Source organism: Stigmatopora argus, chromosome 1, assembly GCF_051989625.1.
Source record: "Stigmatopora argus isolate UIUO_Sarg chromosome 1, RoL_Sarg_1.0, whole genome shotgun sequence".
Taxonomy (NCBI): Eukaryota; Metazoa; Chordata; class Actinopteri; order Syngnathiformes; family Syngnathidae; genus Stigmatopora; species Stigmatopora argus.
In genome coordinates this window covers 15,664,547-15,915,851 of record NC_135387.1, presented here as the reverse complement: position 1 = coordinate 15,915,851, position 251,305 = coordinate 15,664,547, and the positions used below count along the sequence as shown (strand labels likewise).

Genomic DNA, 251,305 nt, shown 5'->3' with positions numbered 1-251,305 from the left:
AAATCAGTGGGAAAATACACGAATATTTTCAACAGAGGGGAGCGAGATCATTATTTATTTAAAAGCTGCTAAAGACGACGCGGTGCAGTCGAACGCTAAAAATAGACGAAAAGGATATAATAGAGGAGCATCTTTAGCATTGAAAACGAACTTGTTGAGATTTCAGAACGCAATATAAGATGGAAGAATTGGGAAGAAAGGCCGCGATCGAGTGCCTTGGAGCCCGCATCGCTGCTTGCACTTGCTGCGACTCGGGCAGCTCGACCAGCCCATAACACAAGAGAGAGCCGAGCAGGTTCCCTCTCCGCACGCATCCCACCTTGCGCTAACCTTCACGGGTTAAAGAAGAAGCCAGCAGACTAGAAAGAACCAGCTCACTCATAACAGCCATTCCACACAGCAAACGTTGCGGCATACAAATCCCGGCTTAGTTACCTTTAGCCGCATCCAGCGCGCACACCACCAGCGCCAGGACCAGTCCGACGGAGGATGCAAAGAGTTTATTCCTTTCGAACCGCATCGCGACTTTGAGTTCAGCCGCGACTAAGTTCAGCAATTTGACTCTTCTTCCTTTTATCGGTGCACTTCTATTGTCAGTGGGGCGTGAGGCTCAGCTAAGGAGAAAAAAGGAAAATGCGGTGGATGAATGTGCGGTGTCCACGGCAGCTCTAAAATGGCCGTCTCGTCTGCAATCCCTTCAATCGCCGCTTCTAGCACAGGTTTGCATTTTGAGGCGTTCAAAGACAATTGGAAACTATGCCATAACATCCTTTGAGTATTCTTCAGAGAAAATACGCGTTGAAATATGACATTATTTGATTCTTGCATATGTATACAGCGTGTACAAATTCATTATTTGTATGAGAAAAGGTGTAGATGTGGTGAGGAAACAAAGGAGATTCTAATTTATACTATATTAGATGTGACTGTGGTTTTCCTGAAGAGGAAAAACATCTATGTAAGTAATGCAAACACATCAGTACATCATTACAATACTACGCTGCACAAGGGACTAAAGATGAAAGTTAGTCTCCGGCTCTTATTTTACATATTTACATGTTCATTAATATGTATTGTACCTTTACTAAATCAATCAAACTCAGTCATTGGAACAATATGTGTAGATTATAATATCGACAGTGTTTGAAGGCAACAGTTAATTATCACATACCCAATATGCTATCAGTCCTCTGACTATATTTATGGAATTAAAAACATAATACCATATAAACTGTCACTTTTGAGCTAACCGCACAAAAATGTGCATTTAAATAAATAAGTAGTATCTAAGTTGTGTAGGTGTCCCATGATAATGTATAACGAGTTCAGGAATCGGAAGTAAAACAGAGTACCTGAAGGCAACAGCCCTCCTAAGATGTCCAGTGACGTCATTGTAACTGTTATTGTGGGAGCGCATGCGGCTTTTAGCCGAGACGCTAAACTAAGACCACCGATGGCGAGGACCAACAAAGGCCTTCTGGTGTCACACAGAGGCCGCAGTTGTGTATGGACATGCTACCGGTGATAAGAAGAGCTACATCTTGCATAAATACCAAAATAAATCAATTAAGATGGCTGCACGGCTATTTAGATATAGGAAAATATGAATGTGTATTTATTATGGTATAATGGGGGAGTGGTGGTCTCGGGTATATATAAACTGAACCTGATGATCCCTCATTGCAGATTTGAATGTGATTGTGATTGGTTGTTTTTCCAGATTATGACTGGCAACGTGTCCCAGGGTGCAATAAATAGCATGAAACGCAAGAAAAGCAATTTACAAGGCTTCTTTCTTGTAAATGAGTTATTGGGTGTCAATGGGATTCTACCGGAATAAATAAACATGGGGAAAAATGAATTTCTAATTTATACTTTATCAGATATGACAGCATTTTCCCTGAAGAGAAGAACATTGAAAAAAAATCTGACTGTTTTCACTAAGTATTATTCATGCTCCTGTACTATATTATATCCTGTAACTGTATGAAACTGATGTAACGCTAAAGCTGCCCCACTTACAAATCAAAGAGGCTCACAAAAAATTGTTAACTTCTCATTGTGTACATTAAGATCCGCTGCACAAATTGTTAATGAAGTCAGTTTGAATGGCTACCATAGCAGAGAAATGAGTAAGAATGGACACATTTGTGTACTGCTACAATTAAGTGAGGAGTGCATTACAACAGTCTGTGGCCGTCAGGGAAGTGCTGAGAACACAATTGTGTGTTTGTTTCCACTTTGGCACAACATGAAGTAGTGGGGGACAAAGTGAAAGGAACCCCCCTTGCCTCTACCCTCTCTTCTCCGATGTAGGGGAGGGGAGAAAATGGACAGAGTGGCCATTATCATTCCCATGGGTGTACAATGGGCCGAGGCAACAGGAGGGCTTGGAGGCGAGGTGTGAGTCATCAGAGATGGATCATAAAGGTGTGACTTCCTCCAAAGAGCTCCCACACCCACTGTGAGTGTTTAGGACTTTGCTCTTTGATTATCAAAGCAGCTCCTATTGTCTTGTATTTGTTGTCAGTCTGGGTCCTGGTCTTCTATGCAATCCTAAAATCAAATAAAACATTGGAAGAAATGAAAACAACAACCGTTGAAGCTCTGCTATGTCAGAAAAGAAGACGTTGGGATTGGTCAGTCACATCTCTGAAAAGAGATATGTCTTGCCTGTATATTCCAGGTCAGATTACCTGTTAATGTTGCAATATTTATATCTGAAAGCAGCATTTAGATAGAGGTAACAAATTGCTAAAGTAGATGTAGGGTTTGTGTGGCAGGAGTTGAAGTGAACAAAGCAGCGTATACAAACAAACGACTTGGCAATCATGCATATCGAACTGCCTGTGACCGTTAGTTGTTTCCTGCCTTATGTCTAGACTGCAAATACATGTACCATTAACAACTAACTGCCCATCACAGGAAATAGGCATTTAATTACTATTTGTTACGCTTATTCTGTTTCCATTTGTGGCGTTCCTCTTGTTGTCCACAAGGCAATTAAATGAGACACACTGACTGAATGATTTGCAGGTTCACGTGGAAAAAGGCCCTCTTATAGTCATCCTGTAATAAAACTACCATATACTCGTGTCCCAGCATTTGTATATAGCATTGCAAGAATAACAGCATTTAACAATAATTACCTTTTAAAAGTGTTGCACAAGTGTATAATTGTTTTCCTATTCAAGGTGCTGCTTTACAAAAGTTTGTCTAATGTCCAATTTTTACATTTCTTATATAACATTTAACAAAATTCTATCCACAAGTGAGAGGTGTCAAGGGTGTCAGCTGTCATGTAGACCCTATTGTTAGTGACACAGGACCCAGCCACGAGTTGGAATCTGACAGATGGAGTTTTTGTCAGCTCGCTTAAGACATGGCCTTCCACCATGCTCAAGAAGGCCGCACACAGAGGTTCGAGGCTGCACCTTCAGCAAAACTGCATCCATATTCATGACGTCGGAGCTTTCTTGCCAGCTGTTTGCATTCATTGCAGAGAGTCAACAGACTGACGCAAACGTTACAATATGGCACCTGTGTGTGGCACGTACCTCCAGATGGGCATCAAGTTGCTCTGAGTAGCTCGGGTGCCATGAATTCCCCTTCTTCTTTAAAAACCCTGACCTCTGCTCTGACATCCCACAACAAGGGTTCACTGCGAGGGTCAAGCCGGTGTCAAACTCTCACCTCTTTGGCATTATTGCCTCAAAGAGCTTTGGAAAATAAGGAGGGGGTCGCTGACATGGCTGTCACAGTGACTCCAATAATTCATCCTGGTGAGGCAAAGCACTTTTTGGCTCCCTGGAGACTCTTGTGAAAATTCAAATTTAAGGCTCCAAGTAAGCTAGCCGAAGCTTGTTCCCCCTCATTTTCTGTCAATAAGATTTGCGCTTCCGTCCACCCGCCCACCGGATAAAGATAATCACTCAATCAAAGGGAGACCTAAAGTTTTTTGCAGCTTGCATGGTGAGCTGTGATTACGATCTCTGGCCATGTGTTTGTGTGAGAAAATCTGTTGTCCAGACAGAGGAAGTGAGCCGTCTTCCCCCATTTTACCCTTGAAGGTGGTTCATATGGTGAGTGGGTGATTCCATAGTGGAGGAGGTGAAATGTGACAGCAACAATGTCCACATGGATATATTTTCAGTTGTGGCAATGAGCAGTTTCTGAACACACCTATGTACTTTTGGATTGTATTTTAAAAGGCAATGGGCAAAAATTGGACTAGAACGTACTGGCCCACTAGTTCAAACTAGTGCTAGTTATTTAATACGAACACACTTAACCACAGCAATATCATTTAGGAAAAAGATCAGACAGACCGAATACACCACAGTAACGCCCTACCTACCACCAACGTATTTGAGCGAGCACGTAGAGGCATGTGGAGACCATACGAATCGTAGCCATTTATTGTTTGCCCCAAGCCTGCTGTCGAGTTTATAAATCATTGATGTTGAGACAGGCATGGGGAAAAAAGGGTGAATGGGCCCGCAATTATAATGAAGCTCAAGGACCATTACAATGGCGCTGTTCTGCTCCTTGCCTGGATATAATTATAGTTCTATCCTGCTATTAAGAGGTTGAGGCAGGTCATTGCCACAGACATGGTCCCTTACAGGCAAAAAAGCTTAGAAATGACTGTGACAATGTCTATATGCATAGAAGTACAATATAAGCAACACCAACATAAAACTCAAGGGGTGTATTCTGTTTAGCGGCCTTTTAAAATATGTTACGATAAAAAAATTAACTGATTGTCATTGTCAATATCATCACCTTGTTTAGTTATTATTTTCATAGTCTTGGAAATGGGCAAGAAGTAACCCACAGTTGTCGGAGTGTAATGTCTAGTGAGCCAAAGTGTACCACGTGAGGGGCAGAGAAACTGAACACATTTTAAATGCAAATAAATAGCTTAGCATATACCTATATGATCTCCAGCCATTAGACCATAGATTTTACTTCCTGCAAACAAGTGTGACGTAAGAAAACCTATAACAGATAGTAAATCAATGACACGAGCTAAGCAATTTTACAGGCTTTATATAGCTTACTTGGAATCATAGCAAAGTATTTCCACACCACTGTCCCATAAAACAATATCCTCAAAAATATACAATAAAATCTTCACTCAAGTGAAATGCATTTTAGTTGGAGAATGCAATATGATAGCAAATTGAGAAATTCACTTCAACCCCATTCAATGTGACCTTGCAGAAGGAAAAAGCAAAAGGTGAGCAAATGCATATTATTAAAGGATTATATAAAGCATTATGAAAATCTGTTCCCCATCCTTCCTCTCGGTCACATTATAATGATAGATTTTGCAGGGCTCTGTTTCCTTTTGCATTCATTCGTCTCCCTTTAGTCTAGTCTCGGTCACTGCATTTTTCCAATTCACGTCTTTTTTCATTTTGTTTCATTTCACTACCCAGTATGTGTTGTACCCCAACATACACTCGTACCTTGTCTCCATTGAAATATGCTGTTGCTGTCTGCAGTAGGTGGGGGTAATGGATACTGGGGCTGTCGCCATGGCCTGAGGTGACTAAGCACAAGTACAGGAAACACTTGAAAATGAACTTGCAGCTGCCTGTAGGATAACATAACTGGCAATGACCATGTATGTTTTGGAGACGTGAGAGAGAGAGAGAGAGAGCAAGCATAACAGGAGAAAAGCAAGCACGGGCAGAATATAATTTACGGCATAAATTTATATAGTATACTGTACACACTAACGCTGACCACTGAAGAGCAGTGCAAGGAGAATGTGACAGTTCAAAATAAGAATTGATGTCCAGCCACCCCAAAAATGGCTCCGTGGCTGTGTGTCACTCTCAGGTTAATTCTGTCACCGGTATTCCAAGTATCTGTCTCAGGAAAATATAATCCAGAGACAGCTGTACACTCTAATTTTACGCAGACTATGGAACAACATGACCCATGAGGGGAGAGATGTGAAATGAAATCAATTCAAATTCGGTACGACGTGCCAGCGGTGGTCAGAAACTGCATGGATGGCACACTCATTCATGCTTAGTTCATCACCATTCAGTCATAGGATTGCATCCCAATGTTGCTATGGTGACCACACCCACAGTTAGTTAATTTTGTGTGGATGATTATTTGTCTTCTTGTGCCCTGCGATTGATTGGCTGGCCACCAATTCTGGGTGTCCACCGCCTGTCGCTCATAATATGCTGGAATAGGCTCCAGCACCCCCTGCAACCCTTGTGAGGATAAGCGGTATGGAAAATGAATGAATCACTTGTAGATCCGAATGGTGGTTTTGGTCATACAGAAGCTGCCTGGTTTCTTGCAGGTGGATCACCAGACTAAATTTTCACATTTTAATCAACAGTTCTAGATTACAAATATATTCTTCTGAAAAGACGTTTTAAAGGTGTGTTAAAGATGAGTATGGTGTACTATTAGTTGCGTATGCCATTATCATGTTACACTGTGAAGCAGAAACGGCACTGATGGCACTTTTCAAATTGACAGCATGACTAAATGTTTCATTAGCTGTGAACTTAAAAGAGTCAGGCGTTAATGGGCCCCCTGTTGCAAAGTTTAATCTATGCCAAGTGAATGACATCTCCATGCGTGTGAGTGGATACATAGGAGTGGGAAAACTGGAAAAGATTCTGTAGTAAATGTATTCACTTGATGTCCTCTCAAATTGTTTTGAAGTTAGAACCACTTGGCTCTCCCACATGTCCAAAATTGTATATTCAAGTGAATCAAAATCTATTGAAAAGGCATATTTCGACAAACATTTGGCAGGTTGCGATGGTGAGAAAGCAAAAGCCTATTTGATCTATTAGTCATGAGCTCAATGATGGGCCGCAGCGTGTCTTTGTTTTGGCCCTCAACACTGCATTCATGCCGCGTGCCTCTCCCACCTCCACATTGGATTCCTTTTGGTTTTGCCTCCTCCAGTCTCCACTCTCAGATGACACAATTACAATAATGCCGTCTTAGAAAATGTGTTGTGAAATGTGAAAATCTCTCTAACTGCTCCCCTACGTCATCTCAACTTGATAACTACTGTCTTCAATGTTTAATAGCTTACCTGATGCCTTGGAATTGCAGACATAAATGGCAAACATTAAAAAAAATGTATGAATGAACTGTATGACTAGAAATAATGTAAAATAAGTGCCTTTCAAACCTATAGTAATGTTGAAAATTACCTGTCCTTGCATCTTACCGTATTTACTTGCATATAAGCTACCCCCGCGTATAAGCCACACCCTTAAAATTGCCTTAAAATCATTGAATTTTACAATTTCTCACGTATAGGCCGCCCCCTTATTCACAATTTTCAACTCCATATTCATAGTTTTAGGGAGTACAAATGTGTTACTTTGAAGGGAAAATCTTAAGAAAAATCATCACACTGGGTATTTCTGAGATACTGTATGAATCAAAAGCACAATATTGGGGTCAATAGCATAAGGAATTAATTCATCCAGTATTGGTTGTTTTCTTACAACAAAACAGAAAATAACCAACAATAGTACATTAATTCATCCAGTATTGGTTGTTTTCTTACTACAAAACAGAAAATAACCAACAAACAGTAAATTTTACTGGTGAAAAAGAGTATAGCAAGCCTTGTGTGCATATAAGCCGTACCCTTAAGTCAGTCATCATTTTTTTGAGTTACAACTAAGGCTTATATGCGAGAAAATAAGGTATTTCAAATCCTTTTGTTCAAACAAACAAAATCAAGACAGTATAATTGGCCCACATTAAATAGTGGCAAAGGTTTCATAACTAGGGCATATTTGGGAAAATTGCCTACTATGAAGCATACTCACCCAAAATTTCCTGTAGTCAAATGGCCGACTTCCAGTTAGTCTCGGGCATGGATCTCTTTGAAAAAAATGCAGAAGAGAAGAGTTACCGTTTCAAATGCCTTTAATAGTTCAGTTGGTATAGGTTTGGAAGCTTTAGATGAAGACATTGTCAGCAGTCAAAACAAAAATAAACAACTATTTAATCCTGACTGAGGTTAAAACAATATATAAAGTCCCCCTTCTTAAAACAATAAAGTAATCACAGTAAAAATCCAACAGCAGCATACTCTCTTTCACACACGTACATACACACTCATCAACATAATGTTTGCAAAACAACCCTGATAAGCAAAATGTACAGAAAGACAGCTTTAGAGGATGGAGAAAAAAAGATGCATAGACAAAAAAAAGCCCCAACAAATGTAAACAAAGATATTTCTTTGTAGTTTATCTGTCGGTTGTTAACATTGATTGGTGAGGACTTAAAAAAGGAATAAAAGAGCGCATCGGTCAAGGTTAGGTAAAAATCCTCAGCAGACATGCTTGAATTTGAAAAATTACAATGACATCATTTAGTTATACAAAGTGTACTTACTCAAACACATTAAATACTGAACTTGTGACTAGAAAAGCACCCTGCTTCCTGTAAAGATCAAATGGTTGAGTCAATAAATTTTCCAAATCTGTGTATCAAAATGTTATTTTTGCCAATATTCCATTTAATGGTAGTGCAAGAAGGACAGTATGATCACAAACATCACACGCGCGCACACACTTCTGCTCTTCTGGATCCTTGTGGTTCAAAATGACCAAATAGTTTTGATCATTAGAACGATGCGTTTGAAAAACAGGAATCTGTTCAGTTAACAATAAATTAAAACATGACACCCTCCCAAATGCCTTAATGTACTAAATTTAAATAAAAAAATGAAAAAAAAAATGACAGTTTACCCAATAATTTGTACAATAAAGTATTTTTTTTATGTCACAATAATCTAAAAACAGAAACAAAAAATGTTTTAGGGCACGTGTGCACCTGTGTCTTCAAATGTTATTTATTTTTTCTTGTTTGTACTTGTTCCAGGACAGAAAAAAAAGAAAAAGCAGCACAAGTACAAAGTGGGGCATAGTTTAGAATTAAAAATAAAATAAAAACACACAAAAAAAAGGTTCCACGCATAAATCATCACACTGATCTGTGCCTCACCGATGATTTGCCATTCGTAATGAATGGAAGGCTGGCTATTAACAAACACACAACACACACACAAGACCATTAAGACATACACAATAAACTTAAAGAATAAGAATAGAGGCCATGTGTACATGTACGAATCCAGTTAAAACTACTTTGTTTTTTTCTTGAAACTGTCAACGTTTTTTTGGTCAAGTGAAATGTGTGACATGACCACATGGTTTCAGCTCTTATTTCTGTTAACAAATTAATTTCAACACGCATACAGTAGCCTATTAAAAATATACTGTATATTCATACGTTATGTGAAATGACGTAGAAAGCGAGCTTTTGATTTTCTATAAGCCCATTTGAGTGGGATGTTTTTTTTCCCATTGTGTGTGGAAATAGATGATTATGACCAAGAAGTTAAGTAGTAATTAACGCGGTTTTAGACAAAACCTGAATTACCTCGATAGTGTTCATTCTGGGGTAAAACCAACAGAAATCTATACCTGGGTGGACAAAAACAATAACGAATGGTCAATGTTTGTTGCCGTTCGATTAGATGATCGGTAACCAAGTGATGCCCCTGTGACTTTGTGCTACGACTTTCTTGAAGGAGCAGCTGGTCTTTTTAAAGAAAAAAAAAAGAGGCCCCAAAAATCAATCGCGACCGTCACAGCATGCGACTGCTTTCACTCCACCTAACACCTGACCGACATGGCAAACAAAACAGAAACTATATTTGATGAACTTCCATACAATTCGAGTTTCTGTCATCATCCACCTTGATGTAAGATGACTAAGGAGTCGACCCGTGGCGATCCGCTTTGAGTGTCTTCTGCAAACTGGAAGACAAGACAGAAAAGGTCTGTCTGCCTCTTCCAGGTCGCTCCTTCATCATCATTGTGTAGTAACATATAGGTTATTATGGGGGGATAGGACAGGGCGGGGGTTGAGTCGTAGTCACTGTCTTCGATCCTCCGTCTCTGACCGTGAGAATGCCATCACCACATCCTCTGCACCTGTCGGTCAAAGAGACAGACAGAAAATGTTTTGAGGACAACATTGAATATTGAAGGCATTGTCATTAGGGAAGTCAATGGTTGGTAATGAGACAAGGCTCAAACAGATTCTGTCACTGAAAAGACTTCTCATTTTTGAGTCTTTTTCTTGGTTGGTTGTGTTGATGAACTAAATGTCGAAGTGATTTCCGTCAGCACCTTTTCGGACAGCCGGAAAGGAAACAATGGCCAGTGAGGGGCTTACAAAAAAGCTGTTATCTCCACAACCCCAAAGTGCCAATTGGATTTAATAACAGTGCAGATATTAAAGTAGGCCACAGTTCTTCCTCGTATATTTGGCACAAGTAGCAGATCCTGTTATCATGTTTCTGTCCGGCATTCAAGTGGAGCTTGGTTAGATGTTTTTTGGGAGGGGGTTGGGAGATTTTAATGTGAACTTTGAAGAACGTCTCACGCGGGTTTGTTGGCTCACCAAATCAGGTTATGGTAATGAAGGCGCAAAGTAGGCAAGAGGGGAAACAGGACATAGCAGGATGTTGAATATCTGGTGTGAAGAAGGCAGGTGCACTTTTGGGAAATGAACAATTGCATTATGGCTGAAAGGTGTGGAGACCTTCACTAAAATGTTGAGCGCAATGTTCAAAGGGAACGTGGGAACTGTTTCACTTTTTGGAGTCTTCTCGCTCGGCCACAAACAAACATACACACCCTCCAGAGATAGTAGCGTAACACAAAGAGTCAGTGGCTTACGCACTGGACAGGCAGGGCCCCCGAAACCTGTTGCCAGGAGACCGATAATGGCCAGAATGCTCCGGGCAAAACTCTTCTAGCTTGTTTCAATACAACTCCGTGTCCAGTTGTAGACAAGATCCTCCCTTGCATGACACTTGCAGCATGATTCAGCCCCAACAAGCAAGAGAACAAACAAATCATGATTTGCACTGACTCTGAAATTAAGAACGGCTGCATTTGTTTTCATGTAAAACCAATCACCAAATCAAGAAACATCAAGTGCAAGGCTCTAATACTTTACTCAGCCATACCAAATGAGAATATACAACGTGGAAGCTGTACTCACTAAATGTTCACTTATTACTGGACAAAGTGTGTTCTAGGTCACAATCTGTGCTTTGACTCCCACACCACTGGAAGTGTGGTCAAGTTGACAATAAGCGGATAAGCTGCACATTTTTATAACGAGTCACAGCTCACTTGATTGATCAATGTAATGTTCAAGGATGACTTGTGTCCAAAAAAAGAATGAAAAAATAAAACAAGTAGAGATGAATCATTATCGAAGGGTGAACTTCAACCTTTATCTTTGCATTGGAAATTGAGCCTTACGCAAGACGTTTCCATTTTATGACATTGCAAGGCAAAAATGAGAGGTTCATGGTTACCCTTTCAAACCAAACTCCATATTTGTGTGTATGAGGCGATGGGTCAGGCAAAAATAAAAAATAGATATCAGACACAAGCTGTGGTAATTAGCATGCCGTCTCTCCTGTTATTTCAATCTACCGCTGCAGCATGTCGCAACAACACCAAAACCCACAGGGGACCTCCGACTTCCCGGGACATGCAAGGTTGCTATGGCAACTATTTTACGTAGATCTCCACCTTTGTTGAGGCGACCTACTGCTTGTGGGAGAAAGAACTTTCCTTTGTTAAATAAGGCAGTATCACGAGCCGATTGCTCTGCCTTACTCTCGGGCAACGACTAAAATGTATAATCTGCATATAACGTTCTTCAATTTAAGCAACCTTAAGAAACCTATACAAAGAAATAATTGTCCTAATACATAAATGTTTAAATAAAAAGAAATAAATATAGGAATTAAAAGTTGAAATCAGAGCACTGTAATGACACAATTAACTATTTTTTTAAATTGTATATTTAATTTTTGCAGTCCAGGTCCCACATATATATTTAGGGTAGCGAGTCTATAGAATAACTTTAAAAATGCCATATCAGAAAGTTAGTCCTAACGCAACCTACCTAAAAAGACTAAACATTGGGTAATTTGTAGGATCGATAGCTGTATAATGTACATTTGTTATTTCTTGCAAATTTGTATGTATTTTTCCCCTCTATGTTTAGTCAAAGTCAAAATGTGGTTGGTCGACTATATTTTGTTGTTAATGTAGCCAGGCTAAAAAGCATGGCGCCATGTTGCTGTGCCCTTATCTGGCATGCCGCCAACTAATCGATGAATCCATCACACATGACACTATTACACCATGACGAGAACCCCAGCAGGATGCTGCCATCAGAAGAGGCAAATGACCTCTGCGGTTGTCTAAAGGCGTCAACACATTTACAAATTCTAAAGCATCAGCATATTGCGGTGTAATTTGAGATGGGTGGGTGACTTGCTGTTTCAAAGAATAAGCCAATGAAGGGTGCTTGAAATCCACGGAATGGGAATAAATTTAAAAAGATGCTTAACTTTTTAATACAGCTACTTTTTCCCCCAGATTCCTATGACATGCATAATACATGTGGACATGGGCTAAAACTTAGGGCTATAACACAAAAAAAAAATCCTAAGTTCCCAAATTATTGGGGGAAAAAAATACTACATATGTTTTCCGATATGCAACAAAGCTGAGAAATACCCGGAGGACGCAAGCAAGAGAAAAATACCGCATGATGAGAGAGCGAGAATGTCTGCAGGTGTGTCACTGTTTACATTTTAAACTTTATTTTTCACTTAAAAGGGTTTCCTTTGACATCCACGACTATGCATGCTGATTAGAAACCCATATGCAGCTCGTATCGGGTTGGGATTTTGTATTGGCAGATCCACGAAATGAGGTGCAAAAATATGTAATCAGGACATCTCTAGTTGGGAAAGAATAGGCTAATGCCTGGGGAGAAAAGTGGAGAGAGAAAATATTTGACATGTTGCTGCAGCAGGTTTGTCAGATTGTGAAAATCTCAATCTTCGTTATTTTGAAGGGAGATAAATGCACAAGGGGTATCTAAACGGATTCTCTTGCCGTACTTAAGCAGACTTGAATAGACAGTAGAATTTCTGTGTATATAAGTGTATGTAATCATACACAAATCATTCAACCTGGTTTTCTAGATTCCTACATGATGTTGTAGAATTCAAAAGAAATTACTCTGATGCCCCTCAATGCATGAGCACCAGACTGAACATTTATAAGTGATTAACAGTACTCCAGTTTGTTCCGTGAGGCCTAATCTTGCTCCTTTGGATAAGACGAACGACACTAATGATTTATTAATGCCCAATCGCAGGTGGTCAGCAGACTGCCGAACAACACTAAATGTGACTGTTGGTGATGTATAATACATACTCGGCACAACGTGTGCCGATTGAGGTAGCTCAATACCACTAAGGCTTTCCCTACTAAAACTAATATATCTCCATGGCGAGTTTTCCGAATTAAGCAAAGAACACAGCCAGGACAAGCAAACCAACTGTCAAGTAAAATACAATAATGAAACAGTCCGAATGTAATTTAAGCGCCTTTCCTGACATCCCTTTTGAGTGTGAATAATACTTGGTAACACATGAAAAACATGTAACATAGGGTATCAATAAAAGAATGTCTGTCTAGCTTTGCAACGCTGTGACAGTCACTCAGGGAAAAAGTTGGTGCAAAAATGTGGTCATAGGCGCTACCTGTTGGCAAATCTCATCCCAGCAACCACGCAGGCATTATCGTACTGACAGAGGTCAGACGTGTGCTATTCAGAGCTCTTCCTGGGACAAGTGTAAAAACCAGATGTTAAAAAATGCTCTCAGAGCACAGAGAATGACTCATTTTCTTACAGAGTCTGCTACCATTTCTCAAGTAATTCTACACTGTTGTGGGACACTGTGTGGGTTTGTGTCAGACAATCCTGTGAACTTTGCTGGGGTCAACATACAAGGGAAAATGTGTGGAGGAGATAATCTCCAGTTGTGTGACTTTCCCCAAGGTGCCTTTGCAATGTGTGTGTCAGCCTTACCCTGATCAATGCTGTGCTGTGGCAGCTGGCTCATCTGACTGTGGACCACACCTGCATAATTCCGGAGAAAAGCCTCTTCGCTTGGCGTAAGCTGTAAATATATGTACATATATGTAAAAATAATTGGGGGGGATCTCATCAGTTTTAATCATGGCGGTTCAACCCAAAGGTCGCAGTGTGTGCAGGTTTTCATCCTAACCGATGAAGTTCATAGATTTTTACCAATACAGTGGTACCTCGACATACGATCGTAATCCGTTCCGAGACTGAGATCGTATGACGAGATTCTCGTAACTCGAGCGGACGTTTCCCATTGAAATGAATGGAAAACAAATTAATTTGTTCCAACCCTCTGAAAAAACACCAAAAACAGGATATTGGATTGGAAAAAATGTTTTATTTCTTCTAATTCGCCATATATTGACAAAGTAATAAATAACGAGTGGTTTAATAGTAATAAAATGTGTTTAATAGAAGTAAAATTAGACGCATTTCGCTGAGGGGAAGGCAACGACACACACGGAAGCGGGGGGAGGTGTTGGGGGGAACTTTATCCATGGCAACGACGCACTCGTGTAAAACATGTTTTATTTCTTCTAATTCGCCATATATTGACAAAGTAATAAATAACGAGTGGTTTAATAGTAATAAAATGTGTTTAATAGAAGTAAAATTAGACGCATTTCGTGGAGGGGAAGGCAACGACACACACGGAGGCGGGGGGAGGTGTTGAGGGGGACTTTATCCACGGCACTCGTAAACGAACAAACAAATTTAAATTAACTTGGATTAATATATACAGACACTCAACATTTAATGTAACTTCACACAAAACTGAATTTTGTTTTAATCTTGTTTACATTTGTAACGGGTTGACCCCACCCCGACGTTCCGCCGGAGCCTTCAAAATGAACGCATCAAGAGTTGTTTGGAACTTGACGCTTCCCTGTGTCTGATTACCGAGTGTATATTCCAGATCTTTTCTTTGCAAAACTCTGCCGATCCATTGTTGTTTACCTGGTATGTAAATGTAGACCAAAGTGTGTGTGTGTGTGTGTGTGGGGGGGAGAACGGGTGTGGAAATGCAAAGTCCGCCCAGTGCTCGTAGATATATTTTATACACGAAAGAGATGCAAAAAAGACAGTGCCATGGCCACCTGGCTTGGTCGCATCACGAAATTTTGACCGCATCACGGGCGAATTATTCGATCGAAATTTCCGTCGTAAGACGAGAATATTGTATGACGAGCGGTCGTATGACGAGGTACCACTGTACTATATAAAAGTGTAATCAGTTAATTGCATTCAGTTGCTGCTTGTTACAGAAGAAACCACGTTGGCTAAACTGTGCGTGTGTCAGCTGTTGGAGTTTTGCTGTGCAAACAAACCTGCCCAGCCACGGTATTTGAAATTTTTACATCATGTTGATTAAATTTTGAAGAATAGCCCCACTGATGAGCTGAAATGAACCCCCATGGTACATCGCAAGCAATTGGAGATATCAGCTGATGCAGACATAGAATGGGCTGAACTAAAACATCATTGTGGCGCGTTCTACGTACATTTGAGCCCATTTTCTTAAGCATGAGGAGGACTCGCACTTTCTGCTGGATGTACATGTCTTCAGGAGACTTTCCCGGGGCCTCCTCGCGGTTCATCCCCCCTGCTCCTGTGGCTCTACACAAACACACAATCAAATAATGAAACACAGTTAGGTTAGACTAACACACAGTTAAAGACTGAGCTGTACAAAGAATAAATAATGGGCCACAACCTATTACATGTATATTTGATGAGCTACGTAAGCCGTAGACTCACCATATAACTGAACAATGAATTTAACCTGAATATTGGCTACATCTAAACATTGCATTTGATACTCATGTAACGCAAAGCCACAGTGATAATCGATCCCACGCCGTATCACGACATCATATATATATATATATAGTCACTTATTTATAGTGATTTCAGACAAACCACATAGCAGCTGCCTTTATATGATTATTTTGCGTGCACATTTCTAAAAATATTTTTGAGAATAATGTGTGTTTTCCCATCTTGGCATACACAGTAAAAAAAAAATCTTGATAAAAGGATTTCATTATGTTATTCAGAGTAGCTAAGCCGAAAATAACCACAGTGGGAAAGCCCGGTTTTTCAGGTGAGTTAAAAAAAATCCTTATTTTTTCCAAAAACGTAGATTTTGTTGTTTCACCCATATACACATATATACACACACACAAGAAATGTTTGGAAAAAAAATGAAACAAATGCAGGTTCAGCATTATATAGTCTTGTAAAATAATAACATTAGACCGCCCCCCAAAACCTCAGCATGGACTCATTAATATTTGATGCATGTTATCTCACAGATCTCAGCCCCTGCCTGCTCTTTCCATCTCTTCTTTGCGGAGTAACTAATGACCTATTTTCATACTCAGTCTGCAGCTATGCAAAATATAGGCAAAGGGTAGGACATGTGAAGGATTGTTACAAGCCGATAAAAGAATCCGATAATACACACCCACAACAAGGTCAGCTGCTATTGCATTTGATCTCACCTATCACATACAGAAAGCATGGGGCAGATAATGCTAATTAAAAAAGCTTGAGCACAGCTTCAGACAAAAGTTTCATATATTGAAATGAAATGTAAAGGATAAAACCTCTGACAGGAGAACATTTGTATGCAAGAAAGGATCTGTTCCAGCCTTCAGAATTCATCTATAATAGTCACAGTGATTCTGACAGTTCTGGCAATTTATTTTGGCCTCTTATCTACATAAAAGGACTGCTAATACATGTTGACAGGCTGTTTGATGGATGGGTACAGTTAATTGAGGCTCTTGCTTGCTCAAATACAGATGCCGATATACGGATGGAGCTGCTATACTGTCTGGCACTGTGAAGGGTGTAGATTCACCATGATGTGATCGGAGTTTGTTCTTTATTTTTAGTGATCTTAAAGATCAATTAAATTGATTGGATGCTAATGTAATATTGCATCTAATAAAGACTGTTAAATGATGGGATTTACTACTTTGCCGTTATATTTGCGAACATCATCTGAAGGGATTCAAACAAAATAAAACAAGTGTTGACTTTTGGGATGGATGTCTATTGCCGCTAATGGCATTGAAACACGGCCATTCAATGCTAACCATCTCTGTTGCGAACATCATCTGAAGGGATTCAAACAAAATAAAACAAGTGTTGACTTTTGGGATGGATGTCTATTGCCGCTAATGCCATTGAAACACGGCCATTCAATGCTAACCATCTCTGTTAAAATCGATTTGATGTTACTCCCGCGATATTCTGACATTAATCTCATAATGTAAGGATTTTTTTCTCATAGACCTCTTTCTTTCTTTTTTTGCGTTTTGTTCACTCTGATGTTGAGGTAGGGTTCAGGCTCCAGGAGCTGGTTGGTTGCCAGCTGAAGTCTAGAACCGTAGAGCTGTCATGCATTTGTTTATAAAATACCCGTACTACCGACTGAAACATTGTGGAGGACTTGGCAGAAAAATTTAATCCGTACTCTTCTTTGCTTCAGAAATTAGAACATTGAAATAATTCAAACTACTGCGATGCCTTGGATTAAGTGGTTGATCAATGAGTTGCAGCCTGAAGGGCCTGCCTTGAGTCTCTTTTCCCCCCAAGAATGGAGTGATTGTACAACAAAGGCTCATTAATATTCATGTCTATTTAGAGACATGATCACATTTTTACATCTGCTTCTGCCAGGACAAAAGGCTGTACGGTTTCACATTCATTTTCTGTATAAAATAGAGGACTATTGCTTTCATGAAAGGAGTAATTATTTGGAACCTCTTGATGTTGGCGCTTGATGTTAGAAACTGAGGACATATTTACTTTCTACACAAAGCTTAGGCTGCTAACTATATTAAAAGAACTAAATTTGATCATTTACCAAGCTAAAAACACCATTCTCCTATCTACACAGCCAGCATTACTGTACATGTGTGGAACAAAAGAGTTCAAAACATTTACACAAAGTCTTTAGACAGTAAAATACATCTTTAGATGGAGTTAACTAAGGATCTTAATGAGGTCAGACGCAAATAAAGACAATGTTTCAGAACTTCTCTTTGAACTGAATGAAACATACCAAGTATTTTATTTTTGAATTGCTCATAGCAGAATCAGGATTGTTCTCCGAAGAATTAACCCCTTATCCCCGATGATTCCTGGGACACTCACTGTATTGTATTGTTTAGATTTACAACTGGACAAGGAGGACAGACAAACTAGATCTTAGTACTTGTCACGGACATCATCGCAGTGGTGCAACATTTCTAATAGACGTTAGAAAGTTAATAACACTTTAAATGACACAGTGGTCCAATCACTAATGAAGTACTATTTAGCATCAAAATACGACATTATAAGACATTATGAACAATTAACAGTGACTGAGCTGAGTTGGCTCCCAGGCTTTCGTGTAATGTGATAGGCTCTCACATTTGTTGAGTCATGAAGGGAAGAGTGAGCTAGTGAGGCATGGCCCAGTCTACTTGTGCCTTTCACGATTTGGCTGAATCAGCGGCTCACATGATTCGACAATATTGTACTGTTTTTATCAATCAAACTCCTCCAGGAAACAGTTAAACAGGAATTGAGACATAGGAGTGTCCTCCCCCAGGAGATCATTGCTCACAACGTGCTTACATTGCTAGAATAATAACTTTTGAGTGGGCAAATTGTAGAAAGCAAAACTGAAACAGTACACAAGTGAACTAAACTGAACATTGATGTGAACTGTTTAACCCTCTAATAATTACATAATAAAAAAAATAGTAGAAGTATTATTTAAAAACACGATAGCAGAAGACGAAAAAAAATACTGGATGTCAACAGGCCGCTCTGGTACAAAGACACCTCTTCACATGGACCGTGAATACAACAATGACTATACTATTGGCAAACAATGGCAATGAACTGGATTGTGCAAACGTGATTGATAAGTAGGTCATGTCTTGTTGTCACCACTTGAGGCATGAACTCAAATAATCCAACATAACTAACCAGATTGGCAGCAAAACTGGCTTTCGAAGGTGTGACTGATTGTCCTCAATTATGCAACATTAACAATACAATATTAAAATTGCAGTATATTCTTCAATTCAGAAATAATAAGAGAATAATAATTTGTATCTCTAAGATCTTTGAGATGTTCATGGGTGTACATGTTAGTGGATTTTAAGCTTGTCGTTGGCACATCATGAAAATTATGTTCAGTAACGAAATATTTTTGCTACTATCATCGTTAATGAAAACACCAGTACATTTCAGAATTCAACTTAATCCATCTATTAAATAATATTTAAAGACATATTTATACTATATGTATTATATAAGTTGATTATGATCTAAAAACCTGAACGATCTCAAGATAAAGTATGTTCTACTATAGTATCAGTCATAATTAAATCTTTTTGAGGCTCTCTCAGTCCTTGCAGAGGGATGCTCAAAGGAACTTCAACAGAAGCTGCAGCCTTGAAGTTGCTCCCTGGGGTCTCAGGCTGGAAGATTTCAAATCTGTGCACGTCAGTGCAAAGCATCAATCACTATTTTTCAGACTATAAAAGGTAGACTTAAAATCATTTATTCTTTCCAAGAATTGATGAAGCGCCGTATTGGACTTAATGTATGATTTTCGGTCATAATTAGTGACCTCGGACCAAATTTATTTGTTACATAACTATATTTTTACTGCTTCACTAAGGTGATCAAAACACATAAGCTATGTCACAAAATCTGTGCAGGAGGAAATGAAACAGTACAACTTTAACACCACATATTCAGAGAACAGAAAAATAGTTTGTCCCATTTTTTTTCTAAATCCATATGAGATATCAAGTGTTTAAGATTTTTTTCTCAAGGTGTAGAAATGGATTAGGGTGGCAAAATAAAAAATAAAATAGGCCAAAAATGAATGTTTCCCATCGGAAAGGAAGCAACTATCAGCTAAAAGTTAGTGTCCGGAAAACATTTTGTCAGCCACAGCCACCAGTTTGCTAGAATATGTTGTGGTGAGCAATAAAATGCATATTTCAAGCCAAAGTAAGAGACCACAGCAGGCTACTACAGTGGTACCTCTACATACGAGCAGCTCAAGATACGAGGAAAATTTCGAGCAAATAATTATCTCTAGATACGAGAAAAATGTCGAGATGCTAGAAAGCCAGGTGGCCAAGACATGAGAGGCTGTTTATCATTGTACCGCACTGTCTTTTTTGCCGCATCTCTTTCGTGTATAACAGATATCTACGAGCACTGGGCAGAGCGTTGCATTTATTTCAGTTTTTTTTTCCGTCACTCAGCGCGAATGCCGGAGTGATTGCTAAAACGAGGAGTATTATATTACTTCTCGTTCGCTGCTCATAAGAACATCTGGGGCACTGGCCCGCAACTCCATCTTTGTAATATCTCTGGTCGCAACTCTCTCTTTGTAATGCCATCATCATAGGTGCCGTTCAAAGCGGTTGTGACCAGAGATATTACGAAGAGGGAGTTGCGAGCCAGTGCCCCTGATGTTCTTTTGAGCAGCGTAGCGATCGCTAATACAAGACTACTTCTTGTTGGCAAGTGGTCGTGCGTTATCCTATTGTGAGGACATTTGTGTGCACCATTTTCGGAATATTTTGAAGGGAATACAACAGCAAACAGCCCATCGATAGCGAACGTGAGGGTGGAGGCGTGGCAAACAGCTAACCCGGCCAGAAGGTATAAAAATGTAAAACAAAATTAGAATTCAGTTTTGTGTAAAGTTACATTAAACGTATGTTTGAGTGTGTCTGTATATATTAATCCAAGTTAATTTAAATGTGTTTGTTGTTACGAGTGCGTCGCCATGTAAAGTCCCTCCCCCGCCTCCGTGTATGTCGCTGTCTCTACCCTCCGCGAAATCTGTCTAATTTTAGTTCTATTAAACACATTTTATTACTATTAAGTAGACAAGTTATGTGTTACTTTGTTAATAGATGGCGATTAGAAGAAATAAAACATTTTTTTCCAATCATATATCCCGTTTTTGGTGTTTTTTCAGAGGGTTGGAACAAATTAATTTGTTTTTAGTTCATTTCAATGGGAAATGTTCGTTCAAGTTATGAGAATATCGACATACGAGCTCAGTCCCGGAACGAATTAAGCTCGTATGTAGAGGTACCACTGTATATGGCTTGGACATGCTGACAGTGTGTCAAAATCCTGTGCCAAGCCAAGCAGGGGGTTGTGATACGATCTGCATCTCACGGGCAACCGACTAACAAATGTGGGATAAGTGTGGTTTAAAAATCACCTGCCAAAAACGCAAGCGACTCTGGCCTCCAGGAGCCATTTACGAAGATGATTTGAAAACCAGGATGAAGTTGGCATATTACAGCATATTTGAAAAGCTCCTCGCTTCCAGAAGGGTTTGCAGCAAATTGACCTCATCGGGGCGCAGCGCTCCCCAACGCTCCTGAAAGGGTGCCAGCTACAATACATAAATGGCTTTCAGCTTCCTCACATTCGGAAAGCGAACACTGTGAGGCAGGGTGGCACAATGCATGCATGATCCAAAAATAGAAAAGCCTTAGAGTTGAGCCATTAGCACACAGGAAAACCAAGCGGGGTGCATTTGTAGTTGGGAAAACATGATTACAAATTAAAAGATGCACTGGTGCACTCCTCTCTTTTTAATCGAGATGCCTTTTGTGATAGCTGAAACGGGGCTTACAAGACATTGTGCATACTAGTGGTTGCCAAACACTGAGGATGCACTTTTTTTTTTATTCGTTATAAAAAAATGCATTATTTGATTGTTTATTATCTATCTTGAGACCACCTATCATGACAAGTAGGTAGTAAGGTAAGTAAAGGTTCTTCCAATAGCAAACAAAGGGTACAATTAACCTGTCTGTTTATCCGTAGAATAAAGTAAACAATACATTACATATTCGTTCTTACATTTTTTTTAAATGATTTAAAAGTTGTGCCTTGCCACAATAACACTGCGGACGCGTGTAGGACTGTAAGAAGATGGATACAAATGAATGAACTTTGTATAATACATTGTAATAGACTAACAGCAATGACACGCGTTGATCTTACCCAACTACTAAAAAATTGAAATGAAACTCAAAATGGAATGGGGGAAAAAATAAAATCCTAAAAAGATATAAGCGATGGGTTTCAGTATTCAGACTGCAGGACATTCAAACTGGAGCAGCGATGCCGCTAACAAGCAGCGAGCATTTTGCTCACCATTTTTTTAACATTGTAATTTCGGAATGGAACACGGGAGTATTACGCGACTCGCGTTTAACAATATCGAAACACTTTTTATACAACATATTTAGAAGCCGCTGAAGCCGCATTGCCCGGAACCAAGTAGCCGATGCTAACAGCCAAGCTAACTCGCTAGCATGCCCGAGACAAAAGCCTTGAATGAAGAAGTTCCTTTGGGTGCGAACGGCAACCAGGTGCCGCTGCTTTGCTCGATGGCTGAGAAGCTAGGCAGGAGGATTCTCGAAATCAGTGCGAACCCGCCCACGGTGATGTTAGGAAGAAACAAAAGATGAGCTTACCCCTCCTGGTCCAGCTTTTCTTTCTTGTACGCTGTATTTGAATGGAGTGTTGGTGGAAGGAGGGCGTCCTGTTCCGGGGTCACATCCCTCCTGTCGGCTCACAGCGCTCAACGCAGCGGTCCTGCTGCTTTTGTGCAATGCTGTTCTGAGCCACACGGGGCGCTGTTCATGCAGCACCCTACGGGCTGGGTCTGTCACTATAAATATCCACTGAAAACACCCCTCTACTAAAAAAACACTGGAATCCACGGTACATAATTTGACCAACAGAAAGTGTATTATAATGATTGAACTTGAATAAATTAAAACATAATCCCCAATTGTCACCTAGTTATCTAGTGCCACACAGGGCAACTAGTTCTAACTTCTGCATGATGTAACAAACATGTAAAATATATACAGACATCACACCAGTGGATGCAGTAGTAATTTGGTTTAAAATATACATATTATAAAACAGGAGGCCCAGCGCTGAGTGGTTAGCACGTTGGCCTCACAGTGGGTGTCGTGGGCTCAAATCCAGGTCGGTCCACCTGTTTGGAGTTTGCATGTTCTCCCTAGGCCTGCGTGGGTTTTCTCCGGGTGCTCCGGTTTCCTCCCACATTCCAAAGACATGCATGGTAGGCTGATTGGACACTCTAAATTGCCCCTAGGTATGGGTGTGAGCGTGAATGGTTGTTTGTCTCTGTTAGGAGTAACTTTCTAGTGTTTTTCCCGACTCTCGTTTGTCTCTCCTGCCTTGCCTTTGTGTTTGCGCAGCTGCGCGAAATTCGAAATTAGTCCCTGATGTGTCTATTTAAACCCCACTGAGTTTAATGTCATTGTCACATCATCTGCCTAAATTCCCTTACCATGCATCCACGCTACCTTGCTCCTCGATTCCACGTATTTTCCCTAATCCGGTTTGGTTTCATGTTTCGTTTCATAAATCTTTGTTATTTTGTAAGGTCCCTCCTAAATTATTAAAGTTTTGGTTATGAGCACAATTTGCCTCGTCCTCACCAGCTTCCCCGCGATTGGGTCCTAATCCCTCCTACCTCGCCACGACGTCTGCGGTGGACGTAACAGTCTCTTTGTGCCCTGCGATTGGCTTGCCACTGATTCAGGGTGTCCCCCGCCTTGTGCCCGGAGGCAGCTGGGATAGGCTCCAGTGACCTTTAAAAGCATTAGCAATATAAAAAATAAATGAATGAATACATTTTCTATAAAATATCTTCTTTAGGGTAAATTAAATATATAATTCAGTTTTGGGCAAGTTGCCAGCAAATGACATTTAATCAATAATTTATGATTAAAACATTAACACCATTGGGCAATTATCGTCTTCAATTGACCTAACATGCATATTTTCGTTGGCAAAAGCTGCAAAATGCAGAGGAAACCAATACAACCATGGGAAGAACATGCAAACTCAAAAAAAGAAGGTCTGAGAGGAGTGGGTGTGAAACAATGAAAGAAAAACCTAATCCAATAAATGTAATGAACAGAAGAAGTGCAATTTTGTGGAGGTTACCAACAGGAAAAATGTTTGCACACTGACATTCTGTATAATAGTACCTGGAATGTCTTTTGCAAAAACAAATAAAAGAAAAAAAACAGTCAAAATGGGACTCCATTATAAAAAAAAAACTAAAAATGCACATTCAGATAGAAAACCACAGCATATTAAAAAAAGTCTTCTTTGTTATAAATGTTCCTTATTTGATGAAATGACAAGTGAAGTGATCACCTTGGAATAAACAAAAGTTAAATTATCATGATGATAAACCAGTTTGAATTTCTACACAGTGACACAATCAGAATTACATTAATTAAAGGCTTTAGTCCTGGCAATAAAAATAGTCAATAAAATAGCATTTTAAAATCTCAACAACTGGCACAGCAAATGCAACAAACACACTGCATCCAAACTGACAAAGCCTCAAAACACCTTTAAAAATATTTCAGTACAAATATTTAATATTAAATAAAACACAAAGAAATTTTATCTGACCCTTTGCTGTAGTCCATGGCTGATGGCATATGCTGTATAGTGCAATATTCTGGTAAATTTATATTTCACTCACACTCATCCATCATTCTTTTTTCTTTGGCTTCAATCACATTCGAACAATCATCTTATGCCATTTGTAAAATAAGATGTCTGATTGTTTTCACATGGCCATTTTCCCATTATATTGTCATACTTTATGGTCTGTTATCCTTGGCCAGAGAGTGCATCATCCAATTGATCTTGGTCTTCCAGCTCTCTCGGAGAGCCTCATTGAACTTCACTTTAAAATTCTTTAATGCCTCTTCCTCTGTTTTTCCCAAAGCTAAAGAGTCCTGCGAGGAAACAACAAAACATGTACGAATTAAAAAATATTCCTTCCCAACTTGTAATCAGTATCACTCCTGTATACCTTTAGGTACTGAATATCCTTAAAGGAAGAGAGTTCGGGCAGTCCAGCTGCCTTCATCATTGCAAAAAGGTTGACAAACAACGTTCCGTTTCGACACAGGATCTTATATGCCCGCTCACAGTAGTCCCTGAATCTGAGTACAATAATGTAACACAGTTCAGTCACAACACTCACTTACCCAGGAGAATACAAAGACTAATTTAAAAAATACAATTAACTATTATACCTCTCAAACTTTTCACTGTTGTTCGTTCGCCCTTGTTGAATCACATGAACAAAATCGTATGTCAAAATAAAAGGCACACGCTCCCTGTTGATGCCCAGTTTGCGCTTGAAGTTGCCCAGGAAATGTCCGAAGTCAATGTGAAACAGCTAAAGAACAGCAAAACAGTCACATAGAGATGTGCTACAATCTAAACAGTGAAATTTTAATGACTATTCTGAGAATAGATTTGATTAAAGTTTGTGTGTGCGGGATTATGCCAAAAACTAATGAAAATTTAAATCTCTAGACTTTCATTGATGTCTGTGGGGCCTGGCCCACAACCCCACAACCTTAAAAAAATCATCCATTCAAGACTAGTGTGACTCCAAATTACACTGGTGAGCTCCAAATTACACTGGTGAGTACCATTCCGACTGGAGGTTAAAATTTCCCTCTTGTAGCAGATTTTTAGCAGTAGCCAAGACAGAATATACATAAAAACAAATCTAACCTGTCCTGTTTCTCTGATCATAATATTGTCATTGTGACGGTCTCCGATGCCCAAAACATAAGTAGCTACACAGTAGCCAGCACAGGACAGCGTAAACTCCTCAATTGCTTGCTCCAGTTTGTCTCTGGTGAGAAAAACAGGAACAATAAGGTGATGGGTTTCATAAAGAATTATATTTGAATAGATTGTCCACCTCATTTGGAGATATTTTAATGTCATTATCATTGGTTGGCATAGATGAACATAGTGGACATTATTTTCAAGCTGCTACATGACTGCCATCTTTGCAGAATATTTTAAAGAACAAGGTATAACGCACATTTCCCCCCAAAAAATTTTGGGGGTGGGCTCAGAAAATGAATGATTACCACTCATTAAATTGCTGAAGAGAAACAAAAAAATAATAGTATGCATTAAAGATATTTTTAGAATTGGAATTGTAACATTTAATTTCTGTACGGTCAACAGCAGGGCTCCATCAAAAGATGTAATGTTTATAATTAAAATAATGTTGATTATAACCAATACAGTTTGTCTGAATTAGATTAGAACTTTATTTCATCCCGTATTCTGGAAATTTCCTTGGTTGCAGTAGCAAGACAGACATACAAGACATTGTAGACCTAGGCGAAAAAACTGGAGCCACACTCAGAAAGTCCACAAGGTGGGGACCTTCTGATACTGAGGTTAAATATGCAGAATCACTCTTTCAAGCTGATCCGCACAGTCCCTCAGTAGTCTGGAGGTTTTAAAAGTTTTTACTCAAAACTTGTAATGATTTTGTATTAAGCCTCAATTGAACTTTCTTAAAATGTAGATATTTATTTGGGATAGTCACCCTGGATTCTTGGATTTGAGCCAGTTGAGCAGGGCATCTTTATTAAAGGCAGCAGTGGCGGCACTATTGCTGTTGTTTCGCTGGATATTGGCGATGGTGTCCGAGTTCTTCACCACTTCAATGAAACCCATCTTGTTCCCAGTGGACAAGCACCCATAGGGGATCATTCTGGTCCAAACAAAAATCGTATGCTGAATGCAGTTATGGAAGTTATTAACAAGTGTTCATACTAGATGGCAGTTTTTGTGGATTTTTTTTAAATCTCTCAGTCCTTTTGATCTTTGTTATGTTTCTGATATTGTTAAAAACTACAAACTTCAATAAAATCAATGTTTACATTAATAATCATGCATGCTGGCCCTTACCTGAGATCCAGTCCTTCTTTCTTCCACAAATTCTCCATGAGTTGGATCATCTGGAGGGTCAACATGTCTTGTCGAAGATCTGCACATTGAAGGAGTTACAAACTGTAGTTTACTTCTTAATTGCAACTTATTACGACGTTTTGGTTTGTAACTCACCGTCCCCATTCTTGAAAATGATGCCCACCATGTCTCCTTGAGTCCAAGGACTCTTATACATCAACCAGAGTGGTTTCATCTTTGAGTCCATGAATCTGCACTTGTCTGTACTAGAGCAAAAAATATATACTTTGAACAGAGAACTTTATAAATCATGACACATTGTTAATTGGGAATACAGTGAAAGGTGGAAGAACAAACAAATTAGAATCTTCATTACACATTTCAGGAGAACAAATGGCAAACTTCACAAAGCAAAAAATAACTAACTCATTATTAAATTATGTCTGCGAGAATGTGTGTCTAACCAGATTTCAGCAAGGATAATGCTGGGGTTGAGTGGTGACAGCAAGTTGGACAAAGTATCAGACTCCTGTCTGATGAACAGCTTGAGATCTTCAACATTCATTTTCTGTGGGCCTGATTTGACTGAGTCGCTGAGTACCTTCATTTTGCCTTGAGCCTCGTTCTGTACAGGAGACGGAGGCGGCATGAACATGAGATAGTTCTATACTCGTATCTGCTTGAGGATGCTAGCCCGTGTGTTGGTAGTTTTTTTTCTTTAATGTAAAATGCGTTAAGTTTGGCATTTTACTGTCGAGTACCTGTTTAGTTAAGAGTTTGATGTGGTGGATGCTACCCCTGCAATAGGCCTCAAGAATCAGACCAAAGCGTACGCTGACAGACGGAACGTGTATCTCTGACCTAAATTCAAGACACACTGATCAGTTGTCAAAATGTGCTTGTCTTTTAATTGCGAGGTGCCTCACCTGAGATGCCAAAAGAGAAAGTGCCCTATCTTTCTGTTGAATAAGGCTCTCTCGAGCAGGAACGTTGTGAGGTCACAGTCGAGGTAGGACTCGTATTTAAGGACCTGGACCAGCTGGATCAAATACTGCAGCAGCTCGTCATCACTGTATGCGGGGAAGGTGTTTCAAAAAGGATCTTGATAGAGTAAACACAGCGGGCATTTGTCTACCTGAGCTTCCTGAGGCATCCGATAGTGAAAGAACGAACCGAAGGGTCTGGAAAACTGTAATCTAAGAGCTCCAAGGCAGGGATAGCAGGGAGCTCGGGCCAGTTCCTCAGAAGAGTCACCATCTAAAAATTCATATTATTTGCTACTAACCAATAGACCCAATTAATTTTAATTGTTTGAAAAATATTCCTCTCAACAGTTTTCATAATACAGCCAGTTTTATTATATATAATTCATCAAGCTATGTACTGGTTAATGTTATTGCTCTCAAAACTCATCAGATCTGCTTTTTAGTGCTGACAAATAATTAAAACAATCCCTCATACCTGAACAACATCTTCTCTCTTATTCCATTTGGTGATGAGGAGGAGCTTGGAGAGACTTTCAGGATAATGGTCTCGGACTTTGGCGCGGAGCTTCCACAACAGCTCCTTCTCATCCTCGAAGAACTCTGTATAGTTTTTGTTGTCCATTATCTCTTTCAGTTTCAAGTTCTTAAAAGAGCAAAACATGTTTTTGAAAAGATAAGAAATCCCCAACGCATGCAAAGTATTTTCACATAATGCAGAGATGTTAACCTCTTCTTTTGTAGCAACGGTTGCATCACCATTTGTCTCCATTTCAAATATCTGTAAGGGGAGTTGATTTAACTGACTGAGCAAGTTAGACTTGAAGTGAAAAGTCATGTTTTTGCTAATAAATACAGTACCTTTTCAATAGGAGGATAATAGAGAGGATGAGGCCTGATGTTTGGGAAGCGGATGAGAAGACCAGCTGCACTGTCAACATTGGGATTCTTCTCAACCGTTCCCATCGGGTTTAAAGGGTCACTTTTGTCATCTGTGAGACAAATGTCAAGGGTGAGTGACTGTGTCACGAATATGTACACTTATAATTCAATTTCTAGCAACTCTAATAAATAGATTAGTATGTGAGACGCATGAACCCTTAAGAGCTAAACAGTCCATTCGACTGTAAGGCAGACATGCTAACCACCACTTCAATGTGGTGCCATTTACCTGTATTTCCTAGTGTAAAAATTGTTTTGAAATCAGAAAGACTTGGAAGTCAACCTGTGTCACTCGGCAGATTGTACGTATTCGACCTACCCGTTGTATAAACCAATTTAATAGAACAATGGTAGGAATTAATGTGCAATGTGTTGTGTAGTTGTGTATTTGCAACTTTGATGACATTTCTATAAGTACCAGGAACAGATGGCCATGTAGACAAAAGAACTTCGCCGGTCTTCAACTGGTCCTTGTAGTCAAACACCATGGTATTCCCCCAGGCTATTGGACAATCCTAGAAAAATACAGATGACAAAACAAAGTCTGAGTTTTAACAAAAATCGAAAATTCATGACCAAAAATAGCCCTTCTTCTGTTGCTCTTTCTGGTACTAGGGACTTCTGTTCCAGGCAACAGAATGGAGAAGTGTCGAAAAAAGCAGAAGTGAAGATACCAAGGTTTATCACTGTACCAAATTTGCAATGGCCATACTAAATGCAGTTACTACAAAAAGAAAGCTTCTATTTCCTGCAAATGCATACTGTACCAAACATGGTGACCACTGGTGGCCTTACACTGTCAATGAAACAAGGAAGTCTTGTAGTACTGTAAATTGTTATTAGGCTCATAAAATCATATGTTGAGACTTTGTATATAGTTACATGATTTTATAGTAATCAAGTTGTGTTACTGCTACAGTTCACAAATATTTGCAGTTTCCTCTTGTTTTATACACTTAAAGTCAGTCTCCTTAACCTGTTGAGTAACTTGAGTTACACATGAGTTTTGTTATTGCTTGACTCAGGTCCATAAAGTAACAGCCCTCAGCACCTAGTCATGGGGGCAGGAAGTAATATTTTCATGAATGGTTAATTAGTTTTACTGAACAGCTTTGCTGGACAAAGGGTGTCTTGACAATTCAGCTTGAAAACATCTTCACTGTATGGTTATTGCAACAGGAAGTTAAAACAACTGCAAGTGGTACATTGGGTGGGAGCGCAACTGAAGATAAGTAGTGTGAAGATGAATATAGTATTCCTTGAAAACCTTTGACAACTTTGGAGTGGTACACAGATAAAAAAAAACTGAAGCGGATGGAGACTGAACCACAACCTAGCCACTGAACAACACTTGTGCAACTTGACATATACACACCCACAGGATAAACAATGACTATGCACTCCGCAGGAACACACATACACACACGCGAAACTCATTTTCACACACAAATGCACTTACTCAACTCACCACTTTCTTATTCTTCTTTTTGGTACCTCGGGGCTTCTTTGCCTTGTCGAAAACGGCATAGAGGGCAAAACATAGCCTACTCATCCGAGGCAGGTCCGCCACATTTATATCAAACTCTACTTTTTGGTCCCACAAAGGCTCAGAGCTCACCGCCACCTCGGGGCTTGTTACCACCTTACAGAGAGGCTCATGGCCATGAAAGAGTCCAGCCTGAACCACAAGCTGGAGGGGTCAAAAATACAGGGACAGACAAAAGTAAAATTTAGTATGCAAAATGTACATAAAGTCATAGCTCTAGAATTGCTATTTGAATTACGATGTAACCATTTATTTTCAGCCACCTGGTGATGTAGTCGTTCAATCGCCTGACTTTGGTGCAGGCAAGCATGGGATTGAATCCCGCTCGGTGGCGCTATGAATGTGAGTGTGAATGGTTGTCTGTCTCCCTGTGTGCCCTACGGCTATTCTAACTAGAGCAAGGGTGTCAGACTCGGGTTGGTTCGCGGGCCGTGTTAACGTCAACTCAATTTCATGTGGGCCGGACCATTTTAGATATAATATTTAGATTTTTTTTATAAATGGATTAAAATCCCCGAATATTCTGTTTTTTATAGATCTAAAACAATGTTTATTTTAGCTTTTTTAAATATATTTTTAGATTTTATCAAATGATTTTTGAACTAAAAACACAGAAAAAAATTATTAAAAAATTATAATTATTGATTTAAAAGGGGGAAAATCAGGACATTTAATATACATCTATACTCTTCATTTTAATTTGATCCTAAAACAGAAAGTCGCCACTCATGATTTACTTTCCCGGGCCACACAAAATGATGCGGCGGGCCAGATTTGGCCCCCGGGCCGCCACTTTGACACATGTGAACTAAAGCATTTCCTCTTTTTATGTCATTTGTAGTTGATCCATACAGCAGCAATGATTAATATAGGGATCTGAAACAGTAGCATACAGTGCCTGCCGAGATAAAGCTACTCTATTGCTGTGAATTTTTGTTGTTGCTCTTTATGGGATAGAAAGTAAATAGACAAATTACAGTATTTAAATATGAGGAGAATAGGGGCATTCTATTCTTTAAGCAATTGAGATGTAATGCAGGTTAGTTTATCTCATTTCATTTGGAATGCATTGTGTTATTGTTGTCCTGTAAAAGACGATCTTTGTTAAAGTTAGAATTCCAAAATTGTTTAAGTTCAGATAATGCAGGAGTATCATATATTACATTTAAAGGTGGCATTTAAATAAAAAAACAACAACTTGAAAACCGCAATAAGCTCTATAAAAACAGCAACATCTTAATGTAAAAAATCATTTCAAAGGCAGTAATATGTGGCATTTAAGATTTTCAAAGTAATTTACCCACCACTAGTAAGTATTGAGGGCATGACATGAAGCATGGTTGTTTGTGTGACAGTTCTATATGCTTGACATGATGATTAAGAGTTTCCTGTGTCACTCAGGCTGCAAGTCAAAGGGTTTGTCTCATGTTTCAATACACAGCCACATAATGCAAAATCCTATCCTTTGCCAAATCAAGATAGTCCACGTCTGTACTGGCTAAACATATGAGCATTATACATATTCTCCCCTGGGGCGTATTTTCAAGCATCTGCCTGCCAACTACCGAGAAGATGGGTCATTATGTGAGAGGACACATTTGCCATGAGTCATAAGGTAGATGTTGGAAGTGCACTTACGCAATGAAAAGCAACCTAGACGTAAAATAGGTAGGTCTACAGGACAACAATTAATCGCCAGCTAATAAAAAGACTGGAAGGGGAGCGCTGTGGCTGGAGATACAAAGAATAGTTATTTGGTGTTCCTGGAGAATTAAAGGTGTTAAAAAGGATTTTTTTCAACAAAGAAGATGCAGGCTCTAAATGTGTCAAAAAGAGAAATGAAAGACACAAAAGCTTTTCTCAGAATCTACAACCCAGAATGAGGTGACTAAAAAACAGATATAGGCCCGCCCCACTTCCTGTTTTGAAACTTTAACCTGCCTCTGTGATGAAGTATCGGAAGCTGGTGTTAAGTAGTGCAGCCCCCAAGCCCTAACCCCATAGTTTAAATATGTCAAACTACTACATTTTAGTACAAGTCAGACGGCGACGTGAAAAAGACCAAGTGGGAGTCCAACCCACTCACACACCAACCTTCATTCCTTCGTCTGCATTGACGCGGCTGCCTTGCAGCAGGTGGATGTAGAAAGGTTCATATATGGACCACAGCGAGGTGGTGTTCTGCTGGAAAACCAAGTTAGATGAGAGTACATTCATTCCCTCATGTTCGAGGTGAAATAATGTTGCAGCAAAAGCATGCACTCTGGTGTCTCCGCAGTTGTTTACAAAGTTGCAAATGAAGTGAAATTCATTTATTCAAACAAATTTGCCTTAGAATTATTACTGTGTAATTGTGCATAGATTTGTTTTATTGTTAGACTTTCGACTTGCTCATCTACTAAGAATGATGATGTTGACTTTGCATTTTCATTTTTCTTATGGAGGTTTCATGTATGTAGCTGGTTATAGATGCTATTTTAAAATTACAATTATTCAATAAGATGACATTACATCCACGCAAAAAATGTAGCATTAAAGGACTTGCCGTAATTTACAGTGAATGCTCAGATGAAAGAACAGTGTCCACATTTTCCCTACACCTTGCTCTTCCCTGTCTACGATTGCAGTCAAAGCAAGACATCAAATGTCAATAATTTACATTGTGACACACAGCACGTTCAAGCGTGTCAAAGTCCGTAATGCCCCGGTGGAACAACTGTGATGACGAGCGGAAGAGTCAGGAGTGTTTGCGAAAGACGCCAAATATACACTGACCTCTTACCTTCTTGAGTGGCAGAGGAGGAGGTCTGGACAAGGAGCGACTCTTGCACACCTGACTACACATTCGCCCGTGCTCCTCCTGATACTTGCTGATAGTGGAGTGGTGCACCAATGTGAGATGAGGTGTTTGCCCAGTTCTCAAACAGGAGAAAATGTACTGGGATAAAAGAAAAGACAAGGACATCCGTGACTTGGCATGAAGAGACAGGGAGTCAAGATGGGGTACAAAAAGCACGTGTGTTTTACTGTCTTAACAGATTTCAATTGTAAAGCATCTTAACTTATTTAGGTGAAAGACAATTTTAACTTTCCATGGAAATGAGGTGAAATGCTTTAAAAGAAATTAGCATGCATGTTTTTCTCCAATTACCGTACTAATCGGGAGAAAAATTAACCATGAAAATCGAAAAAATTGGATGCATTTATTTCGCTTGTCTTTCGGTTAGAGTAGACAAACCTCACAAAATTAGGAAATAAATCACCTTTGTTAGACAATAATCAGAAAATTATTCTAAAGCCAACACAAGAATTTACACTTTATTTTACTGTAGAGGTTCACCATCACTGATCTTTAGAGTGCAGGTTAACTTGTGATTGGGGCACTGTATGTTTGCAGTTTAGGCTAATGCAGTCCAAATCTTGTTAGGACTTGAATGGATGTTGTTGCTTCCTGCAGTGCTGTTAGCTGGACTAATATGAGTCAGGCCTGCAGGTAGCATCACTGAATGGCCAAACCTTGAATGGCTCACAATCTCTCACAGTTTCCATGCTAAGAAATCAAACAAATGTCGGTTTCTGTGCCTGGAACACCAGTATCAAAACACAGATATATGGATACGAGTTCATATAGTTTGGCATTTACACTTTAAAGCTGCTCTCCATGGAAGTCGGTAGTAGGTAAATTTTATTTCGAGTCATTTATAAAAAAACAAAAACAATCTATCAATAACTAAACTTTGTGTGTAAGCACTGTATGAATCGTCAATATGCTTGTTGCTAAGTTATCACACGGCAAGATGAAAACTCATTCAACTTAACGTGAAAATATTGTGAATGCAGATGCTCAATTTCAAAACCTCTTTCACCATGTTGCCATATGGCTTTAAATGCAGGATTCTCTAATTAGGTTAAATAAAAGCTATTAGAAGTTTATTTGTTTTTGTCTAGGGAAATCAACTGAAAGGAAAATAATGTAATTGACTGTAGTGTTTTATTCTGGTGAGATAGGGTGAATGTAGGTAGTGCATTTGCATTAATAAATACTGTTACTTGCAGTTATGTCAAAAAGCCTGTCACAAATTTTTTTCAATTATTGCGTTCATATAATTTTGATATCGTATCAATCAATAAAGTAAGAGGTCGCCAAAAAATCAGAGACACACATCTCTATACTTTTTAAGACTGCATTATTACACACTTTTGTTTTAACTCAATTGATTTTGCAAGGGTTTAAAAACATAGCCGGGTATATGATGAACTCACTTTAAATTGACACAGGGGATGTGTCCCGTAGATGAATTCCCACCTGCCGTTAACCTGTAAAGCATAGTCCTTGGGCTCTTGCTGCAGAGAGCGGAAGACAGTGGCCTTCTTCTTAAGGGCGCTCCTCATGAGAGCCACGGGCAGATCCTTTGGTTCCTGCTGCACCATGAAGCTTTCCTGCCACACATTTACAATTGTTTCTGAATCATTGGTTAGATTTTGAAGAGGTGCAAATTGGTGTTTTTGGCAGGCAGATTAGCAAACATGCCAGAAACCAGAATCAGACAGAAACATTCACTCAAAAACATCTTTTTCCTCTGAACACTGAAAGACATGAATAGTTTCTGCCTTATTGTGACTGCTATAGACTACATTCAATTATGTGAACTCACGTCACAAGCCTCAAACTTGATGTTAATGAAGATCTTGGCGTTTTGTGACTTCCCACACGTCGGCAGGTAACAGCAAGGCTCCAGGTTACACGGGAACATGTATGCCATCCACTGTTGCCATGATGATACCTGCCGTACCTGAGCCTTCTCCTCGCAGAACGCTCGTATCTTGGTCCTAAACTCGCTCACTTCGTCGTTTTTCTGAGCCTCAAACTCATGCAGGCCTGCAAAGAAAGGCAAACGTGAGCAAATCATTTAATAAGAGCTTTAAGATTAGTCTGAGAATCTGAAAAGTCAGTAGATCAGAGAGCTTACCAAACAAAATAAATCATTGTTACCCACCTTCCATAATGCATGATTTTTTTCACTTCACAAACATACCTGTGTTTTTCTGATATTTTATAAATTGAAAATGAACTGTCCGATCCACAAAAACTATTATTACTTTAGGAAAATCTTGAAAATGACCAGTGGCATTCAAACAATTTATACCACTGTAACTGCATGTTTTAGAGTTCCCACAAGAAACGCATATACTGTAAATTGCATTGGCAGGCAACAATTAATCCTAACTACGGTAAAGTGAGCGTTGCTGACCTTTGCCTATCAAAAAGCTGATCTGGCTGTTGGTCAGTTTCTCGACGCGGTCACCCTCTCTAGCCACCAGTCTCAAAACGCCCATGAAGGGCTGCACATCACTTATACGCCTTGATTCCTCCTCCAGCTCTTCACTCTCACCCGTCAGCTTTATGCAAGTGAAGACATATGCATCTGGATGACCAAGCGCTGAGAAAAGTGCCTCTTTTCTGGCATTTTCCCAAACCAGCTGGAAAAAAGACAAAATAAATCACTCATCAACTCAGACAGAAATTCAAATAACATCCCAGCATAGATTGGTTAAACCTAGAAAGTAGCAAAATATTGCCCTGGGCAGCATTTAAATGCATGAAAGCACATATGTATTATATGTACAGTAAAAAAACATAGCCAGATAAATGATATATGTATGATGTACCATATATCTGGCTATGTTTTTAAAGCCTCCCTTTGATTGTTTAATCAATTAAATGGTACCTTTGCAAACTTGCGCATGTACTTAGAAAAGAACCATGAACAGTTTTGACCACTTTAGGACAACTAGGAACTGAAACCCAATTAATCTATTGCAGTACATTTTCTACACTGTAGATGAGCTGTTTTTGAAATTTTCAATAAACTATAATTTACTGGTGACCGCATAAGTTTACCCCGACCAACCAGGATGTGCTTGATTTCATCTTTGGTATACGGTCGCAAATAAAAACAAGTGTAAGAAAAGAGGGGGGAAATAAATCATTTTTCTTGCAAAACACTGAGAAGGACTTTTTCACTTTTCGACCCTGAAAGTTTCAGAGCACTTAAAAAAAAAAGAACCAGAGGGCATTTTATTTTCTTAATCATTTTAAAAGCCTGCAAGAGTATCATTACGAAACACAGCTAAATGAAACTGTCTTAGGTGACAGAATGGTTGGCATGGAAACAGCACATTCATATTCATAAGGAAAATGGCAGCAGAGCGACCAAGGAGAAACGCAGTTTATATAAATTCCAAACTTGACATTTACTTGGAGATGATTCAGCTGAATCGATTTTTCGTAGATATTTTTGTACAAATGTATATCTTCCTAACACTACATTGTTATTCATGCTCATACCATCTTGATGCTCTTGATCGTGTCCTTATGAGACACTGGGAATGTGAGGTAGATGCCAGTAGGCAGCAGGAAGTCCATCCTGATGCCTTGCTCGCACTCTGGCTCCCACTCCTCCTGCATCCCATACTTCCCTGGGGGCATGGTGATGATGACACCCTCTCATTTACCGCCAGCTCCTCTGCCGCTGCTCACCGCAACATAAATGTACAGTACATGCTTGAAGCAGTGCAGCGACCATTATATTTACATATATATATATATATATATATATATATATATGACAGTGAAACTCTATATGTATAGATAAAATATATAAATATATATAAATAAATAAAATAAAATAAAAAAATTATATATGTATATATAATTTTTATTTTATTTTATTTATTTATATATATTTATATATTTTATCTATACATATAGAGTTTCACTGTCATGTTGTAACAATCAGGTATTGTCAATTTTTAAGAGAATGGTCATGCAACAGTGTGCTAATGATTTCAAGAATATGTTTGGTATCACAATACACAGATTCGTACTGTTTTGGGGAAAACCATCATTGATACCCTTGATATGTGTCTTATTTTAAGTTGTTACGTTTTTTTTCTCATTTAAATTGTTGAAATTCAGAACACATTATAGAGTCGTCATGAAGTTTGGCACTAAACAAAATAATATAAATTGAAACACAATAGATATTATGTAGCATAATTGATAGTTTTACGATGATATACATACAATATTATACTGTAAGATCGCTTGATTGTTGGAGAGTGAACATGACAACAATCTTAATATTTGAAGGACGTTTCCTAACTAATAGATGATATTAGTGTGATCTTTTTTTTAAAATAGTACCAATCATATGACGATCATGCGAAAAACTATGGAAAAAAAACATCAATGACCTATCATACCTATTTAACAGATTAAGGTAAAAGTAATAAACAATGATATTAGACATAAAGGCAACATAAAATGCTGAAGAAATCAATTAGTCCAGTTAGTATATAAAGGTAACATTTTTGTTTTCTTTACATAATTGGCATATTGTGGCTTCTGATAAATAATATAAACACATTTTTTATGTATCACAGAAACTACAATATTCTATAAATAAATTTAAAAAAAATAATAAATTAACTATAATATTCTTTTATAATTTTCTTTCAATTACACTCCAATTGATAATACCATATAGGTACCTATAATGCTTTACCAATTAAAATTAAATTCTGCTGAAACGTTGGTCACACAAAGACACTGACCATCGATCAACTGTTATCATTAAGGCATGAAAAAAGGAAAGAAACCAGCGATGTCTTTATGCAATACCCCGAATAATGATAAAGTGTGTTTGGAAATATGATGGGGTGCCCTCAACAAATCAATTACAATGTCAATGCAGACATAAAGTAATTCTACACTATTGATTTTCGTTAGGGGACACCTTGCACTAATGTGAGCCACATAAAGCCACATAAATGGATTCGTATGCTAAAAGGAGCAGCAAGTGGCCCAGAATATAACGCAATGTTACGAAAAAAGTACCTTACGGTGCGAATTTAATGTGGTATTGTGAGAGAAAGTGATGTCGAACGAGTGGAAAACACTTGCCTGGGAGCCCTTACACGCCGGTCATTTCGTCGTGGGACTGTCACGGAGAAGATGGAGGAGATTTAAGGGCCATCGAGGACATTAATCCCACACTACGGGTGTTACATCTGATGTGCGGAGCTCATCCCGGCTGTGCGTGGGTGTCCGCGTGGAAAGCGTCCGCGCCTGGATGTGACACACGCGGACTAAGCGGCTGCACTTTGCAACGTTGGTGTCACCGGCCAAGGGAGCGTCTGCAAATTGTCTTGAGCGAAAAGACGCGTGAACAATTCTATTCAACATTCAAACTAAAGAAATCATCTGTAAAAATAAATAAAAAAGGTAAAAGTTTGTTTTCATGGGGAGAGGGGAGGTCAAAATAAATTATTACCTAAACTTGGCCGTAAGTCCTGAAAAAAAAAACTATTTTTGCCCAACCCAAAACACTGTTTTAAGGTATCAATTTCTCATTTCTCAGGTGGAAACAAAACAGCATGTCTAGCTGGCAATGATGCATATGATAAATCAAAATTTGAGTAATATCCAGCACTTTTGTGACATTGAAGATGCAAACACAAAGGGCTTTCAAATGTTAAAAAGAACAGAAATAACAACTGAACAATAATAATAAAAAATATTTCGTAAATGCAGGCTATAGAAATATACACAGCATCATATGACGTAGACCAAAAATTATTACATTTCGAAAATATTATAGAAAATACCTCATTGGCTGTTACTGATGGAAACAGGCGTTCAGGCTATTTTGACTAGGAGGGTCCTCCAATTGTCATCAATAACATTGAAAGACTCATTTACTGCCAGTCTTTGTCTTTAATAAAAATGTGACATCAATTGCCATCCAGGCCAGCCAAAGTTTAAAATGAATAAATAAAATAAAAACAATACCATTTAAATAGTTAGGTGTGATTTAAATAAAATGGTGTGGGTATGTGAGTAGCAGTTCTTCTGTCTATTATTGAGTAGCCATGTTTTTTGCACTCTTGTTGCAAACCACTTTCCTTTCACACGCTCTTTGAAATGCAACGTGAAAGATCCAAATAGTGTTTTTGAGGGTTTTTCTAGACCATGTGGCTAATAAAAAAAACAAAAAAAAACAGGAAGTGACTGTGCAAAAGAGAAACTCTAGGTCAGACCTGCAGCACATATATAAACAATGTTTCTCAAGTCCATAAACTAAGCAAAACAAACAACGGGGAAAACGAAATGCATTTAGCATGACGAAAAGTGACACTCTTGTATTAAGACTGAAAACCAATTTGCAAAAAGTTATGCATTTTCTTCTTCTTCTCCAAGTTACTGTTCAGAACCAGGGTCCTGCCTTTCCGTGTTTTGTTTTTCTAATTTTGAATTTCTGGTCCAGACCCGAAGGACTTTCATAGTATGTAGATGTTGATTGTGTTCTTTTTTTCATCTGGGGATTTATCAACACATTTACTGGCCTGTGTGAGAAATTAATGCAGATTTAAGCATATTGTTGAGCTGATGGGAGATGGCTTGAGGCCTTTTTCTTATTCGGGTAAAAAAAAGATTGACAAAAGATTGCTGTTTGAGTTGTATGGTGGAAATTGATGGAGTTAACTTTATTACCTTTTCCAATATTATGTCTAATGTTGTGTCAAAAGGTGAATGATAGTTTCCTCTAGTGAACACGCCATGCAACATACTGTACATTAAGTACAGGAATGAAAATAACACAGTAATAAAACCTTCTTTTAAAATCTTTACAAATATAAATAACATTAAAAAGGATTCCAGTCAGTAACAATTTCTAATCTTGAGCAGAAAATCCATGTATAGTGACTTCCAAACTATGTTCACAGAAGGCATATTGATGGATTGTTTACGATTGATGTGCTCTCAAGTGCTTATGGTTGCACATGCAACTCACGTCTGTTTAGCAGAACAACTCTCTGTAGCACCCCCATCTGATAAATGGTTACAAATGCAAAAAAAAAAAAAAACCCAGAATGCATATATTTTCCTTTTGAAATACTGATTGTGCATGTGCTGTAAATAAGTCACTTGTGTGGTATTTTCATCAATGTTTGGGCCCGAGGCAGATTCCTTATTGCCTATCCGTGTGTATGGAAAGTAACAAAAATCAACAAGAAGAAACTGATTCAGAGCTGTTGACTGTTAACCAATGACATATGGTAGCTCAAAGCCAGAAAGCCTGTGCCCAGCAAATCTCCCAGGGCCGTAAGGTACGGGATTGAGAAGGTGTCAGGGTCGAGCGAACGGCGCCACATTATACGAACGATGAGATCGGCTGCGTAGATTAAGATGGCCACCTGAAACCAAGATAACACTCAGCTAAGTATACATAAAAGCAAAGAAATATGAATTGAAAACTCAACCTCACAGCATTGATACAGAAATGGGTTGAAATAAGTAGTCAAAATTTGTGATCTTTGGATTTAGTATTAAGACCTTTAACAAAGTTAAAGTGAAATTGAAAAAAGGAGCCAATGACGGCAGAAGGGTTTTTTATAAACCATTATTTGCCTAATTATGACTTTCTATTATATTCTAAACGGACTACCAAAGTAAAAACAAATGTAAACAAGAATCACTATAAATGTACTACCAACTCAGTCCTTTTATCCCTGTAATCACTGTACTTTGTATGAAAGGTGTGGAGATGAAAAGAAAATATGAAATCACCAACAACCATTCAAATGTCATTTTAAATTTTGAGATCTCAATCTAACACACATTTCATTACAAAAGGAAAATGCTAAATTATGAAACCTGTAGAATGCAAGAAATGAAGATCTCACACGACTGAACACTCCTAGTATAGTTCCAGAGTGAATACAATAGTACAAAGTTTATGTACCTGCAGTAGAGCAGCACAGAGGTAGCAAGCAGCAAATGATAAGGTGATGGCCACCTCATCTCCCTGCAATAGAAAGATGGCGTAGAGGAACACCAGATGACCCGGCATAACCAGCATCAGCAGTACACGTGCTGACTTGGAATTCATACCTGTAGGATTTGCAAGTGGAGACTCATGTGAACCATTTATTCTTATTTTACTGTACTATTTCATATTTTTCGAATAGATGTTAACTAAGGTTCAATCAAGAAATAACTCATTTTATTCATCTCGTCCTGCTCAAGCTCATTCTATTGTTTTCTTTTACCCCTGAACAAAACTCCTGATTGTAGATAAAAGTGGTACTCATTAGAATGGAGTCATTTAAACACAAATGCTGTGTCTAGCAAAATATAACAGTAACTGTGCTGTATTGGCACGACAATTCCATTCAAAGCTTCAGGCATGATTGTCGCTGGAAATAATAGCCAACTGCTTCCAAATGACTATGCTTTAATATCTTGATGATATTACCTGAGGAAAAGAATGTCATGCAGGGATTGGGCCAATGCTGCCGCATTTGGAAGGGCAACACTCCCGGGATGCTCCAAAGGTGCAGATAGGTTGACAGTCTGCTGGCCTGAATGGCTACTAAATTGCCTCCAACGCCTAGACCAGGGCAAATTGACAATCAGTAAACCAGTCATTATATACAACTGTATTTTACACCACTGAAAGCAAACGGGCACTGAGGTGAAGATTTTGGCAAGTTTGAGTGCATGTGGTGTACATCCTGAAAAAATGTTCATCAGGGATCTTAAACTTCAAGCCTGAGGAGGAGGGATATTTCACACACCCTAACTGACATCAAATTCTAGGGGTATTGCGACCTCAGGGATTTTTGCAGAGAAGTTGCACTTTGTGTTTTTTTAAGCTAAGTTTGTTAAAGAGTTGAACATAGCACTAAAAATGCTAAATAACTCCTACATGTATTCTTACTCTCATTCCTCTTACCATTAATAACTGGTGTAAAAACAGCCATCCCCACAAAGTTTGGATTACTAACGGTCTTGTCCAATATTACACCTCCAAGGCTGCAAAACACACATAAATTCAAGAAATGTGTGACCACATTAAAAAAAAGAAATTAAATAACAGACATGGGGAAAAAATCCCAAAACATTCACAATAGTGTAAGTTTTGCTTCTACATACCTGCTTATACACATGGCAATTAAAACCGGCTGCCAGCCCGAGTAGAGAATTTCCCTACTCTGAGGGTTCTGCCGGGCCACAAGAACCCACAGGGGGATGAGAGCCAGGAAGACCAGACATACAAGCGGGGAAAGGTACCATGTATCTGTAGACCAAACAGGTTTAATGGGTTGTCAATTCAAAGTGACAATGTCATAAACATTTGTTCAGCACAGTGGCCTACAATCATATATAAAGCAACCATTTTCACATAGACATATTTGAACAGTCAATAATATTTTGTGAAAAAAACAAAACTCCTCAAATGATTAAAAATGAATCAATAACAAAAACAGCAAGAAAGCTAAAAAGGTATATTGGTATTGAAAGTTGTTGACCAATCGTTCAGACCCTTGTGTTAGAAGACTTGCATAGAGTAAGCAGCCTCAGCACACTAAAGTTGGTAAGCCATATGCCAGCTGTATTTACTCACCTATGTATTCATACAGGATACTGCTGACACCTGCCAGCAGGGAAAGGGTGATCAAATCACCCAAACTGGCAGCTATAGGGGTGGCCACATTATCTGGATTGATTCCTACCTTCCTGGACCCGATGATCACTCCAATCATCAGCAAGCCTGTTAGAGAGAAAATAGAGACAGAAAAGTAGTGTCTGTAATAGGTCAAGCCATTCTATATTCAATGACATCATGACTATTCTCTTGATTCAGAATCCTTGTGGGTGACAAATATGAATCTGTTTATCAGATTGAGCAGTCAGTCTTCATAACTACTACCTATATCAGTGACAATTTCTGACAATTTGATTCATGAAAAACATTTTTTTAAGTGTTCGAGGCCTTTTTTAAAAATTGCAAATATTTATTGGTAAATGATGAACTAGAATCTCTAATGAACCATGTTTCATGACATGACTACCTTGTCCATCTGAAACAATTTAAAACACCGGATTGGGTAATGTATGTGTGTGTATGTGCTGGAAATTGGGAGATAATGTTATGATGTAGGATAAAAGAGATTTCCCAAGGTCACTCACCTAAAGAAAGAGCAGCCACAAATGCGGTTACGATGCTACTAGCACACAGAACAGCTGCCTGATTAAATTCAATGCCCCCTCTAGAAATTGCTCCTAAACACACAGCTGAAACAGCTGCAAGGAAGCCTACAACAGTCGCTTGAACCTGGGGAGAGTGAATAATAAAAGCAAAATAAACATTTACAAAACTAAACTAAAGAACCCCAAATTATAACAGTGAATGTGCTGGGTACTATAAGTACCATAGACACATTCGTATTCACTATTCGAATGCACGCGAAGTCAACGACACGCTTCTGAGCTTTTTGATAGCATCAAAGCAATTTCTCATTTCGGCAGTGATATTTCTGTGAAAAACAATAACAGATTTTTGCCAAAGATGTCTGGCCACCAGATTTTCGGTGCATCTCTCATGGAATTGGCAGAAATATTATGTGTGTCAAAGGTGTACAGTAATTTCGACAAATGACGGCCATTGTCGAATATCACCTGTTGACATAACAATGCTCACTAACCTTGACCAATAAAAGCAGACCTTACCTGTATTAGTGCAAGATTGCAGCACACCATCGTCCACTGTTTATTCGGGTCATCAAGTTGTCCTGTGTTGGCCTAAAGATGTGTCAAGAACAGAATTTAGCCAACACAAATTCACAACTACATATGAAATAATAATATGAAGGGTAAATTGGATCAAAAGGGTTATAATTGTTAAAACATGTATTTGGTATGCTTTATGTAGTACAAAATGCAAGCCATATTTATGTAACGTGATTATAAATTTGTAAAACGATGGGGCAGGCAGATGAGCCGTTCATGCCATTAATAATCCCGAGTTTCCAGATGAGTTTCCGTCTTTTTAAAGATCATTTTAATTCCAAAAGCGAGGAGTATTGATGTGTCCCACTACACACATGGTCATCCAATTTCAATTGACCTGTCATTTTAAGCTTTGTTGGATTTGCTGGCCATGTTAAAATCATAAGGATTTGAACAGTGGAAAATTTTTCATGCCAAGAGCCTAGCCCGAGTCTGCTCAATGGAATTGCATGCATCAGAGACTATATGAACTTGTTCTAACTTTAAAAATGAAGCTGAAATTTGCTAGGGATAAGCAAAAATGTTAGGGAATGAAATGTTTGCTTTGAGTTCAAAATAATATGCATATCTTCTTATCTTACAGCAGTGGAGAGACGAGCGGCAAGGGTCATCTCCAGGTTTCCTTTGAGTCCAACCAGAGCAGGAACCAGGATAAACACCTCTGTGATTACTTTGAACACATCCCAATGCTAAAACACACAAATGGAATTGTACAAGTTGAGATGATTGAAAAATGAAATTAACAATAAATGTCCCAAAGTCAGCTGGGCTCCAGCACCCCCCGCAAATCTTGTGAGGATAGGCGATTCAGAAAATGAATGAATACAGTAATTCAACCTTAAATGATGAAGATTATGAAAATGTAATCTTGTTTAAGTGTTAGGTAAGAATCACATGCTGTATTATAGACTAACCTACTAGCCTACTTTAACTAATTCCACATCTCTGGTCGCCAAGTGGCTGCATAGTTTCACAGGGTGCACAAGATATACAGTTTGGAGCCCAACACACTTTTCAGACTTCAAGTCGACACAGCAGGTTCATGGGGTTTAGGTCTTTAAATAGATGCACAGAACAGCACAGCTGCCAAGAAAGAAGTGATACTGAAGAGAGGCAAGCAGAGAAGTGAGGAAAGATGTGATGTTACCTATCCAAAAAATCCTGATTTACTGAAAATGGTTCCGCTATATTCTTGGAAGCAGGGCCAAATGACCCAAGACAATGCAATCACACTTGTCAGTTAATTTTTCAATTTAATATTGGAACATTCTCTATGTTGAATGATGAATCTTTCATGCCCTCTGGATTTCACAATCTTTTTTTGAAATGTGAAAAGTAACCACTTACACTGCAAAGTGGTATTTATTTCAGGTTATTGTTTATTATTTGTATATCTAAGACAGGTTTTAAAACAATGTTGCTCCTTACTATATAACTATAACTAGTGCTGCACTAACCGTTTTTTTTTGGCTGCTAGTACCAATTCCCATGTGTAGTATTGGGCGATGCTGATACTGTTGATTACTGAAAAAATATTTATGAACACTGATGTCCCACTCTATCCTGAAGACCAGGGGTCAACAAATGGCGGACCATACTCTGAATCTGGACTTTTTGAGGGTATACTACTTTAATTGCTGTCTGTTGCACTTTTCAAGTACGAGCTGATTCAGCTTTCTGAGACGAGGTGAATTATTTGTATCTGTTGTATCAAGTGTGCAATTATTTCTTTAGGAAATGCCAAGATTTGCACAAATGAATACTTAAGTAATGTTCAGCAAAATTATTTGAAATACTAAGTTATTAGTATCATTTCCAATTTATATTTGCAATTAAAAAGACATTTGAAAAAATACACATACATATACGTATACTGTATATATGTATATATTAGGCCACTGCTTATCAAGTTGATGGACATCTTGCCAATTTAATTGGTGAGCTCTGCTGTAGAAAGTAAACGCTTTGTTTTGTCACATAAATGTTAATCCAACAATTTTTTTTCCAGAGATTTGCATACTTGTATCAGGTCCATGACGACACCAGCAAAGACCATTCCGAGGCCTGACACCAGGAAGGGCACCACAACTTGAAGTGCAATGAGCCATGAGCTCTCAGGTAGAAAACCATGTTCCGAGTGTGTCAGCTTCCACGTCACACCTCGTAACTTGTTCCCCTGGTAACAAAGCTCCAGCTCAAGATGAGTCACAGCCATGTTATGTGAAGGCGCTAAGTTAATGTAGTCGTGCCAACCCAGCAAATGTAAAGACAGTGAGCAAAGTGAGCAGTTGAATCCAGAAAGAAATGAGGAAAAAAAGCGTGTATGTATTCAGCTCCAAAGAAAAGTTGATCAGAATCGAAAGCTCTTGTGGCCTTCCCAAAAATAAGAGAAAATGTCAAAAAAAATCCACAAAGAACATCAGCCTTCACCTTGACTCCAAGAGAAACATATGAAATGAAGCAATAATAACAACACAAAAAAAAGGCCAATTCAAGGTCTCCTGATGAATGGGTGGGCCACTTGATTCACAAGTGCAAGTGACAACATACACAATGAACCTAAATAAAAAATAAATAAAAATGGTTGCTAATACATTTGCAGTCAATTTAATTTACAATGACTATCATCTATCCAAATGTAAATTTTTAATTCGATATTTAAAGAGAATAATAGACACGATTTAAATAATACAACCTACAGTAAAATATGCTGGCAAGTTTAAGGTAAAAACAACAGAAAATGAAGTTACACCAAGTTAAGGGTAATACTTAAAAGTCAAGTTTTTGGGACGAGTGAAACAGTTTAACAATAAAATTCGGTTAAAATGTGATGAAAAAGTTAGTACATTTGCAGTACTCAAAAAAAAGTTACATTTAAGGGACTCAAGTCAAGAGTGCATTTGGTCAATTCACTTTCATGTCAATAACAGATTTAGCATAACTTACTCGGATGGATCTAGGTTAGTTCCTAAAATGCTGACCACTAGACATAAGGAATGAGAAAAATACTATTTTAAGTCTATTTTCATTCCATTTTTTCAGGATGTCAATTTAAGTTACTTTTTCCACAAGCCTTGCAATGATGCACGACATCATGACCCATTGGTGAGTCAGCAGTGATGAAGTGATCCATTTCTCAGCACAACTTGAGAACACCGCATTCACACAATGACTTCAATCACCCAGACGTTCAGGAGCAAAAGTTATTCAAAGGACAAAAGAATATTGATTTCAGAGCAGTCTTCATCAGATTTAGTTGCCACTTTAATCCTATCAGGATTACCCTTGACCTGAGCAGAACCATAGCCACATAAAAAAAGAAGACAATGTGGCAATATAACGATTTGAGTCCAATCGTCTGAGAGTCTGGAATGAGCAGCCTTTTTACTGCCGTCCGTCCAATGCTTTTCTTAAAACTAGGAGCAGAAAAAAACAGATCCACGCTGTTAATATGCGTCCTGAAATATCCTAAAATGCAGGAGCTGATGTCCGAAAGCTCCAGTTTCTCTCCTCTTTAGAACAGCATCAAGGAAGTGCTGTCCCACTCCCCTCCTCTCTGCTGTGACGTAGCAGATAAGAAGCAGGGCTGTCTCCACTACACGTCATGCTTATCCAGGAAAACAAATGTCCACATTATAGCACGCACACTTTCAAAAATCTTGACTCTCAACCTGGGACCATACATAACGGGATCCTTATTCTTTGTGATCAAACTTCCATATAATACCTGCCATTTTATAAACATGCATTTAGTTCTCCTAGCAGGGGTTGGTCACCGAGAGCCTAGTTCTAACATGCAAGATTTGTAGGACTCAGTTTGGGATGTCAGATAGCTTACTGACACATTCTTTCCACCAGGGTTGACCAGAAAGTCCAGAATGTCCTTTTAATGGGTTATTGTATCAGTAATAACTATTTGCTGAAGGAAGATGACTGTAAATACAACATGTGATTGTTTCATTCCTGCTGTGTGACAGGTTAAAAAAAATATCTGACATAACACAACATTTGAAATCGCAAAAATATGCCACAATATCCTATATTTTCAAATAATTAAAGATAAAGCAACAGATTTTTCCCTGTTGCTTAGTAATTTTAAATGAACAATAGCGAATTAGTTTATTTGTTTATTCTTAAAAAAGGAAAAAGACAGAATAAGTGCATATTTAATATTAAAAATATTTAAAAATATGAATAAACAAAAAATCAGCACCTATAGATGTGTTACTGACTGGAGTGAGGTTAACTAAACACAAACTATTCAATTAGTGCTGATAAATGATTGTCCCGTTTTCTCGTTACCCAAATTAGGGAAAGGGGAGGCTGCCAAAATGAAAGGAAAATAATGTTTAAAAAATAAACAACTAACACTCAAAGAGCACAAACCTCTGCTATTTTTTTTCTTATGCTTTCATTATTTATTTTCCTGAACATGGCTAGTCAAAACAGTGTTTCCATTGCAGAACAGAAACCTTGTCACATACAAACAAATGGAATAAACTACCTACCTTTACATTATCAAGCACCATTCCTGCCATCACCATCCCCATCCCAGCTAACAGGTATGGAAAAAGAACCTGTAGACATATTGCTCGGGATGACTCCTCTTCAATTTTGGCGACTGCTACTTTGGTTCGTGCTTCCGATGGCTTTTTAGGAAGAGGCTGAATGATGGATGGCAAATGGAGATCATCCTGTACTTTCAAGGGACCAGTCAGAACTGCATTAGGAACTGTGCTAGGGCTCTTTCCCTTTGAACGGGACTTTTTATTCTTTTTTCTCTGGCGGGGTTGTTGTGAGGTCTTGTCTTCACCAGGCATGATGTCAGTGCTGGGCCTACTGTCAGTGATTTAATCTATGAACACACAAAAACAATTATATTAAAGAAGATAGTAAATAGACTATTGTTTTATGTAAAATACAAATATTTTTGCACAGCGACAAATTAAGAATCTGCAATGAATTACAAAATGTGTTTATATTTGTTATTTTTTACACTTCAATTGTTGTTAATCTACTGATTCTTTAGTAAACTATTCACAGTGGGGCCATTGTGGTTAGCATGTGTTTCAGTTTAACTTGAGGATTGATTTAAATTGCATTGCTCAATAAATTGTCAGCATATAACACATATGCTGAAGAAAAAAATATTTGAGGCAGTTTGAAGATTTTATTCATTATTTTTTTCAGATGCCATGACGTTGAGAATCTGCACTATAGAACATGAAGCTGTTACAATGTTTACTTCATGAAACCAATTTATCTAATTTTAGGATTACATTTTCCACATAACCTTCTGGAATATTCGCAAGTGGTAATTGCTGAGCACGTTTAGAAATGTTAAAATTAAGGCAATTTAAAGTATTATAGTACATTGACAAAGAAGCATGTTTTGAGGAAGCCTGACTAATATAGAAGGGAGAATCCACTACCAAGCATGTTTTACTACACAATTCACAATGCACAATCGGAATTAAAATATATATGTATACACACACATTAAACTGCCGAAGTGTCCCGGAAATCAGCTAGAAAGCAATCATTTATGTGTATCCATAAGACTGGCATGAGAAAAACAATGAATTTGGACAGATATTCGGTCGACTGCACACCGGAAGTTACCATGCGGACACCCCATAATTTCGCTCCTATGGAAACCTCTGCAAAAGTATACGAGCTCTGTGATTGGCTGGTAAAATAGGGAATGTTGTGAACAGCTGTTAGCCTGCCCCCGTGCGGATTTCTACAGTAGTATATTCCATCATTTCTTAATAATAAAAAAGCACATCTTTGCACCGTATGTTTAAACTCAAATGGTCGATAAATCATCGATAAAAAGAATTACGTTATTTCCTTAGAAGTGATGGAGATAAATAATAATTTGAATCCGGCATACTGACTGGAGTTGTGACGTTTTTCATTTTTCTTTTTACAGGACAGTAAAATTATAAACATATGATGGCCACTTCTCTTAAGAGGAGAGGAATGGTATACGTACTGAATAAGAAATAGATTTAAAAAACAACCCAACAAAAACAAACAAAAAACAACAGCAACAAAAAGCAAAAACGTGTCAGCTCTTGTCCAAAAAACGCAACACACAGTACTATATAGCAGGCTATAAAATGCACATAGGGTACAACTGATTTAATGTGAGGTTAAAATTGAATTTATTGTCCTTACCTTTGTCTTCGGCGTTGGTGGTTTTGTGCATGTGGCCGAGCTCACCGCAAACTTCCAAGAATAACCAAGCTATGTTCTGAGACAGACTGAGTGTGCATGTGTGCCTGTCACCATTTTTAGCCTAAATATATAATCTATATTGAGTCTAAGAATGTTTTTCTTGAGCGTACTCTAATGTCTTGAGTACTACGTGCAATGTTATGGAGCAGTGCGCAAGCATCATGGGGGCCCGTCTTGGATTTCATAGTTGGCAGATTAGAAAAAGTCCCCTGAACCCCCCTCCTCCTGTCATATTCCATCTCTACTAGAGTTGATGACAGCAGCCAATATAATTTACACTTTGTCAGCCATGGAACTAAAATACCTAACACTGGAAACACCATCTCCTATTTTTATTTTATTTTATTATTTTGTTAAAATTTTGATTTCATTTTATTTTTAATAATTATATATATATATATATATATATATATATATATATATATATATATATATATATATATATATATATATCAGTGGCGGGCGGTGCATTTTCTGGTAGCGCCTTCAACGTATCAATCCAACCCTCAAAAACTATTTTATGGCTATAAAACCTCTACTGCAGCTACAGCTGCGACACATAAAAAATAATCAATAAATTAATGCACAAAAATGGGGTAAAATCCACTTCCTAGCAGCAGTTCATGATTAAATACAAATACTGGAGCTTTTCAGACATTAAAACCAGGCCAGGGGGTGATTTTCCCGGGAAAAGACAGCGATGAACGTCAATGGCGTACGGGCAAACATTGCGCGAAAATGGGGTAAAATCCAGCCAAAAACAGCATTTATTGATTAAATACAAATACTGGAGCTTTTTAGACATCAGAACCGGGCCCGGAGTATCATTTCCCCGGTAAAAAGACAGCGATGAACGTCGATACGTCCATATGTGAAATGACAAAAAATGCACTAAAATTAGGTAAAATCCACTTCCTAGCATCATTTATTGATTGAATACAAATACTGGAGCTTTTGAGACATTACAACCAGGCCAGGGGGGTGATTTTTCCCGGGAAAAGACAGCAATGGACGTCAATGGTGAAACGCCAAAAATTAAACTGGGGTAAAATCCACTTCCTAGCAGCATTTTGTGATTAAATACAAACATTGGAGCTTAAATACAAACACTGGAGCTTTTCAGATATCAGAACTTGGCCCACAATTGAAATATTATTTAGGAATACATAGCCATATTTTACTCACCAAAAATCCTTTTTACACAATATCCATCCTCCTTTCTTCCTTCCTTCTTTCCTATCGCCATCGAAGCTAATGATGAAAGTCGAGCCTGTCCTGTCATATTTCCGGCATAGTCCGTTTTGAAAATAACATTAAATCAACACAACAATATACTATTTGCTTGTGGAGCTAAGTTAGCGCGCTGAAAGTGCCCCACACACCATTTTCCCGGCTGTAACAGGCTTGCTAGCTTCGGAGTTGACCGCCCTTTCTTAATGATGTCCATTTTTTTCTGAAAAAGTCAGTCTGGAAAATAGCTTTGTGAGCAAACAGAATCCATTAGTTTTTTCTTCTGTCGGCCATAGTGGGTGGAGTTTGCGATCTCGGCTGCCTCGGGTACTGCTTTGGCCCGCCTACTAGCCAATCATAGTTTGTGAAAGCAATGACATGTCCCAGCCAGCAAAATGCTAACGCCTATGAAAAATCATTGTGGGGTTGCCAACTCGAAATATGATTGGTTAAAAGCAACAGTCTAGTTTAATGCAGCAGAGCCCGCAAGAACTGATTGTGAAGGCTTTGAGGCAGATCTGATCTGGCAACAAATAATGGCTGAAATGTGATTGGTTAAATGCTTCAATATGAAAACACACATCTGGAAGCAGTGCAACCAGGGGGAAAAGCAATGAAAGGAAGCTAACAGACCATTTGGAATAATAAGTACGTATTGATGGACAAAATATACTTTGCAGTTTAGTTACTAGAGTCTCGTCACTAGACGACAATTTATCTGTTTGATCCTTGGAGTTTCTTTTATCTGTCCACTGGGAACAGTGTAAAATCACTTTATACTACAGTTCAGCGAACAGAGGCTCTTCATTGAGCTGCTTTATATATGGAAGTTATACTATTTTAAGAGATAAAGATCCTTTTTGTTTGAGAAATTAAATTGGACCAATAGTAGTTCTCCATTTCACCAGTAGATAGTAGCATAGTTTAATGAAAGCTTTACACCTAGGCCTGCCTGCCTGCCATCCATTCATCTTCCCATCCTCCCATTCTCCCATTCTCCCTCACTCCCTCTGACCCTCCCTCCTTCCATCCATTCTTCCATCCTTCCATCCATTCATCAATCCATCCATCCATCCATCCATCCATCTATCCATCCACCCATCCATCCATCCGTCCATCCAACCCACCTACCCACCCACCCAGAATCATTAAAATGTGTGCTTTTAGTTGAGCTGTCAGTTGAACCAGTTTCACTCGAGAAGTCTGAAGTTTCATCACTTTCTCATCCTTTGAGAATCTATGCAGGCCAAACCCTTCTTTCAACATCTTGCTACACTCAGGAACTATGAATTTTATAGATTTATTTTCTTTTGTTACAAATAAGTTTGGGGGGAAAACAGAACAATCATTCAACTGGGATAAGCGCTAACACACTACTATTGAAGAAAAAGGGCACATAGAAAGAGATGATGTTAAAATCATACAGTAATAGCATATTGTAATTAAGCAGATGGTTTGTGATTAAAAGGTTTGTACATAATAATTTTGTTACAATGGAAATGCCAACATCATTTTTTGAAGTAGAATTTGCATAAAAATATAGATTATTTGTTGAAAAGAATTTGGACTTTCCTCCAAATTCCTAGATAGTTACAACTGTTTATGTAGAACATGGATATTCAAAACAATATTCCTTGACTGGTTGTTTATTTATGTACTGTGCACGATGTAGTTTCACACTGGCTAAATTAGACCATCCATTCCCTGCACCCCATTTACACCTCAATGGGATATGAGTTATATATACTATGTCATTACATACATACACACAAACATACATGTGCATCTGTCCATATGTATGACATGTCACAGAATTATGTGTAGTACTGTTTCTCTGTCCCTTTTAAAGCCTACCACCGACAGGATCCTTGTTGATAAGCATAGTGCCAGATTGATAGGTAGTCATGTGTTTCCAGGGTCTCTGGCAAGCATGGTGGAAAGTATCATGGTTATGTGTAATGTGACTATAAATAAATCTTCTGGTCTTGTGCTGCCAGCTATGCTATCAGGGAGATTGGCTGTAAGCTTGTTTAAAAGCATTAGCGTTAGAAATTGAGACAACTCTCTATTTATGAATTATGTAGCATTGTAATTTCTAAATGCATGACATAGAATTAAGTATTACCTCTTTTTAGTTATTAGAATCCCTGCTGTCTACATTGCAAATTTAGATATTTTACATATTTATATTGCGAAGTTCTTTGATTCAGAAGTTGCAAATTACAGATATAATTCCATACTGCAACATAGAGATTTTCTTAAAAGAGTAAAATAAAGCAACTCCTATATACTTTAGGGCCGGGTAGTTGTGTGTGACTTTGACTTCGCTGACTTTATCACTGTTCAGAATCACACACTTACAAACATACACACAGTACACACTAAGCTACACTATCACACTAACACATCATTTCACCTACTTTTACAACATTTCTTTTTCTATAAAAAACTTTCTTTTGTCACCACCCTAAATGGGTAAAAGTTGAACCTGTTTCCTAACTTGGCTGGTTATGCAAAGGGCTTCTGGAAAAAAATGATCTTCATCCCAATTTCCTCATGTGGTTTTACCAGTTTTACTTTTTCAGTTTAAAGAAGAATCAAAATCATGACCCTGAATTTATAGCTATTGCACCTGCCTTCAAAAAAGGAGAGTCCTTCATTGAAAATACAAATTTGAAACTAATAACAATCCCTGCCTTGGAGTGAAAAATGTGCATAAAGAAAACAAAAATGGATAGCATGGGTAGAACATTCAAACTGCACACAGGGAGGGCGGAGCCCATGATTAAATCTTTGTGGCGTCCTTTTTATATTAGCGACGCAACATTCAAATTAAAATCAATGTAGAAAAACAAGTTTGCACTAGTTTTGGAAGATGAGCAATAACAAGCCCTGCATGCAGGTAAAAGCTCACCTTGGCATGAATATTAAGTGTGTTGCAGTTTTATTTGTTGTGATTAAGTCACATTTATGAGTGAACAGTGGAAGTGTACGCCAAGGGCTGCTCATATGCAAGTGTTCCATCTGGGGAAAAGGCCAATACTTCAGCAGAGAAGAAATATTTCCAGGGTAACTAGGTCATTGTGGACCATGTACTTTTAACACTTCTCGAGAACGCATTGCTAACATTTCCTAGGGAGTCACATTCCTCAAGTGTAATTTTAAAATTGCAGACTGAGAAAAAGAAGTGTTTTGCTATTCTATGGACCAGTTTATAGTCATTGTCATTGTCATGGTGTGTACATACAGTATGGTATATGAAAAGATTGCCAAAGACATCACATATATGGATCTTTATATATGAACCTACTTGATGAGCTTGCACTGCATGTGCATATGAAGTGAGTGTGGATGAGTCTGAGCTGTCATTATGTGTTGACTTAATACAGTGTGCGTATTGTGTCTATGCCGAGATTGCATAATCCGGTTGAGGTTTGGCAGCGTGATGGATAATTGGTTCTAGTTATACAGTTATAAATGCCAGCACCTTTACTCAATGATGTTGTGTCATTACACTACCATGGCTGTATGCTCACACAAGCTCAGAGTTCATCATGCATCCTAAATGTGATAATTTTATGGAAAAACATCATGGAGATGGTTTCATTTCATTAGCGGCCAATCCACACAGTAAAGGCACACAAAAACATGCACGTTTATTGGCCACATATGATTAACTTGTGTTTTCACTCTAACTTTTGACTTGTCACTGAACCTTTGTAGTTGTCTCTATGTATTTCCAATTCATGCTATGTTACAACTTAAAAAATGTTTATTCTGTTCTTTTGTGAACTAGGTCTATTGTTTTCTTTTTTCTTTTCACTATTTACAAAAAAAGTTGATAATTATAGAGGTGAAAACCTGTACACACCATTTTTCTAGGTTTGTCTGCCCTATGTATTGGCACTGGTGCTATCCAGTTAGATTTTTGTTTCCATAATAGCAAAGGTGGGAAAAGCCTGTTACACCAACCTGTTATCAGGCGTCCCAGATTCTTAAGTAAGAGCCAGGACCGTTTTTGCTTGTAACCAATTGTGATGCCCTTTTTTAAATCAAAGACCCATTTCAAGCATGGTTGGGTGTCGCAAAGTTTGCAGTGGCTATTAAAAAAGTTGGTTGAGACTCTGTGTTACAAAATGGGCCCGTTAGAAAGTGAAAGGTTTATGTCTGTGTGAACCGTGAGTGAGTGGCTCAATGTAATGTGCATGTTGCCCGCAACTTTCTATAACACTGAATAGCATATGTGGTATAGAAAATGGATGACTGTCTTAATTGCACGTTACTGACTGTGGTTTGTGTGTGTGTGTGTTGTAGCATTTGACTGCTATATATCTCAGTGGCCCAGGCAATTATTGTGTTTGTCAGAGGTGTGAGGATATAAGCTCATGCTGATCACATTTCGGCCGGCCCACCAAAAGTACGCCTATAAAAATAAAAATTCAAGAAACAGTCCATTCTGCATTAAAATGAAAATAACACATTTAGATGCAAATGTAAAAAACAAAAGAAAACAACGCTCTCCATCGTCTGCCATTATGTGTGTAGCAGCTAGTACAGTTATAACAGCAACACTGTAGTGCTACACGACTTGAAAAACTACATTCACTCACTCTTTTAGATTTATACTATTTAGTAGTTGTTCGATTCTATGATTACGCAGCCTGACCCATAGGTGGCAGCCTCTAGGCAAAAAATGAAGCAATATTGTTGACAACAGGCAATGGTGCTGTTATATAATCGAGTGAGCAAAAAATGTCTTTGAGTCCCCTTACAAAGCCAGTGGCCTGCTGTGAGCAAAGGGAAGCAGCCAGAAGGCAGCAACGTTGTAGAACATACCAGAAAGAAAGTGAGGGAAAGAGAGCTAGTGTGAAATAGAAGTTAACGGCGGACACTTCTCTTCTTTTAGCATGTTGAAATGCCACTGCCAAATACTGTACTGTTTGTTGAAATGTGTGTGTGTCTTTCAGTCAAAACACTCTCCCATAACCACCGGTGTCTCACAATCAGTCTGGTGTGTGAATCTAAAAAAAACAATTTTCTGATAATTGATGCATTGTACAGATAAGCAAACATCATAAAAACATGGAAAAACTGATTTCAAAGCTTCAGAATATAAAGTCATCAAATCTTTTCAAATTTATATTCTGTAATAGTATTCCATCTAACGCTATAGTACAGGGGTCCCCAAACTTTTTCCTGTGAGGGCCACATAACTTTTCCCTTCTCTGATGGGGGGCCGGTGTCAGTTTGTAACAGAAAAAGTGTGACGATCGTAGGGGAGCTTAAAATTTTTATTGTTTTCCAGAAAGCCACACATAACCAAATAACCCTTTCCAGGTTCTTTACAGAAAAAAAGTCAGGAAACAAATAATAACACTATTAATGAAATAAATAATAACTAAATAACCCTCTCTGAGTTCTTCACAGAAAAAACAGGAAATAAATAACACTATTTATGAAATAAATAACACTATTTATGAAATAAATAATAACTAAGTAACTCTCTCTGGGTTCTTCATAGAAAAAAAAGCCATGGAACATTAACTTTCTGTTGTGACATGCACAATCTTCTCCCTTTGCTCTGAAGTTTATGCACGACACCACAGCCGTCATTACAGAATCCCACATCAACATTTTGCAGCACAGTGCTTGCTGGTGAATTCGGCAGTGGACTCGTAGCGGGGCGGTGAGACCCCTTTTTTCCAACTCCCGGTTCATGCGTCCCATTATTAGACCGCGAGTTTCGGCCACCATGCTAGGAGCCCCATCAGTCGTGATGCTAGCTAGCTTTGACCAGTCCAGGTCCAACTTCTCCATGCTTTGGCACACTTTGTCAAAAATATCCTCTCCTGTCCCTTTGAGACTTTGGAGGGCTGCCAGATCCTCGCAAATCTCAAAGTTTGCGCTAACTCCACAAATAAAAATGAGCAGTTGCGCTGTGTCTTGCACGTCCGTGCTTTCATCCAGTGCTAATGAAAAAAAGTCAAATTCTTTCGTCTTCTGCTGCAGCTGGGCATATACATTACTCCCGATTTCTTCAACGCGTCTGGTCATTGTACTCACCGACAGACTTATGGCATTAAATGCATCTTTCTTCTCGGGACACACCTCCTCCGCGACAGTATCCATACATTTCTTAACAAACTCTCCGTCAGTGAAAGGCTTACCGCTGCTTGCTATCAATTTAGCAACCCGAAAGCTGGCCCGAACGGATGCCTGGTTCTGCTGAGATAGTAGTCCACTTTTTTGCTTTGAGAGTTTGTCTGCTCGTATTTGGCCTTGCAAGCTATCGTACTTGTCTTTGTGACAGGATTCATAGTGTCGGCAAAGATTGTATTCTTTGAATACCGCCACCGTCTCTTGACAAATGAGACAAACAGCCTTTTCTTTGCATTGAACAAAAAAATAATTGTTTGTCCACTCCAGGTTAAATACCCTGCATTCTGAATCAATTTTTCTTTCTCTTACCTAACTTTTTCACCATTATTCCGTTCTCAAACAGGTTGCACAGTTTTTATATGCTTGAATAGTCCGCGATGGTCCCAGGGCTCCGCCCTCACCTGCGATCGTCCAGATGTCTCGGTAACACTGCTCGTGCATGCAACGGTGGACGTGCCCGCATGCATCAAAGGGAAACACTCTCCCCGTGCGTGTCACCAAAGAAGCAATGCGAAGCCACACTTCACTGGGATGATTTGTGGGCTCAGCAGGGGTGCAATGAACCAAACACAAGATTAAAACGTCCCAGTCTTCAAGGCCAAATAGGAAAAAAATCCGATAGCGTCTCTGGTATTGTTCAGAGGGCCGGTCCAAATGTGCCGGCGGGCCGTATCCGGCCCGCAGGCCGTAGTTTGGTGACCCCTGCTATAGTACATGTCTCTTCTTGCAAGCCGCTGAGCACCAAGGCATGGTTTTATTCATCAAATGTCAGTGTCTATAACGAATTGAATTTGTGAGTGTTACAAAAGAGCTTTTGTTATTATTTTTTTCCCAGCTGGAAAGTCATCAAAGTGAGTGAAATAAAATGAAAGAAAGAAAACAGAAGGTTTTCATTGCTTGTATGAGGGTATCATATTTCTGCTCCGTTTCAAGAATCATTGACAGCCAAAGCAAAATCCTTGGCTTCAAACAACCCTGCCAAATTAAAACAGATACACTATCAAAGTTCAGATTCTGTGTAGCCCATACTAAATACAACGTGGTCCATAATAAATGAATGCATGAATGGATGGGGAAATAGGGATTGAACAAGAGCGAAGCTTCTTGGAAGAATTCTCTATTGCAAAATAAAAATTTTACTAATATATATATATATATATATATATATATATTATATATATAATATATATATATATATATATATATATATATATATATATATATATATATTATATAATATATATATATATATATCCTGTCATCATACCCTGCTGCGTATGACGAAATATATATATATATATTTCAAATTTCCTACTGAAAAGTTTTATTTTGCCAATCGCAGGTCACATACTGTACAGATAAACAAACAATTATACTCAATTTAGAGTGTCCAATCAGCCTATCATGCATGTTTTGGCGACGGGGGAGTAAGCCGAGACCTGGAGAAAACCCACGCAAGAACAGAGAGAACATGTGAACTCCATACAGGAAGGCCATGGATTGAAATATTGTTTTTAGAACCATAATAATAATAATCGGACATAGGCTTTGTCATCATCATTGACTCGACAAAAGCCTAATTGTCTTCATACCCTGCTGCGTATGACGAAATTGGTAGTGCTTCTCCACAAGGTGCGCTTTCCCAAATAAGTGATAATTTCAGACTCGTTGGCATTCTGCCGTGATGGATACATTGCATCACCCCCCGAGCGCAACCAAATCCCGGCGACTGCAGAAAAGGTTTGCCTCGCAGATGCCAACAAAGAAAAAAAAAACGGATCACTTACCTCTCACTGTCTCCTCACTTACCTTCAGTCAGCCAGTAGGAGACAGATCACCGCCCAATGTCATGAGGTAGACGTTCTCACCACTTAAACACCATGCCAAAATTGTTCCTGTTGAGTTCCATATAAAAGACTTTTAAGACTATCCTTTAGCCTGGAAAATGATAAAGAATGGAAGTTTAGAGATTCAATGGGATACTTTCCAAATATGGAGTTTAATCCATTTATACAGCCTCTGTCAGGTGACTTTGGCCAAAAGAAAAATGACACCCCAAACCGTTAGACACAAAGCACATAAGGTCAAACAACCATTGCCAATCACATTCATTAATGTCTCCCAAACACGGTTGTAGTTATTTCCTCGCCACTTTGTGGTTCTGAAGCGAAACCTTTAGACAAAAGCTATTTTTTTCTTTTTTTAAAGAAAATGGCAGTAGTAGCCCTTCTACTGAAATAAGAAAATATCTTAAAACGTTTGACTGTACACACTTGCACAGAAAAATAATAATACATAAGTGCAGAAAGTTGTTTGTTCACTGAGAAAAACTGCAGTACTATGCTGACAAGAAAGGTGTTTTTTTTACCATGTTGGCATTTTTTAGATATCACATTGACTCAATGGCCACGTATCCTCTTATATAACTTTTTAATGTATTTAATATGTCTTAAATTTTTTGTATGTGTGTTCTTTTTATTGACATTGGCCTGGAAAAATGATTTTCTGGCAAGTAATCAGTCTTATAAGTCTTAGTTGTCAAGAGTGAACAATAAACAATAGCCCAGTCTCTTGCATTCAACACATAACAAAACACTAATGAAAAGATGCAAGCATTCTGTATATTCTGCCATGCATAAACACAACCACATGAGGATAATTTGAAAATCACACACATAAACACAAATACAGTGTGCCTTTCATTCAGTGCTGGATTTGAAGCATGTGGTAACATTTAAAGTTTTGTCTTAGAGACAAAGCTCAAGCTGTGTATATTAAGTGTGAGAGAGATTCTACCTCTCCTCTCTTGGAAGGATAAAACTGGGGTCTTCACAAGTTCCCAAATGTGTGAACATTTCTGTACTTTGTCAGATTTTGGCAGGCATCCAAAAGAAGTTCTGTTTTATTTTGTATTAAGAATCCCACTCACTACCGTAACATTTAAATGCTGCTAATAATTCCAATTTCTCATTTCATTCAATAAAAGATAGATAGTAGAGAGGTCACAGAGTTTGTACATTTGAACAACATGCAGCTAATGCAGGCATTTATGATCTAAATTTGAGACAATTATTCCTGAATGCTGCTTCTTTAAATGAGTAAGGCTTGATGAATCATGAATCCCAATACTATATTCTTTCAGAATGAATGCAAAGTAGGGATTTTCTTGATATCCTTCTTCCTTTTGGTGTGACATCATGACTATTTTGATTAATGTTAATCAATTGTATTCCAGTCTCTCTAAATGTTCACTTTTTTCACTGCTAATTTGTTGGAAAATAACAGTTGTTTCACATAAGACAAACAACAAGTGTGTATGAAATATTCGGGAAAGTGAACTTGCACATACTTGGAAATCTATTAAAGGAAATCACGGCTTGTCGCGGATCTTAATGGGAATGCCTGTTTTTCCCACAAAGCCAAGTGAAAATGTCTGCTCGCTGCCAAAACATAATTTGTAACAAGTGTTAATCACAGGGCTGTCCTAGATGATTTTTTCCCTCCTGACTAAGCTATTGAATGATATTAAGATAATCGATTACTTAGTGACTAATCGAGAGATTATTTTTTAATTCCTAAGAACTCATAATTCGTTAAGGAAAAAAAAAAAGAATAAATAATCATATCTCCTTTTGGTAAGTATAATGATGTCAGAAAATGAGATGAGCTGAGTATTTGTTTTTTGAAGTATTGGACTCAAACCTGAATTAATTAAGTGCATATTTAAGTGACATAAGCAAATAGAAAAAATATTTAGTTGTCATTTAGTTAGCACAACCATGTGACTTTATGTATCTAAATTAGATAAGCTACATTGAGATGTTGACAGATATTATAATTAGATATGACAATGGACTTAAAAGGTTATAAAACACCTCAAACTTAATGACTGATCAATTGTGCTCAGTTCTTGACAGTGATTGTAAAAATTACCCAATAGCTTTAGAAAACAATGATGATCTTTTTTTGCAGCAAGACGCTTTTGGAAGTGAGTAACTTTCCAAGCTTCGCTCAGTGCTTTTGCTACAAAGAATGCAGAGGTTGTTTTAACATTACAATGGCTTGGCAGGACTCTGCTGTGGTCACACACACCCACAAACCTTCACCGCAGGATGCATCCACCAGCAAGCCTTACAATGCAGAGATTACTAGGAGTAAAGAAGATAAACAGATTTCATATATTAAAAAAAAGAAATGATTAAAATGCCTTATCAGCACTTTCAATCAATTGGGTATTTTGATGAAATGATGTCAGAGAGTATTGAGAGACACCCTGGAGGTGTTTTGTATCTTTGTCTTTCAATTGCATCCTGAGATTGTCTTCACATGCTGTTGCAAAAAGGGCAATATCCTCAATGAAAAGCAAATTATGGACCGAGAATATAAAAGTTCTAATGGGAAAAACAACAGATTCCATGTGGATACTGAAAAGTAGGCAATAAATAAGATGCGCATAATTGAAGCAGTGATAGGGATCAGTAGAAAGAAAATTGTAATGCTTACTTGGCTGAGAAATATATTGACTATTCTTTGTTGTAGGCTCTGGAAAAGTTTGCAAATGTCATCATTTCCCATCATTGTATTTTCAACCAACCCACCACACAAACAAACACACATAAAAGATGAAAAATAAATGGTCTCAACATAAACAGCACAAAATCAATGGCACTGTTATGTATAAGACAGTCATCATTTTATAGGTTCTCTCAGCAATGGCCAAACAAAAGGACCCACCTTCATGGCTGCAGCCTCCACAATATCATTTTGAACAGGCAGTTAATAAGTCAATCCACCTAAGTATGTCGTTATATCATTGTCTGTTACTTTACTTTGACCGCAAGGTTCATTATAATTCTTTATTAAGAATATTATTGTTTGCTGACTTACTTCCAGTTTTATCCCAGTTTTATGAATAACAAATATTCCAAAGGTCCTTTAGGAGAACTTCTGTAATCAGGCCAATTTAGAGCATTGTGGTTTGCAAAAGTAAGTTGTCCGGTTACCACTGTACTCCATTTCTTGCAAATTGTTGTGATAACAGTTTTACAAGACTGTGTTTTTTTACAGATGATATATGCCTTGTGGTCACAAGAATGTGGAGTCTAATTTGGGGTTGGGAGAAAATTTAAGTGGTAAAACTGTGCTGGAGAAAAGGAACTGCTAAGTTTGGTGACAGTAAACTGGGAGGCATACATTGGGACAATGGTTAAAACCACAGGACATTTTGTTGAAGTTGGAAGAATTTTTGTAATTATCCAATTTGATATTTCTTAGCAGTCAATGGGAATACAGTTTGATGGAGTTTGTATGTTGTCTACTTTTAGCTATGTTAAAATTGGACAAGGCAGACTGTTGAGTTTTTGAGAACAATGAAAAAGCCAGTCTGGGGACAAAGCCTTTGGATTTGTTTGTTTGAATGGAATGGACATGGAATGACTGGGAAGTGAAGGTTAATGTTGAACTGCACATTTCTAGTTCAAGTTTAAAATACCTTCATTTTAATTCAATTTGAATCTGAAATGTAATGCAATGTTTCTTATTATGTGTGATTACTAATAAGCACATTGGTTTTCAAATTAAAATCATAGAGGGTTCCACAGAAACAGAAAATATGTACGGCTCTATGTATTAGTAATATTATATATTATTAATAAATCTTCCCTACCCTTATCCCTGTCTTTAATTATGTATTTTTTGTTTGTTTATCCTTTTCTGTCTGTTTCCTTTCTCCCTAAAACCCCTTTCATGTCTGCTGCTTTCTCCGATTAAAAAAACAATATGAACAACTACAATGGAAGTACGTAGACACAATTCCTATAAGGCACACAAAAACTGTTGCATCAAAAAAGACACTCAGATTCCCATTATCCATGTACAGATGCTCCCCTACTTACGAACACTCGAGTTACGAACAACGGTACATACGAACATGTCTGCAAATTGTGTTTATGTCGAAAAATGTTCGTAAGTTCGATTTTGTATTGCGCGCCTTTTTCCGAGTAGTGCTTCTTTCCGCCGCTAATACCGACGCCTGGCGCTGAGAGCTCAGCTCACCCAGCATCCACCTTCCTCTGCCCAGTTCGTTGCAGTGCATAAGTTGCGTAAGTGCGTGACGTATCTCCAGTGCGCAAAGAACCTTTTTCATTTTTATCATTAAATATCTCGTGCATCCATTATTCAATATGGTTGGTGAGAAGCGAAAGGCTTTTAGTGAGGGAGGTGCAAGGAAGATGCAAGCCATTTCATTTGAAACGAGTGGCAATAATTAAGAAGCCTGATGCGCGTGAGAAAGTGTTGCACGGGAATACAACTTGAATCGTTCGACCGTCAGTACCATTTATAAACATAAAGATCGAGCAGCAGGATGCAAATATTGAACGTTGCACAAAGTTTGCAAATCAATTGAATGATGCCATACAGTGCTACCGCAACATTTATGATGAAAAAAAAGAAGAAAACTGTGCAATCGTTATTAGATAGCTTCTTTCGGCCAGTTTCTAGTAAATATCTCTCTCTCTAATGTATGTATACAGTACTGTATGTATTCTCTCCATTTTATTAAATGTTTTTTTCAGTACAAACCAATGCTGGTTACTTATACAAGCCTTAAACATACAAATGCACTCATATAAACCTTCAATATACTTATATAGGCCTTAAACATAAATTATAATACAAAATATAGCACTGAATCAACTTACAAACAAATTCAACTTATGAACAATCGCTCGGAATGCAACTCGTTCGTAAGTAGGGGAGCGTCTGTTTAGGCAGCAGAACATGACAAGTAAAAAAAGTAACGTAGATGGTTCACCATGCTGATGTAAAAACATTGACTTTAATGAATGAATTATAATAAACACAAATCCATAGTATTTTTCAAAGCCTGCCAATCTATTTTGCTGAGCAATCCGCAGATATTTAGTTTGATGAAATGTTTAGATGTAATAGAAATAAATATCCATAAGAATCCAAATTCAGATGGTCTCGATAAGAGAGAAACTCCTGCGTAGTCGGATTTCTTGGCACTTATTCCATGGCATGGTTATAATGCAATAAATGTAATGAGGTAAAATAAACTGAGTAAACCGATCCGATATTGGCAGGCTTTTTCTCATGAATGTAGTTGTATTTTTTTACATTTAATTATTGTTTTATTGGCTGTACCTCCCCAGAACTGGCCCGAGTCCTACTTTGCTACTGGCGTGGTGACAATGTTCTTGGCAGGGTGAAATCACTGCAGTGTAACACTACTCACACACAAGTACGCATGCACACACAATTGTTTGCGTGCACATGCGTGTGCGTGTCTGTGCCTATGTGGATTTTGAAGTCTACACTGTGGCCAACACAATGACATGTCATCATCACCTACATGACATTACCTAGACAAAAAAAAAGATTACTGTCTTATAGAGACAAAAAAAGTTATATTTTGTGGTTTTGTCCTCCACTGTACATTTTTGCATAGGTGACCCAATGAACCGGTTTTTGGACTAATTCAAGATTTACAGATTTATTGCAAGTTCTACAAATATGTTTTGGCTAGATATTTTGCTTCTTCTTTTTCCTAAACAATTAGCATTTTTGAAAAATCAGTTTTTTTGTCATAAAGCGGAAGAGCAGGCGTGAAAACGGGATGGACCCAAATGCAGATAAACAGGGAGGCCAGGCAGGGTGGTGGTATCTCGCAAATGTTTAATCAAAGAGACCAAAAAAGTGCAAATAAAGGGAGGGAATCCAAAAATACAAAGGTAAACCAAAAGTTAGCGAATAAAAAATAAAAAATAAAAAAAGGACAGGGCTTTTTTTTTTACCTATGACTGATGAGCATGCAACAAGAAATGTACAAGTAACTGCATAGTACAGGAGGGTGATCTAAATAGCAGAGTAAAGTTGACCAGATGAGAATTATAAGTGAAAACACACTCTCCTATGTCCTCACATATATATGTGTAGTATGTACACCCAAGTCTGTATTAATCCACCACACACAAGCACAGCAACCAACACAGGAAAAATAAACTTCCTAAAGTATTCTATGAAAGAAGCTTGTGTTTGCAGAGTATTTTCTTACCACACAGGGTCTTAGTGAGCTCTGAACCATCTCTCTTGGAAACAAGCCCATCAGGTAATTGAAACACAAAACATACCCCTGAGGTGATACCTGCCCTCAAATCACCACTGTCTTTGAACCCCCTCTCCCAAAATAATGGGAAAAAAAGATACACACAACGAAATTATAAAATAGATGTGTAAGCAAACCCCAATAAATACAATAAATATCTTACGCAGTACAACAAAGTCCAAAGTGTAAAGGCATTTTGAAAAACGTACCTTTTATCTTACCATCAACAAAAATGTGGCAAAGGATTTTAGAATAGCTGTTCAAAAAATGGGCTGAATTAGTACACCCTGATTAGGTTTGCCAGCCAATCGCTGGGCACAAGGAAATCAACAACCCTTCGTGGACACATGCATACCTACAAACAATTTGGAGAGGTCAATCAGCCTACTACGTGAGTTTTTGCGATGTAGAAAGAACCTGGAGCACCTGGAGAGAACCCACACAGGCATGGTGAGAACATATAGACTCCATACAGGATGATCGGAACCCATCGGCAATTGAATCACAGAACTGTGTGGTGAATAATATGAATCGTATAATTTTAGGGTTACAAGGTGCACCTCACTATAAGTTGCTTTCATCAATTTTTAACAAGGTTTATCTAAAGCTTGTCTGCTGACTTAATGAAGAATACAAAGGGTGTGTTGCTCTGAAAGAGGCTGCAGACAAATAAAGCCTCAAGGTTCATTGAGAAAAACCTGCTCCTGACCAGGTTAGGTACAGAAACACAATAGCAAGAGTAACCGGTTATTTTGATTATTTGTCTTCTAAATTCATGAAATCTTTTTAAAGACCAGTGCTGAAAACAATCGCGTTCTGAGTTGTAGGTGGACACGGTTTTGCCAGGATTTTTATGCGAGTAAAAAATGAAATCGAGTGTCTGCACAGGCCTGGGTGCCACGTCCTGCTTTCCAAGTATGTATGCAGTATATCTGTGTGGCCCCCATGAATCCATATGTAGGCATGTGTGTTTGCGTGTATGAGAGAGAGAGAGTCATAAGTGCACACACACCTACGCAATGCACACACACACTCATCTGGATTCTGTACAACTGCTGGCAAACAGATCGCTCCCACTCTCCTTGCTGTGGATTCTTTACATTCACAGGACCCGAGGGCATTTTAGAACATTCTTCTCTTTGCAGTGTGTTATGTTCCCTCTGCCCTCCTTTTTCTTGTTTTACAGCACCTTTTGTAAGTAACACATGTGCCTATAATTCACAGCTTCTTTTTTCCCAATCAGAATGAGTTGAAATGGCTAGTGTGGCTTCAGAGTTCGTATGCGGCTGTAAATAACAAGTGTCGAAACGGCGCCGAGGCAGGGTGATGAATGCATTACCATTTATATTGCTCCCACGGACAGAAAAATTCACATACATTGGTTTACCAAGTGCAGAGGATTGTGCAAATATGATAACATAAGAGTGTCTATTCACTGTGTCACGTTTCCATGATGCCTTTTTTTCTTCTGCATATACTGCATGTATACAACATCCTGCTTTGTTTGTCAAATTCCTCAATAAGGGGCTAACATCACAGCGGTGGCTTTTACATACCCGTCAACTTATACGTTTTTCCCAAATTTTCTATGTTTTTTTATCATTTCAAATTGTGTACGCCGTATAACAACTTTTGTACGGGATTTTTTTTAAGTACGTTTTTTTGTAAAACCGATCTGGGTTTACCCATTTTGCCTCTAATTCAGATCATCTCAGTCACTGTTAGCAGATGAAAATGTCCTCGCCGACTGCTAATTGTGTGATAAGCACACTCGCATGGTTGGAAGTGACTATCAAGTTTTGGTTTCTAGGTAACAGAGCTGAAAGGCTCTGTTAAAAGCAAGGATTCTTCAGGGTCGATTCTCAATTTCTTTTAACTGTCTTCAACCAAATTAACTATCTGACATTCACACCTGATGGTTTCCTAAGTGGCCACATACATATAAATAATCCTACACAGTATGGTACAAAAGTATATCCACTATTTTACAAAATGGTGAATATTTTGACCCTCCATTACATTGTCTAAATCTAGATAAGCATGAGTCTGCCCCAATCATAGGGTCGTTCTGATTTCTGCCCATGGAGAATTAACGAATCGATGGATTAACTCTACAAATTGCGCCGCAGCCACGCAAGATATTAAACAAATGCCAGAGCCTTTTTTTCACAGCGCATCTGCCATTCACAATGAATAGGAGGATTAGCATAAAGCTTGAGGGCATATTGTAGGAAAAAAAAATGTTGACACGATTGATTGAGTTTACACTGTGATAATTCCCTGAAAATGGAGGTAAATTATGGCTGTGGATTCATGTTTGTAACAAAATGCCACAATCCAGTAATAAATATGTAGTTAAAAGAGAGCACAAAAGAAGTACATGTGGAAATATTTTCCACCTAGAAATACTATTTTAAATATATGTTAAAGTTAGAATAAGTTTACTGTTTAACCTTGGAAGAATTTGAACATTCAACTAAGTGCAATTTATTTGACTGGCCTCAAATGTCAGCACAGTAAAGCGTTTCTTCTTCTTTCCTTGCTCTGACCACCAAGCTGTCTTGTATTAGCTGCTGGTTGCAGTACACATATGCTTCACACACTTGCAATAGGACACTACTGTGTTCTGATGCTCAGGACTGAAGACAAGTAGCCATAAATCAGACCAAAGGAAAGACTGAGTAGTATGTAGGGATGACTTGAGTTCCACAAGCAGGATATTTGTCTACCTCAGTGACGCCATCATCCTCAGGAAGGCACTTTGTTTCCACCTTTTTCCAAAAAGTCCACTGGGAGTTACATAACAAACACAGACACCTTCCTGGAAAGTGGACTCCCATGCCTAGATTAAATGAGCTCTGGCTTGGCAAGTTATCTTTCCATTTATTGACACAACTGTGTGTTTGTTTGTGTGATGATAAAGGATGCTAGTAGATTATAGTTGCAGTATAGCAACTCTTTTTTTATGTCGTTGTTTTACATAAGGTGTAAAAAGAAAAACAAACAGAATAAAAAAAAAAAACTGCATTCATCCCACGTAAACATTGAAATGGTTAGCAGCATTTATTTCAGAATGCCATCTCTTTAAACTCCACCATAAACATGCATCAGGGGCAATGAGGATCACACCAGTCATTAACTCCCTTTCATACTGCAAATAAATGGCCATCTTGGGCAAATTGGCAAGTTGATCATGTAAACCTTTTGAATTGCCAGAAGCAAAACATTTGAAACTTATAATATAGTTAGTAAAGAAGCTTCTGAATGACTGACTTATAGCTAGTCAAAAGGATTCCTTTCATTCTGCATATCCTTACATCAAGGTCAGTTCGACTCTTTCCTGACTATGAGGCACGTCGCTGTGCTCTTGTGCTTAACAAAAATTGTTCTGTCCTCCAATTTTCCTGAAATTGCCAGGACTCATCACCCACCTTTCTCTTCACGGCTGCTTTGGAGAAAGACCTGAATGGATCAGTGTGGAAGGATATCTAGTATTTTGTTCCACCAAGTATCACTTCGGAATTACATCTCAAGGAAGTGATTAATGTTGCTAATTAAATGTAGCCATCTTGTTGGCATACAAAGACAAAAATTGTCATGAACCTGAGCTAAGGTGGTAATTACAAGATGCCCAGCACAGCGACAGTGCAAAAAAATGTGAGGGCTTTAGAATTGCCAGCAAATAAGGGACACCTTATTGACAGAGCCAGCCAGCCCAACAACCGTCACACTTTAGTTACTTTTTTTGTATGTGAAAAGTGTTTTATTTTGTTTGTTTTTTTCGATTCCTGCTGGTGGCGGTATGATTGTGAGTGTGAATGGTTGTCTTTCTCAAGCATCACACACATCACCTCTTTTGTACCCAAGTAAATAAGCCACTAAGAAGAGGAATTATCTCTACATTCCTAAATTCACAGGCTAGAGGGGAAAAGAAATCTCTGAACGATTGTCACTGTACTTCATTGCCCAAGCATTTGTCAATGAGTATTTATGAAGAATACTGGAGGAGGCCTAGGTTGCAATCTGTTGCATGTTACACGAAACGTGTGAAATTGGCAACTAGTACAATTTTGATATGACCTAGGTTTGGGTGAAACACTATATACTATAGCACTGCAAATACACGTCACGCATTGACTGTTCTCTAAGTGGGGAACATCTTTTTTTAATTCTGCACAACGTGAGCCAATGAATTGTACAAAAAAACAGAGCGTGCTCACAAGTTGAAGGACAGAGCCAAGTTAGCCTGTTTCAAATGATAACTGCCCTTGTGCTGATTCGACATCTGAGATCAGATGATGACTGTTATGTAATGGCACTCTTCCTCAACACAACTCAGTCTAATCCCTTATTTGTGGCTTTGGGGAGAGAACTGAATGCAGTATGTCAACGAAAGAGAATGTGAAATACTGTATACTGTAAAAAACAAATGTGTTCCAATGGACAATTCAGGAAAGTTATAAGGAATAGGCTTGTTTGAGATTATTTTAGAATATTTTGAATCTCTTCATATTGTTTCTGAGTTGAGTAACACTGATTAAGTTACTCAAAACTAAATAAAACACTTTGAAAACAGTTCAACTTAAAGAGTTAGAATTTTACCAATCATTGTCATCAATGAAAGACTCATTGCATATTGGTGACTGAGGGAAATTAAGTAAAGTCAGACTTAATGAAAGAATACTTTTTAAAATTTGTGTTAACCGTCCAACCCATCTTATCTCATTTTCTGAACTGCTTTATCCTCATTAGGGTCATGGGGGGTGCTGGAGCCTATCCCAGCTGACTCTGGGCCAGAGGCGGGGGACACCCTAAATCGGTGGCCAGCCGATCGCAGGGCACAATGAGACGGACAACCATGCACACTCATACCCATACCTAAGGGCAATTTAGGGTGAACCGGAGGACATGGAGGAAACCCACGCAGGCCCGGGGAGAACATGCAAACTCCATACAGATGGAGAGGACCTGGATTTGAACCAAGGACCCCAGAGCTGTGAGGCCGACACGCTAACCACTCGCTCCACCTGGCCGCCGCTCCCATCCAATCCATTAGCTTCCTGTATCATTTTGATATTATGACATTATAATATAATAAACTGAGATTGTGTGCATTCAGAGACAATGAATTGCATTGTCCTCAAAATTTGGTGGCAAGATGCATCATTGGACTGAGCAAGGAGTTCATGCTTTTTAAGTAAATAGTCAATAAATGCTTAAAAATTGCTCAAAATGCTGTATGTTATAAATCAGATACACATATAATAGTTTCTTCCACCTCGTCCAATGGGGACAGGTGGACAATACAATGACCTTATCTATTGTATACAAACAGCCACAACTTTTATGTTTTTGTTGTCTCACCTAATCATTCGTTTGGGAGTAGCTCAGCTTCAGATGTGTTGCAATAAATCCTCCTGTTGTATACTTTAGTGCGCTCTCTCATAAAGCAAGTTCATCCTTATGAAGGACAGGTTTCGGGAGGGCACATACAGCTTTCTTTTCTCTTTCAGCTCCACAGCAACCATGCACCAATGCCAAAACAAACCAAAAAAACATTATAATATTATACAACAATTGTGCTGAGGTACTTTTTGGTTGTGGCGTGCAGAATAAGGGTGAAGGATGATCAGAAAATAACAAGGCGTATAATTTCCTTGCAAATTTGCCATGTGGTACAACTCACGCATTGACATTCCTCACATTTTTTCCAGTTTTATGTTCCTTACGCAACTTATGGGAAGCAGTTGGTATTCCTCTTCTACAGCATAACATGGCAGATGGAGACAGACAACCACGCACACTCACAATCATACCTGGGGGCAATCTGGAGTGTCCAATCAGCCTACCATGCATGTTTTTGTAATGTGGGAAACCCACACAGGCCCAGGGATAACATGCAAAATCCACACAGGTGGATGTGACCTGGATTTGAACCCAAGATCCCAGAGCTGTGAGGCCAACGCGCTAACCACTTGCTCCACTGGGCCGCCGCATCCAGATGTGTGTTTTCATATTTAAACATTTAATCAATCACATTTAAGCCATTATTTGTTGCAAGGGTCAGAAATCTACCTAGTGCACACATTTAAATTTTGAATGATAGCACAGTAAGTGGTTTGGTGTCGATTTTTAATAACAAAACACCCGTGTGGTTTACTCACACCCACACAAGTGCCATCAGTGGGGGTGTAAGGACTAAACGGCACACTTAACATACTGTTACCCTGGGCTTGGACCTTTTTATTTTTAGTTTTAATTGTGGTTTTGACAAAGCCTAAGTGAAACATTCATTCAACAATAGCCCAGGGCTCATTATTGACTCAAGTTTAAACATATGGTGAAATAACCGTTTTTCCTCAGTGTAAGAAGGGAAAAATGGAAGCGATGATGACTTTTTTTGATATTTATTTAAAAAAAATGATTGACTGAAAAACATACAGGATGAAATAACATGGGAAATCAATGTGGGTCATTTGTGCATCAAAATGGTTAAATAACGAATTACATAATCGCTCTGTGGTGTTTTGTAGAGGTTTAAAGCCACAGAGACGGTGGAAGAGGTGACAAAGCAGGTGAAAGCTGTCAAAATCGACAAAGACCAAAAAGTCAAGGCAGAAGTTATGGATGAGGTAGGACCCAAGTGTTTCAGGTTATTTTGTTATTTTCATGTAATGTGTACTAAACCTAATCATTTTGTATCTGGCTTCTTTTCAAGGTCCACCCAGGTTTACCAAATCAATGCTAAAAAAAAAAGGTGAAATGGTGAGCTGCTGGTATATGGGGACATTGGAGGACGACGGCACAGTCTTTGACAACAACATCCCCTCAGGTACTCGTTAGAGAGCAGGGGTCTCCAAATCTGCTCCTCTAGGGCTCCTATCCAGTATGTTTTTCCATATCTCCCACCACATTTGAATCAAATGATCAACTCCAAGCTGTCCAGGAGCTTGATCACGATCATTTGATTTTGGTGTGTTGGAAGACATGGAAAATAGACTGGATAGGGGCAGTCGAGGGCTGAAGTTGGAGATTCCTGTTATCATACCTGTCAACCTCTGCCGATAACTGCCCTTATAAATGATTATGATTCCCCTTACAAACCCCCAAAAAACCTTACAAACACCGTACAAGTTGTACGGTGTTTGTAAGGTTTTTTGGGGGTGTGTAAGGGGAATCATAATCATTTATAAGGGCAGTTATCGGCAGAGGTTGACAGGTATGTGTTATAGACTCTTATTTTTGAGTCTCTCTACCTCTGCAGCAGTCAAAAAGAAAAAGCCAACTAAGCCACTGAGCTTCAAATTCATCAGAGGAGAATGTCTAATATTTCTATTTTTCCCCTCCTGTGGCTTGCCACTTGCAGAGGGATGAAGGCCTGCTGACTGAGCAAAGGAGAGATGGCACTTGAGTAGTGTTAGATAGAAAACGCCAAACTTAGTAATTTTTTTTGACTTATTTAGTCCCAAGTCTTTTTTTTAAATGTTGGACTTGGTGTATACGTGGCCCTGATGCGTGCAAAAAAAAGCAAAAGTTATCATATATAGAGACAGGCTTAGGTGTTTTTGGGGGTATAAGTTTTACCTTGATCTGGCCCTGTAACCTCCAGGGTGTGAGTGTCCTGGGCACACAGGAATAGCTGCATCTTGATGCTAAACAGGGAAAACTTGCACAAAAAAGCAAAAGTTATCATATATAGAGAATGGAGATCCAACAGGTGTTTTTTTAAAACTAGTTTTACCTTGATCTGGCCCAGTCTCCTCTCCTGTAACCTCAAGGGTGTGAGTTTTCTGAGCATGCAGGAAGACCTGCATCTTGACGCTAAAAAAGGAAAACCTCGATTTAACCAAGCTATTTGGACGTTGCCAAACAATTATTACAGGAAAGAGAAATCTTACAAGAAATGTAATAAACGATCAAGATAAAGAATGAAAATAAGTTGGGGTGCTCCGTGCTATTTTCCCTTTTCCAGACAAGGCGATTAAACATACAGTGACGTTAAGAGCTAGGAGAAAGGTCGCGTAACATTTTATTTACAAATTAGAAACGGTGTTTAGCAATCACAGTGAAAACTATCATTAACTACAACACACTAGGAAGTAAGTCGAGCCTCTGGAGTTCATTTACAGCAAACTGTGAGTTGATGTCTCGGCTTTGCTTGATAAATTAAAAAGACACACGACTACCCGACTCAATAATGTAGAGAAAACGGGCAACATAATTTTTAAATCAAATGGGAAGTGTCGTGGTGACGCTAATGCTAAGATAACTAGTCACATGCGGCACACAGCCGGTGGGGAAAAGGAGTCCAAACTTAAATAGTCGACGGTTTGTTCAACCTGGCATTAAACTAACAGATTTGTTGGCATTTTGGCTCAATTGATTCCTAAAAAAATCTACCAGTAGCGTGATAAAAATGCACTTAGGCGAGTAAATTGCTCTACAGCTTACCTCGTCGTGCTAGTCGTCCATCCACATAGAAATTGCTGTTCGAAAGGAGGAGATACTGCGCATGTGCTTGATTTACGCAGTTGCGTTGCCAATAGGCGTAACCACGCCCATATTTTCTTGCCATATTGAATGTGGAAAAGATCTTGGCTTGCTTACTGCGCTCCACGAAGTGGTTTGTCCTCCCAACTCAACGTCCATGTTTTGAAGATGACGTAGAATAGTCGTGATTTTTGTGGTCTTGATGCTATAAAACAGTATGTTTATACTACAATTAAACTCTAATGCACCTTTAAACTCAAAGAGGGATGCTATAGTTCATTCATTCATTTTCTGAACCGCTTTATCCTCACTAAGGTTGCAGGGGTTGCTGGATTCTATCCCCGAAAAGGAAAAATAAACAAAAAAAATTTTTTTCATTGTTTGCTTATTGCCTCCAATATTTTGGGGTAGTGCATCCTTGGAGGTCTTGTGCATGAGCGTGATATATTGATGGGAATAACATTTTTGATTCCCTGTTGGGTAAGTTATTTTGTTAGATGAATTGGTCAATTGAATTTTCTCTAAAATTATATTTTTAATAAAATAATCAAAGGCGACTTTTTGCAATATTGATTGGCAAGGGTGTCTTGACTCGATTGAATTGATTATCCTTCACTCTTTTCTCCTGTTTTATAGATACACAGTTTTTTTGTGTGTTTTTAAAATCCTATTCGTGAATAAGGCATGAGACAATACTGTATACCCATTGTCAAGATTGGGATAGAATTGTCCTCACATATGCAGGCAAGCTGCAATTTACCTTCCCACAGTTACAGGAAAATAACATGTGTGCATTACACCACTGCCCTGCCGAGTTTACGGTTTGAATATTTTTGGCACGTATACAGTATTCCCAAGAAAAAGAAAACTGTATAGGGGGTAGGGGTTATTCTATGTAAAAAAATCTTTAGGATTTACTGAATATATATCATAGACTCTATGTTGCTATAGATTAAATTACTGTGACTTACTGTATGTTCAATACTAAATGTAATCTAACAATATTCCCTGGCTGATTGAATATGTAGGAAAGCCAGAATGCTTATCTGGTAAAAATATTGCTTGAATCTGCCTTTGGATTGACTTCTTGCAGTGATGTAAAAATTCCACAAGAGTCAGAAGAATTGCTTCCTGGTGCTTGAAGAAGTGAACAAGTCATAAATTAGTTTGCCAAACCATCCTTGCTTTCTTTGAAACAACTACAAACTCTGTTTCTAGGAATGAGCTCAACTCAGAACAACATAGCCTAGAAGAAAATAATTTATTTTTCTGGACATTTTCCATTGCTCCTCTCTCCTCTGATAGTTGCAAATGGACTGCCTATGTTTTTGACAAATTCCAAAAGTGAATGAGAATTTAGAAGCAAATCACAAGGTATTTCAGTGCCCAATTTACCTTAACACTCAGACTTTACTTCATTCATTCATTCATTTTCAAAAGGACTGAATGAATGTATGTATTGTTTATATATGTAGATAGCATCCACATGCAATAGATTTAAGACTTAGTATGGTTTAAATAGCTTGATAGCAGGTAGGTTTTGCTCAGTATTTAAATAATTATTATTGTGCTAGCCGGTGGCACAGTCACTATAAATAACATTTCATTTCAGTCACTCTAAGAAAAACTTATAGTTGAATCAGTCCCTATTGCCTACGTTAAATGGACCCTTGAGGCCAATAAGAGTGGTGACAGACAACAAACAGTAGCAGAAGAAGCTTGTGTCATCTGATCTGCAAAAAAACACAGTGGAACAATTTTTGCAAGTTGGGTTTAGGTATTGTCAGACAATTTGATTACTAAAAATCCAATGTAAAACACTGACGTTTAAATTGCATTGAGAATACAGTCTAGGAAACTTTACAAAAACCAAGGGACTTATCATGATTAAATACTGATTAAACACAACCAACCTCCCCCTCCCAATTGAATTCCCGTGTTCCCACTATTTGGGCTCTATAAAAAGTGTCCTATAGGGATTTTAAAATATTGTACTTGGCTTGCACATGAAATACAGCTGAAAGTATTTCCTTTCTCAGCGTATATATTTTTACAGTGGTACATTAGGCCTTCTTGGAAGTCATTTAGTGTATTGTTCTTACCAAAATACTGTATATGCAAGATGAATGCCAGCAATAGTGTTTTGATAAGGACCCAGGAGGGTCTTTTCCTGTTAGAAGATTAGTGTAATTCCTTATAAAATAGCAGCAAAAATTACACAGATTGTGTTGCCTTATTTTTGTTTTAATGTCGCTTTTATTGTAAATACAATTTAGGCCAAGGAATGAATGCAAAAATAGTATATATATTTTTTTTAGCATCAAAAGATCTATAAATATCTTTACTGTAGATCAAAACATGAAACCTTTACAAAGCTTTTTTAATAAAGCCATTTGTCACAAGGCGCATGTTCATATGTACTGTATTAGAATCGATTGTATACTTTCTTTACAGAAAATATTTCATGATCACAGAACATTTTCATTTGCTCCTATGAAATGTATATACAACATACATTCATGAGTTTACACAATAAAAACAATTGAGAAACATTGCTTTCACTCATTAAATTTTTCCGTGTGCACCCAAGCATTGAAAGTTACTCAGTTTAGATTTCAGCAATCTTATAGATTAGTCTCAAACGTTTGACCCACACTTCCTGACTTTATAAAATACAGAGAGTGAGACGAAAAAAAGAGCTGTTCCCTTACAATCCAATGAGAAAGATATTTATTTTCAAGTTACTCAGCTGTATATCAATGCTGGGATAGGATTTGAGGCTGGGCATCCAAAAGACCCATCATAAGTGCTCATTATTTAACAAAAAGCAAACAGAAAATTAGATTGAGTTTAGTGAAGACTTGTGCATTGAATGCAATCAGAAAACAGTAATGAGTACTAAACACATATAGAAAGCAGTTTAAACATTTTTGCAATGACCCTTCCTTTAGTGAGCTATGATGATTGATGGACCAGTCAGGACACATCAAGGTCTTCCATTTTATTATCATTTTTTTCAAAGTAATGATTGGTGTCTTTTAAAATCAAGGTATTATAAATGCACTTTGAGTTGACTTTAAAACCAAACGAGCATGGTTGCAGTGTAAAAAATATCCTATCGCACACTGAGGATTTCTTCTTTTAACCTGCCAAAGTATACAAAATATTGTGTTTACAATTTGAAGGAACATGAGGATGAATCAAGATCTTAGTTGTGAATGGCCTTTTTTCATGATGTGGACTCGTTATATTTACTTAAATTGACATATGAAATATTTATCTGTTATGAAATTAAAATGAGCATAAAGAATAGATATATATGATTGAACCAGAGAAGACTCACCATCTTGCTGAACTCAAGGATTGTTTTTTACGACTTCTTTCATATATGTAACAGGATGCGTTAAAGGGACATGAATGTTTATTAGATGGCTGTCTTCTAACAAACAGAATTACAAAGCATTGTATGAATCATCAAAATATAAGCAGCACCTGGTTTTGATTTGATTTGCCTTAAATAGGAATATAAAAAAAAACAAAAAACAAAAAAAGATGATAGACATTTAGACCAGATGAGCCAGACAAGGCATTTTGGAGATCTGAGTCATGCTTGTCCACAATACTCGATTCTCCAACCATTCCGTGAGGGCAGACAACCAGAAATGTCTTGGATGCTGGTGTAAATTACAGTGTCATAATATGGGGCAGTAAACAATATTATATACTACTTCTGCAATGTTCTTTTCTTCAATATCATTTTTCCTGCCATTCCACAAAGACACTTATTCAAATTTCAAAGGAATGTTGATGCATCATTTACCCTTCTATGTAGGGTAGAAGAAGTAGAAAATAAGCAGTGCTTCACCCCTGCAAAGCATTCACTCATTAGCATAGAGCAGAATTGCAGCAACTTGGCCTTGATTTTTCCAAACTAAAAAGGGTATAGTTGTTGAATGAGAAAATAGTTGATTTAAAGATTTACAGTTGAGACTTAGGAGTTCTTGCCCTGATATTGACCAGTAAATAGTTGAGTAGAACTGGTTAAAAGCTGTGACCAATTCTTTGCTAAAGAAAATCATTTCATACTTTCAGGCTGTAAAATAGACCACAGATTCCAGTTTAAGGATAGCAGTGTGAGAATGACTGGTTGAGAGCTGTGACTGGTAGAATGTAAAAAAAAAAAAGCATGTCGAGCAGAATTTTTTAAATTCCAAGTGCAATGAATGCACAGGATGAGAACTACGATGTATATAATACTCAGTAGTGTTTTTGTTTTCCTGATTAGTTGGATTTTGCTATGGATTTGTCACCCGTCCCCAATAAAATAGCTATAAATACACTGCTTTCCAGCCACTGAGAACATTGAGTGGCTCGTACAACGGACAAGCCCACATCGTTGTACACTGCAGCCTTTTTTCATGGTACTAAAACTTTTTATCTGCGGTATGCACATTCATTTTCACTTTACAGGCACCGGCAATTCCAGTTTGAAGATTCTAGTTTCAATTGATTTCAAGTTTTGACTGATATTAATAGTGGGCGGAAAAAGAAATGTCACACCGTTCTTGAAAAGTATCTGGAAAATAGAACTCAAAATAGATGGCTAAAATCTTGGTTAGAATCACCTTTGCAGTAATCTTAACTTGGCATGAAGCTAATTAAACCAAGGCCATAATTATTCACAAAGCACATTAATAAAATGTCCAGCATATCAAGTTAGCTCTACAACAAATGAGTTATTCGATCCTTTGTGGCAACATTTGGCTCCAGAAACGCAGAAAAAAAAACACCTGGATTGTTTGAGTACCAGAATCTTCAGTGACGCAACCTTTTTTAAGGCTATTTGGACATAAAGACGTCAGCAAGTGAAAAAATACTCGATCTTACTTGATCTTCCATTTTGATTAGTCCCAAGAGTGAGCGAGACAAAATAAAATTGTCCTGTACAAGAAGCTTATTCTATTTGTGAGGGGTGTGTGTCAAGTAACATGGTTTTTACCTAATACAGTCATTTCATTGCCACCCATTAAATGATCACAGTACATACGTCACACACGCATTTGAACCCAAGTCCAGCAAAAACTCCTTTAACCCCTTTCCATGTCATCCTCTGTCCATCCTTCATCACAGGCGCCCGCCCCTCGCTTAGCGTCAGTTTTTCAGAGCGGGGTTCAAAGGGGTCAGTTTGCAGAGCGCCCTGTCCTGCTGCTTCGCGGAAAGCGGTGGACTTTGAGGTGTTTAGACAGGTGATCGCTACGAGCAAACTTTTTCTCACAGACGATGCACTGGTATGGTTTTACTCCGGAGTGGGAACGCCGGTGTCGGGACAGCTCATCCGATCTAGAGAACCTGCCGCCAAAAGATTTAGGATATATTAGAGCTTTGCTTGATGAGAGTAACAGGACAATATTATTATATGTCATTATGTCAATAAAAATCCAAATTTGAATATTTCAAACAACACACCGTGTAACCTTTCAAGACGGATTCATGTGGTTAGGGATCATTGAAATACACTCCAAGTGCCAAATCACATAAAAGTAAAGTTGAGCTATTTTATTCGACGGAAAGCTGAGGAGCGTGATGCTATATTGCTATGCGTATTGGCTAGCAACCTTTCTGAGAAGATGAGGAGAGGCCCCATATTTAGCTCCAACACATGAGCTCCGCAAATTCTAGTCTATTCTTGGGCTGCCTGCCCTCAGGTCTCCATGGGCTCGCCACACTGTGGATATCATGACAGGGGAGGTTTAAGTGGATGATAGAGTAGTGTTCGCACAATTCAGCACATGAATTATATGCAAGTCCCTGTAGTATGTATTAGTAAAGCTGTTAAAATCCGATTATCTTTAACATGAGGTTGAAACCCCGGGGACTTCCCTATTTTTTCTTGCAGGGTGATAATTTGAAGTGATTTCAAATGGTCATTTTTAGTTATTTCAAGTCTCTTCTACCTTAAACATGCTTTTCATAACTAGTCAATTCATCATTTAAATGGACATGCAGTGTAGAGTGGGTAGCTGGCAGGTTGTCACTAATGAAATCAGAAATACAAGATTAGAAAGTTAAAGAATTTATGGCGGTAATGATGAATGTTTATTGGTAATATGTTACTTATGAATAAAAACTGAGTTTATAGTTGGCACTGTTATGTTTTTTTTTTACTTATGCAAGCATAAAGAGACGAATTCTGGTTACGTAGCTTCTGTTTCCAAGGTTTGTTAACAGAACACGAGAAGAGAAAACATATACAGTATTACCTTGACATACGAGTGCCCCGACACACGAGGAATTTGAGATACGAGTAAAATTCCGAGCAAATATTTGCCTTGAGATACGAGACAAATGTTGAGATACGAGCATGCATACGAGACAGCCAGGTAGTCGAGACGCGAGAGGCTGCCTATAATGTCAGCCCCACTGTCTTTCTCGCCGCAACTGCCTCGTGTAAAGATCTCTACGAGCACTGGACGGAGCGTTGCATTTTTTGCGTGTTTTCCCCCCCTGTGAGTTAGTGAAGAATAAAGGGAACAACAATGGGCCCAAAGCAAGCAGGTGGAATGAAGAGTTGTGCAAAGAAAAGGCATTTGATGACAAGTTGGCATGTGGTCGTGCGTTATTCTATTGTGAGGACGTTTGTGTGCGTCATTTTCGGAATATTTTGAAGGTAAGACAAAAGCAAACAACCCTTTTAAAAACTCCGGCTGAAAGTCACGGTGAAGGCGGGGCAAAAAGAACCAACCTTGGAGAAGAAAGGTAAAAAAAAACTTAGAATTACGTTTAGTGTAAGGTTAGATTAAACTTATTTTGGTCTGTATTGTAATCCAAGTTCATTTAAATTTGTTTATGTTATGTTGTGAGCGCGTTGCCGTGCAAAAAGAAAGTCTCTGTAAGAAAGCCTACAGAATCATTGCGCATTGCAATTCAATGAACGCAATATTGTTCTTCTCATCGTATTACATTTGTAAAATCATTATATATGTATTTTAGAGGATGAGCTGATCCACTATAAATGGTTGTGAATGGATCCAAAAGTATTAACAACCACAGCAATGCAAACCACACTCTCCAGCGGGCGCAACAATAAAATGAACAACAACCGACCTTAAATAGTTCTGCACAGTTCTGGACGCTGCACTGAGGCAGACTTGGGCCAAGCACAAAAATGAACCCCAAACTGTGTGCATGTTTAAAAAAAAATACCTTTTGCAATGTATAACATCATATTTCTTGTGCAAACTCCAAATAATTAGTAGTTTGCATAATTGTTTGATTGCTAGTTGATTAATCAATCCTGCAATGAGTAAGAATTATGATTTGGAAGGCAATTTTAATGTTATAGTCATGCATCAAAGTGTTTCACTTCGGATTCATTCATTCATTTTCCATAACGCTTATCCTCACAAGGGTTGCGGGGGGTATGAGAACCAGGCAGGGAATGCCCTGAATTGATGGCCAGCCAATCACAGGGTCACTTTGGATTTTGCAATAAATTGTTTAAATCTATTCTCAAACTAATCAATAAATAATTGAACAAAAACCTGCATTGATATAATCTTGGGAGATAAAATAAGCTACTGTTGTCATTTTAAAGGACTGACTGAGGGCATTTGTTTGACTGGGTCGTAAATGCTTTTATTGTCATGTTGTTAAGTTTTTATATGACGTGACTTGTTATAGTGCCAGCATCGATGTATTTTGATGTCCTAATAACATCAGACATAAGAACAAGCATTTTCATAAACATTGATCAGTGATTAATGAACAATGTCTTTTTTTAAACATATACATTCCGTATATATACATAAATTAAGGTATACATTATGAACCAATTCAGGGTGTTCCCTGCCTGCTGCCCATAGTTGGCTGGGATAGGCTCCAGCACCCCCCTAAACCCTTGTGAGAATAAGCTTGTTACGTGTTGACTTTCCTGGCGTGTGAGAGCTTCTACATATGATCGTTTTATTATTGGACTTTTCTTGTCAAGCGAACATATATTCTACATCAGGTTTGGTTGGCCTCGAGAGCCCCTATCCAGTCGGTTTTCCATGTCTCCCTCCACCAACAGCCCTGAATCAAATAATCGGGATCGGTATCAAGCTTCTGGACAGCTTGCTGATGAGTTGATCATTTGATTCAGGTGTGGTAGAGGAGGGAGATATGGAAAACAGCCTGGATAGGGGCTCTCGAGGACCAGACTTGGACACCCCTTGTCTACATAAACAGGCTGTGCATTTGGTAAAATATACTTGTTTAATTTTATATTTTATATATAGATATTTTGACTCCGTGGTGGCCAAACCAGGATTTTTAAAAGGAGCTAGGATAGCCCCTGAATAGGCAACGCAGTGTTGTGTAGATATTTTTAGCTTATTTGTGAAAGATTGTATGCATGTATCTCGCCGTCACTTCTTAACAACCCACAACAACTCGTGTGAAATTTTGCTACCGAAATACTGTGTGTTCCAGGTGCAAGGCTGGTTTGAACCAGAGGGTAAGTGGAGGGCACTTGAGTCCATGTGCCCTTGGGGGGAAGCTCTTGTGACTGACGCTTTGTACAGAGTACATGCATAAAGTGAGTGGGAACTTAAAGATATGCAAGAAAAGAAGTGGATCTTAATCACAACTCTTGTGTCCCTGGACTCCTATGGAGTCACAGTCACTTACAATTGCTGAATAAATGGCTGAACATTTTTCTAATTTCGAATTGATGTGCGGTCCTGCTAATGATGCAGGCACTTGGAAGTACATGTCATTTTTCTTGTTTTGGCATCAAAGTGCTATAGTTCTTGGCATACAAACCACACCCGCAAATTCAGACGAGAAAACCAATTTTACCAAAAAGCTGCAGGTGTCTACATTGTTTCACACATTATTCACAACAAAATATATTTCCATGTAAAAATCCATAAATAAGACATGACTATAAGCTGCTTTGTGTAGAATTGTCTTAGGGTCTGAAAATGATGGGTTGGATCTGACCTTTTAGCTCCCTCGTCAAGTTGCAGTCAAGTAATAAAAATCTTTATTATTCTATTATTTCAATTCATATTTTGAAACCTTGTTATTACACATGGATAAAAACTATTCCATCACTGACAGGATTTTATAAGATAAAAACTAACTTATCTACCGATAACACAAAGCATATAACACCTGAAGTGTTTGTCTTTAACAAGGTTTCAGGTCAGAATAAGACTCACACGGCTCACTGTCATGTCTTCAAAGTACCAGTTTGCATTGATCTAAAGGTGTCAAAATCTAAAGATAACTCTGATGGTGTGACCGCCTGGCAACAGTGCTGTTCTTTGCTGTAACAAAGAATGCATCAGCTGACAAGCCGCTGATCGGGTGAAAGTCTTGTCAAGTGCACGCACACATGCATGTTGTGACAGTAAACTGTTTAGGTTTGAGCAAGGCCATTGAACACTGACCTCAAATAAGAGTCTTTATGCAGGTCAGAGCTGAACACACATGGAGTTATGTATGTAAACCCTGCGTGTATTCATTGTTTACTTGGGCCTGGTGGTCCTCCCACTATATGTTTGCACGATTATAACTTGTATGTAAAACATCAAGGAAGCGGAGGGATAAAACGAGTAGAGCTATTTGACAGGTACAAAATATGACTCTGTAAGTTATATGTAGGAGCCTGGTCAATGAAATACGACTCTTGCCTACTCCTCACACATGGATCTATTCTGAAGTTACTCTTACGAGGACGTCCCAGTTCACCTCTAGCTCCTGGCAGGGGGTGAGAAGAGAGAAGGGAGAACTATATTTTATGTTCTAATGCTGATGTCATATTGAGGCACTTAAAGTGCAGTTGTTGGCAGGACAAGTACATTTAGAGAATAATTAAAAAATGGATTGTTGGAATATTGAGCTACTTAAAGCATGAATTAAACTAATTCTAAGCTTATGACTCTGATGAATGTCTTTTTGTTTGTTTTGTTTGCATGGTGCAGCATTTTTCAACTGCAAACTTGAGTATGAGTTCTGCTAATTTCATGATGTTCATTTAATGATTTGTAATGAAAGAACTTTTAATTTAAATACATTGAACCAGCTGTCCAAAACTGACAGTAATTGTTTCCGACATTAACATTTCCAGTGTATAATTCAGGATGATTCAAATTGTCGAATAACCCCCTGTTTGCGTGTCAATGTCACAGAATGGGCAAATAAATATGACCAGGGACACTAACTTATTTGACAGTTCTGTAAATGTTCCAAATGGAAAAGTTCACAGCGCATGTTCATTCACGTGTGTTCCAGCTTCATGACTCTTCGCAAGCCCTCTTGTATCTTCTGTATATTATATAACGTTGTTTTACAACAAAACATAGTTGTATAGAGAGGGAAAAAAGCTATTTACTGCGCACATGCACGACTCCCTCCCCATCTACGTTGAGCAAGAAGCGTAAACTCTTTAGGTCTAAAGTTGGCATCATGGCTAACTGGAACATGTGTGCGCACGCCATGAGGTAAAAACTTTGAACTTGATTCCGTAATACCGATGCGCCTCTCTATGAGTGTGTATGAACTGTGTAGCGTTCACAGACAGTTAGCAAACAAGTGCAATAACTAACAGGGGCAAAGTCTGCATTCAGTCCACTTCAAAAGGAACTAATCTAATCAGATTTTTTTTCTTTTTTTTACCATGGTACAAAAACACAGAGATAGTGGTGACACTAAGCCAGCAGTTGCCCTGCTTATATCAACACGAGTCCAAACCTTTTTAAAATGTGTTTGACGATGGACTTTAACTCCCATCCCCGATCAACCTGAATTGAAAGATGCTCTACTCAAAAAGTGCAATGTTCCGATGTAAAGTTTTAACATGACTCTATATCTTCTGCTTTATAATGTGTCTTTGGGTCCTTTGAATGTTGTTATGGTCTATAAATCAGATTTATGATCAGTAGTATTTTTTATTTGTGAAACAGCAGCAATTCTACGATCAGAGTACTGTTTCTATAACCATCCTACTGGCTTTGGCACTTCCAGTCGGGTAGGGGTGGTAAAAGGGTCACGACACGGACACGAGTGATCGTAGTGGAATGGATCTACAAGGGCTAATTTCACAGCCCTAATGTCCCTAACCAACTTCCAATTCTAATCTGCTCATTTGATCTTCTTGTATTTCAAGATACCAAACCTTTAATTGGTGTAAGGAGTTGTCAAAATTCACATTTCTAAGCAGCACATTCCAATCTCTACCCAAAGTACATGCCTCCACCTGACAATGAAGTTACCTAAACTTGTTATAGACTAACACAGGTCTGGATTTACAGGGTGTATGAAATGATGTCCCTAATGCTAATGGGCATCCACTTAGTTAGTTTGTCCGCATAGCCAAAGCCAAAGGCTTTAATAAAAACACACGCACATGCCACAACTGCCAGCTTCTCTCATTCCACTATAGCGCCAGTTGCTTCTCCCCTTATTATATAAGATACTTACAACATGTATCATACCTGTCAACCTCTGCTGATAACTGCCCTTATAAATGATTATTGATTCCCCTTACGAACCCCCCAAAAACCTTACAAACACCGTACGACTCGTACAGTGTTTGTAAGGTTTTTGGGGGGTTTGTAAGGGGAATCAATAATCATTTATAAGGGCAGTTATCGGCAAAGGTTGACAGGTATGATGTATACAATAAAAAATGATCTTCATTCACATCAGTAGTTATCTTGTAGAATTGCATATTACTTTACTATTATAAGGCCCATTTCTACCACTACTGCATTGAGTCAGATATGAGAAGCTGCATGTGCCTACAGCCTAAAATACTTTCCTGAGTGCCACAATTCAAATAAAAGCTCAATGTTGCTTTCAAGGAGACCCATAAATATGTTAGTTTGCGATCTGGCTGGTGACAAGCACTGCTGGGTTAGCTTTGAAAGGCAATTGAAAACCTGGTTTAATAATAATAATGATAGAATGTTCTTATTATTATTATTACTATTATATAATTTAAGAATGTTGCATCGAACTACTAAACACTTAAAAGATTTACCTGTACCTTTATAGAAATTTTGTTTGGCAACACAGTTGTACCCTGGACTGAATCTATATCCTCAAGGACATGTATACTATCCTCAACATTAAAGTCATCTTATTTCAGGATGAATCTTCATTCTAGATTAGTATTCGCAAGTATTCAGTTTCACAGCAAAGGACAATAGAAAGACTATAAAGGTCTAACTATAGTAGTTAAATGGAAGTGGTTGTCATTGAGTGAACACAATGTGTCGCTACTTGGGACTCTATATACAGTCTATAATGATGTGTTTTTTTCTCACCTCCATCCACAACCAGGCCACGTGCACGCGAAAGGCTTTTCCCCAGTGTGCCTCCTCAAATGAGCTTTAAGATGGCTGCTTTTGGTGTACATCTTATTGCAGCCCGGGAAAGAGCACTTGTGCATTTTGATAAGGTCTGCCACTGCATTCTTCTGGTACCTCTGGCCCCCAGCTAGGACCCCAGTGGTTGTTCCGCTACCTAACTCCCCAAGCCCAGTGGGTTTGGCAGCAATGGGCACTGGTGCGATCCTGACAAATTTGGATGAATTTTTGTTGGCAAATGCAATGTTCGCCGGAGAAAGCAGTTGAGGCACCAAGGCGAAAGTTTGGCCTTGGATATTGACCAGGAGCTGGGCGATCTTGATATCCTGCGCTAATTGAGGCTTCTGGAGGTGAGCCTCTTGCGTTTGAGCTTCTGAAACAATGCAGGGATGGTTTTCTTGCTTGATCTGTACGGGGTGGATTTGTAAGATGACCGGCAAACTTGTAGCAGCACCAGAGTTTTCTCCTGATGATGAAGGAGATTCAGAGTTTTCCTGTTTAATTCCATCAACTTCACTGTCAGTGGAGCTCAAACTTATACAGCTCACATCGACTGTTGAGGAACTGTCCATGTTAGATGCGTTCATTGTCTGTTTGGTCTCTCTGAGGGAAGACAGTGGAGAAAGGGCCACAGGTACAGTCTGATCCGCATGCCTCAGGACCTCTCTGGCTATTGTCTTTGCTCTCTCAGGCTCGGAATCCTCTGGCGTCGGCGACATCGCCTCATCGCTTCCATCGTCTTCCTTCTCTAACGCCACCATCATGTTCTCCTCCAAAAACTCCTCAATCTCTTCCAGAGTCGGCTGAAAGAGGAGGGACGCAGGATCCTGCAGCTCATCCAGAAAGATGGGGAATTCGCAATAGTCCTCTTTAGCCTGGTGCTGGAGGAGACCCAGCTTCTGGTCTCTCTTGGATTCCCAAGTGAGGCCCATCGGTAAAAGCGGGGCAGTGGAAGATGATGAAGGCGTTGAGGAGAGGAAGCTGCTGCTGCCAATGTTGGAGCTTATTGAGGTGGTCATTCCCTGGGAGAGGAGGAGGTCAAGCAGGCTGTCTTGACTCTCACCTTCAGAGGAACTCCTGCTCTCATTGCTGGAGCTCACGTGGGCGTGGGAATTGGGCGATGAGGTCTCTGGGCTTGAGCAGACCGAGGATCGAGGGCTCGAGGAGATACTAAGTTCGTCCTCGGAGAGCATGGGTGAAGAAGACACCCCTGGGTAGGGGTGGTAGAGGTACGAGTCGGTCACCATGATTCCCCGGGACAGTCCCTCGCCGGCATCGCTACAGATGCTACTGTGGTCGCACGCCGATGAGCTGGTATAGTACAGAAAGGTCTCCTCGCCAAGCGGTAAGTGATCCACCATTCCTGTGAGGATGAATGATAGCTGGACTCTGCTCTGCTCACAAGATCAAGTTTGCAGACTTGGCTAAATATTAATGAGAAAGTCATTCATCCTCCTGCAGGAGACAAAACGATAAAAATAATTACTACTTAGAGCAAGGAGCTCATGTCTTGCTGAGGAAATACTTGTTGGCACCTATTGTAAGGTTGAGTCAAAGAAGCTTTAAATTAGTGTTGATCCAGGGGACCTGCGGCAGATCCATTATAGCATCACCCTCCATGGCACCTCAACTTTGAGGTTAATGTTCTACAAGGCTTCTTAATGCAAGCGTCACCGAAATGTGAAAGCCAACGGACTGAGTTACTGGAAATAACGATTGTTTGGCCACTGCCCGCTCTTCATTTATGGAAAAGGTTCAATGTGTGTTTGTATATAGCAGCTGGCGTGGTGTACACTGACCTTGTAGAATCAGGAGTTCCCATTTCCCCAGCTGCTATAAGCGAATGAACCGCATGGCTTGAGGGAAAACAACAAGGGATCCCAGTGTGATGGTATTGGAAAGCTTTCTGGTACTTTTAACAACAGTAATTACAAGATAACTGCAAATAAGCCCGACTTTCAAGTTTAAACGTGTCCTAAAATTCAAGAGCCCTTACAATGGAACAATGACTTTTTTTAACTGTCTAATTACAAGCCATAAAAAAACTTGCAAATCCAGGCCAACTTCAAATAGGCTTCGATGAGCGCCATCTAGTGTCCAGTTGTCAAATCTCGTTTCCAAAGTAAACTGAAGCACTGTCTGAATTGCTTTTGTGTGAGTTTTTTTTATAAGCTGATAACTTTTTCTCCGAATTTTGAACATTTTTGCATGATCTAACGGGGTTTCTCTATCCAAGGAGCCAATACTTAGTTTGCAAAAAAGGGTAAAGTTTGACTCATGAATTTGCGAACGAATAATCAAAAGTGGGAGTGTTTTATCAAGTGTGTGCAAGTAAAAATATCAAAATAACTCAAGACAGCTTCATAGTTGATGAATACACGGGCTTTGCGGGCTGCGGAGTAATTTGCCCTATAGTAACCTCTGCCCGGCTGCACCATTCACAGTGTACTGTACTCAAGCAACAGCAGTTATTGCACAAAGACGCAAAAACACCCAGGTAATGACATTGTAACAAGCGCGTTACTCAATTGAAACTTGCGGTTTGCGAGCGCGTATTCTAGTCGCGTGGGTTCCCTCTGCGGCAAATCAAAACATCACGTTAACGATGCGCTGATCCGTGCGTGCGTGCGTGCGTGTGTGCGTCTGTGTGCGTGCGTGTGTGCGTCTGTGTGCGTGCGCGTGTTCTCTCACCTCTGCGTGGGAAGAAGGAGGTTTTTACTATTGACTGCAACGCGCTCCTCTTTTCGAGTGTTCCTCTGTGTGTAATGGTGAGATCACTCTGCGGGTGGCAGCATGGCGAATTTCTCTGTCTGTCTCTCTCTCTATCACTCTCTCTCTCTCACACACACACACTCTCACTCTCTCTCTCTCCCCCCTCTCTCGCTCTCTCAAATGTACACGCATACACACACACATGCTCACCCCTTCTCTCGCTTTCTGATTGGGCTGCGCACTTGAGTCACATGAGCTCTTCTGGTGGTGATGTGGGCTCGGTTTGTGAGGGCTCGCCCGCTCCGTGCGTCGCCATTGGTTGTTTGCTCGTAAAAGGAGGCCGGCGTGGGGAATGGCGTCAATGGAGATGAGGGAGACGCTGGATCATGTGCAAGACACAAACAGGAACATGAGACATGTTGTTGTTGTTGTTGGTGTAAAGCCTATATATTCTATTGAGAATTATAATCCACAAATGCCCTTACATATACCTTATACTGCATTTATTTGACCTCACCCAGGAATTACAATCTGCAAAAAAAGTACTTTAAGGGTACTAACTTGTAAATACTGTTTCTTAGTGAAATAACCCAAAATAGGACTTCAAACATTCATTCATTATCTGAACCACTATACGTACATACCTAGGGGCAGCCCGGCGGTGCGAGTGGTTAGCGCGTCGGCTGCACATTGGGAGACCAGGATTCAAATCCAGGTTGGACCACCTGTGTGGAGTTTGCATGTTCTCCCCAGGCCTGCGTGGGTTTCTCCGGGTACTCTGGTTTCCTCCCATATTCCAAAGACATGCATGTTAGGCTGATTGGACACTCTAAATTGCCCCTAGGTATGAGTGTGAGTTTGTCTCCTTGTGCCCTGCGATTGGCTGGCCATCAATTCAGGGTGTCCCCGGCCTCTGGCCCGAAGTCAGCTGAGATAGGCTCCAGAGCCCCCGTGACCCTAGTGAGGATAAAGCAGTTCAGAAAATGAGATGAGATGAGACTTTACATACCTGTCAACCTCGGCCAATTGCTACCCTTCTTAATGATTGCAATTCCCTTATTAAGTGATAATAAACCATACAAACACAACGCGGCACATATTTACTCACATAGGGTGCACTTAAGGCCTAAAATTTTGCACAAAATGGATGGGGTGCCCCATCAGTCAGTGTGCCTTTTGTATACACTAAAGTCAAGATTCTGTAGATGTCGCTGTATGTTGCTGACAGCTTGATTGTTTGGGTACATTGCTTGCTGATGGGCTATATATTTATATAGTGAAAAGGCGGAAGTGACTGACGTGCATACGCATATCATTCTCAAAGCATGACAACGTTAGTAATAGACGATGACGTTTTCGTATGCTACCCGTGACCGAGACGATCCGGATTAGAGCCGAAATGGGAAGAACGAGATCGGTTTTACAAAAAACATACTTTTTGTAAAACATTTTTTTCCCATAGAAAAGTTGTTATACAACGTATGCAATTTGAAATGATCAAAAAACGGATAAAATACAGGAAAAACATAAGTTGACAGATATGACTATCCTCACAAAGGTTGCGGCAGGTGCTGGAGCCTATCCCAGCTGACTTTCGGGCATGAGTCGGAGGACACCCTGAATCGGTGGCCAGCCGATCATGGGACTTCAAAACAAAAAAGTGAAAAAAATAAAAATAAACTAGACCTTTAGTTGGTAAAAGGGTAGCAAACATTTATTTTCAACCTTGCTAATTTTTGTGAGGGTTTTGGGGCCTATCACAGCTGACCCCAGCCCAGAGGTGGACTACACCCTGAACTGGTTGCCAGTCAGTTGACAGAGACCACATTCTCACCCACAGTCACCCTGCCACTGAGTGGGATTTGATCCAATGCCGCATGCGCCAAAATCATCTGAAAGCAACAACTACACCATAATTGACTCTTAACTGTAAGCAGTGTGCTCAAAAAACAACCCAAGTGCTCAGAATGGAAGCAGGAGATTATATTGTAGACCAAACTCATAGGTCATCCCTAGGTGAGCAAGATGCATATGAGCAAGTGACCTATTCCCCAGATGAGAGAGTTTATTTACATGTTTGCTAATGACATCAGTAATAGAACATTAGGTCCAACTGGAAGTGAGCAGACCTTTCACCAAAACATTTCTGAGGTAACTTCCCTGGCTCCCACTAAATTTGATTTGCTGCCACAACTTGTATGAAAACTCTTTTTCCAGGGGCTTGGATAAAAGATTCTCTTTCATTCTGCTTGTAAACATCAGGAGTAATTTAATGTGTTTCTGTATGCACCAAGGGGAGTCACGGTGGCATATGTATGCTTACACCTTCACACTGAGAAGCTCAGTTTGAAGAGTAGATGTTGGTTTTGATCACGGCAAGTACTAACTGTAACTGCATCCCATTAAAATGTCATTATAATTAAAGTTTTTATACAATTCATAGTCTTGGGTTACAAGCCGAATATGAGATGCAGATCACTAAAACAGCTTTTCAATTCTTCCAAAAGCAACTCAAACACAAACTTTTTATTCCTGTGCACATCGTTGGCAAAATTAGTAAGTAGAATTTTAAGCAACCATAGCATTGCACCAATGTTGAAGATACTTATAATATATTTACAAATGCAGAAAATTATCATAAATCATATTCAGTAGATGGTCATTTTTCTTAAATTTACAATCATTTCAGTGTTAATAGAACACACATTCAGTAGTTGAATATTTTCCATCAGGAAATAAAAAATAAAGAAATTATATTTCCAACTGAACATAGGGTGGCTTGATTTTCTTTTTGGTCTCTTAGATATGTACAATGGCTCATTTTATCTGTAGTGACTGCACTACAGTTGATGTCATCGGTAATACTTGTTCTCTTGAACAAAATTAGCCAAAATGGGGGCAACATTGCCAATGACAACATATGGTAAAATGGTATAATCTCCAGCAGACACTGGAGCTTACACAGAAAAGTTAAGTGACAGGCCAGACTTAAGACAAAAGTTGAATTAAATCATTCATTCATCTTCCATTGTGCTTATTCACAATTTTCTAATAATCATAATTTAAACTTTGGCAGGGGATGTAGTCAGTTAAATTCAATTGAATATTACAGACATAGAATTTTTGATCCTTCTTTTATGCATTTGATCCTATTGGAATGGAGTGTACTTTACATGGGAGTGATCTTAATGAGGTGTCCAGTGAGAACATATTACTAACTCAGTAATGTGGTGCCTAGAGGTAAACAGAAGTTCCTGTTACTCCTCAACAAATGAATTGGTACCAGACGGTGAATGCACACTCACAAATACCAACAAGTAGGCACATTATGTAACCGCCACATGGACGTAATGAATCAAAGGGATCCATCCGTTGGCAGCTTTTGCAACCTGCCAAATTTTAAATGGGAAAAATGTGCGTATCTTTGGTGCATTTCTCAGTGCATGTTTACGTTAATTTGTCAAGGCTAAATTGATGGTGACAGAAAGGAATTCAAAGAGGTTTTGTGATTCATTCTAAAAAAAATAGATCCTGTACAAACAGTGAACGCAAAAATCAAACCGTAATTAATAATTAGGTAGTGATTTTATGAAATGTATGTTATTATTGTAACTATTTTTAATATATTAAATGATTTTTGCTTTTTTGAGCCTCCCGTTTGTGCGCCATTTAATATACCCCCCCATTTAATATATTACATGATTTTTGCTTTTTTGAGCCTCCCTTTTGTGCGCCATTTAATATACCCACATTTAATATACCCTCCATTTAATATATTTTAGCTTTTTTGAGCCTCCCGTTTGAGCGCCATTTAATATACCCCCCATTTAATATACCCCCCATTTAATATACCCCCCATTTAATATACTAAATGATTTTTGCTTTTTTGAGCCTCCCGTTTGTGCGCCATTTAATATACCCCCATTTAATATACCCCCATTTAATATATTAAATGATTTTTTGAGCCTCCTATTTGTGCGACATTTAATATACCCCCATTTAATATATTAAATGATTTTTGCTTTTTTGAGCCTCCCGTTTGTGCACCATTTAATATACCCCCATTTAATATGCCCCCATTTAATATATTAAATGATTTTTGCTTTTTCGAGCCTCCCGTTTGTGCGCCATTTAAAATACCCCCCATTTAATATATTAAATGATTTATGCTTTTTTGAGCCTCCCATTTGTGCGCCATTTAATATACCCCCATTTAATATACCCCCCATTTAATATACCCCCATTTAATATATTAAATGATTTTTGCTTATTTGAGCCTCCCGTTTGTGCACCATTTAATATACCCCTATTGAATATACCCCCCATTTAATATACCCCCATTTAATATATCCCCCATTTTATATACCCCCATTTAATATATCCCCCATTTTATATACCCCCATTTAATATATTAAATGATTTTTGCTTTTTTGAGCCTCCCATTTGTGCGCCCTTTCATATACCCTCCCATTTAATATACTTCCCCATTTAATATATCCCCCATTTAATATATTAAATGATTTATGCTTTTTAGAGCCTCCCGTTTGTGCGCCATTTAATATACCCCCCATTTAATATATTAAATGATTTTTGCTTTTTTGAGCCTCCCTTTTGTGCGCCATTTAATATACCCCCATTTAATATACCTCCATTTAATATATTAAATGAGTTTTGCTTTTTTGAGCGTCCCGTCCGTGCGCCATTTAATATACCCCCCACCCCCATTTAATATAACAATAATAATATTTAATTGCACGGTTTGGACAAACGTAGCGAGAGAATCTTAACACACACACACACTCACACACATACATACACACACACACACACACACACACACACACACATAAATCACGCTTTATAAGGATTATAGACTAGCTGAGAATAAAGGTAAAATAAATCCCAAAATATGCAAAACAAAAGGACATTTTAACGATATTTTCCCTTTCTTTTCTTTTTCACAAGAGTCTAATGCGAAGACTTTGCAGGTACAGCATATGTCAACCACACTTTGCACGTGAATCTTGGGTGCGAATGATTCAATTTGTTTCTACAAACAAGCTAACTCTATTTGCAAGTGTTGTTTTGACCCAGAGTTGACAGGGAAATACAACATACGAATGGGTCATACACAGTCCATAAAGTAACCTGGCAAGGAAGATGAGATTTAAAGTGCACCATGACACACTAAACCGCCATGTGTGAGCACTTAGACGTCACATAGACCTGTATTCACCTGGATAGAGCACAATTTTTTTAAAATGTGTTAAAGGTGCAACTTAATCATTATTTGAGGAACATACCGAACAGTAATGTATTAACATCAGGCAGTGGTGGGAGCCGTGTTGCCATTCCCACCCAACTGGGTTATTTTCAAAGACTCGTGAACAGCTAGACTTGTATACCCACACCTTGAGGTTCAGCAATGTTGCTTCCTCATGGCAGCATAGTATTTGCTTTAATGATAAAGTATTGAGATTATTGAATTGGCATTGAGCACCTCACTGCGCGTGAGCCGTGAAGTGCATGTAATTCCTGATCTTTAGGTACTTACTACCCGTCAAATTCAACAAAGGATAATTCAAAAAATGACATACTAACATTAAAATGCATTAGATGCACTGCCCACTTTTGGTTTTGTTTCATATTCTGTTTTGTCGAATTGTTTCCTCGTGGCTGGTGGATTTGCTTCTGTTTTGACGGTCAACTATAATATTTATTTATATCCAAGTAAAAAATACATTTAAAAAATCCTTTTAATTTTCCTTAATGATAATATTCGGGCAAATACAGGAGGTGGGTATCATTGAAGGTGTCCAGAGATTATTATGGATGAATAAAATTTTGATATTATGAATTGGAGGAGGACATTTGACTTTTTCAACAAGGCCCTACCCATATATTGCTTACCTTTAAAGCTCAGCCACAATCACAAACACCCTCGTCCTCCCTCTGTCTTTAAGATCTCAGACAGCTTAGATGGCTTCCAGTTACACTTGCACGTCTCCTCCTCTTTGATGGATTAAAACTGATTGCCTTTGGCCTACATACGCAAGCAACTCACTCAAGAGTACATAAATTCTCATATTGCATCTATGGGGAAACCTTTGTGCTCAAGGACAACATTTGATTATTCAAAGAGATGGATGGGCCTCGTCATTTTGTGATAAGCCTGAAATAAAAGAACATTACTTTTTTTGAAGGATTAAAATGTTTTATATCATTTAAAATAACAATTTATTGTGGTTTGTAATCTCATGCATGTTTTGGGATTTGGGATGAAACCGGAGAACCTGGGGAAAACCCACCAAGGCATGGGGGAAACATGAACATTCTCGTTGACAGGACTGCGAGGCGGACGTGCTAACCACTCTTTCACCGGGCTGCCCTACATATGTTGGTCGATATTTAAAATTAAATATGGAGGATTAAAAGCACCTTTGTGGATGCTGTCAATGCATTAACAAAAAAGAGATTTCTTTGCCAGTGTCCATATGTTAAGAACATTTATTAAGAACGTACCTATCCATCACAAACCTGGAGCTTTTAATAATAATAATAATAATAATAATCGGACATAGGCCCTGTCGTCATCATCAACAACAAAAAGCCTCTTGTCATCACACCCAGAAACTGCGTATGACGAAATTGGTGGTGCTTCTCCATAAGCTGCGTTTACTCGACAAAATACCTAAATAAGTGATATTTATGGACTTGTAATTTGGCATTCTGCTGTTATTGATACAGGTCACTTACCTCTCACTGTCTTTCACTTACCTTCAGTCAGTTAGTAGGAGGCATATCACCACCCAAACATCTTTTCATATTACCTCAGAAGGGAAATGTGTGTTGTGTTACCGCAAATTTAGAGTTCTGATGGATGTGGGGAAAAAACTGTCCTTAAGCCTATTTCTCCGTACTTTGTGGGACCTATAGCGTCTGCCAGAGGGCAGCAGCTGGAACAGATTGTGACCAGGGTGGTAAGGGTCCCCTATGATGTTCCTGGCTCTGCTGAGGTAACGAGGGCTGGCAATGTCTTCCAGTGAGGGCAGAGAGCAGCCGACAATCCTCTGGGCAGTGTTAATCACTTTCTGCATGGCCTTTTTGTCTGCTGCCGTGCTTCCAGCATACCACACTGTGATGCAGTACGCCAGTATTGCTCTCTACAGTGGTTCTATAGAAGGTTAAGAGAGCATAGAGCCGCTGCGTCAGTGCGCGCCGCCATCATTTATCTCAACTCATGCCTTTCTATCTTGCTAAAAAAAGGATTATTTATTTGTGTAGTACGAAAGGAAACCCTTACGATGCAAGATCCTACCATGTACTCATTTAATGTTTGTCATAGACATAGGTTGACGAATACACGTTCACATGATCATTCGGTTGGTATCTTATGTTTTTTCATGATTGACATGCAACCATGATATGATAACACAGTTTAAAGCAATCTACACGTCTATTATAGACTGCTTTGATAAGACATAACAGAAGATCTAAAGCATTATTGTGACCATGTGACTAAAGACCTACCAAATGTTGTATGTTTGTTTTAAACAACATATTGTTTCCAAGCTTGGTACTTGTGCATTTATGTTATACTGAGGGTCACAGCAACAATGTATTTCTTGGTGAAAAAATCAGCGTTAGAGGCAAAGCAACACAGTTTTAGTAGAGAATAATTAAATACATTTTGTTTGTTTCAAGGTTAAAGAGTAAGCGTATGACAGGTTAATGACCTCTGACTTCATGACAAGATGACGCACATTTCAGATGTAACAAAGTTCACTTTTCAACACTGTTTGATTTCTTTGGCTGGATTTTTCACGTTACTGTTTTCATTTCAAATACTCGGGCTGTATTCGTCAACATAAAATACGACTGACTAACCAACTCATTAATTGCTTGTAAATCTTCCATACTACATCTACTATATGGATTTCTTTCCACTGTCATTGTGCCATTTATTAAATCTGGAAAACCATGACAAGGTCAGGGTTTGACAAGCACCGTTCAAAGTTGGTCAAACAATTATGTCGTCAACAAATGCAAATATTTGCTTTGTCCCCTTCGCTACACACATTTAATCAATCATTGGTAAATTAAATGTTTTATTCAATCACGTAAAACATATTTACACTCTGTATTAGTTCATCTGTCTAGCCAACAAGCCATACTTTCATAGTTTATTTTCTGCATACTTTTATGGATGGTAAATTGACATTTGGAATACTTACAATGTTGGTATGCTCTTGCTAACATTGTTCAGCGCGGACTTCAATTGACTGTGACAAAGAGAGTGTTTTTACGTATCTTGGATGTTCTTGCATGTTCAGCGCTGCAATATTTTGGTTCTGGTTGAAGTATCTTAATGCAGGAAAGAAAAGTTTCGTAACTCTGAGCTGTACGTTCTGACCACTTGTCCATCATACTACTAATTTTGACCAAAATATTGTGCAAGGATCAGGAATGAAAAGATTTATGTAGTTCAGGTTCTTTACTGATACAATCAATATGGCATTGGGATGAATCAGGACTTAAGGACGATAATGTCTCGCCTTTCACAAGAGACACACTCAGAATTTAGTAGTAAAGTAGGAGACGTATTGCCAAAGCACTTTTGTATTGGCCTGTAGTCTCCCTTTGAGATTATCATTTCTTTTTGAGTGGATTTAAGGGCATTCATGTATCTGAGGAACGTAAGCAACAATCTCATTTAAGTACGCTGTTAAAATAATTGTTTTGACACTGGGGGCCCAGAATGGAAGCAATCTGGAGGATGAGAGTACTAGAATAAAAATTGTGGCAATGGATATTGTACTGTTTAACTCCTTCCCTCCCTGTAATGGGAATAGGCGTTCACTAGAATTTGACTTTGAGGCCTGACAGTGAATGTTCACTACCTGCTTGGACTATGCTAACTAATGTTTGTTTCATGACACATTTAAATGTGGACTTATTTAGATTCAGTGACTTATTGTTCATGCGTAATGTTAAAAATGTATCCCAAAATTTATTGTTCAGGGATGCAAATCAAAAGCTAGAGCTGAATCTGTTCAATTAGGTCACATAGCAAAATGTGCTATCCAGGTCCATCCAATTGTTTAGTAAAATATCAAGAGGGATTCTCCCGGGAATGTCTTTTCCTCAGCGTATGTTTGCAATGACCTTGGCCCAATAACTCTATCCACAGCGCCTCTCACCTTTGACAGCATAACAACAACAAAAACATGTTTTATGAAGCAACTCGTGAGGTCGGTGGAAAAACAGAGGCCTCATTGTTGTTATTGCTAATGCTACTAGTGCTTTTTATTGCATGGTTTTGAACACGACACCCCCTCCATTATTTACTCTGTACTAATGTGCAGCATTGTCAAGCTGTCTCCTGAAACCAAACAAATTCAGTAACATTATTCTTATAAATCCTTGGATTCAATGTTACACAGCCTGTCCATGTGCAGTTAAGTTCTAGTTTGTTTGCTGCATATCTAAAGTCAGCCTATTTTTTTTCTTCCTCTCCCAGGCTTGCGAACTTCATTTCTATTTACCCACACTTTCCTTGAGTGAAGCCTCTCTGACCCATTACCCAAAGTCCCACAAAACCTGTTTTGTTCAAAGTCCCTTAAAAAAACGTGTTTGCCAGATGTTGCTCCTCACTGCTTTCCAAGCCGCTATTAATGCTGAGAATTATGTTCAGAAAAAGTGAGTTGTCATGAAATCAGGATCTGCTTGTTGTTGTGCTGAGCGGTTACTGAGGGTGGGAGCGATTGAGGTGGTAAATACAAAAATGAAGTCACTTTTGGTAAGTACTTAAGAGTCTATCATTAGGCTGAGTGCGCTACACTGCGCTCCCTCTATTTCTGACTACTCCTGTCTTTCTCTCTCTGCCGCCCCATTCTCACTTAAGTAGCGCTTGCGTCACAAGGCCTCTTTGGAACATTCTTTATCTGTGTTTACAATCACCACTCACAAGTTGTCGCTTTTCACATAGCTACTAGAGTCAATACACTATTAATATAATTTATATGATAAACAGATAATTTACCGATTATCAGTCGCTTCCTGTGTAGCCCCCAAAGCTGTAAACCCTTTATACACTGCACTTCATATTGGCATCTTTTATGCATTGAGGTCCTTTAATTTGCCAGCCTGAACGTGTCCATTCATAATAAAGGAGGTCGTGTAATATATTCGCAACCGCAAGGCAAAAGATGCAACCATATGTAAAGTATTACCTGCAGGTAAATCAGCCTATAGTACTCAGTCTGTCTTTATCTCTACTATTTAAAAATGGAAAGCCTCACTGTAACAACCTGATATTTTCTGAGGGAAGAGGCTACACCATAAAAATCATTCATTCATTCATCTTCCATACCGTGCATCCTTGAAATGGGTGCAGGAGTTCCTGGGGCCTAAACCAGCTGACTTCAGGCGAAAGGCAGACTACACCCTAGACTGGTCACCAGTCAGCCGTAGAGCACACAGAGAGACGAACGCCCCTATAAAAGTCATTTCATACATATATTTTACGTGGAAAAATGACAAAGGAAAAGAGAGTTTCCTCGCTTTCCGCAAATGAAATTGAACTGTGTCTAGTTATTGTTTTTTGGTGCAGTGTTACTCTCTTTGAGATTAAATGTATATATTTCACTGCTATTACGACATCTTTGAGGGAACTCGCAACTATAACATGACCACTGGTGTTAAAAATAAATTTGCCGGGGTTGTATGAAAACAATGAAAATCACAATTCCGTGCACAGCTGCTTTCACATTTGACCTTCAATTTTGACCAAAAACGGACATTCAAGTTTGTGTTTGACCAGTTTAGAAGTTCAAACATTTATTTCACCAAAATACAATATAGACTTAGCAATAAGATAAAATATAAAAGTTTGCGGCATCGCTACTAAGCGCCAAGTGTAATACCAAATGTATTTTATTTTAAGCATCATGAATTGGAATATTTTAAGCTGTACAGGAAATCTGAGGTTTGTGTATGGACCATTCTATTCATGCATAAGCCAACGATGAGAGACGGACAAATAAATCTATTGTTTAAGACAGACCAAAGGTGCTAACAGCTATCATTAGTCAGTGTCTCGCTAAGCTTTTAATATATGACAATATACGGTATGTTGTGTCTCATCTGAATGGCAGGTTTTCTTTGTTTCTTCAAGACAATTCACATAACAACCACAAACATAAATAAAATTGAATGCTATTATCTGTTGTGGCTGCTTAATGCATTTTCACTAGACTCTGGAGCTCTAGTGATAATATATTTCGAACACTTGGACATCCCCAACATGCATGGGACTCAAGGACAACGTCATATTATAATATAACCATACCACAAGGTGATCAAATTGATGCACATACAAAATACTTGCACAAATGTTAAATAATAATTAAATAATAAAAATATATAGTATATATAAAAATACACCCTATGGATGAATTTCACTATTAATAATTCATTTGGTAACTAGTGTTTATACCTATTTGTATGATCATTCTAGTATAGTGGTTTTCATGCAAAATAGCAATATTTGTCTATACAAAGGACGGTCACAAGAGGGCGACCTTTGTTCACAGCTCAATTTCTGACACCCAGTCAGGTCATGGCGGGGTGGCTAAACAGTAGAGGAGGCCTGCCATGCATAGGAAGCGGATTACACTCAGGGTTAAGTCTATTGCTTTCAAAGAATGTGCATGTGCCCATCAGGTAGGGAGGGAGGTGTGCACTTTTTGTGTCGTTCTTTCGTTACACCATGACCCTCCATCTTCTTTTTTTCACTTCACTTCCTCGCTCACTTGCACCTGTCACGCTTTTCAGTTCTCCCCTGCCCCCTCCTCTTCTTCCTCCTCTCTGCAGGACAGCTGGGGAGGGAGACTGGCATTTCTCTAACAGCAGGAGGGCAAATCTGCGCCCAGCATCACTTCACGCTGTGTAAAGATGAGTGGGCGTGGCAAAAAATAAACTGCATGTGAGCGTCAAGTGTTCGTTTGTTAGATGCAGCTGGATCTTAGCCCATGCCTACCTATTGCAGGTTGATATTTCCATTGAATTCATCAGAATCAACACTGTAAATTGACAAGCTGCTGTCCAACAAAGAAATGAATCAGTGCCGAGGCCTTACTGCCCCATCATTGCTTTTGCGGGATTATGAAGCCATAAGAAACACCCATGTTGATTTCAAACTGGTGCTTCTTTTCACCTTTGAGAGCCGAAGCGTTTGCAGTGCTGGCAGGAAACACAAGGTGGATATGATGAGATAGTTTTGGTTTGAGAGGTGTTGAGATAAGCGGGGTCTTTTCATTTATGGAAGGGGTGAGGAACAGATAGTCGGTCTCGGTTCAATTCCCCGACTCTTCATGAAGGACAAAAGCTGCTCCGGGATCTCGGCGAGGACATCCTTAGCCAGACGTGCCATACTGAGCACTTGGTTTCCAGACCTGTCCACGTAGTCCCGGAATGGAACAAACTGGAGTGGCAGAGAATAACACAAGTTTGAACTATATTTTTACCACTTGTTTAGTAAAATGACTACATGAATAGCCATTCGATAGTCTTTCCAAAATTTGGTGGGTCACAGGGAAGCTCTTTGAAAGGAAAAGGGTGCAGAGCAGCACTTGGGACTAGACTGTAAGACAGCAGAATTTCTTGAATTCTGAAACAAAATTCATTCATTCATCCGATCCGCTTATCCTCACAAGTGCCGTGGACTCATTGTATCACTCCAAAGGAATATCTAAGTACTTATTGCCAAACAATATTGTTGTTTCAGTTAACAAAATACTTCCTTTCCACTGGTGAATCGTAGGAGAATACAGGCACATAGTGATGTTTATTTTAACAGGAACCATGTGACTTACACTGGGTGGGAAAGCCAGTCTTGTTGCCATGCTAAACAACATTTTGAATAAGTGGCAAGGAGACTGTATTGAAACTGCAGTCATGCATCATTTTTTGTTGACTTTTCCCTTTCTCCCCATGGCATGGTTGAACCTCCTTATAAAATTACCATCATTAGAAGTTCAAAGGTAACGGGACTTTTACAATGTGTATGCAAATTATATTGTTGTTGTAAAACAGACAGCGGGAAGTCATGAGGAAGGGCACTGATGCTGAAACATGATGGCAATGTAAATACAGCTTTGGCATTGGATATATGTGCAAAGTCTTACAATGCGAGGCAAAAATGAGTAGAGAAATGCTACACAATAATAAGCGTATCCCAGAAAAGGTTCGTATGAATTGCTGTAGTTCGGTTAAAAACGCAGAAGATAACCACTTCAGACGACAACCACTTCAGACGACAATAAAGCATCCTTCCATTATGCACTTGTGGTTACAGTTGTAATTCCCCAATTTAATGGAATGAAGGTGTTGGCTACCTGTACGATGTCTCTCTCGGCAAGGCGCCCTCTGGAGGATACTCTCACTTCATCTCCATCCAACTCTTCCATTGCTAAAAGCAGCAGAATGAGAGAGCAAGAGAATGACTCAATAAAAGACCTACTGAGGAGGAAAATGAAAATATTATCATAATATTTCATATCTGAAACGGAACGACTTTGGGGAAGGTAGAGAATGAATAATGAGTTATGAAACAGACATGTCCTGGTTAAAGCAAACATCGTAGGAATACAAATCACAGGTAAGCGAACTTAGAACCCCGGGTAATAGTGTCAATGTGAAACTACAGGAGGGATTCAGATGGTTTCAGAAGGCATTCATGTGAAAAGAAATATAGCCAGACACTTAGCCCCCCCCTCAAAAAAAACCTGGTACAGCGTCATATTTATCATTGTGTCACACTACACTTTGTTTTAACAACATTTAATAATTTTGAGGTGAACTGAGGATGCTTTATATTTTAAATTCTTACAAGCCACACTGTTGCTGGCTTTTGCTTTGCATGGTATAATTTTACCTTGCCGAACTGCATTTACTGACATTGGTTTTCTAAAGTGTTGCTGAACCTATGTGGTGATATCCTTGGCACAATGATGTCGATTTATGATGCAGTGCCATCTGAGGGATAGAAGGTCACAGGAATTCTACATTAGTTTTCAGCATTGCCGCTGCTGGACATGCAGTGATTTCTCCAGATTTTCTGATCCTTTTGATGATGTAATGACACATTAATTCTTTGCAATTGTGCATAACAGTTCAAGTTTTTTGAAGTAATAATTCAAGCATGGATTTTTCACATTAGGTGAAGGACCTTTAATCACTAATATATGCATTGGTATTAACCCAAAAAGATGACCTATATTTAAACTATGGACAGAAATTTCACGAGAGAGCAAACTCTGCGAAAAATAAAGACCACTTTCCACACTTTTCTCTCTGACAGAAATTGTCAATTACATCTTGGCAACCGTAACTAATCACCAAAGGTCACTCTAGCTTTGGAGTCTTTGCTCCTGCTGGGGAATTGTGAGTGGATTTACAGCATGAAATGTTACCTTTTATAGTATTTCATCCATCAATTTTTCTGTTAAGATTATTCTGGTTATTTGGTTTTAGGAACCTGATACCTATCTCAGTTGAGTTTGGTCAAAAGACAGAGTGCACCCTGGAATGATTGCCCGTCACGGTGCACTTAAAGAAACATAAAGCCATTTACAGTTACACACTTTCACTTAGTGGGAACTAAACTTATTTTGCTTTCATGCAGATCACACTAGCCTACACTTCATATTTAGCGTCTCAGCATTATTTGTGCAACTTTCACTGTGTCGACATTACCCCAGTAATAGAACACTTAAATTACAGCGTGCACCAATTTATCCTGTCCTGCATTTACATTTTCTAAAAGTGTCTTGTTGTGCTGTGATCTATCCTAAAAAACAACTGTGTTTGGACAACAAGGCAAATTTTAATTCTGATCATAAGTGCAAGTGGAATATATTTACTTTTTTACTCCATTTTCGAAGAAGGATTGACTGATACAACCGGACATTTATGGGTAATTCTGCTGTAACTAGTAAATGTAAATTAAAATATAATCTTTAAAATGCAAAGGGACAATAATTCTAAATAAATGATGGTGGGCAAAAATAATCTTGTATCATGTCACTTATAAAAACAATCAATTTGAATTGGTGTAATCACATTACTGCTTACCTCTGACTGCACATTGCAGCAAGGATTGTTACGATATTAACCATTATTAACTTTAAGTAAGTGCAAGTGGAATAAATTTACTTTTTTACTCCATTCTCGAAGAAGGATTGACTGATACAACCGGACATTTATGGGTAATTGTGCTGTGACTAGTAATTGTAAATTAAAATATAATCGTTACAATGCAAAGGGACAATAATTCTAAATAAATGATGGTGGGCAAAAATAATCTTGTATCATGTCACTTATTAAAACAATCAGTTTTAATTGGTGTAATCACATTACTGCTCACCTCTGACTGCAAGCAGCAAGGATTGTTATGATATTAACCATTATTAACTTAAATGATATGCAATTTGAAGGCATTACTTCCCTCCCCTCCCCCATCTGTAGGGGGACAAAAACAAAAAGCATTACTTACCATCAAACTCAGCAGGCCCTACACCTACGATGATTATAGACAGCGGGAGAGATGCAGCCTGCACATGAGACAGCACAGAGGAGAGAAGACATGACAGAATTCGTGATAGCAGTGATAGTGCATGGACACTAACTACTATACATTGTGGCATCCCGCCTGCACACCTGAATGCAAACGCAAAATGCATTTTATTTCACTATCAATAATGACAATGGGGCATTGGACTTCATGCTGCTTAGAATTACTGTACTACAATTATAGAAAAAAAGACTACATTATATGGATATACAATGCACAATATACACATTCTCAGACTGCTTTCAGCACATTTTTGGTCAAGCAATTATTTAATTATGATATAAAGTGTTTCATACCAAACCATAAGTCTCTTATAGAGTAGAACAACAAGTACTATTAGTATACCTTTGGAAATCATTGGCTACATGAAGCAAAATAGTGTGAAGTGAAATATAGTATTGGGTATGGGATTGTCATGCATCAAATTCGTGCACGATTAATCTGTTGGAATTTAGTGCAAGCCGAAGAAATGTGTTGGAAAAATGCCAGTGCAAACGTGTGTTTACTCACATTGACCACAGCCTCTTTGGTTTGGACCATGTCAGATATTACTCCGTCTGTGATCATCAATAGGACAAAATACTGAGAGCCATCTGTTATCTCTGATGCGCAGCTGCCACATACAATGCACAAACATAAAGACGTACACAGACAACAACAAAAAAAGATATGCTAAAATACACCATACAGTAGGACCATTGCAGACAGGATAACAATAATTACACTGATCTCAGACAGTATTGCATTAAACTGACGAGAAGTTTACGTGAGAACCAGGCAGGAGTCATCTCTGCTTTTAAATTCCTATTTTGCCATTCGGTTACTTGACATTTCCACCTAGCTTATAATGATGAAGATCGACAAATCCAATTGCATTTGTAACAAGTATGCTACATGCTTGCGGTTCCCTTCTTCCCCCTAAAGCCTCAGCAAGTACTCACTTTGCCACTTTGTTAATAACGGGTGCAAAATTGGTAGGGCCATACAGCTGCACAGTCCTTAGGCACTGGAAATATGCTTCCATGACCCCGTCGATGCCTACACAGTTTGGATTATCACTGTTCCCACCCTGCATGATGAAAAAAGACACCATAATGGGAAACACATCTTTCGTGAATGTTTTTTTTTTTTGCCTCAAGTTCACTCTTTAAGCCCTTACTGATAACCACATATTGTACCATACACATAAAAAGTGTCGCTCTGCAAAAAGTAGTCATATTTTTTAATTACACTAGCAGAAGTAAATAAACAGCAACAATTACGTCTGGCAGTAACATGAACAAGCAGAACAAAATTTAATTTATTAATTGTGCTATCACTTTGATATTACGAACACTGCACACAATTAAAGTGGCGTTACAAGTCAGTAAACCATTTTAGATCTCACATTCTATTCTTACTCCATTTTCATCCCTTTGGCAAATCAACACTGTTGCCAGAGTTTTCAACATAAACTGAACAAAAATTGCCTCTAGTTTCTCACTTTGAAACTGATTTATATTTAAAAAAAATCAAATACAGAAGCAATTCTGGATATGTAATATCGAAATGATGGGATTATTATTTCATGTGTTCTACACAGTTATAATGGGCCTCTGAGGAAAGCCATAACTAAAATGTGACCCGAGGCAAACATCAATCTAAACTCTTGAGGCTGGATTAGATTGTATTTGTGCAGAGTTCTGCCTTTCTGATTATTCTCTTTTTTTGTCCTATTTTGTAAGATATTGTTTTTTCCCTCTTCAACTCCAGGGGTTACCCAGGAATATATGCCGTCCATCCGCCATCCCCACATCCTTCAACAACACCGTTTGTCAATGTCAAAGTCACAGGTTGCCAGAATTTATCCCAGCTGACCTTGGACAAAAGGTGGATTAAACCCTAAACAGGTCGACAATGAGTCACAGAGCATGCACAAAGATAGACAACCATTTGCACCTACAATAATAACCCCACTGAGTTTGAATTGATCCAACGCTGCCTGTGCTGATGTCAGACGGATGTACTATCATTACTACAAACTGTAAAGGTTAATGATATAAACTGTAGGTAAAGTGCATTTGAGGACAAATTCCGCATTATTTGCAGAGCCAACCAGAAACAGGAACCAAGGTACAGATTGGAATGCTGTGAGATTGCTGCTGGTATGCACAACTTTTCGGCCAGCTGTTGTCACAGCAACAACTCTTCTAAACCACATCCTGTGTCTGTGCGTGTACACCAATGTGTTTGTCCTCCAGAGGGTAATGAAAGGTTTGTGTGTATGCGTGTGTCTTACCAGTGGGAATGCGTGAGAGATTTTGCCATCAGGGGGCATTTTAGCTCCAAAGCCATAGGCAGGAAAGAGTTTGTCACTGTCATAGTCCTGGATAATCTCACCCACTGCTTTCAGGGCCATGGCATAAGCATTCATCTGGTAGGGGCTCATATAGTGGAGCGAGGTGGGTTGAGATGGATTTCCTTACAAGTAGGAACACAGAAGAAATTAAAGAAGAAATATTTGTCTTCTGTTTATTCCCCTCCTAATATGTACTTTTATGCTGAATTGATGGTTTCAATGATATGCTGTATTATTTAGACATGAGTGGAGCATCAACAAACAATACTCAGCTACTACAAGGTCATTCATTTTTTCCCCTCCCCCAAGCAATTTTCTATACCGCTTATCATCTTTAGGAATGGTGTGCTCTTTGGGTATGAGGTGGGGAACAACAAATTACATTATATACAATTTGGAGAAGCAGCAAATACAAAGTCTATGAAGTGGTTATAAAGTGGTTATAAAGCTATAAAGTTGTTATAATGCCTATGCCATGTGCAATACAAAATGGTATAAGGGGACTACTGTACACTCATTTGGAGGATTTGCGTCAAAATATATGAAATAAAAATATGGGCACAAGCTGAAAACAATTGAGTCCTGAATCTCTGACTTATAGGCACAAAACATTTTTTGGCTGGATTTTTGCCAGGACTTTGTAGGCGTAAATTTGCTCAGGTGTCGTAACCACTACGTAAGCCGTTTTGTGGCTGGTCAGTCGGTTTTCCATTTTAGCAAAGATTAATACCACAATGCACTAAACAACATTGTGAAGTTTTTTAAAACTACCAAAATTGAGGAAATAAAAGACTTCATTAAGAGCCACACAAATGGAGATTTTTAGTTGTCCTCTCCTGATATTTTTCTCTCTCTTTTAATTCATTCAAATTTGTCAGTATTGTTTACATCAGTCTTTAACCTTGCCCAATCCAACAATTGATATATTTTTACTTTCATTTTACAGTCCTAAGTATTTTACCATTTGATGCTGTAAAGTCTATGGCAACAGTGAAGTTCAGCTGCGTCCTAGTCCACCGAAAAGAGGGTAAAGAACAAAAAGTAAGTCAATATTAACGGAAGGGGGTGAATATTGTAACGCATTACAAATAAGAAGTAAAAATATTTATGATGGAGCGTTAAAAATATAGTTGTGAACACACAAACACACGTACTCGTACACACTCACACACTCAAACAATTGAAACACTCAATAGAGTGGCATTACACAGTGTGAGCAAGCTAATTATTATTCCACTCACCCTCCTCGGATGAAATCCACAAAGGTGTACTCAGACTCCACTTTGAAGGACAGCAGAGTTACCTTGTGTTCACACACACACATTTTAACAAGTAAAAAAAACGGAAGGTGGAAAAGGACATAATTGTACCAATGTTAAGGGACAAACAGGCAAGTTAGACATTGGCAGAGAATGAAATGTAAGAGATATTTGATATACAGAAATTAGCATGGGAAACAATGGGGGACCAATAATTAAATTAAATTTACTATATTGTTCAAAATCTCTCAAAAAGGAATTTAACTAATATTCTACTGTTCATTTTGCCAGCAGAGGGGATTCAGAGAGAGGGAAATAAAAGATTTGCAAAAAAAAAAAAAGATTTGGGGAATTAGCCTTGCTCAAAGGCACCTTGAGAGTAGCCGGCAAGCAGAACAGCTCTACCCTAACAACTATTAGTTTTACATTTTATCTTCAGCAGGACTTATATATGACATGACAGGTGAGCAACTGTTGCGCCACAAACAGGCAATTTCAGGATAGGCGGAAAGACTTACAGTTCCCGAATTGATGTACTTTTTCTTTTTGCCCTTCTTCTTTGGATTTAAAACCTGTCATGATGGAAAAAAAGAGTGAATTAATTGGGTCCCTGGGTACTAGCACACATCGGGACAAGCGTTAAAATTAAAATGATAGCAGCAATCATCATAGTGGCTGTCTGGAAAAAAAAACTGGTATATAAGTTGTTGGCTTGCATTAATTATGTCATCATTACCATCATTATTATCCATGATTGATTGGTGAAAATTAATGTTATGGATTGTTTTTTAAAATCCTGTTATTAAATTGTATAAGAGCATACATAAAAGTATTAAGATATTTTTGTTTTGGGTGTTGAGAACACGATTATATTTCAGCCATTTTAAATTATGGTGGAGCACATGATTAAATACTATGCATGACTACAAAATGATAGCAACAAACAAACCGCCTCAACTTAGTCAACACGTTTCACAGATAGAAGTCCCAAAGTTCTCTACATGTGTTCACAATCACACACAATCATACACCATTGCCATTCAAGGAGATGGCAACCCACTGGGAACAAATTAGGATACAATGTCTTTCCCAAAAAGACTTTGACAGTGGGCAGTCAACGTCAGCAATCAAACTGCTAATCTTTCTGGTCAGGACAACTCGAGCTACCAACTGTGCCATAAGCACCTTGCAGTGGACTTAATGATTAAGTTGTTCCAATAACATTTGTCAATAATATTTTAATTTTCACCTCATAGACGTTGAACTGGTTCTGTCCCCGGGAGAGTTCTCTGTAGCTTGTGGTGAACTCTCCAATAAAGTCATGGCTGCAAACATAAAACACACATGGGAAAGAATGAAGCCAAATATTAACATCGCAGACAAAGGGTAATTATCCTATGTGGTTTGCACTGGCAAAAAAGCTGCGTAAAAGGATTTTTTTTTTACAGTGGCCAAGATGAGTTCTTGAAAAACCACAGGCGTAAGTGACACTTTTGTGGTTGAAAATGGTCTCTACTTATCCTTTATCTTTATTACAGTTTCAAAATCATCCCACTGGTCGCAAAACAGATGGGGGTGGGGATGGTAGGAGTGTTACACGTGGAAATAAGCCATCGGAGTGGGACTCACTCTGATGATGTGTGATCGCCTCTTGCCTTTACATAATCATTCCATAAGGTCTACTTGCACTTACTACTTGTATGTGCACACTGACTTTACACTGCATCAAATTCTGGTGTACCGCAACAAGATTTAGTTAAGTTCAAATCTTTACTGGACACAAAATTACAGCCCAACATGTCAAGCTTATTCTGTTTGGTCTCCGAATGGTTGTCCGTCTCCTTGTGCCCTGTGATTGGCTGGCCACCGATTTGGGGAGTGCCCCGCCTGGTGGCCGTAGTTGGCTGGGATAGGCCCCAGCACCCCCCCGTGACCCTTGTGATAATAACTTGTATGGAAAAGGAATGAATGATTGAAATGGAGAAATACAACAAGAATTACCACGATGCAAAAAAAACAATAAAAGAAAAAAAATCTTCCACCGTTAATGATCACTGTATGCCTAGTGTTAAAAGGCATCATTTTGTCAGCTTGCCTATAGCATCTTAAACCACGCGCAAGCACCAACCCAATGGAATTTAACACAAAATGCTTGAAGTTGTACGAATAAAAAAAAATACAGCATCGATGATATGAATACATTTTTCAATGACAGTAAGATTCACAATAGAGGCGAGATGATTTTACCTTCCATCTCGATCCCAGTCGTAGACGTCTATTTTTACTGTCCTGAAAATCAGAACATATTATCCAATGAGTATGACAGCAAAATTCAATTGTTCAACCAGGTGTTTCTCTGCCAAAGAAACAAAGAGTTGAATTTGGAAAAAAAAATGCAGCAACTGCTAGCATTATGAAGCAAACTGAGTGTGTCATTTCAACCTACAACAGAAACACAAGCTGTCCTAAAAGAATGAGTGGAACCCAATATTTCTCTAGAGGTTTATGTATTTTTTGACTGTTCATATTTCTCTGATATTGAGTCACCCTTTGAATAACTTACACACACACAAAACAAACAGAGAAACCGAGTGGGATTGAGCAGCTAGCCGCAGATGGCCTTAAAAAGGCTGTCACACACTGCAAAATGAAAGCTCATTAAGAATAAGGGTGATGAAAGACATGCAACTAATTGAACTTCAGAGGAGTTGAAAATACAAAGAGGCTAATCATACAGCACGTTGTTTGTGTTTTAAATAGAAGGTGAATTGACTAAGCATTCTCCATTTTAATTACAATTTATCTGTTCATATGATTGATAATCATAATTCTCTCTGTTTTGACAGTATTTGTTGTGATTTATGCCAAAATTCTCCCGATGGACAGCCAAATGGTAAAGTTTCAATTCAACAAGATGTCGTCATCTTTTTGAAACATCTTTTGGCCAATATTTACCCCGTGGTGATATTTTTGCTGTTCTTGTCTTCCTTGTTGATGTATTGTTTTCATTTGAAGCTAATAATGTTTCTATGCCCTCAGTGCAGGATATACTTGAAAAATGCCGCTGTAGTTCTGAACGTGATGGACAAAGTTTTTTCAAAACACACTATTTAGCATTCTTTTGCACACCGTGATGGTGAAACTTATCTTCCTTACGAGTATCGCTTCAATTGCAAAATCCATGGAATTCATGATCATAATATTGTTTGCATACATGTTGCTTTGTCTGCATCTTCTTTACGTTGAACAGCAAAAAGTTGTCGCAAATTGCCAAGCAAGGAGTCACTGATGGAATAAAAAATAAAAAATAAAAAAAAATAAAAAATTCTGACAATTTCTTTCCTGTACTTTCTAGTTTAACAATTCTATTACAGCTCCGTTAAGTTTTATAATAAATCATATCGGTTATTTGTTGTTCACATCATTTAGTTGTACATATTTTACTGTTAGACGACGATATGGCTTACGTACTCAGCTCTTAACAGAGAGCTTTTCATTCCCTCATGAAAAAGAATCTCAGGAGACACTAAATGCAAAACATGCCCCTAAGAGCCCCTAGAAATTCTCTTCTCTCCGTATTGCGTTGAACTGGCTAGTGAATATGAAACGTTGAACAATTCGCCTCATCTGAGGATTTCTGGAGAACGATTTCTAACACAATGCAGATTCGTGCAAAGTTCACACGCTTAGGGGTGTAATACTATAATCTTTTCCCACAAGGATGAGGGCAGATAAAAAGGAGCAGTTGGATGAAGACTTTAAGTATAAGCAGAGCCCACCTGTCTGCAGTGGCTATCACATCTGCTCGGCACAGTCTGAATGTCAATATAATGCACAGGGTGATGGGGAGAACCGGGGCGATTTTAATAACACCAGCGCTGGTCCCCAGGACACCATGACCGACTGCTGGCATTATTCTTACCGCCCCGGCAATAGATGATGTCATCCTAAAGTCCACCACCGATGTATCGACAGTACCTACATCAGTGCTTAGAGGCATGATATGTGCATAAAATACATGCATGATCAAAACAGCCACTGTTTTACTATGCAGTTTTCATCATGAATTTATGCATTATCCTGGCAGCAGTTTTCTGACCTGTCATAGTCCCCGTTGCAGAGAGCTCTTACAGGGATGGTGAAGGACTGCCATACAGGGTTTAGTGTGTTCTTGATCACTTCTGTTTTATGGCAGATGGTGAATCTGCTCCAAAAATGGCAAACAGTGACAAAACAGTTCATTTGCTTTGTTAAGGATAATCACACCTTTGTTATTACGTCATTGTGTTTGGGAGACATGAGCAGATGGAGTTTTGCGTAGATAAAAATATTTGATATTAGTTTCGGTGGCTTATTTGAATGAGAATGATAAACAAGCAATACAGATGAGGGGGAAAAATAATCCACATTTCTCGAATCGAATTTCCCCAGGCTTGGAACATTTTATATTATGACTTCATTTGGACGATGGCAGTGTTTTGTTAGCCTGAAAATGCAAACTTCTAAAACACTTTGAACCAGAGTTTAGGCTTCTATGAATAGAAACAGAAATCAAAGTGTGTAATGCTTTTGAATTGGGTGATTCTACAAATTTAACTGAGGTAAAAATACATAGACTAGTCGGAGGGCAACAAATAAGGAGTAGCTAGCAATGTTTGCACTAGGAATTAGAAATGGAATTCTTTGCCTATACTAAAATCTGGGGACATATATAATAGGAGTCTTAAATCGCACATCCAATATCTTAAATGAATAACATTGATTGATGTAGAGCCAAAGCATCAGTTTTCAGTTGCATCGCTAATAGTAGACCATGAGGCTTCTTAGACTCACGTTCCATCTTCGTTGCTGCGGTAGAAAACCAGGAAGGGGTCTGACTTGCCAAAAAAGTCTTTCTTATCCAGCTTGTTGGCACACAACTGCATGGTAGCAATATCCTGAGAGAAGACAAGTAAAGTTTGATGAGAAAATATCTCTCAACTTTAGAATGGAATTTCATTTCACAGACAAAAAAGAGCGGTGAACATGATTTTTTGAGACTAGAGCTTTTTGAACTCAACACCCAGAATGAATGCAGCGCAATTGTCACAGCTCAAGTTGTATAATGGTGATGCAAATTCCCAAGCAGGCAACCAGTCAAGCCTCATATTCATAATGACTGCATATATTAAACTGTGAATTCAATCCAGTGTTTCATTTAAATGATACATTTTACGAAAGGAAGAAACTAATGTTATCATGGACCGTTTGCAATAGAGTCACGAAGGAATGGCATAAAGCCTCATACATATTTATAGGCGGTTGCACCCATTAATGAGACATTGTCGTATTAAAGATGCTGTTTTCAGATCCATGCTTTGGCTCAGTAGAGGGAAAGATGGATAGAGTGTCCTTGATCAGACCTCTTATTCATCGCATCCTGTATGAAAGCATCATTCAAAACCCGCTGGTTTTCAGTGCGCAGTCTACATGAAACACATCGTTTTCTATTGGGCATATGATACTCATGTTTATTTGTCATTATATTACATGCCAGTCCATGTTGCACAAGACATTTAAGATGATTTATATCTCATTTATCACGTTAATTTATTTTTTTATCCACGCACAATCGAGGTCTCATTTGAATATGTAAATATCCAATTTGATGTTCTTTTTTACGATTCCACTACCATTGTACATAAATGCACTACAAGTCATTGTTATTACATGTTCAAAGTTGTGTAAATCAATTCCTTGATTTTCTTAGAATAGTTGGAAATGGGTAGGAATAGAAAAATTACAAGCTATTAAATTGCACTAGAACCTTATATTTCTTATAAATGTTCAATTTTGATACGGTACAATTTGCCTTTTAAGTGATTTGCATGTGGAACTCCAGCTCATTTGTCACAATTCATGGTCTCTTATCCAATATAAAGTGGGGCCCATCATTAATACATTTTTTGCAGTTATGTGGGTATCCTGTTATTGGAGCACTGCTTCAGTGTGTGTATATTAGTGTGTCAGTGTGTGCATGTGTGCTTGGATACTGACCCTGCAGTTGCTGAGCTCCTCAGCTGTGAAGATAATGACACCACATTTCTTTCCTGGAATCCCTCTGCAAAAATAATGATTGATGCATGGAATTACTCATATGGTTTTACATAAATGTGTTCAAAACTTCACATTTTTCCTGGACAAAAACCATAGGCGTGTATTGGCACGTGTATATCCATGTCTCATTTATATATTATGCACAACAAGGACAAAGACCTTTCGCACTTGGTTAACGAAATGTTTTCATCTGCACCAATGCCAAAATATTTGTCTCCATAAAAATATAAAGCTATCTTAGCCAAGCAGCCAAATTAAACTCATTTTTGGTAAAGCCACAGCTCAAAATTAGCAAATCAAAGGAACAACAAATCAATGTCAATTGTCTATCACAGTGCTTGGATTGGTAATAATTGCCACACATTTTAATGTTCCCTACCCTCAGCTTTTCATTAAAAATCTCTAATACCTCATCTCTCATCTCATTTTCTGAACCGCTTTATCCTCATTAGGGTCGCCGGGGGTGCTGGAGCCTCTCCCAGCTGATTCCAGGCCAGAGGCAGTGGACACCCTGGATCGGTGGCCAGCCAATCGCAGGGCACAAGGAGACGGACAACCATGCACACTCACACTCACACTCACACACATCTCTAATACCACCGAGTAAAAAGTAGGAACACTTAACATTTTAAATAGTGTTAATCTTGTTTCAGTTGACTCACAAATTGACTTCCTGGGCAAAATTGGTTGAGCACAATCGTAAATAATCACTTTAAACCTTTTTTCATCTCATGGAAAAGCATTTGATCATTATGCCTGTCACAATTTGTCACTGATGTATTCCTAGTTTCCCTCTCAGTAGTCAAGAAATGACTGCCTTGGATGGGGATGTTTTGCATTTCAGGTCAGACCTTTAATTATTTTAATCCCCATATTGAAACAGTTAGAGGTCAAGCGTGCAAAAGATGTATTGAACCCTCGCAAATGAGGCAGAAGAAAAAATGAATGAACCAAAGTGAAAATGACCGAGTGCATGAAATAAGCACTTAAATGGTGAAGCTTATTTGCGTTTTGAAATTAGAAAGGCGAATACTTTTTGGTACTTATTCAAATGGTATTCTGATTCGACATTTATCAGATTTATATTTCCGACAATTAGTAAAAGTACTTGGTTATGAGAAGGGAAATGATGTTCCAATAGTTATATCTTAAATTTTCCTCACCAATATCAACAAGACAACAACTTAACAAACATGTACATTACCTTTTAAGAGTCAATGAGAGTATATAGTTAATATATATAGTATGTAGTATATGTAGTTATAGTATATAGTTACAACAGAGCTCAGAGTCTAAGCATTTTGACTTAGTAACTGCAGGTTATACCCCAGCAGTGGTCTGTTGGGGATGCAGGAGCACGGAGGGGGACAGGAACAGGCTGAATAAGCTGGTCAGGAGGGCCAGCTCTGTTCTGGGCTGTCCTTTGGACTCTATGGAGGAAGTGGGAGAGCGGAGGATGCTGACCAGGATGATGTCCATCATGGACAGCACCTCACACCCCCTGCATGAGTCTGTGGAGTCCCTCCGAAGCTCTTTTAGCAATAGACTGCGGCACCCTCATTGCAGGAAGGAGCGCTTCCGCAGATCCTTCCTCCCATCAGCTGTCAGGCTCTTTAACAAAAAAATGGCTGAGTGTTAAGACCTACCATATGCATGCATGTACATCTATGTGTATGTATATGTATAGGTGTATGTACACATGTATATATATATATATATATATATATATATATATATATATATATATATATATATATATATATATATAGCACCACGCTTATTTATTTATATATTTATTCATGTATTTATTTATTAACTTACTTATTACCTATCTATTTATGTCTAAAATGCCTTTCCTATTTCTGCATCCTCACCCTCTTGCTACTGTGACAACGAAATTTCCCGAATACGGGATGAATAAAGTTATCCAATCCAATCCAATGTGATGTTTGAGGAAAGGAAGCCAGACACCAGGATAAAATCAGAAGGTCATTCTGTCAGCCTAAATCAATCCCAGGATGAAAAAGTCCAGAACTGAAATCATGCTTTCCAAGACTAAGATACAGAATGTTAAATGAGCATTATGTAAGATTTGTCATTAAATGTTCCTGATATTTCAGTAGACATTAAAGAAACATATTCTAGAAATACTCAATGGTTAAGTCAACATCTTCCCCTTTTAAAGACTATTTGCGCCACGCAACGTTGTTGTTGTTGTTTTGATTGTGTTTACAACGGATGTCCTGGCATCCATCAGTGGCCAATTATGAGATCTGTTCTGTCTTCGTCTGGGTTGCCAGGTCTGTACTCTATGTAAATGAAGGTTGCTGCCAGGTTCACAGTCAGAATTAATGATGTTGTGTACCAATATAGCGAAGAAACCACCTTCCGAATGTCAAATGAGTCATGACAAAGTCGTAAAACAAACAAGGATATCTATTAGACATGACTCCAAACTATGGAGACAACTGATGAGAAAAAAAATAACGACAGACACCAAAGTTATAGTACAACTTTTCCTGGATAGTAAATTGACAATGGACATATGAAAAAAGTTGGAGGAAGAAGTACTATTTCTCATCTATTCTTGAATTTATATGGATTCTGTTATTTTGTTGTATTATTGAATGACTTCATCTTATAGTCAAGTGATTTCTTGATAATCAGGCTTGTGTGTAGTCATAAAAATGGAACCTTTTCACACAGTGCTAGACATCTTTGACTATTTGCTTTCCCCTTGACTCATTAAGTGTGATGACATTAAAAGTTGAGTGGAATCCAAATGTCAAATGCCGCACAAAGTAAATTTGTCATCAAGGTGACGGGATCTACATTTTTGGTGTTGTGGATAGTGTATGGGAGAGTTTTATAGTTTTATACTAGGGTAATTTTAAAACAAACACAGTTGTGAAAAACTAATTTTCAAATGTATAGTGCAGTTTTAAATATAATACATATATTTTAGATTTTTTTAAACAGCTCTCAATATTCCAAGCCACACTAAAAACAGATTTGCCTAGCTTTTCAAAACCTTTATTCTTAGGGACACATTCAAACTGGAACAACCTTGGTGAAATGAAGGACAGTGTGAATTTCTTTAGATTTTCTCTAGCTTTAGTACTTGAATCAATGTATGAGTTACAGCTCTTAAGTCTCTTAAAATTATTAAAGGCAAGTAACTACTGAGCACACTTTGTATTAATTTTGTTCCATCATTATTTAGGTATCTGCAGCCAAGTGTCACAGACTGAACCCAAATCTGAGTTTGATAAAATTGGTGCCCCAGGTTGAGCCAGCAGACAAAGCCACTGAGTATAATTTTTTTATTGGAACTCAGCTGGTCAATTTAATGATAAAGCCGCTTGCATAATGATAGTGCTTTCAGAGGTTCCAGCTGTGTGTTTTTTATTTTTTATCTTTATTTATTTGATAAGCAATCGGAATAAGAGATGTGAGAGAAAATGAAAAAGGGTTCCGGGACACTAGGGGTAGTGCCTGAGGATAAAGAAACAATATAAAGTGGGAATTTGAGCATTATGAGAGAAGTAGTCCATCTTGATCTTCACTTAAATCTACCAGCTTTGGACTTTAATGATGATATAGTATAGTGTTACAATATGCAGGACCCCACAGCATGCACTCTGGCATTTTAAACTGATGCAATTGCTTAACTGTCAAGTAGCCTGCCCACGTTCCCCCTAGAAATGGTCTCGTTAGTGACTGCTAAATAATAATAACATGCTCATCCAAATCAGCTTTTGTTGTATGCTTGGCATGAGGTGTTTTTATTATAAGATTTAAAATTAACCAAAAATTAATGTCTGTCAACCTGCAGCAACAAATAGAGATGACCCAATCATCAAGCAAGTCAGCCATTCTTCTGCACTAATGCTTTTGTATATCTGAAATATATTTGCATACATTTTGTCGCGTATCTTTATGGTAGTTTGAAGTCATTTCACAAAAATAATTCAAAATATAATTACATTGGTTTGTTAAATTACTTGCAAGAGGTGAATTCTATTGAGCTGACTATTATAACTCAAGGAATGTTTCCACAATTTCATTTTTGGGTTCATTTTCAAAGAAAAACAAATGGATTATGTCCAGCATAAAACACTTAATATAGAAGTGACTGTGGTTTAAACGATTCAAACTTGTGGTAAATGTGACCTTGGAAATGTCTGGGTGCGTTATTACTTTTCTCATTTCAAATGCTTATCAGTTCAGAAAGAGTGATCTTTTTCATGCAAGTAGATGAAAGGTGAGATAATTGGCAAAAAAGAAGTGCCGTTGCAAAGATATAATGACATTGCCTCGAAGCAAAAGCTGCACGTCCAATAAGATGATCCCTGCACTAATCCTTGCATGGAAATATTTGCTTTGTATCCAGGATTCTACAATACGAGTCCAGGTGCTACAAAAGGTAGTGATGCATTACACAGAACATTGTGACCTTGACTATTGAGTGCTCCCGAGTTACTGTTTTTTCGGGGGATACGCAATGTTATTAAAATTGATTTTTTGCCTTTACATGCAAAATATCACCTGTGAGTTTCAGACTCTCATCAATCAAGCTTCACTGCAGTGAATTTTTTTTTTAGCAAAAAGTAAACGTCTCTAACAAAGGAGTCAACAAATATTGCCTGGCTTGGTGGCACGGTGAATGAGTGGTTAACACATTCTCCTTACAGTTCTGAGATCAAGGTTTTAATCCAGGGCTTTGTCCTTTTTCTGTTTAGTTTTGATATTCTCCTCGTGAGAACATACTATACGTGCATGCAATGAGTAATTGCACAATTGTTAGGTTGGTGGTCTCCTGGTGCCCTGTAATTGGCTGGAAAACCATTCAGGTGGAACGGGAGATGAATGAATCAAAGGATAATGGATGACTTTACAAGTAATTTGCTTCCTAAAATCACGGCTTTGTTGCTTGTTTTAGCCTTCATGATGGAGACCATGAGACTTGAACTCACTGACTTCTAAGATCTGCTTCATAGTGGAGGCTGAAAGGAGGTTCCTTTATTGACTGAGTTATTATATTGATCTAACATTGGTACACAATTTGCTCAATTGGAGGCCCACGAAAAGCATAGTCATACTTTTGAAGAAATGTAATGAAAAAAGTATTATTTCATTTTTATTTTTTACATGATACCTCATCTTTAATGATTCAAAATCCTAGTATTGTACAAAGATGATGTATGCACTTGTGGGCCAAACTATCTCCACTGAGATGTGAAAGACTGCCAGAAAATGTTGTTGCTCCTTTGAATTTTCTGGGGTAATTACATTTTAGCCGATTGCTTTCAATAGTGTTTTTCAATCGTTTCAAAGCCAACTAAAACTTTTCCACCTGAGCAATTCTACAAGCGCTCAGAAGAAACCTTGTTAGTTTTTGTTTTAGTTATTCTTGTTTTAAATGGAATTTTATTTACATTTTATTTCTGAAAGTTAGCCAATGTTTAATTGAGACTAAACTTCAATGTAAAAGGCTGCAAGTTTTCAAAGGAATGAATCCCAAGTCCCTAATTGGGACTTTTTCAATCTACATACAAATTACAACAAGTAATGACATAGGCACTAAGAGTCTTTGGAAAGTAATTTCGCTTGCCATCACCCACCCAACTAATGAAGCTATGAAAGATACATCAGGAATCAGATTACCTTGGGAAAACTATGTTCAAATCACTGTGCAAGGACCATTTGTTTGTATTCTCGGGTCACTAAACAAATAGCAGTAAGATTCAATTAAGGTTATGTCTTTTCACTGTTGAAGACCTAAGCTGCCTGTTTGCGCTTTCTCCATCCAAACTCTTCTCTCTCCACATTTTATTAAATGTTAAGCTTATCAAGTCTAGTCTTAAGGTTTAAAGTTTACATGATTTTACGGACAATATATAAGCAATGTCATTAAAGTGCCTCGACACAAAAGTGCCTGACAAGCTGTGTATTGCACATTTAAAAATAGATTTGCTGTACCCATCATGAATATTGTGGATGTATTTGCTTAAATACCCAAATATTTGAAGAACATTTATGCATTACTGTGTGCAGCATGATTTAGTATTTACAAGAAAAACATTTGACAGTATCTTATGGAATTTAAAATAATCAAATAACAATTATATCATTTATCTTTGTAGTTTTTTTTTTATTGTCATTAATGTGCCTTGAGTTCCTATAAGTGGTGATTGGTTGGTTTATTGGATGGACGTTGAAGTAACACAGACTATACTTTCAAGCTTTTGATTGGTTGAGAAAGCCTTGTTATGTGTTATAGCACTACTTGATAAATGGCATGATATTGAAAAAAGAAGGAAAAAAGTTGAATCATTTTGAAAGAGCATCTTTAGTGGCTCCTTTGTTTAGAATGTGCTTCATTCCAAATCCTTTGTTGGTACAACAAGTGGTGTGGCTGACAGATTAAGAGTGTCACAGAACAACACTGTCACATTGTATGCCAAGACTCTCGCTGGCAAGCAGGAATCACTAATTTCCACATTAAATGATGCCAACTGCTGACAGATATGTGCTTAGCAAGTTAACAACTTACCATTGCCAGTTGGAAAATGAACAAATACATATTTACTCTGATTCTTTAGTTATGCCATCAAAGTAACATTGGCGTCGTGAAAACGTGGCGTTAAAACCAGCTTTAATTATTGTTTTCAATTTACTGAGGACTTATAGTACACACAGAATGTGGTAACAGTTTGATATGAACACACACATTTTATAGCTCTGTAACAGGCATAACATTAAGTGTCACCATCTGAAGTTTGAATTATATTGGTTTAATAAGTTCCCCAGAATCAGAAAATGTAGTGTTCTGTCTTGTCAAGTAGATAAGACAACTGCAACAAAAGCAAAATGAGGTTTCCTGAGGTTACTGGCCACAGGAATGCAAATTGTCATGTGTTGCATGCGTGTGTGTGTGTGTGTGTGTGTGTGTGTGTGTGTGTGTGTATTTACACATTTGGATAGGTGACTAACAGGACAGTATGAGTTTGATTGCTTTTCAGAAAAATAAGTGGTGAAATACCTGTATACCAGTCTTTTCTTTATTGTCCAGCAATAGCAAATGGCTAAGTTTGAAACCACTAAATCATTTGAGTTATAAGTAATATTAGCTGTTAGTAATACTAGATTGATTAGACAACATTATTCACTTTATCAATTGGGTGTAATTGTACACAAGCATACATGTATGTGAACTAGCACTACAAGTACACATTTGATGAAGCTAATAAATTAACATTGCCATTGTGATTCTTATATGCATGGTTACAATGACAATCTAAAATTTATTTTGTATGAATAAATCGCCGGTACTCCCTGCTTGTTTAGAATCAAAAGACAATTGTTGCGCTATTAAAAAAATGTATTTTGAAAAATGGTTGTTTAACAAATAAAAGATTGAGTTTACACATTTAGAGAGGGTGAATAAATTCAATCACTCATCTATTAGGATCCAACAGCCGTTTCTGTCCACCATAAAAAAATTTAAACTCTCTACGTTGTACGGTTTGGACAAACGCAGCGAGAGAATCTTAACACACACACACACACACACACACACACACACACACGCAAAAATCACGCTTTATAATGATTATAGACAAGTGCTGGCCATTTTCCAATCCAGCAACAATTATAATATTCAAATGTGTGTGTGTGTATGAGAAGAGAGCGGTGGGGGTAATTTGCCAATGATATTTGAATGCCTTTTTATTTTGTCTTTTAATTTTTTTGGGATAAAGGACACCACAGATAACATAACTTTAACTTTAAGGTTATAAAATATGGAACATTTCTGTATTTTTAGAATTGGCCAATGCAATTGACATTTGTGTGTTGGGTCACAGAGCTGAAGTCATTCCACCAGCTGCCCACAATTACACACCCTGCCATCCACCAACACATTTCACCAACAGACTAACCAGGCGCTCATGTACAGAATCCTGACTCTTATTGTCGCACAACACATTTTACAATTCTCCATCACTAACTCACCAGAAAAAGTTTTTTTTGTTTTTAGAAACCAAATTCACCCAGAATGCACTCCAACATACACAAGTTGAACATTTAGATGAGAAAAAAAGCAAAATCCAATCTATTAAAAAAAAGGTTGGCGTAACTGTTGGCATAATTTTGTTATAAAAAAAAATCTCTTCCCATTAAACATAGTGTTACAATGTTTCTGTACAAGGGATTACTTGGATTCCCAATAGTTTTTTTTCAGAGGGTCAAAAAATGTCTTTTGTTATGCTTTCCAGAGAGTACAGCCAAGATTTTGTGCTCCTACATCTATCTTGATTTGGAATAGAAATATATAAACGATAAAACCTGTGCCTTGCTGAGACAAACACAATTTCTTAGGTTGAATTGGGATCAGGCTGAGATGGGAGAGATTCAATTTTTCAAGGGAACGCCACAAGAAAGCAGAGAAGACAAAACCGTTTTCAACGTCACCCCACAATATTCCTGAAGGGCATCTAACAATCTATATCATCATCCTATTCCTCCATGTATTATGATGTCCACTATTTCTCTTTAACTGACAGAATCATTGGTCTTTGATTCATTCTTTTTCTCTAGATTTCTACCTCAGGCCGGTACAGATGAATGTGCCATACTTCAGTAACCTCCAAAGAAGGTTATTTATTTCTAACAAGATGAAGACATGGCTAGGGTGAGTGCCGCAACTGACTTCTGGGCAAGAAAAGAAAAAAAACCATCCCTGTCTAATCCCAAACCACACAAGGCTGTCTTGGCAGACCGTGCTATTATTAATAGATCGGCCTCATTTTTCCACCCTTGCCGATATGCAATTTTTGTTTCTTTTTCGTCTTCTTTTTCACCTTTTCATAATGTCAGCGTTTCATATCAAACTGTGCACTGCTAAATCGTCATGTTGAAACTGTGCGTACCTGTTTGTGAACATTATCTCAACCACTTTCAGTTTAAAAATAACCCTGCTATCTGATTCTCCCACTGCATACTATGTGTATTCACAGTGTATATCCCACAAACCTCCACTCCAAAGGGAGTGTGTTTTGAATCATTATTATACATTTGCCGCCTCAGCTGATAGCCCATATTTAGGTTGCCATAGCAACACTCAGGTAAGTGGAAAGAAGTGCTTACTTTGCCACGCAGCATGGAGTCTGTTTCTAAAAGTGGTGACCCTTTAAAAGCAAACACCCACTGACATGAGGAGGCAACTAGCACCGTACATAATTTGGAAATGTACCTGTAGCTCTGAGAAAGAAAAACCTAACATTTTTATGTTTTTATTTTGTGTAGGCAATTAAAAAACAAACAAAAAACTAGCAGGGAGGAATTTGCTCAAATCTGCCTTTTTCTGTTCCACCCTCCATTGCCTCTCATCCTCCTCTTCTATCAAATGCTTGTATCTCAGCATTGATATACTCCCCTTCTCTCTGCTCTACTGGTTTGTCAACTTTCACACACCTTCCTTTACGTGCTTCTCTTCATGCCCACCGTGTTTCTTCCCCTGGGCACAGCTGTGTCTGGTCTACAAGACTCCTGGCAGCTGTCTATCCCCAGCAGATCGGCATCAGAGGCACAGGCCGTATGGAAGGAATCATAATTGTGCTCGTTTGGCCTCCAAAAAGCGAGGCAAAACACATATAGTCTGTTGCTTCAGGCTACTCTGTATTCAACCTTTCTTTTGATTTCCCAATGGCCAGTTTGGAAATTTAATATCAAAAGCTATCAAAATAAAGTATATCTTTGGTTTCAGTGTTTGTGTTTTAGCTTCATTACACTCAAAGATAAAAAAAGGTTCTTGGATAACAGCTACCCCAGATTTCGAAAGGACAGTGAAAGATTTGTTGGCCTGATTGTTGGAATATTTCCAGAGGTTAATGTCATCATGAGTATGTTTTTATTGTAAGTCCATTTAGATACATGATTGAAGACTTTATTGCAAACATGAGCATTTCTGCTTTGAAGAGAAAAATGGTGGGGTAAATGTCATGATATTTCCAGAGGATATAGTAATTATGTTAATATATTTTCACTTCCACACAACACAATATGATCAAAAAGAGAGATTATGATTGTTTAGTTGTGATATTTTTTATCCACAAATTTAGCACTGTGGTTGAGAAATTGCAGTATGGACCGCAGGAAGTAAACAGACTTTGTTGCCCTTTATCTTTTGGGGGGTAGTAAATTGTTTATAGATCAGTTACAACTCTCGACTACACATCTAACACAAAAAGTAGTAAACAGATTTCAGCTAAGGGGAGAAGAAGACAGGCATAAGGATATACAATGAGCTTGAGAAGGCTTAATCATTACCAGGGTGACCAAACCTACTTGAATGGGAAAAAAAAGGAATATAGAGTGACTTCAAAAAGTTTGGGGAACCTAGATATGGATAGGTATACTGGGGAGACAGTGCCTTCTCTGTACGACGGTAGTATAAGTAAGTGGTTCTTGAGGTTTGTTAAAGAAGTAAATGCTACCTGTGTTACCTAACTGACATTTGTGGTAAAGTGTTATTTGAAAGTAAGGGAGAGTGCAAGCTGAGATGAAATCAGGTACACAGGACAGGTTTTCACATTTTAAAAGGAAACATCAGTTCATACATTTTTCAGTACCAAACCTTTCAGCATATTTGTATGACCCAAAGGATACGAGCGCGGATAAACTAAAACTGACTGTACACACCGATATTTTTTTTTTGTCTTTCAAGTCCACACACTGAATTCCAATTGTCTATTGATTGAACAGGGCATTCAGTCTTTGTTTTTCTTTTTGTATTGTCTACAGATCAGAAAACCCCAATTTGATATACTACTACAAGATTTCTGCATATGTGACATTCAAGTATTTTCAGCCATGGAAACCTTATTTTTTTCAGATTGCATTATGTACTTTGGTGTGCAAACATGTTGAGATTGAGAACAAGTTGTTGAGATTGGGATTCCTGTAAAGATTTCGTCAGGGGCCGGCCATTAATATTCATAAGCATACAATTTAGTGGCATTCACAAGGCTAGGGCATAACAAAAACAAAGAATAAATTTGTCATGAGTTATTATATTAGTATAAACAAAGTTGCGTTGCATGACTTACGAGAGAGGTCTCTCCAGCCGCCCGCCTGTGGTGCCAATGATTTCTCCAAGGGTGCAAAACGTCTGGCCCAAAAAATCCTAAGGAAAGAGATCAAAGTGAATGAGTTGCATGACTTGCAAACTAATGACAAAATAGCCTTGCTCCTGTCAAACACAATCGATCCTGGGACACGAGTTGGACGGATTTTTAAATAACTTATTAAAATGTATGTTTCCAAGGTTGAACTGTCATCATAATAGTGTGTATTAACTCGGAAAGGAAAAATGCGAGACACATTCATCCATCTTCGACACTGCTTAATCTAGCTGTAAGGGTGTTGGTGTCAAGCAACCTTCATCAAATAACTCAAAAGCGACGGTACAGGGTTGAATCAGGCCTATCTGTGTGGAGTTTGCAAGGTTCTCCCCATGCCTGTGTGGACTTTTTCAGTGTAGACCGATTTCCTCCCGCATCCCAAAGGTAGCCTGATTGGAGACTCCAAAATGTCCATGTTCCCTGTGATTGGCTGGCAAGTGATTCAGCGTGATACCTGCCAGCTGCCTACAGTTAGGTGGGATTGGCTCGGACACACCCATAAACCCTGTAAGAATAAGCGGCTTGGAAGATGAATGGATGAATTAATAAATTATCAACTTAACCCCTTAATACACACCTGTTTGTGCACTTACAATCAAGACTATGATTCTGAAAACAAAATTCTAAGAAAGTATTTTTCTTTTCTTGTAGGGATATTATGTCATTTGGCTTTTTGAACGACATTACTAATCAAAAACATGCTCCATTCTCATAGAAATATACATGTACATTGAAGCCCGATGGACATGCAGTATTGGAAAGATGGAAATTGTGAAGGGGAGACACACAAACAAGCCGGCAGGAATTTAGGGGTGTCGAGAAGGTTTGATCAAGGGAGCAAATCAGCTCACATCGTGTACGAAGGCACATACTGTATAAGTTAGGTAAGGGTAAATGTTCTGATTATTTCAGTATGGGATGTTTGTATTGTGTCTTTTTCCATTTCTTAAATATGGTAGTGCATTAGACTAAGATTAAAAATAAAACTTTTGTCAAGCTATCAAAGCTACTTGCTTTGCCAGTCATTCCCTTTTCAGCCACGACAGCTGCATGACAACAGGCATGAAAACCACAGGACTATTATTCCATCAGGGCCATAACCTGCAGTGCCACTTTCTGTGTGTCAGTTTAATAATTGAAGCTGAATTGTCAGTGATTCATCCACAGATCTCCTGGGCTGAGATTTCTCTCAATAGAAATTCAACTCCACTGTGATCATGTATACTTTCTATTTTTTGAAGGGCCTTTTTCTAGCACTTCCTAATTCATTAGTTTCATCACTGCAAGAAAAATTTTCTATTCTTCCACATGCCTACCAGACTACCCGAAAAATACAGATCTAAAAAAGCAACAATGACAGGATGAAACATTAGTCATCTTTTATTTTGTGTTGTTTATTTGGAGGCCTTAAACAACAACAGTTGCTTGTAAATCTGAAGACAATATGGAAAGAACATTATGAAATTCGGAAACTCTCTTGGCTTGGTGGTGTTTGGTCTTCATGACATGAGATGGAAGAGAAAAAAAATGAAGCAGACTATTTTAGAACATAAATCACGAAATGAGTGAAGGAGGATGAGCACTGCAATGTAAAGGCTCTTTAATCATAAAACACTCACCTTCTGCTCAGATTGGAGATTGATAGTTTTTGAAATACAAAAAGGGACATTTGTCAAGAGAAAAGCTCACGCTATGAATTCTGACTAGCAATGCACAGTGAGTCACAACATGGCTGTTGTTTTCTCTGTAAATGAGTTTACACTGAACTATCACTTCTGAGTCGAAACTGTCAGTTGACATTGACATAGCGCACTTACGTGTTTGGAAATGTTACAGCTTCTGGAGTCCACATTATACCTGTCAGAAACAAAGAGTGGATATGATTACGGAAAGGCCTGTTGGGATTTACAGTACAATTACAAGGTTCAATGTTAGCTCATCAGCGGAGATATGCTAACTAATAATATGGGCACTGTCATTTCTTCATTTTGACTCAAGAATGTTTCTGTAACAAAAATTGTCAATGTGAATATGAATATATCGTGGTAAAATCAACACAATTTTGTTATAGTCCTCTTTATCACCGTCATCATTATCGTTATCACAATTACTAGCTAACTTTTGTTAACTCTGAGTTTATTTTTTGCAAGACCATTTTTTGCAATTTAGGTAACTTTTGGAGAGGGTACTTAAAAGAACCATAGTTAAATGTAACATAAGTCAAGTTAAGCATTTTTAAAATTGAACTTTTTAAATTAGTATGGATTAATGCAAACGCTGAAATTTCATATGCGTAAATGGTGTCATCGTACCTAAATCTGCTTTACCAGATTTGTGTTTTTTAAGAATTCGATATTAAATGAATAAATGAATGAATGGACCTTAAAGGTGAGACACTTTTAGACTGTGCTGAAGAACAAAACAGTGTACACTGCTGGTAAGCCCCAATTCAAAGTATTTTTATCCACAATTGTGTTTACTTTAACAGGATTGAAACAATTATTACACATTTCATGCCTTGTTGATGAAACTAAAGTGGAATCTTTTGTGGCCTTCGACTGCTCTTGATTAAGAATAAAATGGTTAGTGAAGTTAAGTGAATATTTAGACAAATCTAATTTGATCAGTGAGGCCACTAAATGGCTTGCTTTTTAAATGATTCATTAAATTGAATTTTGCTGTCACTTCATTGCTACCCTACTGAATAAAGATGTGTTTTCCCCAAACGGAGTTGAGATGCAACAAAGTCAACTAGGATTTAGCTCATTTATGGGACTAAAACATCAAGTTACTTACACATCAAACCTTAGATTTTGCTTTTCTTCAAAGAAGAAATCCAACACAAACTTCCGGACAAAATCAGGATTCCGGGTGTTATCAATCACCTCTGTCCGGCCAGACTACAACAAAGGAAAAGTCAATACATGTAATTAAAGGTAGTCAAAACCCAAAGAAAAACACAGATGATTAGGGACCCATATTAATAACATTTGTCACCATTTTGAATACACGCAAATATAATTTTGAAATTGTCTCAAGAAATTATTGGGATTTGTTCTGCCTCGTGAGAGCTACTTAGAGTAAGAATCAAAGTCTTTTATCCGCACAAGGCTAGGCTGTTCCCACCTCTTTTCTGGGCCAAGCTATCTTTTCGTCTCACTGACAATCGCACCAGCTCTAATTCCCCCAGTGGACTACCAGCCTCGCCTCCGTGGTTTGGCCCGAAAGCACCATGTAATGAGCTATTGATTTCGACATTGCCTCGCCGTAGCTGTAATACCTCGATTCATGTCTTTAGTGCCCTGGACACATAGGCGATGCTATCAACTATGTCCTCACCCTATTCATTACCAAGGTCTTGCATGGAAGTGCCCTGCACCGTCAAACCTATCTACCTGCCACATCGACCCTAACGTAAATCTCAATTGGTTTCAAATTTCAATCAGCTCAGATTCTTTTTGTAGGCAAAACAATTAACAGGATTTTTTTCACAACTAAAATTAGGCTCCCACAACATTGCAATATAAATATCAAATGTAACCTACCATTACTTTTTGGGGGAGTACTTGATCACAATTGTGTAATGTTTTTTTGATCGCATGTAAGAGAGAATTATTATTGATTTTCAAATTGCTTAGCTGGGAGAAAACACTGTACCAGAGTATCAGACAGAAATTGAAATTTGTTTCCCCACGTTCCCAAGAGTTGCCAAGACAAACTTAAATTACAATAAAACATCAAACCTCAATCAAGCATTGTGCAAATAGTAGGCAAAGGTATCTTTGTAATGCCTCTGAAAAATCAGAGCACGTTTTCTAAGCTCACCGGCTCTTCTTTTAATCAAAGTCTGACACAGTGACCTTTCAGACAATACATTTTATACTTGTCAAGTTTGAAAGGGCCTTCTCTTCGCCTGATGTCAGCTGTCATCGTGGCACGGAGAAAAATCACCTCAACTACAGATATCCTGTCCCCACATATCAACTCTACAGATTGAGCTTTCCGTTCATAGGGTTATGTAGCCATCACCACTAGTTTCCAGGCTCAGGAGAAGAATATCACCCATATTGTAGATATTTTCTCACTGCCAATTTGTCTTTCACCTGAAAATGTTATTTTAAAAGCAAACAGCAATGGCCTGCTTTCCATCTATCCATCGTTATAGGCTACCCAACCCAAATGTGTGCACACTATATGAGGACCATCTTTTTACTCCACAGATTGCAAAACATTCCAGTCACTCTATTACTCGAAATCCTTTCAGATTTCTGATGCTAGCAAATAAAACATCAAAGCTCACATAACACTGATCTTTGAAAAATATTTTTTTGACCATGTTAAGTCTGACCGGTGAAACATTCTGATTAAGAGTTATGTTAACTTCATTTGAAGCAACAGAAGTGGGGAAAAATACTTCCCAAGTTTGCAACAAGTGGTAGAGGGTATACTGGCCCCAACTTGTTGGTGTGGTTATATTTTTTGATCAAAGAAAGGACATATACTATACTGTAATCATCGTAGATCATTGTAGATTGTATAATTTAAAACAGTCAACGAAGATTTATGGGCAGTTACAAGTTGACATTTTTGGCTTCTTCTTGGAGGGTCTCATTAATTTTGATTGGTTTAATGTGTAATAGAAGATGAATAATGAGCTCTGAATTCGACACAAACATGTTGACCTTGTTCAGACGGAAGGCAAATTAGATTTTTCATCAAATAAGATGATGAATCTATATTGTATGCTCTCACATGTTCATTGACGTACATTATATAAAGTATAGAATGTAGTACAGTATTATACATTGCATACATATATCACCTTTTGGGGCTAACATATCTGCATGTGTTTCTATGGTAACAAGGTAGGTTGGCAAACCTTGGAGTTTTATCCAATATTTGAGTTATAGGTTCAATTTGCCCTTGCTCCTAAATAAATAAAATAAACACAAACAAACACACACACACGTAATTGTTTTATTCTCACTAGGAATTAGATTTTGTTTAACAACTGCATGCCTTGTGTGTGCTATACGCAATAAGAAAATTAAGCTGTTGTTGTCTCAATTAGACCAAAGATAGCATATACCAGAATTTTTAATGTGTTGTCTGATTTTCCTTTGGTCTGTGGTGTAACATTAATATTGACAAAAAAATCAGTTATTCAACTGTGACCTGGAGATGCATGTCACAGAGTGAATGGCCCAGAGTGATCTTTTTTTCCCCCCCCAGAGTATTTCAAAAAAATAAGTGTTAGCCTCAGTGTTGCTTACTTCAGAGGAGTATGTAAGGTTTGTATTAATTGAATTATCAATTATAGAAAACTTGCTTTGTCTTCCAGTAGGTAAGCGAAAAAAATATTTTGTTGATCTTTCTCCTTCAAATATCAGAGGTTATTTCTGAGAGGATATTTTAATTGGGAATACTCTTCACTGAACATAAAAAGCGTTCTCATTATTAGCTTCTGTCACATTACACATTACTTTGAATTACACACCAATATGGCTTCTCATATTCTTCCTTGAAATATCAGTAACAATCTAATTGTGGCAAAGCATGTTAAGAGTGAGTAAAAGATGCCATTAATCGTATTGGCAATGAGCAATATCGCAAGATACAAGGTAGTTTAATCAAGTACATTTTTAATGAGACAAATGATTGATTTCCATTCTGTTTCCTCTTGTCAGCACTCACAACTAAATGTTCTCATATAATGATCATATTTTTACATATTTTTCTGCAACTCCAACTTCAGTTTTTTAGAATTTGAGCAGTAACAGTAGCCTGTTTTAACACTTGACGGCTCACTCGGGAGGTTGGCATTTTTCAATTTCTGTCTCGGCACATTCCAAAGTCACAGAAGGGGGAAACAACATTGGATGCTCATATGTAATTTATTCGTTCATTCATCTGTTGTACCCCTTATCCTCACAAGAGTTGTGGGGGTGCTGGAGCCTATCCCAGCCAACTATGGGCACCATGGGGGGACACGCTGAATTGATGGCCAGCCAATCACAGGGCACAAGGAGATGGACAACCTGGTATGGAATTTAGAGAAATAGTATTCTTACCTCCCTCCACTCTTTCGTTCCTATAGCTTGCAAATACAGAACCACCACTGAAAAGAAAAGAGTGGGACAAGAATTAACTTTGACACAATCCTAGTGGTCATTGATTGAAAAAAGAACAAGGACTATAAGCAGTATGTGTGATCCTGTTGTGGGTTTAACCTCTCTCAAATGCAAAACCAATGAGTGAACATTGAGAAATGCTGACTAAATTGCAGGAAGATGTTTGTATTTCACGGCAACGTATTAAAATCATGTTTTTTTTCTAGGTGGTCAGATGATTATTTTCCCAAATAAAATGAAAAAAACATTAAACAAATTATTGTTTATTTTAATTTCACATAACTTGTTTTAATTCTCTCTACTGGCTATCATAAAAATATGTTACTGTTCATTTATATCTCAATAAGTGAAAAAAGAGCTGTATCCACAGTGTTAGAGTTAGAAAATGTTTTCTGAACATTACCAAGCTTTAGTCCCAGAGCTACATTGAGCATAACTGCATAAATAAGCAATAATGCAACAGCAGCAGACAAATTAGAAACCCACAAATTCATCACTTTGTCATAATGAGATAAAACAAACACATGCACACACAAAAAATATGCTTGCCTAAGCATCTAAACAACACTTGCTTTAGGCACTAATTGCATGTTTTAATAATTGGTGTTGCTTTTTGTGTTTGGATGGGAACAATCAGCCATTGCGTCTTTCACCAAAATTCATTAGCTTGAATGTACTTCAAACTGTTTTGGACCAGCACACGATTAAAACCACATTTTCTCTCCTAATGAGCTCTTAAGTGAAAGATGATAACAGAGAAATAGCAGAAGGGAGGGAGCCTTTAGAGTAATGTATCTTTGGCATGGCAGAAAATCCTTCTATTGTTAGTTTGTTAGCCATATTTCTTTTCAATGGGTTTTACTAATGTAACGATCATAATGGAACGACCGTGGGCAAAAAAAACAAACGGCATTACAAGCCACAAACATTCTCAGGAGATTCTAGTCGAAAGTGTTCTCCTTATTCTGTCTCCTCGCCAACATGTGAAGTAATGATGTCCAAGCAAGCAAAAGCGTTTTGTCTGCAATCAAAGTCAAGGGACCTTGGTATCTCCCCAAGGTTGCAGAGTAATAGCACCAAAGCACCACGGCGACATCAGACTAATCCAATGGAGTCTCGACCAAAGAACCTGACTGATTACCTCTTTTATGGAAAGTGACTAAAAGAGGAAAGCGCCCATCTGGTCTGCCTCAGAGGAGCCAAATCAGAAGGCTATTCATTGCCAGCATTCAAGTGCCTACTTCTAAATACAACTCTTGACAATGGAGTACAGGACAGGACAGGATCCCGGCAACTCAGTAATAGGCTGATGTTGGGCGCAAGCACAAATCACATTAAGGTCTCATGTATTAAGTGGTACAAGAGGCGGGCAGTGGAACAGCAGGGGATGTCAGGAGAAATCACCTTTCCTAATACTATGCCTACATTGCTACTTTGGCAGGGAATTTCTTCTTTCAGCTATTATATGCACAGTCTGCTCCATAGCAACTCCTTGCAAAGTAGTGAATGGAAAAGAGGGATGCGTATAACAAGGTTTTTGCATCCAAACATATTACTTTCCCTGAATTTAGTTTTCATACTGCAGTTGGCAGCAGTGAGTTCATATATTGAATATAAATATTGGATTTTGTTAATTACTCAGTGAAGTCTCCAGTATTAGCTGTAATTGTATGTGCAAATCAGAATTGTAAAAAAAGCTTGAAATAAGGTGTACTTCTAAAATAAAATGTCACATACACATTATACTTAAGATTAATATGACAATTGTATACAGAAATTTTATTGAAAGAACAACGTTGTTTATGGTTAGAAATTAACTAGTTAGCACTGAATGTGTTACTTTTGGTTTGCTTGATGTATAATGTGACATATATCGAAACGTAAAGTGAAAATTCAGGTCTGATCTTCATCAAATTTCTCACATTTATTTTAAGGTTCACTGATTTAGTGGTAAAAGGCTTACTTTCAAAGGATGTTCATCAGTGTTGCGCACTACCTATTTAACCGAAATGACAATCTTCGTCAGGTTTGAAAAATATATCTTCCATTGCATTGTCGCGGGAAAAAAAGAATGCTTTACTTCACTTTTAACTACAATCCATCTACTGTGGTTCAAACAGAGAAGACTTCACAAGCTTGGGGAAACGAAAAATAGCCTTGTGCGACTCCTCAAGGGCAGCGACAAAGTACTTGAGGTCATGCATGCCTGGAATATGTTAAAACCTCCATGAGATGGGACTGAATATGACAGTGTTACAGATCCACGCTGGTGACTTTCTACTAGCAAGGATTCTCATTAAAAATCTTTAAAACACAGACTGACAGCATAAATCACAAGACGCCTTCATGAATAGAAAATAGCTTCAAATATCCAAAGAACATTACTGGTTTTATTTAAATACCAATACTACTCACTGCAGCTTTTCTTATTCATAATGTTTTTCAGATTTATTATTTATTTTACATATAAAAGCAAGGCCAAAAGATAATAATGTACTACAAAGAGTCAGCTGTCTCTTGAGGAATTCAAATGGAGATAAATAAATCAGCAGCAAGATGACATTCTCTTTTTTCCATAAGATAACTATCATTTTTTAAATCTAAAGACAGAAACTGACACTTTTTTCATTATGCATGCAATTAGCATTTTTTTTTCTACTTCATTACAATAAACGCCTCGAGTCAAAAGCTTCTAATGTTAAATAAAATCCTGAAGCTGCTCATGCTAATACGATAAATACAAAAGGAAATGTGAGAGTGAAACTGTGATTTGATACAAACTAAATAATTATTAACAATTTATATATTATGCATTTGGATATTTGATAGTGACACCCAACATCATGGGTTAGTTAATTCGTCCAACTAATATAGGTCCTTCTTCAAGATAAATATACTTGGCAAAGAGCAAGGTAGCCTTGAGTCCGACCTAGTGGCATTAATCTTACATGTATGCCTGCATAATTGACCTAAATAGATGTATAGTAGTGCTTTAATGAATGCATAATGTGAATAGTCCTTGATATTCTCAGCAAGAGCATTCAATGTGGCAAAGGACCCTTGCATACAAAAGCACAAAAAATATTAATTTAGTATAATTCATACATTTAAATTTAGAAATTTAGGCCACTTGCAATAGAATAAACCTGTTTACATGATGATAGTTGATCAACAAAACAATAGCATCTATTTTGAATGAACCCAAATTATATTAGAAGTACTGTATAGTGTACTGTTACATACACAAAAAAGTTCAATATGATTGAAATGCCGCTATCACCTGTGTTTTCCACACGTGATAAGCCGTTTTAAACGTGTCATATCAAGCATAAATTGGCATTAGCTTTTGAACGCAAACTACAGGTTACTATGTCCGTTTCGATGAAGCCACAGATGGAACAGAAATAGCAAGGAAAAATATCTTGTGTATGTCGTACAACCAGACAGGTAAATTTATCTAACAGAGCAGCTCTAAAATTAAATTGGTGATTGCTTCCTCTAGCTTTCTGTGCTTCCATTTATTGATGTGTCGTAAGTTCTAAACCATCCTAGGGGAAGAAAAATCACTCTTCATTGGCAACTCTGGTATGTTTCCTGATCCTGACTGCAGATGGAAGAACGCAAATTGATCACACAGTTACTCCTCAAGTAATTTGGTGGCGGACAAACACAAACGGTAATTTAATTTACACCATGACAATGCTACGCTGTACAACATCTCCAAGGACAAACACTTAAGTCATCTGTAAATTAGTAGATGAAAACATAAGCACTTCAGAGTCTTTCTTTAGGCAGTGTGCTAAAAAAGAGACCATTACACCACTACTACCAGCCAAAACCATTTATCACGGCAGGGCGGATGCATGCGTCCATTTTGTGTTGACACAAAATCTTGGCCCTCCAATCCAAATGCTACAGAACCAATATTTCCAATACTCTTTTGTCCAGTTTTTGGCGAGCCGATGCTAATTGTAACCTCAGTTTTCTTTCCTTAGCTGACAGGCAAGGTCACCCACCTATTGCAATCTGCTGCTGCAGCCATTATGCCTCAAGATACAATGTATTGTACATTCAGAGATGCTCTTCTGTTCACCTTGATTGTCTACTGCTACACTTTCGGCATGTCCAGCGAGGGGTCACCACAGCGAATCAACATTTTCCATTTCACCTTAGGTTCATCACATCTTCAGTCACTTTCATGTTTTCCCTCACTACTTTCATAGTAGTATCTATCTTCTTATTACCTCTAGCCCTGTTCCTTGGCAGTTCCACACCCAACATCCCTCTACCGATAAAGTCCCTACGTCTCCTCTGAACATTCCCAAACCATTGAAGTCTGATCTTTCCAAGCTTGTTTCCACAATGCCAAACCTTCACGGTCCCTCTTATTCTCTCCTTACTAATCCTATCCAACCTGGCAGTTATCCAGGATGATCAATGTTTACGGACGTAATACGGTGTCCCGGTTTTGTGCAAAAGCCTGGGGGACAACATCTATCAACAGTCAGCTAAATGTACCAGTTTCACAATCAATGCATTCAGTAGACAAGTGGCGAAGAGGAGTCTATCGGATTGCAAGCTTGACAAGCAGCAAGTGTGCTGTGTTGAAAACAGCTGGTTAAGGAGCTATGGAACAAGCCATGAGTCATGTTTTGCAATTCTGAGAAAACTGCTGCTCACTGTCACTTTCATGACATCTAAACCATCTGGCCTACACTATTTTCTTCCTATCACAATAGTATCCGGCTTGGCAAGATGGCTTTGTGAAATTGCAGCATGTATTCTCGCGAGTCCATCTGCCTCACAATGCTAGCCTCTGAATGCTTTGGGAGAGACAAAATAGTGATTCAATCCTGCATCAAAATGGGACTGAATTTCTGTGGTTGGATTGCTAGGTATCATAAAGCATCATTTCATATGGAGTGCCATCAAAGTGTCAAAACCTTTGAATGCTGGCTCTGATGTTCTCTTTGGTGTGTGTCCATGTGTGTGTGCATGTGTTTCACCTCCACTCCTTTTGCGGTATAGTGAAGTACAGTTGAGTGTGTTATTATCGCTTCCCTTTTCAGATGGTGTCACGTCATTCGCTGTGATTTGTAAATATACTGGAATATCAAAGTTTACTTTAGAAAATACTTTGCACACCTTTTGTGTAGCATTTGGCAATTTAGACTGTTGTGATGACAAGTAGGCTTTTGTGTTGTGATAATGACGACAGGGCCTATGTCCGATTATTATTATTATTATTATTATTATTGTGGAGACAGATGATCAATTATGCAAGCAGAAGGTTTGATAATTGAGTTGAGGTTTGGATCATTGAGCTCTTGGAATTGGAATACTAGACCTTTTCAAAGTACTTCAGATTTTTGACAGAGGAGAAATGTGCCTCGAGACTCGTATCATGCTATCAACTAACATTCTCGGAAGAGATCTTTTAATGACTTGCAAGGAAGTTGTCATGATTTAAAACAAGAAAGTAAAATACTGGAGGTGGTCTTTGTTGATTGAGACAACAATTGAAAATCTTTTTTTTGTTATTCCCTTGATTGCTTCTTAAATAATTCCCAATAAACAATTTAAAAAAAACTTGTAGAGTATAATTCCACCGTGCTCTGCAAATTAAAAGTATGTCAATTAACTGCCATTGCCTTATACTATATATTGTGCATTGGGTGCAAGTTCAGTATTCAAAATGTACTTTGGTCATTACAGAGCTCCATTTTATCAGGATTTATAACTGGTGAAGTCCTAGTTTTAAACTTCGTATCTCACTGACCCATTTTCTAATTGATGCTGATTAGTTCTGAATGATATAAATGAGCAGAAAAATCAAACCCTATATTTAGCATTACACACAATCAGTGATCCATGGGGATTACTTGTAGCCCTGATTATAAGTGTGTGATTTAATTAAACCATTATATCACATCAATCTTCCATCTCCTGTATGGCGCCCGCTCTGTTAATTACGTCTATCCTGTCACCTAAATTGCGGTCATGTTAGTGCCAGGCCATTTACTCTTATTCATAATTCTTGTTAAATCAACAGCAGATGAGGCCAATGCAGAGGGTGGGTTTCAATGCAAATATAGTGGCTGACTATGAAAAAAGAGGAACAATAAAATTGTGTGGACGTTGTCATCATATCATGATATTTTGATGTAACATCTCACAATCAGGTTATTGCTTTCTCCCATTAGCACAAGTTGTCAGTCCAGTGATTTTTTTTCCAGACTATGTTACATCTTACGTTGCCTGTACTGACACTACTGCCAGTATAAATAAAAAGCACGGGATAGTGTAGTAAGTGAGTTTGGAGTTGATATTACTGTGCTTCAGTTTATTAGTGTTCGCCAGTATACGACAAAACTCCCACCCCTATTGAGGCCCACTATTATTGCATTTTCTCATACAGGCCAGCTTTGATTGCAATGGCTCACCTGCTGGATATGACTTTTTCTTTTTTAAAGCGCAATTATGCTGTCGGTAAGATGAGGAAAATGAAATAGGTTTCATGCTGACTTCTTTTTCTGCTATATTCAGCCATATTTTTGTACTTTAATATGAGGATTTTTACAGTAGATTTAAATGGGAGGAAATCTTCGAGCATGTGGCGTTATGTAAAATTCAGTATCGGCAATCCCTTGTCGGCTTCCTATCCCACCCTGGAAAAATATAAACTGATTTTAACAGAAGCTGTTGTGGAATTGAAGACAACTTTTTGCATTACCTCTTCAAAATTTTAAAAAGTCTGTTTGGTTTCTAACTTGCTCTTCAAAACATGGAATTACATCAGCTTTCTTCATTGTATTCTTCCATGGAGCAGAAAGGTTTGGTGAAAACAACTTAAAACTAAGGCTCTATGCATATTGGTTAATCCACTGAATATGTACTACCCACATTCCATATACTGTTACTATATATTTGACTGTAGCAAAGCAACGATAAATACTTTGTTCACTGGTTTATGAGGCCATTCAGTCTGCCATTACCAAGTGGCTAATCGGTGATGTTATTGCTTGAGCATCAAACGATGAGGGAATAGAGTCAGACAGCAAAGCTCCCTTTGAAATTTGTGCACTTTATTTAGAACCGAATACTTGTCTAGACAGGGGCTATAATAAAGCTGTTTAATGCGGGATTACTTATGTTTTACCTGCAAAGGAAAAACTTGATCTCTTCATTTATTTTCCATTCCCTTATACCGTGTTACGGGGTTCCTAGCCCAGCCAAATATGTCCAGTAGGCGGGGTACACCTTGAATTGGTTGCCAGCCAATCGCAGAGCTGATTTCTTAATCATTTAAATTGGAAAAAAAGGCTACACAGTTACAGTACTGGGCTGGAAGGGCCTGAAAGGCCTTCTCCGCTGGCCTAAAAAATATCTGAATTATAGACTGACGCTATGTTCATGTTCAGCTTTGCGGGCCCCATCACATTGACTTAGTGTCGGTCACACAGCTGCTTTAACCAATCAGAATTAGAGTTGGCGACACCAGGGCCTTCTAGAAGGCGCATGGAATCGTCAGCGTTTTTACACCCTATGATTAAATTGTGCATGCATGCAATGCACGGCCCACCACTTTCTGACTAAAAGACTATTCTGGGCGTTCAAAGGTGTTTTCGCTTTGATGTTTGAAGATCATTTACTTAGTTAGATTGGAGACTGATCTGATTAAACAGAACTGTGCTTTGATACCGTATTGAATTGAATGCTTTTATTGTCATTATACAAGTATAATGAGATTTAAAGTCACTCTAACTTCAAATAATCTCTCATTTCATTTTAAATAATAGTTGCGCTGATTTGTTTTTAACTTTAAAATATTATGTCCGGTGTGGTTATTAAAGTTCAAATTAAACATGCAAGTACATTTTGTTAACTTTGCTCTCCAAGTCTTTATACTATATAAAATAGCTCTCCTTCCAAAACATAACTATCTTTTTTTGGTTATGTTTAAACCAGGCAAATGGGGATGGGTGGGTAAAAGTGAAGGCAACAATTCCTTCAGGTCTTCATAAGTTTGAGAGCACTGTAGATTGCTAAACCTGAGAAACTGCTTTTGTTTTGGCTGGTGTGAACACACTGCAATTTTGAAATTAAAAATCCCTCGGCACCCATGAAATATTTGCAGTGGCTTGGTAAAAGATAAACAAACCCCAGAGCACACATGATACTACTGTTGCACTGCATACAGCGTCATTTCGATGACATTTAACAATCTCATAACCGTATACTGATAACACCAAATCTCCATACCGATGATGTACAACAAGCAAAATTGGAATATGAGTAATCTTTCAGAAAACTGAAATATACTGGCTGCAAAAGAGGCAACTTCAGCTCAAAACCTGAAATCTTTAGTCCACTAGCTAGAGATATGAAATATGAAAGATTTTCATTTGACTTTTGAGCTTGACAGCGAGTCGGAGCAAGACCATGAAAATTGCTAGAGATGATGCCATCAAAATCTGACACATGGAGCACTTTTGCAAGAAAAAGTTGACAAATAATCAATAATTATTCATGACACTGGTGGGTTGACTTCAAAAGATTTGGGAGTCATAATTCAAGTGTTTAATTGATAATCAACAAACTGTAATATAGATTTGTAAACCTAAGCCCACCATGTTATGCCTTTTACAGTGTTTCTGTACAGGTATCAGTTCAATATCCAGCTAAAAATGATTTTGTTGCTCTTTTTAGACAAATAAGCAACATAATAGCATCCCCATGCACACACTATAAATGTACTGTATGCAACTTTCGATGGCATACATTCTTGTAATACGGAGAATAGTAAATTGCATCATTACTATGGCAACCAGAGGTAACCTACTTTAGTGATCTATCATATCTGTGGACCAGCCAGGAGATCCTCTAACGTTGCTGTAATAGTAGGATTGTAACCACTTTGTTGGATTAAATGCAATATGTGTACCACTTTTTTAAACATTACAGTTTGAGAAATATTAAATCATGTAAATATATCTGCTGAGCCTTGCTTTATTGCTTTTGCAAATTGTTTCCTGGGCTAATGAGGTCACCCAAAATAACTACCCAAAAGGCTTAAAACAAGACTCACCAAGATGACCTTTTGTGCACTGAATATTAATACTTTTGCTTGCAATTACTTAATCAATTCAGTGAATTTGATATTAACAGGGTTTCAGAGAAGACATGAGATTGGAATGCTAAATTAATGCACATCACGTCTGAATTTTTTTTCTAATTAATGCCATTTTCTATTTAGATATTCAATGCTATATTTGGGCTTGGATGTTCCTTTTTCACAAAGAAGAACCTGATTGAGTGATGCGACAATAATACTAAGTATCTTACAATTCTTGTCCTTTGCATGCTTTTGTGTATACATGTCCACACACAAAGGACTTCTTTGGAGTAATACTGCATGTCACTTTGCCATTAATATTGAGCCTTGATAATTTTTGTACACTATTCAAAGTTCAGTACTATATGAAAATTAAGATGTGTACACACTTCTGAAATAAAATTGGCAAATGGTGCATTAAAAGATTCGTAACATATTAAGAGGAGCTTACTACTTAATGTTCATACTGTGGTCTAAATTGTGAAAGTTGTTCATGGTATCTTAATTACCAAAAGTAGGGCCAGGTTATTTTTTTCTCTTTTCAGAGTATCCAGGGAACATGCACTTTCACACCAAGGTTTTTTACCCTTAACAATATTATCCAAGTATGACATTCATATGCCCTTTTTCTATTTTTTTAACTTGTCACTTCGGTTGGCTTCCACTTATTCCAGTTTGCTGACCCTCCCTCCCAATAATTACCCTGTATTTCTTCTTTAAGGTTTAATTGTCCCCAGCAACCAACATTTGTGTTAGTTTTCTTATTGTGTAATTTCAAAACACAACAACAACAAAAAACAACTACTTGTATCATTTTCCAACATTCCTTTCTTATTTTTGTGAGGTGTGAAAAAGACCATACATACCAGGATCAGATTTAGAGAATGTATCCACATCCAGAAGACTCCTACAAAAACAGCAAACAACACGGTTAAAAAAAAATCCCTGACAATATTACATTCCTTTTAATGCCTTTATCAAATGTACATTTGAACAAATAATTTAAATTTAAGATAAATTAAAGATAAATATGCGGGTTCTGGAAATATTTGTGGTGTTGAAGTAATTCAATTTTTTTTTGTTCAGTTAGAAAATTTTAGCTCGCTTTGTTTAGTGGAATTAATTTTCGTAATCAGTAGATGTTACAATATATATCCAAATTTTGTTCAGGCAATATTCAAGGTATGACTGCAAGTTCAAAGCTTGTGTCCACTGAGATGTGTCATTATCTCAAGTGGGGCTGATCAGAGGAGGGACTACACAAGAGCACCATCCATTCATTATTCATTTTTCAGGAATTGAGTGTAAAGACATTTAGCACATGGCAAGCTGACGGCCTCAACGAGCCTGACCAGGTTTTACAGCTCTATTTGGTCAACCAGTAAGCCGCAAATTCACGACCCAAGATGACATCAAAAACCAATCTCGGAGAAAATCCATCATACATATTTGAAATTCTCATGAATAAGATGTTTTCTTGCAGCGTGCTACGTTTTGTGCCAAATTGCACCTTGAAAAACAAAACTGGAAGAATTCATTAGGGTGTCCACAATGACTGTGAATATTAATGCTGGACCTTATGCAGGATAAATGTGGACCATAGAATCTCCTTAATAGCTCCTATACAGGCACCTGCTGCTCAGATCAACAATTTCCCAGTGAGCAGGGAAATCAAAAGGTCACAGATTCTGAGGGTGCGAGAATAAAAATAAATATACTCATTCAGGGGTTAGATTAGATTAGTTTAGATGGGTAGATGGATAGATGCCTAAATGGATAGCTATATCGAAACATAAACTTCAGTAGATAGTGAAAAATGTTGCATTTATGTCTTCTGTTACGGTTAACAACATATAAGCACCTATTTGCAAAAGAGTTTCATCTTACCGGCACGAGACGGTAACTTCTATTTTAGTTGCGGGGACTCTGGTGTTGAGTGGATCGAATTCCCCGATGGTTGCCATGATCTGGACAATGGAGGAGAGGCGACGTTAGGCATCCGACAAGAAAGACATCAATCTCACCATCTCAACATGCTGCTGTTAAGTCCATTGTGGAGAATCTTCTTCCTCCCCGCCTGAGATCCTATGGAACGCCAGAGAGAGGTGCATGCGCGGGGGTGAGAGAGAGAGGGAGAGGGAGGAGAGAGAGAGGAGAGAGAGGAAAGAGAGAGGAGAGAGAGGCGAGAGAGGAGAGAAAAGGAGAGCAAGCATAGAGAGAAAACTCGAGATAGTGGGATAGGAGGATGAGAGATGCCCGACATCAACTTTATAGTACAATATTCATTCGTGGTGCGCCCCTGAAGTGCATCTCTTCCCAATCCAATTAAATCATTCAATCCCGTGTGCGCGTGTTTAAAGCAAGAAAAACAAAGATAGATCTAATTTGGACACGGAAATTTAAATGACCCGTTAGTTTTCAATACGTTCTCAAGAAAACAGAATTCAATCTACACTTTTGATGAAATGTGTATGTCTTATATGTTTTTTGTTGTAGGACAATACTTTTAGTGATAAACCTTAAACGTGTTCTCAATCAAAGCGCTTAAAAATAAATTTGAAAATACTTTTTACAATTTTACTTTAATGACAATCAAAAGTTTATTAATTTATTCTTTTCCATTCCGCTTATCCTCATAAGGATCGTGGGGGTAAGCCTCAAGTGTGAGGATAAGCAATTCAGAAAATGAATGAGTGAATCAACATTGTGGTTCCACCTATCACCCTATTTTTTGAATCACCCTAAAATATTTCCAGTCAGTTGGGCAATAAATAATTAATGAGTTCTGCGCCCCCCTCCCTTTTTTTCATAAGAAACATATTCTACCGGAAAACACAACTACTGCAATGACTGAACCCTATGGGAAAACACACACACAAAACATGATACATAATTAGGTCTTTGGAAAAGACAAAACCTTGTACTTTTATTAAAGGTGTTTACATTTAATGTACAGTCCACAAAAATTAACTGAGATATTTTAAAATGTTCAAGCTATCTCCCTCCAAATTTAATGAGCTCTTCTGTTGCCATGTACCATCACTCTAACTTATACACCTTTTGTGTATAATCACACTGAAAGACGTGCCCGCATGAAGCATTCACTGTACCTCAAACAAAACCAGCATTAACGCAAATCAATATTTAATCGGCTTGGAATCAAATGGGTTCACAGCAAAAGAAAAGCCTTTATTTTATTTTATTTTATTTTATCAAACTGTTGATACCTTGGCCCCAGTTCTGGGATCGAGGGTATGATATCAGGTGGATTCTCACTGTGTAGATTTTCCATGTTCTTCCCGGGCTTGTGTGGGGTTTCTCCGGGTCCTCCGGTTTCCTCCCACATCCCCAGAAGCATGCTTAGTCAGCTGGTTGAACATTTTAAATTGCCCCTAAGTGTGAGTGTGAGCGGGTGGCTGGCCCCCGATTCAAGGGGTCCTCTGCTTGGTGCCCTTAGTTGGGTGGGGTGGGCTCCAGCACCCCCCACAACTCTTGGGAAGATAAGCAGATCAAAAAATTTATATAATTTGATATCGTTAAATTCAAATCAATTTGAACGTGGTAACCAATATCACTACCTTAATCGTTATTATAATGAATCAGTATGACGATGGGCAAATGTTTTTGTACGAGAAAGAAATGTACAAAATCTATAAAATCGCCGCCGCTACACTAATTAAGATAAAAAAAAGTTCATACGGTGTTTATTTTAGTAAGAGAATAGAATTTTGAGTCACAATAAGGAATCAGCCCACGCTCCTCACAATTTTAAATGTTGAAGACAAATACCATTTCTTTTTTGATAATTACTAAGTGCACTGAAAACCTTTCATTTTCCCTTACAACTGACTTGCTGCTTTATAATCAAGTGTGCCTCGTGTGAATTCTAGTTATGCTTAACCCCCTTCAACCTATTTTGTTGGAGAATAATAATAATTTTAATTAGACACCTTCGGTCAATTACTCAAGGCACATAATATTCACCATTCTTCAAACCCAAAACTAAAACAATATGACAAATAAACTTTCTCATTAATGGTGCGCTTATAATCTGGTACACATTATAGCCGAAAAATATCGTAAACACAAACCAAATAATAAAGTTGAATATAATCATGATAAATTGAAAACATGATTACTTGCACTTTTGTAGCATATACAGAACTTTCACGTGCATCATTAATTTACTTGTCCACGAGTTATTGCAAGACAGAACGTGTCAGTGTTCAGAGAAGCACTTAAACTGCTTGATTGAGATGATCATTGGGATAATAAAGGAACTGACATCTTGTCTTATTTGTCACCTCAATTGTCATTGAACCTATTTGAAATTCTGGGTATTGAAGCAAAAATAACAAATGACGAATGAATAGTGTTGTTAATAGAACTCATACACATTTTCAAATCATTAGGAGTCTGAATAAACTTCTCAATGACGTTGTTCACTGTATACAAGGAGTCCAAGTCGGCCATTTATAATTGCGAAAAATTAAGATAGATAGGCGAGAGAGCGGATAGCAAAGGTCCACGTGGGAGACCAGCCAATTATCCAAAGAGTAGACATCCTGTTTAGTGCCCATTCATCTGTGCAGAGAAGATATAATATACTGACATCAAGTTGTTTTTGAAACTACTTTCTCACATTAAACTTAGTATACGGAACACAATTTGACACATGGCTGGCTGCATGTGTCCACAAAATTACCAATATTCATTCACTCATCTTCCATACCCCGCATCCTCATAAGGGTTGCGGGGGCGCTGGAGCCTATCCCAGCTGACTTCGGGCGAAAGGCAGACTACACCCTAAAGTGGTCACCAGCCAGCCGTGGGGAAGTGGAATGTACTCAGCTGTTTGGGGATGAATTTAACTGAATGGATTAAAGGGTCACTCTGGGTATTGTTTACGAGAGAGGGGGTGGAATGGGAAAACAACTGGTGGATCGGCGCAATATGCAGTGATGCCAACTCTGTGTCGGTCCACCGTGGTAAAGGAGGAGGCAACCCAAAAGGCAAAGCTCTTCACTGTTTTTCTATGTTTCGACCCTAACATATGGTCATGAGCTGTGGTTTGTGACCCAAACAACAAATATTTCAGATCCATCTCTTAGTAATAGAGGTGATGAGTTTGATCTTCTAGGAGAGAAATGGCATAGCGCCACTGCTCGTGCACAGGGATAGGAGCTAGATGAGGTGGTTTGGGCAACTGGACATCCCGTGGACACTTCCCTGGTGAAAGACGCTGTGCTGCAATTCAGACACTGCACACCCAGAGTGTTGCATTTGAAGACAAGTTACATCACAAGATTGTGTGAAGGTCTCTCCCAGTCCTTTAATCCTAGAGGATGCTTCAGACTCGTATGCACTCAAAATGGTTACTCCTCATCAGCCGATTTTGGAGGACTCAACGCAACAACCAGAAATGATTGCGTGCTGCTGCCACGGCTGAAAGGAAAGATCTTCAATCCATTGACATGACTTATGAAAGAAAGTATTCAAATTTGGCATATGATTTACTGTATGCTTTTAATTTATTTGAACATCCATTGCTATGTTCGTTCATTCATTTATTCATTCATTTTTGACACTAGAAAAATGTTTGCATCACAGTTGTTGGCTCAAGATATTATCATTTTCTACATATTTCAATTGAGAATAACCATGGTTTCATTTTTACATTACGCAATCAGATAATACACCAAAGGCCACATTCCATTTTAGTTATTTAACTAATTACATTGCATGTTGAAAATATACTTCTATCAAGTTACTATGTCTCTTTTCTTTCTTGAACAAATCCCTTGAAATTAATAGTATTCATTTGATCTCATATACTTATTACTGTAGGCTGACGTGTATGATTTTTGGATAGACCGTCAAATCTGACCCTGACAATCATTTAAACAGCTGTACACATGCTTACGTAAGTAGAGATGTATATTACTTTGAATTAGCATATTTTTTTCCCACAATATTTAATACTAGCCCCTAAACCTTTTACAAATGTTTGTATGATATATGTATGCAAATGTAAGTATATGTATGCAAGAAACAAGAGAGGAAAAAAGAAAATTATTACTATGGCTTTCTCCCACATCCCTAAAAGCAGGCATGTTAGGCTGGTTGAACACATTAAATTGTCCCTAGGTATGAGTGTATGGTTGTTCATCTTCTTGTGCGCTGCGATTGCCTGGCAAACATGTTACTCTTCTTACATGCCTGACCTTCTATAATGTAGAAGCACATTTGCAATTGCACAGCTGGTACAACCACATAAATATTGCAAATAAGCAGTCCTGAGTCAAAACCATAGTGAACACTTGGACTGCAAGTCACTGAGGCAGGCCATCCAATAAAAGTGTACCGCCCCAAATGTTATAAAAGTCACCTTCCTCATAATGAGTGAATTGATTAAAATTAAATATTCTACTTGTATGAGCACAATGATGCGCCATGGAAATCAGCATCGCTTCATTAAGTAGTACTATAGCATCTTTTAGAGTTTTTATTAAATGCTGCGCTCTAGTGGTTAGTGTAAGTTCTACAGGAGTATTCTGCATATTTTTTGTTTGAGCTCAGTCCAAATGTCACAGTAGTACATGTCTGTGTTTAACTACTACTACAGTGTATATGCAAATAAAATATAATTATCTCGTGGTTCTAATACATTTCAGTGATGGTCAAAGTGCATGTTGTACCTGTGTTTATTCATTCATTCATATTCTGAAGCGCTTACCATCACGAGGGTTGCAGGGGTGCAGGATCTTATCCTAGTTTACAAGGGACAGGAGGCAGGGTACACCGTGAACTGACTGCCACCCAATCACAGAGCACACAGACAAACATCCATTCATGCAGACACTCACACATGGAAAATTTGAATCAATCTTGGAAACAGAAGTACCTGTTGAAATTGTACTCTTTGAAACCAAGACTGAGTCCGCCTTCTTATGTCAGTAGAGGAGCCTTCGATAAGGATTAGATAGATCTCAGTGGTGGTCCGTGAATTTTCTAACGACGCCTTCAGCTGTCTGAATCAATCCGACCCTCAAAAACTATTTTATGCCTATAAAACCTCTACTGCAGCTACAGCTGCGACACATAAAAAAGCATCAATAATAACCTCATACAATTGAAATATTATTTAGGAATATAGCCATATTTTACTCACCAAAATCCATCCTCCTTCCTTTCCTCCTTTTCTATCGCCATCGAAGCTAATGCTGAAAGTCGAGCCTGTCTAGTGCTGAAAATGTTCCTTCCCGGTTGTGACAGGCTTGCTTGCTTCGGAGTTGTCCAACCTTTCTTAATGATGTCCAGCTTTTCTTGAAAAGTCTGTCTTGAAAATGGTTTTGACAGTAAATCTGCAAACAAATCCATTTCTTCTCCTCCTTCAGCCATTGCGGGTTGACAAAACCGCTATTAAATCAACACAACAATATATATTTGCTTGTGCAGCTCGCTCCAGATACAGTTTGATAGCTCTGGCTAGTCCACGCCATCACTAGCCAATTTTGGTAGCTCTGGCTAGTTCTCGCCATCACTAGCCAATCATAGTTGGTGAAAGCGATGAGGTATCCCTACGCCTGCGAGAAGGCATTGTGGTGTCGCCAACTCGAAATCTGATTGGTTAAAGCAACAGTTTTATCGACGCTTGTTTTATGCAGCAGAGCCTGCAGAACTGATTGTGAAGGCCTTAGGCAGATTTCTGACCCTGGCAACAAATAATAGCTGAAATGTGATTGGTTAGATGCTTAAATATGAAAACACACATCTGGAAGCAGCGCAACCAGGGGAAAAGCAATGAAAGGAAGCTGACAGACAATTTGGAATTATTTAATAAGTATTCATAGACAAAACATAATCAACATCAGTCTGTGATTCAGATATTTTTTAGGCTAGCAGAGAAGGCCTTGCAGGCCCTGACGGTCCACCACTGATAGATGTAGACTAGATTAGATTTAAAAATAAAACAACATGCAAGATGTACTACTCAAATACAAAATCAGGTAAAACAGCAAAGTTTTGGTCACCACGTTATGAAAACTAGGCGGCATTGTGTTTAGGTGATTAGCTCACAGTTTTGAGATCAAGGGTTCCAACCTGGGCTCCTGCCTTCCTGTGTAAAGTTTGCAAGTTCTCTCTGTGGCCAACAGAACACTTAGTGTCGGTCCCGTTTGCTAGAACGGTTGTTTTTTTCCCCTCGTTCGGAGTGATTGAAAGACCCTCGTAAAGATAAGCGGTACAGAAAGTGAATGAATGCATTGTAAATGTTTTTAGAGTCGAGGTTTTTTTGTGTGTTTTTTTTTTAAGAGTTCAACTCATAAAATGTTTGATGCTACAAACCGATTTTTTTTCTTTGCTGTTCATTTCTGAAATTGTAATTACTTATTTTAATTACTTATTTTTATTTACTGTGTATGTTGCACAGTTAGGTTTAAGATGCAGTATAGCACAAAATGTAAGCCAGTAAGGAGCACAACATTTATAATACAAAATATATAATGACCAAGGTTCAAACAGATTGAGGCAAACAGTTCGGAGTCTATATTTATGAGGTTGGCATTATACTGTCCTCTGATCTGTCGCCACATCCTTTCACCCCGCACCCCCAACACACACAGTCAACTCATAACCCCTTCTCTTCACTCTGAAAACACCTGAGTCCTCAAGAGGCATCCCCAGCATGAACAGTCTATTTTCTCTCCTATGACATGTCCTCACTTCAGCAAATACATTGCACCTTTCGCTCTGCTAGTTTTTGCGCACCCATTAACACGCTACACTTGTGCACAAAAAACGCGCACACAGTAAACCACTTACAGCCGTACCAAAGTACAAACTACACGCATACGTGCACACACACACGCACGCACACACGCACGCACACACGCACACACGCACACACGCACGCACACACACAGCTGATCAAAACCCCCACCCCAGTCGACATGACAGGAGTCCTTAGGATGACAAAAATAGAGCCTGAGCATTGTGGGAGTGGAGGTCAGACATGGATGTTTATTTAGACACAATCCAGATGTGCTGTTTGCAACACAACCCGAAGATACATCATGATGCATGAAGAAATACGTGGTGAAAATCTTTTGGAACGTTTATGGGTAAGACTAGCACTGTTCTTTATGTTGTCTCAAAATGTTTTTAAAACAAAAGAAAAGGCTTCATCCACTTTGTTGTCCTGGCCTTGTTTTGCATGAATTTGCTGTTTACAAGAAGACACACGTATCAATCTCAAGAGCATTACAGGGCTTTTAATAGAAAGAGGAAAATGGCTTCAATAGTTATTGCAAGGGCTGGCCTCAAAGAAAACAAGATGATACTAATAAAGAAAGAAAGAAAATAGTAACGATTGACCTCTTTGAAGGGCAAGCTTTATCTTTGTTTAAAGACATTAGTTTGAACATATTTGGATGTGAGACATTTCCAACCAATGACTGCATCCCGTAAAATTAAATTTAAAGGTGATGCACTCACATGTCGCATGGAGACATATCGGTAATAAAAAGTATACCGCAATCTGCCTATGTTGGGTCGTTTCCAATAAGTTTGGCCAGTGGGACAGACAACTACGGCACCCTCATTAAATTAACCGGTGCACCATTGGCAAAATTAATATATTCATCGAAGACCAAAATTCATGAGCGCTTTTACTGGTGTGCCTCTAGTGGCACCCATGAGCAAAACATGATGGAGCCAATAGCCATATGCCAATGTTAAGAACCCGTGGAAGGGCATATAGCCCACTCCTAAGCATAACTCCCTCTCGCAAATAAACCCCAACCAGATTGAGTCAGTTTATTGGGACGGCCATCTGGTACGAATGGCTGAGTCCAGAATCTGGCCCGAAGTCAGCTTGAGATGGATTTCATCTCACCTATGACAGAAATTACTACAGAAATACCTTGACTTACGAGTGCCCCAACATACGGGAAATTTGAGATATGAGGAAAATTCCGACCAAATATTTGCCTTGAGATACGAGACAATTTTGAGATACGAGCATAAGAGACAGCCAGGTGGCCGAGACGCGAGAGGCTGCCTATGATAACATCTTTCTTGCCGCATATCCCTCGTGGAGAAATATCTACGAGCACTGGGCGGAGGTTTGCCTTTTTTCCGTGTTCTTTTGGGGTCAGTCAGTGCAGAATTAAGCGAAAAACAATGGGTCCAGTGCAATGAATAATAATAATAATAATAATAATCTGACATAGGCTTTGTCATCATCATTGACTCGACAAAAGCCTAATTGTCATCATACCCAGAAACTGCGTATGACGAAATTGGTAGTGCTTCTCCATAAGGTGCGTTTTCCCGGCAAAAGACCCAAATAAGTGATAATTTCTGACTTGTAATTTGGCATTCTGCCGTGATGGATACATCGCATCACCCCCCGAGCGGATCACTTACCTCTCACTGTCTTTCACTTACCTTCAGTCAGCCAGGAGGAGGCAGATCACCGCCCAACGTCTATTCATATTATATCTCACCCCAAAGTTATTACACAAAAGGATTGTGTGTCGTGTTACCGCAAGTTTAGAGTCCTGATGGATGTGGGAAAAAACTGTCCTTAAGCCTATTTGTCCGTACTTTGTGGGACCTGTAGCGCCTGCCAGAGGGCAGCAGCTGGAACAGATTCTGACCGGGGTGGTATGGGTCCCCGATGATGTTCCTGGCTCTACTGAGGTATCGAGGGCTGGCAATGTCTTCCAGTGAGGGCAGAGAGCAGCCGACGATCTTCTGGGCAGTGTTAATCACTTTCTACATGGCCTTTTTGTCTGCTGCCGTGCTTCCAGCATATCTCTTCGCCGCCTCCGACATACTCTGAGTGAAGGATTTGTGCGGAGAAAAGGCGTATGATGACAATCAATATTAAGCACGAAATAATCGAAAAACATGAGCGTGGTCCATGCGTGACTGAGCTGGCTTGCCAATACGAGAGGAGTACTTTGACAATCTGTACCATCCTTAAGCAGAAGGATGGTATAAATTATAAAGAATATCAAGCCTTCGAAAGGTCTAACCATAATTTCCAAGCTGCGCAGTGACATTCATAATGAGATGGAGAGCCTTCTTTTAATATGGATAAAAGATTAACAGTTAGCGGGAGATAGCGTGACCGAGTTGATAATATGCGCAAAAGCCAGTGGTCTTGGACTTGAAAGCAAAGCAAGCATTTGAAAAAGACATCAGCAAAACCCTTCAAAGGGAGTCGTGACTGGTTCGATAATTTAAAAATAAAAAACTAACTGGACAAAACGAACACGATTTGAGAAGCAGGAAGTTCCGCCTCGAAAGCCGCGGGGGAATACATTAACATCTTTGCCTCGGTTATTGCACAAGAACGTTTAAATTTGTGTAACGCAAGATTAAAACTTATTTTTAAGTGTGTGTATAGTAAGCTAAGTTAATTTTAAAGTTTATGTTATGTTACAAACGCGTCCGTCAAGTCTCTCTCCTGTTCTTTCTCTCTCGTCCGCGCCGTCTGTCTGTACCGAGTAATGTCACATTTCAGTATTGAAGATCAAAACCACTAGATAGGTATTTGTTATTTTGTGAGGTAGTGGTGAATTGGAACCAATAAAAATATGTTTTTCCATTGTAATAACCTGTTTTTGGTGTTTTTCAGAGGGTGGGAATGAATGAATTAGTATTTAGTTCATTTCTATGGAAAAATTGATTTGAGATACGGGAAAATTGACATACAATGTGTACTCGTATCTCAAGGTATTACTGTATATAGAAAATGGGTGGTCATTAAATCATTAAAATCTCAAGCAATGTTTTTCCGTTATGTTTCAATTGGAAAAAGAAAATGTTGACTAAGGTTAGTCCCACTTTTTCATCGACTGCGCCACACTATCAGCAAAAAAATAAACAAATAAATGTAAAAAATCTAATCAACCAAGCCGTTTTCTCCGGATCAGGTTATGGGGGGTGACAAACCTCCAATCTGAATTCAAAATGAAACCAGCGGTGGCGCGCTTTGACGCAAAAAGCCCCCCCTCCATCCATCGTGGACGCGCACGTGAACGCGCCCCTCGCTGTCATCAGTACAAACATCAGCGTCTTGCCGTGTGCGCGCGAGAAGCCCGAGGAGGGAGACGGAGGTGAGAGAGGGAAATAGAGAGAAAAAGAGAGAGGGGCTGCTGGTGCTGCCACCGCTGCAGGACGTTGTGGGGGGGAAAAGGCTGTGCGACGAGGAGCATGATGATGATGGAGTCGAGGCGGTGGAGAATCGTGGATTTGCAAGAAAGGACTGCTCAAATTTGACAGAGGAGGCTCCTTTTTTTCTATACGCCTCTTCTCAGTCTCCTGCATCCTTTCTCCTTCTCTTCTTTTTATTTTGTTCTTCATTTGCACATCCTACGTGGCCATCTAACCGAGACAGAGAGGGGGAGTACCTCACGGATGCATGGGAAGGTAAAAAAAAAAAAAACAGGACGCAACAAGGCTTGCCATCCATCCATCCATACATCCATCCATCATTCCCCCTTAGGATGCTCGTAATGGACATCATGAAAGCAGCATTTGTTGATAAAGAAAGAACATTAGCTTTAAATTAAAACCCAGAGCTGGAGACTGAGAAATTCCCTCTTTTTTTATTGATTTTCTTTTTAATCATTCATAGTGTAGCCCCGAGGAAAACGAGCAATGTTGAATCACTTGTCCTGGTGAATTATTCATTGGTACTATATGATTTTTGTATTCTTTCCCACATATGATTTTTCTCTCATGGCTTGTTAGAAATATAGTCCAAATACACCCAGGCTTACTATCAAGTGGATGCTGAAGAGTGTCTTTTTGTGTGGATTTTATTTGCTTTTTGGAAGGGTGCACGGAGGCAGGTGGGCAGAAAGAAAAGCTTTTTTCCATTTTTTTTTAAAGAAAGCAAAAAACATGCTGCCTTCTCAAGAAGCCTCCAAGATCTACCACGGCAATTATAACTACAACTACAACCCACGGGCAGTCGGAGTGCTGTGGGCCATTTTCACCATTTGCTTCGCCATCGTCAACGTGGTGGTCTTCATCCAGCCCTACTGGATCGGCGACAGCGTGAACACGCAGCAGGCCGGCTATTTCGGCCTCTTTCACTACTGCGTGGGCACCGGGCCGTCGCCCAGCCGGGAGTTCACCTGCGTGGGCAGCTTCTCCGACTTCAGCTCCATCCCATCCGGAGCCTTCAAGGTAGCATCGGTGTTCGTGCTGCTCTCCATGGTGCTCATCATTGGCTGCATCGCGTGCATGGCGCTCTTCTTCTTCTGCAACACCTCCACCGTCTACAAGACCTGCGCCTGGATGCAGCTGCTGTGCGGTAAGCACGTGCATGTAGGCAAACAAGCAGGGAAGACCCGCATCTTTTGTTTGTTTCATGGGGGCAGGAGGTCCTGAGATGCACGTGGCATCGGTGTAGCCGTGTGTCTGGCTTGATCCTGTTTTGATTTAATCTTAAAATAAGGCTCTGTTGGTAAATATAGAATCCAACTGTTGTGGTTTCAGGCCTGCCTTGCAGTGTCCACGTCTCCATATCCTCATTCTAACCCAGTATGGTTGGAGGGGAAAGGGGAATTCCAAAGCTATCAATCCACTATTTATAAAATAAACTCAAATTTACTGTAAAATACTGGCAAAATTATACCGTTGCAGGGCAACCGTAAAAGGTTAACTGTCAAATTAATAACAAACTCCCGAAAAAAAGAATAATTTTGAGAGGTATATTTCGTATGTTATGACATGGGAAATGAATGAATGAATATTTGTAAAATATACAATGTTGCTTAACTTCAAAATACAGCAAAAAGTACATATCGAATCTTGGATGGTAGTGTCACTACCGTGCTCCCCTTCTTTCTCTCCCCCTGTTCGAGCTGGAGTTTGAACTCAAATAGTCACTGTGGTAGTCAGATGTGCTAACTACTGAGCTAACAGCAGAGTCTATCTTCACCTGGCAGCACACTTAAGTTCTCAGAAAGTCATATCATAATTTTCTACACGTGTAGCATTTCGAACCAACTCTGCAGTAGCTCAGTAATTAGCACATTTTTGAATCCCAACTGGAGCAAGGGGACAAAAAAGCACCATTGAAACTGGTTATATGGCAATTACAGTAAAAGACATTTACGCATTAAATGTGCTGATTATCGTCACGGGGTTCATTGCTAGTCTATCCACGGTAACTATTTGCAGTGAGCAGGGTACACCCTAAAATGGTCGCCAGCCAATCAGAGGGAACAAGGAGACAAACAGCCATTTACCCTTATACACAATTTCTTATAGCCAAACTTCATTTTTTATTGTCAACCCTGTACGATCTGATAGAGATTTTGGTTTATCGTGTCCACAAACAATGGTCTGTCTCTTTGTGTGTCCAACGGCTGACTGGCGACCAGTCTAGGGTGTAGTCTACCTTTCGCCTGAAGTTAGGTGGGGATAGACTCCACCAAACCTTACAAGGATATGCGGTACAGATGATGAATGAATAAATGAATTTCAAGTATTCATGAAACAATGTGCTGTGTATTACAATGTTGTTTCAAGTACCAAACCTTCTCTCTGTGGATCTAAACCGTATAATGGGACAGAGGTAAGTTGTCAAAAAGGCTTGGCCAATGCCCAAATGTTGTTCACAACCTTGAACATCAACATTTAATCCTCCACTCTGACTTGATGGAGGTAGCAGCACGTCCCCTGGCACAGCCTATTGGCCAGCTATGCCACTGCAAATGCACTGATGGCCAATTTGAACTGACGGTGGCCTCAATTCAGGCCAAATAGACCAAACGTGTCAATTCCAGAGCAGTTAGGGTGAGGATCATGAGGTCGTTGTGCTTTCAAATCCACCTCGGAGGGTGAAAGGGAAGTATGCCATTATCAGTTTAGGTTTATAGCAGATCAAACCACTGTAAATCTCTGACCGCCCACACGGTGCTGAAGTACCGTCAAATCCAATTTGTGAATGTACGCTTCTTTAAAGGGACTGTCCAGTCAGACTAAATAAATAGTTTGATTAGGAAAAAGTAGAGACTGCAGGACACCCCCATTCGGTGGCAAGCCAATCGTAGAGCACAAGGAGACGGACAAAAATTAATGCTAAAACTCATACCTGGTGGCAATTTAGAGTGTCAACCAGTCTACCTTGCATATTTTTGGCATGTAGAAGGAAACAGGAGTACCAGGAGAAAACCCACAAAAGCCTGGGGAGAACATGCAAACTCCACATAGTGATGACCGACCTGGGCTCAAACTCTTGAACATAGAACTGTAAAGCCAACGTACTAACCACTCGTCCACCGGGAATACTCTCCATCAGTACAGCCAAATTAGATTATAGCCTGTTTCTGCATTGTCAACGTTATTTTTTTCTGATTCTTACTGTAGAAATGAAATAACAGAAATGATAATTACTTCCATTCATTTTCCGAACTGCTTATCCTCACAAGAGTTTCACGGGGTGCTGGAGCCCATCTCAACTTACTACAGGCACCAGACGGAGGACACCCTGAATGGGTGGCCAGCCAATAGGGGGGCCACAGACTACAGTAATCGATTATTTGATATACCACAACGTGATATTGAGCAAATTTCCATCACTATAATACATTTCTTTTTATACTGGGACAAAAAGACTGCTTTTTTTTTTTACTTCAGTATGGCATGTGTAAAGAGTAAAGTTAAAAACCACCTGTTGCCACTGTTAATAAGGCTCTCCATGAGTAAGGTTTGACTGACATACTGCGTTTTGACCAAGTAATTTACACAGCTCAAAAATGACTAGTGTAATAGTAAAAGTCGCCTCTCTAACATCATCCCTGCACCCCACTCACTCTGCATGCATGGTTAATCCATTTATGCTTAACCCAACTGTCATACGTGAGTTGACGTGTCTGTCATACGTGAAGAGTGAGGCACATGCATGACTTAGCTAGACAACTGCTGTTTTATTGTGACATTAGACCAGGCATTACATTAGCATAGCAACATAGCCAGCCCAAAGCATCAGGACAACAATACAAGCATAGCATATTACGGTACTATATTGCATGGTAAATCTTTATTTATTTTATGAATTAATCAATTAATTTATTTATTTTGACACTTTTTACACTGGATATTGCACTACAATTTACATTAATATAAGTCTTCAGGTTGCCCGAATCACATTTTCTCAGTTTGACAAAATCTTTTATAAGTGTTGCAAATAGCTCTAGATTTTTAAGGGAAAGAAAGCAACATTTTAAAATGCAAAAATTGTTATCTTTCATTCACGATACAAGAAAAATCAATAAACATTATCATCAGGCAAGATAACTAGTGATAAAATGACTGAGAACTAGCTCTTAAAAGGAACCATTTATTTAATTTCCATCCTAATTACAATGGTTAATAAAAATAAATAAATGAATGTGGGATGGGTTACTACCCCAGTGCCGAGTTTAAGTCGTGACATTGCATCTCCTCCCTCTTATGATGTACCTTCACAGAAACATGAATAATAGACACATAACTTTAAAAGTCTAGACGAAGATGCATGCTTCCTCAAACGAAAAGAACAAGTGCAGGACAAGATGTCCCCAAAGAATTTGTGGTCTAGGAGGATCTTTGCTGCCTGTGCTTTGACATACATTTTGATTCATTCGGGTAACATTCTCCCAGATGAAATTAGTTTGTGTTCATGTTTTTAGGCCTTACCAAACATTTATTTGTGTGCAAAAAGCATAATCTCTGAGATTGACCGGTTTTGATTTTATTTTCATGTTTATATGGCACACACAATTTATTTCCCCTTCTATTCCCCTTTCCACTTTATCACTTATGTTGTCTTTCTTCAGCCTTCCAGAAGAAATGAGTTACTATAGGAAGGCCTGTGGCCCATTAGTCACTCTTCTCTCGACTATCAACTCATCCATCCATCTATTCATCCATCCATCCATCCCCTCTTTACATCTGACCTCATCTGTTGCAATATTAAACAGAACTAAGCAGGACATGGGCCGTGGCTCAGGGGAGGAGCTGTCCTGGTACAAATGAACTGTCAGTTCCTGCTCGGTCAACGTGTTTTGAGTGAGTGCACATGTGTCTGTGTAATTGATGTTAGATGTGTTGGAAAGTGTAGTCCAAATAAATAAGTCTGTGCAACGAAATGGTGTGCTTTTAACTGCTGTAAGATAATAAAGGGCGAGTGGTTAGCGTGTCAGCCTCAAAGTTCCTGTGAGGAGTTTGCATGTTCTCCCCATGCCTGCGTGGGTTTTTCCCGGGTACTCCGGCTTCCTCCCACATCCCAAAAACATACAAGGTAGACTGGGGGGTTTAAATTGCCCTAGGTATGAGTGTGATCATGACTGGATGTCAATCTCCCTGTTCCCAATTCAGGGTGTCCCCTTGCCTGCCAGCACCCTCTGCGACCCTTGTGTGGATACATGGACTTTTTTTTTAATTCAGAGCATGTCTACATTAATATTCATATCCATATGCGCTATTATTAGCTAACACAGCCACACTTAGGAGTAACTCTGTGCCCAAGACTTTCCGGCTCCAATTTCTTACTATGGAATTACATGTACATGGTCGGCATTTTAATTAGAGGTTAACCGAATGGAATCTGCAATTATATTACATTTAGATTATTAGAATTGTACTGTTTATTAGCAATGGCAGTCATTTTGTGTTTGATCCCAAGACAGAAATATTACATTCTGCCTAATCCTTATTTGTTAATTTTCCTTTGAGGATTTCACTGTCAATTTCCTCCAGCAACATGACAAGTTATGCCAATTGCAAACCAAATTAGAATGAAATGCTGTACAATTCTTCAAGGCAAGACTTTATTCATTAAAGGATTTATGTGACACACAATAGCCAGAAAATATAGCCTCAAGGCATAATAGGCAAGACTATAAATATGACAATACATTAAGCTATGTGTAGGTAGTAATAGTATATTTATAGTATAGTAATAATCTATTCTGTTTCTTCTCAATCTTTCAACATCCCTTGTGTTCAATATGGTTCTCTTTGGGATATTTGGAAGTGTTGCAAAAAAGGCTAAAAAGTTACATTCTAACCTTTTGTTGCTAGTTATATTGACATCTGGTCACGACATTATTCTCAAGTTTGGTTCAACTTTAGAATCTGAAAGACTTCAAATATTATGGTTTTATGACACCAAATTCAACAAAATCGTGTTGGTGAAGAAGGACACTATGTCAACAGTATTTTGTGGGTGCCAAATGTTAGTTCAATGTCTTCAAAAACACGTTTGCTCACCTAAAGTATTTCCGCTTTACTGTGTGTTATTGAGAGTCTCGGTGCATGTATACAGACAAATGTGCCCATAATTTAATACATTCTGCAGTGGTTGAGTTAAATATAGAACAAGAGAAAGAGAGAGATTCCGAGGGGAATACCCTAACTAACCCCCCCTCCTATCCCCTCCCTTTCGCTCTATTTCTGAGATTTCTGGATGGCTTTTCCCAAACAAATGTACATGTTTTAATTATCAGGCACTTAATAAATAATTCTAAAGACACTGGGGTGGTTCTAAAAATAGACCGACATATGAATAATGGATTCCTTTGACCCTCCTTGGCTGTCTCGCTTGTCAGTGTATGCATGTTGGGGTGCGTGCGCCTGCGTGAGCAAGTCTGTTTCGGCGTGTGTAGGTGTGCCGTGCTGATTGTGGCACTTTACACAATCTTGCTGCCACCAGTGTTCACTGACTATTTTAGGAGCCTCTTCTTTAAGCCAAATTTTCAACAAGTGATCAGGCTTACTTGAGCTGAACGGAGTACAGTTTGGACCATTTGCCAGAGCAGATGGCTGGCTCCAATACTGCAAGTAAAATATTTCCACAACATATTCCCAGATGAGATGAAAATCACAAATGATTCCAACAAAGGAGTACAATGGCTCAGGAAGCCACGGAAAACAATAGGTCACCCAGCATTGTGTGTGTGTGTGTGTGTGTGTGTGTGTTTTTGTTTGATTCATGTTAGTTTACACAGAAGTAATAATGGTGGTCGGACTATTAAAAGAACTATTGCCTTCACCCTTAGGTAGAAATGACATGTTTTTAATATTTTTCCCCAATTTTTGACATTTCTCTTACTGAGAGTTCACTTTTCTCAATAAATATACACAAGATACATAAAAAAATATACAAAAGAACCCATTTTTTAACATGACTTTTCTTTGAATTTTGGTAAAATAGAAAATAACTATATAGGATAAAATCAGAATGCTCAGGAGAAACGTAGAGCAGAGCTGCTCCCTCAAAATAAAAAATAAAAAAATGTGCCCACACACTTAAATTTAGATCACTGGATGTATTTTTAGGGCCCTTATATAATCACATTGGGCTGGTTAACCAGAATTAGAATGCCATGTGGATCTGAAAGTCTGTCAAAATTGTTATATAAGAGGTCTAGAAATATCTTTGATGTGCTATATATAGCTAGCTGGTTGTGCAGAATATTTAACCAGTTCGATCACAATTGTGCCCTAGTGTTTTTTTCTTCTTTCAAATCTCAAATGCTCTCATTAGGGGGTTTGTCTTTGAAGCTATGCTCCAAACAGCTGACAGCTCGTGAAGATTGTAGGCGATGAAGAAAGATGGAAAAAAGACAATGGTGTATTGTAGCAGAGAGCGTCCAGCTTTTTTTTTTTCTTTCTTACACTCGCTGTTCGATCCCCCTACTTGACAACTTTGATGTCCCTGGGCTCTGAGTTCAGAAAGAAGCGCCTTGAGAAATTGGAAAGAGAAGAAGCGGAGGAAAACCCCAACAGCTTCAAAGGGCTTTTCTCGAGTTTTATTTTTAGCTTGATGGTGGCCACTTTTAAACACTAGAGTAAGGAGTAAAGGAAAGATGGAGGCAAGTCCAACAATGTCTCTTATTTCTAGCTTGGCAGTGTACTTGGACGACATTCGACCAACCATACTAAGATGGTAGGGATTGGTGCCTTGCTCACTGGTACTCGCAGGCTTTACGAAGGGAACTAGCAATACAATTGGAAATGTATCTGTTCAAATTTAGTTATCAACAAGTGGTGTACTTTTGCAATGATAGAATTGAATTAATGTTACTGTAAATCAACTCTTTGACTGCCACTGACAGCAAAAAACATCCAATCCATTTGACATCTAATAAAGCTACTTGTTTGTGAGGTAGCTAAATGGTTGTGTGTAAGATGTCCTACATTTTTTTTTTCATTCATTATCATCACATGGGTCACTTGGGGTGCTGGAGTCTATCCCAGTAAATTATGGTCAGCAAGTTGGGGTCACCATGAATTAGTTTCCAGCCAATCACACGGCACAAGGAGACAAACCATTCACACACACGCACATTCAAACGGGCCTATTATGGATGTATTTGGGATGTGCGAAGAAACTGGACTACCTGGTGAAAACCCACGCTGACACAGGGAGAACATGCAAATTCCACAGAGGAAGGCCGGAGCGCGGGTTAAATCCCTGATATTACAACTGTGAGACGAGACTATCTATAGTGGTACTTGGTGAAATCAAATTCCATGTTTGTTTTTAACTTGGCAATAAAGATTGTTTTGGCTGTGAAGAACTTTGAAGGGGATAGACACACTAGTGAGCATTTTTTGCGTATTTACCAGCAGATGCACAAACCTGATTAATTTTGGAACATTGAGTGGAGGTATGGCAAACGCCTGACTGGCAACCTGTCTAGGGTGTAGTCTGCCTTTCGCCAAAAGTCAGCTGGGATAGGCTCCAGCTACTCCACAATACCTTACGAGAATGAGCGGTACAGAAGATGAATGAATGATTGGAGGTATACAAAGAGGAGTATACTTATTAAACGGGCTTCCCTCTAGCAGATACGTATCGTCCCCTCTGGAGTTTTCAACGAAATCTTTTCACTCTCAAAGAAACTCCATGCGACTGTGGAGAATTGTCATATCTCACATGTTCATCAAAAACCTCTAAAACATGTTAACTGATGCTCACTACTCTGTAAATGATTCTTCCCCCTCTTCGACCGTCTATGTTTCTATCTTGCATGGAGGTCATAAAGAGAAGCTAATAATGTGCTGATTTCCCAGGATGATGGCTCATATTGGTCCTCTATTCTCTCATTACTTACTGTAATACTGTCATTATATCCCTTCTCATTACATTCCCTCATTATGCATGCAATGATTCTGGGGAGCAGAACCACTCTGAGTGTATCCTCGCTCAAGATGTGCGCTGACTAATCTTGTATTCTCCCTCATCTGTTGCCAAGAGTTCACCGCCCACCATTGACTTGTGATGGATGAGAAGGTAAAGCAAGGGGTCTTCACAGGGAATGGCTAATGTTTCAAGAACCTACAACATACCTCATGGACCTTAATATTAGATACTATACCTTTCAAATGTTTCAATTATATGAAGGGCAAAAGCTGTAATGAGTTACTGATGCTGTAGTGGTACATTGACCTAACTTGGTGTATATAAGTAGTGTGAGATCTATTTCCTACTTAGCGAGTATGTGAATATTTGTCTGTCTTTGTATTTTCCCAGTGACTGAATGTTGACTTGTTTAAACGTGTGGTCCATGGGCTGGAGCACCCTGGGATTCAGACTAGGATAAACATTGTTGAAAATGGAAGGAAAAAAAAAGTTGTGTAACTTGTTATTGTTTTGCGACATACAGAACTCCTATTAAGGCTGTACATGGCATTTTATTAACAATGCAGGTGAACACAAATGTATGTAGGATGGCTGAATACATTAGTAGGCAAAGAATCCAACAAATGGAATCTCTTGTGAACGCATTGCATGGACTGCTGAAGAATCAACTTTCCGTACATCAAAATAATGTCCAGCACCTAGACACAAAGTTACAAAACACGCATACAAAGATTGTAAAATATGTATGTGCATAACTCCAAATACTCCCAAATACACTTCAACCGGCAGCTCCAGGTATAACTAATTTCTAATTCCCTACTCTGCTTGACTTTAGGGCTCTATATTCATACACTGTCTAAATCTAGCCAAATGAACGGTCTTTGAATACAACAAGTTTTGGGAATTCTTTGGCGAGGTACAAGAATGCGCTTTGGAAAGAGAGTGGGATGTGTTGGTTATAGGCGTGAACACCACCAAAACCTTCACACAAGTAAGCAGACTATTTTACCTTTTCCTTGAAAACACATTTGAGTGTTTATTACACCCCTCATGCTCAGCCTGACAGAAGGAGAAACTGGTTTCAGTAGGTGGTCACTGCGCATTAAGTATGAGGAACTATGAAATTCACCCTTTTTAGCCATAGGTTTAGGTGGTATTTTATAATGACTGGTTTTGTCTGCAGTGGTTGCTGCTGGCGCCATTCAGTTTTAAAAACAGTCTGTCTTGTTTCAGTTTTTTGGCTGGATGTGGCACTTTGTAACGTTGAGTTGAATCTGACTCTTTTATAAATGGTGCTTGGTGATGTTGGCTTTAAAAAGACACAGCCTGGCCTGAATGAGGATTTGGTGTGACGGCTGCCATGTATGGTCACCATCTCCCGCTATAGCCCCCTGCTTTCCTTGAAAAGCCTCAGGCTGAACACTATTTAGATAGAGCTGGTAAACGTGGGACATGGTCCAATCAGTTCACATAGTAATGTTAACTTTCATGAATGCGCATTGGCACAAGGTTCGGATTCCCATATCTCTTCCAGTCTTTGAATCTATATTGTTGCTCTGTTCTATTCTCAATCTGTCCACACACCCTTGTTTGTGTTTGTGGGTATCAGTGAAAACAACTTGAGGCTATTTTTTTTGACTCCAAATTGTTGATAGAATTAATATGAATTTGAACGGTGGTTTATACAATATGTGGCCACTGACTAGGTGCGTGGCCCTACTGCAATCAACTGATTATATTAATAAGACACAAGATTGTGGAACAGTTTGGAGACCCCTGTAATAAGGGGTCAACAACGAACAGCAAGCACTCAGAAGATAGCTGTTAGCTGATTGTCGTATTTGTCTGTCCTCCAATATCACAATCTAATGCACGAATACTGCACCTCAACAGCATTTACGATCACTAACACTGAAATCCTGTAGACATTAGAGGCAGTGTTCTAGCAGCAGAATGAGCGATAGTGGGTGAGGTATCACTCTAAAGCACTACAGCTAAGACGTAAAAGGGTATCAAGGCCAAGTTAACCTGAATAAGTCAGATGTGTTTTCCAGTTTATGTCTGTGCTTACATCGACTCATCCATATTCTATTCAGTTTATCTTGCTCAAAATCACAGTAGCTGAACAAAGATCAGTCATAGTAACCATTACAATGCCACTGACCCGGTTCTGGGTGTACCAAATTTTATAACATATATAACAATAATAAAAGCTTGTCTCTGAAAGATAAACAAAGCTTCTCTGAAATATCCGTTCACGTCCACTCAATTGTGTATAAGAATACTAGGTCTATATATATATATATATATCACCATTTTCTTTTCTTACTTGTTCTCATGCAGGAGTGTGCTTGGTGCTGGGCTGCGTGATCTTTCCTGATGGATGGGATGCTGAGGTCATCCGGGACATGTGCGGGGAGCATACAGGAAAGTACTCCCTTGGCGACTGCTCTGTACGCTGGACCTATATGTTGGCCATCATGGGCATCCTTAACGCCCTGATTCTGTCTTTAATTGCCTTCGTCCTGGGCAACCGGCAGAATGATTTCTACCTGGATGACCTGCAGACCGACAACAAAGGTTAAGACAAACTTGTTTTTATGCCTTGACAGACATCCTGCTTTGTCACAAAGTCATAAAATTGTTCATTTTATGGGAGGTCCACTCAGGAGGTGCATTAACCTCCTATGACCCGGCGTCCACGTGTGTGGACATCACAATTTTGGTTGTCAAAGACTACAATGTCAAATTTTGGACTACAAGTGCCTGTTCTCAGAAACTACATCATGTAAAAAGATAATTCTTGTTTTTTTATACTCCCAATTAGCCTAAATATCAAAGAGAAAATAAAAATGCATGCCTTGCAAGAGTTTGGGTCTTAAAGAGGTTAAACTATTATTGTTTAGAATTAGCATGGAAAAGCCTTTACCCTAAAATCTTATAATACATCGGATACAGATGAAAGAAATATAATTTGGTACAGGTTCTAATATTTGAAAAAATTACACTCCAAAAAAAATACGATCCAACTTCACTCATTTTTCCATTTTAGTTTCAGTGTTGCATTCAAAAGCTAGAGAAGCTCCCTTGGTAAAATAGCTTGCACAAAGTTGCATCAGAATGCTTAAAACCTTCTCGTTAAGCTATGTGAAAGCAGACAATTGGAGGAAAGGAATGAAAGAAGTCATTCATCTGTATTAAAAAAATAAAATAAACAGGATGACACAATGACAGTGACAATATTTCAGTAACAGTGTAAGATAGTAAGATATAGCAATAGATAGGGGTCTCACTTCTCCAATGGACCTCTGATGGTTGCCATGGTAACAAGAGATATTCCAGTGTGTGGGCGTGGCTTCCTGATTTTATCTGATTAACCCCACTGGCAGCCATCAAATGTCTTCATCTGGCCATAAACAATGATGCATATGCTTAACGCAGACTTACATAAGCATAATAATGTCTTGCACACACATGGATTTTCTTTCCCCTTTTAAAAACTGCCAACACTGTTGTCCCATTTGTGTCTTTTCAGATTTTGCAGTGTCCAGGGTAAGTAAGGAATTTTGCTTAGTAAGTTGCATGTGCATTACAAACAGACACGACAATAACACTGTGTGTATGTGCGTGTGTGTGTGTGCGTGCGTGTGCGTGTGCGTGTGTGTGTGTGCGCGCGCATGATAAACAAGCATTACAGCAACATTACATTATTTAAATTATGAAAATCACAAATTTATTTTTTGTTTGATGAAATAAATTAGTTGTTTACAAGGGAATTATTTACTTTACTCAGTGATACGACTTGTATGAAATGATTTTATTTCATGCTGTATTCCTACTGGGCAAATTCAATCTCTTGCTTGTCACCCGAAAATGCAGACATGTAGGTGAAGATGCAAACAAAATAGAATATTCACTTTTTCAATTGTTTTTCCACGCTGCTTATCTTTGTAGGGGTGCTGGAGCCTATCCCAGCCAATTATAGGAAGTAGCCAGGGGGAAATCCTGAATTGGTGGCCAGCTAATGGCGGTAGCAATAAGACAAACAACCATTAAGCCCCACACTCCTAATAATTTAAAGAATTGAATCAGGCTATTAGGCATGTTTTTGGTAAGTAGGAGAAAATAGGCAATCTCTGAGAAAACCCACACAGGCAGCGGGAGAACATGCAGAGTCTAAAAAGGAAAGCCAGAGTCCAAAAAGGAAAGCCGGAGCCCAGGCTTGAACCCTTTATCTCAGAACTGTGAAGCAAATGGACTAACCAACCACTCGTTCACCATGTCGACCAAATACTGTGCGTCAACACAAACATATATTTGACTACCTGGTTGGTAAAATGCATTCATTTATGCAATGTATAACAAAGTTTATTCAGACTATTCTCATTTTCATGTTAATTAGAGTGTATTCCTGTGAGAACAGGTGTTTCTGTGATATTGCCATTTGTCATTTCTCTCTGCATATAACACCAAAGAGAGTGTGTGGGTGCGGGGCAGATTTATAGAAAAGAGGTTTAATTCAGGTGTTTCCCTGGCTCCAAAATAATGAGTCGTCAGAGTGCCAAAGAGTTTCATTTCATGGAAAATTAAGCAGATAAAAGGACTGCAGCAAGGTGTAAATTTGTCTTTGGTAGCTAGTCACAGGAAAGCTCAGTAGGTGGTCCCAAGAGGAGCCAATGCTGGGATAGGGGAAATAAAAATGTTGCCAAACTCACCGTCTGCTGCAGCTTTTTCAAACAAGCCGATGCACAAACAAGTGCAAGTTAGATTTGTACTCCTGGCAGTCAATGAAAGGCAACTGTGGACAAAATGGAGTGACTGGGAGACAACTCAGAGGGATATGATCTTTGGGGCCATCAGTGGCACACTCAGATTTAGGTAAGCTGCCTGTCATGGTGGTGAGCCTGTGTTGGGCTGTTAACGCTCCTGCTGTGGAGCTCAGCTGCAACAAATGAATGGGGCAAAAAACTGGCATGGGATTGGCCAGTCAAAGAGGCACATGAATTTAGACTTAATTGGAACATCTGGGACTAGTCAGACTCGGACAGATTGAAATTCCCAGCCTGCTGAAAACTCATTCAAATTAGATCAGTGACCTTGTTGATAGTTGGAGAAAAGTGTGTTATTGCTCACCTTCAAACTCTATTCTGAATGAGTGTGTATGCATACGAGTGTTTTAAAAGATTTTGTCAATTTTCTTCCTTAAGGGAAGAGTTGAAAACTTTGCTTACTTGTCCCCCCCTTTACTCTCCTTGTTTATTTATTGAACCAGGTAAATAGCTGGCAAGCGCCCATTCTGTCTACCCATGCATGTACGTGTTCGTTGTATAAATGTTCTCTGTGGTGGGTTGTGCCTGGAATGATATGAAATTTACAAATGTATATGATTTACAGTTTAATTTATGAAAACTAAAACAAAACAGATTTTCATTAGATGCAATTTATTTGACATTCGAAATTGAATTACAGAACTGTATGATGAAACTTTTTTCTTTCTTCAGATTGAGGTTCGGGATAGAAGAGAGCCAAGGTATGGAGTACAACGTCTCCACTGAGGACGACGATAGCACTGGACATCTACTCTTCTTCTATTATTCCTCTCTATTTCTCTTCTTCTTCCTCCTCTTCTCTGTTTCTCTTCTTTGCAATGATCAGGATTTCACCCAATGTCAATACGGACACAAAGTGTACAGGATTATGTAAAATAAAGCAAAAATAACAATAATTGGGAAAAACTATATTTTGGAGAAAAAAAAACATCTTTACAGTGGAGTGAACACTTGACTTTCAGAAAAAAATACATCTATGGTGTGGGGAAAGTTTATTTATCTTAATTTATGTGAGAAACAGGATAAAAAAAAATCTTGTCTGTCAATAATTTGTTTGGACCTTAGTTTTGCAACTTCATCACTGGGTGTTTTTGTATTTTCATATACGCAAGTCACAAATGAGAGTCCTTATCCAGTACAACAGTTCATTCAAAATATCAATAGTCCTGGAGATGAACAAACATCAATAGCAGGTGGCTCCTTGACGACATTTCCAGGATTACCCCATGACAGCTTTACAAAAACCGCTGGGAGATTCTGTGCTTGACATAATGTTAAGAACTACGTAAAGAGGAAAAGGGGAAATTATGAGATCTATTTTTGTTTTCAGCACCTGTCTAGATTTGCACCTTGTGCTGCCAAAGTTAACACTGACAATGCCTTCAGTGGAAGAAATGATTAGTCTACTTTTGTAAACTGCCAGTCGTTATCACGGCTTTCGTTTGCTGCTTTGTTACAGTCGATGAACATTTGGTACAAGAAAGTGTAATCAGACTTCAAAGGTGTCTAATTGGCTTGGGTAGATCACATCACATCAGTCATGTCCATAGATCTTGCAAATCTCTCTGCCTGTGTCCTGATTGCAGGTACACCAAAATCGCCTTAGACCAGCGGTCAACCTTGCGCTCAAGTTTAGACCCCCTCTTCAGCAGCCGCATTTAAACCCTATCTCCAGCAGCGAATAGGAGGAATGACTCTCACCCATCGAATTTTTATTTACACGCTGCGTCATGGAACACCCATACCACACCGTTTTACCTGCATTTCCCAGAGTTTTCCAAATTCCAAAATAAGTGTGGAGAGTTTCACACGGACATAAATCATCCAGTTTTGCTGTGTTTTGTGCCAATATTTTAAAACTTTTTATTTTTATTTTTTTTCTTTAATTCTTAAGCCAGACATTGCCAGAAAATGATAGAGGTTTATTATTACAAAATACAAGAATACGTTTACTCTAGTTTGCAAGTTAGCAGAAGCCAAACGTGCTCAATAAACACAACCACAACTGTGTAGTTATAGCAATCTCATCGCTGATTATGATCAAAAGCGGCAAAACTCACACAAAATAAATGTAATCCATAGTTTTAATAAAGTCAAAATCATATAATCAAATGATTTGTGAAATGGTTGGTGATTGTGATAACCATTAACTAATTGAAACCTTCATATTGTACTTTTCTTCTTTGCTAGTTATTAATAATATTCCTGGGAATAAACAATAGCAGTTGACTTGTGATTGACAGAAAGTGAGTTCTAAATAGCAAATTCATTCATATTTTGTAAAAGTTTACTCTAGCAACATTTAGAAACAATGATGGTAATGTAGAAAGCGATAACTAATTCATTCGCTATTTAAAAAGCCCTTATTTTATATTTTTGGTTTACCCACTTTTAAATTTTTGTTGTGTTTTACAAACGGAAATTTGTACAAATTCTGTGATCATTGTTTTCCCTATATCAGATCACTGTATATACGGTTATGGATCAGAGAGCCAGTTGTCTAATAATAGGATTTTGTATCAAAGTGATACGCCGTGAGAATTAGATGTTTACAATGCATTTTTTTTAAATTGGAAAGCTACAGCTTCCTGCGTAAGATTTCTGAATAATATTTGGGCAATATTTTGCTAACTATGTAGCAAAATACATCAATTCAATCATGATTAGTTTATAATATTCTATTTTGTGTTATGTTGTCACTGTTGGGATTTGTGCATGCTACATGAGCAGTCCTTTAACCATTATATAAAATTAGTTGTTGCCCCCCCACACACATTCATTTTAAACAAATATTGTACTTTTTCCCAAGAAAGCTGGGTTGTGTTTAACTATTCTGTTGTTTTGCTTATTTATAATGTTAAAATTTGAGAGAGACATGAACAAATGTTTTGTCACAGAACACCATGACAGTCATAACATCTGATCATGTTTTTTTTTGTTTATTTGTTTTTTTTAAATGTTGTTGTAGTATGTCATACATTATGCATGGGGGAAATCCTGGATTTGTACTTTTATCAAGATCTAAAGTAGAAATTAATTCAAACAAACAAAATGCAATTAGCAATTCCATTGACTTCATTTTACAAGGCATTCCATAAAATTCTCATCAAATATTATTATAGCACCAAAAAACTTGTAGCTCTTGTTTTTGCCGAACCATAGCACGTTTCAAAAACAGTTTGGCTGACTTGGTTACAACAACTAAGTTGACCATAGGCCCATGTTAAACACAGTGGACCATCAGAACTAATGATCAAACACAGTAGTTTAGCTGGAATCTAAAGTTAAAAAAAAAAAATAAAACATTATAGAACAGTGGACCCTCTTGATACAAGCACATTCTGTTCCATGACCAAGCTCCTAACATAAATGTGTTGGATTGGAGCCACTGCAACTAGCAGCCGCTTTGAACGGCGCCTATGATGAAAACATATTTTCATATGTTCACATGTTCATATCATAAACGTATTTTCTCCATAAAATATAACAGATTTTGAGATAATGCATGTAACACTTCCCAAGACCCCCATGTTACTTCTAAATAGCCATTCTGGATATCATTTCCAAGGCAAAATAATCTGGAAAAAAAAAAACAATATTAATGAATCAATCAAATAAAATGCATACACCGTCTCATTAAAGAAAACGATAGTATAACGTGAACAAAATAAATACCATTCAGATGCACTCGGTGTATATAAATATATATTTATATACACATTACATAGATGTGTCATGGATGGGGAGGGGCAAAAACTAAAGTATGATGATGCGGAATGCTAAAAATATCGTCATCTGTTTTGGTAACAATGAATAGAAAAGCAGAACGGCAATAACTGACGTTTTCATTAATTTCCCACTACTGAAAACGATTTGGAAATGAATTCATTTAAAGGTGTACCTGCCTACAGAAAGTGATTGTTTTCGAGTTCTGAATGTCCACTAAGATTTAAAAGGGCCAGCGTTTGCTCTTTGAACTTGATGCAAAATGCATAGCATACAGCAAAATTCACAAGTAAAGAACTTTATAGTAAGAATTTTCTAGGTTCTGACACCTGCTGGTTTGTTCAACAAAGCATGTTTAGTCTGTACCAGCACTACATGTTTACTGTAAATGAACCAAGACAGCAATTTTAAATATGAATAGTCTCACCCAAGCCTACTCCGCAGGAAAATACTGTGTGTACCTTTTGACCTTACTTTCAACAGTCCGGGTACAGTCATGAGCAGATAGCTAGATTTACTCCTAGATGTAGGTTTTTTTTTTGGATGCTAGCTAACTCTCAGGAAGCTGTACACACAGCACTATATTAATAGCTTGTAATGGGAATAAGCGTGTCTTGCAGATGCTTTGAATATGACTGCATCTCTTGTTCGTTCCTTTTGATAAATTGGGATTGAGTATTCTCGTTTTTCAAGATGGGTCAGCCAGGCTATATGAAAATGGCCTCCGTGCTGAACCTAATGCCACCTAACCACCACTCGCAGTGTCAAGCCTTGATTTGAAACCACCAATGAACTGTGTGATAATTGTGTAACGGCCGAAATTGTAGAAATTGTGGGGTTACCTTTTTCTCTCCATTTTCAGCAAATTAGTCCACTTGCTGACACCTAAAGCATGGCCTTTTGACATCTCCACACAATGCACAAAGCTGTGTCTTGATAGGGAAAATATCAGGATCTGCTTACTCCCTTCTCATTTCGCAATTCTTTCAAGCGTCCAGAATGCCTTTAAAACAAAAAAAGAAGAAGAAATCAAGAAAACAAACAAACAAATAAACAAAAGATCCTTGAAGCAAATGAAAGAAAACATGAAAGAGGCTCACATAGTCCTATTTGGACACCCAAACGCCATTGGCCGTACTTTGGCCCATCCAGGCTCCATTTTTTCCTTTACTCTGAGGAGTCTACGCTGAACTGAAACAAACCTTAACATGGAATTGACGCTATCTTAACCTTGATGAGCACATATTTCTACTACTCCAGGTGCCTCTAAGAACTTTTGATCCAGATGTGGTGGGGAACCAGCAAAACAAGTAGAGACATTGTAGGTTTTCATTTTACTAAAAGACTACAACACTCCGACTGAGCGCTTAAGCGATGCGAAATGGGTCTGATTGCGAATGAGTTTCAATTCGAGCAATAGAACTGAATTTCCAACTTAGTTATTCATTTTGAATGGTGAAAAATTTTCACTAGTTTGAATTCAACAACGTCATCATAGTTAACCTCCTAGGACCTGGCGTCCACGTGTGGACATCAAATATTTGGTTGTCACAAGACTAGAATGTTACATTTTGGACTACAAGGGCCTGGCATCCACTTATGATGTGGACATCATTTTTCTCAGAAACTACATCATGTCAAAAGATATTTTTTAGTTTTTACACTCAACAGGTCCCAATTAGCCTAAATATAAAAGAGAAAATAAAAATGCATGCCTTGCAAGAGTTTGGGTCATAGGAGGTTAATTCAAAGACGCAAAGAAGATTTGGGTGGGATGGGTAGGTTATTTTGTAATATCCCAATACTGTTTGTGGACCATGTAAATGCCATCAAATTTTCTTTGTCATTCAATACCATGTATAAAGACATCATGTTGGGTTAAGGGATTGGGGCAATGATGACTAGAGTCTGGTGAATTACGTTCTGATTCTTGTTGATCTTTCTGTTATATCTAGAAATGTTGCCAAAATATCATGTGCTACATGAAGAAAATAAGAAATATTTTATCCGTTTTTTTGTGTGGGTGTATGTCACAAAATAATTCTGCGGCTATTTGTCAGAATTTTTTTTAAATTATTATTAATGTTCTCTATCTTAACTTAATGTTAAGGTTTACTTTTAGTATATTTTCTTATAGATGGTTATTGTTTTGTCATGAGTTCACTTCCTCGATTAATTTCAACTCACTAATGTATGATTGATTGTTGGAATCTGAAGAGATCTATTTTTTATTTAAGAAATAGATTTTAAAAAGAGGAAACGAACAATTTAAATTTGCATTGTAGTGGACAAAAATCTGAAATGAGTTTGTTGCTTTTCATTGTTTATGCTGACATGATGCTTAGTTTGAATTTGAAGTCATATTGTCTAATTAATACCTTTATATGAAGTGTTACTCACTCACTATGACAATTTCTGTTACTCAAAGATGTTTGAGAAGGTCAAATAAAAATATTTTACATTCAAACCAACAGCTTGCTTTGTGTGATGGTACATTGTTGCCCTATTTAGATCAACCACAGAAGAGAAATGCATGGTTAAAAACAGTCAATCTTTCACACTCACATCAATCAAGAAATCGGACGACCACGCATGTGACATGGGAGGAAACCGGAGTACCCAGAGAAAATCCATGCAGGCACGCAGAGAAAGCAAGAAGGCTGTTGGATTTTCTCCACTATTTGCTGCTGCAGTTTACCAAAGGTAACGTTAGTGATGCATGAATACACAGCCTCAAGTCGAAACACATCTCTCACCAGAGTGGTTTTTGGAGGAAGCCAGGAATTCTTTGTCTGGAAATGGGTGTTGCTGGTGTGTCTGTATGTGTCATCCTTAGAAGTGATGTGAGACTATAAATGTTAGCTCGTGTCTACTGAGCCGTCACAAGGAATATACTGGAGTTGGCTCAACAGTCATGAGATTGATGTGGTTGAACCTTGAAATAAAAATTTGACTCACTTTTCCAATGCTGAAGAAGGAATAACCTTAGCACCAGTTTCTAGTGACATTTTTGCTATGTTGTTGAAAGCATAAATAAAATGTATTAGCATGTGCCTGAGCAGCCGGCGGACGAGTGGTTCTTACGCTGGCCTCACAGTTCTGCGGTCTGGGTTCAAATCCAGGTCGGTCCACCTATGTGGAGTTTGCATGTTCTCGCCGGGCCTGCGTGGGTTTTCTCTGGGTACTCCGGTTTCCCCATCAGTGCATCAATGTATGGGATTTGTCGTAATCTGTTGTTTTTTTGTTCATTGAAAAATAATTTGTTTTCGCTATTTATGAATTCAAGAAATGACGAATGTGTGTCTTGAGCACTTTATTTTAATGATATAATGGAGTTATGCTCCATCAAAACCCTTATGAAGTCATTAAACTCAACCAGAATTGGTGCAAAGTAAACTTTAGGGGAAAATGAAGGAGTTTAAGTGCACCTTATAGTACAAAAAATATGTATATGCTTGCAGCTGTAAAATACTCACTAAATGATAGTCCCTAAAAAAATAATTGGGTATATATACACTGGGGGTTGGGTTACTGATGAATTAATCTTCTATTTTGCATATCCTCGCAAGGGTTGCTAGAGCCTATCCCAGCGGACTTTGGGCGAAAGGCTCACTATAACCCGAGACTGGGAGCACTGGGAATAATTATTAACAAAATATTATTCCCAGATGTAAATGAGTAGCAAAAACGGTGGGAAGTTTAGAAAAACATTATCATACCGTAACATTATTCTTTTGGGTCTTCTGCATCCTTGAGCTCCAGCTGCTTGAGGCCTCCCAGGGCCTTGGAACTAAAGGGATAACCCAGCTTTCCTCCTGACAAACACACACAATCATTTGAAGACAACAACAACACTCAACGGACCTCGATCAAGGGCAAACAATCCTAATTTGGACCACCCCCTGCATAGGCTTGATTTTTTCCATTGAGATTCATGCATTATTTCCCTAAAAATGAAAGAAAACATGGGGAAATGCCTCCATGACATCTTATCTATCGGGAACTGCCTTAATCTGAGTTAACTGTCAGGCAACACACTTTAAAAACAATGCAATAGTTTTGTAATCCCACTGATTGACAGAGCAACAAAATGCAAAGACCTCCACATGGAGTTGCTTACATTGTCAAGAGTCCCGTCTGGCTTTCCCTTATTGTGCTGAGCTGTTCAGCAATTGAGATGACAGAGTAAATGAAAACATTTGTTTCTGGACAGGAATGGGATTTACAGTACTAATTTAAAATGCACATATGTAATGTGATGCCTTGTTTAATGACATTTTTTTCAACACAGACCAAGGAGATGCACTTATTTTTGGTACCTATAAATCAGAAAAAAAGGTATGTCAACATAGCAATTCAGGAAATCACATTTTGCCGTGTACTTTTTCAGGTGCTATCTAATATTTAAATGGTATTAAATTAGCAACTGCAACAAATGTACAATAACAAATAGTCTAGTCTGATACAAAAAGTTCAATGAGTCATCTCCTAAAAAAACAGGTGATATAAAGGTCAATGAAAGAGTTAAACCTATGTTTTCTTTTCATTTTGCCAGGTTATAAAACATTGTTGTAGACCACAATATTTTTTTACTTTCTTATACAGCTGGAAACATCAAGATAAATGTAAAAAACAGTTAACAATAGAAAACATTTGAAATGTAAAGAAGTCACTGATGGTATAGTGCTTCATTCCCCTGACTTCAGTGTGGCCAACATGGGATCGATTCCTACTCAGTGGCGGTAAGATTGTCAGTGTCTAGTTGTCTGTCTCTATGTTTGCCCTACAACAGACTGGCGACCAGAATAACCATTCACGCACATACCTAGGAACATATTCAGTCAGCCTGTTTTGGGGATGTGGGAGGAAACTGCAGTACCTGAAAAGAAACAAAAAACATGCAGGCATAGGGGGAACATGCAATCTCCCTACACGAAATGTGTAGATCTCAGAACTGTCAGATCAACGTGCTAACCACTCGACCAACGTGGCACCTAATTTGTGAATTACTGATTTGAAAATGGAGACTATATTTGCTCTACCTGAATATGTTGAGTATGTTTTTCTATGTTTTAAAAGGTAAATGTAAAAACCATCCTAAATAATTGTGACATGTTCTTTTGACAGAATCTGCCATCAGGACAACTATTAACTTCATATATTGCAATGGTTATAATAATTCAAATTTTGGTTAAAACCACGAACACTTTATTGCGGCACATTCAGTCATTGTTAGGTCAGGATTATATTTAAAAAAACAACAACGTGCATCTACAGAAACACAGTCACAACAATTAAGGGCAACTTCAGAGCCGCACGCAAGCTACACGTGACATTAACGCGTATGTACAAGGTGCATAAGGTTTTGCGACATTAGTCAGAACCACAAAATGGAAAATTAAAATTTACATTTTTAAGAATTCCCTCCCATCTTAAAATAAAAGATCTAAATTGAAAATCGCTCCGTTTTGTTAACTTGGAAGAGCATCTCTCAGCAACAAAATCTAAAAATGTTTACCACTGTATGCAATTAAATAAATTAACAATAACTTAAACAAGCAAAAAATATCACAGGAATAAAAGTACCTTCATTAATCTAACATAAAACTGAACAATCCGCCTAATAACGGGTGTTTTCGTTTGTGAAAGCAGGTTTAACACATTTTCCCTAATATTTCAGCTTGTTGGAGAAAAATAATAGATGAATGGGGCAAATAACATCATCTTTAACTGGTAAATCGCCAAAATAATCATTAAGAAAACTAATTGTATTGCTACAGTAACCGCACAACGTCTGAGAGGCTAAATGCTAATGTCAGAATGCCAACTGCTACAACAAAATGTCTTCTGAAATGCCTTTTGACCTAGTCACAAATATATGAACTGCACATTTAAGAACAATCTTCCATTTGTTAGTAAATAGAAATAACACGTCCTTTCTTGATGAAAAAGATGAACAGAAAAATCTCAAAATCTTAAATTCAGTTGTGACATCTCAAGAATGGGTTGCATATCAGAAAAATGGAAGGTCCAAATACGCATGTGGACGGTCATTTTTGAGTGAAAAACAACAGAGTAAGGTTTGAATAAAACATTAAAGACGTTCTTTCCAATGAGAACTAATGAAATGAGTAAGACGTGAAAAAAGCAAATTTGTTTCAACTGAAAGTTGACCAATTTTTAAGACCTTTTTTTAAGAGTTGGGATAGTCGTATTTCACATTTTGATCTCCGTGCTTGCTGAGGATTCATATCTGTACTTTCATGTTTGTAGGAATGTTTTGTGTGCTTCTCCGTCCAAATCCACCAAGGGCGGCAAACAACCTTTCCCAAACGCTCCACAATGTCTTCTTTACATCTGCAACTAAAACAGTTCGGATTTCGAGAGGGTGTAATGTTTACCCATCAAAGTCTTGGTGGTTCAGGGCGAAAACGGGTCATAGATCAGTGACTTTGTTCTCCACGGCAGCAGCAATCTGTTGCAGCCTATATCCGAGTTGCATCTTCTGGGCTGTGCAGTCCTCCTCCAGAGCTGTGATGATCTGATTGGATTGGATAGAAATGGTCAAAATGAGGAGATCAATTGGAATTAGCAGAAAACTTATACTACTGTATTCATGTCATTACAATGTTCATCATTATATGCATTGCACCAAGGTCATCTACCCAGAGTGGGTGGCGGTAACTGATTGACGGATTGTTTTGACCACATCTATGTATGAATTAAAGACTGAATATGGACTCGCGTAACTTGAATATATTTCACAAATTCTTAATATTCTCAATTTAATAAGTAACTCATTCACTGCTATTGAGGCTACTCATATCCAACCCACTTCAAGAGATACAGTCGTAATTGAAGGATTTTACGCCTCTAAATTGTCACGCCAGATGACTGTGACACTCACTTGATCGTAGTACTTGTTGATGTACTTGTACAACTCATGCAAAGCCACCAGGAAGTTGACCTCTCCAGCATAGTTCTACATTAGACGAGTGAAAATGGAGACAAAACATCAACGGGGGTGAAAGAGCAGCATTGGTTTCCATTCATAATTGATTTGAAACTCTACATCCATCTCGAAAGGAAACCGCCATGAATGATTCACAGGTTCTAACCAAGGACAATGTTTTTAACAAGGGAGGACATGGAAGACAACATACACGGGAAAGCTCTGCCAGAGCTGAGTTCATCTCCTGGTCACTGGCTGAGATGGTCTGACGGATGTCAGCGTAGTACCTGGACAAAGAAAAAGGGAGCATTATGAAGAAGTGAGAACTATTTCGCTGAACTGGACTGATGAGTCGGGAGAGCAGCGCAATCGGTCAAGTGCTTCACGACAGTATCGTTAACGATTATGATTTTGGGATGGCCAAAACATATGTATTGACTTATCTAACTCTTTGATGTCTTGACAAGTGTAACAAAGTCGCCAAATGAAAAAAAACATCAACTTCTGTCTAATGAAGCTTCAACCTATCACCAGGGTCATGTGTATCAGACAACAGTGAGTGTGGCATGTCTTGTGCTCTGAGCGCATCCAAGCATGGAAGCCTCGCAGGCCTCTTCTCTCGTCTGCCCACTGTCTGGCCCCGACAGATTGTCCCAGGCCTCCCTCTCCTCCATTGCACAGGGCTCAGGGTCAGTGGGCTGACTGCCTGCAACATTTCCTACCTCTCCACCATCTGTTTGTAGCGCGGGATGTCTCTTGCGTAAAGCAACTTGTTGATGGGGGAGTCCTGTGAAAGAAAGGCAAGTTGAAATGGGGTCAACAATGAGCCTTCCATAGGTAATACAACAACACTTACTGGACTGGGCTGTCGACTTTTCCGTTTATACTCAAGACCAAGAATCAAAAGACTTCACTCTAATACAGTACGAGCAAAATAACAACCTTCCTTTTAGAAAATGTTAAACTGCCAATACAAAGCCGATGATCCCCTGAACCACTGAAAATAAACAAATTCTAAACTTGGCGGCAAGATAGAGAAGTAATCTGAAAAACTGCTATCTATTCACATATTTATTTTGTAATGTGAGACAAAAAAAGGTCAGAAATGGTGGCCATGATGCTAAGAGATATGGATTGAAAGAAACAAAAGACTTTTAACCAGTATACTAAAGGCTGGAAAGGAACAATGACTATAGCATATGTTCCATAGGTTCTCATCCCAAATTGCAGGCGTCCTTAATCATGTGCAGTAATCGGAGCCAAGTACTATACTGATGTGGGGCTTTTAGATTGTTCGCTACAAGAGTTTAATATTTCCTGCCTATGAGTAGCTCACCCGTCCCAGCTTGTGGTCAGCGATGGTACAAGAGTCCATAAAAGTTTGAGCGATGACAAACAGCACAGCCTCCACGTGGTCTGACGTTTGTACGTTGAAAATGAACTGTGGATTCTTCAGGATGTTGATCCAAAATCGTAGCGGTAAGCTGTGTGGTGAGACAAACAGACACAAAAAACAAATGATGAGGCGCACACAAGTAAAATCTACCTCAAAATTCAGAGCTTCAACACCATAATTTGTCAATTCAACACGGTAGTTCGTCAATGTTTTATTACATCATTGCTTTGTCAAACTATGAATTTATTTTTCAAGCTTGCCATCACCTGTTGGTTTTCCAGATATGGATGGTCTCAGAGTCACTTATGTTATGCTGCAAGGCTTGCTCATCCAACAAGTCAAAAAAGTATTTGACAGCCAGAGGGACAGGACGACTAGTGCTCAGGATGGCCGTGAATAAGTCATCCACAAACTTCTGCAGTGTGCCCTGTCAAAAAGTCAAGCAAAAAATATATAGGTAGGTTAAGAAAAATGTATATATCCAAATATTTCCATCTTCCTCCAAAAAAAAAAATACAATACATGGAATTAAGATAGCACTCAACAGATTTTTATTATTTACTGACCTATTACGTATACTCTAATAGACACTCACGTTTCACACAGTGCTTATACATATTGAAAATAAACTGCAGTTGTAAGAGTATATTCTGTTACCTTCATGGAGAGGAGTCGCGTGAGGTAAATTTCCGGGATGGCCTTCGCTCGCTCCCCACCCTTCTCTCTCAGACTGCCCCTTCTGTGTTTGGGCAGTTCAGACTCCTCGCTGGCTTTCACCAAATGCCACAATTTAACGCCTCCTTCCTCACCATCATCCAGCATAGGAGTCTCTGATGGGAAGGGATGAAAATAGGACATATTAGCGCATCACAAAAGAGTAATATTAAAACGCAAAAAAACCTCAGTAAATTTAAAAACTGCAATGGCTAAACACAAGAATGATCAAGTATAAAAGTACATTATTTGCTAGAATGTAGTAGTATTAGGCGGGTTAGGCTACCCATGTGTCAAAAATCACATTGACTGTGATGAGAAACGGCCGGCAATTTCCAGTTAAATCCAGGTTATATGTAGAAGTTCTAAAAGGTGTAAAACCACTCAATCTGGCAACACCGTCTCAAAACCAGAAGCAGAAGAGTTACACGCAGGGATCAAGTTTTGGTGGGGCGTACCACCTACTACAGACAGGGAAGGCATTCTACATAAGAATGTTTTGGATATTGCATGCACTTGTGCATCTCCGTGGCGATGCAGATTTCCCCACATAGAAATTAGCATTCAAATGCCACTTTAGCATATCTGCTTCAGTCTGTTTCCATAATATAGCCTTATTTCTATTGGCTAATGCCTCCTATATATATATATATATATGTCTGTTTTCGTGTGTGTATAAAGAGACTCACTTTCTCCAGGCATGTAATCATGACTGTCATGGAGGTGATTTTTAGTGCTTCTGGGGATTAGTGCGACAGTGGCTCCATCGGGGACCTGCACAAACCCGTGTTTAGAGGGGCAAACATGTCAGCACATAACATACAAAAGAAAAAAAAACCAGCATCATCATGTTAATGCAGTGTTCCTCATTAATTTTCTGTTGCCCCCCACCAGGAAGAATTAAACGTTTTATGCCCACCCAACTCTCTGCCACCACTGTAAATGCTATCGTTTTTGTTTAAAATTACAAGTACACTTCTGCATAAGATTCAATCCTTGTTTAAATTAACAACACTAACAGTGATTGTGCCGCTCTCATCCACACTGTATGTGCAGTTACACTTTATTCTATTAAAAATGTATGTCAGTTGTTCCAATTGTCCTAAGGAGGCGCCTCCCCCTATTTGAGAAGCACTGTGTTAATGCATTACTATTTGCATTAGTTATATGCCTGCTTGTGGTTCAGTGAAAAAGCACATGCTAGGCTCAAACAGATGTACATATTATTATACATTATTAGTATGACTACGACTGACCTTGTAGTGTTGCAATGTATTGAGTCGCTTCCAAGAGCCCTGTACGACTGATGTCAAGTCCTCATCTGACAGGATCAGGTGACCAGCCATACCTGAGCGCCATTCTGGGTGGAAAATAGAAAATGTATTATGAGAACTAGAATACAAACATCCTTTATGCGCCTTAACGGAGAATGAATCTTCGTCCAGCTAATCAAGTTTCATCATAAAAATATTCAGTATTGTTTTGTTTTCGTGACCAACAAGGTGCTTTATTACTGTCAGTTCATTTTGCTGACACTTATTGAATATAAAACACATCATTAACATTTCAGTAATAAGAAGTAAGACACATTCTTGGCCTAGTAGATTAACTGCACTAATTTATATTTTACCACTAAAGAAAAAAATGTCTTGTTTTGCAAAAGCATTCAAATATGAGTCGGACAACCACTTTTGAGGGTTACAACATACACAAGACTCACCAAGATGTAAGGAGTCGGCATGCGGTCTCCGGGAGACAGATGTCCCCTTCCATGTTTGGTCCAAAAGTTTTTCCTTGACTTGCGTGATAGTGTCACAGTCGAGGACCTTGGCAGGCACTGTCTGAGTTGAGGCTCCTCCACTGGCCACAGCAGCTGGCATCACCACATTGAGGGTCTGCCTCAACAAAATGGTGATTTTGAACATTATCAAGGAAAGCCCAAATCCACAATGCACAGCCAGCCACTGATATTCACCCAGTACAAAATGACTAATGCAGCGTTATTATACTTCAAGTGTGTGCTCTGACCAAGGTGCGGTACTCGACATCCTCTCGCAGCAGCCGGTTGTCATTCAGTGTGTATTTGGCTTTTCCTGTCACGGCATCAACAGGTCCCTTGTCCACCTGATGCTTTATTGCCCGGAACAGCATGTAGAACGACTCCCCCGCTGATTCCTACCCCCCAAAAAATTATATTGGGTCAGATTGCAATTTAATCCAAGACTCATGCTGAAACTGAACTGGAATAGTATATTTATCATAGCCCACGACAAACCATCTGATGAACATGAGGCGCAGTAAAAGATATCAAGTAAGATATTCTCAAAATTAGAAGCAAGCATGTTTTAGCTGAAATATCTAACACACAATCAATATGCTCCATACCCGCAAGAAGTTGAACAGGCAAATGGACATCCAGTTTGTCAAGAGCTTCTCAACCACTGATTCAGTCCTGAGGAAAATAATCAAATACTTATTGGGAGGAAAAAAAGCACATTTGTGAATCAGATATTATAAAACCCTTTTCATAAATGTATTGATAACCTCAGTGTTTTTCTAACCTCCTAAGCATCAATTTTGGATTCTTAGCCACATATTGCTCCACCAGGTCATTAAGCAGAGTCTTCAGAATGTCTGTGAAGTACTCCAGTTTGCCATGAAGGGCCACAGTCAGCAGAGAAGCTACATAGGCCCGGTCCCTTGGGGAAAATGTCTGCTGAGCTTCTAGAGTGTGAATAAACTGCACAGAGAGCAAGAAGATGAGGATTAAAAAAATCCTTGAAAAAAAACACAGTGAAACATAACAAATAATGCATTCCACTATGGCAGGACAACACTGAATGAAGACAACAATCTAAAAAAAAAGATAAATGCAGGTCTTTTTATGCTGACCTTGGTGAGAAACAGTTTACTGTTGAGCAAATTAGACAGCTGAACAAGCCCTTGTTCTACAGTTTGCCTCCGGCTTTCTGGGACATCCAAATCTTGTCTCAATGGTGACTCCTGGTGGCCTGGAAAGAAAATGCGCTCTGCGTAGGCTTTGTATTCCAAGAAGGGAATTCCCGAGCCCACCAAATCACTAGACATGTCCATCATCTCGGTCATCAGGTCTGTTAGGAGTAAAAATAAAATATATAGAACAATTGGAAAAAAATACCTCAATGATTGAATTCCACATTGATAATTTTCTGAACCGCTTATAATAATAATAATAATAATAATAATAATAATAATAGGTCACAGGCTTTGTCATCATCATTGATTCGAGAAAAGCCTAATTGTCATCATACCCAGAACTGCGTATGACGAAATTGGTAATCCTAACAATGGTCACTTGTTTGACATGTAGCAATGAAAAGTATACTGAAAACATGCATTAATATGGTTAGGTGAACATTGGATGGCAATTTACTACTGTACTCATGCATACCTGTGAACTCCTTCTTGCAGCGGTCACGCACACTGGTCTCCAGATTCTCCAACTGGATCTGCACTTTTTTATAATCCCTCATAGCTTGCTTGCTCTTTCTCCTGGCAATAGACAAATATGGATTGACGAAATAAAATCCAGACGACATGGAAGAAAAAAAATAAGAGTTCCCCATAGAGAAGCATCTACAGGCGTAATCTGAAAATAATGTTTTCCTTTTTTTCCTTTTTTTTTACCTGTAAATGAGAACTATTATTAGCACAATAAGCACCACTATTGAGGCACCGACTCCCACACCAACTTGGGCCTCCAGAGGGAATATGGACAGGCCATGGCTATCATACTGAACCCTACCCAAGGAGAAGTTCATGTTGCCCATTTTCACCTGAAAAACACAAAAAAGGATGACATGTCTAATGCATACCAACACAAGGCCATTTGTTCAGTGTGTTGAATATTAAATAACAGTACAACACGGTCACCTATATTTTACACAGATCTGAATTAATCTAATTATCAAAGAGAGCCCCTAGAAGACTTGTACTAGATCAGGAAGATTTAAATCTAAGTTGTTATATTTGTTTACTCACTGTGAACTCAGGAAGACTGTCCATAATATCCTTTTTCTGGATGGTGCGTACAGATGGCTGCTTGGCTGGTGGTTCACAGTACAAATGGTTGTGAGTCAGGGTCTTTACTGAACATACCCCATCACCAATCCTGGCCTGAACCTCATGTTTGTAGATAGCCAAGTCCAAATTCTCCCCCTGAGGTGTTAAGATTGTAAAATATAGTAATAAAAAGTCACTCAAAAACTATATATTGTATCTGAATCAAGTATAACATAAGATATGCAAACGACTTGAATCCCCGATGTTACGCACCTCAACAGAGATGATGCTTCCAGGTTTGTGGTGGTATGGTTTGTCCGGGTGATTGCGGTTGAGCATGTAAAGCTTTGGGTTAGGTTCATAGCTGAAGGCTTCATTGCCTACAGTGTTAAAGTCGAAATGAAGACTATCCAGGAGGAAATGAACTTTGACCCGCGCTTTCCGGGCATCCGGTCCCACAGCCGGTGTTGGACACAAGATGAGAGTAGAGCTGTTAATTGAACAGCGTGACTCATACTGGAATAGGGATAAGAAAAAAAAGATGCAATTAAAATTTAGCAGTAAATTCAATAAATACCATATTTTTTGGTCTATACAGGCACTAGTTTGAAAATTACAGCTTATAATTCCGTATGGATTTTTACAGGCAAACGACCTGCATGTCTCTTAGTGAAAATATACCATAATACAATGTGAACGTTTTGGAATTCATCAAATGCAGCTTATATACCCGTATGAACAAATGCCCCCTTCTTGTATAATTTGGTGTCTGTGGCTTATGATGGCGTGAACCTTATAGTCCAAAAATGATATAGTTTTGCCACTTTACAAACCTGCTTGACATGGCAAAGTGCACCCTGGGCGCAGTCCACCTCTGGGATAATCCTCCGGCGCCGCTTCAGGGGTGTCTGCAGATCTTGATCTACACTTAATTGACTGGTGCTCCGCCTCCTCCTTGGAGGAAGCGAATCGGGCGGGCTGAGGGTGACTCGAATTTTGGGGTTTTGAACCACATCCAGGTTTTGACCAGATACTCTGATAATTCTGCCTCCACTGTAAAGAGAAAAAAAAGATTAACAAATCAACTTGTAAATTGGAATCTTTGTACCACTTGGCAGTGATCCAATTTGACCTCAGTTGCACTTAACATAGCAGATTTCAATACTTGTATGTGTTATCTGTGGTGAATGACAGATTATTATTGTTTTATTTTATCATTTATTGTAAGCGCATGGTGTAAAGTGATAGTCCTTGACATAACATAGAAAGAATGTTTCTGGTGTCAGGGAGATGGAAAGAGATCTTTCACAACATAATAAAGATAATAACACTAATATGTTAAATTAATATTTTTTGGGGATAGAATTTAGCGGTCATCTTTAAGTCTACTTTCTGCCAAAAATTCCATGAACCTGCAGCACAGCATTCTGACAAATAAGAAATTATTTGATATTTTGTTAGTGTTCTAATGAAAACATAGACGAGGTAATAGCAATGGAATTCAACAAATAATATTCATCAGTAGATGATAGAAAACTGAACAAATTATCATTTCAAATACAAAATAAAGGTTTTTGGAACATTTCAATAAAAAGAAAACGCAAATTATAGATGAAGTATTATTCCAACCGTTTAGATCTGACTAGACAAAATAATGTGTGCAATGCTAAAAAAGGAGAAAAAAACAGCAACATGCAAACAATTCATCATGTCTTCAAAATGAACAGACACACACCTGAGAAAGCTTTTGGAAGGAGCAGCTTGAGAAATGTTGGGGTTGGATGTGTAGTGATACATAACTCCCTGTAGATGGCGTTCCGCCGCTCCAAAGCGCACCATGATGCCATGTTCGCCAGTTCTGTTGCTCCCTCTGGTCAAACAGGCGATCTGATCGTCCTCTATGCTGAGCCTGAACAAAGAGGGCTCACATTTTCCAAGCACTCTATCAAACAAAGAGCTAAGTACATCAGAAATATAAATGACACTCCGTCAATAATGAAGTTCTAACACTTACACCATACATGGTATTCCTCCGATGAGAACGCTGACGTCACTTGAGTGCCCGGTCTTGAGCCTGCGACCTTTGATGGTGACAGACGAGCCCCCTGCTTTAGGGCCTCTCTGGGGGGAAATCCCATTCAGTATGGGATCCTGGGAATGAGAAATAAAAATGAAGAATGAGAAAGATGAATCGTTAATATCTGTTTCGTTAAACACTTGGCTGCATGAGTGATTTATTATGAAGATAAAAGGGACAATAGAGGATTCTGGTGAACACCCGAGGGTTATTTTACAACCTACACCATTAATTGGATTGTCACTTTGCACTAATTAATTAAACACTGACATCATTTTACTGTTAAAGCAACAAAGGAATGTTGTTTCATTGGATAGCAGGTTGATCATGAGGTGAAATTCTAATTGATGCCTTGGAACAAGTTTTTCAGAAATCCCATGAAACAGGACTAACATAAACACACAAAGATGATTTATGAAATATGAAAATATACTGTTAAACATGTCTCAAATTTTTGTTTCCCTCATGGAACTGCTGCCTAGCATCACAAACCGAGGCATCCTTCATTTTGCCCTAAAAACATATATACACTTTGACAGCATTGATCTGAATGACAATATTTATTATTAGGATTAAAAGGAAAATCTAAAGACATTAAAAAATGACTTAGCCCCTAATGCTGTGTCAGCTGTACTGTACCTATGGAGCCACACGAAGATTTATTTACCTGAAAGCTGAAAATCTGCACGGAGAGTCCGAGGCCTCCCCCGCTTACTGTGACGGATGCATGTCCACTCTTTTCCTCCTGGCTGCTTGTAGTCTCACACACTATCCTACACCACACATGCGTAGTAAGCCGGTCGGCTCGCATATGGAATTTCACATTTGCTTGCACCTTACCTTGAGGAAATTTCATATCTGCTATGAATGACACTGCAGGGAACCCCGGCAACTGTAACAGAGTTGTGAATGTCTTCAGCCCTCTGGCCAAGATTGGAACCTGAAATAGTCACTAAGGTTCCTCCCTCTACAGGGCCAGTCACAGGATCCAACTGAAACAAAAGATGGACTGATTTGAAAGCTTTCTGATTTACAATAGATCGCATGCCACACACACAACAAAATGAGTGACAGACTCGGAGTCCATGATTATTTTGGTCATTCCCGATGGTTTAAGTGTCAGGTTAAATATATAGTGTTATTAAGTCAAAGTGTTTCTTTGAATGAACGAGTGGCCACACTACAAGACCAGACCCTGTCTGATCATCGAGAGCTGCCGTGAAAAATGCGGTTTGTCAGCGGACGTTTTCAGGAGGCGGGACAAGCAGCTGTCAATCTGTCTCGGCGAAATTTGTGTCATAATGGGGCTGACCCTCTAGTCTGCATGTAATGGGTAAAAAAAAAATTAAAAACATGTTCCTGGATGGCAGGGAAAGAGGACAATACATCTTTCAAACATGATTTGAGGTGACCGATTTGTCAACATATTCACTATAAACAAGAATAATGAGATTTGCTGTTGATTTTGTAAGACTGTCCCAGTCCACAGCCAACGTGTGTGTCACACTCTACACTTTCAGTTTGAAAAAGGAGAGGAAGAAATAGAGTGCGTACACGGCAGAGTGTTAGTCAGTAAATATGTCACACTATCCCCATCCCCCCCACACCACCTCACAAGTCAGTGCTACCGTTTTTCCACCAATAGTGCAGTCTGAGCTGGGGGTTATGGTAAGTACATAAAACAATGAATACATTTTTGGGGACATGCTGAATAACAGGGGTCACCAAAAGTTTGAATAAAGGCTTATAACTTCCAAATATAAACTGGTGCTGGTGTAATTAAAATAATAACAGTTTTTTGGGGGAAAAACAAGTCATGGGCTAGTCATGTGGTCTTCGGGGCTAGTTGGGGCTCTAAATTTAGTGAAGAATCGAATAACAGTGATGGAAATGTATCCTTTTTTCAACCAATGCCACTTTGAGGATTTCACATAGCAAATAAACTGGATTTACGCTTAAATGCACGATACCAATACACGTAAATTTGTGACTTCATGGACGTGGGACGCAACTTTGGTTGGAAGGGTATAAGCAGCAACACCTGATTCCAGCTAAATGTGGTTGTTATGCAGTTGCTTATATACAGTCCAAAAATGCATATTAAAAGTTGTCAAAAAAAATCCCTAAGGTGTAGTAGTGTTCAACCGATATGGGTTTTTCAGTTAATCACTAGTAGAGAGAAAAAAACAACCCTTACAAAGTGGATGACAGGGGCAGGACAGGTGTGTTTGACATCATCAGTGCAAGAGCCACGGTAGATGCAGTGAGAGTTATCAGGGCCTCCGCACCAGACACAAGCGTACTTGGGGTCGGCTGTACGACATCGACTACAGTCCGATCTCCCCACAGAACAGTTGTAGAGAGTCACTAAAAAAAGGACAGAAACGGTCAATTTGTCACCTTATAGAAGACGTATTGAGTTAGATAACCTGAATAAAGAATTGGCCTCACCTATAAGGTCATCAGCGCCATCAATGAGGAAGTTATCTTTTCTTCTCACGTTGATCATTGCTGAGTATTCCTCCATCATGGAAGAATAAGAAAACTGAAAAAAGGGCAGAAAAACAACAATGCATGCTATTAGTAGTCACACCATCTTTTATCTTGAGTCGCGTTAAAGGCAGATAATAAGTCGAAACTAGGACAGATTTGAAAGAAAACAAACAAATACTAGTTTTCAAGTCAGCCTAACATATCTGTTAATTGATTTTTTGAGTGATTTCTGTTTTGCTCTTTACAGACTACAGACTCATGTCAGAATCGCAAGAATTCTTAACATTTTTTCAGGAACATATTGGTGTTAAAAACAAACAAAATACACCAACCTGGTGCGGTTTACAGGTAATTAAAAAGACGGAAGGTTGTTTGTCATCCTGTTCCACAGATGCTTCGACCACCACTGACTGATCCTCAATGTCCAGTACACACTCGTAGTCCAGATTTTCATCCTTAATGTCAACAACAAATATATGTTACCTGGAACAATCTAATTTTGCCAAAATATGCTTAGTGAGATTAAACAACCTGAAAGAGGTCCAGGTGTTGTCCCAGAAGTGTAATCTTCCTTTCTACATTGACAGGAACAAGGGAGGAATCCTGAATTTTCTCCACACAAGGACAATCCTGGAAAAAAACATACTACACTGAATTTCTATTATAGAAAATCCCTAACCACGGGGCTAGAAAATGACATTATAAATGTATAATATAGGGGGACTTAAGTTCACCAGATGATGATATTAAATGTATGTATTTGTACATGTGAAGCTAAAATTCAATTGTCTCAAAATGTTTGAGGTACTTAGTATAATGCGTCAAATTTCAGGATGAATCTTAAATGCACCATACCCTAGGTCAACTGAATTTAACATTTTTTGTTATGTCTGACGGACAGTTAAAAAGCTTCTTTATCATTCTAATCACATTAAAGATATTGTTAAACCAAGATGACACAAACAGTTTGAATAGAATGTTTCCAGGAAAAAAGTGGCAATGCCCAAAATGTGTGTTTGCGTGTGGATGATAGGCCAAATCTTAGAAAAAGTTGCAAAACACCTGCTACGTGTGGATATGGCTGGAGTGATTTTGATAATTTAGTTTCTGAACTCACCATGAAGTAAGACACAGAGGAATCGGCTTGGAAATTTTTGTCCAACTCAAAGTTGGGCTCAATAACCATGTCAGGAGATTGCGTGTTGGTGAGGGTTTCATTAGCATCCGTCTGAAAAAAGGGAAGTCTGTCCCCATCTAACACATCCTCAGACCTCTCCCACTCCCATGAAGTAGTGTCACTCATATCAGAGCTTACGACTGTCATGTCCTCTGTCAAGCCACCGCCAGCCAAGTCAGACAGAGTAACAACTTCACCGGATGTTGTTGAACTTGTACCCGAGGTAGAGCCAGCTGCCTCGCCGGAAGGTTCTACAAGGCCTGCTTCATAATCTACAGGCCCAATTGTACTGCTAAGTAAAGTCGGTTGAATTGTCCTGCTCTCTCTAGCAACATTTTCTATCAGCCAATCGACCGTCTCATCTTCCGAAAAATGTGCTGTCGTGGCCACGTTTGAGTCTGGGGTTGTCAGTATGTCATAAATAAAGCTGCTGTCTGTACGGCTTCCATCTGCATCTGGGTCCGGGCTGGTCCTGATGAAGTGTGGTGTTGTGTCCATGGCATGATGTAATGTGGACCCGCTGTTAAGCGTAGTAGGACTTGTCACAGTGCTGACAACTGCAGTGGACACAGCAGGAGCCATGGTGGATGGCAGCTCTGTTATTGTTGTTGGTGTAGCAGTTGTCACAGTTAAAGTGGTCTGTGTTCTGGTGGGTTGTGGGATGGTGGGTGTCGGTGGTTTGAACTTGATGAGGAAGCGCAAATGCACAAGCAGGAAGGGGACAGAAAAAAAGGCAGGGGGGGGACAAAATTAGAATAACCAAGAAGACTCGAAGAATCAAAAATAAGAACAAAACAAAATTGGAAATGGAAAATGTACACTGGCGGAGCAAATAAGACAAGGCGCACAAACATACATGTATGGTGGGTTGCAAGTCAGTGTTACGAAACAGACGCCATGAATATGGACTCACATTTTGATTGTGGATGGTAACTCCTTGACTGCAGGTGTGTCTGTGTGTGCATACATGCTCGTGAATACACCAGTTGCAACCCCAGCGGCTACTAACACACCCTTGGCATCTAGGAAGAAAGAACACACGGCTCAGCATTCCATAGAGCACAACAAAACAATCACTACAAGGTCTGGTATAAATTATGGAGTTGCCGCTCCAGGCAGGATGATCATTTAAATGTTTAATTTGGCAGGAAAACGCAAAACTGAGTTGGTAAGTGCAAACGGTGAAAGTTGAAGCCAGATTGATGAAAACACACGATGCATCGGATGTAATAAGTGTTGGCCCTGATAAAAATGCAACACCTGTGTACATCTGCATACTTACGGCCTTCGTTCAGAGAGCTTCTGCACAAGGCTACAGTCGTACAAGGTAAATTCTGTCTCTGCTACTGTTACGTTGAGGAAACGGAGGGACAGGATCACCATCACAAACTCTGGAGGAAAAACAAACCAGTTGATTAGAGAGATTCGATTTCTATACTAACTCAACAATTTAAGTTAATTTTATCAATAACTACTTTATCTGGATGTGAAGCAAATGACAATGAGATAAGGATGAAAAGGAAAAAAAGAATCACTTTAATAAATTACAGCCGTATGCATCTGGTCAAGACCTGAGGCTCACCATCTCCATGAACAATAGAGGGCAGATGTGTACCATCGGGGGTTTGGCAAATAACACCAGTATTTGTAAACAAGGCAGGAGTTTCGGCATCGTGGAAGAAGCATGAATAGGCCTCTCCTTCTCCCAAATTTGGGAGTCCTTCGACTGACACTGAAATCTGTTGGAGAGAAAACCAATAGTCATCTTTTTTTCTTCTGATAAAAACATTTTTATTTTTCTATGGAAATGCTTATGAAACAAGGGGAGATTTCATATATACTCATGATTCAAATTATTATTGAGGTCATCAGATATAAGAAAACAAACATGGGACTGCATACAACTCACATAATGTTCTTAAAATGTCTACAATGGAGGTAATCGAAAACTTTGAGTTTCCTGCATTCTCCTAATAGGGAGCATTTACTTTGGATTTATTTTCCATCTGTACTCTGTCTACTCTGACTCTGCATGTGGAAAAACAGCAGATTCTGTGCTGCCTTCTCCTCTGTCTTATTTACCCAGTCTAACTATGAGTTTTCTTCTACTCTATACTACTCTTACTACTGTTCTAATCAGGGATACACTGAAAACTTGGTCACAAAATATTTTGAGCTGAAAAGGACTATGCAAAAGAGAAGGGCTATTTTATGCAGATTTTGTCTGCTCCAAATTGGGCATCCATGCTGATGAATGGAAAGTCGAGCGTGCACTGAACTGGAAGTGAAATTAGAATGTAGGAAAACTTTGTGTGTGTGTGTGCCGTTTATGCAAAAAAAATAAAAATAAAAGCCTCCAATTGTACCGACGTTTTTACTCGACCATATGCAAATTATATAACATAACCTCATTTCAGACTCTTCAGTTTTCAAGCTTCAATGTAAAGTTAGTAGCCACAAATGTTTTATAATTATTTTTCATCTCAGTGAGAGAAAAAATATGACAACATTAATGATGAGAAAAGGACATGCACCTAAATTATTGTAGTTACTTTGACTTTTGACCCATGTACACTTATTTGGTTATTCGGAAAATAAAATGTTATATAGTTTTGCCCTCGGTTTTACTCAAAACTGTTGCGTTCTTTCCTGACAAAATTACATTTGTTGTCTCCCCATGGCTGATGTTGTACAGGCTAAGATGCTGGATGCTGAGGCACTGTTGCGTGTGATTGAAGCTCCACAACCATTGACCCTTGTCTGATCCTCGCCGGCACTCCCAACGTTGTCCACACCTGATATAGTAAAGTGAGCATTGAAAGTTAGAAATACAAGGGAGACATAATAGTAAATAACTTCAGTATAACTGAATTCTGCATTTTAAAAAATTCTCACCGTCCTTCCAGAACACACCAACCACAATATGGATCATTGGCAGATAGACAAGACTGGCAATCCAAATGATCTCCACATTCTGCCACAGGACGCTTCTCAACCTAAATATTAAATATATTCCATTAGCTGGGTTTTTTTCCAGTTACAGTGATTAATTCATTCTAAAATTTAGTGTTTGAGCCCTGTGACATTGGTTACAAACAAAACAATGTTTCCAGGAAGTAGGCAAAATAGCTGCTATCAGATCATTTTAAATAACAGTACTATTTTAGCCAATATAACTTGATCATTTTAGATCATGGCGCGCGCCTACACGCCACGTATTGGCGTCCCACTGTAATATGCATGTCCATTCCAGAAACAAGCTTTAATGGTTACTGGAAAGGAATTGGGCTTTGCCTGAGTACCACATGGAAAAAGACAGACATATTGCACTGATCACACCAAGGTTGCCCTTGCAATCAGTGTCATTTTTTTGTGTTTTCTGCGTTATCTTACAGTCAAAGTAGAAGAAATTTGTGATTTGCATATTTAAAATCTCTGAAGAACATAATTAAGGTCATTTATACTAAACCTCGTCGATTCCACATAAAAAATGAGAAATAACTGACAGATAGTGTTTGTGGTGAAAGATTTAACTTGAAAGGCCATTTTATTAAATATATAATCCTTTACCCCAGTTATCTACTGCTTATTGCTAGTCAGTGGACAATTCTGTATCTCCAATTAACATAACATGTATGTTTTTTGATTGTGGGATGAAGCCCTATTAGCCAGAGCAAATGGAGAATATGCCAACTCCCGAATAAATAATAATCATTTGTTAAATACTTAGTAATCCTTAGTTATACATGAATAGCATTTTCCTATACATCCGAATTTCAGAGCTTCCAACAGAGACCCTCTGTAGAGAGTGTGCCTGCACAATAGAGGTCACTTTCTCTGATCAATACTATTGTTGAATCTGACCCCTCACCTCCCGCGCACCATTTTACTCAACATAGGGCACGAGTGCCCTTTGGCCTCCACTGCCAGCTGCTCTCATTTTGCCATTATGTTCTTGGCTAAAAAAGCCTTTATGCTGTTTTTGTCATCATGAGATAGCGCTTGAAGAATTATCAAAGTGTGGGAGCCATTGTGTCAAACAATCAATTATCTGGCAATGAACGACTGATAATGTTTAGTCTCATGCATGGAGACATCTGGACGAATGTTGAATGAGCGGGTCACAAGCTGAAAAGCTATTGCTGTTAAACTATTTTACACAAGAGTACTTGGAGGGAGCCAAGACATGGTCAGATGTGAATTCAGTGCAGCTACAGTCTAGGATTTTCATATGCAGAAAAACAGACACCTATCTGAGTCCAAAAGAACAAAACACAAACCGAATCTGAATCAGAACATCTGCTTCAGAAAGGTAGTAATAAGAAAAATGATTTGCTATCTATTGTTACCCATGAAAATAAACATAGCTTTTTGCATAACTTACTGAAGCTTTGGTCATAATGTACAAGTGTGCGCCTTTCTGGTCAAGTAATAGGTCCTTGTTAATGGGGGAAAGAGGCTGGATAGTCACATTGGCATACACTTCTACTTGGCTATCTTGGCCCAGATATACCTGGAAAAGAACATTGGGGAGGAGAGAAAAGTTTAAAAGTGCACACAACAAATGGAATATGACTAATTCCACACAAATCAAAGAACAGTGATTTCTATTGTTACCGCGTAGTGACACACATTCAACAGATATTTTATTTGGCTGTTTAGCTGTAGCGATTTTCTAAAATCCCCAAAGGGTGCTAAAATGAGAGCGGTTTAGCTGTAGTGATTTTCTAAAATCCCCAAAGTGTGCTAAATTGAGTGTTTGTTCACTTATCAGATTGTACATCCTGGTGGCAACGGTAACAAATGTAAATGAAAGTGGCATGTTTAATTTGAGTTTTGTGCTTTTGGTTGGACTAATAGCTTTTATTGGGGGAATTTTACCGGGCTATGCAAGTGCAAAATTACGTTTAAATGTATGCAAAAAAAAACAAACCCTAACCAATTCTTCATTTGGCAAAACAACATTTTCTTTAAACATGGGCTAATGGTGGAAGCCTACAACAGAAAACCAGGAAAAACACCCCAATGAACTTTAAAAGTTCATATCCAAAGTTTAAGATTAATTGTATTTAATTATTAATTTATGTATATATTTTAATTTTGTCTGATGCCGCTAGCAATAATAAAATTGATTTACAGGCATCACAACACACATGCAGAAACATTTTCCCAATGATCCATCTTTTTTTCCCCCCCGTGTTAAAATGGTACCATGTGGTGTGCTGAAGAAAAGGAAAAGGAAAGACAAAAAGAGAGGATTAGAGAGAGAGCGAAAGAGATAAAGATATTACACAACATGCAGATTAAGCCCTAACTGAATTACATTTGTGCAGGATTGCAGCTGAAGTGGCTGTTATGTGGTTAGAACAAAAGAATCCAATGCACACAGAGGAAGACACCTCTGGTTTCAAGTAATTCCCCGGCCTTCAAACGCTCATATTACCGCATGTTTATCAGATTAGTAGACATTTCTTGCCGGTCTCCATCCGGAGGCCACGCGATCACTGTGAGCAGAATCCCCATTATGAGGATGCACTCAACACATAATGACAGTGGAAGTGCTAGATGTTTGGGAAGTATTCATGCAGGTTTTAGCAAGTTGATTTGTTAATTGTTCATTAAATATAGAATTTTTAAAAGGCCTTATCCGTTCGACGCAAACTCTGCTCTACCAGTGCTGAAACTCAGCCGATTTGGCAAGTAAAAATTAAAGTAGTAGTGCACAGATGTGGAATTACAGAAAGTATTTATGGAGAGGTGTTGGGGTTGTTTCTTTAAATACAAACACGCACACACACAAATATAGACATGTTGTAAGTCTTAAGTACTGAATGTGATAAGCTACCTTGTGAAGCGTTCCTTTGGAGTCTCCTAGGAAAGCAATGCTGTGGTCATACCTCACACTGACTGCAACAGCGGTGAGGTGTGTGGAGGACGTTTGCCATACCGCCTTAGCTACAACAGGCACTCTGCTTGCCATTGGACTTGGGGTGTGGTCTGAGCCACACGGATATGCTTGAAGTGTGTTCTACAATATACACATAACCATCATTCAGTAGACAAAAAAACAATAACAATCATTTATTTTCAAATGATAAACTTCTTAATGTTCAGAAGATCCTTGACATAATTTTCTGTTCATCGCCATTTGCTACATAGACTGTTTTTTTATATGACCAGTATACAAATGCTAAATTTTTGGGGAGGCACATTTCTGGTGTAATTAAATTCCGCTGTAATTCCATGTTGGTGACCTTGTACTTTTTAAATCGACCCCAATGTATTTCAGCACAGCTGTTTCTAAGTTGCTTCGGTTTACTGATCTCTAACGATCCTATTCAATGATTCTGGCTGCAGCCAACAAGTGAGCATCTGTGGAGAGAGAGAGAGAGAGGCTGAACTAGAGGGCTGCAGGTGGCCAACGCTACTTCTATGTTTCTGTCATAATGCCTCATTAGAAGACTTTACTAAAATCCCTTTACTGTGTAGAATCATGCAGTTTAATCCCACTAATGCTACAACGCTTTGTTGCATAACTGGACTTGTTTACACTTTCTTTGACCAGTGAAACGAACTGAGTCAAAACAACAGGATATTATTGATGGTGATGTTTTGCGTTATTACCCTGCGTACAAGCCGTTACAAGGATATAAAACAAAAAAACTAGTGTAGTAATTCTATAATTGTGTAAGATAAGAGAACATTTTTTTAAAAGTCTCATATGTTATTTCCATGCAGATGACAGTATGCATACCCTTAGTAGTTTGGCACAGCTAGACTTGACCTCATACTCTATGTAGGCCACCTCTTTTCCATCTTCTTCATCCATTCCATCTTGGGTGTAACACATGTCTCTAATAGAGTCAATGCGTCTGTCAAGTGCTTCCAGAGGGAAGATGCACAAAGCGGAGCCATCCAAGGGATTTTGGTTTGTGGCGCTCACACGCGTAGAGAAGACTCCCAGCAAGTCCTCACCCTCCCTGGTTGTACCATGTCCCACCTGTTACAGGGAAAGTAAAGGTTTGACTAAAAGAAGTGGCATTTTAAAGGAACAAATTAAGTCAAAACCAGTGCTTACCTGGGCTGCTTGGAGGAGGTTGTAAATTCTAGAAGGAGTGGATGACGATCGACATACGAGAGGAACTTCCACATAGGAATAGTAAGAGGTGTCATTAAGGCAAACCCTGGCTGCATACGTTTGATATTCCCTCGATGATGACTTGATGTCTCGACGGTAAAACAGGAAGTAAACATATGCTCTCCGTGTAAATGTGGTCACAAAATGATGGTCATACTCTGACAGACGGCCAGCTACAGCGAGCTTCGCCGTCTCCTCATAGGAAAAAATTGGATCCGTTGAAAGGTGCCTTGTGGAAATGGGTGGCTGGCTAGCAGTGTAGCCTCTACCAACATACATTACAGACCTTTCGACACCCCGAAGCCCCACCACAAGCCCCACGGTTGAAACCTGTGGATCATTGGCTGCCACATACTGAGTGTCCATTGGCCGCTCAGTGGAGAAAAGAACCTGATTGATTGACGTCAGGCTCCGTTTTTGGCACGTACCTTGGTAAACACTACCACAAGTTATCAATTCTAATCCTTTGGGATCCACCAGCAATAATTTGTTGTGATTGCTTGTTTTCCTGGCCTGGGGACAGTTGGACTCTGTGACAGGAGGAATGCAGTCTTTGCTGTCACTCACAGGACCAGTCCTCTCTTCTTGTTCCAACCGAAGTCCATCTAATCCGTCAAGTTGAAACAGGTGGTCCCTGCCCCCCACATACACTTTCCCAATGGATGGGTCCGGATGGAGCACCAGATGCTGGAATTCTGTGTCATCGCGGGAAAAGCTTGGGTAAAAGTGACAATCAACTAAGGTAACGATGAAAGCGATGATGAAACATAAGTGTAAGGAGAAGTTCTGAGCCTTCCCATGTAGCATGGCAGATTTTCTGAGAATGGAAAAAAAGAGAGAGAGTTACACACTATATTTTGCGTGTAAGGATTATCCTAAGGCTTTCTTTGGTATCTCAGGTAACATTCTGACTCTGTAATGTGAAGTATAGGGCGACAATTCTTGCAACTTAAGGGTTGGAAAAATATGGCATGAACTTTTTCACTCCAAATAATATGCAATTAACTGTCACCCTTTTTTTAACGCTAACATGATTGTTCTAATGTTGGCCAGCAAACTTAAGTAAAGCAACCAAATTGTACGCATGGTTGTACCTGGCATAATAATTAAGCAAATTGTGAAGCTACTGTTAAACCCATCACAGTAAAGCCTTGTAAACTTTTTTTTTAGATCAAAGCAATGCACAAAAGTTCATAAAATTGCAGCTCCCAATAGTGCTAAATACATTGGAGTTTTCCAGTTTCATAAAAAATCATTTAACAATGATAAAGGTTGAAAATAGAACAAGTTAAATACATGAACACTTCATCAGTACAGCTGCCTTAAATTATAAGAAATTAAAACCCTCAAAGCAAAATGGCTTACCATTTATGTTCTATGTTAAGACGAAGACTCCCACCACCTAATCATATCCCATTTCATCTCCGTCTGTCAAAATGAAGAAAAAAATGAATAAATTAATGGAATAACATCTGATTTAAGTATTATAATGTCAGGCAATTGGGCCAAGATTCCTAATGAGATTGAGGAAAATTGCACGAAGATCATTCATTATCTACTTGCCAACATTTATCAAATTACACACAGTTTTGACGATTGACAGTGTATTTTACACCTTAGGGAGTCAAAGCAACTAATTTGCTATCTGACGAGCAATCACTCAACACCTCTGAGAGAGTACGTACTTTCTAGGTACTAAGAGCATTTCCATTTGTGCTCAAATATCTTTAATTATTGAAGAGGTTCCTCATCCCTTTCACTGACCTCTCTCAGTAAAAGGTCATTGGAATAAATAATAACTCAAAGCACCACAGATTTAGGCAGCCTTCAAACCTTTTTCAGAAAAACATCACTTAAATTTACATGATTTGTATTGATATTTACTGCTACCAAGTGTCATTTATATAGCTCATCACTCAACATCAATGTATCATTTCTAAATCAAAACAATGATTTTAGAATGAATTTCATTGTCTTCATATGTAAAAAAGTGGAATGTAAAAGTCACCAAATATGAAAATAGCTGTTGTTAACATACATGTTCATTTACATCATATATGACAACAATCTTAGAACAGCTAATCATGTTTTGATGTGAAGAGGTAACTGTATGCCATGGTAGTAAATCTGACTGTAATGTGATCATTGCATTTGAATTGATGCGTATAAAACAATGAAGTAAATTGAAATCTCAGAATTGGACCAAAAACAATGCAATTTAATTTTTGCTGAAATTGTTCAGCCTCAAAATGATGACAGCGAAATCAATGCATGCAAGTTTTAGACCGTTTTTCTTTTTTTTAAACACCATTATAAACAATTACTTTGCATTTTGACAAGATTGCAAAGACAAGAGACATACAATAATCTATGTCACCTAACTCGTCTTTACTCACTGGAGCAGCAATCAGAACAAAGCAAAAGAGGGTTTAAAAGGGAGGAGAAGAAAGATTGCTTAGATGGGTACATGACTGGAGGCCATCCAGGAGCAGCTGCAAGTGTTGTGCTTCGTGTTTGGTGAGCGGGGGTGCATGTGCCTGAAGATGGTTCTTCACTTATTCATGAGCTGAATAAATTTAATAGTAAGTATAAACCGTCATATCTGCTCTCATACTGTTGGTTAAATATGAAGAGAAAATGTTCTATTACATAATCTTCTAAAGGTCTGGAAGGAGTATCAAGACAACTGGAACATTTTCAGGAAGTTCCTTTCAAGAGTCCCATTATGCACAGTCACTGAAACAGAACGGGGATGGGAAATATTCCCACTGTCCTGGCATCCTCACCTGCTCTTTGACCAGAAACCATCCACTGGTCCATTTATTTATAGCTTGCTAATGACCCCATCACCCTGGGAACTTCCTTTTTCCAACTAGCAGCGATGGTTTCCCGTGAGCGACTATGTGAAGGGTCTCTGATGTGGAACTACCAGAAAAAGCAAATGTTTAGCTTGGGATTTGTGTATGAGTGGGGAGGGAAGGGTGAAGCACACTGTGTTGTTCACGGACCTAAATAAGAATCCTTATGAAAGTAAATTAGTTCTAATCACAAAGGTCACAGCAATAGAAAGCAAACAACCAAAAGCTCCACTGAGCACGGGAAAATGTTTTTATACCGCAATCCATGTTCACTATTTGTCTCATAGGTTATGCGGCAGAGTCAAATAACATTAATAATCCGTGTTGGGTAGTTATCCAGATTTTAATGAATTTTGTTTGGTTCCTATTTATTGTAGCTACTGTTTGCTTTTCCATATGTTCCAGCAAATGTTTCGTTGGACTTCTATAATAATGTGTTCATCTCTGACCTTTTAGCCAACACATTCTTATAGTTTACTGTATGCCATTCATAAATCTGTGAGAGACTCTACTGTGCAAGTTTATCACTAAAGCCCCTAATGAGCCATGAAAGCCCAGTGAATGACTACGACCCCATAAAATATGCAGGGGTCAGCACTAGCGGTGCAGCGGGAAACTTTCGGACTGGAGCCACTGGGCTTTGTTTGGTTGTATTCTGGTGGTTTGGCTTCATTCTCAGCCTCAGACTCTTCAACTCAAGCATGTGTGCATCCAATCCACGGAAATACATTTGTGTGTGTAATGCTTCTAGTGAGAGATCAGCAAAGCAGGCCCTTTCTGATGAGATACAGAGCAGTCTGCGCAAAAGAAACTGAATTAACTTAAAAGATAAAGCAGGGCGAGGCTTTCAATGTCTAGCCGGGATGTGTTGTAACTGCGATGGCACAATGAATTCTCCATGGCTTGTCATGACATGCCCCTCTCCTAAAATCAAAATACTGCAGCCATTGCAACTGTCTCACGTGAACGCTGGGGAAGGTCGAGGCAGCCACGGTTCAGTGGTTAGGAATGTAGTCTGTAACCCAAGGATTGTGTTCATTTCAACCAAGGTAGTTAGGTACTGTATTATAGACCTCAGTGCCCTCTTCACTCCTCTAAAGCCACACAGTTAACATGGTCTGAATCATGAATCCAACACAAGACTGTAGTTATTTTACTGGATTTGAGGAGGCTTCTACCAATACAGGCATGTTACTTTGTTTTCCTCATTATTTCCCTACCTAAAATATGAATGCGTCTTTCATCTGTAAAACATTTTTATCTAACACCTCATTCTTCACACCTCGAGTCAACTACGTTGCACTTCAACTTTCATCTCATTTCCTTATCCGTTGTATTGGCAGCTTCCTATGATAAAGGTATCTTTAAAAAATGTGTGTGGGCGGTTAGATCACTGAAAGCACTAACATTATGAAAGGCAGATGTGGTCATTTCCGTCACCTTCTTTACTGTCAATGGTCAACTCCCAGTACTCAGTTCACAGGCAGATACAGAAGACTCTTATTCTGCCTCTCCGGTAAGTTGAAGGGGTTCTCTGTGTGCTGCCGCTGGAGGGAATAGTGTCCCTTTCACTGCTCTCTGGCCAAGAAGTCGGCCTAAGCGGACATAGGATAAAAGCCACTTCCCTCGGAAAGCGAGCCGACACACGAATCCACATAAGCGCACAGATACAAACAGTTTCTCAATTGCACACAAACACACTCACTGAAGCCAATCTTTTGAGTCAAAGGAAAAGCAGGTGTTGAGTCTAGTTGGTAGCTGGTAATATTTCACCAATTTCTTACAGGATATACCCACTTATGAGCACAAGTTTAAGTATTGGCAGTCGTTCATAAGCAGACATGTTGAATATGTTCAATACAAACGTCTGTTTTTTGAGACTGCTTATTGTCTATTGTGTTAATTACATGATGATATGAACACAACAACTAGGCTACTTCACAAGGGCAACCTCCGGTGTCAGAAAATAATAACCCGTAGGTCTGTTAAAACTCTGAAGTAACTGGAGATTGCCACTGGAGCTTTGTAGTCAATAATATATTTGATTTCATCATTTTTTTTTTAATTTGGTCCATAATCATTCAAGTCATTTAATCACTTCTAAAATTTTAATGAGGGCTGCTGCGTGTTCATATGCGTTTTCAGTCTCATTGATGTGCCTTAGGCACTTTTACTGATTTTGATACATAAAAAAATTAGATGTTGAACATTACAGAAAACAGATTATTAGATATATTCAACTGCCAGGAAGACAACGCACTACAGTGAATGCAGTGTGTAAAGAAAGCCTATTCAATTGTTCAACACAATAAGGTTTTTAAAAAAAAATAAAAAAATAAAAAAAAAAGTGTGGCTTCCCGGCCTCTCAATTCCGTGTGGCCATATGTTCACCCAGATGAAGATTGATGTCATCAAGGACACGCTCGTAGGGTCATTGTTTGCAGAATGCTAAAGAGTAATGCTTGCCTTCTCATTCGTTTACACATACGTTAGCACCTACCACTTGTACAACCAGCATCACTCTATGTCACTATTTCTTACACACAAGCATCCATACACACACACTTTAATTCGCACACACCTCCCCTTTCAATGCATTCAATCGTCTGAGAGAGGCCTTTGTCGCCCTCCGTTGTCGTGACAACCAGACTGGGCTGAGCAAATGCAGAGCGGACGTTTCGCTCTCCTGGTCTGTGGGCATTTTAATCAGCTTGTCACACTACTGTCTGTGGTCAACCAATGCACATGTCCCCAAAGGCAAGGATGCTACTTAACTTGTTTTTAGAAGATTTTACGGTCAGTTAATTTTATAGTTGGTCTCTGGGAAACAATGTGCCTGGTTTTTGTGCAGCTTTTCCAGATACTATTGTGAAAAAAAATGTTCCCATATCCAGCCACAGGGCTAATGACACAGAACCATAACATTATTACTAATATGGCAGATCTGCTCTGCTCTCTGCTGTGCCTTCAGTTAAATCAATTATTTTCTATTATTTTTAAAAACAGTCTTGAGAGCTCCTGAACGAGGCAAAATAGTATATTCCTTCTATTCCTGGAGAAACTCAGTATAGTGGATATTTTGAGCCTACAATTAATTTTAATTTTAGAGTAGAGGCGCCCCAAATACGCAACATTATCGATGACGTAAATCTGTTGAAGACCACAACATACCAACATCCTGAATGCTGATGACATAAATGGAACCAGTCTTGCTGGTGCTTGCGTCGCAATAATATGCTTCAATTCAGCGTAAGTTGTCACACAAATAGCAGTTTTGTGCGGGAATTGGCATTACTAAGACTCTGAGATGTTTGAAGAGTCTCCACTTGGCCTGCAGCAAAATTGGCCCTACCCAACTCAATCCCGAATTGGAGGATTTAAAAATGTGTAGGTGAAATTAAACCATGGAAATGAACTGCGCGATACTCCAAGTTTCCCAGGTGTCAAATTGTCGGCTTCCCTGAGAGGCTCCACCTGTCTTGGCCACTGTGGCACACATGTTCCCCTAGTTGGGGTTTACCTCCAGGAAATATGCACCGGCAGACCATGTTTCTATTTTTTGTTGTCTAAATTGGGCTTTGTATTTGGCGATACGATTCGCATCACGGTTTAAAGGTCATGATTCAATTTCATCCGGAATAATGCCGATACTACACTTTAAGACAAATACTGTGATTTTTGTGCATCACTTTGGAAAAAAACTAATCGAAATGGACATAAAAGTACATGTGCCTCAATTTCTGAAACCTCATTCAGCACTAAAATAAACCTATTTTTGTTTTATGTTTGAACAACATACGACCTTCGAGTTTGTGGATTCAGTGTATAGCAGCAGTATTCATTAAAAAATAAAATACTCGCCTTTTCATATTGAGGCACCGTGGAAAATGTTTCGCAGCATGGAAAACATGAATCAGGCACTATTCACATACTCACGTTGTACCCTTAGTATGAATTAGTATGCAGTGACCTGTCCACTTTGATAGGTAGTGACCTCCTGCATTTTTCCATTTTTATTCAAAAATTTCTACGGCCATTTTACGTAATGATTTTAATGTAATTCAAAGAAGGTTGAATACACTACTCATTTTAGATGGAACTGGTTTAGGCAATTGGACCGATAATGTAATAACTTCCTTACACTTGTTTGCTTAAACACTTCATTAGGTATTCATTGTGTGTTAAGAATGTTTTGAATGATTAGCCGATTCGATAACAAAAAAATAATCCGTCTTTAATGGCCCATTTAAAAAAAAGAACTCAATAAACTGTTATTGTGTACTGTCTTGGGGGGGTTTTGTTTTACTCCAATTTGCTTTATTTATTTATAACTAAGGAGTGCCAATCTGCGTTTTGCACAAATCTGGGAGTGGTAGGCTGAACTTTTAACCCCACTGGCAGCCTATGAAACGACTGTTGTCCCACCACCAGACAGTCTACTCTTCCAGTCTGGGAAGGAAAAAAAAATCATGTGGGAATTTTGTGTGTGTCACTCATTCCTAGAAAAAAAAAATTGCATTGAAATATGCAGTCACCCCCGATAAGCTTACAATCAATTCTGTCAGCAGCGATTACGTTCAAGTATTTTAACACAAAGAAAGACATCATGTGTTCTGCAAATGGAACAAACAAGAAAAAAATTAAGAAATAAAAACAGCTTACTGGCACAGTGTATATTTCTGCTAAAACTACAGACTTGTTTCATCCCAAGCATGTTTCATCTGAAGCCAAGGCACCCATGCAGACTTAATCCTGTTGGATCCAGCAAAAAAAAGGCACCAGTGAGGGGTGCTTCTAATTCACCTTTCGTTGTTGATGGCAAATTAGAGCCGTCAAAAGCTCATTGGAAAGCTCATGCTTCATAAATTCTGGGTGCAGTTTGGTCTTTGCTTTTTTTAGGTAATAATTTGTTTAAAAACAGACTAATAAGATAAACAATATTTTACAAACACATCATGCAATGTAGGAGATTTATGAAACAAAGAGAGCGTGTTTGTGTGGCATACAGTAAGGATCAGACCTCCCGTCTACTGAGACAGAACACCTATGGGCTAGAGGTAATATCCTTCTTTCTTTCTTTGCCTATGCAACATCCCTTTACAAAGTCCAAATGAGTGTATATTTATGTTTTTGTCGTAATTAACCGACTAATACAAATACATAAGCTATTCAAAACCAATGAAACAGTGATGTTTCTAAGAAGTCATTAAGGAAAAGTTTGCAATCAAAAAATAAAACTAAATGTTTTAAAATTTAAACATGAAGTAAAAGGCAAATAAGATGATCAAACACAAGACAAATACATTCGTTGGTTAGAGACCACCGCAACAAATACAATGGATGACGTGAAAGGGCTAAGTGAAGAAAAAAAAAGTGCTTGTTCTAATAGATTACTTTGACTGAATCGATTTCCTCGCACTTTCTATTGACAAATGACTGGCGTGTTGAGTTTGGTGAGATATTCTGGCCTTCTGTCAGCAAGCCGAGTGACGGACAGCTTCATTAGTAAGTAAAAGAACGCCCCTAGAGACACGCCTTCAAATCCGGCCTCCAGCCTTGTCAGCTTCCTCGCTGTGCAAAAGGGAGAACAATCTAAGCAGGTTGTTTTTGAGTGGGAGGTCTTCAATTGTCAAATGCTTAATAGACTGCGCTTTCTCTATCTTGTTCAGTTTGCAACACACACACACACACACACACACACACTCGGCACGCACAGATCCTCAGTGTAGTAACCCTCACACTCGGCATTGCCCCACTATCTGAATTGCTGGCAGAAAATCAAAAATGATTGATGAGAGGAGCGTGGTTGTGTAAAGCTCAGAGGTGTGTGACTGATCTGGAGACAAAGGAGTTATTGCCAAAGGGTTGAGCACCCGATAAAACCCACAGGAAAGCAGGGAAAGGATGCTAGATGTCATTAATCACAAGGACAACACCCTTTTCATTCACATGTCATCACTTTGAAATGAATGGCCAGCAATGTCACCCTCAGCTGTAGTTAGCCTCTACTGCACACCTACAAATGCATCCAATCAAACGAGTTGGTCAGGCAGGCTTATACCTGTGCCACCATAACAATCATGAATGTGAAGCATCGAAAACAGCTGTGGTTACACTGCCACCAAAGGCCATATGTCCAACAAGCTACAGAACGAAAAACCCGTCAGGCCTGACAATTGCCGACCAAACTGCAAACTGGAAGCATCAAGATGGCTTTGTCTGAGAAGGGCATGGGCATGGACCCAACACTAATGTGGCTAATGGCTTAGGGAACCCCATTGCTTTTTTAAATGAGGCCACTGCACCCCTCGTCCAGTGGGGGAAGAGAGCAGAGATAAGGACGAGGCAAGACGAGAGGAATATTTGGGAGAGCAATATGGATTGTCTCGGATGTTAAAAATACAAGGAAGGGACACAGACACCTTCTGTGTGTGGGGAGAAAGAGCGACAGTGTGAAAGAGATCAGTCTACATAAGGAGTGGCGAGCAAATTAGAATGTCCCATGAGGCCTTGACGACACCTGGGTTCATCAATGTTTGATCGAACCTGGGGGTTTAGCTAAAAGAGAGCGAGAAGAAAGCAAAGAAAAACAATTCAGGTGTAGAAAATGACAAAGAAATTGGAAACTGTATAGGATTTTCTGATAGAAAAGGAAAGACTGTAGTTGACAGTCCATATGTGATGTGTTTTAAACAGGGCTGCATGAGAAGAATAGATTTTGGGAATTAACAATATATTTTGCCTCATTTGTTAACTGTGGTGCGAAAGCAGACTTGTGACTCAAAACCTACAGATCCAACTATCATCAACGATTGTTTAAACTACAACCAAGTCCATTTGCAAAGGTGCAACTTTTCTCCTTCATCTTAATCTTAAGTGTACACGGATTTATATCATCCATTTTTTAGCGCAACATAAAATGAAGAGGAATTGTGTAAAACTGCAGTTCTGTAAAAAAATAAAAAATAAAAATAATTTTAACATACCAGATTCCCTCCGACTTCAATTCAACTTCTAATGCATAAAATAAATAATCTATATATGTCAAGCAACTTGAGAAAGCAATAGAATTGGCTCTGACTTTTCCCTGGCACGAATACTGAATATTTGAATAAAGGCTTGGATGCACGCTCAGTGTCAGAACTGATGTTTGGGGATGCAATATTAATGAGAGGAGTCTGAGTGGTGGTTAAGATTAATTATGTTGTTATCTTTAAAACAATGCCTATCCTATAGTATTCTGTGTAACTAAAACATACATTTTTGTCTTGTCTTTTAATTTAAGCAAAGTCTTGATGTTAAAAACACTCCTGCCTGCTGAAATGATTTAGTCCGTATTTCCCCATTTCACAATGTCATAGTATTTCATATGTATGCTTTTTGATCTTTTTTATTTCAAAACAAATTGCGTAATGGAGAAGGAATTTGGTTCATTACATTTAAACATGTGCTTTTGTGTTCACCATTTTGTTTTCCTAACAAAGATTCCTGACTGGTGATCACCTTGTGAATGTGGCAGATTTTCTATCCTCCTCATTCATCATCCTGACACACACGTGCTCAAAAATGTTCCTTGCCATCTACCGTGGTTTGTTGTTGGTTTCAATTAGTGGACTCAACATCTGAGATTGGGCCATAGTAGTTTCTATTGATTGGCTGACGCCACACAATGGCAAGTGTCAAGGGCAACTGGGGTCAAATCATGCACCCTGGAAAAGAAAAGGCTGCAACAAATGGCAGCTGGGAGGGACAGAGGGAGAAGAGGGAAGAATACAGACATGGTCTGTCAAGATTTGGCACAGTAAAAAGAAAAGGGAAAGGAAGTTCCATTTAGCCACATAAAGGCATGGGTAGTGGGGGCGTCTAATGGAATACATGATAGGTTACTGTTGACATTAATGAATAAGCAAGAATTTGATTTGAGTTGTTCACTCATTAATACATTCCTGCCACTGGATGTTCTGAAAAACACTAGATTTGACCTAGTTGTGAATTATTGTCTTTACCTTGATTATAGGATGTCATCCTTTAAACCCCTCAGTGACTCCTATTTAGCTTTTATAGTTAGCCGATTCAAATATCAGATCTCAAGTTGGCAAATATTTGTTAATAAATTGTTTATCTGCAAACACAACCTTGACATTAAGTTCTTGATAGAAAATGTGTCAGGTCAAGGTACTAATGCAGCAGTTTTTTTGAGTTGAGCTCCACAAACTTTAGTTTCTTTAAGTGCTACAAGACCACATAAGAGAGGTGGTGTTGCCACTCTGTTTAACCACATTTTCCATTGCATGAACATGCCACGTAGCCAGTGGGAGTCCTTTAAATATGTTGCCATCCTGTTAAAATGCACTTGATGAGCTGTCCCAGTGACAAGTCACCGACCACCCAAATACCATGCAACATTTTTTGATGAGTGTGCCAAACAACTGCCTATTATCACCATGGACTGTGTGTGATGTTTTAGTGGGTGACACTAACGTTCATGTTGGTAATCCTGAAGAAACGTGATAAAGAAGTTTTAAATAACCTGGGAGAGATTTTGCCTATGTCAGCGTGTAAACGTTTTACCACATAACAGAAGACACATATTGGATCTAGTAATATATACAAAGGTGTTAACATAATGATGTTGCTCTTTCTGACCATAACTATGTTTTGTTTAAAATGGTCGCCTTTGTCAATTTTACAAAAGGAAGCACTATATAAATGATAACACATGCATTATTCACCCAGAGCTATGCATCACCACAAACTCTGCTCTCAGCCCCAGTTGACAAACTTGTTGATTGGATATAGCTAGATCCAAGCTCCCAAAAAAATCAGTAATTTAAATCCACTATTTAAGTTCAATACCAACCTGAAAGATACATTTTACACTTAATGGGATAAGCATTTCCTGTTAAGGTGCAGTTTACGGGCAAGTGGAATACAGCACAAATAATGTAGGAAATGGATCCAAATAACATTTTCCACCATTTAAGATGAGCAAAGTGGAGTCATGGCTGACTTAGAGAGGTGCAATCATCTTTAAGAGAATACCAGTTATTTGCAACATTGGCAAAAAAACAAATGTTTTGGGTGAGGTAAGAATTTCTTTACACAGACAACTGTAGCTCAAAAAATACATGACTTTTACATTGGATTGGATTCGATAACTTTATTCATCCCGTATTCGGCAAATTTCGTTGTCACAGTACATGACAGCAAGAAAGAGAGTCATGCATACCTTCAAAGAAGAGGAAAGAAGAGGTTCCCATTTATGAGGTATGACAGGCTTATTAAATAATAACCACATCAGTTGTGTGGGGATGGCTGTTGTGCTTCTAGAATGAGTGGAATGTCAGGATTCATTTAACATGCTGCTTCTGAAAACAGCATGAAATATGAAGACAAGCAATAAAAAAAGTACAACAGTTCAAGAATCCCTTCACCACAGTAGGTTTTGAAATTGTCAATCCTAATTTGGTAAAAATAATTATCAAGGGCTGTCTAGTGTTATTATTAGAGTTGTATGAATGGCATTGTTATGTTTTTCCTACTTCGTTCTTGCGTGTCTCCCAAGAAAAGTGAGTAATGACCTGGTTAAACAGGCATAAGTAAGCTCACTGTGCAGTTGGTAAACAACAGAAGGGTACCAAAAAAGTGTCATAGTTATGTTACCTTTCACAACTATTGGCAATTGAAAGCCTGAGGAATTCTCAACCGAAGAACACAGTACTGTTTTGTTAGGCATATTCAACCTGTCAATTGCAAGTATAAAGTTGATTGCACTCTTTATTACTGCTTTCAATTAGACATTTGTCACAGGCGTTATGCTTGCTGGAAGGTAGAATAATTGAATATACTACACCATATTTTACAAGAGTTTTAAGTGATTAATCTGCACTTTGTGTGAAATAATTATTTTATTGGGGGCCCAGTGAGTGGTTACAGCCTCACAGTTTTGGGGTTTTGGGTTCGAATCCAGGTCAGTCCTTCTGTGTGGAGTTTACATGTTTTTTCCAGGATTGCGTGGGTTTTTTCAATTTTACTCAATTAACCAATTGGGATATTTATTTAGAGATACTAGTATATTCAAGCCCTTGCTTTTTGTGTTAAAGAAAAAACAACAACCCACCACTAGAAGGTTTTTACTGGAATTTTCAATTAAGGTCGTGGCTGAGATACAACAAAACCCTAAAAAAAAACGCTTGTGTGTTGATTTCATACTGGGTGGCGGGCAGCCTGGAGGTTTTATAATTTAATCATCAACCTTATTACTTTCCCCACAGCTTTCTTATTAATCAGTGGGGGACTTATGAGGGCTTTATCCCGCCAACATCAGAGCCATAAAAAAGTACAGTGCAAGCTGATTCCCCACTGTAAACGCCGCAATAATCCTCTCAAAAAGGGAAACAAAACCCATAAATTTTTAAGAATCACAAAACAGCTCTATTTTATAAACAGCCACCATTAAAAATCCAGTTGTGGAAATAATGTCCTTCTAGTCAGCATATTCTACTGGAACTAGAACAAACAAGTCTTTTCTACTAGAGCAATGTTAATCACTACATAAAACCAATATAGAGCTATTTCAGCCGAACCAACAGTCACGCCAAGAACATGGTTCAACAAGGATGCAAGACAGAGAGATAGCTTGGCCCTGAGGGGAGAAGATTCCTATTCATCCTTTTCTCCTGAGCAGCCTGAGGAGATCTGATGGATGTACTATCGCACATCCAGACTGACATGCTTAAATCCCCTTTGCAGCTAATAAACATAAGTATCAAATGAACCTCCTCATAATAGTAGGGACCTGCAGGCCCCAAAGTCAGCTTTGCGTAGAGCAGACTTAGAAATAGCCTGAAGACCTGCTTTATATGTGTACAAACACGTAATCCCAAATCCATTTGCTATAGCGACAGGAGAATAAAGCAGTTAAGCTGGGTTCGCTCGATCAATCAATTCCCAGCAATTTATCTTGACAATTGTGCAAACTATATTGATTAAGCTGAGGCTTGGTGGAAAATAATCATTTAGATATAGCTATTGTGAAGAGAGCCATTTGGCTACTGTAATAAATATGACTGGCAGCTGCCTTTACTGCCATGCCGTAAAAATGCAATGAATGTCCTTCTTGATCAAAAGGAATTCTCCAGCAGTGAGTGAGTCCAGTTGCTGGCATAGTTCTGCAAAAGCAACTGTCCTGGGGTTTGTCAGTGCGTATTAGGGCCAAAGGCTTAAAGGAAGCAGGTTTACGTTCCTGGCTCGGGCAACTGAGCTTGCACAGGAAAATGACCAGAGGGCCTAAAGAACAGACAGTGAGCGCTAAGGATTGTGCTTGATTATCGTTTGATACCATACTGGATTACTGTAAGGAAAAGCACATTTAATTGTGGAGAACACAATTTCCTAAATAAGGGGAAATTACTACCTATAGCAATCTGGATATTTTCATCCATCTTGCCAATCATCAGATAAGAAAATGAATTGCCTGCAACGTCCCAATCACCCCATTACTGATTTAAATGAAAATGACTTCCCGAAAATAATGTATGCAGTTTATAAAGAATGTTAAAATCTTCTGTTTTTTTGCTTCAAGAGTTGAGGCTGTAGTCCAAACTGAGTCTATCTCTAGCAAGGGTCTCCAACCCTGGTCCTTGGGGGCCCCTATTCAGTCTGTTTTCCGTCTCTCTCCACCAAAACACCTGAATCAAATGATCAACTCATCAGCTAGCTGTCCAGAAGCTTGATAATGACCTGATTATTTGATTCAGGTGTGTTGGTGGAGGGAGACATAGAAAACAGATTGGATAGGGGCCCTCAAGGACAGGAGTTGGAGACCCATGCTCTAGAGAATTGGGTAAAGGGACAAGGGGTTGCTTCAGTATAATAGAACCCCACACTCCTCTTACTCTTTCTCATGTACTGCTATAAACAGATTAGATTTTGAAAAGTGGATTACCTAACTCTGGTTTAATCTTTCCATGTTGCATTTGATTAAGATGTAAACAGTGGTTTAACTTGTTGATTTTATGAAACCAAAAAGTTATTTCATTCTAACAATGCACAACAACAAATACAAAAGGGATGTTTTCTATATTACAGGGTACCCATCTGAGGAAGAAAAATAAAGATAATGCAGAGACCACTCCAGGAAACTTCTATATATTAAAGAGACTGTGCAGTTAAAGTAAAAATTAATAAATTGTTTGATTGAGTGAAAGTAAAGACATAACACATTTCAAAAATCAAGATGGATTATTTATTCTGCCCATACTGCATGCTACCAGATTGTGGTCAGAAGACACATGCAAATGTTTTTAAATCTTGAAATTGAGGCAATCAGCTATTAGTGGACACACCAGTGGCACTCAGCATCAATATATTTTCTTACTAGGTGGAGGAAAAGATGTCTACAGAACTCATCTATTATGACAGTGAGGCTTCCTGAACGCGAGAGCAAAACACCTGGACAAAGACCAGATAACAGAAAACAGGCACATGGGATGATGTATTTGGGTCATATCGGTTTGTAACATAGTGTCACACTTGATGGCGAATTAAATGAGGAAGTAGCAAATATGCCAGGCAGAAAGCAATCAAAGGCATGCTGAGTTTTTACATTAAAGTAGTGTGGCAAGCCAGAAAGCAAAAGTTCCAGGTGATGTCCCCTGACCCCTTCTTTACACCTGTCCCCCCCCAAAAATCACAGCAGCTGTGACAAAGAAAAAAAAAGTTGCTTTCTAGAACTATAAGAGTCAGCACTCACTTGTTCTCAGTTTGTGTATACTTATTTTCAAACATATGTCAGCTATTTAGAAACAAATGGTCAAAATCACTGGAGTGTCCCTAATAAAATTGTAAGAAATCTGACAGTGTAAACAGTGACTGTAAGTACTGTACATATGTGAGGGATTTGCCCTATTGTTCTTTGTGAACAGTCAACATGAGGAGCTGTTGGGGATTTGCATGTAAGTACAGTGAATAGAAAGAAGCTTGCTAGTCATGAAAAGACGCATTCAATAGATTGGCAATGCAACAGTCGGCCAAACACCCTCATAGACTTAATTAAAACCCCACATCTAATCTAGGAAGTAGATACAGTAGGGTGTATATCTGAATGAACTATTTGAAGGTCATTTTTCTCAAGTGTTATGGATAGGTTAAGAAAATATGGTTCCGTGAGTTCTTTATCTAACCAGCGATGCCTGTGGCCACAGTAGTGCTCCAGCAAAAGCACATTCTTTACTCCCACACCCCTCTGTAGCACAAACACTAGAAGAGAAGAATGCACCATGCAAGACCACCAGCTGCTGCAAGGGCTGATGGGTTAACGCCCAAAATACTTGTTTAATATCCAGATCTGCAGTTGGACACACACCAAGCTTCACCTGATCAATCTATTTATCAGGACTTTTTCACCATGAAGTGAAAATGCTGACCTGCTAACCTTATTTTGGTCAGCAGTATGCAAACATTTCACTCACATGGTTGAGAACAGAGATGGAAATAATTTAGTGAGGTACTCGCAAAGTATTTGCTTCAAAATACTCCACTATACTTCAGGACACCATGATTTAAGTGTATCACAGAAGTAAACAGTCAATGTAATTTTTTTTTTTTAAATACCCATATTTCTTTAAAAGGTTCATAATTCAAGTAATTCTATTTCATTAAACATTTAAAATATGTTTATATATTGGATGTTTGGATCAACAATAGTTCTATTCATGGTAAATGAGAAAATATGCTTAGATTAAATTACTATTATATCTGTCCAATGATAATCTGTCCACTATTTAACATAAATATAATATCTGGGTGGTCCGGTGGCCAAGTAGTTAGTGTGTCGGCCTTACAGTTCTCTAAATTGCCCTTAGGTATGAGTGTCTGCGTGAATAGCTGTCTATCTCCTTGTGCCTTGCGATTGGCTAGCCAACAATTCAGGGTGTCCCCCACCTGGTGCCCGTAGTTGGCTAGGTTAGGCTCCATCATCCCCCACGACCCTTGTAAAGATAAGCGGTTCAGAAAATGAATATATCTGTAGATGTGTTAACAGTGCGTTATTAAAATGAACAAAAACATAATTTCACCCTGTGCAATGTGTGCCTCGATTGGTTAGCTGAACTGTTTTCCACTCAAGAATCCATCACTATTACATATTTTATTTCAGTTTTCAAGGGCTGACATCTTCATGATCACCAGAATTCCCCCATAGATAAGGTCAAAATACATGGTTAATAAGGTCAAAATACATTTCTTGACTATACAGATGGAATGTATGTATGAACCACAAACCCAATTTGCATGCCCTTCAGTGACACCTGAGATTGAACAGATGCAAGGGAGGGTTTACTTGGTGTCCCTTTTCAAAAGTGTTGGACTCCTCTTTATTCATTGTCCTGGAGCTACGCAAAGGCAGTTGATCTGACTTGGCAGCTATAAATTCTGAGAGCCAGTTGACTGCTCCATTCAGGCCTCCGCAGTCTCCCTTTTATGATTCATAGAAAGGCCTAGAATATGGTTGTCTCAGCTGTAGAGCATCACTTTTCAGTGACCAGCTGCCAGTTTAAGTGCCTTTCAACCTATTCCTATGCAAGTGGTGTGGGGTTGAAGGTCCAGATGGTAACCAAACCACTTCCTGCATGCCACTTACTTACAAATGAGCAATAGAATAATATCATGTGATATGCAAAAATATGCCAATTCTCATATTCTTCTGAAAATATTCGTTTATGATCCGAAATGGTTAATTCAATAGTAGTCATGTTCTTACAAACACTGACGCGAACAGAAACAATGGTAACACTCAAAACCCTGACTAAAAATATGAAGAAATTTCATTCATGTCTCCTTTAAATAAGTGAAACGGGTAATATGGGTAATGTGATATGGAGGTGACACTCGGCCAGCAGATGGCAAGCTATCAAAGAATGTCTGGAAGCTGGGAACACCCTGAGCATAAGCAGAGAAAGGAGCAGGCCGAGGAGTCTCTGGGGCTGGCATATGTCATGGAGAAGAATCCTTATGAAGGCTGCAAAAGAGACATAATCCTTCCCAAATAACCTGGATCATCACATTCTGGCTAGGTGTATGGCAACACTAAGGGCCCACATTAGGGAAAGTATAGAAGTACAATGACTACAAAAGGGATTTTTGGCATCCTTTCCTTTTAATGTTGTATTTTAATATATTACTTTCTTCGAGCAATGTTGGGGTCCAATAATTACATTCAAATTGGAGATAAACTTTACCACTAGGGACAGAAATCTGAGTTGCAGAGTTCAATCTTACTAAAATAGTGATGGTGGGGGAACACATGGCTGTTTGTATTTCCATAGGTAATTTTCAAATCCACATCAACATCTGACCAACCCTTCTCTTTTTGAAGAGCGGTGAAAAGTAAAAGGGAGACATCAAAGAGTAACACAGGCCTCTTTTTCACAGAGCTGGTGTTGGTGCTCATTCCAGGCTCATGCTTGGCTTAGCACCATTTTTTTTTCACTTTTAATCAAACAAGCACTGGCCCAGGGGGCTGAAAACTGGTGCTTAGCGAGCACCAACCCATGGCTGGGCCAGGCGAGGGCCAGCTAGGACTAACTACATCAGGAGGCGGGGTTATCGCGACAACGAGAAGCTGTGAACGAGCTACAGTCAACTGGTAGAGGTCCATGAGAGCAGTAGTACGGAAATAGAATCCAACTTCAACTCTATTCGCAGCCGTCGTCCTAGATTGAGTTATGACTACAGCTTACATATGGGTCCAATAAAAGATCTCATCTCTGTGAGAAACTTATAAATACAGTGTATAAGTTTCACCTGCAGACAGCTGGAACAAGAACACACACTGATTTTAACTATATGCCCAACCAGAAGGAACAGAGGAACAAAATATAATTTCCATATGGCTGCCAAGGGAGACATTTTTGTACCTGTGGTTATGGATTCCATGTCCAGGTCAACTCTGTAGGAAATATGCATCACCACTCCATTTTTTCATATTGTCCAACTTGTAAATGCACATTGCAAACATTGAATCTAATGAGAAAATAACTAATTCAGTCGCTCTTATAATCTTAGTTGATGAGTCAATGGAAAGATTACAGTGGCAGAGGATGGGGGGGGCTCAGCCTTAGTTTGTCCAGAATCAGCACCGCAAAAGTAAAAATAATACAATTATAATTGAAAGATCTTCATATGGGCGGCCCAGCGGATGAGTGGTTAGAGCAAGGGTGGGCAAATTATTCCACAAAGGGCCACAGTGTGTGCAGGTTTTCATTCCAACCCATTAAGAGGACACCTTTTCACCAATCTGGTGTCCTACAAGTGCAATCAGTGGATTGCAGTCAGGTGCTTCTTGTTTTTTCTATAGAAACCCAATTGGTTCAAATTGTCTGTGCTGGGACAAAAACCTGCACCCACCTCTGAGGACTGGCTTTCCCACATCTGGGTTAGAGCGTCGGGCTTACAGTTCTGGGGCCGAGGGTTCTATACTAGGTGGGTCCTCACTGTGTGGAGTTTACATCTTCTCCCTGGGCTTGTGTGGGTTTTGTCTGGGTATTCCGGTTTCCTCTACATTCCAAAAAACATGCATGGTAGGCTGGTTGAATACTTTCAATTGGCCATGACACATGAGCGCAAGCGTGAATAGTTGTCCTTTTTCTTCTTGTGCCCTGCGATTGGCTGGCCACCAATTCAGGGTGTCCCCTGCCTGGTGCCCATAGTTACCTGGGATAGGCTCCAGCACCCCCCTTGTGAGGATAAGCGCATACCTGTCAACCTCTGCCGATAACTGCCCTTATAAATGATTATGATTCCCCTTACAAACCCCCCAAAAACCTTACAACACCGTACGACTCGTACAGTGTTTGTAAGGTTTTTGGGGGGTTTGTAAGGGGAATCATAATCATTTATAAGGGCAGTTATCGGCAGAGGTTGACAGGTATGTAAGCGGTTCAGAAAATGAATGAATATCCTCATATGTGGACATCCAATTTTGGGTCACTAGTATACCAAATGTAAATGTGTACATGTTTTGTTTATTTTAATCATCAAACATACGGGTATTATAAACTCCAAATACAGCCGTATTGCAATAATCCGCAAGTGTACTTCAACAGTAAGTATAAAGTATGATTCTAGGAGTTTTAACAACTGCGGCGTCAGCTGATCAGTTTTGCAAGTGTGCAACAGACACCGTAAGCAGGTGAACAAGGCATAAGGCATTTAGCGCACACGCCTGACACATGCCTTTGTCAGCTGACAAAAGAAGGAGTCCATCTAGAGGCGTGTGTGTGTGCGTGTGGTTTGTGTGTGATCAAGATGCTCACGAGACAGGGAAAGACGCATTTATTTATTTATGTTTTAAAGCGTTTCCTTTCTGAGTCCTGTGTGAAAACGCGAAATCTAAATAGAAGTGACAACGAGGTCTCTAGAGGACCCGGCGATTGAATCCGAGCAAAATCAGGGCTTCCGAGAGTGGCCAATTGTGACGTCAAAAGTTATTAACCTCTTGATTTTCTTGGGTATTTTTCAAACCAGAGTAGGCGGTGAACTTACCTGTGGTTTGGCCGAAGAAGGTTACTTGGCTGTCCGAGATGTGGAGACGAGCGGTGGCTCCCTTCTCATCTCGAATCCCAAGTAAGAAAGTCGATCCACCGCAACACACTTTGCTGCTATTTTCCCTGCAATAAACGCCTAAAACTTGTGCTCCGTTTTCTTTTTCCAGGGGGAAGGACAGGTCGCTGGTTGACTTTTGGGATATAAAAGTCCAGTGTCCAAAACGTGTTGGGGATTGCGTGCGTTCTCACAGAAACCGAAGCTGATTCGTTTCTTCAAGCAGGTTGCTGTTCTACGAGTGTTCAACGATTCGCCTCAGTAACTTGAATAAAGCGCAGTAAATTTGATGGAGTAAAACGGGGCGGGACAGGAAACTACGTGCAGGATGTCAAAATAAGATCTCCTAGCAGAGTGGCCACGTTTCTGACGGAATCCATCTCAGTATCTTGGATTTCTTATAGTCCTAAGGAGGCGTAGAACCTATGAATTTATGATGGTAATCACTTGGTGTTGGACTAATGTATACAAGTTAAAGTTAAAAAAACAAAAACAAACTAAATCTCTTATTGAATGAGTGAATAAAGGAGATCATGTCCAAACTACAAACTAACCATGCGTGCTGAATTTATTCACTCCAAAAAGCATTTTGTAAAATCATTTTTTCTAGATTGTTTGCTGTCGCCCTCTGCTGGACAGTGTATGTTACGTATCCAACGTATGATTTAAAGATGTTGTTTGTGAAATAAAGTGAAATAAAGGCTCATTCTTTGCTAGGTCTAAGGTTGTCAGGATATATATATATATATATATATATATATATATATATATATATATATATATATATATATATATATATATATATATATATATATATATATATATATATATATATATATATATATATATATATATATATATATATATATATATATATATATATATATATATATATATATATATATATATATATATATATATATATATATATATATATATATATATATATATATATATATATATATGTATGTGTGTATATATATATGTATATATATATATATATATATATATATATATATATATATATATATATATATATATATATATATATATATATATATATATATATATATATATATATATATATATATATATATATATATATATATATATATATATATATATATATATATATATATATATATATATATATATATATATATATATATATATATATATATATATATATATATATATATATATATATATATATATATATATATATATATATATATATATATATATATATATATATATATATATATATATATGTATATATACACACATATATACACATACTATATACATATATATATATGTGTATATATACGTATATATATACACACATACACATATATATATATGTGTATGTATATATACATATATATATATGTGTATGTATATATACATATATATATATATATATATATATATACATACATATACATACATATATATATACACACATACATATATATATACACATATATATACTTATATATATATATATATATATATATATACATATATATATACATATACATATATATGTATATGTATATATATATATATATATATATATATATATATATATATATATATAAGTATATATATATGTGTATATATATATATATATATATATATATATATATATATATATATATATATATATATAAGATATGTAGAAGTGCACGTGTGGTTGTATGCATGCGTCTTTATGTGTCACCTGGGGGGCGCGGTTTGGACAGGGGCTAGGCAAGCAAGCTTGGCTTCACTCCTTGCAACCTTTGCTAGTGTCTCACCTGACAGGTTGCACGGATAGACTCTCATTTTGTGTGCTCACTAGGCTACGTATAGTGGACACTGGCATTATGGACACCCTGTCGACCGCCTCACCGGGTTTCCAAAAATTGGAGATCCAGAAGACGACGTGGGAAGTCCCTCAAAGATACACGGCGCTGCGCGCAGTTGGCACCGGTGCCTATGGAACTGTCTGGTGAGTCTAAATTTGAGAACAGGCCAGCCATATGCCAGGGCCATGTCCATTTACTTTGTCCCAAGGTTGTTGAAAATGAAAATAATGACATACAATTGTCAAAACTTGTCATGATGATAGAATTGAAACTCAAATGATATGGTTTATGAGAAGGAGCTACTGTATTCTGTTCAAGATTTTACATGTGTCTGGCATGACACCCATCGAAGAGATTTCAATTCGTCCCGCTGTTTCTTATTTGCCAATGATCCTCATTAGATGTTCTTCAAGTGAGACTATTGTCGGAGGAGTCTTCACATGCCTCAAGTGTGCATTCCACTCCTCGGACTGTTGCACCCGCAGTTATCTGCCATCTGCAAACAAAACAGAAGTACTATTGTGTGCCTTAGGCTAGTCAGCAAGTCAATGCAGGTCCGCTTAAATGCAAGAGTCTTCTGCACAAGCAGAAAAGCACTTAGCCCACATGATTACCTTTTATCAAATGATAAACCACTGACTAACAACCTTGCATCACGCCAACAATATTCCCCACTTAAGAGCTAAACTTCCATGCACAATAGTACATCTGTCTTTACCTGTTCATTTCACAATGAGTTTATAATTGTGCTTCTACTTTGCAATTGTGTACAATTGTGCTCCATGCTATTCCAGCACTTTGTTACCCCTTTCTTTTTCATCATTTATAAACTCTTAAATGCAATACTTGTGAATGGAAATGTTTCTTTAGTTAATAAGTACCATGCAATCGACTTGTGACCAGTCCAAAATGGGCCCCTTCTCCCTGTCAGCTTGGATAGCGAATGGATGCACGCAATGTGTATTCCGATTCAGACACCCAGCTGTTTATTTCCCGTCCTGTGTAACCATGGATGGGTACTCGGCCGTTTGGTCGCCGGACGTTTGGTCACCCGGAAGGTTATTGATAATTACCATTTAAAATTGTTGCTCAAATTCCCTAAATACAAACTGAATTATTATTTAGTCATACATAATGCCCTATAAATTATTAGGCTAAAGAAAAGCTCCAAATTTCCCGTACTTTTATTGTGTTTTGTTGGAGAACTTGTTAAGACCCTGACTGACGTCCCTTCCTAAGGGGATAACTCATGTACATACAAACTCTAATACACTCACACGTCCGCTCAGTGAAACTGCTCAGGGCCTTTGTTGGCTTTTATTGATGCATAGACCATGTTGTTTTACCTTGTTTCGTTGCCGGACTTTTGGTCGCCGGACGTTTGGTCGCCGGTTGTTTGGGTCCGGACGACCAAACGTCCGCGACCAAACGTCCGCGGACCAAAAGTCCGGCGACCAAAAGTCCGGCGACCAAACGTCCGGTCACGCCATGGATGTGGTGAACTTCTGTCAACAACAATTGTCAATAGGTCAATATTAAAAGATGTAATGGTTATAAGAGTCGCTAATGCAATTTCTTTCATGTATACTTTGTAGCTCTGCCCTAGACCAGAGAAGCAAGGAGAAGGTGGCTATTAAGAAGCTGTATCGTCCTTTCCAATCTCTCATCCACGCCAAACGAGCTTATCGGGAACTCAGGCTCCTTCGCCACAACATGCATGAAAATGTATGACTTTTTTTGATTGCAGTCATTTATTCAACTGTAAAGTCTAGAGTGCAGATATAGTAATCAAGGCTTGATGAGGAGCTATAGGTTCGTGTGTGCTCCAAACTACTACAATTTACTTTGTTTGTCTCATTCAAGCAAAGTTAATTTTGAGGACAAGCAAACTTTTTTGGTTCAATCACAGCCTACTTTCTGTGTCGAGCTTTAGGCAAAGCTGGGAGTGTTTGTTGTTAAAACCCACATGGCCCACTCAGTGTTTCTTTTGGGGAAAACAGGCTTCCTGTACATGCAGGGTATATAGCTGTTTAATTTTGCGGCTAATCCAGGAAGAGATTACATTATTATTGTCCTTGGAAAAATCCAAAGAAATGCATTAAGTTACATGGAATGGAAGCAGTTTAGATATACACACAATGAAAATTTAAATTCAAGACACAAATGCTTGACTGCATTCAATGCTTTGCTCGGGAAAAAGGATACTTTTTCTTCTAGAAGTATTGATTTATTGGCCAAATGGGTGACTGAATGGGTTTTGGAATCAGTATAGTGCTGTTTCCAAAAACACTATATAACAAAAACATATCCTTAACTTTTTCTGTTCTTCTTTGAGCTCATGTTCACAATGCATTTTGTTTGAGTAGCTATGATTCCATAAGTTGAGAAACCTATAAGTGGGATTACTCAGTTTGCCATTAGGCTTTTGTTTTGAAAAAATCCCAATAATTCAATTATTCCACATTAAAAAAGTTTTTTAAGGAGTTAGTGTTCCATGAAAAAATAAAAAATAAAACGCAGAGAGAGACAAAATATGCATTGCAGAAGTATGGGATGAAATAATTTTTAAAACATGTGCGTAAAAGCGACGGTTTGACACAATTCGGCTAAAATGGCATTTTGGAGATATCGAAAGATTTGAAGTGACATGTGCATTAAGATGGTTTTGTAGTTTCAATGTTGGGTATCTTTTGATATGTATTTATGTTAGTCACTAATTGTTGTGTGACTACGTAAAAGCCTCTACCTAACCTAATTCGTATTCATGCTTTTTTGCTAAAGGTGATATGCCTCCTTGATGTCTTCACACCGGATTCCTCCGTGGAGAAATTCCAAACTTTGTCAGTGAGCGACCACAATATTTTGTTATTTGCCTTAGCTTGTCGAGAACCTTTGAGAGAGCATGTACAAAGGAGGTTTAAGCATGAATGTTAAGAGCAAGCTTGCACATGTCTGTTTTGGTTGGCATGTTCTGTTGCTTATCGTGCGTGGTGGCTCGGTCATCACTGCTTTTCCTTTTCTTTTCACCAACCTCTAGTTATATGGTGATGCCCTTTGTAGCACAAGATCTGGGCCACATCATGAAGAAGCGGAGATTAACTGATCGTATCACCACATACCTATTCTACCAGCTTCTAAGAGGACTTAAGGTATTAGTATATTAGGTATTAGTCTAACTCTGTGTTTATATATTCCCCAAAAGTTAGAGGTTTAGGGATGATTGATATTCAGTATAGTGGTACCTCGACATACGAGCACCTCGACATATGAGCATTTTGAGATACGAGTAAAATTTAGAGCAAATAATTATCTCTAGATACGAGAAAAAATTCGAGATGCGAGAAAGCCAGGTAGCCAAGACATGAGAGGCTGTTTATCATTGTAGCGTACTGTCTTTTTTGCCTCATCTCTTTGTGTATAAAATATATCTACGAGCACTGGGCGGAGCATTCCATTTTCCCGTGTTTTTCCCCCGTTAGTCAATGCATAATACAAAGTGATCAACAATGGATCCAAAGCAAACAGGTGGAATGAAGAGTTGTGCAAAGAAAAGGCGAACGTTGACAATCAATATTAAGCGTGAAATAATTGAAAAATATGAGAGTGGAGTACGTGTCACAAAGCTTGCTCGTCGTCATGGATGATATCGTGTCACTTGGAAATTCCTTGGGGCTGGAGGTTAACGAGGCAGATGTGAATGACCTAACTGCCGAGCACCACGAAAAACTGATGACACAGGATTTAATCGAGCTCCAGGAGAGTGAACATTTGGAGGTGTTGTGGGAACTCAGTAGCGAGGAGTAGGTGGAAGAGGGGGGCCGCCTGGCTACAAAGGATATCAAAGACATGCTAGCGAAGTGGCAAGAGTTTTCTGATTTTGTAGAAAAGAGGCACCATGACAAGCTGGCTAGTGGTCGCGCGTTATCGTATTGTAAGGACATTTGTGAGCGTTATTTTCGAAATATTTTGAAGGGAAGGCAAAAACAAGGAATCCTTGATGCGTTCCTTTTAAAAACTGCTGAAAGTCTGGGTTGAGTCAACCCGGAGATCAAAGATAAAACAAATTTAAAAAAAATCAGAATTAGAATTCAGTTTTGTTTAAATTTACATTAAACATATGTTTGAGTGTGTCTGTATATATTAATCCAAGTTAATTTAAATTTGTTTGTTCTGTTACGAGTGCGTTGCCGTGGAAAAAGTCCCCCCAGCCCTCTTCTCTCTGTCCCTCTCTCTCTCTACCCTCCGCGAAATCCGTCTAATTTTAGTTCTATTAAACACATAAAACCACTAGTTATGTGTTACTTTGTTAATAGATGGCGAAATAGAAGAAATACAACATTTTTTCCAATCTAATATGCTGTTTTTAGTGTTTTTTCAGAGGGTTGGAACAAATTAATTTGTTTTTAGTTCATTTCAATGGGAAACGTTTGTTCGAGTTACGAGAATATCGACATACGAGCTCAGTCCCGGAACGAATTAAGCTCATATCTCGAGGTACCACTGTACTTAGACACCAAGTAGAAAAAACATACCAACTAGACCTGATTTTTGGTTTACTCCTACACAAAAAATGGACCGAATAGGAAAACCTAAATGCCATATGTAACATGGATTTACAGAGAATTATTGCACAACTCCCTGTGATTATTTGGTCCGAATCTCAAGTGAGTTTTATTCGTGTTCTCATTTTTTCAGTACATTCATTCTGCTGGCATCATCCACCGGGTATGTAATCTCCATAAAAACCACGGGCTCACTCTTTAGACATAAATATGTAAGCAGATCAACTCAACATTGCACTAACAGTAGTTCATCTATGCTGGTATTCATGTAATATTGATTCTGTTTGTAGGACCTCAAACCTGGCAACCTTGCTGTGAATGAGGAATGTGAATTAAAGGTATAATTGGGTGAAATTAATGAAATCTGAAGAGGCAACCACATGATGAGAATGATTTTTTTTTCTATTTTGGTCAAGCCTTTCATGGCAAATATTTTTCATCTCATCCTCTCATTAGATATTGGACTTTGGCCTTGCGAGGCATACAGAGAGTGAGATGACTGGCTATGTTGTGACCCGCTGGTATCGAGCTCCAGAGGTCATATTCAATTGGATGCATTACAGTCAGACAGGTAGAGTTGGGAAAGCACAAGTGTTACTACCAAAATCATAGCAGCAAAATTTCTCTTCACATTACAGTGGATGTCTGGTCAGCTGGCTGTATCCTGGCCGAGATGATCACTGGCCAGGTTCTCTTTCCTGGACACGACAGTATCCTCATGGAGTCTCCTTTACAGGAATCCCGCACGTGAACCATATGGTTATTGTCCTATAGTTCTCATGTTGTATTATTTCCTTGGATGTAGGACAAGAGGGTCTGAATCAATATGCATTACTCGCAATGATAGTAATGATATGCATTCATTTTATCTAATAACATGAACACCCTCAAATTAGTTTTACCACCTTTGCCTCAGCACTCAGAGTTTCTTTAACCAACATGCTCAGGTATGGATCAACTAAAAATGATCCTCCGCCTGACTGGGACGCCAGACTCTTCTTTGATGCAAAAAATGCAAAGTAAAGATGTGAGTTTCCTATATGTGTCCTATATGTAATTGCCAGAGTCCATATTTTTGTACCTAATATTCCAACGACTTGACAAAATGGGACTTGATTGCCAGGCACAGTCATATGTTCAAGGTCTCCCTGCCCAAGCAAAGAAGAACTTCAAACATGCTTTTCCGTCCATGGAAGAAAACGGTTGGTTAATATGCACGGTTCAAACTCAATATAATGATTTTTTGACTATTTTATTTCATCCGTTCCATTGTGGCGGCCCGGTGGAGCGAGTGGTTATCGCGTCGGCCTCACAGCTCTGGGGTCCTGGGTTCAAATCCATGTCACGTCCCACCTGTGTGGAGTTTGCATGTTCTGCGTGGGTTTCCTCTGGGTTTTCCGGTTTCCTCCCACATTCCAAAAACATGCATGTTGGCGGATTGGACACTCTAAATTGCCCCTTGGTATGGGGTGTGAGTGTGCGTGGTTGTCCGTGTCCTTGTGCCCTGCTATTGGCTGGCCACCGATTCAGGGTGTCCCCCGCCTCTGGCCTGGAGACAGCTGGGATTGGCTCCAGCACCCCCCATGACCCTAATGAGGATAAAGCGGTTCAGAAAATGAGATGAGATTCAATTGTTAATGTTTTGGCTAAAAGAAAAAAGGAAATGTATTTTAATGGCTTTGCTTTATGGTCATGAGGCAATAGCAAATGCACTACTACTTTCAACTACAGCACTACATTTTTACAACTACAGTATATGTTGGTGCATTCATTCAAGTACAGTGTGATGAATAAATCACTAACCCTTGTTTACATCATAAATAGTTGATCATTTTCAAGTATGTTTACATCTTGACGTCGGCAGCTGTGTCACTACTGGAGGGCATGTTACTGTTGGATCCGGACAAAAGACTGACAGCCAAGCAGGGACTGTCACACCCCTTCATGGCAGAATACCATGATCCGGAGAGCGAACCAGATTCTCGGCCCTATGATGACTCTTTTGAGAACCTAGAGCTCGCCATCGGGGAATGGAAGAGTAAGTCAAACTGCTTAGGAAAGCCTTTTTTCAAATTATGAATAAGACTGTATTGAGGGTTTTATACTACAGTACTTTTATGTAACAAGGATGAAACATTAACCCCCCCCCCCCCCCCCCCCATGTTCTCAGGTCTCATCCACATGGAGATCATGACTTTTGACCCTGACGACCCCAGTAAGACCGCCATATAGGATGACGCTTTCAGCCACGATCGATGGCCAATTTATGATATTCTGTAGTTTGTTACATGTATAATGTTTCACTTTCAGACTTATTACCCCAGTGTATTTTTTAATGTGTGTGATGGACTACGATATATATTTGGTGTTATAGGAAAAAAAATGTATATTGTATATATTATGTTTTAAAAAAATCAAACAAACTACTAAGTCAATTTTTAACTTTCATGGTGAATCAATATCAATATCTGATCCTGAGGCCCTTCGTCTGTCCATCCATAAGTCCGTCTGTTTGTCCTTATGTCCCAAGATATACCATTCATTTGGTTTTTTTTCTCCAATATTTGGTGGCGTACATATATGAGACAGTGAAGCGATATATTTGATGTCAAAGTACCCGTGCACATGGAGTTAAAATTTTGACCGCTAGATGGCAGCATTGAAACAATAACCATAACTACTGATAAACAGTTTGCAACCAGTAGGTGTCAGTGAGACACTTTCTCGGATAAAGCACAAAATGGCCTCAGATTTGGCATGGTTGCACCTCGGGTTTGCTTATTCAAAGGCTATCAATTGAAGACAGAGACACTATCTGACAGAATCTGACTAGCATCTGCTGCAAATGCAATTACTGTACGAGAACGTTCAAAGAGACAAAAGGCAGATCTGTTCCTGCAGTCATGTGTGACAAATACTCATTTACACATCAACAAGGATTATCAGTCTGTCAAGTTGCTAAACCCAATTTTAATCCACTTTGTTCTTTTATGAATTTGTGGGGTTTTACTTGATCTGACTTGTCAGTTAAAACAACACCGGATGAGGAATTATTTTTAAAATGACTAAGATTGTTTCCCAGTAAATATGTATCAGACCCAGGTGTCAAAGTGGCAGCCCAGGGCCTGGATCCAGCTGGCAACTTCACTTTGTGTGGCCCGCCAAAGTAAATCATGTGTGTCAACTTCATGTTTTGTGCTAAAATCCAAATTGTTAGAATTATTATGGAATATTCTATATGTGTTGTAAGCATTTTTCAATAAGTAGTAAAGCTATAAATCAAGTCATGAACCATGGACACTTTTCCTCCACATCGTCTCCTCAAGGCCCCACAGCTCGAGGACACATTGTTTTCACACACGCTTTTCGGCAGAACACAACGGGACTGTTTTGACGGGACTCCAGCAGAAGATGGCGATAATCGAAAATACGGCTTTGCTTTGTTTACCTTGAAAGCATTCCTCACACTTGTTTTTCTAACCAGCGAGGGTGTTATTGTACTGATTACATAACCATGTTTTTCGAGTGTCGCGATTAAATACAATGATTCAGTTACTGCAATTCAGAATGCACTGGGGGCTAAGACGACGCCACATTGTATCTCCTTGCAAGTTCGCCGCAGAGTTTGTTGAAAGATGTTTTTCCTTTTTTAATTAAATATTACTAATAATGATTTAAAAGGTTTGAATCATTATTCCAACATTTGGTCCTTCGAGTAGCCGGGGTCAACACACCGATAGGGAATCCAGACGCTGCGGTTTAATATCTGGAGTGACCGTGCACGGCGAGAATCCCTTTTCCAGGCTGGACTATTTCTCAGCAGCGCCTGTTTTCTAATCGGTTGACGACTATCCTCTTGGTAAGCATCTTTCGACATTTCTGCCGAGTCCGCGTGTGATGGCTGCATATTGTTGACGGGTTCCGAGTGCGTGAAGGGCATCACACGCGAAGGCCTTATTTTGAGAAGTAAGGCTCGCATCCTGGGGATGGCGATTTTAAAACCCTGCGGATACTAGTCACTAGCAGGTAGACACGGTGGGGTCTATAAAAATGTGGTGGTCGACATTGGTTGTGTGTGCGTAGTTGTTAAAGAAAAAAAGGTACTACGGGGGCACACGGATCCACTCCAAAAATGGGTAGTGGAAACAGATTGGATTGTTGAAAATCAAAGCGCTACAAGGGTTAAACACCTAAACTTATGGATAAATAAATATGGATTTGCTGGCCAGCTTAATATGCATAAGATATTGATACTGCTAAGCATGGGGGAAATCTTAACAAAATGGAGCAGGAGGGATATAATGATACCTATTATTGGTTTATGATACATGGGTTAAATCAGTTGATAACGTTGGGACTGGAAACACAGAGGCTGTGTTATTCCACAGAAAAGAGGACGGGGAGACTTGCCCGGTGGGGAAGAAATATGTTGTTGTTAAAAAGGAGGGCCCCCTCCGACAAATATGACCAGGTCGGGAGGGCCCGTGGGGGACATGGGGAGAAAACGCTATCTCCCCAGCCTGGGGCGCCGCCAATGAGTGATGTGTTTATTGAACAATATCCCATGATCGAAGTTGCTAATACTAATGTGGGCAAGGAGCAGGCTCCTAATAAATTTGGATGTTCGAATCCATAAGCTGATGGTGGCCCGTTGTGTCATGACGGTGGTAATTTGAATTTGAGAGTGCATGAACTGATTGATCGGGTTACGGGGAAGTTTAAAACAAAAGTTAATTATACCGTGATCAGCAGAGCTAAACAGAGGGATGGTGAGCCTTTTGCAGAATATCAAATAAGGATGACGGCTTGTTTTAAGGCCAACAGCGGCCTCGCTGAAGACCACGCGGTGGGCAGCATTTATCAGGAGCAGCTAAAAAATGTGTTGCATGCTCATTCAAATGTGTTGCATTCTCATTCAAATTATACTTATATATATTACATATATCCCGCGATTGCCCAAATAACAGGGCCTCTAAAAGTGAAGACAAATCGGCATGACTAGTCGGGGGGGCCTGCTCAAAACGAGAAATGGATTTGAGCAGAGGGAAGTGGAACTAAATTTAGCGGAGATATTGGCACTTGATACAATTAAACCTGAAATCACACTGTTCGTGAATGGGATGCAATTAACATTTTTGTGTGATGCTGCTAGGCATACTTGTTAATAGTACCTAAATATACTGTCAATTTAATGAAATGAAATGGCTTATTGTGGCTTATCCTGGTTTCGTTCCCGTCTGCTAGCGGGAATATTTTGGTCCTTCGAGGAGCCGGGGTCAACAAACCGATAAGGAGTCCAGACGCTGCTGTTCAATATCTGGAGTGACCGTGCACGGCAAAAGAAATCCCTTTCCCAGGCTGGAATATTTCTCGGCAGCGGCTGGATTCTAGTCGGTTGACGACTACTAATAATGATTTAAAAGGTTTGAATCATTATTCTAATATTTTGGTTAACAGAAATACAAAACAGCAAATTAAATGTTTAGCGGGGTTGCCAAACCTGCGTTTTGGTCAGACTCTAAACTTGCCGAATAATGCTTTGATTGCGGGGGGAGCGCTCTGTTTTGGTGCGGCTGAATATTACAATAATTGGCCTTGGGGGTGCTGAAGCAAACTTGAGGGCAGAAATGGGTTTTGCTATGATATAGTTGTGCTTGCAGCATATTGTAATTTAGTCTTCTCTAAAAAAATAATTGCTCACAGGAGGCACAGGAGGGGGACACAAAGAAAAGAGAGCACTTTGGAATTTGTAAACAAAAGATAAGGCTGCTGCTTCTGCAGCGAGCGTGAAGGTCACAGTCAGCGGGTAAGGGCGCGCTTCCGTTTAAACATTTCAGAATAAGAACAAAACATGGTCTGCAAGGGATGCAGAGTTCCGCGATTATCTTCGCATTTATTTTTGGGATTTAATCAGAAATGTCTTTCGAGGTGATAGAAAATCTGTTTGGCAAAGATTGATTTGGGGAAAGCTTTGGAATTGGGAATAATACTATTATTATTATTTTATTTTATTTTTTGTGAAGTTCAAAGGGCTCTTAATTGAAGAGAGCTAGTTTTGGAGGATAAAACGATATTATTACTGTTTTTGAATGGGTGGCTGGTTAAAGAAAAATGAATGGATTTTTTTACAATATTATGGCATATTGGTTACAATTTGTGGGTCCTTTATTAAGCATTGAAAATTGTAATTAGGAAATGCCTAGTAAAAGGTGGATTTCACTAATTTAATTATTGTAGATTTTTCTTGTGGTAACAGGGAGCTATAAGAAATGGCTCTTATCTTAAGTAAACATAGTATGGGGTGATTTGCAATTTATGTCTTAGGTATTAAGAGTTATTTGGTTGTTAAAGAAATCAGACATGAAATTAACAATGCGGAAATGAGAAATTTCATGGCATTCGTCCAAATTGTTAGGTAAATTGAACCTGGCTGGGGTAGATAAGATAATTGGTTAAGGATAGGCATAGTTTCCCTAGAAGAAACATGGAGCGTCTTTAGGTGCACAAAAGACTTTCCTTGTTTGACCTGAAGGGGGCGTATGCTTTGGTAGGTCAAATTGATGACTATTGGGACGTTATTACTGTCTATTGCTTTAGAGGCATACACATTAAGAATTTAGCCAAAACTTACTGCATTGCAATTATGGGGTTAATACAACTGAATGTTACGGTGATAACGATGGGCAATAACAAGCTTAGATAAAGGGGAATATCTACAAACAAACAAAAAAATCTAAATTCAGGTAGGGCCTTTCATAGTGTGAAACGAGTGATGAAATAATGTCTATGTTTTAAAAATAACATCTCCAAATTATAAAATATCAACCTTGGAGAAATGCTTTGAGTAGATGGGTTGACTAGAATGGGCAAAATTCGATAACATTGAAAGGGGGTGAGATAAAGTTTTTACAAACGGTTAAAATACAAAAAGGGGGTGTGTGTGTGTTTCAATGTGTCACAACTTTTCCGTTATTACATTATTGGCGAATAGATGGTTAATCACAGCCACTCGCAGGGCAGTCCACATGCTAACTGACTGGGATAAGGGGCGGTGGCAATTGAACAAATTTCTATTTTTAGATATGTGGCATGTGAAACTAATACATTAATTATCTAGTTTCTTCAGGCAGCAATCTTGCGGTTCGAGGATCTACTAATGCGGAGTGGATCCAGACCTTCCGGAGTGTGGAGTATTCCTGGTGTCCTCAAGAATTCGTAGGTTTTCTCTGGGTACTCCAGTTTTACTCCAACAAACCAAAATTGTGGATGATTGGGGGAGCACTCAAAGCAAATTCCTTGATTATGAGTGCCAGCGTGGATGAGTGTCTGTCTTTTGTGTTTCAATTGGCTAGCCACCAAGATATATCAATATTCTAATATCAAGGTGGAATATTTCTGAAATCGCTGATAAGCCTTTCGAGGACGGCGGTGGCAGAGTAGGACAGAAACAAAAAGAAAAGAATTTCGCCAAATGAAATTTTTTGATTTCTGCAATGGGGAATTTTGGGAACCTGGGGGACTAAACAAAAACAAAAGACTTATCTGGGAGGGCTGCCATTTTGAGTCATGGTAAATTTCATGCCTCAAAAAAGGGGGAGGTTATATATTCAATCTATATGCAGATATATGGCAAAAACACGGACGATTCCCCCTTATGTCAAGCTACAAAAGCTACGTATCCATTTCAAAGGATACACATGGAATAGGTGTGGTACATAACAGTCCTAAAACAGATTGGGGAAACCTTGTTGCAGAAACTGGTCTAGATTGGCAAGCTTGGATGACACACGTGTGCGAAAAAAAAAAAAAACATCAGGCCTTCGATAAAATTAACCCATACGGTGGGGCATTACAAATCATAATTCAGACTGACAAATTAACTTGTGAATCTTTGTCTGACGTTTTTCCTAAGTCCATGGGTAAGAAGGTCGTCGGAGATGGAAACACCCGGATCCGCCATAGTAAAATTAAAATCTGAGATGACCAGAGAATTCATTTCTGCAACGGGGAGTTCCCAAACGGGAGGCGGTAAGAAATAATTGGTTATTGTTGATGGAAAATGCAGCTATTATAAATCAAACCTGTATCAAACCTGTATAACATGTATGGGGGGGCCGACCTCTCTTAAGAGTAGTACCCGCGCAAATTACCCCTGATTGTGTAAAGGAGATAATGCAAAATTTTTAGTGTTATATAAAGGTCTCATACTACAAGTTCTGTTTAGAAGTGTTACACAAAAGAGGAAATAATTTATAATTAGAATTATACCAATATTTATTACAATAATTTATACCAATTATTGTGGCATAAAGGCTCATTGAACTGTACTCATATATTGATCTTGGATTGAATCGAATTTTGCCAGACTGTAATATCTGTACATACTGTATCGTTTTTCAAAGAATTGATATTGACAAAAGATGTAAGCCCAAAATGTATGAAATGGAATAATGTCTACCCAGTTACAACGGCAGCAAAGGACAAGCCTAACTTTTCAACACATGTCGCGTTTAATCATTTTACCTGCTTAGCCCTCACAGGGCACGGACCGGCACTGGGAGCGATAAATGTGACGTGGTGTGCCCACGTCCTAAAACAGACTACACCCCTGATTCCACGTTCTGACCTATGGTGGTGGTGGGGTCAAAACAAATTATACGACTCCTGCCAAAATGACAGCAGGACTTTGGGCCTTGGTCTCACTGCTATTACCAGTGTCTGTTTTTCCATCTACAGTAGAGGAGATACAATTGGCTGCACAGAAATCCGGTATGATGGCGGGCCCCTCGCGACGGCGTCGCATGGAGAGAGGGTGATACATTGATGCGATTGGCATCCACGAGGATGAGTATAAGTTGGCTAATCAGATCGCAGCAGGTTGGGAGTATATTTTTCTTTTAATTACTCCAAACAAAAATGTTGATTGGATAAATTACCTGCATTACAATGTCCAAAAACTTGGAAATTATACTGAACAGGGATTTGTGGCGATAAAGGAACAACTAGCAGCCACCAGCCTAATGACGTTCCAGAATCGCATAGCAGTGGATATGCTGCTCGCGGAGAAAGGGGGCGTGTGTGCAATGTTCGGAGATGAGTGTTGCACTTACATACCGAACAACACGTCACCCGAGGGGTCCCTCACCGACGCCATTGATGGCCTGCAGACCCTCAACCGCAATATGAAGAAGCATTCTGGAGTCAGTGAATCCGTCTGGCAGCGCTGGTGGCGGGATATGTTTGGAGCAGTTTCCGTAGCCCTTTTTGCTACGATTTTGACATTGTGTGGGTGTTGTATTATTCCCTGCTTAAGATCTTTGATAAGCCGACTTATAACCACTGCGATTGCCCCTACAAATTCCAAATTGCATGAATTATATCCCCTACTGTGACGTGCTGACACTAACAGTGAATTCCAGGAGCATGGTAATTACGAGGATGGATTGGACGAAAATGATCTTATTTTCTGATTTTCAGACCTGCCGAACGAGTAGAGCCTAAGCGGGTAAAATTAAAACAGCCAACGGTGATATCCCTGTTATTTTGAAATTGTCATAAAATGAATAACAAACATATAGTAAAAGGAGGGAATGTTAGAATTATTATGGAATATTCTATATGTGTTGTAAGCATTTTTCAATAAGTAGTAAAGCTATAAATCAAGTCATGAACCATGGACACTTTTCCTCCACATCGTCTCCTCAAGGCCCCACAGCTCGAGGACACATTGTTTTCACACACGCTTTTCGGCAGAACACAACGGGACTGTTTTGACGGGACTCCAGCAGAAGATGGCGATAATCGAAAATACGGCTTTGCTTTGTTTACCTTGAAAGCATTCCTCACACTTGTTTTTCTAACCAGCGAGGGTGTTATTGTACTGATTACATAACCATGTTTTTCGAGTGTCGCGATTAAATACAATGATTCAGTTACTGCAATTCAGAATGCACTGGGGGCTAAGACGACGCCACATTGTATCTCCTTGCAAGTTCGCCGCAGAGTTTGTTGAAAGATGTTTTTCCTTTTTTAATTAAATATTACTAATAATGATTTAAAAGGTTTGAATCATTATTCCAACACAAATAAAGATGACTCTGTTTTCCTTTATTTCCCAGATGTTTTTGTTTTGAATTAGATCATTCTCACTTTTTTATTTACATTAAAAATTAAAATGCACTTACTGTCTCAAAGTGAGGGCGAGTCGGCATGAAATGATGGGGTTCGACCTAAATGCAGGGAACAGGGAGGCTAGGCAGGCTGGTGGTAACTTAAAAATGTTTAGTTAATATGAGGATGAAACAAAGTGCAAACTAAAAGAGGGAATCGAAAATTACAAAGGGAAACAAAAAGCTAGAGAATACACCAAAAAAAAACAAGGGCAAGACTTGGACGCACACCTAACAGTCAACGTGACAAGTAATTAAATTAATTAGTAATGATCAAACAGAAGGGACTTAAATACAGAGTTATGGGTTAATGAGACATGGAGAACAGGTGGTTGACACACATGGCAGCGAATAGGTTGAGACATATGAGAGGGAAAAAAAAACAATAAAAAAATCACGCAGTTTTTTGTTTTTTTAAATGAAAAAAAAAACGAGTAAATTTCCCCCCCACTTATTATGTTAAAAAAACGATTTAAAAATTAGACGGATAAATAATGCATACTACTCTCATTTTATTTTTTTAATGTCAATAGATTTAGAAAAATAAAACAATATTTCCTGATTTTCTTTGTGAATTAAAAAGACAGAAAAAAACAATATTAAATGTTCAATTCAATTTTTTTTAATCCCAATTCCCGTATAGTTACAGCCTTATTTTGCGAACTGATGTTTAAAACTAAATGGAATAACATTTCCCAGTGGTCGATGATTGGAAATAGGTTCTTTGAGTGCGGGAGAAATTAAAGTGTTGAATTTAATTTTGTTATTGAATAACGATACTGTATTCCAAAGATTTAGATTATGCACATATCAATTTTTCTGTAGTGCCATGTGCTTATGGCCATTTCTTATACTAGATTCTACAGTGGGCATTATTGCATGATATTTGGGAGAATTCTATTTTATTGCCTAATATACAGTTTGTTTTCTGCTAGTTAGTGATTCAAATTTATTTATTCATCTTCCGCACCGTGTATTCTCACAAGGTTTGCGGGAATTGATCCCACGCTTTGCTCCCACCAAACTCAGGCAAATTCACCCTACACAATCAGGTGGATTGCTTCAAACTTAAAAAAAATATAAATTCTTACAATTCCATTACAGATATTACAGAACCATGTAACAAACCTCAGTGAATATTGTTTAAAAATGCCAAACAAAGAGTGATTCAGCTAGACAGAGCTTTATTCCAGGCTTTGTGGAGACAACTTGGTTGTACCTTTCAAAATGGTATTTTTTTTCTTTCAGATTAAAGCAGAAGTGATCCAAAATGAAAACATTGTGTCAAGTTTACTCTTTCTTGCTCACAAAGACAGATGTCGGTAATTATATGTGAAAGTGATGCATGCTGTATGGCTGCTTGGTACACGCTAAGGAGACATAAGGCTGTAGAAAAGAGGGCCAGGAAATACAATTCTTTGCTGTGATAAGACTTCTGGACTTCCTCCTGTGCCTAACATGTTTGCGTGTGCTGAATAGTTGCATTGCATAGTCATGTGACTACAAGTGTGTGCTTGTCTACAGGACATAATGTCAAGCAACTCATTGACAGCCATGAGCACACAAGAGGACTGACTCATTTTGTTTGCTCTTTTTTTGGTCGCTCTCACAATTGCTCTGCCGTGCTTTGACTTTGATGGAACCTCTGACTCTAACTGCATGTGCTGCTCAAACCAAAGAACCGGAGAAGTACAGAGAACAGTAAAGGGATTAGTATGCGGAAGCTAAGATTCTTTTTTCGGAGGGACCTATTGGGCCCAAGAGGACTGTGATCAACGGCGAGAGCTGCGGGTGGTGGATCTTGACGTCATCATGGTAGTGCTGCCACCGCTGCCGCCGCCACCGACGCTCATGCGGCTCATACTGCCGTAGCCACCACTCATGCCCATGCCTCCGCCGATGCCCATTCCTCCGCCCATGCTCATTCCTCCGCCCATGCCCATGCCTCCGCCAATTCCCATTCCCATTCCACTTCCTCCACCACCACCTAGTGATAGCAATAAAAAAAAAATCAGATGAAAATAATTTAACTTGGCATTAAAAGATAGAGATACATTATATTCAAATTGTAAATCACCTCCAATGCTACTCACAATTTTACCATTTTATGTCACAAAAGAAATTGAATCTAGATAACATTTTGGCCCAAATTATTATTTAGAACGAATTAGTCAAATTTATTCAACACTTTTTTCAATACACAAGCGCACAAAAAAAGAACATTTTCGAAGTTCACCAATATTTATATCGGCTCAATGAAAACAAAAACAACAACAACAAAAAACTACCTATTTTAGGACTTACCAGAGACACTGGAGGACTGAATATGGACAGTTGCACTTGCGCCGCCAATCCTGCAAAGACATGCCACACTGAAGTATGGTGCTACACATCAATCACAGGCATTTTAAAAGTGCAAAGCTGCCAAGCTGAATACCTTTCCTCCTCCCCTTCCAGCAGTTTCCTGTAGGTGGCAATCTCAATGTCAAGAGTCAGTTTGAGGTTCATGAGTTCCTGGTATTCGCGAATCTGGCGGGCCATGTCCTGCTTGGCTCTCTGTAGGGCATCCTCCAAATCCCTGATCCGGAGCTTGGCGTCCTTGACTGCCAGCTCACCTCGCTCCTCGGCCTCAGCGATCTGAGCCTCAAGGTTGACGCGCTGTAAATGTGTCAAAGTTAGACACCGTGTATTCAGAACAGGGTTTGAAATATTTTTAAAAAGGGCAAGATGCAGAGGTGGACTTAAACTGAACAGTATACCTGTGCCTTGACTGCGTCGATCTCATTTTGGAGGCGGCTAATCATACGGTTGAGTTCTGCGATCTCGTTCTTAGTGTTGCGAAGGTCATCTCCATATTGGCCAGCAGAGGCTTCCATGTCTTTGTACTGGAGGGATGAGAGTGGAAGGCTTTGGTTAAGAATTCTATAATGATTGACACGGTATTGCTTATAATTTGCTTGTTTTTACCGATACCCCTTATAAATAATGCATATTTTCTCAGTAGCTGTGGCATGAACAGACCTTAAGGATTTTCTGTAATTGCTTGGTAGCCAGTTTGTCTAATAATGCCTTACCGGCACCTAAAAGGCTCGGGTGAGAGGTTATTGACCCAAATTTTCAACAGTTTCATGGCCACCAAAAGACCGACACTCTCTAAATGGCAGGAATCTTTTATTTTACAAAGATAAACAACTAAGAGGAGTCTAGCAGTGTTGGGCAATTATTGGCTGATCTTAGCAGAGGTCTGCCATTGTTATTTCGTTCATCACCAACCTTTTGAGTGTACCACTCTTCTGTCCCTTGACGACTTTGGTTGGCAATGTCCTCGTATTGGGCCTTCACTTCTGCAATGATGGCGTCCATGTCCAGATGGCGGCTGTTGTCCATCTCCACGATAACCGAAGTGTCCTTGATCTGGCTCTGGAGCTCACGAAGCTCCTGATATATACAGAAAAATATCAGGCATTAAAAATTGTGAAGCTAAGTAGGTGTTCTATTTTCTGCCCAAAAAGTTTTGTTTTTCATACAGCATCGTAGACAGCCCTGAGGAAGTTGATCTCATCCTGAAGAGAATCGACCTTCGCCTCAAGCTCAAGTTTGTTCATGTAGGCACCATCAACATCCTATGAAAATAAGGGGTGACAATAGAGAAAAATTAATACTTAAATATTTTCAGCACATACACAGGGTTTCCATTTTTAAATAATTTACCTTCTTAAGGAGAACAAATTCATTCTCCATTGCAGCACGCTTGTTGATTTCATCCTCATATCTGAAAAATTACAAGCGTAGATAAGTTAGTTAAAAAAAATCTACTGTGGCTCTGAAATCCCTTTAAGAGATTAATAAATGGGCCACACTTGTTTTTGAAGTCTTCTACCAAGCCCTGCATGTTCTTCAGCTCGGATTCCAGTTTAACCTTCTCGTTGCCTAGCCCATCCAACTGTCTGCGCAGGTTGGCAATGTAGGCCTCGAACATGGCGTCAATATTAGAGCGGGTGGTGGTCTGCTCTTGCAGAAGACTCCATTTGGTCTCCAGCATTTTGTTCTGCTGCTCCAGGAAGCGCACCTGAAAGTAATTTCAGATTGTGTTTTAGTTGAGCAGTGTTTTTTTTTAATATGTACACCACTCTACCGCCCAAAAAGGGCCTTTTGTGTAATTGCATGGTCGCTAACTGGACTTTAAAATTCCACTCATGGCATTGCCACATTTGAAATGCAGTGTCAATTTAATGAGTTTATGATGATCTGAACGAACATGTTTAAACTTCTGCTCCTGGGGCAGTGAACATAAAATGAAAGCTGAAGTAAGGTGCCTGGGGGAGGTTGAAGCCCATCCCTCCATTTTGGCTTCCACGCCTTGTTTAGCCCCTCCCACAACTTAGTTCACTTTGCTTTAGCCATTGCCCATCCTTCAAAATGTTTTTAAATGTCCTTTACATTACTGATCATTCATAATTACATACAATGTTAAAAGATATACATTATTATTCTGCAACGGACCACATTTTGCCTTGATGATAATGTAGCCAGTCAATGTGTGAAATATTAGCTGCATGATATATATTCAAAATTTTAAATGCACATCAGCTCCAACCTTCATTTTAATGATAATTGTAGTGGTTGCACATAGACCAGGTGTGCTGCATCATTCTGAAGTGCTCCAAGCCTAATGATTGCTAACCTGATACCTTTGAGTTTAGAGGAATCAGTTACTGGATATGAGCACTATTGTGTTTCTGCATCTCACTGTAGAGACAGATGGCAGAGGGCCAGCTATGGTCATGGATACATCAAATGAGAATTGGCCTTTTTTGCAGCACCTACTGTGCATTTTCATGAAGGATATGTATTACTCCCATGGCTACGTATTTCTTACCTACTATATCAACTATTCGATAGAGAAAAGAATAAAAGGTTATGCTTCAGTTTTGCACAAAGACATTTTGTCTGAAATCGAACCTCTAACCTTAAATTGACACATACCTTCTCAATGAAGCTGGCAAAGCGGTTGTTCAGACCCTTTATCTGGTCTTTCTCTTGGGTACGGACCACCTGGATGCTGGGATCGATCTTAATATCCATTGGGGTGAGCAGGCTGTGGTTGACTTGAACATTTGTGATGGGGGCTATCATCTGACCAAAACCTCCACCACCACCACCCATACCAAAACCTCCACCACTCATACTAAAACCTCCACCACCTCCAGCAGCAAACCCATAACTTCCGCCAGCACCACCACCACCACCGCCACCACCCATGCCCGACCTAAGCATAGACACACTTGAGGACGCTATTGGAGCTGACCTAAAAACAACTGCAGATTGTGAGGAGAATCCACGCCTGCTACCGGTACGACCACCACCAAAACCATAATCACCTCCCATACTGCTGCCGCTTCCACCAACCCCATAGCTTGTCCTCACAATGTTTGAGCTTCGCGTAGACATTTTGAAGAAAAGAAAACACAGAAAAGGATGAGCAGAGATAGAGAGAGTTTTGGCAGAGCTGTGGAGTCCACTAAGAGGTGAGTCAAGTCCCTCTAAGTACCTGCTCTCTGTCCCCGATGGGTTTTTATGGGTATCCAACAGCAAGGGAGGTCCATTTTAGCTCCACCTTTTCTGCACCTCCCATCCATGCTCCAATCATATGGAACGCAGAAGGCGCACCTGCTGAAAGGTGGGCTTTCATAAAAATACTGTATTTGGTGGTGAAATGAATCACCCTGACACACCTAACAAGATGAAGACACTGTAAGTATACAGTACACTTGCAAATCATGCAGATTTGGTAAAATTGTTGCTGTTATCATGAATTTTGGCCAGGCAAAGATGAAATTTTTGGCAAGTTTTGCATTATAAATGAAACCGCTAGCCTCTGGTTCCCAGCCGTAGATGACAAGTTAAACAAAATACTTTTTCATGATTGCACTACCTCTAAAATATTCATACCTTAAAAATAAAGGGAAATATTTTTTTTAAAAACTAGATGGATACATGATACCAGCCTTCCTTTAGCGCACACTAGCAATAAACTACACATTTTGATAACAGCTTGAAACAGATTCTTTTTAGTTTTTCAATTATAAAATTTGACACATTACCTAACTCCAGAGATAAAGAGAAGATACTTTCTTGTTCTGTTTCAACCTGTTGAAACCCATCACATCCAAATGAGTCTTTTTAAGTGCCGGAGGGGAAAGCTCATCCCACAAGATTTGCTAGAGCTTTTCTGTCTTTACCTAAAATTCTTACATTGATGGTCTTCACACATTGATGCAATGCATTGCTGTATATAATAATAATAATAATAATAATAATAATAATAATAATAATAATAATAATCGGACATAGGCCCTGTTGTCATTATCAACAACCAAAAAGCCTACTTGTCATCACACCCAGAAACTGCGTGTGACGAAATTGGTGGTGCTTCTCCATAAGCTGCGTTTACTCGGCAAAAGACCTAAATAAGTGATAGTTACGGAATTTTGTAATTTGGCATTCTGCTGTTATGGATACAGGTCGCTTACCTCTCACTGTCTTTCACTTACCTTCAGTCAGCTAGTAGGAGGCAGATCACCACCCAAACATCTTTTCATATTACCGCAAAAGGGAATGTGTGTTATATTACCGCAAATTTAGAGTTCTGATGGATGTGGGGAAAAAAACTGTCCTTAAGCCTATTTGTCCGTGCTTTGTGGAATATGCATCTGGATTGGCTGCAAGTCAATTGTCCACAGAATTATATATAAAAAAAGATTTCCACGTTACACTCAACAATGTTGAGTGTAAATGTGTAGATTTTTATTAATCAACAATGCCTTTTTCCCCCTCAGAGACACAGCTTTGATCAAAACACAATTGTAACACTGTTACCTAACTATTCGTCTCCTAAGCACGTTTAAAAATGGTCAATTGCAAATTCTCTTTTAATGAAATGGATTGTATACCCTGAAAATGATATGAGTGGCTTCTCAAGAGGTCCTGTTACCACATGCGGTGGAATGTTTGCAGACGAATGTGCTTTGTAAAAACTTTCATGGGGTGGGACTTGGGACTCACTGATAATTCCTGACAAGTAGATAGTGTAATTAAGAACTATAAATGTATTCCCTTGTGTAGTTTAATGTTCTATGGCTTTACTTCTATTAGCTTAGGCAATGGACTCAAGATTTGTCAAGCACACAGTATATTTAAGAAAATCAAGCGGCAAATGTGAGCAAATAATTCTTCACCTTGCTTTCCCTTGTTTTACCTTTTCCCCCTAAATCGGCCTTGTAAAGAAAAAAAAAAGGGTGAATTGCACCTATTAGCACTGAAGGCACATTTTTATTCTACCTAGATTTATCAAACTTATCATTGGATAAATCATACATTAAGGAATATTAGTGGGCGGACTTTGAATTAGAAAGATATGACTCAAGAAACTGCCATGTTTGGTGATTTAGAAAGCTTGACTCTCCCAAACTCAAACCACACCCTTGACCACAGTAGCCCAGAGCAAAGTGGCAAAACTGAACTTGCAGTGCAAAATATGAGCGTAGTTCAAATATTTCTTTGCTGATTTTATAACAGTAAGAAAAAAGAACACGCGCCCAGGTAAATGATGGAGAAAGAGATTTAATATTTCATCTTGGCATTAGTTCCCGTGTGGAGTTTGCATGTTCTCTCCGGACCTGTGTGGGTTTGCTCCGGGTACTCCGGTTTCCTCCTACATTCCAAGTCAAGATGTGCATGGTAGGGTGGTTGGGCAATCTGAATTGCCCATAGGTGTATGAATGTGAGCATCAATGGTTGTTTGTCTCCTCGTGAACTGCGATTGGCAAGAAAAAAGGACATGCACCCAGGTAAATGATGGAGAAAGAGATTTAATATTGCATCTTAGCATTAGGTCCACCCGTGTGGAGTTTGCATGTTCTCCCCAGGCCTGTGTGGGTTTTCTCCGGGTACTCCGGTTTCCTCCTACATTCCAAAAACATGCATGGTAGGCGGATTGGACACTCTAAATTGCCCCTGGATATAAGTGTGAGAGTGAATGGTTTTCCGTCTCCTTGTGCTCTGCGGTCGGCTGGCCACCGATTCAGGGTGTCACCCGCCTCTGGCCTGAAGTCAGCTGGGATAGGCTCCAGCACCCCCGTGACCCTAGTGAGGGTAAAGCGGTTCAGAAAATGAATGCATCAATGAATCTTACCATTAATGAAAACCCTGTTTTTTGAGGCCATTGAAAACAAATATCACTCTGGACATGACAGCACTTGCAATTGTCTTGAAAACTATTTTCCTCCTCTATGGCATTTTTGGATCTGGTCTCATCTTCTGAGCTTCTTTATCTTCATTAGGGTCGCAGGGGGGTGCTGGAGCCAATCCCAGCAGTCTCCGGGCCAGAGGCGGGGGACACTGACTCGGTGGCCAGCCGATCGCAGGGCACAAGGAGGCGAACAACCATGCACACTCGCACCCATAGCTAAGGGCAATTTAGAGTGTTCAATGGGAGGAAACCGCAGTACCCAGAGGAAACCCACGCAGGACCGGGAAGAACATGCAAACTCCACACAGGTGGACATGACTTGAATTTGAACCCAGGACCCCAGCGATGTAAGGCCGACGCACTAACCGCTCGCACTAACCATTCACGCCAGCGGGCCACCTGGCCACCTGGCCACCTGCATTTTTGGATGTCAATGTTATTTAGTCACTCCCGGTCTTCAAAAATAATCAAAAGCAATTAAGAGACTATACAATTTTTTTTTCCCCTATGCAATCTGTGTAAAAGACTTACACACTACACACTGCACCAAAGTTCCTTCTAATTTTTTGTTTGTCTGGGCAGAAAGACAACCTCCCTGAGCACACTGAGTACCAGTGTGAGCAACATCATCATTGCTCGCTATGGGCACACACCAGTATCACACCTGCCATAAGCAGGTGCGTGTCTACTACACATGAATGATTTAGTAATAATAAAATGTAATGATTAATATCTATGAATGGGCGGACGGCGGGTGAGTTGTTCGTGCGTCGGCCACACAGCTCTGGGGTCCTGGGTTCAAATCCAGGTCGGTCCACCTGTGTTGAATTTGCATATTCTCCCTGGGCCTGTGTGGGTTTTCTCTGAGTACTCTATTTTCCTCCCACATCCCAAAAAGATGCATTGTAGGCTGATTGGACACTCTAAAATTGCCCCTAGGTATGGGTCTGAATATGCATGGCTGTCCATCTCCTTGTGCCCTGCGATCGGCTGGCCACCGATACAGGGTGTCCCCCGCCCCTGGCTCAAAGTCAGCAGGGATAGGCTCCAACACCCCCCACGAGTGATAAAGTGGATAAAGCGGTTCAGAAAATGAATGAAAAAATATCTATGAATAAAACATCTTCATAAATTCCATTAGAATATGCACAAATCCGACTTAAATTTTACCTTATTTTACACATCTGTCCTTCTCACGTCTCATTCTCATTCAAATGACTTTTCTGCTAAACGTGTCACTTGAGATAGTCAAGTTTCCTTTTATATGCAATATTTTTCCATGATTTTGCTTTGATTTATTTAACAAGGGATAGCACATATTAATGAACATATTTATATTCATGTTAATGAACATATATATGTAAGATTGTAGCCGAGGGCTAATTTCCATTTATAGTCCATTGTGTAGGTTGAAGACAAACGATCACACATACTAGACACACAGACACGCACGCACGCACACAACCACACACACAGTAGATTTAGACAGTTCTCACCGATTTCACCGCTTGATAGAAGGGCTGTAAAACACAAAAATCATAAGAGTGGACAGAGCTACTGCCACTGGCTGACACGTAAACGGCGCCATCATGGGGAAAGGGGTAAAAGAAAAAAAAAGAAGTTTGGATTTTATTTACTGCGCGCCATATGATTGCTGCTGCGCGGAGAAGACGAGAGTAGTGGGCAATTGCGCACACGCGCAGCTTAGAGGGAACATTGCACTACACTATTATAAATTGTTCCTGCCCTATTCTGACATATGATAAAAATGCCTCGCAAAGTGGTAGAATATCTGTAAGACAACGCCAATAATGTGGGATTGTTGGAAAAAAAGAAAAAGAAAGTGTACCAGGTAAAATAACGGCCCCTTTGGGCAATCTGAGGAGTCGAATGTCCCATCATACATCACGTTGATTTTGTGAAATACAGGAGATAGAGAGATCACTTAGTATGGCAATTGCTTAGCATTGCTGTGCCTCTACCTGTTCAGAGAGAATTTGCCTGAAGCCAAATTATTATATAACATTCATTGCGGCTGCAGCTGCTTCGTGTTTCTTGTTTTTGGATGGATCTCACTACCTTCACTTGTGTCCTCGGGATATAAACAGAACAGGGCGCTGCATTGGCTTGCCATAAAGGGACTGACTTGGATGCATTCAGAAAAACATTTAATCTAATGAAACATTATTGATTTGCCTGTTTTTTTAAGCCTAGGAACATCAATGAACATTCTTGTCATTCAGCATTTGCATAATAAACCCGTACGAATAAGAGCTAGTTTAAAAAAAATATATATATATATATATTTTCCATTCATGTTCTACTAGCTCTCATGCAGCTGGCTAGTTGATCTTTATAAACCATGTATTGAATCTGGGAAGGATTTTAATGGATTATTTTGTTCGATTTCTGTCACTATCATTTCTGCAGCATCCTGATAGCGCTCTGCAGGTCCTAACTACGACCATATTTTACTCCAGGTTACTCTTCCTTCTACTACGGTTGTCTTGCCTAGACCTGCTTTATGTTAGCAGTGGTATTTAAAAGATACAACCCTTGCCCACGGGCATCATGCAGCCAATAACTTGAGTTGTAATAAGAGTACTGACTCAATACAAAAATAATAAGAAAAAGCCATACCTTCTGTACATGTCTCATACAATTAATCATTAACTAGACTATAACTGTGATTACAGTGCTTTTCATTAAATTCTAAGATGGGGAAAGGTCAGAGCATTTTGAATTTACTGTAGTTCACCACTGGAGTGCTAAATTATGCTTTGTACATTGCCATGAGACAGTAGTGCTAGCAGCTCTTTTGTCATAGTATTTGACTTTTACCAGCACTCCAAATTTTAGAGTCAGGCTAGGGTGTGGCCTCTCCACACTTTCATCAAGACTAATGTGAGCAAATCCACTTGATAAGATTTTGCACACCTTTTTTGGAGTTGTTCTTGCCGTTGATCACACACCAATCCATGTTCTACTTTAACCCCCTGCAACTTACTGTAAGATGAATCTGAACCGCTTTATCCTCATTGGGGTTGCGGGGGGTGCTGGAGCCAATCCCAGCTGTCTCCGGGCCAGAGGTGGGGGGACACACCGAATCGGTGGTCAGCCGATTGCAGGGCACAAGGAGACGGACAACCATGCACACTCACACCCATACCTAGGGGCAATTTAAAGTGTCCAATCAGCCCCCCATGCATGTTTTTGGAATGTGGGAGGAAACCGGAGTACCCGGAGGAAACCCACGCAGGCCCGGGGAGAACATGCAAACTCCACACAGGTGGACGTTACATAGATTTGAACCCAGGACCCCAGAGCTATGAGGCGGACGCGCTAACCACTCGTTCCACCGGGCCGCCCTTTACTGCAAGATAAAATACTACCTACATACAAATGTTTCTGCAATCCTTTAAAGTTTAAACCCATAGTAATCTTCTTCACTCATGACTCACACATATTTCATCCAGACTTTTCAAGCTTCAGGATTTCTCTTCTTTTGGGATCTGTGGGATAGGATGGTATGACTGTATGCGGTCACTTCACCTTGGATGAGAACAGATTTATATTTACGTGCATTCAGGCCTCTACATGCTCTGCTCCACCCTCGATGGTATTTCTCTTGAGGGTCTTTTCTGTAATTCGATTCCATTCCCCATCTTATCTTCACTTGCGTCCTGCGAAAGTCATCCCACTTGACTTTAGGCGAAGGGCACACCCTGAATTGGTCACTAGCCAATCACAGTGGTTACAGTATGCAATCCTGTTGTGGGGGGCTAAAAATTGCAAAAAGGTGAAATTTGAGCTTTATCCGGGTGTAAAAAGATAAAGTAAAAAATGAAATAAAATTAGATTAAATTACTGTAAAAATACATAGTTTTGTCAGTGAAGCAGTTCCTTAATTACAATTTTCAGTGGTGTCAAAATTCAGTGTTCCTTATGGTGTTTTACTGATATACAGTTGCAACATTTGATTCTCTCTGAAAACTTCAAATAATAAGAATATGATTCATGTTGCTGAATTTAAACACACAGTAAATTTAAATCAATCAAAAGAGGGACAAAACCTAACACAGAGAGGAGGGGGGAAAAACTTAAACTTAACTGCAGGACAACTCAACTCCAATTTGAAAGTAAAGTGCTGCCCCCTAGTCGCTATTTGCGTACTGAGTACTTTATATTGATCATATAAAAGTTCAATCAGGCCCACAGCAAAAAATAATGCTCATCTCTTTTCTAATTAATTCACATTATGGAGCAAGAACACTGCCATTGTATCAACGGTTTTGCTATGGCCTGAGTTGCCTGCAGCCCTATAAATTTTTACTTTCAATGGCAAAACCATTAAAATGTGTTTCAGCTGAATTCAGAGTATCCATGTGGATAAAAAAAAATGGTGGTGATTCAAATAGGAACATGCTGATGCATTTTAGTCACGGTGTATGTTCGACTTTTCTAGTTTGTCCAACTCACAGCTGCGTCTTTAAAGTTGTTTAGGAAGGACATATCTCTTAGTTAAATAACTTTTATTGTGCTGAAGGCTTTAACTACAGTTTGGCAAACACAAAGTGCACTTTGTATTTCTGTTACGAGGACCCCTGTGAGTTATCTTTCTGGAGGCAAACCAAAAGGAGAAAGCAACAAAGCTATAGAAAGATGAATGTGCATTCGTATGGTGGTCCCTCAGCAGCCACTCTGGCCATCTCTAAGAATCCTTCTTGTACATGCCAACAGCGTCTCCATAAACTAAGCTAAATCAGTGGGTAAAGACAATGCACTTTCTAGTAATCCCCAAATGTTTCTGTTTTATGCTGTTTTTCTTCACAGGGGGTGCTGGAGCCTATCTCAGCTGACTTCGGGCCAGAGGCGGAGGACACTGAATCGGTGGCCAGCCGATCGCAGGGCACGAGGAGACGGACAACCATTCACGCTCACACTCATACCTAGGGGCAATTTACAGTGTCCAATCAGCCTACAATGGATGATTTTGGAATGTGGGAGGAAACCAAAATACCCAGAGAAAACCCACACAGGAGAACATGCATACTCCACACAGGTGGACTGACCTGGATGTGAACCCAGGACACCAGAGCTGTGAGGCTGACATGCTAACCACTCAAGCCGCCGGGCGGCCCGAATTTGGTTAAAATTATATCCAATAGGCAAACACTGATACAGTGGTACCTCGAGATACGAGCTTAATCCGTTCCGGGACTGAGCTCGTATGACAAGTTACTCGTAACTCGAGGTAAAGTTTCCCATTGAAATGAATGGGAAACAATTTAATTCGTTCCAACTCTCTGAAAAAAACACCAGAAACAGGATATTGGATTGAAAAAAAATGTTTTATTTCTTATAATTCGCCATATATTGACAAAGTAATAAATAACGAGTGGTTTAATAGAAATAAAGTGTTTAATCTAACTAAAATTGTCCGGATTTCGCCGAGGGGAGAGGGGCTTCGTTTTTTTTTTTCCTCCACACAACGCACTCGTAAACAGAACAAACACTCCACCCTCACGTTCGCTATCGATGGGCTGTTTGCTGTCGTACTATTCCCTTCAAAATATTCCGAAAATGATGCACACAAATGTCCTCACAATCGGAGAACGCACGACCACTTGCCAACGAGCAGCAAGCAGTCTTATCAGCGATCGCCCCGCTGCTCATCTTCTTCTTCTTCTTCTTCTTCTTTTTCACCTCAGGCGCCTGAGGATTACCCTCAGCAGCGCTAGGGCTGCCACTGGAACACGGATAAGTTCATCCAGGGAGTTGCCCAAGCCGCGATGGTAGCGTTCGGTCATTAAGGCCGGACAGCGGAGCCATAAGTGTTCAGACGACTCTGTTTCCTCGTCGCACAGGCGGCAGCGATCCGAGTCGGATTTCTCATGGGAGCTACAGGGGCGCTGGCTAGCGGCTCCTTTTAGCTTGTAGCATCTGTGTTCGCGTCCCATCGAACGGCGCCTATGATAGAGTTGCTACCGGGGATACTTTTGCGAGCACGAGTATACTTCATTACCCAGAAAGCCCTCTTTTCACCGCGCATGCGCGTTGTGCGTTTCCTGGTCTGAATAGCTCATCCGGTGCTCGTAAATATTGTTATACACGAAAGATATGCCAAAAAAAATGCCATGGCAACCTGGCTTGGTCGCATCACGAAACTTTGACCGCATCACGGGCGAATTATTCGATCGAAATTTCCCCCGTAAGACGAGCATTCCGTATGACGAACGGTCGTATGACGAGGTACCACTGTATTTGCCCAAAATGGAACTTATCGCAGCTGACTTTGGAAAAAGGCAGAATACACCTCGTACTGCACAAAGTTAAATGACTAAGTGGAGTGAAGTTGAAATTTAATCAATGTAAATATATTTACATACATAATGAAATGTATAGTGAAGTATAGTATCGTACTAATATTTCAATATTTTCTTATGCAATTGTATGGGTGAAAGTCCAAGCTATATGGTTTGTCTTGAACTGTACTTTGATGCATATAGTTAGCTTTTACCCAGGCAAAGTCAAGGACTACATATTAAAGAGAAACATTGCTCTAGAATAATAGCGTTCATTACCATAATATCCAAAAGCTGTGCGATCACTGGCTGCACCATCTGTCCCAATGACTACAATGTAGTCCACGGGTGTCCAAATCAGTCCTCAAAAGGGCCCCAGTGGATGCAGGTTTTCATTTTAACTGTAGAAGAGGACACATTTTCACCAAGCTTGTGTTTTAAAAGTGTAATCAGTTGATTGCTGTCAGGTGCTGCTGGTTTCAGAAGAAACCTCATTGGGTAAACTGTCTGTGCTGGATCAGTTGGGACAAAAACCTGCACCCACGCCCTATGTGGAATAGTTTGGACACCCCGGATGTAGTCTATCCGTCTTAGGACAGAGTAGCAGTTCACAGGCATGAACTCAATGAGTAGATGAAGGGGAACGGAAGGAAAATGATGCTGTCAGTCAGATGCAAAATGTGATTTATACATCTGTAAGTCAGTGACTAACATTAAAATAAATATTTATTTTCCTTATTAATCATTTCAATCGCCCAATTGGCATGGCACAACAGAGCTGATTTGAGTACCAGCCATCTTAGGGTCCTGTGATTGGATTGGATGCCCACCAATTTTCTGGGTGTAGCCCTGCTACTGCTCATAGTCAGTTGGAATAGGCTTCAGCACCCTAACAACCTTTGTGAGGATAAACAACACAAATGACGAATGAGTATGATCTGTGAGTTGATAAATGTAAAACCAGCCCATCATGTTGAGACACTTTTTTATTTGGTGTGGTAGCAAAAACAGCACCTCGGGACAACACTATCATTGGGCGCTCTCTTGGGAGGTCACACGGTTACGGGACACGCACAGGAAAGACATGCACTACGATACCCGCTACTGTGGCAGGTATTTTATAGACATTAGTTGTTAGACCATTGACTTCAGCACGTTCATATTCCTTCGACAACACCACTGTTCACGAGAGGGAGAGCAGTCCTTTGTGAGTGGAGTAGCTTTTACGTAAATTCAAATTTCGGATTTGCCTTCATTTTAACGTCACTTTCAGAGACAACACTCAGATATCAGACATACAAAATAGATTCTTTGGTCCCTTTCAGGTTATTGGTAGCCTAAGGATACTTTATTGCTTGGTGTTTAAGGCTCGATGGGAGAGTGACTGATACGTTTCAGAAATGTTAATTACAAAAAGTTAAGTGGGAGTTGAAATGTAAGTGTAAAAACTACCAAAGAAGGGCAAATGAAGCTCAAGGCACGTCAAGTTGCCTGGAAATTGGACAAGCTCAATCTTCGATGACCTCAGAGGACTCGGACACCACTCGGCCGTCCTTGGTCTCGATCATCTTGATGACCACGTTCTTCTTGCTCTGGGTGGTGCTGTAGCCACTGCCACCGCTGAAGCCGCTGCCACCGCTGCCGTAGCCGCCACTGCTGAAGCCGCCACTGCTGTAGCTACTGCTGCCGTAGCCGCCCCCGCTGCCGTAGCCGCCGCCGCTGCCGTAGCCGCCGCCGCTGCTGTAGGCGCTTGAGTAGTTGCCCGAGTAGCCGCTCTTCAGGGTATCCATGCCACCATAGCTTGCTGTAAAAACAAAAGAAGTTAAATTGTCAGTGTTGAGCGGTTTGGGCCACCACGCTATTTGCTATGATGCAAGATGCAAGAAGATGTGAAGGACCAACCTACATATTTACAACCTAAAGTAGTCGTATTTATTCCATTATTCCTCTGTTCTCTTCACCTTGAAGTATTTATTTTGGCTGTTCTGTTTCAGTGAGTGTGTACATCCAATGCTGGATTTTTTCCCCCCAGTTCACAACAAAAAACTTTGATTGGTTGGGCAATGAAAATATTTTTATATATATTTTATTTAGTTACATAACTCATCTGTAGCAATCTGCACCTAGTTACTAGTATAAATCTACTACTAGTATATATAATCAGAATCATTGATTGTGATGGCCTACTGTGCTGTTTTGTAGAGTAAATTAGCAGGAGATAGAAAAGCGAGTGCTAGCATTTTCCAGTTGTAGGGTCTCCCCACAGGCTGGAAAATCTGCAATTTTTTTTCTGAAAAAATGCAACACTCACTGCTCTGTTTGGAGATGTTGATGGACTGGATGCCATTTACCAGTCTGTCCTCCTCGCCCTCCAGCAGTTTCCTGTAGGTGGCGATCTCGATGTCCAGAGCCAGCTTGACGTTCATCAGGTCTTGGTACTCGCGGATCTGGCGGGCCATGTCCTGCTTGGCTCTTTGCAGGGCCTCCTCCAAATCTCTGATGCGGGACTTGGCGTCCTTAACCGCAAGCTCGCCACGCTCCTCCGCCTCGGCAATTTGAGCCTCCAGGTTGGCACGCTGGCAGAGAATTAAAGCGAAACGCTGAAGGAACTTGTTTTGATCGCTGAGGTTTCATGTGTGACGCAAAAGGTTTATCTATACCTGTCCCTTGACTCCATCAATCTCAGCTGTCAGCCTCTGGATCATGCGGTTGAGGTCTGCAATCTCTGTCCTGGTAGCCCTCAGGTCATCTCCATATCTGTTGGCAGATGTCTGCATCTCTTCATACTAGATGGACATAAGCAAAACAAAAAAGGAGTGATTTGGAGATCATGGCTGATTAAAAACAACAACAACTAAAGTTCAAATGAGCTAAAAAGTTCAATTTACCTTGGACTT

At 38.9% G+C, this 251,305-nt stretch overlaps 11 protein-coding genes and 4 long non-coding RNA genes across 32 annotated transcripts in view; 3 read left to right on the top strand and 12 right to left on the bottom strand.

Annotated features, from left to right (window-relative positions):
- The window catches only part of clstn1 (calsyntenin 1), a 26,038-nt gene extending 25,342 nt beyond the window's left edge, over positions 1–696 (bottom strand). For all 4 annotated transcript variants that reach the window (XM_077602862.1, XM_077602879.1, XM_077602870.1 and 1 more), the window contains exon 1: positions 436–696. In XM_077602862.1, the coding sequence (XP_077458988.1) occupies positions 436–520 (85 nt within the window). In that variant the 5' untranslated portion in view covers positions 521–696. The remainder of the gene's footprint in view (positions 1–435) is intronic.
- A 7,221-nt stretch (positions 697–7,917) lies between these two features.
- On the bottom strand, positions 7,918–22,758 carry ctnnbip1 (catenin, beta interacting protein 1). The gene is made up of 4 exons (XM_077609065.1): positions 22,599–22,758; positions 15,564–15,678; positions 14,002–14,092; positions 7,918–10,016 (listed from the first exon to the last, which is right to left on the bottom strand). The coding sequence occupies exons 2-4, from the start codon at positions 15,657–15,659 to the stop codon at positions 9,958–9,960; spliced, it is 246 nt and encodes an 81-aa protein (XP_077465191.1). The 5' UTR covers positions 15,660–15,678; positions 22,599–22,758; the 3' UTR covers positions 7,918–9,957.
- Positions 22,759–23,838: 1,080 nt separating this feature from the next.
- pik3cd (phosphatidylinositol-4,5-bisphosphate 3-kinase, catalytic subunit delta) lies at positions 23,839–38,550 on the bottom strand. 3 transcript variants are annotated; one of them, XM_077611930.1, is made up of 23 exons: positions 38,357–38,550; positions 36,740–36,923; positions 35,643–35,871; positions 35,046–35,269; positions 34,654–34,830; positions 33,173–33,328; positions 32,485–32,574; positions 30,313–30,534; positions 29,263–29,359; positions 28,764–28,894; positions 28,633–28,683; positions 28,381–28,548; positions 28,055–28,176; positions 27,846–27,989; positions 27,681–27,780; positions 27,384–27,544; positions 27,076–27,185; positions 26,920–26,998; positions 26,555–26,722; positions 25,717–25,840; positions 25,227–25,372; positions 25,001–25,133; positions 23,839–24,923 (listed from the first exon to the last, which is right to left on the bottom strand). In XM_077611930.1, exons 2-23 carry the CDS (start codon positions 36,878–36,880, stop codon positions 24,786–24,788), a joined length of 3,111 nt encoding a protein of 1,036 aa, XP_077468056.1. In that variant the 5' UTR covers positions 36,881–36,923; positions 38,357–38,550; the 3' UTR covers positions 23,839–24,785. The 3 variants fall into 3 exon arrangements, with proteins under 3 accessions (XP_077468056.1, XP_077468063.1, XP_077468073.1); XM_077611937.1 differs by having other exon boundaries at positions 32,485–32,571; XM_077611947.1 differs by lacking the exons at positions 34,654–34,830; positions 35,046–35,269; positions 35,643–35,871; positions 36,740–36,923; positions 38,357–38,550 and having other exon boundaries at positions 32,485–32,571; positions 33,166–33,225.
- Positions 38,551–39,253: 703 nt separating this feature from the next.
- LOC144084044 (solute carrier family 41 member 3) lies at positions 39,254–50,410 on the bottom strand. 5 transcript variants are annotated; one of them, XM_077612323.1, is made up of 11 exons: positions 50,213–50,410; positions 48,538–48,884; positions 44,611–44,718; positions 43,970–44,041; positions 43,430–43,574; positions 42,864–43,010; positions 42,392–42,536; positions 42,192–42,271; positions 41,712–41,846; positions 41,199–41,347; positions 39,254–40,650 (listed from the first exon to the last, which is right to left on the bottom strand). In XM_077612323.1, exons 2-11 carry the CDS (start codon positions 48,847–48,849, stop codon positions 40,480–40,482), a joined length of 1,464 nt encoding a protein of 487 aa, XP_077468449.1. In that variant the 5' UTR covers positions 48,850–48,884; positions 50,213–50,410; the 3' UTR covers positions 39,254–40,479. The 5 variants fall into 5 exon arrangements, with proteins under 5 accessions (XP_077468449.1, XP_077468457.1, XP_077468467.1 ...); XM_077612331.1 differs by having other exon boundaries at positions 48,538–48,868; XM_077612341.1 differs by lacking the exon at positions 50,213–50,410 and adding an exon at positions 49,528–49,673 and having other exon boundaries at positions 48,538–48,868.
- A 16,435-nt stretch (positions 50,411–66,845) lies between these two features.
- Positions 66,846–72,648, top strand: LOC144074266 (uncharacterized). The gene is made up of 3 exons (XR_013300268.1): positions 66,846–66,983; positions 72,323–72,421; positions 72,508–72,648. It is a non-coding gene; the product is annotated as an uncharacterized LOC144074266 (long non-coding RNA).
- Positions 72,649–73,062: 414 nt separating this feature from the next.
- Positions 73,063–74,258, bottom strand: LOC144087213 (uncharacterized). Its single transcript, XR_013304661.1, has 3 exons — positions 74,241–74,258; positions 73,531–73,610; positions 73,063–73,455 (listed from the first exon to the last, which is right to left on the bottom strand). It is a non-coding gene; the product is annotated as an uncharacterized LOC144087213 (long non-coding RNA).
- A 2,384-nt stretch (positions 74,259–76,642) lies between these two features.
- On the bottom strand, positions 76,643–89,656 carry klf15 (Kruppel like factor 15). The gene is made up of 3 exons (XM_077602340.1): positions 89,327–89,656; positions 86,594–88,090; positions 76,643–79,628 (listed from the first exon to the last, which is right to left on the bottom strand). The coding sequence occupies exons 2-3, from the start codon at positions 87,994–87,996 to the stop codon at positions 79,460–79,462; spliced, it is 1,572 nt and encodes a 523-aa protein (XP_077458466.1). The 5' UTR covers positions 87,997–88,090; positions 89,327–89,656; the 3' UTR covers positions 76,643–79,459.
- An 11,807-nt stretch (positions 89,657–101,463) lies between these two features.
- On the bottom strand, positions 101,464–167,228 carry LOC144075355 (copine-9-like). Of its 5 annotated transcripts, XM_077602295.1 has the most exons (22): positions 166,982–167,228; positions 164,596–164,827; positions 142,994–143,073; positions 141,973–142,013; positions 131,932–131,978; positions 128,657–128,760; positions 127,678–127,717; positions 125,786–125,862; positions 114,615–114,678; positions 113,412–113,515; positions 112,678–112,782; positions 110,826–110,867; positions 109,828–109,903; positions 109,097–109,150; positions 108,561–108,622; positions 108,281–108,327; positions 107,260–107,441; positions 105,923–106,050; positions 105,492–105,594; positions 104,904–104,961; positions 102,745–102,818; positions 101,464–101,831 (listed from the first exon to the last, which is right to left on the bottom strand). In XM_077602295.1, the coding sequence occupies exons 3-22, from the start codon at positions 143,068–143,070 to the stop codon at positions 101,667–101,669; spliced, it is 1,650 nt and encodes a 549-aa protein (XP_077458421.1). In that variant the 5' UTR covers positions 143,071–143,073; positions 164,596–164,827; positions 166,982–167,228; the 3' UTR covers positions 101,464–101,666. The 5 variants fall into 5 exon arrangements, with proteins under 5 accessions (XP_077458421.1, XP_077458428.1, XP_077458437.1 ...); XM_077602302.1 differs by lacking the exons at positions 164,596–164,827; positions 166,982–167,228 and having other exon boundaries at positions 142,994–143,231; XM_077602311.1 differs by lacking the exons at positions 112,678–112,782; positions 113,412–113,515; positions 114,615–114,678; ... (6 more) ...; positions 164,596–164,827; positions 166,982–167,228 and adding an exon at positions 112,358–112,593.
- LOC144075388 (LHFPL tetraspan subfamily member 4 protein-like) lies at positions 153,173–168,862 on the top strand. Of its 3 annotated transcripts, none has more exons than XM_077602369.1 (5): positions 153,173–153,547; positions 154,013–154,439; positions 164,610–164,846; positions 165,802–165,818; positions 167,768–168,862. In XM_077602369.1, the coding sequence occupies exons 1-5, from the start codon at positions 153,536–153,538 to the stop codon at positions 167,819–167,821; spliced, it is 747 nt and encodes a 248-aa protein (XP_077458495.1). In that variant the 5' UTR covers positions 153,173–153,535; the 3' UTR covers positions 167,822–168,862. The 3 variants fall into 3 exon arrangements, with proteins under 3 accessions (XP_077458495.1, XP_077458488.1, XP_077458478.1); XM_077602362.1 differs by having other exon boundaries at positions 153,958–154,439; XM_077602352.1 differs by having other exon boundaries at positions 153,174–154,439.
- A 6,003-nt stretch (positions 168,863–174,865) lies between these two features.
- LOC144075327 (plexin-B1-like) lies at positions 174,866–217,599 on the bottom strand. Of its 3 annotated transcripts, none has more exons than XM_077602226.1 (39): positions 217,212–217,599; positions 198,175–198,237; positions 196,750–197,626; positions 196,426–196,671; positions 195,517–195,699; positions 194,056–194,184; positions 192,567–192,667; positions 192,334–192,466; positions 191,254–191,410; positions 190,954–191,062; positions 190,585–190,693; positions 189,612–190,355; positions 189,026–189,124; positions 188,827–188,949; positions 188,453–188,546; positions 188,199–188,368; positions 186,842–186,993; positions 186,669–186,774; positions 185,939–186,075; positions 185,660–185,866; positions 184,758–184,977; positions 184,198–184,440; positions 183,904–184,080; positions 183,550–183,698; positions 183,314–183,414; positions 182,776–182,993; positions 182,445–182,623; positions 182,269–182,335; positions 181,912–182,058; positions 181,604–181,778; positions 181,140–181,243; positions 180,573–180,657; positions 179,827–179,999; positions 179,436–179,596; positions 179,110–179,257; positions 178,496–178,560; positions 177,985–178,060; positions 177,729–177,803; positions 174,866–177,362 (listed from the first exon to the last, which is right to left on the bottom strand). In XM_077602226.1, the coding sequence occupies exons 3-39, from the start codon at positions 197,614–197,616 to the stop codon at positions 177,258–177,260; spliced, it is 6,534 nt and encodes a 2,177-aa protein (XP_077458352.1). In that variant the 5' UTR covers positions 197,617–197,626; positions 198,175–198,237; positions 217,212–217,599; the 3' UTR covers positions 174,866–177,257. The 3 variants fall into 3 exon arrangements, with proteins under 3 accessions (XP_077458352.1, XP_077458362.1, XP_077458372.1); XM_077602236.1 differs by having other exon boundaries at positions 185,660–185,833; positions 217,212–217,598; XM_077602246.1 differs by lacking the exon at positions 189,612–190,355 and having other exon boundaries at positions 217,212–217,597.
- A 1,435-nt stretch (positions 217,600–219,034) lies between these two features.
- On the top strand, positions 219,035–226,161 carry LOC144075301 (mitogen-activated protein kinase 14A). The gene is made up of 12 exons (XM_077602186.1): positions 219,035–219,264; positions 220,717–220,846; positions 221,903–221,961; positions 222,159–222,270; positions 223,817–223,846; positions 223,974–224,021; positions 224,140–224,254; positions 224,322–224,393; positions 224,631–224,710; positions 224,807–224,885; positions 225,548–225,721; positions 225,854–226,161. The coding sequence occupies exons 1-12, from the start codon at positions 219,140–219,142 to the stop codon at positions 225,913–225,915; spliced, it is 1,086 nt and encodes a 361-aa protein (XP_077458312.1). The 5' UTR covers positions 219,035–219,139; the 3' UTR covers positions 225,916–226,161.
- On the bottom strand, positions 219,402–234,104 carry LOC144075307 (uncharacterized). The gene is made up of 2 exons (XR_013300530.1): positions 233,868–234,104; positions 219,402–219,617 (listed from the first exon to the last, which is right to left on the bottom strand). It is a non-coding gene; the product is annotated as an uncharacterized LOC144075307 (long non-coding RNA).
- A 915-nt stretch (positions 234,105–235,019) lies between these two features.
- On the bottom strand, positions 235,020–239,411 carry LOC144075273 (keratin, type II cytoskeletal 8-like). The gene is made up of 9 exons (XM_077602144.1): positions 238,839–239,411; positions 237,713–237,921; positions 237,564–237,624; positions 237,380–237,475; positions 237,126–237,290; positions 236,612–236,737; positions 236,290–236,510; positions 236,157–236,206; positions 235,020–235,839 (listed from the first exon to the last, which is right to left on the bottom strand). Exons 1-9 carry the CDS (start codon positions 239,301–239,303, stop codon positions 235,625–235,627), a joined length of 1,608 nt encoding a protein of 535 aa, XP_077458270.1. The 5' UTR covers positions 239,304–239,411; the 3' UTR covers positions 235,020–235,624.
- A 6,164-nt stretch (positions 239,412–245,575) lies between these two features.
- LOC144075295 (uncharacterized) lies at positions 245,576–248,798 on the bottom strand. Its single transcript, XR_013300524.1, has 3 exons — positions 248,688–248,798; positions 245,683–245,885; positions 245,576–245,615 (listed from the first exon to the last, which is right to left on the bottom strand). It is a non-coding gene; the product is annotated as an uncharacterized LOC144075295 (long non-coding RNA).
- Positions 248,799–249,376: 578 nt separating this feature from the next.
- The window catches only part of LOC144075264 (keratin, type II cytoskeletal 8-like), a 4,951-nt gene continuing 3,022 nt past the window's right edge, over positions 249,377–251,305 (bottom strand). The window contains exons 5-8 of the mRNA XM_077602131.1: positions 251,297–251,305; positions 251,069–251,194; positions 250,720–250,984; positions 249,377–250,212 (exon numbers count right to left, since the gene is read on the bottom strand). The exon at positions 251,297–251,305 is cut by the window's right edge and continues 156 nt beyond it. Coding sequence (XP_077458257.1) covers positions 249,917–250,212; positions 250,720–250,984; positions 251,069–251,194; positions 251,297–251,305 — 696 coding nt within the window. The 3' untranslated portion in view covers positions 249,377–249,916. The remainder of the gene's footprint in view (positions 250,213–250,719; positions 250,985–251,068; positions 251,195–251,296) is intronic.

Coding starts and splice junctions, on each gene's coding strand:
- ctnnbip1 (XM_077609065.1), bottom strand. CDS start 15,659: ATGAACCGCGAGGAGGCCCCGGGAAAGTCTCCTGAAGACATGTACATC. Junction 14,093..15,563: donor TTAAGAAAATGGGCTCAAAT/GTACGTAGAACG, acceptor ATATATTTACAG/CTTACGCCAAGCGAAGAGGC. Junction 10,017..14,001: donor ACAGCACAGCATTGATCAGG/GTAAGGCTGACA, acceptor TTTGACCGACAG/GTGCAGAGGATGTGGTGATG.
- pik3cd (XM_077611930.1), bottom strand. CDS start 36,880: ATGCCCCCAGGGAAGTATGGGATGCAGGAGGAGTGGGAGCCAGAGTGC. Junction 30,535..32,484: donor ATGCAGACGAAGGAATGAAG/GTTGGTGTGTGA, acceptor TGACCCCTCCAG/CTTGTGGTTCAGGCTGGACT. Junction 25,841..26,554: donor CTCAAATCCAAGAATCCAGG/GTGACTATCCCA, acceptor TTTTCTCACCAG/AGACAAACTGGAGCAAGCAA.
- LOC144084044 (XM_077612323.1), bottom strand. CDS start 48,849: ATGCCTGGTGAAGACAAGACCTCACAACAACCCCGCCAGAGAAAAAAG. Junction 43,575..43,969: donor GCAATCTTGCACTAATACAG/GTAAGGTCTGCT, acceptor CACTCTCCCCAG/GTTCAAGCGACTGTTGTAGG. Junction 41,348..41,711: donor CATGACATTCTTTTCCTCAG/GTAATATCATCA, acceptor CAAATCCTACAG/GTATGAATTCCAAGTCAGCA.
- klf15 (XM_077602340.1), bottom strand. CDS start 87,996: ATGGTGGATCACTTACCGCTTGGCGAGGAGACCTTTCTGTACTATACC. Junction 79,629..86,593: donor TGGCCTGGTTGTGGATGGAG/GTGAGAAAAAAA, acceptor TTTTGGCGGCAG/GTTCTCTAGATCGGATGAGC.
- LOC144075355 (XM_077602295.1), bottom strand. CDS start 143,070: ATGGCAACCATCGGGGAATTCGATCCACTCAACACCAGAGTCCCCGCA. Junction 107,442..108,280: donor AGACTTTACAGCATCAAATG/GTAAAATACTTA, acceptor CCTACTTGTAAG/GAAATCCATCTCAACCCACC. Junction 101,832..102,744: donor CCGAGAGAGACATCGTACAG/GTAGCCAACACC, acceptor CTGCCACTCCAG/TTTGTTCCATTCCGGGACTA.
- LOC144075388 (XM_077602352.1), top strand. CDS start 153,911: ATGCTGAAGAGTGTCTTTTTGTGTGGATTTTATTTGCTTTTTGGAAGG. Junction 154,440..164,609: donor CTGGATGCAGCTGCTGTGCG/GTAAGCACGTGC, acceptor GTTCTCATGCAG/GAGTGTGCTTGGTGCTGGGC.
- LOC144075327 (XM_077602226.1), bottom strand. CDS start 197,616: ATGCTACATGGGAAGGCTCAGAACTTCTCCTTACACTTATGTTTCATC. Junction 194,185..195,516: donor CCAAAGGAACGCTTCACAAG/GTAGCTTATCAC, acceptor GTTCTTTTCCAG/GTATATCTGGGCCAAGATAG. Junction 182,059..182,268: donor GCCTGTTCAACTTCTTGCGG/GTATGGAGCATA, acceptor TTTGGGGGGTAG/GAATCAGCGGGGGAGTCGTT.
- LOC144075301 (XM_077602186.1), top strand. CDS start 219,140: ATGGACACCCTGTCGACCGCCTCACCGGGTTTCCAAAAATTGGAGATC. Junction 224,022..224,139: donor ATGAGGAATGTGAATTAAAG/GTATAATTGGGT, acceptor TCCTCTCATTAG/ATATTGGACTTTGGCCTTGC. Junction 224,394..224,630: donor TCTCTTTCCTGGACACGACA/GTATCCTCATGG, acceptor CAACATGCTCAG/GTATGGATCAACTAAAAATG.
- LOC144075273 (XM_077602144.1), bottom strand. CDS start 239,303: ATGTCTACGCGAAGCTCAAACATTGTGAGGACAAGCTATGGGGTTGGT. Junction 237,922..238,838: donor TTGCCAGCTTCATTGAGAAG/GTATGTGTCAAT, acceptor AATTACTTTCAG/GTGCGCTTCCTGGAGCAGCA. Junction 236,738..237,125: donor AAGAGTGGTACACTCAAAAG/GTTGGTGATGAA, acceptor TCATCCCTCCAG/TACAAAGACATGGAAGCCTC.